Genomic DNA, 288,358 nt, shown 5'->3' on the forward strand with positions numbered 1-288,358 from the left:
TTGTTTACACAACCTGCAAGGTTTTGAGTTGCATTACACTTGAGTGATTCATTCACACTAAACGGAGAGCTACGATTAGAGAAAGCTATTGAGGGCAACAGAATCATAATACAGTACATGCCTAAAGGATCACTTCACTAGATTTACTGAACATGGACAGCCAAATTTAGAATGTGTCGGGCTGTTAGAAAACAGGGATGACGACAATGCAAACACCAGTTCTATGTGGTCCACAGCCTACTCCCTGTGAGATGTGACAAGCTATAGGCCTACTGTAAACTGGGAACATATTACTTAGCTTCTTGTCACTCTTTTCTAGTGAATTGAACTATGCAGAGCAGTTTATGCACTGCTAAATACACCACCTCAAATGCAGTGAGCCAGTCGGATAACTATTCCACACAACGGAACAAGCAGTTGGAGAAGCTCGAACTAGGGTTAATACGGCTCCAAGACCACGGGACTTACACAGAAGAAATCTTTGAAAATCTAGGGGCAGTAAGTATCGGATGACGGCAAGATTGAAAGAACACTAACTTGTAAGTCATATAAAGATTATTATAAATAATATAAATTATCTACTGGGGTTTTAGATGAGAGTTTCCAAAAGGAATGTTCTTCCTCATCCCTCTCTCCTATACATCAGAGAATTGGATTGATATTTACTATTCATTTGTCAGATTTATTGGTCTATTATGACCAAAGCTCCCCCACCTGTCCTCCAAATCTCTATGTTATAAGACCTTTGCAATCTTCACAAGTGCTGATATATTGATGTGTTACGTACGTACTGTCAGGTTGTGGATTCCATTTTGGCTAATTCAAGAATAAGCTCATCTGTATTCTGGCTGCATTTCCTCCATCAAGGGTCCCACTATCATAGGTTTATAAAGTATCCACTTTAGCTGACCATTGAGTTATCTTATGATAAATCAGATCATGGCAACAGTTATGCAAGCCAAACTAATCACAATTAAGATCTTGATTATACTGAATGAATTAACTTTACTTGCCTGAGTAGTCAACAATGGAGTCGAACACACAATAAATAACATTTCAAGGTTACGCATACAGTATTTGAACATGCTTTATAAAATCAAGTTTAAAATCATATTGCAATGCAAGTGAATCACTGTTTAGCCAGACTTTGCTTAATAAGTGTAACAGAGTTCAGAATATCTAAGATTACATTGTAACTAAGCTTGGTTACTTTTACAGTGTACGCATGTCACTGTCAAAGTCAACTGGTTTGTTTCCAATATTTGAGCATTCCACTATCTGGTAGGAGTGTAAACATACAGCCTTGTGCTTCTAGTAGAGTTACGGTTGTGGCGTTTTGTGCCCTTGGGATGCATGCAGTTAGTTGTCATTGATATTCATTGCTTTTTTAAAAAATAAAAATCATCTAACTTTAGCTTTGCATGTATTTGTTTCTGTGTTGTCATTTTTCTTTCTTTGCTCATTGTCCTGAAATATAACACTTGTAGTACAAAAGCTTTTACTCAATTCTTAGCCTTCCAACTTTCATTTGGTCACTTTCATCATTTGAAATATCTGCTTCCAAAACTCCAACTTCTTTTTGTTAGTCTTACCTCGTTGGCAGCACCTCTACTTTAGAATTAGATGAGCATGAATCCACTCCATTCACAAACACATTTTCTAGCCTGACACACCAATGCAGTACTAAAGGGATATTGCATGTTAGAGGTGCAGAATGAAATATTAAAATGAGGCTCTGTCTGCCCTCAAGTGGGCTTGAAAGGTTCCATGGCACTATTCAAAGAGGTTCTCCCATGTCCTGGCCAACATTTATACATCAACCACTAGTAAAACAGGTTATTTGACCATTTCTCTCATTGTTGCTTGTAGTACTTCGCTTGCACACACTGGTTGCTGAGTTTCTCTTTGTTACAATAGGTACTACACTTCCTTTATTGTGAAATGCTTTGCGACATCAAGCTAATGAAAGCCACTTTCTCCTGGTGCACAAAATATACTTTTTAAAAAAGCATTAATTCCACTTCAAGGAGAGCAGTTAGAAGTGAACAACCAAGGTGACCTATTGTATCAAATTGATCCATTCCAATTGGATAAATACCAGCCAGAAACTGTAATAGTCAAATTTTAATTACTTTTAATTTGGTGCTATTTTCTTTCTTTCAGTGTCTAGATTACAAAGGAAAGAACATTTTTTCCCCCAATATCAATGTTCTTCAAGATTCTCTCTAACTAATTACTCTTATTTCCACACCCCACCACCCAAGGACAACAACTAGTCTATTGACCAGCAATTTTGACAGGACTAACTCAATCTAGAATCAGGTTTCAATTCAAAATGTCTCATGGTACTAGTGTATACAAGATTTTTGTTAAGATCCCAGAATTCAAAGATTAGCCCTTTTAACTTTCCCAAGAATGAAAATAGTACTACAAAGACCATTTCCATATGAGACTCGTGAGCTGACTAAGTTAATAACAGGTACCACTAAACACAAGAACCACATTCCTTGTTCATTACACCATTAGGACTACATCCTTTCAGATGATAATCTTGAAATGAAGACTCTCAGTCAATTTGCAGCTGCAGGTAGAATCCATTGACAGATTGTGGAAATTATACCTCATGCTATCAATACCTAGTCCATAGTAATAGAGAATTTTTAGTTCTGGGAAGATTAAAATTCAACTGTAGAAAATGGAACAAATGCAACTAAAGAAGCTTGAAGACTAGTATACTTAAAAGATTGGGACCATGCTGACTTAAGGGATTAACAGCTAGAAAGGCAAGATCATAAGACAGCAGGTAGGCTTACTTCGCTGGAAAATTGGAGACCAGGTGTCCACACTGCTTGCAAAGAAATGCAGCTCAGAGTTGGAGTTAAAGCTACAAGCAGCAGGGGGGGCGAATGCACCCACCGGTTGGGAATCGCCCCGCCCCCCACCGAGCTCCCCAACCCCTGTTTAGACCCCAATTTTAGCATGTACGACAAAGAACGAGAGCCCCAGGGACGGCCCACCACCCTCGCCGGCCCGGGCTCTCAAAGTATGTGTTCCTGCAAGAACGCAGTATCCAAGGTAAATAATATGACCCATTCACCATAGCAACGGCGTTCATACAGGAACACTTGTGTGAGTGTTGGCTTCACTCGCAGCCAGAGGTTGCAAGCTACTGACGCAGGCTACGGCGGGAACGTCCTCACACATCAGCCCACATGGCGGAGCATGTATACCAACAAGTAAAGTGGGTGCTTGTAATTAGTGGTCATTCTGTGGGGCACAAAGTGACAAACAACAGTCAGTGAGCAAAACTCAACCCCTCAATCCAATCGTGGACTGAAAAATGCACTGTGCTCTGCACACAAGGAACTATTGGTAATCATACCAAAAAAGCAGCACTCGTGGTTGAGTGGTATTTGTTTTCATAACTCTGCTGACTGGCGTTCATGTAGGAACGGCAGACTATGAGTCACAGTACACTGACATTACATGTCACTAGTTGGTCTGCTGCCAGTACTGCGCCACACTGCTGTCTGTTATCAGCATACCCTGTATTTGTTTTCTACGCCGATAAACTTCCGAAAAGGAAAGACCTAGTGTCCTGAAACGGGCATATTTACCTAGCAGTCTCGCGATTTCACGCAGTTTTCTGGCATAAGAGTCTAGAATACCAACATTTTCCTCAAGCCATTCTTTCCATGTACCCGATACTTTGCCGGCCAGTTTTTCGATGCTGTGTAGTTCAAATGCCACATTAAGCCATTCTCCATAATCAAAGGAGGCAGAGAGAGAGACTTGTTTTTTTAACAAATCATAGCCTGATTTGAGATTATTCAATATGCTTTCCAGGCTTGTAAAGTGACCCACCTCAGACACTTTAGGGCAGTTGACTGTATCCGTTGTTGCAATTTTCTGAACCAAATATTTGTGAAGATCTTGGCCTGAAAGTAATTTTGACCCCTTTTGGTCCTCTAGAAGCGATTTTAAATCTGCCTTTGGTTTCTTTGGAATAAACTTGCCCGCAGGTCCTTCCTTGTCAAGGTCTTCAATAAAAAACATCATCTCATAGTGATATTCTCTGTAAGCTTGAATCAGCTGTCGTCGTTGTTCGTCCCATGGATATGCGTACTGTGTCTCATTATCCATCAAATCTGCACCCAAAATGCTGCCATCCGGGGTGTCTATATCAATGGGAGATGGTACAGGACTCCCAATATCTGATTGCCTTGACATAACGACCACTAAAAACAAGCACCTACCTTAGTCGTCGGAATACAAGCTCCTAATGGACTACATCCTGGTATGACTGTGCTATATTATACAAGACTGAACTTTCTAGAAAGCTGATGCAAGATCGTGTAAAAACTCCAGGATGTGTTGTAATTTCTCAAAGTGGGACAGGAAGTAAACGCTATCACACGACTAAACCAGGAACACTGGCACATGGCCGAGGCGGATAATGTAAACACAACACAGCAGTATGGTGGCTCAAAGGGGGACAAACACAAAAAGTTGGCTCGTTTCTATTCGGCAGGAATAGGGGTTAAGGGATGTACTGAGGCGGGTCACGTTGGGCCGTCTGACATCTCCTGTGGCCCGGCCACAATGCAAACACAGCTACACGTTACGGCGCATCTGACAGTTTTTTTATGAAGTTGGCTCGGGCCTCGTCGCGGCCGCGCTGGATCAGCGAGTTTTTTGTCTACTGCATTTGTTGCTCCCAATGCGGTCTTCTCTACATTGGAGAGACCAAACGCAAACTGGGCGACCGTTTTGCGGAACACCTGCGGTCTGTCCGCAAGAAAGACCCAAACCTCCCTGTCGCTTGCCATTTTAACACTCCACCCTGTTCTCTTGCCCACATGTCTGTCCTTGGCTTGCTGCATTGTTCCAGTGAAGCCCAACGCAAACTGGAGGAACAGCACCTCATCTTCCGACTAGGCACTTTACAGCCTTCCGGGCTGAATATTGAATTCAACAACTTTAGATCTTAAACTCCCCCTCCCCCCATCCCCACCCCGTTTCTTGTTTCTTCCACCCCTCCCCCCCACCCCCCCGGCTTTTTTTTTCAATAATTTATATAGATTCTTCTTTCCCCACCTATTTCCATTATTTTTAAATCTAAAACTAAAACTTTGTTAGCCTTTCCACCCCACCCCCACTAGAGCTGTACTTTGAATATCCTGTCCTCCATTCTTAATTAGCACTTTTCTCAGACAAAACACCTCTTTGACCCTTTTGTCTGTGACATCTTTTGATTATCTGCTCATCTCCACAATCACCACACCCTCAATGTGTCTCTCTCTCTCCCCACCACGCCCCCCGCCCCCCACCTTAAACCAATTTATATTTCTCCCTTCTTCTAACTATGCTTCAGTTCTGCCGAAGGGCCATGAAGGCTCGAAACGTTAACTGATTTCTTCTCCGCCGATGCTGCCAGACCTGCTGAGTTTTTCCAGGTAATTCTGTTTTTGTTTTGGATTTCCAGCATCCGCAGTAGCTTTTAGCTTTTTGTTTTTATCTTTGAGTTTTTTGTCTCCTCGTCCAGGGCCGGGGGCGCGATGGCGGCGTGAGCCTTCCGTGCTCCAGCACGGATCTCAGCTTTCATCTGATCGTACTTGTTGACCTCAGCAACAATCAGGCGGAACTCCTCGCCAGAGATACTACCATCCATCAGTGCGGTTGAGACGCGGTCCGCAACTGTGTTCAGCTTGCTCTCGGCCAACACCCTGATCTGGTCGTGCTTTTTGGCCTTGGCCGCGAGGCGCCGGCCGATAAATTTCCCAGCCACCCCCAGGACACCGCAGGCCAAGGCCGCGATTTCAAGGCCCGAGACAACGGGGGCCGCGATGATGGTGGACAGAAGACCCACGCCTCCAATGCCCATCCCCATGCCGGCCGTGAGCAACGCCGTGTCGACACTGTCGAGGGTGTTAACTCCGCGGCGGTATTTTTTGTACAGCCCTGCCCACTTATCCCGCTCATCCTCAAGGCGCTTTTTTTTAGCTGTGAGATCTCCTGAAGCCGGTAAGACTGGTCCGGCGGGGTGTCCCTCTCAGAGAGAGGCAGCTCTGGGTAGAGTGGTGAATTGGCAGTGCCTTCGGCACATTCAGGGGGTGCAGTTGCTCGCTTCATTATCTTAATTATCCCAAGTATGGGTAACTTTAATTGATGGTAATTGCGTCATGTACAACTCTATCTCTCTCGTAGTCGGTGTGCGGGGTTCTGGGTGGCAGAAACTGCTAGTGGGGGGGTACTACGTCCGTTTACGGGTCAAGTTCAATTAGGTCGGGTGCGCTAGGTATTAACGGGAGTATTTTAGCCGCCATGTAGCTGGACAAAGATAGAGCACTGCCCTGCCAGGTATGCCCTCGGCGCCGTGGCTTTCACCCGCGCTTCGAGGTAGACCTTCGCAATGCCCGACGTCGCGACTTCTACGGGCTCGAAGAGAGCACAGTAGGCCGTCTCCGCGAAGTTGTCCCCGCCGGCCATGATGTAGACCAACACTGGTGTCAGGCAGCCGATCGCCGTCGACCCTCCACGACGACCCGAATCTCGTCGCCGATATCGTCGTCGGTGGCGTATTCGGCTCCGAGGTGTGCATGGATGTCTAGAAAGTCTCCCAACCTCAACGGGGTATGCTAGACAGCTCAACAAAGTCGAGCTTCCGTCCACCGGTCGGTCGACGGAAAGCTTCGGTCCGCCGATGCTGGCAGGACGGCCTTGAGACGTTCCACGTGGTCGCGGGTGGCGTCGACATAGTTTTTTTTGTGGCCGCATCTTGGGCACTTGCGGGATCTGTGAGGTTGGTCAGCCGAGCTGAAGGACCTGGGCTAAATTGGCCAACCACTGACGATTGACCACCACTGTCAACGTGGCGCAGTTCCAAGTTTCTGCCACCGTTCCAGCCGAGCTGAAAGTGCGCCGTATTTGTCGCATTTCTGATGCGAATGCCGCCCCCTGGAACAGTTGAGGTCTGAAGGATGTCAACGTCGGGGCTGCCCGCGGTGGTTCCAACGGCCACGTTCCCAGTTTGTACTGACACGCCGCGAGTTTCCAGTACAATCGTGGCCGCGCCTGTGTTGGCCGCCAGTGCCTCTCTTCCAGGCGCAGCTGAAGAGTCTATGGTAAGAGGGCCGGTCATTGTGTCACCAGACTTTAACACCCGCCGGCCGCCCTGAGTGTCCACATATGCTTTTTTTTGCATATTCAGTCAGGTCTGTGTCCTCCCTATTCTCACACCCGTCGGGGCCGTAAATGCTCATGTTTACAGAGTAATAATCTCGAGGGTCACAGATATCGGAAGTTGGCAGTTGTCTAACTTGTTTCCTGTGTCGTCTCTCACCACCACTTTCAATTCATCGACTGTACCATCCCGGAGGCGCTTAAATTCAGGGTGCTCCCTTCGAACCGTGCTGACATCACCAAATGAGTGGCATCCGAGCCCAACCGTTGTCAGAAGTGTAGACGGGGCCCCGCCCGCATAGTTGCTCGAAGTGTTGATCTGCTCAAGGTGGATTTTTAGCTCCTTCCTCGTCGCAAAGTTTACTGGGCGGTCCCCCGCATATGAGCCGGCGTCGAGCCACACACCACCAACACCATCCAACCCGAGTAGGGAAAGAAGCCCAACAGATAGGAGAACTTCCCACCCATTTGCAACGGTTAGTGTGATTAGCCCGTTCATCTCACTTACCACCAGCTGCGCTTGAGAACCGTCGATAATATCTTTCAGTTGGGTAAAGCCGTACAGGCCGGGGGGTATGTCCACGGTGTTTATGGGGTTGTTGCCATTCCTCCACGAGCACGACTCTCCCACCTCAATGTTATACCACCCCACCTTGTAGGTTATAGACCGAAGACCAACCCGCAAGTCGCCCCTGCGGTTGTCAATGTATTGGTGGAGGCTTATCGCCTCCCCGCTTTGAACATTTGACAATGTGTGAAACATATTACAATTATGGATCACAAGACGTTCAGCTTCAATAGAAATGCATCATACCGGCCAGGTTTGCAAGACACGACCGCCGCGCCGGCGGTGCAATCACTCACCCAGGCCCACACCCAGGTGCAATTGGCCAATGGTGCGTGGTTTGAAGCTAAGTACCCTGTTGTGTTCGAGAAGTACCGCTTACCGTACATATCCTCAGACAAGCTTATCCAGACCTGGAATTCCAACCCGATGCAGTTCTGGCAGAACCAGCTCAACTTTGCTGTATGGTGTGCCACCACAGGGTGTGGTGTTTCGCTGAAAGACCACTTGACTGCCGCCGATCCAATGCTGCGGTCTTTGTATCGTTTCCACATATACTATCAGACGAGGAGGATCTTGGAGGAGCTACAGGCACCATTACCCCAGGACCAGTCGTGGAGCGTCACCGACAACCCGTATGATCGCCGGGCATATGAGAGAATTTGTCAGGAATTTGACGCCCCCATCCATACCAACTGGCATGTCCAGGGCCCAAGCGACGGTTTAGGGCAGGCCTTCAACTACTGGACCAACGATACCTATCATCCTGTGGGACAGTACGACCCGAGACGGATGTCATTCACAAAAAAGACTGCGAACAGCGTCCTCCACGTGGACTACTTGAAGCAAGATGCCCCGGACGCAGACGAGGCCTGGAAGACATTTGTCCTTGACAAATCGGAGGGGTTCACCCGACCAGGGGTTGAGCGGCTGAACGACAGCATCAGGACATACATCTGGGCAATCCTCGGCGCGCAAGCCCAGACACGCACAAGTATCCTTGGCTCAGGCACTGCTTTCGATGCGCAGAAGCAGTTTGTGGTAAATGTTGAGGACGCCATCTCATCCCCAGTGGACCTCCCATCGGCGATCGGCCGCTACCAGGATGTCCTGCGGCACGCTGGGTCTGAGGTCAACAATGTCTTCGGAATTGGCCTGTACATGGCCCCAAGCGACATGCTACTTCGCGTCGGTCGTGTGGCGGGCTACAACAATGAGATTGTTATCGCCACAGCCGACCAGAATTTGGGTCTCAACGTGGTCAAGGCCCCACCTGACGCCTCTACAGACACCGGTGAGACCGGCCTGGTCAAGCCCCAGAACTCCGGAACTGGCACAAGCACACCCCGGCACGAAATGCGGGTAGCTGACACGTCGCGTGCCAAGGGCGGCGCGTCCGAAGGGTTAAAACACTCGGACGAAAAACGGCCCTAATCGTGGGCGCAGTTGCGGTTAGCCTAGCCTCGCTTTGGCTTATTAGATAACCACTCGCGAGCTGCCACGAGAACTAACCCCCCGACCGCGATTACAACAGCCCAAAGATTTTGGGCCGCCCAAGACGCGGCCTTTCCTAACATGTTTAGGAGCCATGAAACGATAGAGCCAACAACGCCCGGGAGGGCAGCAGCCGCCTTACCAGCAAGTTTGGCCAAGACATGGCCGAGGTTCTGTAGGTGTTTTTTTACCCACTCTTTCAGTCCGCCCTTGTCAGACGGTGCTGGGGGGGGGGGGGGAGAGAGATGGCGTCCCGCCACCGCCAGTCAGAGCAAGGACCAAGGTCGAGATTGCCATCCCGGCCGCCGTAAGAATGGACGCTATGGTGATGCCTTGCTCACGGAAGAGCGTGCGAATACGCTCGGCCAGCGTAGTGTCCTTATGCAGGACGCGATTGATGGTCTCTCGCATGCGGTTGATCTGAGAGCGGAGGGCCTCCCTATTCGCCGAAGCAGCCTCCAGGCGGGCGGTTCTTTCATCCTGCAGGTCGTGCAGACGCTCGGCGATGCGGCGTCTAGTGAACTCATCGACCGTTCCTTCGGAATTGTTGGTTTCATCCAGCTTGCGTTTCTCCAAGGCAATGTGCTCATCCAGTTCTGAGAGTTTGGCGAGGTTGTTGGTAAGCTCGCCTTGGATAGTCTGCAGGGCTCGGTCCAGGCCTCGGAGCTCACGGAGGTTGAACAGGGGGTCGTCTGCTGTTCCGAGGAGTTCATCAACCTCGACGTCGGTGAATGTGGTCTCCATTTTGTGGACGGCGTCTGAGGCCTCTTTTGCGGTTCGCCCTAGGTCCTGAAGCTCGACAGTATCTACGGCAGCAGCTGCCTCTCCCAGCTCTGCATTAGCAGTCTGGAGGGCCGAGGCGGCCTGAGCCGGCAAACGCGCTTGTGCACGGGTCCAATCCGAGAACCCTAGCTCTTCTCAGATTATATTCCCCCCACCAGCCTTGCCACCTATGGTGGTGAGCGAAAGAGGTCTTCCTGTCCTAGAGTTCACGAGATCGGTGTTGGGGTAGGCCTTCAGCCGTAGCCGCCCGCCGACCAGCTCAAATTTTGTCGTGTCTCGACCGAGGGCAGGGGTGAGCCCCCGGTCAGCCATGGCCTTGTACCAGTCATCTACCGCCATCTGGAGGAGCTCTTGTTGCAATGAGCCACTGCTCGCTGTGGCCCCCTGTGTATCCAGTCCTTGTCCCACGGACGACGACGGCAACACGTCGCCGGTTGGGTCAATAAGGGGGGCTTCATCGTCGTCTATCTGCGCCACATCGTCTGGGTCAAACACTGGGTTGTCAAATTCAAAGTCGGCCATGCTCGTATTGAATAATGGCCACTCGAAGTTTAATACTTACGCAATGGCATTAAGTCAATACGGACGAAAGTTGAACCCCTATTGGCGCCTCCGAGACCCCCTAGGGATCAAGGGCGTCAAGCAAAGTGTGGTCATAACCAACAACCCTAGTACTATCGATGAAAACCAAACCCTTCTGGTCCGTTTCCCTAAACTCGGGGCCTACGACGTCATAGTTCCAGGGACCGTGAGGCTTGCTTTCACAGTCTCCTTGACCTCCACCGACGCCAACCGAACGGTAGTCCAGAATCTCGGCCGTGCAGTTGTGTAGAAGACCGTAATCAAGATCAGCGGAAACGAGGTCATGTCGGTCGACGACAGTGACGTCTACCACTGCTACCAAGATCTTTGGAAGACCGCCCAAGAGAGGGAAAACGCCGTTTATCAGGGAATCGACACCTCGTTACAGAGGAACGTGACCCGGTTGCGGGTCGGTGCCGGGAATGGCGCACTTAACGATGTGGACAGCGCTATAGCGGGTGCCTACGGCAACCGCTACTACATCCCCCTCGACTTCGAGCTGCTAGAGAGCCATATGCCTTTCTACCAAAGCGCCCTGGGGGACAGGCTCGAGTACGAGCTCACTTTCAACGACTACAGCCGTGTGGTCCGAGCTACAGGCGACGCCAACGCCAGCTACAGGATCGAAAACATCAGCCTGGAGTACGACATGGTCACCCACCCCGAGCTGGCCAGGGTGATTCGCAACCAGTATGCTGGTCGTCTCGCAATCCTGTACGACCGGGTGCTCCGCCACCGCAAAATTAACCGTGACAAAAGTGATACGTTGTGGAACATTAACCTCAACGTCCCTGCGCGCAGCATGAAGAGCATCTTGATGCTATTCGAGGACCCGGCAGTCGGTGGCACGGCCTTCTCCCGGGAGCCAGAGGCTTTCCACAATCCCAAGATTACCAAAGTCGAAGTAACAATCGAAGGTGTTCCCAACCAGCTATACTCTCAAGGCCTGCGCGCCTACCAACAGTGGGACGAGGCAAAGAAGTTCTTCGCGGCCGGTAGCAAACGCCATCCCGGGGTGGCCATAGTCTCAAAAGATCTGGCGCTGGGCGATGTGTCGCTGGGAGAGTTCTTAACGTCAAAGTACGTTCTTGCCCTCGACCTGCGGTCAACCGACGACGACCAGCTCCACGGCAGTGGCCGTCGCATCGAAAACGCCAGCGAAGGTGTTACAATACAGATCACAAAACAGGCCGAGGCCGCCGGCGCATTGAACATCTACCTCTATGTCGTAATGGACGCGCAGCTAAACATTGAAGATGGACGCTTCGTCTCAGCACTCTATTAGTTTCCTCCCTAAGGACCCCCATGCTGCAATCATCTGCGGTCAGACTGGCTGTGGCAAAACAGTGTTTGTCCTTGGGTTGCTAGAAGGTCCCTATCGCGGCTTATTTCGGCACATCGTTATCCTGTGTCCCACCATACGGCATAATCGGTCATATCAGGAGTGCCCCTGGGTGTGGGCGGACCCAGAAATTTACGTCGTGGATCCCAGCGAGCGACTCCATGATTATCTGCGGGCCTTCTACCAGACGTTTCAAGGCGAGCCAACGCTGTACATCATCGACGACTGCAGCGCCACAAAGAAAAAGGACATGCTCTCGGAGCTCGCCTTCAGCGGCCGCCATGCTATGCAGTCGGTCTGGGTCCTGACGCAAAAGTATAACTCGGTCCTAAAGGACCTTCGCGAACAGACACGCTGGGCGACTCTGTTCCATTGCAAGGACCGCGACTCCTTCGACGAATGCCTGCGCAAGAACAATATTGTCCCCCCAGAACAGCGACCTCTGGTGCGGCAGCAGCTCGCCCAAACAAGGTATGCCAAGCTTCTGTTAAAGACTGATCAGCCGGCCGCTTATAAAGTCGCATCGTGAGAGAATGTGGCAAGAGCTTTTGATTATCAGCTGCCTGTTGTTGCAGTTGGTTACTTTTGGCGTTGTCGCGTGGGGTGTCAATGAGTATATTAGAGCTCGGAGGCGGGTGGCCCATATCACGAAACAAGTGACTCGCAAAATGCAGATGGATGATCTAATCGACGAACTGTTGGACATTGACATAGCCGCAGCTCCTTTGGAGCTAGGACAGGCAGTTTCAGTTTCTGAAGCTTCGAATCTTGCACAAAAAAGCAAGCGCCGCGAAAGGCTCGCCGCACTAGCAGCAGGAGGCCAGGCCAAACATTATCTTGGAAAAATTTTGACTGTAGACCAAGTTGACTCGTTGAACGATGATGAGGTTGAGAAGCTATACGCCCGCTACGAGGCAAGACTAGGTGCAGACATGACAAAGACGCTAGGGCAGACGGCCCTGCAGCTTTACTCGGGGGTGGTGAGTATGTTTCTTCCAATCCCACCCGAGAACCGACCGGCGCTTGTGCGTGACCTCGAGGCCGACCCGTTTGTTGGGCGTGCGCTTAGTAGTGCTACCTGCGAGCTCTACCACTGCTACGGTATGTTTCTAGCACCGCTGACCGCCGCGCTAACTACGGTAAAGTACTGTCAATTTGGACATCAATGTCCCCAGACAATATCAGACAGTGTCCTTGATGTCGACGGCGGAGAACCAACAGATGATGGAGCAACCACTGGAACAGATGCAGGTAGAAAGGGTGACGGACCCAACTCTGGAACCGACTAAAGGCGGGAGAGAAAAGGACCCCAAGAAGGTAGCAGCCGGGCGCGCCGGCGCGGCCGCACGAAAGGCTAAACAAGAACGACTGCTTGAAGAGCTTCGCACAACCAAGGAATCGTTGCGAAGTTCAGCCGTTCCTACAAAGCAACCGGGGACCAGCATTCCTCAACTCAGTGAACATTCTTCTGATGCGCCTCTGGTCGCTGAAACAGCTGCGGGGTCGAATGGCCCTGTTGCTTCGCAACAAGACTGGGCCCTATGGATCATAGGAGTGGCTGGTCTTGCAGGCATAGTCTTGTTTCAGCGCTCGCGCGCAAACCCGCAGCTGTCAGCCGCCCCGGCGGGACAGCAGGCAAAAAAATCACTCGCCGGTCCCGGCGTTTAAGCGTGACCCCCCCCAGTACTAAGCATTTAAAGGTTCCCCCTGATCCCTTTATGATGGAATAAACATGACATCCCCAGCAACCGATGGCAAAATGCTAGCTAATGCGCTGTATCACGGCGCGGTCGTCTCTGGCCTAGCTATGGGATATTCCAAATTGGGCAAGATGGTAGTTGGGGGGGGGCCCTCCAAAGCTCGACTTCACGCCTCGTGACGTGGGCATGGTAGTTGTAGACGTCGCTCTTGCCATGGCGACCAAAGACATGCTTATAAAGCAGGGCATCATCCCTGCAGACATATTGAAGTAGACGCGCCCTGTTGTCAAATGGCTAGTGTTGCAATGCTAGTAGGGGGCGCCATCGTCAACGCCCTCGCGTTCTCGGGGTCGAATTACTTCTTCTCCACGCTTAGGGGCGCTGGCGTTGACGAGGAGCGCAAGCGACACGATAAAGCAGTCGAGCAGCTACAGGCTGCCCAAACCGAATGGTCTCAGAGGCGGACAAAACGCCTTGACTGGGTTAATGAAGGGCTCCGCCGGCAGAGCCACGCAGTCCGAACATTCCACGATGTCGACGCCGCAATCCGCGAGTACTCCCAAGTCACCGGGCACAGACTAGATCCCTTAGGGCCAGAGCCCCAGCTCTCAGACTTCTACACGCCCAGCGAGGACCAAAAAGACTGCGAAATTGCCTTCGTCATCTTGGGGATGGCTGCAACAGGTTTAGTGGCATACAAACTCGCCAAGTAATCCGAAAAAACTGTGCTGGACTCAGCTGAGCTCCTCGCCGTAATGGCAGACGCAACGTTAGTAGTAAGGTGGGTTTTAATTTTCGGCGCTTTTTTGCGGGCCGGTTATAGAGTTGCAAAGCGACATGGGCCTTTCCGAAGAGCTTTACAGCACGATGCTTGCGGTGGGGACAACTGCCAGAAGGCACAAAATCCCCGGCCCTCTGGCCCATACAATGATCGATATCGCATGGAGGTCACTTGAGCTGTGGCGGCGTGACGAAGCAGCGGCGAGGCATTTCGCGGCAATGGTGCTCTCGGGACCGACCAACCTGCGCGCAGCCGCCGGAAAGTTGCCCGAACCTGTGGCTTCTGCCTGTTGGAGGTTGATTGGGCTGCTGGAATATCTCGCAAGCCTCCCTCATGACCGACAGCAAGCTGTCTAACACATACTACAGCCCCCGCGGCTACTGGAAAGGGCTCGCAGCAATCAAGAGACTGGCTTCTGCTGCCAAGGTCTCTGAAGATGTGGCCCGGGCATGGCTGAAGAAGCAGGCGAACTGGCAGATCTATTTGCCGGGCCCACGGCACATTCCGCGACCAAAATTTGATTTTGATATGCCAAACGAGGTCCACTAGGCTGACCTGCTGTTTCTCCCCCACGATCGTAAGGGCAAGCACACATACAAGTACGCCCTCACCGTGGTCGACGTCGCCAGCCGGTTCAAGAGCCCCTTGCCACAAAAGAGGCTAAAGAGGTTGCTGATGCCCTGGGCCGCATCTACAGACGGGAACCTCTGAGGTGGCCCAAACTGCTCCAGGTAGACCCTGGGCGTGAGTTCATGGGCGCGGTCAATCAGCTGCTCGCAAAGCACAATGTCGAGGGCAGGCGCGGCCGCGTGGACACCCACCGGGATCGGGATTGTGGAGCGATTCAACCGGACCTTGGCCGAGCGGCTCTTCGGGCACCAGTACGCCCAAGAGGTGCAGCTCCCTTCTGGTGTGCGGTCGTCCGAGTGGGTAGCCCGGCTGCCCGCCGTTGTTGCGGCCTTGAATGGAGAAATGACCCGGCTGACCGGCAAGCGGCCTTCTGAGGCCATAAAAGCACAGCGGGTTGCACAAAAGCTCTCTGCTCCTGCATCCCGTCCTGTCGGTATTCGGGAGCAAAAGCTCCCTTCTGGGGTTGGCGTTCGCTATCTTTACCAGCCCGGCGAGCTGAAGGGTGGTCGTCGTCATGCGACCGATCCCATATGGTCTTTGACGGTTCACCGGCTCGGACGCTCGGTGACCAAGCCTGAACAGCCTGTGCTGTACTACCTGCTTGACGGCCCGCCGCGTGGCTTTGTCAGGGAGGAACTTCTGGTAGTACCCTCCGACACTCAACTACCGCCAGATGAGGTCCTCAGACGTTGAGAGCTGCTGCCCCTCTGTTTCTGTTACACTCGAGACAGGTCAACCTTATGTTGTCACGGACGTGGCCTCTGGTGTTGTCTAACCGGTCGACACTGAACTGCTGGGTATCCTTGGGCTTGTAAGCCCAGAGGAGCTCAATGTTGCAGGCGGCACACTGGTTATTTTGGGCCTCCTTGAAATGCAGGATGTGATCGACCTTCAGGTTAAACCTGAGCCCCTTGGCTTGGTCCTGGCGCTTGTAGGCCACGAGCTTCTTTGCGATAGCCTTGCAGAGCTGCTGCTCGGTTAGGGGCCTGAACTCGGAACCCTCCTCCGAGGGACAGACTACCCGTTCGAGCTGGTGCATGTACTCCACCCGGGACACGGCAAGGTAGGCAAGGTTTGACCACTGGAGATAGTCGTCGACGATCCAGACCTTTTGGGGGTCGTGAATGGTAAGGCCCTGGCTCTAATGGACCGTAAGGGCGTAACCGAGGCGCCAGTCATCAGTCTGGACGGCCGCTTCCGCTGCCTCTATACTGACATCCATGACTTCGTTCAAAACCAGCTCTTCTCTGCGGTTGGTGCCTGGGATGGTGACTTGTATGTTTTGCTTCCGACTGTCCTTGGGGTGGTACAGGAGGGGCACAAGGGTGTCTTGAAAGTGGTCCTTGTGGCGCTGGAATAGCAGCTCCTGTGCTCGGTCGCGAACTTTCTGTCTCGAGGCCAGGATAAGGTCGCCTGGCTTCCAAACGTCAACGAACCGGTCCCAGCCCAAGCAGCCGGGCAGTGCCTTTCGCATCTCTCGGCACTGGACTTTATCAGGCTGGAGGCGGATAGCCTTTTTGAGGGCCGGGTCTTTTGCTCGGTGGTCGACCTCGACCTCCTCATAGTAGTCAGCCTTCTGCTGCAGCCAGTCGTGTGGCATCTCACCAGCAATCGGCGGTGGTTGACCCTGGTCGCCGCAGCAGATGACTTGGACACCCCTGTGTTCGAGCCAGTCGAGGAAGGTCTCCAGAACGGGCCGGGGCACGGTGCAGACCTCGTCCCAGATGATGACGCGGGGGATGTACTTCTGACCCATTCTTTCTGGGCTCCACTCCGTTTGACCGCTCCAACGAAAGAAGCTGTGGTAGGTCTGGGCCTTGACCCCTCTGGCCCGCATCTCTTTGGCCAGACGGTGGGTCGGTGTAAAGACGAGTGGGTCTCTGGAGCGGAACAGCTCAATCGCTCTTGTAGTTTTGCCACTACCGCCGCCGCCATTCAGGTAGGACAGGCGGAGTCGGGTCAGTGGATCATCGTAGCATGGTGCAACTGAGTCGGGCATGTCTTTGATTTGGCTCACATACTTGGGTTTGGCGAAGTACGCTGCGTGTTTCATGGGCATGTACAGCTGTTCGCCCTTGTCACGCCACTGGGCTGGGGCAACTGGTGGAAGATACGTTTCCCCCAACAGGCAATTGACACAACACTCCTCGTTGCAGCCACAGGCCTCGGGGACCACGTATGCCCCGACCCCTTCGAGTTTGTAGAGCGCAGTTTTTTGGACGTAAATGCTATCGGTAGCCACCCGAACAGCCTCCTCAGGTTTAAACCTCGAAAGCATGGAGAGGAGGTTGATGTGGGCATAGGCCAGCATGCTCGCCCGCAGATGGGCGTACTGAGGCTGTGAGCCGTCGTAGTACGTGAGGATGTGGCCCAAGGGGCATCTCATCGGTGCTTCAACCAGGGTGCCGCTTTGGCGGGTGTCTCTGACTAGGTAGTCGAGCTCTCCTTCGTTGGTCACCAGCCGTCGGGTCAATCTTTTTCCGTCGGCCTTGCTGCCCTGCGTGAATTTGCCGATGATGCTACACCCCTGGTTGTGGTCTTCCGGGAGCCAAACCTCGGTCTGTTTCTCGAAGGCGACGATAGCTTCACGGACTTTGAGAGTGGTTAGAAGGCCAGACTCTGTCAGGAAAGCAAGCAAGGGTGTTGGAGCCCAGCCGTGTTCTGCGAAATGCTTTCCAAACCACGCGGGGATGACCGGGTGGCAGTTGCCAAATTCCCATTCCTGGACCTCGGCGAAACCAACGCCTATGTCTTTGGGAAGGGCGCCGTTGATGGCTACACGGGTCATGCGGTGGGTTGGATGTCCGAAACGCTCGAAATAGGACTTGGCTTCACCTTCTCCCTGAAAGGAGGCTGGGTAACAGGCCTTCATATCGATGCTGACTATGTCTCGGGTGTCGTAGTCCATCGAGTTCCAGAGCCCGCCGTGGCCATGCTCCACACAAGCCTTCTGGATGTCATCAAGAAGGTTGGCCGGGGTCAGCTTCCAGCCGTTCTTTTCCTTGGCCATGATGCTGGCCGCGTGGTTCTCTCCGAAGGCTTTCTCGGCAAGCGACTCATCACCCAGGTCCTCAGAGACCTTGAGAAGCCTCTCGTGGGCCTCCCGCCGCCTATAAGTGCGACCGTCCTGGAGCACAAACTGGTCGACCATGAGACTTCTATCTTGGCCGCCCAGCAACCAGACCGCTTTTGGCTCACCTTGGGTAGCTTCCCGGATGGCCTGCCAGACATCGCCCTCGTAGATGTAAACCTCTCTGCTTTGGGGAAAGTGGAGGTCTTTAGACCAGGCGTGGCCGTTGTGGCAAATAAGTTCTACTTTACCTCTGACACCGTTGCCACCAAACTGGTACTTGCCACTGTTATATATGTCCTCGCCGGCGATGTCCCACAGGATGATAGCCCTTTTGAGGACCTTTTCCAGTTCGGCCACATCGCCAACTGTGGTGCCAGTTTCATGAACTCTCTCCTCCCACTCCTGTATTTTCTGGCGCCGTGTGGGCATTAGCCCCTGGCCCCTCAGGGCACCTTCAAAGTGCTCCACAACTCTCTGGGCCACACAGTTGAGGTCGCCATCTCTTAGTGGGACCAAGTTGGCAGGGTCTGGGTCTCTGAGTGGGTACAGCCCATACACAATCGCGGTGACCGGGTAGGCGTTCTGATAGAACACACTATCGATCCCTGTCAGAGCACCAGGCTTTGTGTCCCGAGAGATCTCAATGATGCCCTGCCCCTTTTTCCTCTCAGCACGAACGGGGTCAAACTTGTCTTCGACAACCCAGTCACCGTCGTTCCGCTCACGCAGAAACTTGAGCTTCAGGATGAACTCGCCCTCTGGGAGGGTTGTGAGGAGCTGTGCTGCCCTCGCGTCTATCATGCAGGCGTCCAGGGCCAGTCGGCCAGCTCTGGCCTGCATACCATCAGCGATCTCAATATCGCCGACGTCAAGCGGATCCTCTGCTTCCACCCTCCATGTAGAGAAGAACGCGGCAGCGCCGTCGACTTCAAACTCGTCTTTGGCGTCGTTCAAGATCTCAACCCACTCATCAGCTGGGAGCCGTACTAGGGGGGGAACCTGGTCATCCAGGTCGATAAACCGCTGTCCCTCTGGGATGGGGTCTGGCAACTCTGCAAGAATCTCTTCGATCAGGTCGTCCATAGTGGCCATGTTATCGGATGGATATACACCTATGGCGGGCTGTCTCTAATTGGTGTTTTTTAGACCACGTCAAAGCGCCGGCTGTTTCCTGAAAAAAATCGGATCTATTCCTATTCTAGCCCTACAAAGCGGGGCGGTCGAGCAAGGAGGCGGCTTCCACGCATCCTCGCAGCTGCACTGTGAGCTTCAAGCTCATCAAAGACGTTGCGATAGGCCAAGCGAATGTGAGCATCAGGGGGCCTTCTAAGCTTTTTGGCCAACTTCCCCCCACCACATGGCACACATAGGCAGATATCTGCTTGTGTGCCCACCCCACAGCCTCGACATGGCCGGGGCGACCGGCGTCCATTCCGAAGTCTTGCCAGGTGCACCTTACAGAATTGTTTGAGGCAAGAGGCACCACAGACCTCGGTCTCCCCAACTTTCAGCCACGCACACACGTTATAGCCCTTCATGTTGCAATACCTCAGGTATACTCTGGTGACAGGTATGTCTAAAAGGAGAGCCCGGGCCGGCGAGGGTGGTGGGCCGTCCCTGGGGCTCTCGTTCTTGGTCGTACATGCTAAAATTGGGGTCTAAACAGGGGTTGGGGAGCGGGGCGATTCCCAACCGGTGGGTGCATTCGCCCCCCCTGCTGCTCTACAATTAAGTTACAAGCAGTGAGCCCTAGAAAGCTATGTCACCATAGAGATGGCTGGAGCTTAAGATGATTCTAGGGTTTCAACTTATTTGTGTGTTTGCTGGGGCGGTTGTGTATTTTGCAGTAGGGGAAAAGACCATAGTGAAAAGGTGCTGCTGTTAGCAGGCTCCAGGCAGCAAAAGTATTTCTGTTAGCTGGCTTTGTCGTTTGTAGTTGGCGCTCAGAAGTCATTTGATAACTCTGCAGTTAGGGCTCTGTAGTCATCCTGGGGAGCTGAGAAGGTGACAGAAGGTCACTGACTCCATACTGGAAAGGGTTAGGGCTCAGAAGAAACCCTGGGAGCTATTTATTGCTTGGTGAAGCTAAGCAGCTGGAGCTTGGTGAAATCCAGGGGCAGTACCAGCCCAATGAAACTAGCTGGCTATTAAAGAGCTGAATTCGCAGAGACTAGAGAGCAAATGCAAAAATCCAGGCAATGGAGTCTCAGGAGACGTGGGAAGTGTGCAGTCGTCGAGGCAGTCCAAGTTGGAGTAGCTGAGGGAATTCAGAGGATTGATCTTAGAAAGTGAAAAGTTTGGAGCCCATGAGAGAGACAGTTTCAACAAGACCGGTAGACTCAGTGTTTATTGACATCTTGGTGGTTTGCTGAGAAATCCGTGGGATCTGTCTTGGTTGCATTTGCTACTTATTGTACAGTGTAATGTGTTCAACCACAGTTTGCCTGTTAATTCACATGTACCTCCATACTCTTAACATTCAGAGTTAATATAAGTTAGATATTGTAAATTGTTTTATCTTTTTGACTTTGTAAAGCTTATTTCTGTTTGTTCAAAACCTGTTGAATCTTATGGCTTTATTCTCATAACAAGTGCCTTGAATCTCAAACATTGTATGCTTTAAAGAAAACATTATTGGTCCTTAACCAGATCTTACCAAAAACATGAAGGGTCTTGGTCTAGCATCATAACACCCAGTAGGTATTAATTTCACCATTTTCCGTTAGCTTTGGGTAAAACACAAAATACTAACCCATTTGAGCAACAGGTTGGCTGTTGAAAAGTGCAAAAAGGTTACGCCAGATCATGGCCAAGGCAGAGGTACAAGCATTCCTGGAGTTTGACAATTATTGCAGGCTCAAAGTGATATAGGCACACACTATTAACTCATTTGACACAAAAGATGCTAGCCAAGTGCAACCCTGTTTGCAGACTCTACTAGCCAGGCTTGATTGATTATTCTTGAACTTTCAGTTCATATGAAAATTCATAAATTTAGTGCTGTGTTGAACCAGGCATAATGTGTCCAAACAGATTGATTATCCCTGTAAATCCTTCCAACATACCTGATGACAGGCAGTAAGAGCTAGAGTGCTTCCTGGTCAGCCATACTGCAGAAGGCAATGACAATCCATTACAGTACTTTGCCAAGCATAATCATGGACCAATCCACTGGAAGTCCATGGTCATCAACACCCTCTTGGAGCATGGTACCTGGGGGAAGAGCAGGATTGAACTAGGTGGATGACCATGGGAGCAACATCCAATTGTTTTTCCTAATTGCAAGATACTACCACAATGTCTTATTCAGCAATATTCAACAGTCATGCAGACGCTGCAGAAGTCATTGCATTTGTGTGGGACTACACTTTTGCACCCTGACCATCATCCTATTATGCCTTTGACTCGTGATAAAACATATGTCTACGACAAAACATCACCCTGGAAGAAATCAAATGCTTACCCAACAGACAGGTTGGATGCTCAGAATTTTTTCTTCATTGATTAAGCTTCATTACCCCAGGAGAAGGAGGTGTTGATTGGCTCTTTACAGTACTTTGAGACACTTTTTTGAATAACATGATCATGGCATTTGTAAGTTAAGGCTAATTATTTTGGGAAATAACGAACAGGACAGTTCAGCACATGGGGATGAGATTTAACAAAGGTGTTCTTTGTACTTTTTTTTGTAATGAATTTGGGGACGTGGGCAATACTGGCAAGGCTGCATTTGTTGCCTGGAGGTACTGTTGGGCTTTTTTGGAGCACTGTAGTCCTTGGGGTGATGATACTCTCAACAAGAATTACAGGATTTGACCCAGTGATACTAAGTCTCTGACAATGGGCCCCAAGTTACATGACTTGGAAAAGAACACACATGAAATCTGAGAAGAGAAAACAGGGGGACATTTGACAAAATGAAGAAATGGTAAACAGTGAACCACATAAAAACTTTTAGTTTTGATACAAATAATACTTTAATCAAATGATTAAATGATTCTCCCCAGATACAAAAAGTAGGATGTTTTCAAAGGAACAGCTTTTTAAAAAAAAATAACAGTTATTTACATTTCTTAAGTCTCAGTTATTTTCTGAAAAGTATTTCTCAGCCTGGCTGGTTCAACTGGAGTGTTTATCTGAAGATAGCTTCAATGGATGGAGAGCAAATTAGAAAGACCACCACAAAAGGAATACGTAGTTCAGTACAGCAGCTGTAACAATTAATTCTCTACTCACTAAAGGAGATAGTTATATTTTATTCTGTTGTTGGTGCTGTTCTTACTCTTAACCAAGCATGTTCTACATTTGCAGCTCAACTCAGTCTAGTTTGGTGCTGCTCTGCCAGTTTGCAAAGTCAAGGAAGATCAAATAAAGACAAGTGACAAGACCAATAAACTGAATAACAATGCTACAAAATTAATCTGGATATCGGCGCAGATAAAAACACCAGTAGAACACAAGTGAAGGCTCACTTTCAGTAGTGGCTGATCATTCAAAATCAGAGTTAAAAGCCACCATAAATGTATCAGTCACTTCCATTTCTCCTAATTGAAGAGGTACACGTATAAAGAGATTTCTATTTTTAAAATAACCAGTCACAGCCAAAAACTTTAAAAAGAATTTTGTGCCTTTATTGGAATGGTGCAAGGCATTAAATACACCACTTTGATCATTAGATTATTTGGTTTAAATCAAAATGAGGCTCTAGAACTACAATACTGGTCCAACAGTCTTTTTTTGCAGAAAGAAACAGAAGAAATGCATTCAGTATTCAGAAAGCACTAGCAGGCATCTGTTAGTTTGAATAAGAAATAGTTCCTTAGTTCCCAAAGCACTTGCGGAGTTAGCCATATTTGATATTAGGAAATACAGTTTGTTATTTTTTTGGGAACAGACCGGAGTCACAAATAAGCAAAGTCATACGACTTGTGCAAACTGTTTGCAGCCTATTAGATGCTGATACAATTTTTTTTAGGCTTTTCTGAGAAGATATTTCTAGAAGAGCATTGATACACCCGTCAGTGCTGTACACAAAATAAAATCCAAATTTAAAGAAAAATGAAAATTCACAATTTATCCCTTCCAACAGTTACTGCTGGAATGCCTCTTCCTTTGCTAGGAAAGTTTCAATCTGTAGAAGCAGAGCTTGATGAAATGTTTGCACTTTAATTATACTTTCTCAGGCACAGACATATCAGCAAGCCATGCTAACAGTAAAATGATTCCATCTCAAGGCAAAAGAAACCTCCAACATTAAAGGATAACTATGTCTCTGGTTCAATTCTCAGAAATCCACTTCTCATTGCATTTTGTGTTAGATTTTTTTTTAAACTGTGTACAACTCCTATTGACCAGTACATCCACACACTTTCACTAAGTATTAGTTTTCTTACCATTTATTATTTTACTTGATACTTGATAACCTAATTCTCTCACTTTCCCCACCTGATGTATAAAAAAAATCAGTATGAAATATAAACAAGCTCTTGCATTGTACGCATTTGTGAGTACAATTCAAGCACGGCGGAGCTGACGTTCTAATCTCAAATTGCTTCAGTCTTGGATTTCCCATCAACAAATTATCTTAGGGCATAACCTGATCTAAAACCATCATAGAATTTTCTTACAAACTGATCCAAAATGTTTAAAAGGGGAAAAAAAAAATTTTGGCTTCTTTCAATTTAGCCCATTTTAAGACACTCAATTGTTAAATTTACCAGGCGCATACTGTTTGGTCATCTGTTTTAAAAGTCAAGCCATTTTTAATAACGCAACACCAGTCATTCAGACACAACAGGCCCCCAAAAGCAAGGCTCCCTTCAGCCCTTACAATATTGAGATCAGCCTTAAGACATGACTCCAAAGACAGGGTTGTGGCGACAAATGCTGGGGCCAATCTCCTCATAATCTTTTTTGGTGTGGCATACCTGGTAGAACTCCGGCTATAAGAGACAAAAGTATCTCAGGTTAAAGCTTCACAAGAAAAATAGTTGAAATGCTGTAGAATAAAAAGTCTTGCACCTGAAAATATATTTGTTCCATGAAATTATGTTTTAAGGTGGTATCACTAACAACAAAGGTTCTTCCAACACCACTCCAGATGCTATATACCTTCTAATGCAAATTTGTGTTTTACTGTATGCCTGATCGACTTCCCCACCAAAACAGGGGTGGGATGTGCAGCCTTAAGTGGGCGTTCATTTTAAACAATTTCATTCTGTCACCTTAAAAAGTAAGTAACTTTGCAACCTTACTTATAACTGAACAGCAGATTGATAAACAGACGCTTAGTAGTACAAAACTTGAAAATTGCTGAAGATAGACATGTTGCTAAAGCTTTTCGTCTTGCAATCAGGACAAGCGCCAGAATACCAAATTTCAGAAGATAACAATTTATACTACAGGAGAAAATGGTGCCGATTGGTTAGAAAGTCAACTGTTTGGCCAAGGCGTTGCTGTGGAGAAAGCAACGGGGAACTATAGATTCCCCAAGCTCCTGGGTAATAAACAAAAACGCAAAGCCTTTTGTTGGAAAGAAAAGGTTCCTGCGTGTGTATGTCACTTTTAGCAAGTGTAAATGAACCACGTTATGAGCTCAACTGATTATTTTAAATTCACTGCTAGTGTAGACATTAGCACACTCAAGATTATTTAGCAAGTGCTGCCCAATTTCAGAATCACAGTGGATGTTTTGTGTTGGGTTTCTAAGTGCTGACTGAATATGGATTATACTCTGCCTAGTACGAACAACTGAAGGAACATGTTATTCGATTCGATCAGCCCTCAATCATCGGGATGTACGACCCACATACCTGGGATCACAGTGGCACTGAAATTCATGCATGACATTGCTCAATTTGTGTGTGGTAGGCAGATCATCTTTTTGGACCGATGGCAGCATCCTGATAGTGGAAAATACCATTCAGATAGCTACTGCATAGTGGCAGAGTCAAACGGCTTGCTTAACCTGTTGTTCAAATTTTTGAGATACTTTGTCTTTCCAGGTAATTTGAGGTAGACAGGGCAGTTTTCAGGTCTGAAGCGAGCAGCCTTTGGCCCATTTGCAAATGTGCATGATACAGAGCAAACAATGATCTGATTGGGACAGCCATTGTTCTGCATTTCAGCTTTGATGCGTTCTATTTTTGCATCGAGCAAATGGTTAGTGCCCTATTCACAAGATTGCTGTTAAGAATATGATAAGCGTAAACTTGTAAACGCATCAAAGGCATCAATCACTTTTGGACCCGAAAAGAGCCAGTCTACCTAAAATTACCCAGGCAAAGTACCTCAAAAATTCAAACATGTTAAGTCAATCTAAAAAGGCATTCTGCCTACCACACAATTGAGCAATGTTGTATGCGAAATAAAGTGGTGGTTGCAAGGTACATAGGCCTTATGTCTCAAAGAAAAAGGGTGGTACTGCCCAATCTAGAACACCCTGGTTATCTGGAAGCACAGAAGGTAAGAAAGCAAGCTTTTTCCAGTCACAAAAAGTTTAATACTGTAGAAAGCCTAGAGTATAGAAAGTACAAGGGTGAAGTGAAAAAGGTAATTAGGAAAACAAAGAATATGAAAAACACATTGGCAGGTAAAATCAAAGAAAACCCAAAATGTTTTGCCAATACATTAAGAGAATAACTAGGGAAAGGGTAGGGCCCAGAGATGTACATGGTAATTTCTGTGCTGATGCTGATGATGTGGGCAGGGTTCTCAATGAGTACCCTGTGTCTGTCTTCACTGAGAGGGGTGATGCGGATATTCTAGTTAAAGAGGTGTGTGAACCATTAGATACAATAAGCATAGAGAAAGGGGAAGTGCTGGAGGGACTGACATCCTTGAAGGTAGATAAATCACTAGGGCCAGATGGATTGTATCCCAGGCTGTTAAAGGAAGCCAAGGAGGAAATGGTGGATTCTCTGAGGATAATTTTCCAATCCTCACTAGATATAGGGGAGGTAGTAGAGGATTGGAGGTCTGCGAACGTTATACCGTTACTTAAAAAGGGTGCGAGATATAAACCAAATAATTATAGGCTGGTAAGTCTGACTTCAGTGGTGGGAAAATGATTAGAATCAATACTGAGAGAAAGCATATAGAATGCTTTCCTTTATTGGATGAGGTATCGGATACAAAAGCAAGAATGTAATGATGGAATTGTATAAAACACTTGTTAGGCCATAACTGGAATTGTGTACACACTTTTGGTTACCACATTACAGGAAGGACATCATTGCTCTGGAGAGGCTGCAGAGGAGGTTTACAAGAATGTTGCCAGGGTTCGAAAATTGCAGCTATGAGGAAAGATTGGATAGGCTGGGGTTGTTTTCCTTGCAACTGAGGGGGCTGAGTGGTGACCTGATAGATGTGTACAAGATGATGAGTGTCCTAGACAGAGTAGACAGGGATGTCCAGTCTCCCGTAACAGAGAGGTCAATTACCGGGGGTACAGTTTTAAGGTGAGAAGCATTAGAGGGGACATGAAAAACTTCTTCGCCCAGAGGGTGATGGGTGTTTGGAATTCAGTGCCTAGTTGTGGTGGAGGCAGAAACCCTCAACTCATTTAAAAGGTACTGGATCTGCACCTAAAGTGCTGTAACCTGCAAGGCTGCAGTCCGGGTGTTGGAAGGTGGGATTAGAATGGGCAGCTAGTTTTTATTTTTTGACTGGCACAGGCACGATGGGCTGAATGGCCTCTTTTTGTGCCGTAACTTTCCTATGGCTCTATGGTCTCAACAATTGGCTGATTGAATCAAACTGCACGTTCCTTAATAAGCAGAGTACAAACCATACACAGCCATTCCGCACTTCAACTCAAAACATCTGTCAGGTGTGATTCTGCAATTGGGCAGCACTTGCTGAATAATCCTGAGTGCACAAATATATACTAACAAGATAATCAGTCAAGTTCATAATGTAGCTCATTTACACTTGCTAGAAGTGACATACATTCATACCCTGGGATCCGTTCTTTGCAAACAAAAGGAATATGTTCAAGCCTTGTGCCATTTTTGAATTACCCAGGAGTTTGGGGAACCTATAGTTCCCCATTGCTTTCTCCATGCCAACAAAGCAGCCAGAGTTGACCTGCCAACCAATCGGCACCCTTTTCTCCTATAGTATAAACTCTTGTGATTGTTTGAAACTTGGCATTCTTGCATTTGTCCTGAGCGCAAGATGAAAAGCTTTAGCAATACATATCTCTTTTCAGCAGATTAATAGTTATGTTTACATTGCATAATATTCTTGCACCACAACACAGCACATCATGCAACTCATTGTAAATCTTTTCCGTATATAAACGTGTATCATATATTGTAAACATACACCAAGTGATCTTATTAAAAAGCTTACTGGCTTCTGCAAAGGAAGAAAATATTGCCTTGTACTATTTCTCTATATGATTGAAATACTGTAACAAAGTATAGCATTGTTTCATTTTTAAAACTTTTTTCATTGGATATGAACACCGCTGGCAAGGCCAGTTTTTATTGCTCATACCTAATTATCCTCGAGAAGGTGGATGTGAGCTACCTTCTTGAAATGAAATTCATCTTATGTAGGAACACCCACAGTGCTGTTAGGAGGGGACTTCCAGGGTTTTGACCCAATGACAGTAAAGGAACAGCGATACAGTTCCAAAATCAGGATGGTGGGGCTTGGAGGGGAACTTGCAGGTGGTGTTGTTCCCATGCATTTGCTGCCCTTGCTCTTCTAAATGGTAGAAGTTACGAGTTTGGAAGGTGCCATTGAAGAATGGTGAGTTGCTGCAGTGAATCTTGAAAATGGTACACACTGCTGCCGCTGCATTGTGGGTGGAGGGAGTGAATGTTTAAAGTGGTGGATGGGGTGCCAACAAAGTGGCTGCTTTATCCTGGATTGTGCCAAGCTGGAATGCTGTTGCAGCTGCACTCATCCAGACAAGTGGAGAATATTCCATCACACTCCTGACTTGTGCTTTGTAGATGGCGGCAGGCTTTGGGAGTCAGGTGGTGAGTTACTCGCCACAGAATTCCCAGCCTCTGATCTGCTCTTACAACCATGGAAGCTGTGGCTAGTTCAGTTAAGTTTCAGGTAAATGGTAACGCTCCAGGATGTTGAAGGTGGGGGATTCAGTGATGGTAATTTCACTGGAGGTGAAGGGAGATAGTCAGAATCTCACTTGTTGAAGATGGTCACTTTCTGGCATGTGTATGGCTTGGGTATTACTTGCCACTTATCAGCCCAAGCCTGAATGTTGTCCTGGGCTTGCTGCATATGGACATGGGCTGCTTCAGTATTTGAGGAGCCATGGAGTTAAGAATGGTACTGAGTTTATTTAAAAACAAATGGTCTACAATAGTAGCTTTGGATGGTGAAAGCTTCGACTGAAAAACAAAATAAACCTACAGTGCATATGCTCACACAAAATTTAATGTAATCTGTTCACGCTCTTTTGGCCATTCTGGAAAGGCAGGAGGATGTTAATGCTTATCATTGCCAATTTCATGTATTTTAAGTGTGACAAAATGTAAAGTACATGCACACATACATTTCATAAATATACATAGAAACTGAAATTTAAAAAAGGTTTACTCACAGTGGATGCTAGCATAGACCCTCCAAACCAAACGGCATATCTCTGCATGTGGTGGGTGATCACTTGAACATCAATTGGTTTAGGCTACAAAAAAGGAATGCAACTATATTGAATTCCTGTAAATTATACTTCAAAGTGCACAATTCTCAAACAGTTAAACAGATTTCTAATTTTATTGGAAGCAATCACTGAAAACTTATTAATCTAGAAAGATCTTAAGAAAACATCAACTTTAAAATCAGCTGTCCAAGAAATTGCAGGACCGTTTCATTTTCAAAACTTAAAAACCCAGTTTCTTCACCATTCAAAATATCTGACCCTTATTTGTCAGAGTTTGGACACCTATGGCATGGATAGCATTCAGTTCTAGTAGTCTGGATGCTGATTTTTCCCTCAGCCGATAAAGTTCTACCAGGATTATTGATTCCCTCTGATTGGAAGTTATGAACAATCTTTGGTCTGAGAGGAAACTGATGCACAAGAATCCTATGAATGGTTAGTCAAAGGCACTCATTTGATTTGCCTCCTACAGCAAACAGTTGTGTAGTCCAGAAGGCTATTATGCCAGTTAAACACAATCACCAAAGATTAGGAGAACTCCCTTGAGGTGGTTTTGTGCCTACTGTAAGATTCTGCATATTTGAAAAGTGTAATGCACAAAGGTTTGGAATTTGACAGCTTTAATGCCAAATCTACATTTTTGCAAATCTAAGGAATCAAGAGTTTCTTCTCATCTACAAGCTCCGCCATCACGGAGCTGTCAATCAGTTTCACTTTCTATATATCCTACTTAGCCGATAGAAACATTTATCACTAAGGTAGGAACTGCTACAGTTTCCAAGAGCAATTTATTTAAAACTTATGTCCCAAGAACATTAGAAAGTATTTTCAGGGATCAGTGTGCAAGGTAGTTTAATTGTACTGGTATCGTGAAAAATTTTGGAGCAACACCACAAAAATAGCTACCATAATCCCTGCACTAAAACAAACAGGTACAATTGACAAGAAAATGTCAGCTGGAGATGCCTGAAGATAAACACTTGAGTATTTCTGATACTGGAAGTTGGTTGCTAAACTAATCACAATTGGACAAAGCTCATTAAGAATTCTAGTGACAACAGTCTTTGAATAATTTTTGACTTGATTCTGCAAAGAGAAATCATGAAGTTACTGCATTTGAAGCACATATGCCACCATAGGCAAACCCATATCAGATTGCTAAATTCTAGTTGAACGGGAGTATTTTGGATTGGTAGTTTGCTTCCCTACAGCATTAGGTACTCAGTCAGGAATAAAACAGATTTTGAAATCTACGGTTGTCTTGGAAACATCATTTATTTGAGTGATGAACAGGAAGGTTTTTTTGAATTTCTCCATGTAGATTAAATTGTTCAATACTGTAGGTCTAGTACTGCATTAAATATTCCATCTTCTTATTAAAGTAAAGCAACGGTCATTTTCTTCTTGCCTTGAGAACATTTTTTGGGTTGTCAAGTACATGTAAATTCTGGCTCTAAAGGAAAAATCTGATAGGTTCACTTTGCTTAGTATGAGGTAAGGGTCTGAGTAGGATTTAGAAATGAGGATACTGACTAAGATTTAGAACAACCCAATTCCTCTCTTCTAATTTCAAATCAAAGAAATCTGATTCAACGATCTTGACAGGGCTTAAGCTTAAAGCGTATGACTTCATAAACACGATCCCATCTCACCTGCCTTTTTAAAAAATTCTCTCATGGGATGTAGCCTGGGAAGGCCAGCATTTGCCATCCATCTCTAACTGTCCTTGAGAAGGTATCAGTGAGATTATGGCACCCTAGGTGGTCACAAACATGTCCACCCATAAGGCTGGTCCTACATCAGATTCCCTGGAAGATTTCTGCACCTAGTTTGTGCACTTAAATTTGAAATAGCTTGAGCCCAAAACTGCTGACTCAGTAGACTGCATCACCAACTGGAGCAATATTTGCAGTTTCAGTTTTTTAAATACTCAAACAAAAGCTCTGGTACCCAGTGCAGCTGCTAATCAGAATGCCAATGGGGAGCATGAAGAGCAGACACGTTTTGGAGAACAATTTTTCAATGAAAGAATTCACGATTTGTGACAAAACTTGGCAAGCTGCAGAGCAAATACATTTATCTTTGGACTGTATTTTAGATCTCTATTTTGGTTTAATTTATTAAAAAGTACAGCAAACCTTTAGTTTTCCACCACTCAATTCTTCACTGAGTTTAAGCCTGGCATCTACTGTCCTCTTTAAGTCTCTCTGTAACCGGCGTCCAAAATCTCTAAACATGGTTGACCCACCAGACAGGACAACGTTCTGAAAGACAAAACATTTCTTCAGCCTTAAACTGTTCAAAGCTTTGTATGATTTTCATCTTTATCCAGACAATACACAATTCATAGCAAGACGTTAAAGGAGAATTCCAAGTTGCTACCTTTAATACTAAATTTTGCACTACCAACTAATGGCGATTTTATTTGGTCACATTGAAGAAAATTGGAGAACTCAAAAAAAAATTAGACTAGAATTTTCAAGCAGCTTCTACAAAATAATGAGAGCAGATGGAAAATTCAGAGAACACAGAAATGGGAAGGACTGTGAATATTGTTATTTAAATTTTGAAAAATCTTTGGAGCATTTACGTGTATAAAGACTGTTATTCCTTTAAAATATTGTGGTCTGAAACAAAAAAATTATATTTCAGTCACAAACAAAACAGTAATACCAGTATGTGACACATGAGGGTAAAAGAGCAAAACTATTTGTGTAGAAGAAAATATGCAACTTTCAAATTTTCCCATTGGTCAGTCTCCTTTTTTAGGCAAGAATCTCAAATTTTCATACTGGGAGCCTCACTTGCCCATACCACAATTTTTCTATACAATATTTGTTCTAATCAGTTTTTTTGTTGCCATATTCAACTATTTTTTTATTGCTATGCATTCTCTGTAAAGGTAAGTTATAGAAGCACATTATAGGAATAATGCCTATTGTACAGTTCTGAGTGCCACATTATAGGAAGAATGTGAACGCATTGGAGAGGGTGAAGAAGAGGTTTACAAGAATGGCTTCAGGGATGAGAAACTTCAGCTATGAGGATAGATTGGAGAGGTTGGGACAGTTCTCCTTTGAAAGAAGGCAGCTAAGAGGAGATTTGATAGAGATGTTCAAAATCATGAGGGGCCTGGACAGAGCAGACAGGGAGAAGCTGTTCCCACTCAAAAGAATCAAGAGGGCAAAGATTTAAAGTGATTTGTAAAAGAAGCAAATGTGATGTGAGAAAAAACTGTCACACAACGAGTAGTTCAGGTCTGGAATGCACTGCCTGGAAATGTGGAAGAGGCAGGTACAATCGAGGCCTTCAAGAGGCCATTAGATGATTATCTGAATAGAAAGAATGTGCATGGGTACGGGGAAAAGACGGAAATGGCACTAGGTCATAATGCTCATTTGGAGAGCCAGTGCAGACATGATGGGCCGAATGGCCTCCTCCTGTGTTGTTAAAATGTTGAGATTCTGTGACTTACCAGTGAGTATGTCAAAGGTTTAACCAAATCTGGAGAACTGGAACACGGGAATTAAGAAAGGGCAGAAAAGGAGCTGATGTGACCATAAATATCAAACACCATATCAGATTGATGAATATCAAATATCAGGGAGGCAAAAGATGTTTGGTTCAGTGGAGTTTAATACAGCATAAATTATAACAGGTCAATATCTAACATTCCTTCAACAATTCTACGACCAGGGAGAATTAATGACTTAGAAAATTAATGCGGCTCAAAGGGTTCACAAACAATAAAGCTCTAGGGATATATGGTATTCAACTCTCTAAAGGAAACTTTTTTCCCTCAATTCTTTCATGGGATGTGGGCATTGCTGGCTGTCCCTAATTCCCCTTGAACTGAGCAGCTTACTAGGCCATTTCAGAGGGCAGTTAAGAGTCAACCACATTGCTATGGATCTGGAGTCACAAGTTGGCTAGGCAAGGATGGCAGGTTTCCTTCCCTGAAAGACATTAGGGAACTAAATGCATTTTTACTACAATCAATAATAGTTTCACGGTCACCATCACATACTATCTTTTGATTAAATTCCACTAGCTGCTATGGTGGGATTTGAATGCATTTCCCCAGAACATTAGCCTGGACCTCTGGATTACTAGTCTAATGACACTATCAGTACGCCTCCCCCAAACCAGGGAATTTGGATGTGTGTAACAAATTGGTTGAAGAATAAAAAACATCAGGTAATTTTTTAGTCAGGATGAAGGCAAGAATTGAGTTAGGTGCCACAGTATTGGAATCACTGCCGTTTCTAATTTACATTCATGACAGACTTGGAAACTCAATTCAAATTGGTCAAGATTGCAAGAAAAGTAGAAAAGGAAAATCTGGATTTAAAGGTTAAAATACCTGCCCAAGTACTTTTAAAATTAATTGTTGTGCAAATGTACAAAGCAATAATGCCACATATTTGGAACACTAACCTTATAAAGTGGACGTCTAACATCAATGGGGCAGTTCTGAATGACTTCATCTACTACTTCTGAGATGGGCTGTGTGAAATCGGGATTTGCAAACTAGATGAAGAAAAGCACCATGTTAGTGACCAGTGATCAATCTAGATAATATAATTCATATTGTGATTGAAGTATTTTGATGAAAACGCTAAGTACAACAAATAAAAGTTACCTCTGGGTGAAAGAAAATTTCAGGACCCAAAAATCGCTCATAGCCTACATCAATGGTGAATTCTTTCTTGGAGATGGCATTGACTCCAGTGTATTGCTTGATCCATTTAGTACCATCTGTATCATATTTGTTGAATTCTTTTACCAAGTCTGGGCAGACATAACTAAAGCGTTCCTTTAATTCAGTAAAACAGTAGGCAGAAGTAAAACAAAAGTAAGCAAAAATAGGTTCACACAAAACTAGTCATAGTTAGTCCTTACAAAAGCTAACAACTGTTTGTCAATTATCTCCAAAGTCTACATGTAAACATTGTTTTGACCATAAGAAATTGCCAAACATACTAGTGGTTAAAATGCAAATCCTTACCATAAATATTCAACATACATTTAAATGAATCAATATTCATAAATGGCATGAAGGAACTTGTCAGCCAGATCAGCTGCTGTGGTTTGGATTTATAGTTACAAAAAGAGGATGGAAAATGTAACATTAATGTTTTAGGATTAGACTAGCCCAGCTATGCCTTAGATTGGGGTAAAATTGGACGCTTAGTCCTCCAGCAACAACTAGTGCAGAAGCTGATCCTTAATAGGAAGAAACAGCTTTAAAATGTTGATGGGGTGGGCAAGAATGAGGAGGAAGGTAAGAATATATTTTATTGCAATTTGAACAGTAAAAATATGGCCTTCAAGACTTAAGATTAAAAAATCCACTAAGTATTTGCAATTTTTATGGATGTAACAAAGAATTTTAGTTGCTGCAAAGCAGAAATTACTGTATAACTTTGGAGTTCGGCCTTGACCTGGCTCGAACGGAGTAACAAGAGGCTCATTGGAAGAGGCAGTTTGTATTGGTTGGGTTTGGCACCGCATGACATTTAACAGCGGTATAGTTAAAACAGGTATGCAAAGTGCTGAGGAATCACATTAAATTCCATCAATGCATTAGAAATTTAGCCAGCGTCTCTTTAAATCTTGAGTGTGTTAACTCTCAGCTAAGCTCCGAAATCATTTCAAATTTAATGTCCAGGAGCAAAGCCCTTCTGAATTGATATCTGAACTGCATTTAGTTAGTACAAACAAGGCAATGACAACTGCTTAATATTTACTGGGCTACTGATCTAACATCAGTAGCCATGGTATTACTGCATTTTAATAGACTTGTTAGCTTAGTGCAGTTCCAACTATACTCTACTTCAGCAAATGAAATGTATTGGTACCCTGAATTTGGTAGGAAAACCATCACTGGTTTGTCAAGGGCAAGTCACACCTGACGAACCACAATGAACTTTTGAAGAGGTGACTAAAGATGGACAAGGGAATGTCTGTGGATATTTATTTATATAGACTTTCTGAAGTCCCTCATAAGAGTCTGTTAGCCAGAGCTGGAGCCCATGGAATTGAAGGCAAACTATTGACCTGGTTAGGAAATTGGCACGAGACAGAAAATAATGATGATGAGCAGGGGCTACATTTGGTAGGAAGTGGCTAGTGATGTCCTGCAAGATTCTGAGTTTGGGGTCTCAAGTGTTCACCATATTTATTAATGACTTAGGTAGGATAGAAGGCCACATGCTAGTTTGCCGATAACACAATGATAAGCGCCATTATAAGCAGTGTAGATGGACGAAAAAAAATTACACAGATAGATAGATTATATGAATTGGCAATACTGTGGCAAACAGATTAACAATGTAGGCAAATGTGAAGTCATTCACCTTGGACCCAAAAAGAATAAGAGTATATTCCAAATGGGGAAAAGTTGGAAAGAGTAGACGTCCAAAGGGACAAGGGGGTCCAAGTACATAGATTATTATAATAGCATGAACAACGTGCAGAGAATAATCAAAAAGACCACTGGGAAGCTGGCCTTCATACCTAAAGGGCTGTCAGGGATAGAAGTCATGCTATAGCATTGCAAAGTCCTGTTTAGACATACTTGGGAGTACTGTTGAGTAGCTCTGTGCTCACTTTAGTAAAGATATATTGGCCTTAGAAAGAGTGCAGTGAAGGTTTACCAGAATGATACATGACCTCCAGAGTTAAACTGCAAAGGGATGTGTTGCTAGATTTTAGAAGGTTAATGGGCGATTTGATCAAAGTTTTCAAGATATCAAGGGGTAGGTAGAAACTATTTCCAATGGTGGTAGAAGTTTGGAACTCTCACGCAATTGGCAACTAATGCTAGAACAAAGGAAAATTTTAAACCTGAGATTGAGAGGTTTTTGTCAAAGGGATATAGGACAAAGGTGCAAACATGGTGTTAAGCCACAAATCAACTGTGATCCCAATGAATGATGGAATAAGCTTGAGGGGTTAAATATCATTTCAATTCCTTTAAGTGGAACCGTTAATGTATATTTAATTCTGGCACAATTAGTTCTAATTCAAAGTATTATTTTAAAAGACCAATAGTCATTTTTATTCAGATATATTAACTACCAACTCCAAAGGAAGCAATGCTCTATGTTCTTTCAGGGATTTACGGATTTAGGAACCTCTTCTGTCTCCCATTGCTCCCAAATCTTTCCATTATTCCTGCCTTCAATTTCTCTGTTACTAATCTTGGGCACGGCCAAATAAATCAAGTAGCTAGGTTTATCAAGGTAACAATTAGTACTCCTGATGAAAGATCATTGACCTGAAACATGAGCTCAGTTTCTCATTCCACAGATGCTTCATGATGGGAATATTTCCAGCATTTTCATTTAATCAAGGTCAATGTTTTTATGTGATAAACTATTAAAGGCTGTTTTATATTCTTTTAATTTGAATTCCTGGAATCCAATAACTTTGTGCCATCTCCTAGTATCTTATAATGTTAAGCCAATTTTCTCATGGCAATAAATTCACAAATCCAGTGAATTTAATTGCCCAAGTATTGGGAACTGACTCCCAGAATCCAAGTTAAAAGAATACAAAAACAATGATGAAGAAGGAAGTTCCATTTATACAGTATTTCCATTTATACATAGTGTTTCAAGTCAAATTAGTTTAAAATCAAAGTCACTGTTACATCAGTAAATTGCACACAGGATCCCAGAAACAATGTTCTTTTCCGAACAGCTTCTAGGATCATTCACGCCTGAGCAGACATATAGTATTTCAACATCTCTTATAAAAGGTAGCACCCTCCGATAATGCAGTACGTCCAGTACCAGACTGAAGTGTCAAATAATGCCGCGTCAGGGTTGAACTATAACTCTTATTGACTTGGGAGAGAGCTGCTAATTGTGCCAAGCTTTAACCCAAGCTATAAATACCTGATCTGCAGCCAGTCTGGTGTTTTGATAGGATCTACTTTTGACAGATTTTTGGACTCAGACTAATTGCACTCCAGACTTGATTATTCCAATGCTTCCCTGGTCAGGCTCCCATTTTCCACCCTACATGAAGCTTAATTCTGGATTTCTCTCCCTAAATATCTTACCTATTTCTCTCTTCCTTTTAAAGGTCCCTTAAATCCTACCTCTTTGGTCAAGCTTTATGGTCACCTGTCCTAGTATCTCTCCTGTCTTGGTGTCAAATTTTGTTTTAATAATGCTCAGGAAGCACCTGAGGATGTTTTACTATGTAAAAGGAACTTGCATAAATACAAGTTGTCATTACTGTACCTTTACAGCCTTCGCCGTTTCCAGGGATTGCTCTGGGGGTATTCCCACCTCTCGATCTCTCAAAAGTTGCTGGATGAAGTATGTAATATCACGACCAGCAATTGGAATGTGTTTAATACAACTACCAATCACGTACCCTTCAGCCTTTTAAGAGCAAGAAAAAAAAAAGAGAAAAGTATGTTAAATATAGCTAGTCCAGACATTGGAGCGCTTGGTAGTACAAATTGGCTGAAAACCTCAAGACTCTTTCAATAGACATTTTGATTTACCCCAATTTTGGCATAGATCTCGGGCTGTTAATTACATCCACTTTAATTTCAAGACAATAGAAATGTTAGCAATAAGGTGCAAAGGGGGAAATGCAATGCTTGTAGGAACTGCACATTATCCAGAAGACTTGGTTCTCATTTGATCTCTTGTGATGTTGCCACATTCATAAACTGTATACTGCTTATGAACATGTTGATAGCACTGCTTTACTTAAGTGGATTGCTGACGTTGAATTGGAAGCAAATTTCAAATCCCTCTATAATCTTATTCCAGCATATCTCTACAACATCTCATAGCAATGAATTAAATGCAACCCAGAAGAATTGGGACAGAAGTTAAAACTGCTTGGCAATAAATCAGTGAACTAGGCAATCAATTGGGTCAAGAATTAAAAACTCAACCAGGTGGCAGTGGTGTAAGGAAGGGTCGGCAACCAAGGATTCAAAGATCAATTTATTTCAAAACGAGGAAATCATAAATAATCAGACACAAATCAGTTTATAGCGCTTGAATTGTTGTAGTCAATTTTTCAGGAGAGATAGGCTTGAAAGGATTTGGGAGACAGAATTAGGGTAAACAAGGAGAAATGATTGCATGGGCAGAAAAGGTCAATAAGTAGTAACCATGTAAAAAAGTTTTAAGTTCAAAAGTATTTTAAAGCATTACAAAAAGAGTTGAGTGACAGATGGCTGCAATGAAAATGTCTTTACTTTCTGCACTGGGAATTTGGTGTCAAGTTAAAAATAGTCAGGAAGCTCATGCATACTATATGTAAAACTTGTGATACAGAATACAAGTAGTTCATAGTGTAGGTCATCAGCTGGGTTATTGTATCTGTGCAGGCAAGAGCGATCCAAACTAATCTTACAGCTCCACACTTACCAAGATTTGCAGCTTTCACTGCTTAAAATATTTATCCAATTAATCCTCAAGTCACTACCTCAACACCACATCAGGAAAAAAAAGGCCATTCAGCTTTGAGCCTGTTCCGCCTTTCAATTAGAACATGATGCATCTCTACCTCAACTCATTTCACGCTGTAGCAAAGCTTCAACAAGTTTTTGTGTGAAGAGATTTTTGAGCATTGCTGCTCACATAATTGATAACCCTTCATCACTAAACACCCCTATAGTGGGGCTCAACCCAGTAGCCTGGCCAATATTTACCACTCAACCATCATCACTAAGGCAGATTATCTGACTATTATCTCATTGTCTTTTATGAGACCTTGCTGAGCTCAAATTGGTTGCTGTGCTCCATACATTACAACAGGGGCCACATTTCAAAAGTAGTTAATTGTCTGTAAAACACTTGGGGATGCCCTGAGGTTTTGAAAGGCACTGTAGAAATACTAGCCAGAGGAAATGATCTTTCCCTAATGAATAGAAGAACCCTTAATTTAAAAAAAAATCCTCACTCCCTTCTCTGCTCCAGCAGAAATAATTTCAGTATCTCCAGTCCCTCTACATAACTGCAGTTTCCTATCCCTGGAATAATGGTAACTTCTCTGTGGATTTAATGTCCATGCGTCCATAACCACAGATAGTGCTCTAACCATCATTTTATAAAGAAATGTTGTTGCTTCTTGTACTTTATATCACTATTTATAAAATCTATAATTGTATTGCTTGATTTAAAAATACTTTCCAACTGCACTCACTTTAAAAAAAATGTACTTGAAGTTAGTTCATCTATACCTTTCAGTGTCTGTCCACGAAGTGTACACATTCTGGCCCATGTTTATCCACTTTAAAGAACAGTTGACACATCTGTCCATCCTGCCAACCTGTTTTTGTCTTCCTGAAGTCTTTTACAGTCCTTCTCGCTGCTTGCCAAACTTCCCACTTGTGTACCAAAAGTAAATTGATTGTAGTCTGTACACCCAAGTAATAACCATCTATATGTACACCAAAAAAGCAAAAGTGGACCTAATTCAGATCCATCAGATATACCACTATGATATACCACTTGTTCCAGTCTGAACAACTATTTAACAACACCAACTGATTCCCAGCGGGCAAGCTATTTTCCATCAAAATTAAAGCAAGATGCTGTGTATGTTAGCAATCTGAAATAAAAACAGAAAATGCTGGAAAAACTCAGCAGCCCTGAAGGGTCATATGGACTTGAAATGTTAACTCTGTTTCTCTCTCCAGATGCTGCCAGACCTGCTAAGTTTTTCCAGCATTTTCTGTTTCTATTTCTACTTTCCATCAAAGTTGTTACATTTTCTCTTATAGCATATGCTTGATTTATTTTCCCAAAAAACCTTGACTAATTTTTTTTGGCTATATCGTTCAGAGATCTGCACTAATTCTGCTCTCTTGCACATCCTTGATTTTAATCATTCCTTTGGCATCTGTACCTTCAGCTCCCTAGGCCATAATCCTCATTTTTCCTCCTCTAAAGTGCTCTTTAAACAGCTCATGGGGCTCAATGTCAAATTTTGTTTGATAATGCACCTGTGAAGCGTATTCAAATGTATTACTACGTTAAAGGTTCGATATAAATGTTGTTTTGTTACATCTAGGTAGTCTTTTCCTAATAAGCGTAAAGGAATCACTTAAAGAAAAGATGCCTAAGGTATAGCTTTGTTTGAAGTCCCATTATGATCAGAAAGCACAACTGAAGCAGAGTAGAAATCAGATCTTTAAACCATTAAATACTTCCGTAAGACAAGTGCTCTAAATAGGCTTATCCAGGTGTCAAGTAGAGGTTAATTGCTGCTGCTCAGTGAAGTATGTCTTTAGACTGGCAACTGCATGTAAATACTCAGCTTCTCCCCTTAAAAAGGAGCAAGACTAATCAAGGTCACCAAAAAGCTGTAAATAATTGTTCAGTTGTGGCATTTTCCTACTTTAGAAATATGGTACTTTAGTTAAGCAAGTGAATAGCAAAATACATAATGTATGTTTGACAAGCAAGTTCTGAAAATACACCAGACACCACCTTTATTGTCAGTAAATAGTGTCGATTGTGCACGCCCAGTTTCAGATATGGCATTGGTATAAGGTGACCCTACTATGAAATGTGGGTATGGTAAAAGATGCTCAGAATCAGTTGGATGGATAGAAAGACAAATGAGTGGGTTAGGTCAAGGGTAGAAGCTCAGTAAACAGGAGAAATGCTAGCACAGTTGAAGATTGCCAAGTGTGGGCATTGGAAACAAATACCTCACCCTGGCAACAACTGAAGGAGAAATTGAGAGTTAAAACAGAAAGGAGGAAGAAAAATTGGATGGGTTGATAACGCCAAGATGTGGACTGAGGGAGAAGAAAGCCAGAGAAGAAGCAAGACGATGTCAATGGCCTACTAAAGCAATGGTGAAAATTGAACAAATGACCCTATGTGACCATAAATGCAATCACTCGGTTACTGCGCATGAATCCCAATGCCTCATACCCTAAATAACTCTCTGCAGTCAAGTTGGCACTCTCCCTCTGACAGCTGAACTCCTCGCATCTATGAACATCTGTCCCAATACATAACAGCTGATCTCTTTACTGGGGCTAGTAATGCTTGCCACTCTTAAGGCTTGTGGCAATTGTGTGGGTTCTGACAAGATCAAGTTAACAAAAACAGAATTACCTGGAAAAACTCAGCAGGTCTGGCAGCATCGGTGGAGAAGAAATCAGTTAACGTTTCGAGTCTTCATGACCCTTCGGCAGAACTTAAGTATGGTTAGGAGAAAGGTGAAATATAAGCTGGTCTAAGGTGGGGGGGCGGGGGGGAGAGAGAAGTTGAGGGTGGGGTGATTGTGGATATAAGCAAGCAGTGATAGGAGCAGATAATCAAAAGATGTCACAGACAAAAGGATCAAAGAGGTGTTGAAGGTGGTGATATTATCTAAGAAAAGTGCTAATTAAGAATGGAAGGCAGGATACTCAAGGTACAGCTCTAGTGGAGGTGGAGTGGAAAGACTAACAAAGTTTTAGTTTTAGATTTAAAAATAATGGAAATAGGTGGGAAAAGAAGAATCTATATAAATTATTGAAAAAAAAGGGAGGGGGGAGAAACGGGGTGGGGATGGGGGGAGGGGGAGTTTAAGATCTAAAGTTGTTGAATTCAATATTCAGCCCGGAAGGCTGTAAAGTGCCTAGTCGGAAGATGAGGTGCTGTTCCTCCAGTTTACGTTGGGCTTCACTGGAACAATGCAGCAAGCCAAGGACAGACATGTGGGCAAGAGAACAGGGTGGAGTGTTAAAATGGCAAGCGACAGGGAGGTTTGGGTCTTTCTTGCGGACAGACCGCAGGTGTTCTGCAAAGCGGTCGCCCAGTTTGCGTTTGGTCTCTCCAATGTAGAGGAGACCGCATTGGGAGCAACGAATGCAGTAGACTAAGTTAGGGGAAATGCAAGTGAAATGCTGCTTCACTTGAAAGGAGTGTTTGGGCCCTTGGACGGTGAGGAAAGAGGAAGTGAAGGGGCAGGTGTTGCATCTTCTGCGTGGGCATGGGGAGGTGCCATAGGTGGGGGTTGAGGAGTAGGGGGTGATGGAGGAGTGGACCAGGGTGTCCCGGAGGGAACGATCCCTACGGAATGCCGCCAGGGGGGGTGAAGGGAAGATGTGTTTGGTGGTGGCATCATGCTGGAGTTGGCGGAAATGGCGGAGGATGATCCTTTGAATGCGGAGGCTGGTGGGGTGATAAGTGAGGACAAGGGGGACCCTATCATGTTTCTGGGAAGGAGGTGAAGGCGTGAGGGCGGATGCGCGGGAGATGGGCCGGACACGGTTGAGGGCCCTGTCAACGACCGTGGGTGGAAAACCTCGGTTAAGGAAGAAGGAGGACATGTCAGAGGAACTGTTTTTGAAGGTAGCGTCATCAGAACAGATGCGATGGAGGCAAAGGAACTGGGAGAATGGGATGGAGTCCTTACAGGAAGCGGGGTGTGAGGAGCTGTAGTCGAGGTAGCTGTGGGAGTCGGTAGGCTTGTAATGGATATTGGTGGACAGTCTATCATCAGAAATTGAGACTGAGAGGTCAAGGAAGGGAAGAGAAGTGTCAGAGATGGACCATGTGAAAATGATGGAGGGGTGGAGATTGGAAGCAAAATTAATAAATTTTTCCAGGTCCCGACGAGAGCATGAAGCAGCACCGAAGTAATCATCGATGTACCGGAGAAAGAGTTGTGGGAGGGGGCCGGAGTAGGACTGGAACAAGGAATGTTCCACATACCCCATAAAGAGACAGGCTTAGCACTTTTCTTAGATAATATCACCACCTTCAACAGCTCTTTGATCCTTTTGTCTGTGACATCTTTTGATTATCTGTTCCTATCACTGCTTGCTTATCTCCACAATCACCCCACCCTCAACTTCTCTCTCCCCCCGCCCCCCCACCTTAGACCAGCTTATATTTCACCTTTCTCCTAACTGTACTCAGCTCTGCCGAAGGGTCATAAGGACTCGAAACGTTAACTGATTTCTTCTCCACCGATGCTGCCAGACCTGCTGAGTTTTTTCAGGTAATTCTGTTTTTGTTTTGGATTTCCAGCATCCGCAGTAGCTTTTAGCTTTTTGTTTTTATCTCTGTGTTTAACTGACTGCCACCTCTCTTCAAGAAATGCCCTCTCTGAAGAAGTATTGTTCTGTTCTCTGACAGGATTTCCGCCTGTCTCTTCTGCCCTGCTCACCTTCATTGCTTTCCATTTCTCTCCTGGTGTTTGACAAGGTGTTTACTAAAACCCGCTTTCACAGCCATATCTCCTTTCTCAGTGACTGTCTCCGTCTCCGACTCACCCAATGTGGATTTCAACTGAAATTCCATCCCTCTTGTTTCGAACCCACCCAGGATTACAGGTATCTCCGGGACATAAAACGTTTCTCGGACTGCTGTTCCCGTCGCATTCTGAGATCCACACTCAGTGCCATGCGCCGCCATATGAACACACTTGACCTCTCCCTCCAGCAGCACTGCCGCACCCTTTTTCAAAGCTGCGCGTGTCCCCAGTTTCATTTTATTCTTTGCCTCATCCGTCGCCTCAACAAGAAACTTTTTCTCTTTCTCTCAAGTGCTAAGGAACGCAAGCTCCAACAACTCGACACCAACACGCATCTGGGACCCTCCACCCCTGCTTGTCCCTCCGTCCCCACCCCATCTTCCAATCCCAGCCCCAGCCGCGTATTCACTATACCCCCTGACCTTCCCCTCTCCGATGCTGAACGTTCAGTGCTCAGCAAAGGACTTAGCTTCATACCCTTACGCCCTCAATGAATTTCGGGCTGGCATGATGCTGAACTCTTCTTCCGCCGTCTTCGTCACCGTGCTCACTTCTTTGGGCAGGAGTCCTCTCCCCGTTCAACGGATCCTTTTACCCACCTCCAATATTCTCTCTCCACCTGGACCCCTCCCTCTGGATTCTTACCTTCTCTTGATCTTTTCATTGAGAACTGTCGGCGTGACATTAGCCGTCTCAATTTCTCTGCTCCTCTCACCCATTCTAATCTGTCTCTCTCTGAACTCACTGCACTCCGTTCTCTCAGGTCCAACCCCAACATTGTCATCAAACCCGTTGACAAGGGTGGTACTGTTGTTGTCTGGCGCATTGACCTCTACCTCGCGGAGGCTGAGCGTCAACTCGCAGACACTTCCTCCTACCTCTCCCTGGACCATGACCCCATCACAGAACATCAAGCCATTGTTTCCAGGACTGTCACCGACCTCATCTCCTCTGGAGATCTTCTTCCCACAGCTTCCAACTTGATAGTCGCCCAACCTCGGACGGCCCGCTTCTACCTCCTACCCAAAATCCACAAATAGAACTGTCCTGGCAGACCGATTGTGTCAGCCTGTTCCTGCCCCACGGAACTCATTTCTCGTTATCTTGACTCCCTTCTCTCTCCCCTTGTCCAGTCCCTTCCCACCTACATCCGTGATTCCTCTGACACCTTACGTCACATCAACAATTTCCAGTTCCCTGGCCCCAACCGCTTCCTCTTCACCATGGATGTCCAATCCCTCTACACCTCCATCCCCCACCAGGATCTGGGTCTGAGGGCCCTTAGCTTCTTCCTTGAACAGAGGCCCCAACAATCCCCATCCACCACTACTCTCCTCCATCTGGCTGAACTTGTTCTCACATTGAACAATTTCTCCTTTAACTCCTCTCACTTCCTCCAAATAAAAGGCGTGGCTATGGGTACCCGCATGGGCCCCAGCTATGCCTGTCTCTTTATGGGGTATGTGGAACATTCCTTGTTCCGGTCCTACTCCGGCCCCCTCCCACAACTCTTTCTCCGGTACATCGATGATTACTTCGGTGCTGCTTCATGCTCTCGTCGGGACCTGGAAAAATTTATTAATTTTGCTTCCAATCTCCACCTCTCCATCATTTTCACATGGTTCATCTCTGACACTTCTCTTCCCTTCCTTGACCCCTCAGTCTCAATTTCTGATGATAGACTGTCCACCAATATCCATTACAAGCCTACCGACTCCCACAGCTACCTCGACTACAGCTCCTCACACCCCGCTTCCGGTAAGGACTCCATCCCATTCTCTCAGTTCCTTCGCCTCCGCCGCATCTGTTCTGATGACGCTACCTTCAAAAACAGCTCCTCTGACATGTCCTCCTTCTTCCTTAACCGAGGTTTTCCACCCACGGTCGTTGACAGGGCCCTCAACCGTGTCCGGCCCATCTCCCGCGCATCCGCCCTCACGCCTTCTCCTCCTTCCCAGAAACATGATAGGGTCCCCCTTGTCCTCACTTATCACCCCACCAGCCTCCGCATTCAAAGGATCATCCTCCGCCATTTCCGCCAACTCCAGCATGATGCCACCACCAAACACATCTTCCCTTCACCCCCCCGGCGGCATTCCGTAAGGATCGTTCCCTCCGGGACACCCTGGTCCACTCCTCCATCACCCCCTACTCCTCAACCCCCACCTATGGCACCTCCCCATGCCCACGCAGAAGATGCAACACCTGCCCCTTCACTTCCTCTCTCCTCACCGTCCAAGGGCCCAAACACTCCTTTCAAGTGAAGCAGCATTTCACTTGCATTTCCCCTAACTTAGTCTATTGCATTCGTTGCTCCCAATGCGGTCTCCTCTACATTGGAGAGACCAAACGCAAACTGGGCGACCGCTTTGCAGAACACCTGCGGTCTGTCCGCAAGAAAGACCCAAACCTCCCTGTCGCTTGCCATTTTAACACTCCACCCTGTTCTCTTGCCCACATGTCTGTCCTTGGCTTGCTGCATTGTTCCAGTGAAGCCCAACGTAAACTGGAGGAACAGCACCTCATCTTCCGACTAGGCACTTTACAGCCTTCCGGGCTGAATATTGAATTCAACAACTTTAGATCTTAAACTCCCCCTCCCCCCATCCCCACCCCGTTTCTCCCCCCTCCCTTTTTTTTCAATAATTTATATAGATTCTTCTTTTCCCACCTATTTCCATTATTTTTAAATCTAAAACTAAAACTTTGTTAGTCTTTCCACTCCACCTCCACTAGAGCTGTACCTTGAGTATCCTGCCTTCCATTCTTAATTAGCACTTTTCTTAGATAATATCACCACCTTCAACACCTCTTTGATCCTTTTGTCTGTGACATCTTTTGATTATCTGCTCCTATCACTGCTTGCTTATATCCACAATCACCCCACCCTCAACTTCTCTCTCCCCCCCGCCCCCCCACCTTAGACCAGCTTATATTTCACCTTTCTCCTAACTATACTCAGTTCTGCCGAAGGGTCATGAGGACTCGAAACGTTAACTGATTTCTTCTCCACCGATGCTGCCAGACCTGCTGAGTTTTTCCAGGTAATTCTGTTTTTGTTTTGGATTTCCAGCATCCGCAGTAGCTTTTAGCTTTTTGTTTTTAAGATCAAGTTAAGCCTGTCCAAAGCTAAACCAAGGTGCAGTGTGGCAGCAACATTTTCACTCAGTCAGCTGGGCTTCCAGAATGGCTCAACTTCCTTGTTGGATTCCAGTTATCGTCCTTCCATCACCCTAGTGCAACAACTTATTAATTCTCTTGCTCTTAGGAGCAAAGAGGTGGCCAAGAGAAGAGGGGATAATAACATTTTCATTATTTATAAAACCGCAATGAAGAAAGAGATACCTTTAGTCAATGCCTATTTTGGATTGAGCGTGCAAAATAGTGGCATTAACTCAAGTTCTTACTTTTTTCTGGGAAGTGACTGGACTTAAAACAGGATATGCAAATATTGACCAATTGCCATCTCACAAGAAATGACAAGGTTGAAAGTAATATCACAATGGTTTTCATTTTGCAGGAACCAAACATTAATCTATTTTATTTCACCATTATTGAATGTATCTCTACCAAAAACAAAACAGTAATTCTTCGGCCAGTAGCCAAGTCAATGACTGTTAGTTCCCCTCCCATCCAGTCCATTGTTCCTCTTTTCATTTTTTCCACTCATTGATTTTATTCACTAGTTCCCCTTCAGTTTTCCAGCATGGTTGCTCTTTACACACCCCTTCTATGCCAGCTGTTATACTCTGTCCCATCTCTACTGAATGCCAGCTTCCACAGCAGCTCCTGTCGATTTCTTCATCTCCTGCTTAGCTAGACTACAGATACAGAAACAGAACTTCCGTTGTGAGCAGAGTCAAATGTAAACTAGTTAAAAGATTTATATTTGAAGGTTGGTACAGGTGTGTTTATTGACAGCAAAAGTAAATCCTTCCATAAAGGAACGGAGCATGTCAGTTTTATTAGTCATGTCCACAGATGGGAAAACTGCCAGTGTAACACCCTTATTCAAAAAGGGAGGGAGACAAAAAACAGGTAACTATAGGCCAGTTAGCTTAACATTCATCATTGGGAAAATAATGAAGGATGTAAAGCAGAGCATTTAGAAATGCTTAATATAATCAAGCAAAGACAGCATGGCTTCATGAAGGCAAAATCAGGCCTGACAAATTTATTAGAATTCTTTGAGGGGGTAACAAGCAGGGTAAAGGGGAGCCAATAGATGTAATATATTTGGATTTCCAAGAGGCGTTCAATAAGGTACTTAAGATAAGAGCCCATGGTGTTGGGGGCGGTATATTAGCATTGATAGAGAATGGCCTAACTAATAGAAGGCAGAGTTGGGATAAGGGGGGCATTTTCAGGATGGCAATCTATAACTAGTGCAGTGCCACAGGGATCAGTGCTGAGCCCACAATTATTTGTAATATATATTAATGACTTGGATGAGGGAAGTGAATGCACTATCGCCAAGTTTGTGGATGACAAAAATAGGTGGGAAGGCAAACGGTGAGGTTGACAGTCTAGAGGGATATAGACAGGTTAAGTGAGTGGGCAAAAACTCAGCAGATAGACTATAATGTACGAAAATGTGAGGTTACGCACTTTGGCAGGAAGAATAAAGGAGCTGAATATTATTTAAATGGAGAAAGACTGCAGAAAGCTGCAGCACAGAGGGATTTAGGGATCCTTGTGCATGAATCACAGAAAGCTAGCATACTAGTTCAGCAGGTAACAGGGAAGGCAAATGGGATGCTGGCCTTTATTTCAAAGGGAATGGAGGATAAAAATATGGAAGTCTTATTAAAACTATACAAGGCACTAGTTAGACCACACCTGGAATACTGTAACAGTTTTGGTCCCCTTATCTAAAGAAAGATATACTGGCATTGGGGGCAGTCAGAGAAGGCTCATTAGTTTGATCCCAGGTATGGAGGGATTTTCTTAAGGTTTGAGGTAGTGTAGGTTGGGTCTGTACTCATTGGAGTTAAGAAGAATGAGGGGCAACCTTATTGAAATATATAAGATTCTTAGGGGGCTTGACAAAGTAGATGCTGAGAGGTTGTTTCCCCTCGTGGGAGAGTCTAGGACCAAAGGGCATAACCTCAGAGTAAGTGGTCGCCCATTTAAGACAGAGATGTGGAGGGATTTCTTCTCTCAGAGGGTAATGAATCTGTGGAATTCTTTACTGTAAAGAGTTGTAAGTATATTCAAGGCTGAGATAGATTTTTAATCAGTAAGGAAATCAAGGGTTATGAGGAAAAGACGGGAAAGTGGAGTCGAGGGTTATCAGATCAGCCAAGATCTCACTTAATGATGGAGCAGACTCGGTGGGCTGAATGGGCTGCTTCTGTCTTATGGTCCACAAGGTGATAAAGTGTTATAAGTTTTACTCCTATTAAATTAATTTTCTTAGAGGTTGATTGGTTACAGAAAAACCCCGCAAAATATTATCTGACTGCTAAAGGTATACCAAAGTGCAGCACTATCATGTTCAAATATTCCTTTGCTTGTCGTCAAAATTGTAAAAAAAATTACTTTAACAGGCTTAAAGTTGATCATGGACATAGGCAAATGTAACAAGTGATTTGCTGGATAAGTTTTAAGATCAACTGTCCTTCAAACCACAGGAAATTGCATCACATCTACCATAAAAAACAGCCCACAATAGTTCTCAGAACTGCAAAGTTTAACTTGTCAATGCCATTTATGGTGAGCTATCCTCTTCAAGTAATAAGGAAGGAATAAAAATAAAGGTCATTTGATTTTGGCAACATCAGCATTTACATTATGGAACAAATTCCCCAATTAGTTGAGTGGAAAACAAGCTTTAGATTGAAGCACAGAGTAGAGTTTCATAATGTGGGATGAGCTAATGAGGAACATATTGTTAAACAAAATTAGGTTTTTAAAATAAAAGGAATACAAGCCTGGAAAAATGGCCATGCTGCACCCATTTTTTTTAAGAGCCAAAGTGTTTAAGCATCCAATTGGGCAAGCAGGAAGTGCTGTGCCCACCATATTGGAGTGGACAAAAAATGGTGTCCTGGCACAAGCCTGAGATAGATTATTCTACGGCTCTGTCCTCTTCACTATCCATGAGGTAATAGGCACATGGCTAAACAATTCTGCCCATGAAGAGAGCAGCAAAGTTGAAGCCAATATCTTGGACACTAACAATGGCTATTCAACATTCAAGATTACACATTTAACTTGTAGAAAACTGCTGGCATCAGTTCACATGTGAATGCTTCCATTTTGGAACAGTGCATCAGCACATCAAACCCACAACCCATATTGCAGTGTTTTAATTAATGAATGGTTATTTAGAGCCAAGAGGCTTTTTAATACGTCATTCTGAACTGCAGGGCACCCTTCACAAGTGACTAGCCTTTGAAAAAAAAAGAGCATCCGGTTGCAATATCCAATACTAACGTAATAAAACATTTTTTAGTTTAGGCAAACTTTGAGATCATTCACTTTGGCAAAAAAATTGTGTTACTCAGCAAAACCTCACTTCATGTATAATGAAAATTGGACAAGCACACAATTTCACTGGGATAGGGACTGGAACAGTTTCTTACCCCCCACCCCTACCATCTTTATGTTCTGCAGTTGCTAGAAAAAAAATTCCAGGAATGAGGCATTTGAAGTAACTTCACAACAAATTAAAAATAACTTGAGTGAAGATTATGTTGTGGCTATGATTAAGAAAAATAAAAAAAATCAACTAATCACAGAGAATATCAAATTCGTAGCAACATGAGAAAACTGAAATAAGTAAATATTCAATTATCCAAGAATAACTGCATTAACTTAGCCATCAGTTCATCAATTAATCACTTCAGGGTTTCAGTGGTTGTTTTTAGTTAAAACAGGGCTCACTTTCTCTGTGCCTGTATTTCTTTGCATTTCTCTCTCTTTCTCTCCCTGTGCGCACATGTCCCTGGGTGTAGGACACCTGGAAACCCTGACAAGCCAGGAATCCTAACGCCCTACCTTCCGGAAGGCATCAACAACATCCAGAAAAAACAGTCCCCTCAAAGAAGAAAATTTATTCATGCAGCAACAAATAGGACTTGCTAATAAACAGTCAACCAGTCAACCAATACTCTCATCATTCCAGGATCTATGGAAAGAGAGAAATAGAGTCAAAGTTTCAGGTCATCAACCAGAAATGTTAATTTTTGCTCTCTCCACAGATGCTTTTATTTCAGATTTCCAGCATCTGCAGTATTTTGCTTTTGTCTCAGCACACGCTGTTCACAGTACACAGTATACCTGGTTCTCAATGGACAGATACCCAATTACTTTATGGGCCTCAATTTGCACATCTAGGAGTTAAAATATAAGTAACAAGGTGAATATAGCTAAGCACTGCATGCCTTTTTAAACTTTTAGAATTCTTACATGTTTCCAGAGTTGTAGTAAAGGGTAAGAGCAGCAGTACTGGACTGTTACAAGGCAAGAAATCCATTGAGCACATCTACTCCACAATAGCAGCAAAGACATTAACCATTCTTATGGAAAATTAATCAAAATAACATCCTTGTATGTTCTTCATCTATCTCCTTATTCATCCCTTTCTAGTCTCAGCTTTATACTTAAATCTCTTAAATTTGGGAGAAAGAAAACAGGCCCAATGAGCTTCTACCAGGAATAATAAACATCAAATCTCCAAGTTGTGGAACAGATGCTGTGGAGGATTTTTTTGTGCCTTATAATCTAGGTGCTTTCACCAATGTCAAAGAAGACAGCAGTGATTCCCGCACTCCTATATGCTTCACAGACTTGGACGACCTACAGCAGGCACCTCAAAGCACTGGAGAAGTACCACTGGCAGTGCCCTCAAAAGGACCTCCAAATCCAGTAGCAAGAAAGGCAGTCCAATAGCAGCATACACTCGCAAGCCAACTTGCCCAGCATCAAAGCGCTAATCACTCAAAACTAGGGTCTGCTGGGTGGGTCATGTCGCTCATATGGCTCACACCAGACTCTCAAAGCAACTGCTCTACTCAGAACTCTGTCTCAGCTGGAGACTCCCAAGAGGACAGCAACAATGCTTTAGAGATGTCCTTAAAGTGTGACTGAAGAAGTCAAACATCTTTGCCGATTCATGGGAGACCTGGTTTGTGACTGACCAAAATGGGGGTGGTTTATTCGGGAAACATCGAGACACTGTCAGGAACATGCAGTGAAGCTGAGGCTCACAAACCTCCCAACAACCTATTTACCCAACCCTTCAAACACAATCTGCCCGCACATAGAGTCTGCAGGTCGCACATTGGACTCAGCCATTTCAGAGCCAAATTGAACTGGAGCGGAAGCAAGTCATCCTCGATCCCAAGGGACTGCCTAAGAAAAGAGTTAAGATTAGTTCAGCCAAGCCATAATCATCTTAAGTATCACTGGGGGAAAGCCATCAAATTTTGTTTGAAAAGTACTGTGCAAAAATCAGCTACTTTAACTGTTCGAACATAGAGCTGAACTTCAAACAATCTGTTTCAATTGTGTAGAATTTAAGGGAGGCTTTGATATATTTTGAAAAACACTTACCACTGGAATGACGTGAGTGACACCATCCCCACTGTCTATAACCGTTCCAGTCAGCGTTCGCTCTCCAACTTGTCGAGATGTCCATGAGGCAGCCAAAGCAAGGACAGCCTGAAGATAAACCAAAAATACTAAAGGGTTGTGTTTCAATCCTAAATGAAGAATATTTAAAACAAGTTGTATTGTAGCTAACATTAATACTTTAAAAATGCATACAATGTGCAAGGACTTAGCTTGGGCTAACTTCTAAATAATAGAGTTTTGATTTTCATTGTTCGTGTAGAAGCAATATGAAAGTAGTACTTTTAAAATATCTGAGAAGCCCACCTTCTGGAAGTTATATAGACACTATGGTAGAGAAAAACAATCTTTTCTCAATTTTTCTGGCAGCATGGGTCAAGGAAGCTAATGCATTCTGACCAAGACGGAATGATATATTCGACCAGTCCCAGATCGGAGTGAGAATTCAGGGGGTGGGGAAGATGCACACAAGAAGTGACAATTATAGTATGGAGTTCAGACCTAATAACATGCAGAATTAAATACCTGCTTTACGATGAAATAAACAGAAATGACGAATGAATTGCTATTGCCTATAGATGGTGCCAGGGTGGGGATGGGATCCAGTCAGTTTAAAAGAAGAGAAGGAAAGGAAATTGAGGGATTTCAAAGTGAGAAGCACTATTGGAGAAGTACTTCAGATTAGAAGTCAAACCACAGCAAAACAGAAACTGTGAAGGCCAGTTTCCTTGCAGTTAAAGAGGAAACTATAAATGCCTGCACGAAGTACAAAGCCGAATAAACCACTCTTCCTTTGGTTTCACACAGCAACAGGGAAATTACATTCATTAGAGATGCTATCCTACATGAAAAGCACTGACGTTTAAGATGAGTGTGGGATGGTTACAATTGGAAAAAGTAAGGCAGCTGCCTATCTCAAGGGCGAAGAAACTCCTGCAACATAGAGACCAGAGAATTGTAAGAAGATAAATCAAGATTGAAATCTTCAGCTCTGCTAAGCAAAGCCTATTCTATAAAACGTTATCCAGCAAGTCTATTGTCCTCGTCAACATAGCACCAATGACAGAAGAACCTATTAATAAGAACTTAATGAATTATAACAAGATACCAGCACTCTTTCATCCCTCTACAAAACTGTGAATACAGAAAGAAATCTGATATAGGAATCAGAGCCATTGCAAAGGTCGTTATTAGCATGGAAAAGCATTTCTCAAGTAATTTGTCAGCAATTTGTGAGAATGGCTGTGGTCTAATGTCCAAACATTATCGCTGAATTTGAGACTATATTTGTTTCAGAGACAGAGATGGGGAACATATCAAGCCGAACTAGGTATAGCTATTAATCATCTGCTGTTGGGCATATTGGAGTGGAAAAAGTTGACAAGTGTGAGCCAAAGGTTCAGGTGAAGAAAAACCCAAGACAGAGAGGTTTGCTATCTTATCAATGGAGCGGTTGTACTTCATAGAACAGAAAAACAAAGTTACAGCCACAGGCATCAGGCGACAAAGTTACAGCCACAGGCATCAGGCGACAAAGTTACAGCCACAGGCATCAGGCGACAAAGTTACAGCCACAGGCATCAGGCGACAAAGTTACAGCCACAGGCATCAGGCGACAAAGTTACAGCCACAGGCATCAGGCGACAAAGTTACAGCCACAGGCATCAGGCGACAAAGTTACAGCCACAGGCATCAGGCGACAAAGTTACAGCCACAGGCATCAGGCGACAAAGTTACAGCCACAGGCATCAGGCGACAAAGTTACAGCCACAGGCATCAGGCGACAAAGTTACAGCCACAGGCATCAGGCGACAAAGTTACAGCCACAGGCATCAGGCGACAAAGTTACAGCCACAGGCATCAGGCGACAAAGTTACAGCCACAGGCATCAGGCGACAAAGTTACAGCCACAGGCATCAGGCGACAAAGTTACAGCCACAGGCATCAGGCGACAAAGTTACAGCCACAGGCATCAGGCGACAAAGTTACAGCCACAGGCATCAGGCGACAAAGTTACAGCCACAGGCATCAGGCGACAAAGTTACAGCCACAGGCATCAGGCGACAAAGTTACAGCCACAGGCATCAGGCGACAAAGTTACAGCCACAGGCATCAGGCGACAAAGTTACAGCCACAGGCATCAGGCGACAAAGTTACAGCCACAGGCATCAGGCGACAAAGTTACAGCCACAGGCATCAGGCGACAAAGTTACAGCCACAGGCATCAGGCGACAAAGTTACAGCCACAGGCATCAGGCGACAAAGTTACAGCCACAGGCATCAGGCGACAAAGTTACAGCCACAGGCATCAGGCGACAAAGTTACAGCCACAGGCATCAGGCGACAAAGTTACAGCCACAGGCATCAGGCGACAAAGTTACAGCCACAGGCATCAGGCGACAAAGTTACAGCCACAGGCATCAGGCGACAAAGTTACAGCCACAGGCATCATACTCCTTAAGCAGCGTCAAAATTGGTCATGTTTTCAGACATTGTTAAATGTTTGCACTGAACAACTGATCAATCATCTTGAACAAACAGGCACTAGAAGCAAACAAGAAAATGATGCTATTGAAATTCTGGTCTACTGAATAGGTCTCAATTAGTTACTTAGTAGATACCCAGTATATGGGAAAGTCCAAAAATAGCACAGTATGGAAAACTTCTAGCAACTTTACTGATAGAATGTTATGTAAGAGAAAGCTTCACCTTACCTGAACAGCAATGTAAAGACCGGGCACGTTGAAGGATTCAAACATGATCTCAGCGGTATATTCTCTATTTTCTGGCGTATTTAATGGTGGTTCAGTCTGTTGAAGATATCATTCAAGCCATTTAGCAAATTGCAGCTGATATATTGTGTTCGTTCAAATGAGGAGCCGAGGAATTAAAATTTTCTATTGGGTTAAGTATATCAGTGAGTAAATTAATAAAACTATTAGTGCAGAGTCGGTCTAGAGGCATCAATAATTTAAACAAGGTCCTAACTAGATTGTAAAAGAGGAAATAGATGGTATTTGCTTCAGATTTGATCAAATAATTATAAAAACTAAAACCAATTTGATAATTTATCATATAATTAAAATCAATGCTTGATTAGTCTATCAGATCTAGAGGATAAAGTTAAAAATTACATAAAAAGGGACAGTAAAACTAAAGAAGTCAGGTATTAATTTACTGAAAATTCAAGGGATTTTAGATAATAAGACTTAAGTAAAAACTTCAGTTAACCTCCCTATAAAAGGTGTTGACAGCACAGGCGAAGTAGCTAATTGGCATAGCTGCTGAGTCTTTAGTTATTTATGTTGTTAAGTTTAGTAGTTTGTTAGTAGTCTAATAAATAGAGGTATGGCAGGGCAGCTCAGATCCATGGAGTGAACACCTTGTTCCATGTGGGAGCTCCACAACACTTATCAAGGACGAGACACACATATGCTGGAATTATCGTCAGCTGAAACAGCTAGAGCTATGGAGTTGAGAGCTTGAACAGGAGCTTGCGTCGTTCCACTGCAACCGCCAAGTTGGAACTTTCGTAGACAGCACGTTTATGTAGTGGTCACCCCGCAGCTTAAGGGTATGCAGGCAGATAGAGAATGGTTGGGCACCAGGCAGGTAATGAAGGAATTCAAATGCATCTCGCTCTCCAACCAGTATTCTGTTCTGAATATTGGTGAGAGTGCTACATAGAAATCTGGTGTCTTGGTAATAACAGAGACCTGGTTTGAAAAGAAGAACTGAACTGGGTACGAAAAGTTCCTGTATACAACGTGCTCAGGAAAGAGGAGGTGGGGCAGCAGGACTGATTAAGGAGCTGATGTGCTAGAAGGGTCAAGGACAGTATCCATCTGGTTAAAACTAAGAAACTGATATATCATTACAATACTGGGCATTCTACAAGCCACCAACTAGTGGGAAAGATATAGTGGAGAAAATGTGCAGAGAAATTACAGAGAGGTGCAACATTATAAAGCAGTTAAATTGGGGGGGGCTTTAATTACTCCTATATAAACTGGAATAATGGGGTAAAGCGCAGAGAAGGGCAACAGAGTTCCAGAGTGCGTTCGGGGGAATTTTCCAAATCAGTTTTTTTCCAGTCTAGTGAGGAAGGTGGTGTTGCTGGATCCAGTACTGGGGAATATACCGAGTCAATGAATCAAGTGCCAGTGGGGGAACATTTAGGGCACAATGACCATTGCATAATGGGGTTTAGCTTAGCTATGGAAAAAGACAAGGAACAATCCAGAAGAAAATTAATTGGGGAAGGGACAACTTCAGTGGGGTAAAAATGGATCTGGCCTAGCTAAAACGAAATCAAAGAGAGGCAGGCAAAACTATAACTGAGACGAGATCGTTCTTTGGTTCTTCTAAACTTCAAGAGGACATGGACAGGATAGCGGACTAGACAAAATAGATGAAATTTAATGCAGTGACGTGTGCAGTTTTGGTAGGAAGGATGGGGAGACACAATATAAAGGGTATAATTCTAAAGGGGATGCAGGAGAAGGACTTGGTGGTACGAATGCAAAAATCATTGAAAGTGGCAGGGAGAAAGCTTTTAATAAAGCATCTGGGATCCTGGGCTTTATAAATAAGGGTGAAGAACACAAACAATGAAGACGTGGTAAACTTGTACAAAACACTAGTTTGGCCTTAACTGAATTGTTGTTCCCAGTTCTGGGCAGCATGCTTCAGGAAGGATGTGAAAGCTTTAGAGTGTGCAGAGTCTTACCTCAGTGCTAATATTCAATTCACATAAGAAAGATTCCAGGGATCAGATACATCAATAAAGTGGATAGGTTGACGAAGCTGGAGCTTTTAGTAACAGAAGAGAAGATTTGATGGAGCTGTTCAAAACTAGGAGGGGTCTGTACAGAGGAGAGTGAAACCATTCCCACTTGCACAAGGATACAGATTTAAGGTGATTGGCAGCAAAGGCAACTCAAGGAAAATCTTTTTTTAAGCAGCAAGTGACTGGGACCTGGAGTGCACTGAGTATGGTTCACTCGAGGCCTTCAAAACAGAATTGTTTAGTTATACGGACAGAAAAAAAAATGGTAGGGCTACAGGGAAAAGGCGAGGCCATGGGACTAGGTGAGTTGCTCTTGCAGGGAGCTGAATGGCCTCCTGCGCTGCACCTGTTCTTTGATTCATGATTCTATGAATTTGCATGCTTCAAAACACATAACGTCAATTTACTTCAGTGCTTGGACTAAAAAAGGTGTTTCTATGATATCTCAATGGTAACTCATTAAGTTATTAGATTAGAAGGCCATCAAGAATATCAAATTTGCCTCGTCTCTGTTCACAAATGCCTATGGAGAACCTGAAAGATTATAACTTCAGGGTAAACACAATTCTACATTACTATTACTATTCTGAAGAAGGGTCACACTGACTCAAAACGTCAACTGTATCCCTCTCCGCAGATGCTGTCAGACCTGCTGAGTTTTTCCAGGTATTTTTGTTTCTGTTCTACATTACTATACATTGAGTTAAGTCTATTTACAAATCAACTAATTGGCTTTTTCAGAGCTCATGCTTGCAGAACTTCAGGCATACCTCAGTGCTAATATTCAGTTCACAGAACAATCTTGTTTTCTCAATTACACTAGTGTCATTTTCTTCATGACCTTCCCAGTTAATAAAGTTCTAATAAATATGAAATTATTTTCCTTTTTTAAATGAAAGCAATAGGAGCAATCTCCTTCGCAGAAAACATGCTCCCAGGCTTTCATTCATTACTCTGTAGCTAATTGCAACATGCAATGTTGGCCCTTCAACTGAAACAGTTTACAACTATTGGACAACATACTAGAGCACTAATACACAGTATTAATTAAGGTTTACATTTGAAGTTACTATTTGCATGCCAAGTGACACAGCTTTATTTACCAAAAGGAAGTAATGGTCTTCTGGCTCTGCTCGAAGGTATTTAAAAATGACTTGTTCCATAAATCTCTCCATGAGATCCCAATCTTCAACTATGCCATGGCGAATAGGCCACTGTTGCAGAAAATAAAATTGCACATCAATTTGCTATTTTTAAAATATAATTAATGCCTCAACTAGATGACATATTAAAGCTCAAATATTAAAGGTCTATAAAAAGGCTAGGTATCTAAAATGTAACATTTCAAGTTTAACTGAAGAATCCAGTGCAGGTGATGTGTTTATTTTTGTAGTCAGAGAAGCAGGTTGTTGCACTAAGACACAATCCTTCAGTGCCTTCAAATATGTGTAGGCCCAAATTTGCTAGTAACTGGATTTTAAGCAAGCCTAAATTTATTTTACATAGGCTACTTACAGAGAGCAGACATTCTCAATTGTACTACTGATGATTGTGTAAGCAGTTTACAGTAAATTTAGATTTGAAAAGTAAATTTTATCAAGTCTAATTTATTCTCAACTTAGGTACAACCTCGCACAGCAGCCATTTCAGTCACAAAACAAGGGATAAAATTGGCCACAATCTTCTATAAAATTCCTACAAATTTACATTTTTTAAAATATTGAATGATCTTATGACATGACCATAATCTCAATGAGATGTGCAGAATATTTCATTAGCAAGCATAACTGTATAACCTTCTAAACTCCTAAGGTGTTATTATTCTAACATATCAGGTATTCTCCCATCAAAATAGAGTTTGTAAAAGGACATTGTAAAAAAGCTTCCAGTTTCTTTAAAAGTCAATATCATGGCAAACACTAATGCTAATCTCAACGCTTTTTATTTTCATTGAACATATTTGTGACATTAATGTGGATACATATAACTACTAAACTTGCCTTTGTTGCATAAGTAGGTTTATCTATTGCTTCATCACCTATGAAGAAATCCAAATCATCAACTCCTTTCATCACCCTCCTTTGTGCTTGGTCACCAACTTTCGCAGACTCCTTGATGGCAATACCTTGGGATATAATGGAGGAAAAGAACAAATAATCTATCCAATGAACTGCAACTATTTATGCAAAGACAAATACACAAAACAATCAATATTTGCCACTTCCAAAATTCAATGTTTCAATGATGCATACAATTTTAAGATAATTGCACTTTTCTTTTTAAATTTACATTTTGTGCAAAGATGCCCCAGATGCATATACACATCGTACAGCAGAAGCCAGAAACAAATTGCACTAATTAGAAATTTTCTCGAAAACCTATTCGAATACAGCTTTGAATCTGCTTGGAGTGCGATTTTGAAACTGATACTTGGCATTAATATTCCACTTAGGCCTTTTGGAAAAATAAATAAGTACTGCATTTATATCATAGAAAAATAAAACTAGCCCAAAGGGCATTCAGGGTTGGAGTGTAATATTACATAAAATTACTAGGCACAAGAAAAATTACAAACTTTAGCTTTTGAAAACCAATCGAACATGACACTAACAGTAGCTGGCACAGACAAAAATTAAATCTACAAATGCTGGGAAAAGATTTGAAACATCAATAAGTTGCCTTTTCTCTTTACAGAAACTGAGTGACCTGCTCTTCAAACTGACTTAATTTTAAAATATTAACCCGGCCAGAAGACAGGAAGGGAACTATTTCTACGTCAACCTGGCTACTTCATAAAATTAGGATGCTTATTTTTAAAATGGACAAGGTTTTACCCTGACTAGCCTTGAACCATACCAGAGGGATTTCTAACCTTCAGAAACTAGCAGGCACCTCACTTTCTTTAAAGAGGTGCTAATGCCCTTGGTGACACCAGGCAATTAAGTTCCAAAGAAATGCACCAATACCCTTTACATTTCTAAGGCAGAGCTCCGACCAAAAGAAACAGTATGTCTGCAAAGGGTCCCTGACTCCTATTAAACGCCTCAAGATTCCAGACCTGGGAAAATAAATTATTTGTCCAACACCAAGGAGAAGTGGGAGGTATGTCACGTGACCTCCCCCAAACTGCCAGAATCTATAATATTGGCATGTGGAACTAAACTCAGGCAGTCTACCATTTTACCATCTAATAGGTAGCAGCAGAAAGAGCACTGCCCAGGTAAACTGCCTAGCCCTCATCTACACAGAACTACTGGAACATTGGAACTTCTGTATCTGTGCCTTTAAAATTAATTCATCTCTATGTGCCTTTTTCCATCATGGAAGTCCTCGCTTATAGGAAAGACTGATCACCCTGAAACAGTCAGCCTGCTACCCTCTGAAGAAATGTGCCATTGGGATTTTGATTCTGGACTCAGATGAAACCATAACTTTTATTTTTATTGTGGTCTTGCCCTGTACCCCTTTCTTTCCCTTATTCCTCTTTTATTGTATAAGTGCAGAAAGGGGCGGACATTGCAAAACCCCTTACCGCGTTGTGCGCGCAAAATAAACCAATCCTCTTATTTTACCTCATCTCAAGTTTGCTGTGGGGTTATTAATAGAGGATTGGATCACTCTAAACCGAAGGGCTGGGGAAAACACACCACCACTTATAAAGGGGGAAAATCAGAAATCCAAAATGTTTATTTACAGATGGGTAGTGAGAGAAGAAATCAGGGCTGTTTAAATTACTCCCCCTCCTGTCCGTAACAATATTAAAACTATTCCTCGCACATTAATTTATTTTGGTTTGACATTGTGTTCACCTTTGCTTTTCAATATGGTGAAGAGGAGAAGAAAAACAAAACTGGTCTGAGCATTTATAACCTTTAGACAATTTACAATAAATAAAATATGATCTTTTCCCACTGAAGTTTAAAACATTTTTGCTACAGCAACTGCTGGAGGACCAGCCTGACAATTCTTCATTTCAATTCAAATATATTTAGGCGCAAATGCTTCATAAAAGTCTGTCAGACAGTGATCGTATATGAATATCTCACATCTGACGATGTCAACCATTAACTAGTGGTCACAATTATGAACCACACACTCAAATGAAACAGTGCACAAATCCAACATTTGAAGAACTAAAATGGATTATAATTTCCAACTTAAATGATTTACATATAGTGAAACCATTTCCTGTAATAACTTACAAGGTTTAAAAAGTTCACATCTTCAATTACTGTTATAAGAACTGTGTGCATCTTGAAAAATAAGGCAAAACCCTAAAGTTGCAACGTGCCATTATGGATGTTTTAGCTGGTATAAGTTACCTACTGTAAGAATTTTGCTCTTGGTTAGTTGAAAACTCAGTACTTTTAGAGGTAAAGTGAAGGAAATGGGTCTTAGAAAACTCTGTTCCATGGTTCATCATATTATGCAAGTCCATTACAAAACTACTGGTCTGATAGAACATGTTTAAACCTCTTCTCCTGAAGATGGTGTGCATTGTTCCAAAGGTTCTAACCTTTATTGTTCAAACTCACAAATAGGTGCAAGGGAAAAATAATGGAAGGTAATTAGGCCCTTGGATTATTATCTCAGGAAAACAGTCAATCCCTTTAGGTAAGGGTGAAGCAAGGAAGAAAAATAAGTGGAAAAAGGAAAAAAATGAACATTAAAGAGGGTAGTCGTAAATGGGAACTTTTCAGACCAAAATAGATTGAGGGAGCATCCAAGGACTTTTGGATCCATCATATTTTCAATAATTGATACTAATACCTTGAATGTCTATTGCTGAGAACCTGAAGGACAGGCTGGGCTTGACAGTGTTTCTTTCTTCTATATTTTTGCATTAAGGGCTACTGATCCTAACATGGCAGGTTGAATTAAAATTGTAGATAGAGTATTTATTGCCCATCCCCAATTGCCCTTGAGGAGGTGGTGGGGAGCTGACTTTTTGAACTGCTGCAGACCACGTGGTGTAAGTGCACCCATAGTGCTGTTAGGAAGGAAGTTCCAGGATTTTGACCCAGCGACAGTGAAGGAATGGAGACATATTTCCAAGTCAGGATGGTCAGTGGATTGGAGGGGAACTTCCTTGTGGTGGTATTTCCATGTATCTGTTGCCCTTGTCCTTCTACACTGTAGCAGTTGTGGGTTTGGATGGTACTGCCTAAGGATCCTTGGTGAGTTTCTGCAGATGGTACACATTGCTGCCACTGTCCAGAGTGGAGGGAGTGAATGTTTGGGGATGGGGTGCCAATCAAGCGGACTGCTTTGCCCTGGATAGTGTCAAGCTTCTTGAGTGTTGTGGAAACTACACTCATCCAGGCAAGTGGAGAATATTCCATCACACTCCTGACTTGTGCCTTGTAGATGGTGGACAAGCTTTGGGGAGTCAGGAGGGGAGTTATCTGCCACGGGGTTCCTAGCCTCTGACCTGCTCTTGTAGTCACAGTATTTATATGGCTAGTCCAGTTGAATTTCTGGACAATGCTAACCCCCCCAGGATGTTGATAATGGGAGAATTCAGCAATGGTAATGCCACTGAATGTCAAGAGGCGATGGTTAGATTCTCTCCTGGTGGAGATGGTCTTTGCCTGGCACTTGAGCACGAATTTTACTTGCCACTTGTCAGCCCAAGCTTGGATATTGTCTCAGTCTTGATGCATTTGGAATGTCTATGATTCTTAAATTTGGACTTACAGAAGGCATTAGGTAAATTTCCTCAGACTGTTAGCTGAAATTGAATCCCATTGAATTAAAGCCGATGGGATTGAAGGCAAGTTATTGACCTGGTTAGGAAATTGGTTGAGTGGAAGGAGGCAGAGCAGGGATAATGGACAATTACTCTAACTAGTAGGGTGTGACTGGTGAGTCCTGCAAAGATCTATGAACATAAGAGTAGGAATAAGCCATTTGGCTCCTCAAGCCTGCTCCACCACGGCTGATTTGGTTGTGGTCTCAACTCCACAGTTTTGTCTGCTCCCCCCCAATACCCTTGACTCCCTTGCCTAACAATCTGCAATGGGGCCTTAACCATTCACTCTGTTAGCGATTTAGATGATGGGTTGGAAAGCCACACATGGGCATTTGCCAATGACACAAAGACAGGCAGCAACGTAAGCAGTGTAGATGGAAGCATAAAGTTACAAAGAGATATGGATGGATTACGTGAATGGGCAACTCCGGCAAATGGATTTCAAAGATGACAAATAAGGTCATCCACTTTGGGCCTAAAATGGAGATAACAGGATACTTTCTAAATGGGCAAACATTACAAACAAGTGAAGATCCAAAGAGGCTTGGGAGTCCAGGTACATAGACCATTAACATGTCATGAACAGGCACAGAAAATGGTCTAAAAGGTTAAAGAAATACTGGCTTTTATATCTAAACGTGTAGAAGTTATGTTTCAGCTATACAAAATCCTAGTTAGACCATATCTGGAATACTGTGAGCAATTCTGGGTACTGCACCTTAGGAAGCATGTACTGGCAACATAGGTTTACCTGGGCTCCAAGGGATAAGCTGCAAAGAGAGGTTACACAAACTAGGAATGTATTACCTGAAATTTAAGGCATGATTTGATCGAAGCTTTCAAGATATTAAGAAAAACAGGGTAGAGTGGGGTGGCAGTGATTAGCATTGCTGCCTCACAGCTCCAGGGTCCCGGGTTCGATCCCGACCCCGGGTGTCTGTCTGCGTGGAGTTTGCACATTCTCTCAGCGTCTGCATGGGTTTCCGCCGGGTGCTCTGGTTTCCTCCCACCGTCCAAAGACGTGCTGATTAGGTTGACTGGCTACTGTAAATTGTCCACTAGTGCATATGTCTGTGTGCGCGCACGAGTGCGTGCCCTGTGATGGACTGGCATCCCATCCCGGGTAAACCCCGCCTAGCACCCATTGCCTGTTAGGATAGGCTCCCACTGCCCTGAATTGGATGAAACGATTCTGGAAAAGGCGAGTGAGTGAGATAGGGTAGATAGAAACTAGTTGGGGAGCCTATGACTGGGGGCACATTTTTTAAAAGTTAGTGCCAGATCTTGATTAGGAAACATTAACACAGAATGGTAGAAGTCTGAAACTCTTCTGCAAACTTTAATTGATGCTAGATCAATTATAAATTTAAAACAGAGGTTGATAGATTTTTGTTATCCAAAAGTATTAAGGGATATGGGAAAAAGGCAGGTATCTGGAGTTATGTCTCAGATCAGCCATTATGTCATTGAATGGGGGAAACAGATTTTAAGGCCTAAATAACCTACCTTCCTATTCTGAGAGGTGGATTCTACAGCACAGAAACAATAACAAGTGTGCAATATTCTACATTTGGTTTGATTATGACCACCGTTCTAGCTATGAACCGAATCTGTTGACGGATGGTGGTCTGTATAAAGCATAAAATGTGAAAATATTCTAGCCCCATTGGAGCAAGGCTGTGCCCAAAGACTGCCCATGACCATAAAAAATAGTGACTGCTTACATTTGCCACTGAGTGCACTACTGCTTTTAGGGGAGCCTTTGAAAGCCACTCGAGACTGTTCTCCACTCTTCTAGCAGCAACAGGGCTGTAATATAAAGAGGGCATCAGAACCTCCTCCCAATAAATCCCTTCAGGTACTTGCGATCAAGAGTTGAAAAATTGATTCTTATAAACACAACGGAGAACTATAAAAGACTACAGATTAGGAGTGAATCATTTCTTCAATTTAAAGTAGATTATTTTGAAACAGACCACTAGCAAATATAGATCACATTTAAATATGTATGATAAATTGGTCCTCTTTTTCTGGGTGCAATTAAAAGTAATGAAGGAAATGAAGAAATCAAACTTGTGCTTGGCTTGAACTGTAACACACCTACCAAGTAACATTGCAACCTCAAGTTTTTGACCCACCCATCTAAAGAATTCAAAGAATTATTTTGATAACAAAATGCATATATTGCAACAAATGTAAAAGAGGTTTCCACTACTGATCTTCCCTTCTACTTTTCAACTTTGGTGGGTAGCAAATGAAGCTCATCAGCCTGTAAATTATCTGACATCAACCAAGTAGATTCAAGGAGAAAGGATTATTTAATTAAATCAAGGAATACTGGCACTGTTCCTCCTCAGGGATGCAAGTGTCACTACATTCAACATTTAAATCTCCTGCTTGTGGGTGGATTGAAACCTCTCTACACTTTTGGATTATGTTCATTGTTATTGGCAGCCACTTTGGATTTTAATTCATGGACATAGCTAAGATTCACCTAGTTGTATTTATGATGCAGTCATATTAATCCTTGCATTGTTTTTTTTTGAAGAGTACAAAACTAACCTTTGAAGTCTGCCTTCAGCTGATTGCAACATTTTAATTGCTTTTATCTCCAAAACGGAGAGTGATAGCAAGCTAGAAAAACCAATAGCTTAAACAGTTTAAAATTGGGAGAAAAAGGTTAGAAAAGACAGGCTAGATCATTGTAGGTAGGAAAGCTATTAGTAAAAAATGAACAGATAGAAAGAATGGGAAAGGAGGGAAATAGTTTTCGTAGGATAGAGAATTTCAATGTATTTCAGTAGATTTGGGATGATATTACAGCAATAAAACCATGCCTAATATTAGAGTAGTTTTATTAAAAGAACTATTTTCACTGTCGTAACACATGAGCTGAACAGTTAAACTGGTCAGCACAGGGCAATTCCCTGAATTAGCTGACAGTCTGAGATTTAACTTCCATTACATACGGCAGTTTTAACGAACATGGTTTAATTTCTAATCACATTAGAGACCTAAATTGCATAAGTTTTACAGGTAGTTGTTTCAAGGCCACTTATTTTACATATGCTCAGTGCTGACAAAAAGGTATTCAGTAAAGACTAAAAGCCTAGCCAAAAAAAACTAAGCAGTAGCCATCTCCTATGGAAAACTACATCGAGTATCATAAATGTAAAAATACCATATATTTGATAATAGAAACAGAAAATAGGAGTAGGCCATTCGACCCTTCGAGACTGCTCTGTCATTCATTATGACCATGAATGATCTTAGAACAAATTAAGTTTACAGATTAGCTTTGCATTAGAAGGTAGATCTTTTTAAGCTTTTACAATTTTCTGTCATGATAGACACACCCAGTTGAATGAAGTTTTTGCGCGATCTAAAGCTACCTTATAAATCACAAGTCATTCCAAATTACCCTCTTCACCTTTTACATACACAGTCTGCACTGCACAGAGCAAGGAAAATGCAGAAATTTGATATCCCTATGTTGTTCTTGCTGTACTCTAAGACTTGAACACAATCAAAGCCAACAGTGGTATCAAGAGAGGGCTGCATGGAAGAGATACCATCCTTAGGTGAGATGTTAAATAAAGGCTTTGTGTCTGCTTGTTATGCTAGATACAAGGGAAGCATCAAGTTTTCCTTGCCAATACTCCTCCCTCAATCAACAGGGCAATGAAAACAGACTCAGCTAGTTATTCATTTTGTCGTGTTATTTGTGGGGTCTTACTGCATGCCATTAATTTGCACAATGCTGGCTGCACAACAAAAGCAATACATTGGATGAAAAGTGCTTTTGAACACCATGGTGTCATGTTAAGTTGCCATATTAATCAAAGTTTCTTCATTCTTAATTATTGTATGCATCTACCTTTTAAATTTAATCCACATTTTGATGAATGCCATGAGCCAGGATTTCACTTGTACATGGAGAAGGCATATAAAAGATCTGAATACAACTAATTTTAAATCGAGAGCAAATAGCTTTTCCTATCCTATACTTGATGGCAGAGGGGAAAGTTAGGCCTGAGAAAATGAATCAGATAAATCTGAAAGTTTGCACAATTTGCAAAGTTAATGCAATGACAATTATCTAAAGTTCACACTACTGAAGTACACCAGAATGAAAGCCTGATCTATTACTAACAGCGCCTTCAATTTCATTAGCTGTTGAACCCTAAAAAGTGGAAACTGTTACTTAAGATTTGAATTATAAAGGAGAATGATGGATGTTTTCTTCAAAAATACCTCAAAAGTTAACAGGTTGGTCTTTCTACAAAGAACTCCATTAAAATTGCAGTTTAAAAGTACAATTCAGGAAATTTGGTTGTAGTCATACATGCAAGTTGGTTCCAGGTTTTATCTCCAATTTGCTCTAAGTTCACCAATCTCAGTTAAGGCAGCAGTTATACTACAATTAGCTTCAGTATCCTTGAGCTGGAGAAACAGAGGAATGCATAAGTACAAGTGCACCGAAGCCAGAACTGGGCTTAGCTACAGTTTCCCTGCCTCTTCAACCCATGTAAATAACTTGTTAACACTCCTGTCTAGGCTTTGGCAATAACAGCCATCTAAGCAACAAACCAGAGGGTGCCTGCTGCTCAAGCAAACAATCACAGCAAGAAGTGAGTGCCTTGAAGGGCAGGAGGTTATTGAAAAATAAAAATGTTGTAAAGCTAGGGAGGCAGAAATTAGGACAGAGGAATTACAATTGTCCCTTTTCAGACATGCGGTTTCTCTTAGGGGTAAATATCAGCTTATCAGTTTCCATTCGAGATGCAGAAAGAAAACTTAATGTTAATCTTCAAGTAATTTTACACTTGATAACTTAGTGACACATGAAATTAGTGCTTTTCATTCTAAGTATCAATATGATGATAGAGGATGTTCTGACTGTGGTGAGGATAAGCCTGCAGGTTGCAACATTATAGAAGATGCACTAACACTGGTCAAGTGGATCATGCATGCCATTTAAAGATACAAATTGCCTGATGTACATCTGCATGACTTCTCCTAATTGACCTCTAGAAACCCTGACCTGAAACATTAGTGCTAAATATTCTACAGCTGTCTGGCAGAATGTTCACATTGCACATAAGGGAAGTAGTTCTATGTCACAATGAGTTGCCAACAGATTTTAATAATTAGTACCCCGCAATAAGCAAACATGCTACAATCAATCTTAGCCTGTAGAAGATGCATTAAAGATAGAATCTCCGAAGACTTTATGAATTAGCTTTACCTCATGTAGCATATAATTCTTGTACCTTATTGAACTGTACTTGTTTCTAGGGATATTCTCTATAGCAGAGGCAATGACAGTCTGTAGCAGTTTTAACTCAGCCCCCTTCCTTTCCAGGTGGGCGAGTTGAGTTTGATCAAAAACATTATTTTTTCTAAATTCCGTACAAATTGTGAATTTACAGTTCACATCAAGCTTGTAAATAGAGTCAGATATTGATAGCTCTTGTAGCTGTTTCCATTGCCCAAGAAATCAGCATATTTGTTCATCTGAAGTAGCTGCACCAGAAAGGAAATATGGGTGTGATGTGTGTGCTATGAGTCAGTACATCTGTGGTCTGTTCAGAAATGCTTGTAAGCCTACATCATGAGTTTCAAGAAATAGTTTGCTGGCATGATGGCGTAAAGTTTAAATTGCATTGACAAAAGACTGAACTTACAGTAGGACTTTTGAATTACATTTGGCTATTTAGGCAGGTTTCTGGGCCAAATGCTGTTATGTGCTTTTCCCCCACCGATTCTAATACAACTGATTTCATGTTTCCACCCTCTTTTTAAGTATCATTGCCTTTTCAATGATTGAACCAGGTTTCCAAATGCCATGTTGTTTGTGATCAGGAGTGTGTCTTGGGTTGTGTAATCCCAAGACCAACTGTTACCCTATCTATCAGTAACACTGCACCCCGAATCACAGAATAGTATAGTACAGAAGGAGATTACTAAAATCCTGATGAGTCTAATCCCAGGGGATCTACCCATAAATTTGTGTTAAGCAAAGCTTTGCGAAAGCAGAGGCCTCATTCCCACATGAATGCATCTCTTTGTAACCCAATATGCCTGCAAATGAGGTCTATGTCAAAACCAACAGATTCAAATGCCAAATGAAGACAGAGTAAAACAGCAAACATTGAAAAAGTCCTTATTCAATTTGTTCACTCTTTACAATAGCCTGGCCTTGTAAAAGGCCGGAGCTTTACATTGAGAAATCTTGGGAGTTAGCTCTGGAAATGCTCCGTAATTTTTTGCTGCTGAGTGTGCTCTCTTCAGAAGTGTATGATAGAATCCACCATGTCATCTATGCAGTCAGCCATGTTTTCAGTGTTTTTGTGCTGCAGTGTGAAATCGCGGAGCATCTGTTGTCTTTGCGGTATTGGCTAGGGAAGCAGGCAGGCGAGTCGGCGGGCATTCATTGGACTCTTCAGGCTTATCGGCCTCCTTGGGTCCCATGATTTTGCACTCCTGTGGTCTAACTCTGCTCTGAATGGTCAGTGCCATCATATTACAAGCTTAGACAAATTTGGTTAATCTGGGATTACCAGTGTGGAATTTTGGCTTATCACAAGCATCATTCTGAGATTTGCTATTCTGTTGGTGGGAATGATTGATTGGTTTTGACATAACAAGAATTGTGTTATCAGAGTTTTACTCATCGCCATTTCACTAATTTAGCATTCTCAGTGTCTCTCTCATATTTCCAAGGTAGGAACTATTGTACTTAGGCCCAACTGCCACAGGCTAAACTGCTGCAATTTTATTCAAAATTTATAGAAGCAATTGGAGAATACACATTACATAGCACAATAAGTATAAAATTGTCCATATGGGATCAAACTATCCTTTAATCTCTGGCATTTCTTCAGGCAAAAGTCTTTTGCTGCTTTCTCCAGTGCAACGCTTAGTTAAAAGGGACCCCTCCTTTTGCTAAAGGACTCATCAGCTTTGTTCTGTCAAGATTCAGATTCTCTTTTACCAGGGGAACTTTAATGCTTCTTCTTTCAAAAATGCCCTTCGATGTAATCAGACTGGTGAAATAGGTTGGCAAATGACAGATGAACTTTAATGTATATAAACTTAGTGAAGCATTTTGGTAGGGAGAATGGGGAGTGGCAAAAATTGGTGAAATTGGGTACAGGGACAGAGAGATCTGATGGTTCACGTACATAAATTCTTGAAACTGGCTGCTTAAAAATACATCCAGGATGATTGGTTTATGAATGGCAAGAAAGTACAAAAGGAAGGAAGTTATGCTAGACCTTCAGGTCACTATTTAAGCCCCAGCTGGAGTCTTTGGGAAGAATGTCAAGGTGTTGAAAGGATGCACAGGAGATTTACTAGAACGATAGAAGAAAAGGGTTTCAGTTATCTGGAGACCAGGGATTCTGGAATTGTTTGCCTCAGCGCAAGAGAGTTAAAGAGAGATTTAATAGAGTGCACAAAATTATGAAATTTATGACAAAAGCAAGATACTGTGGATACTGGAAATTTTAAATAAAACAGCATTGGAAATACTCAGCACGTCTGACAGTGTATGTAGAGAGAGAAATAAAGTTAACATCTCAAGCCAAATGCGACTTTTCTTCAGTAGACACTCATCTGAAGAATCATATTCAACTCAAAACATTAAGTCTGTTTCTCTCTCTCTCTCATAGATGTTGCCAGAGCTGCTATGTATTCTCAGCACCTTGTTTTTAATTATAAAAAGCTATGTTTTGATTAACTAGATAGGGATAATTTGTACTGGCAGGAAGATTGGTAACCAGAGGACAAAGATTGAATATAATTCACAAAATAAATCAGCAAGACAGAGGCAGTTAAGTTACAGTCCGGAATGCACAGAAAGTGTGGTGAAAGCAGATACAGTAGTTAATTTCCAAAAAGGAACAGGTAATTTTTTTCTTTGAGTACACAGCAAGTCTATGGGGGAAAAGGCTGGGATGTGAAGAGCCATCTCTGGCATAGTAGGCCAAATGGCCTCCTCCTGTGTGATAAAATCCTTGATTAAGCTAGACAATGGGATGACACGTTTGATATCCATTTCTCCATATATATCCCTCACTTTCATTTTCATAAACAGTCAGTTTGTTTTAAATGTGGCAGGAATTAGAAATAAGATCATAACCTTTCTTGCCAGGTTGAATGCACACAAAATATTCCTAAGTAACATCCCATCTAATTCCAATGGACAGCTAAATTCACTTTGAAATGAAAGCACAATTGCATCAGTTGATGCCTATTATTTAATATATGTTAAAAAAGAGTTGTGTGGTGGGAGCCAATGTGACTGAGCAGCATTTTAGATCCTTAGCAAAGCAAGCGGAATCCATCTTCAAACTGAGTCTAAAACTCTTTTTTGATAAAGGATACGTGCAAGCCTAACGAGTCAAACAATTGTGTTAGTGTTTCTTGTTATTTTCTTCCAAAAATCTGACATTTTATTAATAATGGCAGTTTTCAGAAATAGTCCCCAATTAACTGAAGCTTGCTTTATTATTAATGCCATAATCGAGATAGATTATGACAGGATTAAATTATCTCAGCGTTGGGAAATATATAAAGGCTAAAGTCAGAAGTGTGATGGAATATTATCCACTCACCTGCAAGTGTGCAGCTGCAACATTGTAGCTTAAAACTATCTTGGACAAAGCTACCCACTTGATTGACACCCCATTCACCACCAGTGGACCAAGCTGCAGTGAGTACCACCTAATAATTCATTGCAGCAACTTGCTAAGGCTTCTTCAATAGCATCTCCAATATCCAGGACCTGAAATACCAAGGACAGCAAAGCAGCAGGTGCGTGGGAGCACCACTTTCTCCAAATCACAGACTACTCTGACTTGGAAATATATCATCTTGGCTGGGTCAAAAGACCAAAACTTCCTATCTAACAGCACTATGGGAATATTTTCACCACATGGGCTGCAATGGATCAAGGTGGTGGCTCACCACCATATTTTTTGAGGGCAATTGCAAATGGACAATAAATTCTGGCCTTGAAAGCAACAGGCACATTCCATGAATGGTTAAAAAAAAAGAATGGAATGTCCACCACATTCTACTCTTTTTTTTTTAAAAGTAGCTTTTTACAATCGGTAAAGAAACTCGGAGGTAGAATGGCTTTCCATGGACCCCACATTAATCCTTTCTCACTGTTAAAGTAGCACACAGCAAGTAGCTTGGGATCACAAATCTTCACTTCTAAGACAGATTCAATTAATGATCAAATTCTTCTCAATAATCAATGAAGAAATTAAATCTTGGAAATGGAAATGGTTAAGTGGGCAAGATCAGAACAATAATCTGCTGTGTGAAGGCCCATTTGCTTTTGGAAGCTGAAAATGAATATTTTTCAGTTCCTGCATTCAGGTTAATGCATAAAAAATTAACACTGATGGGCCATAAATACTGACCTTCCCTAATTTGAGTAAATGGATTTATTTACATGAATATTTCAGAGGATCTGCCCAACCACCTAACATTGATCAAATCATTTTAAAAATACAGGCAGCAGCACAAAGGCCAGCTGCATTTCACTGAAAAAATGGCTACAGCTTGATAATTTTATGCAATAACCATTCCTGCTTATAAAAGGAACTGTAAACTAAGCCAATTTAAAAACTAAGCTATCAAGTCTTTTAGTGACCTCAGCAGGTAGTTGATATACTGTGCATACGTTCAAGTATATAATATCCTAGAAAAAACTCAGCAGGTCTGGCAGCATCGGCGGAGAAGAAATCAGTTAACGTTTCGAGCCTTCATGGCCCAAAACTGGGCGACCATTTTGCGGAACACCTGCGGTCTGTCCGCAAGAAAGACCCAAACCTCCCTGTCGCTTGCCATTTTAACACTCCACCCTGTTCTCTTGCCCACATGTCTGTCCTTGGCTTGCTGCATTGTTCCAGTGAAGCCCAACGCAAACTGGAGGAACAGCACCTCATCTTCCGACTAGGCACTTTACAGCCTTCCGGGCTGAATATTGAATTCAACAACTTTAGATCTTAAACTCCCCCTCCCCCCATCCCCACCCCGTTTCTTCCCCCCCCACCTTTTTTTTCAATAATTTATATAGATTCTTCTTTCCCCACCTATTTCCATTATTTTTAAATCTAAAACTAAAACCTTGTTAGCCTTTCCACCCCACCCCCACTAGAGCTGTACTTTGAATATCCTGTCCTCCATTCTTAATTAGCACTTTTCTCAGACAAAACACCTCTTTGACCCTTTTGTCTGTGACATCTTTTGATTATCTGCTCATCTCCACAATCACCACACACCCTCAATGTCTCTCTCTCCCCTCACCACCTTAAACCAATTTATATTTCTCCCTTCTTCTAACTATGCTTCAGTTCTGCCGAAGGGCCATGAAGGCTCGAAAAGTTAACTGATTTCTTCTCCGCCGATGCTGCCAGACCTGCTGAGTTTTTCCAGGTAATTCTGTTTTTGTTTTGGATTTCCAGCATCCGCAGTAGCTTTTAGCTTTTTGTTTATATAATATCCTAGATGTACAGGATATGCATGTTACAACCAAGACATTTAATATTTAACAGGTCTTCTATGGTATTGTTTGTGGTGACACAGCGAACATAATTTAAACAATGTACTTTTGTACAAGGGAACATACCATATAGTATAAGGGTCACTGATTTATTGGTAACTGAAATTCCATCCTTTTTCCTTGACAAACTGTTACAGATGCTTTGAAGATTAAATTCTGCAATTCTAACCATTTTTCACAAAACCGTAAATGATTATATAGGTTACATATATATTTAAAATATGCTGCAGGCAGCAAGCAGCCAGGAAGGTAGGTATGTAAAGGTTATTATTGGAGTATACTGTAAGATTTTGCAATTATGAGCAAGCGTCAGACTTTAATTAGGGAGTGATTCTGATGTTTGGAATTGCATGGAGAGCATTTATGATTTGTGGTGTGATTGGATGGAATGTCAAAATGATTTACTGGTTGATTCTTGGGGCCCCATGACAAAACACAGATGATGATATCTGTGGGGGCAGGAGATGGCAATAGAAAAAATACTTAGATGTGAAGCAGAGGGGAAGAGGGGGGACCTAGGGTCTTTAAGAAATGGAAATTTGGAACAGAGTCAAGTTATACTGCGGTGCTGTATTGGCAGTGGAGGGCAGTGGTGGGGGGGCTCTGAGATCTGGGACATGTTAAAAACTTTATTTTCAACATTAAAAATTTCAGTTACTGAGAAAAAATGGCAGGATACTTATTTTTCAAAACCTATTTTGAGCAATTTAATTGTCTCCCCTTTCTTTTACTGGTAGGTCCCTCTGTTTAGCCATTCGAAATTTGCTTTTTTATTGTTTCTTACTAGCATCTTTCTACCTCCTTCCAGGTTCCCTAAAAACAAACCTGACAGCAAAAGTGGGAGAAACAATAAATGACAGTATAGCTAATATACCCAATATTTAATACATATCTAGCAACAGCAAATTTCCTGTAAAACATTATACATTTATATTAAACATTTTCACAAACCCTAATAGTTCCTCTGACAGCACTTTGATTACAAGCTTAACTAGCCAATCAGTGTCATCCACTTGAATTCAAAAGCCCACATTAAAAGGATGGAATACCAAGATCAACCAAAAACCTTTAAACCTATATTTCAACATTTTGCTCATTGCTTTACATGATTTGTTAAATGTTACAAGTTGAAGTATGAGATATAACTCTACTCCCTTTACAAAGTTGTGTCAAAGAGTGTTACAGATATGTTAAAAGTTTTGCAAATGGTTGATTGCTTTATACTTTTACTAAAAATATTCTGGTAAAACAATTTAAACTGCCCATGCAAGGGTAGTAAAGCACACATTTTGCTTTTATACAAATTAGATACTTTAGTTTAACATTTGATCGAGGGAATGGAAAAATCATACATTTGGCCATCTCTACTGATGCCTCTATCAGTAGGATTGTAGAAACTTTACTTTTGATCAAGATGTAACATTTTTTGGAAAGATTGATATACTGAACTCACATGATGGAATTATGAACTGCGGTTCTGTATTCCCAGCATACCCAAGCTTTGTATACCTGCAAGATGAGAAAAAGGTACTTTGTTTCAGAAAATTATTCACAAATCCTTATTGCTAGAACTATGAAATTAAAACCTGCTTACTTGACTTCCAATGCATATGTTTAAATAATTCTCAAAAATATTGCCTCAGCATCTTAAGGAACCCTAGTTGCGTCATAAGTTTCCTCTCCTATTTTGTTTCTACTCAGTGGCTTGGCGTGGCCAAACAATCTTCTTTCATGCACAATGATCTGAGGTGCATCTGTCATTCACAGGTTTCATAGGGACCAAAGCAAATCAATATTGCCAACATCTCACCCCAAAGTACATGACAAAGTGGTAGGGGCATGCCCAAATTAATCCAGTTAACCAAAATGTCACTTGAGGATAGGATCATAACTTGTACCTTCAGCAATGAAATCTAGCAGCTCAGGCAAATCTCACTTGAAATAAAAACAGAAAACTCTGGAAACACTCTGGTCAGGTAGCTACACAGAGTGGAATGTAGGGTTTGCAATTCAGGTTAATGACCTATCGCCTTTCCCTCACATTGAAGAATTAGTCTTTAAACTCCACTCAATCGGTCCAGATGAAAAAGGATTCTTTATGGGAATCTACATGGATCCTCATACTTTTAACGTCTACCCCACCATTACCACATGGTCCAAAACTAACTCTTCCCTTCCTCTACTTCTCTATTTTCATGACAAGGGATAGATTATCCACTAATATCTACTACAAACCCACTAATTCGCGTAGCTACTTTAATTTGTATCAGCACTTTCAATAGTTAGCCACTTACTACCTTTAGATTCCTGCCTTAAGAGCACTGAAGCCTAAATTTTCTGATTCTTATTAAATGGATAGAATCAAAGGCACGGTTGTGAACTATCATGCATGAGGAGCATAGAAGCAGAAAATCACAAACAGTCGCTTGGTAGTACAGAACTTGAGTTTTGCTGAGAAAAAGATATGTTGTTGAAGCTTTTCATCTTGCACTTACTAGGACAGATGCAAGAATGCCAAATTTTAAAGGGAGCAACAATTTATATTGCACGAGAAAAGGGTGCTGACTGGTAGGAAAGTCAACTTTGCTTGGCTGAGGCATTGCCATGGAGAATGCACCCTGGAACTATTGTCCCCCATGCTTTTGCTTAATTCAAAAATTGCCTAGACATGGCAAGGAACCAGGCATTGTGCCTTTTTTGAATTCAAAATAGTTCCCTAGTGAAAAAGTGAAAGTCACCATAGTCCCAGGGGATTGTAGGTTGCTCTCTTATTAGAGAAACACGACTGGTGGTGAGTTTAACCCAAGGGTCACCACACCTCAGGCGAGGTTGAGAAGACAGGGCCTACATGGAAGACCTCAGCCGGTACAGGAATTGAACCCACGCTGTTGGCGTCACTCTGCATCATAAACCAGCCGTTCAGCCAACCGAGCTAACTGACCCCCAGTTCCTTGGTGCATTCTCCATGGCAATGCCTTGACCAGTCTACCTACGTACCAACCGTCTACCTACCTACCAACCAGCACCTTTTCCTCACATAGTATAAATCATTGCTCTCTTTGAAATTTGGCATTCTTGCATCTGCTCTGGCACGTGAGATGAAAAGCTTCGAAAGGATGTCTCCTTTTTCAGCAATACTTAAAAGTCTAGTACACTTAGTTTGCTGATGTATACAGTCTCTATCAGAAATGTTTAGAGATGAAACATCTGAGCATTTAAATATTTGTTACTTAGTCTCCAGGTTTTCAATTGGGGGGGAAAAAAGGGCTTGAGAGTTTTAACTAATTTTTTCATAACTAAGCATTTTAAGAAAAATTAGTTCGTCAAGAAAACTGTGATCACAGATCCTGCTGTTCATAGATGGTACATGTCTGATACGTTTTATAAAAGACTGTATTTAACAACAATTTCCAGTACCTTTCTTCTTGAAAAAGCAAAGAAACTCAAATTCTAACCGGAAAAGGAGGTACACCTATTAGTTGAAGTACATGCCTGAAAATTCAACTAGTTGCATGCACGCAAAATTCAGCTGAGGTTGCCAGGAGGTCAAAAATAAATTAAAGCCCAAACTTTTGAGAAAGCCCAACGCTTAAATAAAAATGTTAGCAAAGATAATAAAAGGCACAAAGCTAACATTAGAAAAAAAATCATATTACGTGTGAATTATGCATTTTTAAATTTGTATTTGCTTAAAACCTTAAACATTAAATTTCAATTAGTGTTACTCAACTGGCTCATTAACATTACAGTAACAGGTTAAGTGTTTACATTGGGAATTCCCATGTGTTTACTTCAGCAATTTTAGTTAAATATTGATATAACACCAAACAGAAACAGAGACAACAGGAAGCAAAGTTTATGGACAGTTGGTATGCCCACCTTTAATAAATGGGCATTCATATTTACTTTCAGCAGTCTCCTTTTCAGTAACTGAATGACTGATGGATGAAACCATGTGACTATTGGCTGGAGGCCCTTCCACAACTTTCATCAGAGTTGTAGCATATGCTGTTGTCTCACTTTTACATTTAGACTGCACAACGTCTAACAATTGCTTTAAGACAATTTTCTACTTGCTTTTATTCATTCACTACCCAGCAGACTTTATCCTTTTTAGTGATCAGGGCTTCATTTCTTTCAACTTTGTCAGTTTAATATGGATTTCAGCTATTACCAGTATTAATTTCCCGTAGGACATACTATTTCATCCACAAAAAAACAAAATCACCGGTCCTCTGTTATATTACCAAAACCAGCTCCCTTATTCCAACAACTTAATTGTGAAATCCACATTTTCAACCAAGTCTTTACGTAAGAGGGGGACCAGATCTGTCATCTGTACTCAATGTAGAAGCAATTTAGAAGTTACAAAATCAATATCAAACAGCTGAAATTTCAGCAAAAATTTTAACGTCCTGTTAAAAACCCTGGTGGAAGGAAGTACATACAAATGCCACCCTCTAGTGAATTTGTTATTTACATTTCACTATCAACAGGCTGGATTCTGATCTCTGCTCGAATGGATGGGGCAGCCAGCCAAAGACAAAACTAGTGGAAGACCTAAAATGGCTGTTTTGCAAAACACTGACTTATTACTACCACACGTGGAAATTGGTCTCTTCAGTTCCTGTATGTTTTAAAGACCTTCCATTTCCTATGGTGATGCTAGTCCTTAAAAGCATTTCATTGACGCGTACATCAATTACTGTTCAGTTTTTAGCAAGTCAACAACAGTAATCACAGGACGCTTTGAAAATAGAGGTTTATATAGCAAATCAGCAGCACTTCAGATGGACTTTAGCAAACACTTCTGAAGAAGGCTCTTTGATGGCTTTAAGGGAAATGAAACACAAGGTGCGATACTGAGTCAAGATCAAGTAGTTAAGTCCTACACCCGATCTGCGAGAAGTCTCTCTACCACTGGTTTTCAAACAATCACTCTTGCTGGCTTACATGTGGTTCATAAGTGGGACTGAGTTAGAACATGACTCATCTGTGAAGTCTCCATTGTTGACTAGGCTAGCACCACTTATGGTCTGACTTTAGATATGAAAAACAGCTTTTTGGGCATATTACTGGATAATTTAAGTTGATCTTTAGGCCCTATGACAAAAAAGGGAACAGAGGAGAAGAGAGTAATAAGAACATACAAGGAAAAAGTCAGAGCAGGATCATGCTATTTGAGTCTGTTCATTCAGTATCATAGCTGATCTTCCACCAACTTTGACTTCCCACATTATTCTCATACTGCTTAGCATCCAAAAACTATCCACCACAGTCTTGAACATATAGCTAAACTTATACTACACTTATTTTCTCCAGAGGATTGAAATGCTTTTAATTCATTTATGGGGTGTGGGCATCACTGGAAAGTCCAGCATTTGTTGCCCAACCTTTTTGAACGCCTGCAGGCCATGTGGTGTAGATGCCCCCCCTCCTCCCACAGTGCTGCTCAGGAGGGATCCCGAGGATTTTGACCTAGTGACAGTGAAGGAACAGCAATATAGTTTCAAGTCAGGATGGTGTGTGGCTTGAAGAACATGCCAGTGGCGGTGTTCCCATGCATCTGCTGCCCTTGCCCTTCCAGGTGAGGGGGGTTTGGAAGGTGTTTTCGAAGGAAATTTGACGAGTTGCTGCAGTGCATCTTGCAGATAGTACACACTGCTGTCATTGTGCACCGGTGATGGAAGGAAAAAACGTTTAAGGTGGTGGATAGGATGCCAATCAAGCACACTGTTTTCTCCTGGATGGCATTGAACTTCTCGGTGTTGTTGGAGCTGCACTCATCTAGACAAGTGGAGAGCATTCCACTCCTGACATGTGCCTTATAGCTGGTGGACAGGATTTGAAGAGACAGGAGTTGAGTTACGCAGTGCAGAATTCCCAGCCTCTGATCTGCTCTTTTAGACATCATACTTGGCTGGTCCAGCTCAGTTTTGGTCAATGCTAACCTCCCAGGATATTGATGGCAGGGATTCAGCAATGGAAGTGTCATAAAAAGCCAAGGAGACATGGTCAGATACTCTCTTATTGGAGATGGCTATTGCCTGGCACTTGTGTGGCAAGAATATTACTTTCCACTTATCAGCCCAAGCCTCAATGTTGTCCAGATCTTGCATATGGACACAGATCTGCTCTGTATCTAAAGAGTTACTACACTTCCGACCATGATGGGCAGGAGGTCACTGATAAAGCAGCTGAAGGTGGTTGGATTCAAGATACTATCCTGAGGAACTTCTGCAGTGATGTGCTGGTGCTGAGATGATTGGCATCCAGCAACCATAACCATCTTCCTTTGTTCACAACTGGAAAATACAAGAACTTCTAAATGTCCTTTCTTTAGGAACATCAGGCAAATTAGGTGCAAAGTTCCAGAGCTTAGGTATTGGTCATATAAAAAAAAATCTACAAAAAGAGTTAATTGGTAAAGCAGTGAAGTCTTTTTTAAATTAAAGACAAACATCAATAATGAATGTATTTAGTAAACTGGGAAATGAGAAGCAACTGTAAATTCCTCCATACACAAAAAAACAGAACAAAACTTGCCTGGAAACCAAGCCAAAATACCAAACCTGTCACAGCAGGCTCTGGTTTAGCAGAAATGTGATTATCTTCATTTTCACTATTGTGGATAGACTATACATCTGCATGACTTTACTAAAATCAAATTTAATGGACAAACAGGATTCATATTTATTCAAAAATGGTGTAAACTCAACACTAACCTCATATGCTCCATTCATTAGACTATTTCAGATCCTATGTCCTGAACTGGGTTTTACTGTATGATTCATATACTTTCTTTTCTATATTAGAAGTGTTGCGTATACTGTACTACTGACTTCCTGTAAATTTTATACTTGCTTCCTGAAACATTTGCACCATTACGCTCGGTTAATAACAGCATTCTTGCTGCAAAGTTACATATATCTGACCCATTTTAAGAATTACCATGGGAGCACTGTTGATGGGCATTAAAGATTTCCTCCATCCAATTTATTTTATAAGCTTGAGACCAGGTGTTAATGTACAGATTTTTACAAACACAGCTTTGTTATTAATGGCATCTATAAACTTAATGACTTTCTTAATAAACATAGTAGCAGCAATACAACTAAAATTGAACACAAACGTTCAGTTATCTTGGATTAGGTACATCAATGCTTTCTACTGCACACTAGGTTAGTTTAGAAAAGCTGACACAGGAAGTGCACTGGTTAGAGAATGTTGATAGTGGAAGTATGATTTTGTTTTGCATCTAACAAAATTAGAAGTTAGCATGTGAAGCATGAAGCTATACTAGAAATATTTCCAACACTATGGCTTCAAAGCATACTGGGGAAATATGTACTATTACAAAAGTACAACACACAACAGTTCCCACCCCCCCCACCCCAGAAATTAAGTTCCATTTAAGCATGATATGCTTTTCAGCTCAGGAAAAAAAGTCCAACATCACAAAGAATCAAAATAATTTAAGGGTGCTTGCCCCTGTCCTTGCACACACTACTGCACTAAAGCATATACAAATTAACACTTTTTTCATCTTTTAAATGTTTATTATCTCCCCCACCTCAAGCTCTGATGTACAGCCATAGGTATTTGTATTGAATATGTAGAGATTGTTAATCACTGCTCAACCACGTAAAGCTCTTGCAGCATTTTGTTTCTTAAACTCATCACAATCTTACATAAAATTCATGAGTGTGCCTGCCTTGTACAATTACTTACCAAGCTCATGAATATTTGTCAATGATTACAATTTAATTAAATTTACTAATATACTTTAACATAAACTGAGCATTTCTTTGAGTTGAAAGGTACAACTGAAATGTACTTCAATAAGTGTCCCCTTATCTGGATCCAGTCTTTTCCAATGTACGAAATAGACTGTGATTTAATATTTTGTACTTGCTTACTTAACAGTTTTGTTAACTTGATTCATATGAATGACTGCATATTGTTCAATTATTTACTGATGCCTATCATAGCCAATTTAGATCTGAAACTTAAATACATGAACTAAATAGACTATGGAATTAGAATCACGTAATTTCCAAACCATGTTTTTGTATTTCAAAGATGTCAAAAATAAGACAAGTCAATTGCATATGCATTTAAAATTGCTTACATTAAGTTCACTCTACTGACAAAATGTACGAGAAAATCTGATCACATGAGCAGTAAAATGTAAGAGGAATTAGACTCATGAGTGACAAATTGGGTCAGTCCACTCATGGGGCACACGTTTTCATTATGCATCATCCAGTGGCCTTATTTTCAACACAACAGTACTTGTTCTTGTCAGCAGTAGATAGATGGAAATATTGCCTTTCATTCTTATAAGTACAACTGTAAATGACATAGGTCATTGTTGTAAAACATCAAACCTAAAATACTTTTGATTATAAATAAGCAAATCTGTTATCTATTTTGAAAAGTACAGACAATTCTCGACTTTTTCTCCTGTTGAGCATTGTGCTCATTGAGGTTTGAAATGATGTATTCAAACACACCCAAGTTATGTATAGTAGGAATCAGATGTAGAAGAAAGTTTCTGCTCTATTCCACCAGTATGACTCAATTTCAGATGCAACCAGCATGCATTTTTCCAACATCATTCACCAACCATTCTTATGGCCTCAGGCGACTTAGATTGACAATTTAAATAGTTTTATTCTGTGAGGTGATGCTCAGTAGGAACTTCAAAATCTTTCAAACTGATATAGAGTTCTCACAGTCACAGAAAGCTTTAGTCCAAATGGTGCTTTGTTCAGGTAAGCATTTAGTGATGAAAACGTATTAGAAATAAATGATTTATGGCAAAAAAGGCAGCCAATTGACCAGCTGTGTCCATGCTGGCTGAAAGAATAATCTAGTCTAATCCTACCTTCCAGCTCTTGGTTCATAGCCTTGTAGACTACAACACCTCAAGTGCATATCCAAGTGTTTTTTTTAAATGAAGGTTTCTGTCTCTACCATCCTTTCAGAGTGAGAGCTTCAGACCCACACCCACCTCTGGGTGAAAAAATTACTGATCACCCCTCAAATCCTTCCAATTACTTTAAATCCATGCACCCCCTGCTAACGGAAATAGGTCCTTCTTATCCGCTCTACATAGGCACTTCAATTTTATACACCTTAGTTAAATCTCCCCTGATCTTCCTCTGATCCAAAGAACGCAAACACAGTATATTCACTGAGGACCACAGCTAAAATTCTTCATTCATAGCAACATCCTTGTAAACCCTTCTGTATCCTGTGACCACATCATTCCTGTAATGAAGTGTTGAGAACTGTATGCAGTACTACAGCTGTGGCCCAACATTCTAGCATAACCTCCCTACTCTTACATTCTATGGCCAAGCTAATAAAGGAAAGTATCCCAAGCCAATTTATCCATCCGTGCAGTTACCTTCAACGAGCCGTAGGTATACACTCCAAGGTCCCATTGTTCCTCTACGTTTTTCAGGATCATTCCATTTATTGTGTGCTCCCTTTACCTTGTTTGTCCTCCCCAAATGCATTACCTCACACTTCTCTGCACTGATTCCACCTGCTACTTTTTTGCTCACCTGTCCAGTCCATTGATATCTTCCTGCAGTCTACAGCTTTCTTCCTCACTATCAACTCAACCACTTTTTGTATCATCTACAAGCAACTTAATCATGCCCCCTACATTTAATTCTAAAACATTCCTACATACCACGAAAACAAAAGGCCCAGTACTGAAAGCTACAGAACGCCAACAGAAAACAATCTTCCAGTCACAAAAAACTTCACCATAACTCTAGATTCCTGCCAAATCTATTGACCAAATTTTCCAGCCTCGAGACCAGATTTTTTAAAAAAGCATCTCACCCCAACAAAATTTAACAATATAGTTTGCCACCGAAAAAAAGTTTCGATGCATTTTGCTGATGCTCTCATGCATTTCATTCCAGGCAACCAGATCAGCAAGTAGTACAAATTGAAACTAAAATATGTTACCGACCTAATGCGTTACAATGATGCATATTACATGGCGAAGGTCGGATTATGCAAACAAATCACTCTTGTCGGGCGTGCCACAAGTCAGTGAGGCATTTGATACGCTCCATTAGGATGCTCACAGTCAACTCATCCGCAAAAATACATAAAAATGCCTAACCATTAAAGAGACACTAATCATCCATTATACTTGTCTACACAGCAAAATTCAACAGTGCATACTATCCAACAGTACACTGCATATACTAGGATTTATTTTCCTGAAGGCGCTATAATTTCCCCGTCGTGACACCAATGGCCAAATTCAACATTTTCATTCAAACATTTCTCACAAACGTCAGATCGTTTTGAAAAGCGGAAGTGCAATGTGAAAAATCTCAACTGATCTTAAAAAAATATACCCTGCTTATGATCTGTAAAAATCAAAATTACAAATGCAACACGCATTGAACTTATAGTCGGTGCCAGAAATTTTTTAAAAATAAAAACACAATAAAAGAAAAGCTTTGTCGGGCAGAATCACTTCACTAATCGCTTTACACTTCCAAAAAACTCCCTTATAAGGAAATTACAGATGAAAGCAGGAAGCGGCTTTGACAACTTGGGAAGTTGCTTGGCGCTTGTTCACTGGTGGCCTTTTCCATCACGGTTATTTTGCAAATCTTTATTTGGAGCTTGAAGGGAACAACGCCGCGCCTCACACGGATCTTTTAACGGTGGGAGAGGAGAGAGAGATTGATTCTGACCATGCATGGAGAGGAAGGCCGTTCACCTGGGCCTTGAAGGTGCAAACGGAAGGGCGGGGACCAGCTCTGTTGCAGCGGCTTCAGCTTGGCAGCCGCACACCGACTATTGTCAAAGCCGCCCTGGGCTATGCTTTTTAATGCCAACCCGCTCCGCCCCGGCCCACACACCCCCCCCACCCACCCACCCACACTGTCTGACTGAAATGATACGGAGGCCCCTGCCGGCCCACACCCAGGAATCACATCCTGGCACTCGAAGCGTCCGCTCCCCCGGGGAAGGGAGCGAGTGTCAGATTGCTGCCCTCCTCCAAAATCCCCCGCCCTCCCCTTCATCCCCGCTTACCCTGTGCCACAGTCCACGACACAAGCCGGTAGTCTGCCTGCCATTTTCAGGTGCTCTTTCGTGGGGTAGCGGCCAACAAAAACAAAAAAAAAGGAGCCGATGTACTGGGAGCTACCTGACCATGAAAAGGCGGAACCGTCAACCGCTCCGAGTCCGAGACACAACTACAACTTCCGCACTAGCCCCAAAATGGCGGGGACCTCCGGCAGTTCATTTACCCATCATCCCCACCCACTCAGCTTGACCGAACCCGAATGGTCCACAGGGCCATCCACCAGCAGCCACTTCCTTCCGGCCGCCCATTGGTCAATTTCTAAAAGTACTCCAAGATGACTGGACAGCGCTCCTGTCAATCACCACTTACGTCATGGAACATTAGCTGCGCCTGTGAGCGTATCGCCCGCTCGTGCGGGACGAAGGTCACGTGCCTCGCCTGCCTCCCTCCCTCCCTCCACCCCTCTAATCCCCAGTTGCATTGCATCATGAGACTTGTAGTTTATTCGCAGCGGAAGTTACCGTCGATTCCTCTCTTGGTGGTGGGAGCGATCGAACTACAATTCCCAGTACACCGTGCGCGCACCGGACTGGCAGTGGCGATGATTTAGGGTCATCTGACCAGGAACAGTGAGGGGGGGGGGGGGGTTTGTTTACAACATTTCGCCTCCTAGTTGTCATCTTTGATATGTGATATTCTCGCTTACTTCTCTGCGTAAGTTTCAGCATCTTCCTGTCCTTTTTTTTCGTGTGCATCATGGCGTTATTGACTGAGCGATGTTAGGCGATTTGGTGATTGTGAATACTCTTTTTTCTGGGGGTGGGGTGGAGGGGTGGAGGGGAGGACGTGTTGGCAGTTTGGGTCCAGGTCCAATCTGTGGTAGAAGAGCACAAGGCACTAGGGTACGTTGACACATGCTGCTGACATTCGTCTCGATGACCAATTGAGTTGAATATTACTAGTTTCCATTTTATTATCATAGATGTAAATGCAACACTTCTTTTGGCGAGGTGAAATTAAAACATTATCCGTTAAGGAATTAACTATAATTGGTGCTTTGGAATTGCGTTTGTAACTTTTTAACCTTTGCATGCCCTTTGATAGTTGGCATTGAAAATGTCATTGATCAAGAAGACATTAACTGCCACAACCTGTGCACAGCACGACACTATCTGGAATCAGCCAAGACCATGACTGTATGTGTCAGTGGTAGCACTCTTCTCCCTTGAGTCAGAGGGTTGTGGAGTCATGCCCTATTCTGTTTTGTTTGGAAACCAGGTGCGATGTAAAATGGTAAAAGCAAAATACTGCGGATTCTGGAAATCTGAAACAACAAAAATTGCTGGAAAAACCCAGTAGGTCTGACAGCATCTGTGGAGAGACAGACAGAGTTAACGTTTCGAGTCCGTGACTCTTCTTCAGAACTAAAGAGAAGTAAAAGTGTAGTGAAATATATACTGATTAAGGGGGGTGGGACAAGTGAAGATGGATAGAAGGCCATTGATAGTTGGAGGCAAAGGAGAGATTGCAAAAGATGTCATAAACAAAAGGTCGAAGGGGTGTTTATGGTGGTGATACTGGCTAAAGGAGTTGCTAATGGTCACATTAAGAGTAGAAAGCAGTATGATGGCCCGAGTGGGGGTGGGAGGAGGAGACATTGTGGGGAAAAAAGATCAAAATAGGCTAAAAGATAGGGATAAAACAATGAATGGAAATAAAAAAGTAATTGAAATAGGTGGGAAAAAATATATACATAAAAATTAAAAAATAAATATTTGAAAAAAGGGGATCAAAAAGGGATGAGGATGGAGGAGAGTTCATGATCTGAGGCTGCTGAACTCAATGTTACGTCCGGAATGCTGTAAAGTGCCTAATCGGAAGATGAGGTGCTGTTCCTCCAGTTTGCGTTGAACTTCACTAGAACATTGCAGCAGGCCAAGGACAGACATGTGGGCATGAGAGCAGGGTGGTGTGTTGAAATGGCAAGCGACAGGAAGGTCTCGGTCATGCTTGCAGACAGACCGAAGGTTTTCTGCAAAGTGGTCACCCAGTCTGCGTTTGGTCTCTCCAATGTAGAGGAGACCGCATTGGAAGCAGCAAATGCAGTAGACTAAATTGAGGGAAGTGCATGTGAAGCGCTGCTTCACTTGAAAGGAGTGTTTGGGCCCCTGGATGGTGAGGAGGGGCAAAGTAAAGGGGCAGGTGTTGCATCTTCTGCGATTGCATGGGAAGATGCTGTGAGAGGGGTTTGAGGTGATGGAGGAGTGGACCGGGGTGTCCCAGAGGGAACGGTCCCTACAGAATGCCGGCTGGGGGAGGGGGGGAAAGGAAGATGTGTTTGGTGGTGGCATCGTGCTGGAGTTTGCGGAGTTGCTGGAGTTGGCGATGTAAAATGGATTGTCATGTTCACTGGTGTATTTTGCCTTATTGCCATTGACCAATTTCACTTTGAATGTAAAGTGTAGGTTGGCACTTCAGTACAGCACTGAGACAGTGCTGCACAGTCAGATGAGAAGTTAAAACACCAAGCCTCTCAAGTGAATACAAAAGATCCCAAAGAGATGTTTGAAGAAGGACAGGGAGCTCTCCTGGTTCCCTGGCAAACATTTGCTTCTCAACTAACACTTAAAAAAAAACACAATCAAGTCATATATATCTTTGCTGTTTGTGGGACAAAATTTGGCTCTGGTGTTTTTTACATTACAACATTGACTACAGTTCAAAGGCACTTTGTGCTTTGTGATGTTCTAAGGTAAAAAGTGTTTAGAATCAGACCCTATTGCTTTCTGCAGGCATGCGGTAAATACTGAAGGTGTACTTGGAGAGAACAAAAGTGCTTCCATTTCTTGTATCCGGAAACTTCTCATAACTGAAAGACAAGGGTAGAATGAACACTTCATTTTGAAACTTAACGTTGCGTCACTTATTCAGAAAATATTTTATTAGGCCATCACACAATTCTTCTATGCAATAAAATGGATCTCAAATTCACAAGGAAAGCAAACAAGTTTAATTCACCTCTGCCTGAGTTTGTCTATGCTTGAGCATTTTCAGACTAATGATGAATTTTTCAATCCTGTCTGCACAAATCTATAGCATCACTAAAGTATTTGGTTTAATGTAGACGAACAATGTAGATGTGTAATACAGTAGAAATTTAACATGTATTGGTGCAGGATTATTTTTATTTGTTGTTTCACAGTGTGATGAGATTAAAAATTGCTAGTTTATATTGGATTTCTCAATGCATGATTTATCTACAGCAACAAATTGCATTTGCATAGAACCTGTAGTGTATTAAAGTTTGAAATTGCTTTCAAAAAGGTGAAAATGGATGCTGAACAGAAACAAAAGAAAATTTAGCTTGATGATTGAAGGCACGGTTGAAGAGATAGACTTTAAGGACAATTTTGAATGTAGGAGAAAAGATTAGCAAGGTGGAGAGGTTTAGGGAGAGAGTTCCAAAATGTGGGACCAAGGATGTCTTGTCACTGAAGGAGGGAAAATACATAAGAAGCCAGAGTTAGAAGAGCAGTGAGTGTTGGCTCTAATGCAATGCTGAATATTGCTTCTCCCTTGTAAGACGTTTATTCTACACTATGGTTGATAAAGGTAATAGTGAGAATTTATGGAGAAGATCTGTTAAATTATTGTTATACCCAGTCCATTTAATTTGTGAGCTGAGAATTCTCATTACATTAGTTTTTGAGTTATTATGCAAGAATGATACAACTCCAAGTTGGAAATATTGAGTGGCATAAAAATATAAGCACAGTGTGATCCACATTCTCAGGATTTACTGATTTTTACAGTTAAATTGCCATATTGTAGCACCATAAAGTACAGTATCAATTATGTATATTCTAATGTTGGAATTAATACAGATCTTGTATTACTTTTAACATCTAGTCCCCGCTATTACCCAAGTGACCTCAAAAGTCATTTAGTACACAGCAAGGTCTCACAAACAGCAAATTTATGAGTTATTTATATTTTTTCTTTTGATGTTAGTTGAGGAATTAATGTTGGCTGGGATGTTGGGAGAATTTCTTGTTCTTTAAATAGTGCCATGTCCACTCATCTCAGCAAAGGCTCTTTTAATGTCCCATCCAAATGACAACACCTCTGACAATACACTATTGAAATGTGAGCTTAGATTATGTGCTGCTATATTTTGAGGCTTCAACCAGTTTACTTGGCCAAAAAGTATGGAAACCACCTTGGTCTAATTTTTAATTAATTTTTAACTTGACAATTAAAAACTATAAAGTCCAGTTTTTGAATCGGCATTTATTTGCATTTATTTATCCAATTTGAGAATTCAAAATTGTGATCAGGGTGTTGGAACAAATTACCAATGGGGATTTACATTGAAACATGTATTAACTATCTTTGTTTGGTGTTAGATCATACATCAGTAACTGCCACCTATTTTAGAGATGGTGTGAGGTAATTACAACCTACACCGTTTTCTCATAACTTCAGTGTTAAAGCCCAGAAGACATTCATCATCAGAAATCGTAAGGTCTTATAAAGTTTCAAAACTTCAAGTTGGATATCTTTAAAGACAAAATACTAGCTAGAACTATAGTAATACAGTTTTACCAGTTGCCAGATACAATCTAGAAGTCCACAGTTCAAAATAGTGAACTTTACATTGTTGATTCTTGCAGTCTACTTAAATTGAGAGAATAGGGCAGCCAAAATGACCTCTGAGGTCACTTCTCAGTCAGTTAAAAAGAAGTTCAATTGCAGGAGGAGCAATCATTTCTGCATTTCCCCTCTCTTATATTTCACGAGCTGTTGTAATCATTATTGTGGTGTTTAGATAACGATGATTGTCAAATATAGATTAAAGTTGCTTCGCTAACAAATTTCTGTGTTTGTTTGTTTAATCGTAACAAAGCTAAGTATTTTGTAGAACAGAATGTGAATCTATCTGCCTTAAAGTAATGTATATTTATGATTGTAACACACTGAAAGGAAATGTCATTCCGAAATATCTGATGCAAAATTAACCTAATTGTTACAACTTTAGTGTGTAAGCATTTGATTTAAGATGGTTTATCTTCTGTTCCTTTATCCTTTTTTTATCTTAGTTATTTCTTGCCCTTAATAAGGTGGAGGTTCCCCATGACTATATAAATATAAGTTGTTTCTTCTAAAGAGTTGCACAGCACATAACAGTCGTTGAAAATGTATTGATTATAATTCATGTTAGCGAGTAACCAGTGACCATCGTGCTGTACCTCATCCTGAATAAGGTAGTATTGGGTAGCTTGTGAATATTTCATTAGTACGTGAAGGTAATGTTATTATCTTCCAATTAAGTTACGGGATTATTTGCTACCCCAATTGCAAATTATAATATAATTATAGATATGCACAAAATATGTATTGTTTTGCTCACATTATGTTCCCAATTCATGTGTTTGGTATTTTCTTTGCACTGTTGTTGAAATGGAACAACTTCAACTTATTCTACTTCTACCTAAGTTGTTAAGCTTTCTAATAATTCCACATTGGAGAAAACTAAATTCTCCTTATGTATACAAAATCAATAATTAAAACACTTTTGCGCTCATAAAGGTGAGAAATTAAACGGAACACTTCCCCTTTCAGGTCAGGATAAAGTACTCTCTGGTCAGAATTAGCACATCTGGATGCAGAAAAAAAGCCCTAACATTGTGCCTCAGCCCCAATCCCAGAAGAGCAGCCCTAACTGCATCCATGTGGCGCTTCTCCATTTTTCACATCCTGTGGCCTCTCTGAGTGAATTTTCAAATTAGTTCTAAAGTAAGGCCAGTTTTGTGTAGTAGGTCCAGTTCCACTAAGAACTGCATTGAGACTACTCAGGCTCATTTTACATGGGCCCTCACAGTCAACAAACAGATGAAACTTTCATCTCATCAGTCTGGGTTAGACATGAACCTAGGCCTCAAAAATGAAAGATCATACATTGGGCAATCTTATTTTATGCATTCAACAAGGTACAGCACTTTTAATCTTCTTGGACACACCTAGAGTTTAATGAATTGAGAAAAAACGTTTGCTTCATGCATTGCAAAATCAGTTTCCTTTCTAATTTACATGAGGCTGTGTAGTTTAAGAAAAAAATTAAGTTAAAGTACTCTTTGCTATTAAACATAAATTATTAATTAAAGTTAATTAGTCTTTAGTAGTGGCCTGGTTCCAACAATTAAATAACCCTGCTTCATGTCTCTTAAACACAAACAAATTTGAGTTTATTACTGGTGAACTAAAAGACTATACAACTTTAAAGTTTTTGTTGGTGCTTAATCTGAAAAGTTTTTTTTATTCAGAAGTATAGAGGTAAAAAAAATCAAGGAAGCTTTCACTGTATATACCTGTTTCTGATGAAGAGTTATACGGACTCAAAACGTTAACCCTGTCTTCCTTTCCACAGATGCTGTCAGACCTGCTGAGTTTTTCCAACAATTTTTGTTTTTGTTTCAGATTTCCAGCATCCGCAGTATTTTGCTTTTACCTGTTTATAAAATGACTTATCTGTAGAAAGAGCTTCCTCCCCCAACTTTACAGACAAGATACTTGAAAATAAATCAATTACCCATATTCAAGACTTTACCTCCCTATTCGTCTTTATGGGAAGTCTGATTGTTCCATGTGCTACCACAGCTGAGCATGGATGGGAAGCACGAGGGAAAGCAGGGTGTGCTGGACACCAGGAGTGAAGCAAGCTGTCATATTGATTCCAGAATAGACAGGGGAGTGGAATTGGGCCAATAGCAGGTGAGTGGGCACTCCAGAGGGAGGTTCATCAACATCCTTTGCAAAATTTTTTGTATAAAATCACCTTTATGCTCTGATTTTTTTCAAAAATTAAGTAAAGTTAGTCAAACTATTAGAGATGTCCTTTACAAATCCATGCAGAGTGACTATGATTAACCCATAACTTACCAAGTGTTCATTAATTTCTGGAAGTTTATCCCTAACGAACAAATTGCCTCATAATTTCACAGATTATCTTTTTCTCCTGTTTTGAAAATTTTCTGTGTTATGGGGAAAGGCCAGGAGATTGGGACTAATTGGCTAACACTTTCCAAAAGCCAGCAGAGGCATGATGGGACAAATGGCCTCTATGCTGTATCGTTCCAGAATTTTAGCTGTGTTTTGAAGATGTGCAGTTTGCAACATTGAGCAATTGGTTCCTTGAGTTGTTGTCGAGGGGTGTGACCCATGATCATGTGATGTAACACTTCAAACTTCCACAGCTATAGATACAAAGGGCATTTGCCATTTTTCTGGCACAATTCTCATCTTCAAATAGTCTTGGAAATTCATGATTGGCACCTCCGCTCTGTCTTCCCTAACTGGCTCCAGTATGTTAGGATTCACAGCACCTGGGGTTGGTAACATTTCTATTTGTAATGCCATTAACCTTTTTTTAAGTGCAGTCTTTTTTATAACAAAGCTCTTCCAGACACAATTCTAGAGCCATTGTTTCACCTTCATCTGTAAAAATTGAGTTGAAAGATTTATTAAGAATCTCTGATGTTCCTTTGTCCCTGCCTCTTTTTTGATTTCTTCCCTTCCAACATGCTTATAAAAGCCATTGTTATTTCCCTTTTATGTTGATCATCAGTTTATTTCATGCTCTCCTCTTTCGGCATCCTCTTGCTTACTTTGTGTTTTATGTTTCTCAGTTTTTTAATGTTCTATCCTTTATATTTATCATTTGATTCAAACCTTGTTTGCATATATCAGATGCATAATACCTGTGGTTCAAAAAAGAGTTGTAGGAAATTTTCCAGGTATTGACGACAGTGCAGATATTTTTCAAATATTTTGGTAGATAAATGAAGAATAAGTTTCAGGTGTGTAAAATACTGTGTGAGCTACTGCTTCATGGTCCTCTGGAGTATAGCTTCATGCATTATGTTTCAGATGCCATTATCTACTCTGGTGCTTGTATAGCCCCAAGGTAATAGTTTACTGCCACTGCATAAGCATCAGTTGAAGTTTGTATTTCATTAGTATTGTAAACTGTTAAGTTTGAACTAACTTATGTTTGTTTAATATAGGTGATACACGAGTAAGATTTGATATGGTGAGGAGAAAAGACTGAAAGAATAAGATATTTTCATTTAGACTGAAGAAGCTGGCTGTATGAAAAGGTATTTGAGGTACATCTAAACAAAAATATATTTTTTACCTATTTGAAACAACCATATTGACATTGCTGGGTCAAAAAGCTGGAACCTCCACCACCCCAAACAGCATTTGTTGGTGTACCAACACCACATGAGCTGCAGTGGCTCACCACCACCTTTTCAAGGGCATTAGGGATTGACCATACATGCTGGCCTTGCCAACAACACTTACATCCAAAGAACAAATTTAAAAATTCTGAACAATTTGCATGTAATTACTAATTTTGCTTAATGTTTGGTGCAACAAGTTTTATTAAAATATCCTAAAAAAATACAGTGATTCTAAATTACTGTCAGCTCTCCTTTGGATTTGTTCATGGATAGTTTGCTGCTGGAGTATAATTGTGATATTTAGCAGCTGACTATCCTGTCCTTGAACCACTGCACCTAATGAGTACATAAATGTAGCTAATCAGGGGACAGTTGTATCAGCTTTGCAATCTCAATGTAAGTAACTGGCTTTTTAACCATAACAATGGAAACTTGAATAATGATGTCACAGGATTATTAGATACATCCCTCTATAAGAACTCAACGAACTCAGTATTGTATGCGGTGAAATCCTGCAAAATGTACTTCCTCAGAGCACACATAATTATGGAATACTACAGCACGGAAGGAGGCCACTGGACCCATTGTGCCAATGCTGGCTCTTTGAAAGAGCTCTCCAATTAGTCCCACTCTCTTGCCCTTTCCTCATAGCCCTGCAAATTTTCTCCTTCAGGATTGTTTTGACCATTTTTTCCAATGACATTTTTTGAAGCCAGGTGTGTACCCAGATGAAAAGTGTTAAATGGAAGTATTTGCTGAAAAAAGCTGTTTAGTCAATAAATTTGTACTCTGATTAAAACATTTGGACAATGAGAAAGATGTCATATAATTCGACATCTGTCAGTCCACCTTGTGTGATAACCACTTATCCATTCCATGCACAAGTTAACACAGTATTTTTTACCAGCTAATCCATCAAATGCTTCAATAAGCTTCTCCAGGAGCAATGAGTGACCTCTTGTCCCACATTCATAATTCCCATTGGTTGATTAACATAATATTGTACTAGATACCATATTTCGTGTACATCTGGCCTGATTTGATCGTAGTTAAAAGGAAAGAAGTATTTGCATTTATATTGCACATCTTAAACCTCTCACAGCACTTTACATAGAATTACTTATCTTTGAAATGCAGAGCCAAACATGAAAGCCATATTGCCCAGTCTAAGATTCCACAAATATTAGCAAGATGATTCTCAACTTCTATATCCTAATGGTTGCCGATATTAATTGTTCCCATTTCTCAACACTGTTTTCTCTCATCTCCCTTCAGAGCTGTAATCACCCTACTCTTTGAAATGCTAACTCTTTATCCCCTCCTCCATATCTAATTTCTGCCCATCTCCAAACAACATTTCCTTGCTATGGTTCCAGAATGTGTCATGGGCATCCAGCTCGCTCCCACCACTCCCAATTTTAGATCTTTTAGATCTGTCTTTCATCTTGTACATAGTGCTGGATTGCCCTAGTCAAAGTCACCAATGATGTTCTGTGTTACTGTGCCCACATTGCAGTATTCACCATCCTCCTCCTTTTCCTCCTTGATTATCTGGAGCTACTGAAATGTTGACCATACCATCCTAAATGAACATCTTTCTTCTATGATGCACCTACATCATGCTTCCTTCACATGGCTCCATCCATCTGCCAAAGTCAATGAGCACATCTGCTGCATTGAATTCTCCTCCTGTGCCTGCATAGTCAACTCTGTTGTGTCCCAAGATTTAATCCATGATCCCTTCCTTTTCCCCATAGATAAATTACTCCTCAGCAATGTCGGACTTTCAGCATTTAGCCAGTTTACATTTATATGCCACAATATCTAACTTTTCTCTGCCAATAACATTAATATTGCAACTAGCACTCTACTGTCTGCTGTCAAGCGATAGGTGAGTCAGAACTTTCTGCAGCTTAATATGAGCAAGTCCAAAGTCAGACTTTTCAGCATCTTTCAGAAACTCCGCCTTGTCCATTGATCCCATTGTTCTCTTGGATGCCTGTTGAAGCTCAATCCAGAACGCAGTTGAGTTTCTGCGTCCCACCTTGAGTCCATCACTAACAGTTCCTGGTTTCACCTTGATAATATCACCTCATGTTTGACACTCAAATTCTCAATGCCTTTGTAATTCCAGGCCTGACTTTTTTGATGCCAACCTCACATCCCACAGTCATATAAATTTCATCTTCAGGACTCTGCAGCCCACTCTCTACGCTGGGGAAAATCTTGCTCAACTACCTCCCTTATTGTCAGCTTTCATAGTCAGTGCATCAATTTCAAAACCTTTGTGCTCGTCCACAAATGTGTCCACACCATTGTTTCCCTCCCATTTCTGCAGCTGTATAACCCTGCTTGCAACCCCACTTTTCCAGCTCTAATCTGCTGTGTGTGTCCTCCCTCCTTCTGCTCTGTGGTTGTTGGGAGTGCTTTGACCCAGTTCTGCTTGTACTTCTATGTTGGCATAAAGCAGTTTTGGATATGCAATAGTGCAAAATTAACAGCATGCCTTGGCAGTGAGACTGGTTACCTTATTCCTGACCACTCTAAAGGTAAGAATGTGAAATCACTTCAGTAGCTAATCCTATCTGGCTTTAGCATTGAAATGTGTGCTGCAGTTCAGTGAAACTTGAAGATTAATGTGCTCCAAAGACCATTTGTTGTTTTTAATGTTAGTTGAGAGCTAAAGCCCTCTATTAGCCAAGATTTACATATTGATGAGCTCCTTTGTTGATAGGTAAAAATGACACAGGAGCTGTAGCATAACTGTAGTTTCCAGGCTCTGCCCCACCTCGCACTGAGCAGCAAAACATAGTGTACTAAGATTCTGATTTTATTTCGGAACACATTTAGCCATATTCACTGAATTTATACTTTGGACTATATATGATTGATCGTGGAGATGTACACACTGTCAAGCTAAAGTGTTGGGTTCCCCTCTCCCGTTCCTCCCCGTGCCAACATCACTACCCATTACAGTATTGTGAAATAATGTTATTCATGACATCCAATGGACTTATCAGCTATTTTGTTTTTATAGTGTGAGCTTTGTAGGGAACTAAAATGGCTATAGAAAGGAATCTTTTCGGGCATTTGGTTGATTTTTGAGGTAACTCTTGATTGTGGATTGGTACTTCTGATATATGAAGTGTTTTTTTGATTGGTTCACATTTAGTCGGATATTTGATTGAATAGGCACAGTTAATATTACAGATAGTAGTTATCTGAATCCATCATGATAAACACTTTAAAGACGGGATACTCTGTCCCAGACATAGAATAGAAATTTTATAGGTTTGATGTAATTTTAATCAGTCATATAATTTGAAAATATTCTAATTCCTATATACAATCTATAATATTTTAATTTTTTTATATAAGTGTACACTTCTTGCCACCAAAAGCTTATGACTTGTTTTGATTTTTGATCACAATTTCATGTCAACATTTTGCATTGTCAACAACTGCCATTCAGATTTGCTAGATCAAGTTCAGCTACTGTGATTGTATTCTTTTGTAAAGATCACATCATATCAAATTTCTCAACTTTTCCGGCTCTGTTATCGCCTTGTTTTTCCTTTTCTGGATAAGTTTTATTTTTTTTTAAACTGTTAACTATTTTTGAAATATTTCTATCCTTCTGTTTAAAAAAATTACCTGCACTCCCACTTAGAGCTCCTCCACCCCAGCCAGTTTGCTGACTTTCACCTATCGCCTCAAATCCTTCAGTAACAGATATCCTCCTCCCGAACTTACCAATCAAGCCACGTTTTTCTACTAGTTATAACTGGTTATTTATGGCCACCAACAAATTAGACCTAATATATCCTGGAACCATCAAGGGTGCAGGCCATGTTAGATTTAGATTTAGTTTTTTTTAATTCATTCATGGAACGTGGGTGTCGCTGGCTAGGCCAGCATTTATTTCCCATCCCTAATTGCCCTGGAAAAGGTGGAGGTGCCTTCTTTAACTGTTGCAGTCCATGTAGTGCTGTTAGGGAAGGAATTTTTACCCAGCGACAGTGAAGGAACGGGTGATATATTTTCAGGACAGAATGGTGAATGGCTTGGAGGGGAACTTTCAGGTGGGTGGTGTCCCCATGTGCCTGCTGCCCTTGTCCTTCTTGATGGTAATGGTCATGGGGTTTGGAAGGTTTCATAATGAGTATTGATTTAGTTAACAGCCTATTGGTGTGTGAACATTTATCAAATAGTGAACGTAATATGATTGAGTTCAATACAGTGTTTGGAAAGGAGAAATGCGAAACAGCCACTAAGATTCTAAATTTAGGAAAGGCTGACTTCAATGTGAGAAACTGGACAAATCTGTTAGTGCGTAAAATGACAGAAGGGAGGTATTCAAAAAAGAATTTAACATGATGCAGAACCACTTTATACCCCTGAGGGCAAGAGTTCTACTTGCCAGAAAAAAGCCATGAGCAACTAAAGAAGTGAGACAACATAAAGCAAAAAGAAAAAGATTACAAAAATGCAAAACATAGCATAGACCCTGGTTAATGGGAAAGACACAAAGAGCAGCAAAGGGTGACAAAATAGATAGTAAGAGCTACAAAAAAAGAGTATGTAAAAATGAACTTCTAAAGGATATCAAAATCAACCCGAATAATTTTTACAATTGTATGCAGAAAAGAAGGATGGTCAGAACAAATGTGGGTCCTTTAGCAGTTTTCAATGGTGAAGATGTCAATGAAAATAAGGAAATGGCAGACATGTTGGAATAATTATTTTACATCAGTATTTACAGTAGAGGAAGAGGTCAGCATGCCAGACATCCCAAGGAAACTATTTTTCAATTAGGGATAGGGACTCATTAAAATTAATGTAAGCAAGATAATAGCAATGGAGAAATTAGTGGCTAAAGAATGCATAATTCCCAGAACTAGATGGTTTTCACCCTAGGGTTTTAAAATAAGCTGGTGAAAACATTGAGATGCCCTAACTATAATCTTCCAAAGTTTTCTCGACTCACGAACTCTGCCTTTAGGTTGGTAAATTGTCATTCCACTATTTAAGAAAGTTGGACCAGGGAAACCACTAGTTAGCCTAACAGCTGTTGTTGGGAAATTGCTAGAGTCTATAAATTAAGGATAAGGTGACTGAATACCTTGAAAATTTCTGAAAAGGTGACTGAAACAGTGGACAAGAGAATGTCTGTGGATATAATTTTTATGAACTTTCAGGAGGCATTTGATAAAATCCCTCATAAGAGATTGTTATCTATGATTGAAGCTGTTCAAATTGAAGGCAAATTATTGTCCTAGTTAGGAAATTGGCTGAGCAGGAGACAGAGATCATGGACAGGTATTCTAATTTTCAGAAAGGATCTGTGTTGGGATCTCCACTATCACTTTACTTATTAAAGACTTAGATGATGGCATAGGAAGCCATGTATCCAGATTTGCTGATGACACAAAGATAGGCGGTATTGTAAGCAGTATAGCTGGTAGTGTAAAATTACAGAGATGTTGATAGGTTAAGTGACTGGGCAGAACTGTGGCAAATGGATTTCAATTCATGCAAATGCAAGATTATCCACTTTGCTCCTGAAAAGGATAGAACAGGATATCTTCTCAATGGTGAAAAGCTGGAAAGAGAGGAGGCTCAGAGACTTAGCGATCCAGGTATACAAAATCATTAAAATGTCATGAACAGGTACAGAAAATAATCAAAAATGCTAATGCAGTGCTGAACTTTGTCTAGAGAAATAGAACACAAAGGGGTAGGAGTCATGCCTCAGCTATACAAAATTCTGGTTCGACCAGACCTGGAATACTGAAATTGGGCACTACCCTTAGGAAGGATATTGGTCTTGGAGGGAGCACTGCTTATGTTTGATAGGATGATACAGTGACTCCAAAGGTTAAATTAGAAGAGAGATTACACAAACTAGGGTTGTATTCTGTGGAAAGTAGAAGGTTAAGGGGTGATATGATTGCAGTTTTCAAGATGTTATGAGAAACTACTTCTGCCAGCTGAGAAGTCTAGGACTAGGTATCATATTGAAAAAAAAAGATCCAGACGTTTCAGGAGTGAAATAAGGAAACGCCCTTACATACAAAGTGTGGTGGCAGTTTGAAACTCTCTTTTGCAAAACTAGCAGTTGATGCTAAATCAATTGTAATATGCTAAATAATTTGTTTTCAACAGATTACAAATGGTGTGGTTGTTTATCATGAATCGAATGAGCTCGCAGAGCAGTTCTCCCCAGAGACGGCGTATGATCCTTGGAATTATTATTCTTTTGATTGTCGATATCATCTGGGTTGTATCATCCGAGCTTACATCAGTGAGTATTGTCTTCCGTGAAACTGATGATTTCTTAAATTGATTTTTTTGGTCCATTCAAGAATGGTTCACTGCAAAAGATAGACTGAAAGATTCATGGCCATAAAAATTTACTGAGCAGTCACAAAGCTCTTTGGAACATTTATTCTCCAATATTGAAGTTTCAGTGAATGTCACTTGCAGAATCATTTTATTTACATTTTCCCACCATTACTATCCATTGCCATGCTTATATTGAGTGCAGAATTTTCTAAGGCACATGTTTTCTGTTCTTTGAATGATAACTAAACTGATCTGTATGTCAGCTGGGAGATGCGAACTTCAGAGCTGGATTTTCATCATGGAGGTGAGAATTGAGAGTCAGGAATTTCAGTGCTGGCAGGCAGGATTTTCTTCTGGCTGAGTTGGGCAGGGCCAAAGTGGAGACGGAGGCAAGTCGAAGTGTCCAGGTTAAGAGACTCGCCTCCATTCGGAGAGATATCAGCCCAGTGCTGCAGATCAGTGTCAAGGCCGCCCTCACTTCCCCTCCCCTTCATCCATCACCCTGTATAGACTTTATAAACAGAATTCAAAAGCCCAATAATAACATTTGGAAGTCTTTAAAACGTATATAAATTTGTAAAAATAAATAAACTTGTACTCCCCAGCACAACTGTATAAGCAAACACTGCAGTGCAGAATGCATTAGTAGTTTGGAAGGCAGCCAAGACATCAAATTGACATTCTCAAGCACAGTTGTGCAAACAAACTCTGCAGTACAGAATCCATTAGTGCCTTTGAAGTCAGCCAAAAGCCCAGATATCTATCAAAGCTTTCAAACGCCCAAACAGTTGGTAAATGAAAACCATGAGAAAGGGTTGAACAATTAGTTATAGATCTGACACTAGTTCAATGCAGAATAACACTTTACCTAGTAGAAGATCTATTCTGATGCATCTGAAAACTTTACCACTTTTACAGTTCTATTCTTTCATTTGACAGTTTGTCAATTGTTGGAAGTAACAACCTGGCAACCACCTTATTTAATGGTCACTTACATTTTCCAAACACACTGCTGTCACAACTCACTTTAGTAAACATACATATAACTTAGGCTACAGCATTTGATGATGCACTGTGAAGGGGGCAACACCATTGTTACACACCTTTTATTCTTTATTCTTTCATGGGATGTGGGCGTTGCTGGCAAGGCCAGCATTTGTTGCCCTTGAACTGAGTGGCTTGCTAGGCCATTGCAGAGGGCATTGAAGAGTCAACCACATTGCTGTGGATCTGGAATCACATGTTGGCCAGACCAGGTAAGGATGGCAGATTTCCTTCCCTAAAGGGCATTAGTGAACCAGATGGGTTTTTATGGCAATTGACGATAGTTGTCATGGTCACCATGACTGACACTATCTTTTATATGCCAAATTTATTAACAATGCAAATTCTACCAACTGTCATGGTGGGATTTGAACCCATGTGCCCAGAACATTAGCCTGGGTCTCTGTAATACTAGTCCATCTACATTACCACTACGCCACCATCTCCCCTCTTCCTGTCTCCAATCCATGCTGCTTATCTGCATTCATCAGGTGTGATTTAGAAAGGTTTCCAAAATGCAGCCGCCTCCATGCAGAAGTACTGAAATGCCCTTCCAGAATGATGTGCAGCAACTTCTAAACAGCAGCTTGACAAGCCTAAGGAAACTTTTGTTTATCAATATTAGAGGAACCCATGCTACCAATATTAAAAAGACATGAAAACCAGGCTTGTTATCTTTACAGTGATCTGATGGCAAGTTAGTAATGTTATAAGCTCAGCTACCCAGTAAAGTGTATATGAAAGTATTTGTCTAATAGATCCAAATACCTAAACTTTACCTGCAGACAATGCTAAGATAACTGCAGTCTCTGAAATGACAAGAATAAAGTCGTCAAAGGTGCAAAGACTATGATTAGGATGCTGGAAATCAGTGAAACAACACCTACAAAAGCAAAATATTGCTGTTTCTAGAAATCTGAAATAAAAACAGAAAATGTTGGAAATACAGTAAAGTCCCGCCATTCATGGGGGTTACATTCCCACGAAACCTCAAACAGCGAAATCATGAATGATGAATATACTTTTCAATGGGAGTCAATTAAATGGGTTCCAGCAATGTGAGGGCAGCATTGGTTTGTGCAGATAGCATATAGCAAATTGTGGTACTTGTATATGATAAATGGGGGTGGAGCCTCTGAGCAATTCAAGACATGTGTTGAAAATTTTAAAAAGAGGCAATCCTCATTTCAGAAAAACAGTTACCTGAAAACTGGCAGACAAAATCAGTGAACATTTCAAAATTGAACAGAGCTGTTATTGCAGCTCTGGACCAAGAGATTTGAACATTTCCAGGTTAATCTGTCCATTCAGGTTGCACTTCAGCTGCAACCATTTCAGGCACTGCTTGGGAAAAGAAGGAGAGAATTAAATGTCCATGGCCAGGACTAATGGAAGGAATCCGCTTCTAGAGGCTTCAACACCATCTCCCTGTTAAAGTGTGCTGAGGTCTCTGCTCCATCATGGCTATCGTCTCCTTTGGGAAAGAGGAGAGAGGGGAAAGAGCACACAGTAACTGAATGATTGCTCACGATGGACGATGTGGTGTATAAAGGATTTAGCACAGGTAAGCGAATATGCAAACAAGGAAGTCACGGAAGGCGGGACTTTACTGTACTGAGCAAGTCTGGCAGTATCTGTGGGGCGAGTTAATGTTTCAGGTCGATGCCCTTTCATCAGAACTGGAAAAGGTTAGAGATGTAACAGGTTTAAAGCAACTATAAAGGCAGAAAAAGCCTGTAAGTTCTGTAAATTCAGCCGTGCATTTAAAAGAAGAAAGCAGCAGAATGTCTATGCAACGCAGACAATTAGGGAAATTGAGAATAAGGAAAGAAGTGAGAATATAGACTTTGTAGGAGAGGTAAGGAATCAAGAAAAAACATTTTGGTCAGTTACTTTAGAAGTTAAAAGCTTTAAAACTGACTTAACTTGATACTGGAACTGGTGTTACAGTACTAGCTGATCATTTGGAATGGCTCAAAATAGTAGATATCCAGCCATCAAGAATGAAATTGCAAGGCCCATGTGGTATGGATTGTAGTTTTAGGGTGTTAGGGACTGTAAGGGTTTTTGTGGGACTAGGGAATAAGTACTGCCCACATTGGCACGGACTCTCCCCCCTGACTTCTGGATGACCCCCAACCTCAGAATGCTCCCCAACCTCCAAACGTCCCCATCTCTCACCCTGCCGTCGACCTCCGGGCCACCCTCCCCTGACCCCTGGGCCTCAGACCTCCCTACCCAACCTCCGAACACACCCCCCCAGAATTTGGACCACCCCTCTCCCAACTTCTGAACCCTGCCCCCCAACCTCAGAACCTCTCCACCCAACCCAACCTCCGAACAACACCCCCCAATCTCTGTTCCCCACGTCCGCATACCCCCAACTCCTATCTACTTACCTTCCCCTGGTCTGTCAATTTCCCAGGCCCTTTAAAAACTTACCTGCTTGACAGCAGCAAGTGCTGTTAAAAAAAAAAGAGGGGGGCATGGCCTCCTTGAATATGCGCGATCTAGACGTCACCGGGGCCTGCAAGGATTCTTTCGATGCAGGCCCCAAGCAGCTCCAGTAAACCGAAGTAGCAATGCAATTTTCAAGACCAGGTAAGTGTGCATTTATTCCTTCTAATTTCTGTGGCCCAGCACTTTGACGCTAGTCAGATGTTACGCCCCATTGTGATGCAGAGTCATATTGGAGTAGTAGAGATGGCGGTGAGTCTGGTAGAAGTTGGCATGTATATAGCACTTAGTCAGGACTATATCCTGTATATATGTATATTATGTGTTATTAATAAACAGTTATTGTTTAACTAAACAATCCTTCTGACCTCTTCATGAGACAACATACACAATACAACATGGTGGCAGCTGTGGGATCTGAACCCACATCCTTGAAGAGACTGGATAAGAAAGCAGAGACTGAACGGTAGGCCCAATAGCCAATGACATAATTGCCAGCTAAGGGATAAACGAATCTTCTGATAACTTTGAAGAGGTCATGAAGTCCTTGTGTACCTACTTTAACCTAAGAAACAATAAAAGTTTTGGAACAAGTAAAATTTAACGAGAGTCCAAAAGCCTAGGCAACCAGTAGACTCTTTCATAAATGAGTTATACAAATTGGCTGAAGGCTGTGTCTATGGTGAACTTAAGTCAGAGTTTATAAGAGATTGAATAGTAGTGGGAGTGGCCGATGATGCTCTTTTGGATGTTCTTCAATCTAAAAGAAGATCGGACTTTGGAAAGAGCCATTTAAATCATCAGACAATTAGAAGTCTGCAAGCAAAAATTGATCCATTTTGCGTGGCAAAGTTAAACCATGATACAGAGCAACCCCAACAGTCCAGCTCATAAATGAACAAAAGGGCAAGGAGACTCCACAGCAAGGAAAGAAATACCCAAACAAAACACCAAGATGGTGGCAGCAGGTAAAGGACCCCAAAATCCCTAAGAACGAACAAGCAAAGAAACTGCAGTCTGCCCTGGAGAATTGCGCCTAACTTGAAGACCTTTAATACTCAGATGGAGATCGCCTAACAAGCTCCATTACAGGCCTGAAGCCTGAAGGGCAGAAGAAAGATTGACAGTGCAGTGTAAAAGGACTCCACCAGAGCATGTGGATGTCTGTTGTGCGATAGAGTCAAAGAACCTAGCTGGATCACAAAAGGGCGAGCAAACTCTTTAAAAAAAGGCTAAGCTTTTAAATTCAGCACAATAATCAGGCAGCATTGGCAGAACAATTGTTTAAAAAAGGCAGTTTGAAGAATGCTGCAGCCTGGATCCAGTGTCGGTGCCATAACACAAGGCAACTGCACGCAAATGAAAAAAAGAAAAAATTAGAGAAGTCAAAGCAAAAAAAATAAATAAAAAATTGGCTTCAATTCGATTCACCAAGCTCAGGAAATTAGCTGGCTAAAACGATTAGCCCAAAATAATCGATGAAGTTTTAACAGCTCCATAACTGCGACGGCAGCCTGCCAAATCCCAAAAAAGCATGGGGAGAAAGAATAAGAATTTTAGAGCTGTGCTGAAAACAGCCATGGTTGGCAAATCAACACTGCCAGACCAATTAAGGCCCAGACCAGGTACAAAATTGGATGTTATGGAAAAGATTTTTGATAACATCAGGCTTGAATATGAAAAAAAAAAGCCCTCGCAGTAACATGAGCTTGTGAGAAGTTATCTTACTGTATTGTTGGGCTGAAGGTGATCATTGAGACAGATCACAAACCATTGGTCTCACTACTGGACAATAAAGAGCTTGCTAGGATGTCCCCCAGTCCCAACCCCACCCCACCCCACCCTACCCCAAGAACTGAGATTCCGTTTGCATCTCTTGCACTTTGCATACAAGACCATGTACGTCCAAGGGAAGCATCAAGTGACTGCGTTCACTGTCCAGGGCCACATTTGACAATCCTGGGACACATGATATCAAATCGATGAGCTTGAGTCATATTCCCAGTTCATGATAACACAACTGCTGGCAAGCTCCAAAAAGCTTCAAAAGAAATGGCAGGAGCAGAGGCAAGATGAAGAGTGTATCTGCATCGGTCAGATACCTAAAAGGTTGCCCACTACAGCATTCAGATGGCACTTATGAAAATTTACTTCGCACAGCAAAAACACGTCACTGTAATTGATGATCTGCTGGTGTACGATAACAATTGGTCAGTCTTACTCCAGCCGGAGATTCTACAACAAATCCACCAAGTCCATTTTGGCACGAGCCCAGTCTGCAATGTGATGACCTGGGATATCAAGAGCAATTGAAGACATGATTTTAAACTGCCAGGTGTGTGTGCTGCACAAACCAGTCCAAAGGGAGCCCTTTATCCCCACACAGTTCCCTACCAGACCATGAGAACATTTGGTAGTGAATCTATTCATCTACAACAGCAAGTCTTTCCTCCTCATTATTGACTACTTCTCTTGGTGGATTGAGTGAAGTGTTTGTACACAATGGCCACAGAGTCAGTCATTAGGTTGTTGAAAGCAATCTTTGTAATCCTGGCATCCCAGACCAGGTGGTGTCCGACAACAGCCTGTAATTCGCTCATGAATACTTTGCTCATTTTGCCAGAAATTACGCATTTCAACACCTCACCAGCTCTTCAAGGTATCCACTATCTAAGTGAGGCAGGAAGGGGCGTCCACACTATTAAAGCCCTCTTGGAAGAAAATGATGACTTTCTAACAGCGCTTTTGACACATAGACCCACCCCACTGTAAATGTGGATTAGCCCCATCAGAGCTGCTGATGGGCGGGGGTGGGTGCGGGAAGGGGTGGCGTGTAAATTTTATTGTAAATACATTTTGGTAAAGACTTCAGGGGAGGTGTATTAGGTTGTTAGGGAGCATAAGGGCTAATGTGAGACTGGGGTATCAGTACTGTTCATATGATACAGAAGGTCACATGGGAGTAGTAGAATGTAGTGGTGAATCTGGCAGAAGTCATCATGAAGATAGCACCTAGTCAGAGCTCTATCCTGTATATATGTATATAGCTATGTGTTATTGATAAACAGTTATCATTCAACCATACAGGCCTCTAGACCTCTTCATGAGAAATCATAACAATACAACACCAATCTTCAAGTAGAAGGTCAGATAACAGCTACCCTTTGCCACGAGGGTGGCAAATTAGAGACCCTCCATATCATACAATCAAAGCACATCTCGGCTGAGCAGAAATGCATGTATACAACTGGGCATTCTGGAAATAACAGACAAGGTCCTACAGCAGGATAAAAGGTACCAGTCAGGGAGGAATTTCCAAGGTTGAGTGACAAACTGATGGATTTCCATTCAGCAGCAGCTGGTGAGTTTTATTCATTGAGCAGTGGATTGTTCTTTGTCAGAGGCACCATCTGCTCGAACCCAGGAGGAGATTGTAGATCTCGGATCTTTTCGAAGACAGGCTGGAAGGTGCGGAAATGGATGACAATGAAGAAGATGGTGATCATCTGCTTGAGGACCTTCTAGACCTAGGTTGGCTCGTTCCTGAAAAAGTTTATAAGAAAGAAGCCATTGTAGTAACAAGTGATCTGTTGGAAGATGAGGTCTGAGAGATTGGTATGCTCTTTGAATCTACTGCCAAAGCATATGAACACTCTGTTGTCGTTTTTGAGGAGTCAGCTGTCGAAGAGTCGAATTCTGTATGTTTATCCCACTAAACCCACCAATGAGATATATTGTATATCGCTGGCTGACCACAGTGAACTGGTTAGGGAGAACAGAATACTTGTTTTTCCAAGGTGGATCACCAATGCTAGAGCGATGATGGAGCCTATTAGTTTGTGAGAAAGAGTTAACACCTACACTTCAATCTTGTCAAAAAATCATTCACTAAATTTGTCCTTCAGTACAGAAACTGAGGCCAAAACTACAGAGCTTCTACAGCTGAAGAGTCTTATACAGAAATTTCATCCAAGTTCAGTCCTGAAGATTCATTCCATTGCTGACGATGGTGTTGTCTTACCTCATGCTGACACCATCATCCAGTTGCCTACACCACAGCAGCTTTGCACTGAAGCAAGTGTGCCAATGTTACCACTACCTACAGAAAGGTAAAAGTAGTATCCCAAGTGTAGTAAGGAAGCTGTATTTTCTTCTTATCCTGCTATGCCTACTGGATATTCATCATTATTTTTCTTGTCTTCAGATTTGTTCAAATCTCAGATATTTCCTTTTTCATCCTTAAAACAGCTGTGAATTTCTTTGTTGGAATTGAAGATGTTTCATCTACTTGGGCTTTTCTCCGGTGTGCTAAGCGGGAGCTGAGGTTCCCTCAGAGAATGCTAGTTTGTCCTTTTTCTGTTTAAGTCTTGGATAAAGTCTGTAACGGTACAGAAGGATTACAAAAGTTTGAAAATGTAATGTGGATTGTTTAAGGTTGTTATTAAAAATTGAGATTATACTGGGGGGGGGGAGCATGGCGCAGGGAGATGTAGAATAATGGATTATTAGTTATAGTAATGAGATAGTGATGTGTATCATAATGTAATAGTGACATTAGTCATGTGTAAGAGACTTAAGAAGGTAAGGTGGAATAGTCTGCATATGAGAGAAAGGTGTACTTACCTAGAAATCTGTTATGTACAGTGTGTAAATAAAGTAGCTTTGAAGAAACTTACCTGACTCAGACCTAAGTCACTCATAAGTAAAGGGAAACCTTCCCAATGCAGATGAGGCCACAAGTTACCTGAAGAGACATCGATGTAACATTCAAAGTGGAACCAAACCACAAACTAAGTAGGACTGGAACAAAGAACAATCCATATATCCCACAGGTAGGCATAAGCTAGAGTCCATATGCGTTCCCATAACAATACCTTTAATTTGGATGAACTGAGTGGAGTTAAAGGAGTTGTTCAATGTGGGAACCAGTTCGTCCAGGTGAAGAAGTGAGAATCTCTACAAGTTCAACATTTTGACTAAGAAAGTTTGATATACTGTCACTGGATTAACAATTGAATAGTTTTGTTCAGTGATAACTAGTATATTAATTTCTTATATTAATGTAGTAGGATAAATCATTTTAGGATTTTGATAAATATTTTGTTTTCAGTGTTTTTTTTTAAAAAGAGACCAAATACCCCCACCCCCTGAAGGTCCCCAGCATCACAGGCACCTTTCTTCAGCCAGTTTGGTTCACTCCACATGATAACAGCTGAAGGCAATGGATACTGCAAAGGCTGTGGACCATGACAATATTCCGGCAATAGTACTGAAGACTTGTGCTCCAAAATTTGCCGTGATCCTAGCCAAGCTGTTCCAGTACAGCTACAACACTGGCATCTACCCAGAAATGTTGGTGGATGGATTCAACTTCATGGAAAATTATGAAAAAACTGAAAAGGAGAGCCCAGGAGAGGCTATTAAAGTCTCCAGAACACAAAATAGGACAGAGTGTTTGGAAACGGCTAGGAACCTAACTTCAAGCACATCAGATAAAGAGACAACAATGAGAAAGGGGGCAGGAAATACAGGACTGAAGGTGTTGTATCTGAATGCACGCAGTATACGAAATAAGGTAAATGTGCTTGTGGCGCAGATTGAAATTGGCAGGTATGATGTGGTGGGCATCACGGAGACATGGCTGCAAGGGGATCAGGACTAGGAGCTAAATATCCAAGGATATACAATCCTATCGAAAAGATAGGCAGGTTGGCAGAGGAGGTGGGGTTGCTTTGTTAGTAAGAAATGAAATTAAATCGATAGCAAGAAATGACGTAGGGTCAGATGATGTAGAATCTGTGTGGGTAGAGTTGAGGAACCGCAAAGGTAAAAAAACCATAATGGGAGTTATGTACAGGCCTCCGAACAGTAGTCAGGATTTGGGGCACAAAATACACCAGGAGATAGAAAAGGCGTGTAAGAAAGGCAAGGTTACAGTGATCATGGAGGATTTCAATATGCAGGTAGACTGGGAAAATCGGGTTAGTAGTGGATCCCAAGAAAAGGAATTTGTGGAATGTCTATGAGATGGCTTTTTGGAGCAGCTTGTGGTGGAGTCCACTAGGGAACAGGCAATTCTAGATTTAGTGATGTGTAATGAGGCAGATTTGATAAGGGAGCTTAAGGTGAAGGAACTCTTAGGAGGAAGTGACCATAATATGATAGAATTTACCCTGCAATTTGAGAGGAAAAAGCTGGAATCAGATGTAACGGTATTACAGTTGAATAAAGGCAACTACAGAGGCATGAGGGAGGAGCTGGCCAGAATTGCCTGGGAGATGAGCCTAGCAGGAAAGACAGTGGAACAGCAATGGCAGGAGTTTCTGGGAGTAATTTGGGAGACACAGCAAAAATTCATCCCTAGGAAGAAGAAGCATATTAAAGGGAGGACGAGGCAACCATGGCTGACAAGGGAAGTCAGGGACAGCATAAAAGCTAAAGAGAAAGCATACAATGCAGTGAAGAGCAGTGGGAAACCAGAGGATTGGGAAGCCTACAAAGACCAACAGAGGACAACTAAAAAAGAAATAAGGAGGGAGAAGATTAAATATGAGGGTAAACTAGCCAGTAATATAAAAGAAGATTGCAAGAGTTTTTTTAGATATATAAAGGGTAAGAGAGAGGCAAAAGTGGACATTGGACCGCTGGAAAATGACACTGGAGAAGTAGTAGTGGGGAACAAAGAAATGGCGGAGGAACTGAATAGGTACTTTGCATCAGTCTTTACAGTCGAAGACGCGAGTAACATCCCCAAAGATCAAGAGAGTCGGGGGGCAGAGGGGGGCAGAGGTGAGTATGGTGGCGATTACCAAGGAGAAGGTGCTAGGAAAACTGAAAGGTCTGAAGGTGGATAAATAACCTGGACCAGATGGATTACACCCCAGAGTTCTGAAGGAGATAGCTGAAGAGATAGTGAAGGCGTTAGTGGTGATCTTTCAGGAATCACTGGAGTCAGGGAGGGTCCCAGAGGACTGGAAAATTGCTAATGTAACCCCCCTGTTTAAGAAGGGAGTGAAGCAAAAGACGGGAAATTACAGGCCGATTAGCCTGACCTCGGTTGTTGGTAAGATTTTAGAGTCCATTATTAAGGATGAGATTTCAGAATACTTGGAAGTGCATGGTAAAATCAGGCAAAGTCAGCATGGTTTCATCAAGGGGAGGTCATGCCTGACAAATCTGTTAGAATTCTTTGAGGAGGTAACGAGTAGGTTAGACAAAGGAGAGCCAATGGATGTTATCCACTTGGACTTCCAGAAGGCCTTTGACAAGGTGCCGCACAGGAGGCTGCTCAGTAAGATAAGAGCCCATGGTGTTAGATGCAAGGCACTAGCATGGATAGAAGATTGGCTGTCTGGCAGGAGGCAGAGAGTGGGGATAAGGGGGTCCTTCTCAGGATGGTGGCCGGTGACTAGTGGAGTTCCGCAGGGGTCAGTGTTGGGACCACAACTTTTCACTTTATACATTAATGATCTAGATGAAGGAACTGAGGGCATCCTGGCTAAGTTTGCAGATGACACAAAGATGGGTGGAGGGACAGGTAGTATTGAGGAGGCGGGGAGGCTGCAGAAGGATTTGGACAGGTTAGGAGAATGGGCAAAGAAGTGGCAGATGGAATACAACATGGGGAAGTGTGAGGTCATACACCTTGGTAGGAAGAATAGAGGCATAGACTATTTTCTAAATGGGGAGAGAATTCAGAAATCTGGAGTGCAAAGGGACTTGGGAGTCCTAGTCCAGGATTCTCTTAAGGTTAACTTGCAGGTTGAGTCAGTAGTTAGGAAGGCAAATGCAATGTTGGCATTTATTTCGAAAGGACTAGAACATAAAAGCAGGGATGTGCTGCTGAGGCTTTATAAGGCTCTGGTCAGACCACATTTAGAATATTGTGAGCAATTTTGGGCCCCGTATCTCAGGAAGGATGTGCTGGCCCTGGAGAGGGTCCAGAGGAGGTTCACGAGAATGATCCCAGGAATGAAAGGCTTAACATATGAGGAACGTTTGAGGACTCTGGGTCTATACTCGATGGAGTTTAGAAGGATATGGGGGGATCTGATTGAAACTTACAGAATACTGAAAGACCTGGATAGAGTGGACGTGGGGAAGATGTTTCCATTAGTAGGAGAGACTAGGACCCGAGGGCACAGCCTCAGAGTAAAGGGAAGACCTTTTAGAACAGAGAGTTTAGAACATTCTTTAGCCAGAGAGTGGTGAATCTATGGAATTCATTGCCACAGAAGGCTGTGGAGGCCAGGTCATTGAGTGTATTTAAGACCGAGATAGATAGGTTCTTGATTGGTAAGGGGATCAAAGGTTACAGGGAGGTGGGAGAATGGGGTTGAGAAACTTATCAGCCATGATTGAATGGCGGAGCAGACTCGATGGGCCGACTGGCCTAATTTCTGCTCCTATGTCTTATGGTCTTAATGTCTAATGTCGAAAGTTGCCCAGCTATGTCCTGTGCACAAAATGCAGGACAAATCCAAGCCGGCCAATTACTGCCTCGTTAATCTACTCTCGATCACCAGTAAAGTGATGGAAGGAGTCATGAACAGTGTTATTAAGCGGCACTTGCTTTGCAATAACCTGCTCACTGACACCCAGTTTGGGTTCTGCCAGGGCCACTCAGCTCCCGACTGCATTACAGCCTTGGTTCAAACATGGGCAAGAGAGCTGAACTCCAGAGGTGAGGTGAGAGTGACTGCCATTGACATCAAGGCCGCATTTGACAGAGTGTGGAATCCAGAAGCCCTAGCAAAAAACTAGAGTCAATGGGAATCAGGGGGAAAATGCTTTGCTGGTTGTAGTCATACGTAGCCTATCCTCCTATAAAGGAAGAGGATTGTGGTTGTTGGAGGTCAATCATCCCAGTTCCAGGACATCACTGCAGGAATTCCTCAGGGTAGATCCTAGGCCCAACCATCCTCAGCTGCTTCGTCAATGACCTTCCTTCCATCATAAGGTCAGAAGTGGGAATGTTGACTGATGATTGCACAATGTTCAGCACCATTTGCTTCTTCTCAGATGCTGAAGCAGTTCGTGTCCAAATGCAGCAAAGACCTGGAAAATATCCAAATTTTAATTTTTAAAAAAAAGGGTAGGCAGGAAGGAAAATGAGGTGCCGTATCTTTGTTAGTAAAGGAAGAGATCAGTGCTATAGTGAGGAATGATATAGGCACTGGAGAGCAAGACGTCGAGTCAGTCTGAGTAGAGATAAGAAATAGCAAGGGAAAGAAGTCCCTGCTGGGAGTAATCTACAGGTCCCCAAACAGTCGTTCAGCAGTAGGGCACAGCATAAACCAGGAAATATTTGGAGCATATAAGAAAGCCACGGCAATAACCATGGGTGATTTTAATATGCATATAGACTGGACTAATCAAATTGGTAAGGGTAGCTGCGAGTTCATAGAGTGTATTAGAGATTGTTTCTCGGAGCAATATGTTGTGGAACCAACCAGGGAGCAGGCTATTCTGGATTTGGTTTTGTGTAAGGAGATGGGATTAATTAATGATCTCATAGTAAAAGATCCTCTAGGGAAGAGTGATCATAGCATGCTAGAATTTCAAGTTCAGTTTGAGAGCGAGAAACTTGAGTCCCACACTAGTGTTCTGGAGTTAAACAAAGGTAACTGCATAGGCAGGAGGGCAGATTTCACCCTAGTGGACTGGGCCGGAAGACTACAAGGTAGGACAGTCGATGAACAGTGGCAAATATTTAAGGAGATATTCAATTCTTCCCAAGTAAAATATATTCCAAAGAGGAAGAAAGATGGTTAGAGGGGAAAAAAGCATCCATGGCTAAGCAAGGAAGTTAAAGGTAAAAAATAAGGCAAGCCAAATTGCAAAGGTCAGTGTCAGGCTGGAAGATTTGGAAACTTTTAAAGATCAACGAAGGGTTACTAAAAAAAAGAGCAAAGGTAAATTATGAAAAAAACCTAGCGCAAAATGTAAAAACTGATAGCAAAAGCTTCAACAAGTATATAAAAGGAAAGAGTAGCTAAAGTGAATGTTGGTCCCTGATTGGAGGTTGAGACTGGGGAGTTAATAGTGGGCAAAGCAGAAATGGCAGCGACGCTTAATCAATATTTTGCCTCTGTTTTCACATTGGAGGACACTAGTACCACCCCAATAGTAACAGGTAGTGCAGAGGGTATAGAGAAGGAGGAACTTAGAACAATCACCATCACTAGAGAAAAAGTACTGAGCAAACTCATTAAAGGGTGACAAGTCCCCAGGACCTGATGGCCTACATCCCAGGGTCTTAAAGGAAACGGCAGCGGAGATAGTGGATGCATTGGCTATAATATTCCAAAATTCCCTGGATTCTAGAAAGGTTCCAGTGGATTGGAAAAATGCTAATATAACACTCTTATTCAAAAAGTGGCGGGGGGGAGGGCAGAGGCAGAAAATAGGAAACTACAAACCAGTTAGCTTAACCTCTGTCGTTGGGAAACTGTTGGAATCCATTATTAAGGAATTAGTAATGGGGCATTTGGAAAGTCAAAATGCAATCCATCAGAGTCAGCATGGTTTTAAGAAGAGTAAATCATGTTTGACTAATTTGCTAGAGTTCTTTGAAGATGTGACAAGCAAAGTGGATAATGGGGATCCTGTAGGTGTAGTATATCTGAACTTCCAGAAGGTCTTTGATAAGGTGCCACACAAAAGATTAATACACAAAATATGATCATATGGAGTTAGGGGTAATATATTAACTTGGATAGAGCATTGGCTAACCAACAGAAAGCAGAGAGTCGGGATACATGGGTGTTTTTCTGGATGACAAGCTGTAACTAGTGGGGTGCCACAGGGTTCGGTCCTTGGGCATCAACTATTTACAATCTATATTAATGACATGGATTCAGGGATAGAAGGTGCTATAGCTAAATTTGCAGGTGACACCAAAATAGTTGGGAAAGTAAGTTGCAATGAAGAAATAAGAAAATTGCAAATGGATATGGACAGGTTAGGAGAATGGGCCAAAATTTGGCAGATGGAGTTTAACATGGATAAGTGTGAGGTTACCCATTTTGGTCAGAAGAATAAAAAGGCGATTTATTATTTAAATGGAGAGAAACTTCAGAATGCTTCAGTGCAGAGGGTTCTGGGTGTCCTCGTGCATGAATCGCTGAAAGCTAGTATGCAGGTAATAAGGAAGGCAAATGGAATTTTGGCATTTATTGCAAAGGAATAGAGTATAAAAATAGGGAAGTGTTGTTGCAACTGTACAAGGCATTGGTGAGACCGCACCTGGAGTACTGTGCACAGTTTTTACCCCCTTACTTGAGGATGGATGTAGTTGCATTGGAGGCAGTTCAGAGGAGGTTCACTAGATTAATTCCAGAGGTGCAGGGCTTATCTTATTAGGAGAGATTGAGCAGTTTGGGCCTATACTTGCTAGAGTTTAGAAGGATGAGAAGAGATCTAATTGAGGTATAAGATGCTAAAAGGGATAGACAAAGTAGATGTGGAGTGGATGTTTCCCCTTGTGGGGCATTTTAGAACAAGAGGCCATAGTTTTAGGCTAAGAGGTGGTAGATTTAAATCAGAGATGAGGAGGAATTACTTTTCTCAAAGGATCATGAATCTGTGGAATTCACTACCTCAGAGTGCAGTGGGTGCCAGGACGCTGAATAATTTTGAGGAGTTAAACAGATTTTTAATTAGTAATGGGTTGAAAGGCTATGGGGAGAGGGCGGGAAATTGGAGTTGAGGTCGAAATGAGATCAACCATGATCATATTGAATGGCAGGGCAGGCTCGAGGGACTGAATTGCCTACTCCTGCTCCTAGTTATTATGTTCTTATGAAAAGAGGCAAGTAACATTTGTGCCACACAAGTGGCAGGCAATGACCATCTCCAACGAGAGAATTTAACCATCACCCCTTGACTTTCAATAGCATTACCATCGTAGAATTCCCCTTGTATCAGCAGCCTAGGGAAGGAGGTTACCATTGACCAGAAACTGAACTGGACAAAAGAGCAGGCCAGAGGCTAGGAATTTTGCATTGAGTAACTTATCTCCTGATTCCCCACAGGCTCTCCACCATCTCCAAGGGACAAGTCAGTAGTGTGATGGAATAGTCTCCACTTGCCTGGATGACTGCAGCTCCAACAACACTCAAAATTCTTGACACCATCCAGGACAAAGCAGCCGTTTGATTTGGCACCCCATCCACGAACATTCACTCCTTCCACCACCGACGCACAGTGGCAGCAGTGTGTACCATCTACAAGATGCACTGCAGCAACACATCAAGGTTCCTTTGACAGCACCTTCCCAACTCATAACCACTATTATCTACACAAGGACAGGAGACACATGGGAACACCACCACTTGGAAGTTCCCCTCCAAGCCACTCACCATCCAGACTTGGAAATATATCACCACTCCTTCACTGTTGCTGGATCAAAATCCTGGAACCCCCTCCCTAACAGCACTGTGGGTATACCTACAGCACATGGACTGCAGCGGTTCAAGATGACAGCTCACCACCACAATCTCAAGGCCCATTAGGGATGGGCAATAAATGCTGACCTAGTCAGTGACTCCCACATCCCATGAATGAATAAAATAAAATCAAAGGGAATCATCATTCTGTGTGTTTCTGAAGAGGTTATGTATGTTCCCCTGTTTCACTTTTCACTCAACCATTTTTTTCCCCCATGTAAACATGTGTTATGTGAAGTTGTCAGTATATAGATGATTTTAGATTCATTTTACAGTACTATAGCTTAGAATTCAACTAAACTATAATAAGCAGAGCAAAAACAATTATTTTTTTGTAAAATTATTGATTGCAATATAGCATTGTAGTACCTGCAAATGGACTCAGCAAAAGTGATTACAGATTATTGAATGTGCAAGATATATTTTGTTGCTTTAAACATTAAGCATTTTAATACACTGTGCTCTTTGGGGAAGGGGTGCATGGGTTTGGAAAGCAGATAAAATCCTTAAAGTGACATCCAGTCAAAAAACTACTTATTGCATTTGTAAGTTTTAAAACTTTTTCTTCTTTTCAGTATATATTTAAAAAGTATGAGAAACCCTTCTTCAGTACATTTGCCAAAACATCTATGTTTGTGCTTTACCTCATTGGATTCCTTGTTTGGAGGCCCTGGCGGGAGCAGTGTACTAATGGAAGACATGTTGCATTGGTAAGTAGGCCTCTTTGGTATGGGAAAATAAAGTGTAACTGCCCTTATATGCAGAACTATTAATTACAGTAAGAAATTATATTTTGTATACAGTCACTACAGATTTATTTTAGTGCAGGTGTGCATGTCTACATTTAATATAAAAGTTTGTGTAATTTGTGGCTTTCAGTAAATATCCAATCCAAACTATGCTTATACAGGAATTTGTGATTAATTACTATTAATTTTAGCAGATTAAAGACAATTTTATCAATATGGTTAGCTGTTTCCTGGTGCTTCCTTATTAAGTTTTTCAATCTTTTTAAGTTTGCAGATGCTGAAAACTATCTTGCAACTTGTACTACAGACAGTAGTGTAAATGATTCCTTGGTGAGTATTCAGTGTTATAAGTTACCTTGCATGTATACTGTTAATTCATATATCAAAGCTTTCATTCAAATAGTTTGGTAATTGCCTTCAGTTGTTAGTATTGTAGGAGCATATGAGCATACTTTAAACAGTTCATTGGGCCTTCCAATTTTGAGCCCTAGCCTTACGGTCTCAAATGGGCTAACCTTGCAGTAAATTTTTTTGGAAAAACAAATTTCATCCTTTTATGCTACCTGATTGTGCTGGTCCATGGAAGATTTTTACCTTTATGATACTGCAAGTCATTTTGAGCCAAAACATGAACCATGGGCTGAATTTTGCCCTTGATGGGCGGGCGGGCAGCCGATCACCGCTGCCGAAATGGGCCCTGCAACCATTTTAAGTGACATCCGATGGGAAGCGCTATGCACTTCCTGTGTGGGCGTGGGGGGATTCCCCAAATGCGAATGCGTGCTCTTTCATGCATGCGTGCGAAAGAGCGCACATCTCCCTGAGGCTAAGTGGTGCCTGGAGATCGCTGAAAGGTTTTCAAAGTTTAAAAATAGAAAAATAAATATACCATTACCATGTCCCCCTCATGTGACAATGTCACACGAAATGGGACATGTTAATAAAGTGCACAAAAACTTTATTAAACTTTTTTAAAACCGACATGAAACTTCATCCCACCGGTGGATGAGGTTTCATGTTTTTTCAGAAGCCCGCTGGGGCTCCTGGCCTGCCCGCCAACCTTAAGGTTGGACGGGCAGGTCCTTTAATTTTTTTAATTATCCTGTCAATGGCCTCAATTGCCCATTGACAGGTTGGCGGGTGAACAGCTGATCGCGCTGTCCCCCCACCTTCCTGAAGATTTAAATGGGGCGGGATGACGTCAGGAGTGCCCCCCGACGTCATCCCGTGTCAGCAAGCGGGCCCCACCCCCTTGCCAATGGAAAAATTCAGCCCCATTATTTTCATTTCAGAGAACCAGCACAATTTCAGGTGCAATTTTCACCCAGATTGCTGATTGATGGAGTGGAAACTCTATCCCCACTTAATGGTTATAGTGCTCATGTGTACATGCATACAAAGGGAGGGATCTGAGGGTGTAGATGTACAAGTCACTAAAAGTAGTAAAGCAGGTTAATAGGACAATAAAAAAAAGCAAACAAAGCACTGCAGCTCATTTTTAGATGAGTAGAATCCCAAATCAGATAAACAATGTAAAATTTATATAGAACCTTGGTCAGGTTACACTAGGAATGTTATGAACAGTTCTGCTCTCTGTACTATAAAAAGGATGGAGAGGCACTGGAGAAGGTGCAAAAAAAGTTTTACTTGGATGATACCTAATCTTTTACATCATCTTTAAGATTGTGAAAGGGTTTGAAAGGGTAGATGTAGGGAAGATATTTCCACTCATGAGTGAGACCAGAAATAGGGGTCATGAATAAAAGACACTCACCACTAAATTCAGTAGGGAATTCAGGAGAAACTTCTTTATCCAGGGAGTGGTTAGCATGCAAAACTCTATCACATGGAGTACTTGAGACAAATTGCCTAGGTGCATTTAAGGGGAAGCTAGATAAGCAATCAAAAAAAAAATCAATGGATATGTTGATGTGGTTAGATGAAGAATGGTAAGAGAGGGCCAAATAGCCTGTTTCTGTGCTGTAAATGCTTTGTGGTATTTATTGTTAGTTAATGGGCCGTAACTTACTCAGTGGCAATCAACATCAGATTGCCCCTCCGTGCCCAATTACCTGCATGGATTTTCTTTCATGCCTGTCTTGCCTGACCTTCCGACTCAGGCCGGGCGAGCTCCAGGCAGCCCAGTGTCGCAGTCCAGCTCCATCAGATTGAAGAAGGACAAGCCCCATTTTTCACGAGCTGCTATAAACCAGGTAAGTTTAAAGGTCCCATTGAAATTGACAGGCCAGGGAGAAGGTAAGTCTCTAAGGTAATTGGATAGGAATTGGGGGGCTGGGAGGGGTTTGGAGGTTGGGCGAGTGGCGTTAGCCGGAGGAGGGGGCAGGGAGCGGCATTGGCCGGAGCTCAGGGGTGGGGGAGGGTGGGGGGAACAATGTTGGCCAGAGCTCAGGGGGGCGGTGAGTGGGTGAGTCTGAGCTCGAGGTGGGTGGGGGTTGTTGGAGCTCAGGGGGGTGGTGTGCGAGGGTTGGGGTGTGGGTCTTCAGTGGGATGTTGGGGTGTTGGACAGAGGTCGGTGGGCGGGAGGGGGGGGGTTGTTGCTGGGCCTTGGATGGGTGGGAGTTGGGGGAGGTCAAACATCTGGTGGGTTATAGTCGGGGATTTGGCAGGAGCTCAGGGATGTGTGTGGGGGTTCCATGCTGGGTAGTCCCAAGGGGAGGGGATCAGTCTGGGTCTTTACAATAGTTGCCCAGAAGTTAGAAGAAGTCTTTATTCTTCTGATGTTTCTGAGTAACTATTTGTGTAACAAGGCCGGAATCATCTGAAGTTTGAAATTCAAATTGCATTTTCGGATGGTTCCCATGCAGGGCAATGGCCCAGAGGAAGTTTGCATTTCTGTGCAATTGCCGCACAAACACTTGCCTGTGAACTTCCGAAGGGGATTCCCCAGCACACCTTTGGGGTACTCCCCAAAATCCGACGCTGGTAAGTTACATCCCGATGTCTTGGCCTCAAAACTGAAACTTGTAGTTTTCTAAACCAGGATTTTAATCCTCATGCCTGATGAGAAGGGAACTTGTGGGGACTGGGGTCAAATAGGGTCAGAGTAATTACTTCCCCATTGACACTGCACACTTGGCAGTCATGGTTTTACTCCCAATTTTTGCGAAGCATTTGAGGTCCTCACTGCAAGCCATCATCAGCCTCATAAATAAACAAACTTCAGGGTAATTTGTACTCTGATCTGATTTGACCATGGGCTGTGTGATGGTTCCAAGCAAAAGGGACCAAGCAATGTAAGTTTCTTCAAAAATGTGTGGAAGTTGCAGCAGGAGTGATCCTCCTTGGGGTCTGCTCTGCCCCCTTGCATCAACAATGAGCACCTCTCAGTCCACCCAATGACTTGGTGCCAGTGATGATTCTCGTGGGTCCCTGGCAGTGGGACCCAGCCACCCAGTTTTCATATCATTTTGACTGGCTTCAAGTGGGAGATGGTTCCTGGATAGTAATGAAGCCCAGAGGTTAAGATGGCCTCTTCTGTCCGGCAGAGCTACAAAAGCTTGTTGTTTGCTATGGCTCCAGAAAGCTGCACTTAACCCCCTAACTAAAATAGAACTTCTAATGCTCATTTGAGTTTCCAGATTGAAATAGATTGATGAAGGTAGTATGGATGGTGCAGTAGTGCATTGGAATTCCAGCATGTAACATCAGAGAGATGTAACATGTGTTTGAAGCTATATCCCTACTGGGTTCTGGAGAAGGGTCATATTGGACTCGAAACATTAACTCTGTTTCTCTATCCACAGTTGCTGCCGGACCTGCTGAGTTTTTTCAACACTTTTTTTTTTCAGATCTTCAGCATCTGCTGTACAATCGCTAGGGAAAAGGTACTGGGAAAACTATTAGAACTAAAGGCTGACAAGAACCTGGACCTCATGGCCTTCATTCCATGGTCTTAAAATAAGTGGCAGATATAGCAGATGCATTGGTTTTGATCTTCCAAAATTCCCCAGATTCTGGAAAGGTCCCAGTAGATTAGAAAATCACAAATGTGACTCCTCTATTCAAGTAAGGAGGGAGACAGAAAGCAGAAAATTGTAGGCCAGTTAGCCCAGCACCTGTCATATGGAAAGTGCTAGCATCCATTATTAAGGAGGTAATAGCAGGACATTTAGAAAATCATAATACAATCAGGCAGAGTCAACATGGTTTTGTAAAAGGAAAACCATGTTTGACATTTATGAGAGTTCTTTGGAGTCATATGTTATGTGGATAAAGGGGAACCGATGGATGTGGTGTACCTGGATTTCCAAAAGGTATCCAATAAGGTACATATGATCATACGAATTAGGAGCAGGATTAAGCCACTCGGCCCCTCGAGCCTGCTCCTCCATTCAATAAGATAATGGCTGATCTGAATGTAAGCTCAATCCCACATTCCTGCCTACCCCTGATAACCTTTTACCCAATTGCTTACCAAGAATTTATCCACCTCTGCCTTAAAAATATTCAAAGGCTCTGCTTCCACTGCCTTTTGAGGAAGAGTTCCAAAACTCTCAACCCCCAGAAAAATTTCTCTCATCTCGGTCTTAAATGAGCGACCCCTTATTTTTAAACTGCTCTAGATTCTCTCACAAGAGGAAACATCGCCTCCACATCCACCCTGTCAAGACCCCTCAGGATCTTAAAGGTTTCAATTACTCTAAACTTCAGTGGATACAAGCCTAATCTGTCAGCTTTTCTTCATAAAACAACCCGCCCATTCCTGGTATTCGTCTAGTAAACCTTCTCTGAACTGCTTCCAATGCATTTACATCTTTCTTTAAATAAGGAGACCAATACTGAACACAGATGTTGTCTCACCAATGCCCTGTACAACTGAAGCATAACCTCCCTACTTTTGTAATCAATTCCCCTCACAATAAATGATAACATTCTATTAACCTTCCTAATTACCTGCTGTACCTGTATACTAGCCTTCGAAATTCATGCACTAGGACATCCAGATCCCTCTGAATCTCAGAGCTCTGCAGTGTCTCAACATTTAGATAAGCTTTTTTATTCTTCCTGCCAAAATGAACAATTTCACATTTGCCCACATACTCCATTTGCCAGATCTTTGCCCACTCATTTAACCTATCAATGTCATTTTGTAGCCTCCTTATGTCCTCTTCACAATTTAGGGCCCTACCCATATTTGTGTCGTCAGCAAATTTAGCAACCATTCCTTCGGTCCCTTCATCCAAGTCATTTATATAAATTGTAAAAAGTTGAGGCCTCAGCACTGATCCCTGTGGCACACCACTCATCACATTCTGCCAACCAGAAAAAGACCCATTTATACCAAGTCTCTGCTTCCTGTTAGCTAGCCAATCTTCTGTCCATGCCAATATGTTATCCCCTACACCATGAGCTTTAATTTTCTGCAATAACCTTTGATGTGGCACTGTCAAATTCCTTCTGGAAATCTAAGTACAGTACATCCACCGGTTTCCCTTTATCCACAGCACATGAAACTCCTTCAAAGAACTCCAATAAATTGGTTAAACATGATTTCCCTTTTACAAAACCATGTTGATGCTGCCTGATTGTCTTGAGTTTTTCTAAATACACTGCTATAACATCTTTAATAATAGCTTCTAACATTTTCCCGATGACAAAATGTTAGGTTAACTGGCCTATAGTTTCCTGCTTTCTGTCTCCCTTTTTGAATAAAGGAGTTATATTTGCTATTTTCTAATCTAATACAACCTTCCCTGAATCTAGGGAATTTTGGAAATTTAAAACCAGTTCATCAACTATCTCACTAGGCACTTCTTTCAAGACCTTAGGGTGAAGTCCATCTGTACTTGGGGATTTGTCAGCACACAGCCCCAACAACTTGCTCAATACCACTTCCCTGGTGATTGCAATTTTCGCAAATTCCTCCCTCCCTTCCATCTCCTGATTCACAGCTAATTCTGGGATGTTACTTGTGTCCTCTATAGTGGAGACCAAAGTAAAATACCTGTTTAATTCATCCTCCATTTCCCTACTTTCTATTATCAATTCCCCAGACCCACTTTCTATGGGACCAACGCTCACTTTGTTAACTTTTCTTATTTAAATATCCATAGCTAGCTTTCTCTCACTTTCATTTTTCCTTCCTTAATAATCTTTTTGTCATTCTTTATTGTTCTTTATATTTTTTCCAATCTTCTGACCTACCTCATGTCTTTGTGTAATTATATGCTTTTTCTTCAATTTTGATACTGTCTTTAACTTTTTTAGTTAACCATGGATGGGTGGGCCCTCCACTTGGAATTTTTCTCGCATTGAATGTATATATTGTGTATTCCGAAATATCCCTTTAAATGTCTGCCACTGAACTTCTGTTGACCTATCCCTTAACCTCATTTGCCAGTTCACTTTAGCTAGCTCTGCTTTCATGCCTTCATAATTGCCATTATTTAAGTTTAAAATACTAGCCTTGGACGCACTCGTATCTCCCTCAAAATGAATGTAAAATTCAATCATATTATGATTGCCGCTACCCAGGGGTGCCTTCACTAGGAGGTTGTCAATTAATCCTGTCTAGTATAGCCTGCTTTCTGGTTAGCTCCAGAATGTGCTGTTCTAAGAAACTAACCCAAAAACATTCTATGAACTCCTCACCTACTCTACCTTTGCCCATCTGATTTTTCCAGTCTATATGCAGATTAAAATCCCCCATGATTATTGCTATACCTTTCTGTCAAGCTCCCATTATTTCTTCTTTTATACTCTGTCCTACTGTGTAGTTACAATTAGGGGGCCTGTACACCACTCCCACAAGTGACTTCTTGCCTTTATCATTCCTCATCTGAACCCAAACTGCTTCTACAACCTTTCCAAAACTAAGGTCATCCCTCTCTAACGTGCTAATACCATCTTTAATTAACAGAGCTGCCCCTCCACCTTTTTCTAACTTCCTGTCCTTCCTAAATGCCACATACCTTTCAATATTCAGGTCCCAATCTATGTCATACTGTAGCCATGTCTCTGTAATGGCTATCAAATCATACTTATTTATTTCTATTTGCATTATCAGTTCATCAGTTTTGTTTCGAATGCTACGTACATTTAGATACAGAACCTTTAGTTTTGTTCTTTTATTATTTTCATAGTGTCTAGCCTTATTTGCTGATTTACTTTTTCCAGATCTTTTCCCACTCACTCAACCTATCTATATCCATCTGCAACCTCCTAATGTCCTCTTCACAACATACTTTCCTACCTAGCTTTGTATCATCTGCAAATTTAGCTACCATGTCTTCACTCCCCTCATCTAAGTCATTGATGTAAGTCATAAAAAGTCAAGGCCCCAGTACAGACACCTGTGGGACTCCACTCAGCACATCCTGCCAATCAGAGAACTACCCATTTATGCATAATCTCTACTTTCTGCCAGCCAATCTTCTATCCATGCTAATATGTTACCCACTACACCATGCGCTTTTATTTTCTGTAATAATCTTTGATGTGGCACCTTATCAAATGCCTTCTGGAAATCCAAGTACAGTACATCTACAGGCACATGTTACTCGTTCAAAAAACTCCAATAAATTGGTTAAACATGATTTTCCTTTTACAAAACTATGCTGACTCTTCCCAATTGGCTTGAGCTGTTCTAAGTGCGCAGCTATAACCTCCTGAATGATCGATTCTAATAACTTGCTCATAACAGACATCAAGCTAACTGGCCTATAGTTTCCTGTTTTCTGCCTCCCTCCCTTCTTGAATAGAGGGGTAATATTTGCTACTTTCCAATCTGATGGAACCTTTCCAGAATCTAGTGAATTTTGGAAAATTAAAACCAGCACATCAACTATCTCATTAGCCACGTCTTAAGACCCTAGGATGTAGTCCATCAGGACCCAGAGACTTACCAGCCTGCAGCTCCATCAATTTGCTCAGTACCGTTTCTCTTATCAATTCAATTTCACCAAGTTCCTTTCCCCTGTTCACCTCCTGATTTGCAGCTATTACTGGAATGATTTTTGTATCCTCTGTAGTGAACACAGAAGCAAAATATTTATAGTGAACACAGAAGCAAAATATTTGTTCATTTCTTCCACCATTTCCATATTATCGACTATTAACTCCCCACTGTCACTCTCTAGAGGACCAACACTCACTTTACTTACTCTTTTCCTTTTTAAATACCTATAGGAACGCTTGCTATCCATTTTACATTTCTAGCTAGCTTCCTCTCGTACTCTAATTTCTTTTTCCTGATTAACCTTTTAGCCATTCTCTGCCGTTCTTTATATTCTGTTCAATCATCTGTCCTGCCACTCAATTTTGAGGAGTTGTATGCTTTTGCCTTAAGTTTGATGCTCTCCTTAACATCTCTAGATAACCACGGATGGTGGGTCCTCCCCTTAGAATTTTTATTTATAGTCGGAATGTACTATTCTGAATGCTTTGAAATATCCCCTTAGATGTCTGCCACTGCTTTTCTATTGATCCATCCTCTAGCATTGTTTTCCAGTTCACTTCAGCTGCTCAGCTTTCATCCCCACATAGTTGCCCTTATTTACGTTTAAGATACGAGTCTAAGACTTGCTCTTCTCCCTTTGAAACTGGATATAAAATTCAATCATATTGCGGTGGCTGCTACCAACAGGTACCTTTACTCTGAGGTCATTAATTAATCCTGTCACGTTACACAATACCAAGTCTAATTTAACCTGCTCTCTGGTTAGTTCCCAAAAGTATCTTAGAGCAGCACAATCTCAAAAGCATTCTAGGAATTCCTTATCCAGGCTACTACTGCCATTCTGATTTTTCCAGTTTATGTGTAGATTAAAATCACCCATGATTATTGTTGTCCCTTTATCACAAACACACAATATTTTCTCTTGAATACTTTGTCCTATTCCTGTTAGGGGGCCTGTAGACCACTCTCACTAATGACTTTTTCCCCCTACTATTCCTCATCTCCACCTAAACCAATTCTACATACTGATCTCCTGAACCAAGGTCATCTCTAACTAATGCACCAATGCCCTCTTTGATTAACAGTGCTATTCCTCCACATTTACCTAGCTTCCTATTCTTCTTGAATGTCATGTACCCTTCAATATTAAGGACCCAATCTTTGTCGGCCTGCAGCCACACCTCCATAATTGCTATCAGATCACGTTTATTACTTCAATATGGGCCATCAATTCATTTACTTTGTTATGAATGCCATGTGCATTCAGATAGAGAGCCTTCAGTTTTGTCTTGTTACAATTGTAACATCTAGTCTTGATTGTTGATGTATTCTTATGACTTCTCACTCTGCCCTTCCTGCCATTCTCTGACCCTAATTTCTCATACTACTATTTTGCTGTCCTGTCTTGACTCTACACCTTGAATTGCTACATCTACCCAAGCTTGTTTATAGTTTAAAGCCCCCTCTATTTCCCTAGTTATGCGATTTGCAAGGACACTCGCCCCAGCATGGTTCAGGTGTAAACTGTCCCAACAGTACAGCCCCCACTTTCCCCAGTACTGATGCCAGTGCCCCACAAACCGGAACCCACTTCTTCCACACCTATCTTTGAGCCACACATTCATCTCTCATCTTATTTGCCCTGTGCCAATTTGCAGGTGACTCAGTTAATAATCTAGAGATTATTGCCTTTGAGGTTCTGCTTCTTAATTTGGTACCTAGCTCCTCATATTGACTTTGCAGAAACCTCTTTCCTAGTTCTACCCATGTCGTTGGTACCTATATGGACCAGGGCAACTGGATCCTCCCCTTCCCACTGCAAATTTTTCTCCCTGAGCAGATATCCCAAACCCTGGCACCGGGCAGGCAACATAGCCGTTTGGACTCTCTCTTTGCTGCAGAGAACAGTATCAATCCCCCTCACTATACTATCCCCTATTACCACTGCATTCCTTTTTGCTCACTTCACTTGAATTTCCTGTACCACAGTGCCATGGCCAGCCAGCTCATCCATCTTCGCTTTCCTTCAGACTTCGCTTTCATCTACACAGGTTGTGAGCACTTCAAACCTGTTTGACAATTGCAAAGTCTGAGGTTCCTCTACTACTGTCTGTTCAGTCCCATTACCTGCCTCACTGCTTACCAAAACAGATGACCCTCTTCTAAGAGTTGTGACGGTCTTCTGGAACAAAGTATCCAGGTAATTCTCTCCCTCCCTTATGTTGCGCAGTGTCTTCGTGTTGGCTTCCAGATTAATAATCCTGATCCGGAATTCCTCAAGCTGCTTACACTTCCTGCAGACGTGTTTGTCATGGATCGCTTTGACGTCCAAAAGAACCCACATCTTTCAGCTGCAACACAAAACCTGCCCCACCATTCTAACTTATGTTATTTAATTTACTTTAATTACTTTCTTCCTATTTATGCTACAATTTACTGTGTTTATTGAATGCTAGTACCACTGACAACTAAGGTTATATGCTTCTTAACAACAAGATATGTCTTCTCACTCTTTTATCCTGTGTTTCCGCTGCTCTCCTCACGCTCTTTTATCCTCTTTGATTTACCACATCTTCCTAACTTTGATCCCTTGCCCCACTATTTAGATTAAAACCCTCTCTACTTCCCTAGCTAGATGCCTTGCGAGTACACCAGCCTCAGCACGGTTCAAGTGTAGACTGTCCCAATAGTACAGATCCCACTTTCCTCAATACTGGTGCCAGTGCCCCACAAACCAGAACCCACTTCTCCCACACCAGTCTTTGAGCCATGCATTCATCTCTCTAATCTTATTTGTCCTATGCCAATTTGAATGTGACTCAGGTAATAATCCAGAAATAACTACCTTTGAGGTTCTGCTACTTAATTTGGTGCCTAGCTCATCATAATGACTATTCAAAGCTTCCTTCCTCATCCTGCCTGTGTTGTACCTAAATGGACCATGACCACTGGATCCTTCCCCTCCCAGTGCAAGTTGCTCTTCAGCCTTGAACAAATGTCCCAAATCCTAGCACCGGGCAGGCAACAAAGCCACCTGGACTCTCGCTCTTTGCTACAGAGAACAGTGTCAATTCCCCTTACGATGCTGTCCCCTACTACCACTACATTCCTTTTTGCTTCCCCGACTTGGATGGCTTCCTGTACCACAGTGCCGTGGCCAGTTTGCTCATCCACCCTGCAGCCCCCACTCTCACCCAAACAAGCTGAGAGAATCTCAAACCTGTTGGACAATTGCAGAGGCTCCCACTCCTGCCCTCTGGATCCCCTTACCTGCCTCACTTGCAATCACACCCTCCTGTCCTTGGCCACTGAACAAATCAGCAGACCCTATCCTAAATGGTGTGACTGCCTCCTGGTATAAAGCATCCAAGTAACTTTCCCCTTTCTGACGTGTCCCAGAATCTGCAGTTCAGCCTCCAGGTCAATGACTCTGAGCCAAAGTTCCTCAAGCCGCAAACACTTACTGCAGATGTGTTTGCCCTGGATCACAACGTTTCCAGGCGCTCCCACATGCTGCAGCCTTGACACATCACTTGTCCTGCCACCCTTAATGTGTTTTAAATAAATAATTATATTAATCACTTATTTCTGATGCTTCTTCTATATTTTGTTAACTTTACCACCAAACTGTGTACTATTTTAAACCTTAGGGATAGAATAGAACTTACCCGCTTACCAGATACTCACCAAACAGCTAGCTCCTTTCCCTGTAATGGAGCAAGAACCAATTTCTACAGGGTGAGAAAAATAGAAGGAGGAAACTAATAACTCCTCCTCCCAACTCCCCTCTCACCAAACTCCAAATCTTCATTCAGTTGGTTAGCTGCACATCATTTGCCAAAGCTGCACTAAACAACCCTAAATTTTATAGCAAACTGAACTGAGGCTACTGTAACCAGATTCAACCAGTTAGCTAATTAACTACTCAGCTCCCACAGCTGAGAGCAAGTTTACCCTGTCTAAACTGCAAGAAAGAAAGAACTTAGCCTGCTTACACAGTACTTTCCACTTACTGCTAATTACAGACTAAATTAAATTTTAAGAGCAAAATTTAAGAACAAAATTAACACCTAAAACTCTCATATCACCAAACTCCTAGTCTTCACTCAAAGGTTACTTTGAATCAAGGCTTATAGGGGGAGCAGATAGGAAAGTGGCATTGAGACCACAGTCAGATCAGTTGTGATCTTATTGATTGGCAGAGGAGGCTCAAGGCACCGAATGGCCTACTCCTACGAATTCTTGTGTTCTGAAAGGTCACGACCTGAAACGTGTACACTCACTCTCTCTCTCTCTATCCCGACATCACTGCGCATCATTCCGATCTTCAGTTTGGCGAGCAAACACCGGAGTCAGCTGTGCGCCCGCCAAACTCAAAGGCCTGTTAAGGCCATCAATAATCTAATTAAACTAATTGTCTGGGCTGCCCGTCCAACCTTACGGTTGGCGGGCAGGCGAAGAGCCCAGGCGGCCTTCCCATTTTTCATGGAACCTCATCCACGGGCAGGATGAGGTTTCATGAAGGGTTTATAAATTCAATAAAACGTTTCAACAAAATTCATAAACATGTCCCAGCTCATGTGACAATAAATAATTTTATCTATTCTTTCTTTCAATTTTTGAGAATGAAATTAATCTCCCTGAGGCAGCTCCATGCCTCAGGGAGACTCTCTCTCCTCCCCCGGCCCACAGAGGTAGCGCTGAGCACTTCCGGGTATGCGTCATGCTGCCCACGTAAAATGGCGGCGCACAGCCGATTGTGGGCGGCAATTAGCTGCGCACCGGCCCATGCCTGCGTGCGCTCCTGCACAGCCCGCCTAACGGGAAGAAAATTCTCCCCCTAGTGTCTGTAATATTTTGCTTTTGAACAATCAAATATCTGCAGGTCATTTGTAGAAATATCAGTACAGAAATATAATATGCTTAACTTGTCACCAGAAATTTTATTTTTAATTTGTTTTGCAGAGTGAACCACTTTATATCCCAGTGAAATTTCATGATTCAGCCAATGAAAAAGCCAATAATGACAACACCACAGGTAGGTTTTAGCTTAAGATACTTAATCCACATCATGAAATGCAGACTAATGTAAGGATTCGATCATTTTGATAAAAATATGTCACAGCCCCATTTTCTCATTACACCTGTGTGCGTTAACATGCATTGGATCACAGTATACCAACAGTTCAGCTTTAAAGTTCTCTTCTTCCTGTTCACTCCCTCCATAGTCTTATCCCTCCCCATCTCTGTAACACCCTGCAACCCTTTAACCCTCCAGGAACTCTGTGTTTCTCCAACTCTGGCCTATTGCACATCCCCCCCTTCTTTTGTCCCACATAAATTCTGGAATATTATTTCTGGAATATTATAATATCTGGCCCTAATATCTGGAATTCTCTCCATAACTTGTACCTCTCTTTTTTGAGGTGCTCCTTAATAGCTCTTTGACCAAGCTTTCAGTCACCCATTCTATTATCTGTCTTTGGCTCAGGTGTCAACTTTTGCTTGATTGCTCCTGTGACATGTCTTCAGACATTTCACTACCCCAAAGATGTTATATAAATGCAAGTTATTGCTGGAAATTTAACAACAAAAACAACTTACATTTGCATAGTATTCCCTTCCTTGGTGATCTCTTCCTACCTTTCATTTTTGCACAAGTTCACTAGTGCTCCAAAACAAGGCTTCTCACCTCAGTGTCTCCTGTCCATTGTTGGTATCCATTGGTTCTGCCATTATGTTCCTTTCCTCTGGAATTCTTTACCTAATCCATCTGGCCAAATTCCACCCCTCAAAACCCTCTCTTTTGATCATATTTTCTGTACCCCATTCCAGCCAGCTTTTCCTTTTTTTTTTTCACCACATTTTTCCATGTTGGATGAGCACAGTGTTCCGTTTCTCCTTCTGTTGCACAAATGAGAAGCACACAATGCTGTAATTCCTCTTTTTTCTCAGATTGAACTTAAAATAAATCTATTTTCCAATTATAACAATTCTCCCTTTCTATAGCTACTATGCTATTCAGTGTTGTCAGCAGAGTTATCTAGCAAGAGTTGTTTAATTGGATTATGTCAGTTCAAAGCAGGTTAAAAATCTATATGCAGCTTGCCATTAACTGTGCAGGCCAATACCGCATAACTTCAGTTTGAAACTAAGCACTTCAAGGTCACAAATAGTGATATTGTTTGATGTGTAGGAACCTTCCTTCTAAGAAGAGACGTAAATAGCTCTCTGTCATTATCCAGCCTTTGCCAAATTCAGAAGATAGACTGGGAAAAGGCTTTGCTCAATGTCTGCCACAAGACCATTTCATAATTTGATCTCTGTATGTGTGAATCATTGGCATCTGAAATTGAAGGCATGGATTTATTCTTGAGTCAATGTCCGTAGAATAGATTATGTCATGTTTTGTCAATATTAGGTGGTAATGGTCCATTAGGTGCTCCTGGTGCATCATAGTAACAGAAAAGACATGAATGCTTTTTTTGTCTTGTTTCCTATGCTGGTTTATAAATATCTTTTCACTTTTGTAACTTTTTCTAGTGTAGCTCAAATTATGTCCTATTCAGACTGACAGGAATCCCCGTTATGATGAGTTGGAAAGTGTTATCTGCTGCCAGTATGTACTAGAATATACTGTGCTTTATCTTTCAAATCAGACCTCAACTACAATTTGAGCAGACATCTTCTGGGGAGAGCAGGGTGAGGGTGGTGGGGTGTGGCAATGGGGGAGAAATAAATGCATAACATATCCACATCTGTACCTGGTGCATTGACTTACTCTTGAATGATGTTCAGATGTTTGGACATTAAGAATGTTCCTTAAAGCATGCTTTGCACAGATTGTCAACAGCTACATCAGTTTCTAGAATTTTTTTTTATTCATTCATGGGATGAGGGCTTCACAAGCTGGGCCAGCATTGATTGCCCTTCTTTAGTTGCCTTTGAGAAGGTGGTGGTGAGCTGCCTTCTTGAACCGCTGCAGTCCATGTGGTGTAGTTATGTACACTCTCAGTGCTGTTAAGAAAGGAGTTCCAGGATTTTGTCCCAGCGACAGTTAAAGAACGGCGATATTTTTCCAAGTCAGGTTGGTGAGTGACTTGGAGGGGAACTTCCAGGTGGTGGTGTTCCCATCTATCTGCTGCCCTTGTCGTTCTAGATTGTAGTGGTCGTGGGTTTGGAAGGTGCTGTCAAAGGAGCCTTGGTGAATTCCTGCAGTGCATCTTGCAGATGGTACACACTGCTGCTACTGTGCGTTGGTGGTGAAGGGAGTGAATGTTTGTGGATGTGGTGCCAATCAAGCAGGCTGCTTTGTCCTGGATGAGTGTTGAGTGTTCTTGAGTGTTGTGGGAGCTGCACTCATCCAGGCAAGTGGGGAGTATTCCAACACAATCCTGACTTGTGTCTTGTAAATGGTGGACAGACTTTGGGGAGTCAGGATGTGAGTTACTCATCGCAGGATTCCTAGCCTCTGACCTGCTCTTGTAGCCAATGTATTTATATGGCTAGTCCAGTTCAGTTTCTGGTCAATGGTAACCCCCAGGATGTTGATAGTGGGGGATTCAGTGATGGTAATGCCATTGAACATCAAAGGGTGATGGTTGGATACTCTCTTGTTTGAGATGGTCATTGCCTGCCACTTGTGTGGCGCGAATGTTACTTGCCAATTGTCAGCCCAAGTCTGGATATAGTCCAGGTCTTGCTGCATTTGGACATGGACTGCTTCAGTATCTGAGGAGTCGCAAATGGTGCCGAACATTGTGCAATCATCAGCGAACATTCCCATTTCTGACCTTATGATAGAAGGAAGGTCATTGATGAAGCAGCTGAAGATGGTTGGGCTGAGGACACTACCCTGAGGAACACCTGCAGTGATGTTCTGGAGCTGAGAGGACTGACCCCCAACAACCACAACCATCTTCCTTTGTGCTAGGTATGACTCCAACCAATGGAGAGTTTTCCCTCTGATTCCCATTGACTCCACTTTTGCTAGGGCTCCTTGGTGCCACACTCGGTCAAATGCGGCCTTGATGTCAAGGGCAGTCACTTCCACCTCACCATGGGAGTTCAGCTCTTTTGTCCATGTTTGAACCAAGGCTGTAATGAAGTCAGGAGCTGAGTGGCCCTGGCGGACCAAACTGGGCATCAGTGCGCAGGTTATTGCTGAGCAAGTGCAGCTTGATAGCACTGTTGGTGACCCCTTCCATTACTTAATTGGTGTTCGAGAGTAGACCAATGGGGCAGTATTTGGCCGTGTTGGATTTGTCCTGTTTGATGCGTACAGGACATACCTGGGCAATTTTCCACAGAGCCGGGTAGATGCCATTGTTGTAGTTGTACTGGAACAGCTTGGCTGGGGGCACGGCAAGTTCTGGAGCACAAGTTTTCAGTACTATTGCCAGAATATTGTCAGGTTCCATAGCCTTTGCACTATCCAGTGCCTTCAGCCATTTCTTGATATCACATAGAGTGAGTCGAATTGGCTGAAGACTGCCATCTGTGTTGCTGGGGACCTCAGGAGGAGGCCAAGATGGATCATCCATTCGTCACTTTGGCTGAGGGTTGTAGCAAATGCTTCAACCTTATATTTTGCACTGATGTGCTGGGCTCCTCCATCATTGATGTTGGGGATATCTGTGGAGCCTCCTCTTCCAGTGAGTGGTTTAATTGTTCACCAAAATTCACGACCAGATGTGGCAGGAATGCAGAGCTTAGATCTGATCCATTGGCTGTGGGATCGCTTAGCTCTATCTATCACTTGCTGCTTATGCTGTTTGGCATGTAAGTAGTCCTACATTATAGCTTCACCAAGTTTTCACCTCATTTTTAGGTATGCCTGGTGCTGCTCCTGGCATGCCCTCCTGCACACTTCATTGGACCAGGGTTGATCCCCTGGCTTGATGGTAATGGTAGAATGGGAGATATGCCAGGCCATGAGGTTACAGATTGTGTTTGAGTACAATTCTGCTGCTGCTGATGGCCCACAGCACCTCATGGATGCCCAGTCTTGAGTTGCGAGATCTACTCAAAATCTATCCCATTTAGCACGGTGGTAGTGCCACACAACACAATGGAGGGTATCCTCAATGTGAAGACGGGATTTCATCTCCACAATGACTGTGCGGTGGTCACTCCTACCGATACTGTCATGGACAGATGCATGTGCAGCAGGCAGGTTGGTGAGCATGAGGTCAAATATGCTTTTCCCTTTTTTTGGTTCCCTCACCACCGTAGACCCAGTCTAGTAGCTATGTCATTTAAGACTCAGCCAGCTCGGTCGGTAGTGGTGCTACCGAGCCAGTCTTGGTGATAGACATTGAAGTCCCCCATCCAGAGTACATTCTCTGCCCATGCCACCCTCAGTGCTTCCTCCAAGTGCTGTTCAACATGGAGGAGCAGTGATTCATCAGCTGAGGGTGGGTGGTACCTGGTAATCAGCAGGAGGTTTCCTTGCCATGTTTGACCTGATGAGCTCTAGAGTCGATGTTGAGGACTCCCGACTGTATACCACTGTGCTACCACCTCTGCTGTCCTGCTGATCCCATGAGGATGACTATGTTGCTTGACTAGCTTGTGAGCCAGCTCTCCCAATTTTGGCACCACCCCGGAGGACTTTGCAGGGTCCATAGGGCTGAGTTCACTGTTGTCGTTTCCAGTGCCTAGGTCGATGACGAGTGGTCCGTCCAGTTTCGTTCCTTTATTGTGACTTTGTAGCAGTTTGATACAGCTGAGTGGTTTGATGCAGCTGAGAGGGCACATTGCTGTGGGTCTGGAGTCACATGTAGGCCAGGTAAGGACGACAGATTTCCTTCGTAGTTGGATCATTAGTGAACCAGATGGATCTTTACAACAATCGACAATGTTTTTATGGCCATTAGACTTTTAATTCCAGGCTTTTATTAAATTCAATTTCCACCATGCCGGGATTCAAACTTGGGCCTCTGGATTACTGGTCCAGCGACAATACCACTACACCATTGCCTCCCCCGTAGAGGTGGGTTGGCCAAAAAGATATTGAGAATGCCACCATCAGTCTTGAGCTACTGAGATGGTAGGATATTAATTTAGCTCTCTGCATCATTGCTCTGAGTGGAAAATATGCCACAAGGGCTGTTGCATTGCTGATGGCATAAAATATTGCATAGCCTGTGGATCTTGGCCTTCTATGTTTTGGGCCCAAGAGCCTACCTCAAACATGATTTTTCTTTTATAATATTGAATGAGGACTGCATTAACTCTAACCCATTTACATGCTTGGATCTTCATGGGACTAAGATACTATGGTGCATGTTTCCAACAAGCGGACCAAATGTCTTAGCATTGTAACTTCTTAACATCTGCTATAACAGAGAGCATTTTGTTTTCTTCATGGATCCTCTTGGAATGCTAATAAGTTAAAACAGTTTGCAAAGTTTCTGCTTTATTCCAAGTATTAGCTCATTGTAATAAACATTCTATCATCATCAACCATACCACCTATTTTATTCATAGTTTTCAAAGCTCTGTTCTGATGTAACCCCTAATGGCTTTGGCATTGAGAAGCCAATTTTTTTTCCAAAGTACGAGATAAATCTGCATCTAACTTAACCAATGTTGTTGAAATTAAATAATTTCCAAATAGAAAGTGTTGTTTAATTTCAGCTCTTTTGTCTGGAAGCCACCACATGTCATTAGATAAACAGTAAAGCAGTAAATAATGTTTACTTTGCCAAAGGCAAAAAAAATAGTTCTTACTGTCATTTCAAGATGAAGGATCAACAGACCACTTCTACCTGCTTTGAACATCGATGGCAAGCATACTATGTCGATATAATTATCACACAACTGGAATCATTTTGATTATGCATGACCATCCTGACAGTATCCATCCAAGATATTCAGTAACCTCCCTATTTATATGCTCAAAGACAATTAATCAAACAGTACCATCTGCCTGTTTTTCCTTAACCTTAGCAAAATAATTGACAGAGCACTAACAAAGGGGGTGGGGGGTGGGGGGGAGCGGGGGGGAGGAAATCACTGGAACAACAAATCCTATTCACATCAGATATTGGCACTTCTCATTCAGGAGATCACTAGATTGCAAATGAGGAAAATTTCTTGCCTTGTTGTGCTTCCCTTCTCTTTGACCTGCCATCACTTCCTCAGATAGGATCTGTTAACCTAACAAAGACCAGGGAAACCTGAGACCTTCGTAGTCTGTGTGAATCAGTACATGACCTATGAGAGAGCCATGAGGATAGAAAATATATATATTTTTTAAATCTTCTGTTTTTGCTTCTGCTTTTCCTATGCTTCCTGTGATTACATATCCTTACCATTGAATGCTATCCCACATTTGGAGCATGTTCTAATAACTTGTTTTCATTTTACAAATAAAATAATAACTTTCCCGAATTGGTCTGCCAGCCATGACCTCAGTTTTCAATTTAGTGTGATTTCTATGCATGTATCTAGAAGCATGTTTGGTCCGTCACTACTGTACATGCTTCTGATCTTACTATAGTATCTAGAGTTATGACTAGGTCATCGTATTTCGATGGCATCTTGTGAAAGTGGGTATCATGTCAAAGGTAAGATGGCCTTTTGTCCACCTCTACAATTTTAGCCCGCTGTCCAAGTAAATCCCTTGACATTGGTGTTCTGATGAAAGGGCCATCCTTGGGTGAGCACCAGTTCTGCCACTTTCAGATATCCGGGTCATTTTTGGGGTGAGCTCCCACCTAAGCCCTGTGCAAAATGTCTGTGGATAGGATTTTGAGTAAAGACACAACATTCTCTGGCCGTGTCAGAGATCCCACCTCTACCAGTCTCTTGGGGTTCAACTTCCACCCCTACAACTTCATTATAGCCAAAACATTTGGGTCCCAGTAGTTAGGCAGGTGACTTGATGTGTCACAGCATCCTGTAACTAATCATCCCAGTTCTACATCTGGTGCACGTTTGATAAGTCATTGCTTGTTACTTACATGTTTGTATTTCATTAATACATAATTGACATTAAACACATCAATTTAATACAAAAATAGGTTTTTAATTAAAAATTACAGGTCAGATTATACCCCACCCAGATGATATGCCTTCTTGCGGGCAAGTGATTTTTGTTTGTCATAGCCCAGATTTTCTAGTCTCCAGATCATCGGAGGCCAGATGTATGACCTAAAATGCACTTCAGGACCCCCACAGAAGTCCTGATCTGCTGATCTCTGTGGGAATTGCCCGGGAAGTTTGAACTTCTGATGCGCAATTCCCTTGCTCCTCAGTACCCACCGCGAATGTCTCTGACTCTGAGTTAGAGCCAGAGACTTTGGACAGTTCAGCATTAATTAACTGAATAATTACCCAGGATTTACTAGACAGAGTAAAACCTAGTCTAGCATCTGGGTAACTACCAAACTGACCCCCAATCATACACTGACTCCTGACTACCCCCACAACTACACCTGACCCACAGACCACCCATCTCAAACCGTGCTGCCTAGCCAACTACCCCTGCCCCCCCACAATCAGACCTAACTAGCCCCTGACCTGACTACTCCTCCTGACCTGACTGCCCACTCACTCACCTGCCCACTCATCTCCTCACCTACCCATCCCCTTACCCACCCTACCATCTATCCCACTTACCTCACCCACCTATCCATCTTACCGATTTACTCATTTATCCACTTCACCTATTGACTAACATTCACACTAGACCTTTAAACTTACCATACAGCAGATATTGCCATAAAAAGGGAATGTGTCCTGGCTTCCACCACCACCCACCCTGACTCTACTGCAATCCAGTGGAGTTCTCCAAGGGACGCTGCATTCCGCGTTTCTGGTCAAGTCGGGCTGGGAATATCTGGGAAGAATTTACGGAGCAGCTTCGAGGCAGTAGAAAGTTCAAGCAATCCGACCATGATTGCCACTCCTTGGAAGATTCGGGCCAGTATTTTCATTTGTCAAGCTGTTGTTCAGGAACATGTTAGACACACTAAACAAGGGATAGCTGTACTTGGTACTATTTGTTGAATTAATTTGTCACAGTATAGCTTATGTGCCTACAGTATTCGCACAGATGGGGGAAGGATAAATGGGAGAGGAGTATTAGACAAAATAACACTTCAGCCAAATATCTGTACTTTAAAAAAAATGTCAAAATGTCAAATCCATTTGTCTGAAGATTTTGTTTAAAATTACCATGTTTTATTTATAGCTTTCAAAAAACCACGTGTTAGATTTAGTAACATTATGGAGGTGCGGCAACTTCCTGCCCACCACGCATTTGAAGCAAAACTCTCTCGGATGTCCTATCCAGCAGCAAAGGACCATGAAGCTGTGCTGAAGTCTGTTGGCAAGTTAACAGTATCACAAGTAGCAAAAATCAGCTTTTTCTTCTGCTTTGTGGTTAGTACCTTTTTATTAAGTCACTATTTCTTACAACTATTCTGTGCAATAGGTTAAGGTTAAAATAATTTAGCTGCATTAAAAATTGAAGAGTAAATCCTAATTTTTCCAAAGGTGGTGGGAACTTTATATACTATATAATTTACTTTCCTTTAGTCGTCTTTGGAAAAGTACATGTGGATACATTCTTCACTATATTAAACATCACAGTTGAACTAATTGCATTGAAAGTTAAAGAATATTGTGACTGGTGTCTGCTAAAGAAATGTTTAATATATGCCCATAAACAAATACCGTGAAGGATTATGAAGCATCTTCCTCCATTTCGGATGCCCCCAAAGGTTTGTCACTATCCTCTGCCTGCCCTGTGATGATATGCAAGCCGTGATCTTGACCAACGGATCCACCACAGTCCCAATCCACGCACGGACCGAGGTCAAGCAAGGCTCTGTCATTGCACCAACGCTCTTCTCGATCTTCCTTGCCACAATGCTCCGTCTCACCCTCAGCAAGTCCCCGCTGGAGTGGAGCTAAACTACAGAAGAAGCGGAAACCTGTTCAACCTCCACCGCCTGCGGGCCAGATCCAAGGGTGTCCCATCCTCTGTCATTGAACTACAGTATGCAGACAATGCTTGCATCTGCACACAGAGGCTGAGCCCCAAGCCATCGTCAACACCTTCAGCGAGACGTATGAGAGTATGGGCCTTACACTAAACATCCATTTAACAAAGGTCTTTTACCAATCTGCCCTCTCCACATTGCACTGTGTCCCCCCCGCTCCCCCACCTGCACACCACAGAATCCACAACAAGGCCTTGGGCAATGTGGACCACTTTCCATACCTTGGAAGCTTCTGTCAACAAGGGCAGACATTGTCGACGAGGTTCAGTGTGCCTGTGCAGCCTTCGGCCGCCTGAGGAAGAGAGTGTTTGAAGACCAGGACCTCAAACCCAGCACCAAGCTTATGGTCTACAGAGTAGTAGTGATACCCGCCCTCCTATATGGCTCAGAGACGTGGACTATGTACAGCAAGCACCTCAAAACTCTGGAGAAGTACCACCAGCACTGCCTCCGCAAGATCCTGCAAATCCACTGGCAGGATAGGCACACCGACATCAGTGTTCTCACTCAGGCCGATATCCCCAGCATCGAAGTGTTGACCACGTTCGATCATCTCCGCTGGGCAGGCCACATCGTCCATATGCCTGACACGCGACTCCCAAAAGGAGCATTCTACTTGGAGCTTTGACACGGCAAGCAAGCCCTAGGAGGGCAGAGGAAACGCTTCAAAGACACTCTCAAAGTCCCCTTGAAAATGTGCAACATCCCCACCGATACCTGGGAATCCCTGGCCCAAGACTGGCTGAAGTGGAGAGAAAGTATCTGGGAAGGAGTTGAACACCTTGAGTCTCATCACCAAGGGCTAGCTGAAGCCAAGCATTGACAGTGAAAGGAGCGTATGGCAACCTGGGCACCCCAACAACCAGTTCCCCCTACCACTGTCTGCCCCACCTGTGACGGACACTAGGCCGCACATTGGACTCTTCAGTCACCTGAGAACTCATTTTTAGTGTGGAAGCAAGTCCTCCTCGACTCCAAGGGACTGCCTAAGAAAACAAATATCATCAGTGCAGTTTAGTTCATTGTTTAGGGAAAAGTTTAAAAGTGAATGCAATTCAGATGAGGACCATATGGGCCAAATTTTCAAATGGCCACAGAGGTGAACGAGCCTACAAATTCCCACAATTGGCTAGTGGAGCAGTTCCCCGGCCCCTATCTTTGCATATAGCTATCTCTATTAACAAGTCTATAATTTAGATTAGGCACATTGATAAGTTGTTGAACAAGTTGAATATTAATGCAACAAAACTAAATTGTATACCATATATGTTTGTCTTCAATTGTGCAATTAATTTTTCAGTGGTTTCTAGCAAACTTTTCCTATCAGGAGGCACTTTCTGATACTCAGGTGGCTATTGTTAACATTTTGTCCTCAACCTCTGGTAAGTTGTGTGTTAATATCCTTACTCTTGTCCATTCTGTAGTACAGTATAAGAATTGTATCTTATGTCAGTTCATACAAGGGAAGTAAGTTTTACAGAATTCATGTCTTTTTTTTGTTTTTACTGAGCAAAATCATAATGCATCAGAAAAAAAACACATTGCTATTAGTCAAACACAATGCTTGGCTAATGTTTCATCTTCAACCAGATATTAGGAACAGGAGTGTGCTATTCAGCTTCTTGATCTTGTTTCATCATTCAGTTCATGGCTGAATGCCACAACTCCATTTACCTATCTTAGCTCAAAATTCCTGGCTACCCTTACCTAAAAAAATCCATTTGTCTCTGCCTTGAAAATTTCAATTGACCCAACATCCATAGCCTCTTAGGAGAAAGAGTTCTAGATTTTTATTACTCTTGTCAAATATGTTCTATTTCCCTCTTAAGTGGCCTGGTTCTAATTTTAAAGTTACACATGCACCCTTGTTCTGGATTCCCCTACCATAGGAAATAGTTTCTGTGTATCTATCTTACTGAGTCCCTTTGTCATTTTAAACACCTTGAATCAATCACCCCTCATCCTTCTAAGCTCATGAGAAAATAAAGGAAGTTTATGCAACCTGTCTTCATAATTTAATCTTGTAACCTCTGCTATCATTCTGATGAATCTGGTCTGTATGCCATCAAAGGCCAATATAACTTTAAGGTTTGTTGTTGAAAATTGAATGATTTATTCTAGATGGAGCTTTACCAAGGCTCTGTAGATCTGAAACATCACCTTCTCCACTTTTGAATTCCAACCTCTTGAGAAAAATACCAATGTTCCGTTCACCGTTTTCATTATTGTTGTACCTGTGCAATTTTTTAAAAACTAAAAATAGAATGCTGGCAGCTTCTGTGGAGAGAGAAACAGAATTATTTGGGGTGGGGGGCGGGGGAGATTTTCTCAGGCAGGGGTGCTGAGGTGAGTTGGGTGTGGGAGGGTTGGGGCGGGGGAGATGAGGCAGGAAAATTACAAAAAAATTGCACCAAGCTGATTTGCCAAAAGTGTTCCTGCTTCTGGCTGTTTTTCCCAGGGACAGGATTTTGGAAAAAGTCAGGAACTTGCTAGCTGAGGTGGGAAGACAACTGAAGTGATTAAGGAGGAAAGTAAGAGGGATTTTCTTAGTAGAATTCCTCTTTGCCAACAGGGGAGCAGTCTTGCACTGGGTCTCCAACCCAACAGTAAGGAGAAGGTAAGAGCATAGTAGGGGGTATTGCCTCAATGAAATTGACAATTAATGCTTTGATCATTTGCACTAAAGAGCTACAGACTACAACCAGGCTGAGAGGCTGCTTTGCAAACACTCCCTCTGTCAAAGAGTGCTAACTTGTCCAGCGCTTCATCCGCCCTCAGCTGCACTTCCGAGCAGCAGCATCCTGTCTGCTGAGGATCTAATGCAGGGGGCTTACTACTGCAGCATGCTCCAGCTGCAGCAGGAGCAACTGCAGGCACATGCTTCTCCACAGGAAAGTGGGAATGGCCACCAAGATGCAGATAGGACCAGGCAAGACCCCAACAGAGGGTCTGTGTGCAGAGGGCCAGCTATCCCGATGTGCATAAGCACCACTGCTTCATTAGGTTCAGGCTACCATGACTGTTGACATTTTCGCCCTCATGGTGCAAGATGGTTTCCCAGTGGACCAGATGAGCATGCATTGCCAATGGCTGACAAGTACCTGTCACTGACATTGACAGTATCACACCACTCACCTATCATGCCCTCCTGAGGTAAAAACAGAAATAGCTGGAAATACTCAACAGGTCAGGCAGCATCTGTGAAGGAGAAACAAAGGGAGGAATTATCTTCCCCCATTCCCCCCAGCCACCGTGGGAACATAAAAATCGGTTTCCCGACGGATTTGTTGCCTGGAACTTGTGGTCTAACCATCGTGATGGGATAACAGCGTGTTGCCAACCCCACCACAGGCTGCCAGGAAGCCCTTTTTGATGGGATTCAAATTAACCCCTGACTGGGATTACCCCACCCCCGTCCACTTATCCTCACCTCCCTTCGCCAATGTGAAATCGTGCCATTCCGCAGTCTGGAACACATCCACACCAACATGACGCCCACTTGTTGGAACTTACCTGGATGGAGGCCTGGGACAGCTTGTGGACACTGGAAAGGGTGGAGGACTCTGAAGCTGGTGGTTTCCTGAGCACCACGTGGTCCATTGATTAGGTAGGCCATCGCTCGGGTGGACTCACCAGCAGCAGTCACATCGCTCAGGTGGACTCTCCAGCAGGTGACCGGTAGCATGAGGTTGTGTGGCATGTCAATGGTCTTCATATTGTGGGGTCAAGAAGATGGGAAGGAGAGGGAAGAAGAGGTGGGGCAGGTGCAGAGGCCAAGAGGGTAGTCAGTGGATGTTGGGGGTAGTAAGTGGAGGAAAAAATTAAAAGCTGAGGTGGTCTGGGATGGGTTAGGTGGTTTCTGGGGTGGGAGCGTGAGTTTGTGCCGAGGTGGAGTACGGGCAGTAGGTAGGGGGGGTTGGAGGGGGTGGTGTGCAGTTATGAATGGGCAGTGGGGGGGGGCGTGGTGTACAGGTGTGAATGGGGGGAAGGGTTGAGAGGGAGGTGTTTTTGGTGACTACTGCTGAGTCCTGGGAGGCAAACTGAGGGAATTTGTGATGTGAAGGGATGGTGAGGGTTAAAGGGGGTAGTGGGATCCGGTAGGGTGGACATGTAAGGGTCCTGTGATGGCAGTTGAAGGGGCACTGGGGGTTGTTGGAAGGCAGATGGAAATGAATATGGATTAAGGGAGTTGGCAGGATGAGTGGGGCCTCTCTACAGTTGCTGGAGTGGGCTCAGGAAGGAAGGGGATGTTAACATTAACCTGCACTGCATGAAGAATGATAGGGTTACTGTGGGAGGTTAAAGGTAACACCAGGAGGGTTAATGGTTATGGGGAGGGGGAGAGGGTGAAAGGTATTGTACAGTGCCTCAACAGTGACTTGCACCATGGCTGCTCACGACTATCCAGTGCTTCGTAGTGGAAATGTTGAGATGTTGGATGGGAAATGGGCCGTGGGTGGGCTGAGCTGCAGGTCAGCTCAACTGGATAACTGAAGGGGAACTTTAAGTTCTGCCGAAGCAATGGCTTGGGAATCGAGGAAGGTGGAATGACAAAGGAGCAGCATGCGTGGGAGGCTTCTCACGTATAGCTGTAAGGGCCCTGGCAAAGATCGGTGCCTCCCTGCACCTGCATGCTTCCAGGGGACATGGACCCAGCTTGGGTTGTCCCCTGAATATGGGTGGTGCGCACAAGCTTAACGCCTAGAAAATGAAAAGACATCAGACCTTCTAAAATCGTAAGTGAACGTATATTTACAGAAGTGTATCAACGATGAACAATGATAGTACACCCGTACAACCACATATAACGTAGAAACTAGGAGCAGGAGTAGGCCATTCGGCCCTTCGAGCCTGCTCCACCATTCATTATGATCATGGCTGATAATCCAACTCAATAGCCTGCTCCCGCTTTCTCCCCGTACCCTTTGATCCCTTTCGCCCCAAGAGCTATATCTAACTCCTTGAAAACATACAATGTTTTGGTCTCAACTACTTTCTGTGGTAACGATTCCCACAGGCTCACCACTCTCTGAGTGAAGAAATTTCTCCTCAATTCAGTCCTAAATGATCTACCCCATATCCTCAGACTGTGACCCCAAGTTCTGGACTCCCCCACCATCGGGAACATCCTTCCTGCATCTACTCTGTCTAGTCCTGTTAGAATTTTATAGGTTTCTATGAGATCCCCCCTCATTCTTCTGAACTCGAGTGAATATAATCCTAATTGACTCAATCTCTCCTCATATGTCAGTCCCGCCATCCCAGGAATCAGTTGGGTAAACCTTTGCTGCACTCCCTCTATAGCAAGTACATCCTTCCTCAGATAAGGAGACCAAAACTGCACACAATATTCCAGGAGTGGTCTCACCAAGGCCCTGTACAATTGCAGCAAGACATCCCTGTACCTGTACTTGAATCCTCTGGCTATGAAGGCCAATATACCATTTGCCTTCTTTACCGCCTGCTGCACCTGCATGCTTATCTTCAGCGACTTGTGTACAAGGACACCCAGGTCTCGCTGCACATCAAAACATCTTAATTTTCATTGCCTGCCACTGCATCTAGGTGCTACCCCGACATCCGCAGCATGGGTGTAGGCAGCCTGCTGACCGCTATGTCCTGTTGTCCTTGATGACTTTGGCAGATGTCATTTGTGCCCTCAAGGTCTGGGGGGCACTGGCTTACTTTGTTCTCCTGCTCTGGTGCAGCTGCACCCTCTGTGGTCACAGAGGCCGAAGATAATGGGGTCACAGACGAAGGAGATTCCAAAGGGCCGCACACCATCCGGGAGTTCTGAGTGATGGGCCTTGGGGTGTCCGCTTGCTGCTCCTCTTCCCTTTGGGTGCCAGAAGGCCCCTCCCTGATTCCTTGAAGCTAAGGGGCACCTGGATGGAAGTAGAGGTGCCCTGGCCCCCCCTCGCAGAACTCTGCCCATGGATACTGCGATAGGGTGCATGTCTGCCCACATCTCCGGCAGAAACTGGGCATTCTGCTGGACAAAGGTCTCCATGGCGTCCGCCACCCTCTCCATGCACATGTCGGTAACATTTCATCAGACAGCAAGCAAATGGACTCCTCCACATCACATGCAACTCTGTTGAATGTCTCTGACGTCTCTGCCTGATACTCCCCTGCCCCTTGCTGCAAGTCAAGCATCTGGAGCGGAAAATCCCAGCCAAAGTTAACATTTCAGGTTAATGACCTTTCATTGGATCTCCTATTGAGGTCCTACATCCTCCTGGTCCACAGTATCCAGGTTAGAGGGGCCACACTGCTCTTGCTCACTTTCTCGACCACTTCCAACCAGGCATGTTTGATTGATGAAGGTGCTCTCTGCCTCTCGCCTATGGGTAAGCTTACCATCAGCTCCATCAGGTGGACCTCCAGGTAAGAGTGGGAGACCCAGCCTTCCCACTTCCTGTGGCTACTCAACCTAAAAAAAATCAAGTCCTGGTGAACTTCTCTGAAATATCCTGTGGTCCCTTTGATTGGAAATCATTTCTCTAACAAAATAGCCGCATCATCCCTCCTGCCTTCCTTAATTTATTGGGAATGCTGGAGGCGGGCTCTTAACTTGTTTGCTCTGGCAAAGAGTAACCGGAAGGCCCAAAATTCCAGTGATCAGGTTTGCAGGCAGAAAGTGGCCTCAAAGCCCAAAAAAACTTAGTCATGAAAATTCAGCCCATGCTTTCTGCTCAGTGAGCTTTCCTCAAAACTGTTCTGATGAAAGGACATTGATTTGAAATGTTGACTGTGTTTCTCTCTCCTCATTTGCTGCCAGATCTGCTGTGTATTTCTAGCATTTTCTGCTTTTATTTCAAATTTCCAACATCTTCAGTATTTTGCATTGGCATCACTTTTTTTTTACTTGTTTGTTCATGGAATGTGGGCAAAGCCAGCATTTATTGCCCATCCTTAAATGCATTGAAGGTGAACTACCATCTTGAACTACTGCAACCCAGATGGTGTAGGTCCACCCACAGTGCTTTAAGGTAGAGAGTTGCAGCATTTTGAGCCAGCGACAATGAAGGAATGGCCTGTAGTTCCTGGTCAGAATGGTGTGTGACTTCGAGAGGAACTTGCAGGTGGTGGTGTTTCCATGTGCCTGCTTCCCTTGTCCTAGTTGCTAGGGATCACTGGTAAAGCCTTGGCGAGTTGCTACAGTGCATCTTGTAGGTGGTTGACACTGTTGCAACTGTGTACCTGTGGTGGAGGAGTGAATGTTTAAGATGGTGGAGGGGATGCCACTCAAACAGTCTACCTTGACCTGGAGCTGTACTCCTCCAAGCAACTGGTGAAAAAACTTTGGGGAGTCAGGTGAGAGACTCATCATAGATTACCCAGCCTCTGACATGGTCTTTTGGCCAAGTATTTATGTGACAGTTGTTATTTTCCTGGTCAATGGTGATCCCCAGGATGTCGATGGTGGGGAAATCGGCAATTGTAATGCTGGGGAGATGGTTAGACTCGCTCTTTTTGTAGGTAGTCATTGCCTGGCATTTGTGCAGCACAAATGTAACTTGCGTTCTAAATTCATGGACACATGGGCCAGAATTTTATGTCCCGCAGGTTAGCGTGCACCCGACCCAAACAGGCATAAAATCGCGCGTGGTGAACACCCGACCCAAACAGGCATAAAATCACGCATGGTGATGCCGGACGAGCCTCCCGACATCATCTCATACTTGCATGATATTTCGCTCGGTGGGTATGTGCAAAAGTCAGGAGAGCGCCCGCCGACAATTAAGCGGGCAATTAAGCTCATTAATGGCCCAACTGTAAGCTATTTTTTGTGGGCCGACAACCTTACAGTTGGCGGATGGGCCAATCGGCCAGGCAGGCTTTACATTTTTGATGAAACCCCATCCAAGGGCGGGATGAAATCTCGGTTAGGTTTTAAAATAAAAAGAAATATCTTATTGTTTTAATGAGGTATGCTTTCAGGTGCTTGATTGTACTGCATGGGCATTTTTTGCAGCATTTTTGAGCTTTGTTTTATTATTTGGAGGTCTGCAGCTCCTTGAGGGAGGCTCCCTGCTGCCTTCAGGGAGCTCAGTGGAAGCACTTACCAGCACCCGTGGTGAGGTTGGCGCCTGCCCTCTTCCAGCCCGCACCAGCAGTGCTGAGCCTTTCTCTGAGCGCGTTTCACGCTGGCTGGCCGTTAATTGGCCAGCCAGCGTGAAATATCAGTCGGAGGCCGATCATGGTCGGGGGGCAGTTTCTGCTCCTGGGCCTGCCGATCACGCGCGTGTGACGGGCGCAAAATTCAGGCCATGCATCTCTTTATCCCTCCATAGCTCTTAGTTTCTCACCATTTTTAAAAAAAAGTGATTTTACTTCCTCAGATTAAAAGGATGTCCTCAAACTTCTCCCCTTCACCTGCTGCATTGAATTCCATCTACTATCTATTTGCCCCTCACTTAGTATGTCATAACCCTTGTAAGCTCCAATTCCCAACTACACAACTTGCTATTCCCCTTAACTTAGTCATCTGAAAACCTGCGTATGCAAGTCTGTTCATTTATCAAAAGTCATTGGCCAGAATCTTCTGCCTGTCGGGTGGGCTGAGCACAGAACCGATTGCCGCTCGCGATCGGCTGCGTGCTGCCATTTTATGTGACGTGCGCCCAGTAGCGCTCAGCTCTACTTTTGCGGGTGGGCGGGGGAGGAGGGAGAGTCGGGGCCTGCGCTTTTTCGCACACATGCGCGTGAACGAGCGCAGAAATCTCCCTGAGGCACGGAGCTTAATTTCATAATGAGAATTTTTAATAAAGAAAGTAAAAAATCATTTACACATGTCCCCTCATGTGACAACATCACATGAGCTGGGACATGTTTTTGAAATCTTTGAAAAATTTATTAATTTAATAAACCCTTCGTGAAACCTCATCCCGCCCATGGATGAGGTTTCATGAAAAATGTGAAGGCCACTTGGGCTCTTTGCCTGCCCGCCAACCTTAAGGTTGGACGGGCAGCCCTGTCAATTTGTTTAATTGATTTATTAACGGCCTTAACAGGCCTTTGATAGTTCAGCGGGCACACAGCCGACTCCAGTGTGCGCCCACCGAACAGAAGATCGGAATGACGCGCTGTGATATCGGGACGCACGCCCGACATCACCGCGCGCACATCATTTAATGCGTAGGCATGTAGGGCCCGCCCCTGCACACCAAAGAGAAAATTTTCCCCATTAATATACATGCTGAAATGTTGAGGCCCCAGTACAGATTCTGGGAAGTATGACTTTCCACCTCATGCAAATCGGAGAGCATTCCTTTTACCTCTACTTCCTATCTCCTACTTCCCAAACAATTAGCAATTCGTGTCACAAGACTACCTCCAAGTTCATACATTTTTACTTTTACTGGTAATCACTTCTGCATAAACTTAACAAATTCCTTTCCAAAGTCCATAGAGCCAACACCATAGATACTACTCTGTCCATTATGCTAATACTCTCCTCAAAACATTCAGTAGCTTAGTCAAACATGATCTAACTTTCACAAATGCATGCTGACTCTCTTTGATCAGCTCATGCTTTCCCAATGCTCAATCATCCTTGACTACTGATTTCAATAACTGATGTATTTGTATCTAGTTTCTGTCTCCTTCCCATAAAATAATGGAGTGGTATTTCATATTATTCCTTATTCCTATTATTTCTTAATAATTGACATTGTAACCACTAATTTGTCACGTGGTATTGAATTTTTTAATCACTTTAACAGAGGTTGTGAAAACTGCTGTTACTATCCCACAGAACTGCTTTTTGAAATCCTATCAGAAGGGCATTACAGTTTAAATTCCTGTCCAGTTAGTGGTTAAACTGTTTCCCATGTTACAGTAACAAATATAATTGTCTGCTCAACAGAAGGACCAAATGAGTCCAACTGGTTTGTGGAATTAATTTCTCATTACTTTTTAATATACCCTATTGGTACAATGATGTTGGTACAATTAACAATATGTAGAAGCATCTGTAAAGAACTGCTGCTCTTTTTTTTGTTTTTACTAAAAATGAGCTCAATGCTAAAATAATTTCTAACAGTGCCATCTAGTGTTATGCAATTACTGCTACCTAAACAAAGTTGGCAATTGGTCATAAAAGTTGTAGAGATAAATAGTCTAAAGATTAAATGTACATTTAAATGCCAAAATTAATTCATAAATGAGTTAAGATTGAAAGACACAAATCAATTAGTAAGATATGAATTATTTTAAAAAAAGTAAAATGTTGTTGACTTAATTCCAATATTTCCAACAATATTCATCGATGTAATCTAAATTATTTTAGCTGTTAACTATAATGGAAAAAAATTGACTCCCTGTTAATTAGGGTGACCAGACTTCCCAGTTTTGCAGGGACAGTCCCGGTTTTTCACTAAAGGTCCCCTGACGTTTTTCTCCGGATTGTTCAAGTGCCTGAGTTTTCTGCTACTCTGAGGCCCTTCCCATTTAAACCACCCCTCGCATTCCTTTGGCTGTCGGCAAATCCAAAAAAAAATCATCTGTGCTGCGCTGCACCATGAGAATCAGAATGCTGTCCATTCACCAACCATTAAGCGGCTGTGGCGGGAAGCTCCCACAAGTGCAGAAATCCTTCTCACTGGTGCCAGGGGCAAATTTGTTTCCCAAAGTTCTGTGCCCTTATTGGTCAAGTGGAGCATTCTGATGGAATGACCAATGAGGGATTCCATGGTGGAGGCAAGTGGGAGGCCAGCAAGGGAGAGCAAGAAGCCAGTGGCGGAAGCACTAATTTATGGGAGTTACTGGGGTTAATTTCCCCTCATGACCTCCTATAAATTAACCCCAAGACCACCTGGGAGCCGGGAGGGGAACAGCATTTGGATGACGATAGAAGATTGACAGCGGTGTTGCCAACTGCAAGCCGCACTTGAAGAGGTAGTCGGATAGCATTCATTGATAAACTGCCGGTCAGCATTGAGGAAGTTGGCAGGCAAGTTCGGTTGAGCCATGGTGCATTCAACTAAATTCTCATTAAGGATCACACGCTTTCCTGCTTGCAGGTCTGTGTGCAAAAAAAATCTCCCACACGAGGTACACTGGCCTATTAAAATCCAGCTGAAAACATCAGTTGTTAGCACTCTGTGTGCAAATGAAAATAAATGCGGCTTTCAAATGGAGATTAATCTTACCATTGTGCATTGCACAGTAATGTTAGAGTGAAACACAGGATTCTGGCTGGGATCTGATGACAAAAGAAGCCTTGGTTCAGTTTTTTTAAGAAAATGAGGCAGAAATGTCATTGAAAGTGAGTCTGTGATTCATACCCAAATATTGAAAACTGCAGTTATCTTAACAGGGTTGCAAACTTTGGCTGAATATATTCCGGGAGATGCCAACATATGACTTCCTACCTTCAGCTGCCCCTCCCCAAACTCCTGCCATTGGTTACCTAACATGTCAATCATCATGGAGCCCTACCTTCCCAAGACACTTCAATGTGTCTCAGTTTTGACGTTTGTAAATCTGATCTCCCTGCTGCCAACACCCTCTGCAACTGTAGCCACTTTATCCCACTTAACCCCATCCTTCCTGGCTTCCACATCCTTATCTGGCCTAGCCTGTGTACACATTCTGTCTCCTTGACTTGTGTGTTAAACTGTAAATTATAATCCTCTCATTGACCAAATAAAAATATTTTGAGTTATCTTCCTACTCCTTAGACTTCTTAATCTAATAACGGATTGATTGTATTAAACTACATTCCCAAGAAATCTATATACACACGCTTCTATTATTTTACGGTTCTAAAGTAATTTGCTGGTTGTTTATGCTCCACTTGTACAGGTCTCTTCACTCTACTTCTAGCTGCAATGTTTCCTAGCAACAGTGGAGACAGATTTACATTATCCAAATTATTAGCAGTAATTTTAAGGTATGTATCAGTAAAATTTGCACTATATCATAAGTTTTGTTCAGCTACGCGATTTTGATTGTAGTTAGTGCCTTTTCCTCAGTGAAAATGTTTCCGCCTATTCCTCCTATAATGCAGCTTTATAATGCAGCTTTATTCTCATCTTCAGAGGGGTAACCCTTTGTATCACAAATGAGTACACTTCTGTTTTTAAAATAAAAGCAACAAGTGCTGGAAAACCTCAGCAGGCCTGACAGCAACAGTTAATGTTTTGAGTTGAATATGACTATTCGGCAGTGTTCCGGAGAAGAGTCACTCGAAGAAGAGCTCAGAATATTAATGCTATTTCTCTGCTTCCTGTTTTTATTTCAGATTTCCAACATCTGCAGTAATTTGCTTTTATACACTTTTGTTTTTGCTCTTTTAGCATTGGAGGTGTTACCCTTGTAAGTCTGTCGAGTAATGATACAGAGGGCAAAGGAACAATAGGTAAGGCATTTTGCTCTGGTGTTATATACTTATTGTATATCAACTTGTGCAGTGTTCAAAATGCATTTTATTTGTGTGCATAATCATTGCAAAATACAGTACCAATTTTATTAGATAACACTGCATAAGTAATTCCAGCATAATACAATAATAGACTTATAAGATAGGTGACAACAGTAATGAATGAAAAGATTTCACTACAGACTCTAGTGATAGACATATAAGTTATAATGTGAATGATATTCTTTTAATCAATAATAAACATTTCCCAAATTCAAGCAGTTAATTGTTCTTATTTCAACTCACTGGCAAATATGTATGGTTTAGCCTCACTCTTAGCTCCTGAAACTTAAGTTTCAGCAGTAGTGTCCATGTTTATGAAGCAGATATTAGCCAAGACTTTTTTTTTTGAAACTGTCAGTTAGTTATGATCTTTAGAGAAACCATTAACTTATACTAAGAAATTCAAACTCCCAGCTATTAAATGAAAGCACTGCACCACAAAATATCATGTTTTAAACAAAAACCTTTACTGTACAAGAATTAAACAAAGCCAGCATGACTAATTTAACACTATTTCACAAATCTTAATTCGTTAAACCCTAAAATCTTAACAGACCACTTTCTGTTATGTTTTTAATTCCACCTAAGAGTTCCTCTATACTTTTCGGGATCTTGATGACTTTTTCACTTCTCCAGGGACCAAACCAAGATAAATTTTTATCCTTTTATGGGGCGTAGGCGTTGCTGGCTAGGCCAGCATTTAACATAGATATAGAAACGTAGAAACTAGGAGCAGGAGTAGGCCATTTGGCCCTTCGAGCCTGCTCCACCATTCAATATGATCATGGCTGATCCTCTATCTCAATGCCATATTCCCGCTTTCTCTCCATACCCCTTGATGCCTCTAATATCCAAAAATTTATCAATTTCTTTCTTGAGTATACTCAGTGACCCAGCCTCCACAGCCTTTTCTGGTAGAGAATTCCACAGGTTGACCACCCTCTTTGTGAAGAAATCTTTCCTCATCTAAGTCCTAAATGGTCTGCCCCATATCCTGAGACTGTGGCCCCTTACTCCCAAACCAGGGAAAACACCCTCCCTGCATCCAGTCTGTCTAGCCCTGTTAGAATTTTATACATTTCAATCAGGTCCCCTCTCATTCTTCTAAACTCTATAAACCCGGCCGAACCAATCTCTCCTCATACGACAGTCCTGCCTTCCTCGGTATCAGCCTAGTGAACCTTTGCTGCACTCCCTCTACGGCAAGTATATCCTTTCTTCGGTAGGGAGACCAAAACTGCACATAATACTCAGGTGTTGTCTCACCAAGGCCCTGTATAACTGCAGTAAGACATCCCTACTTCTGAACTCAAATCCTCTTGCAGTGAAGGCCAACATACCATTTGCCTTCCTAATTGTTTGCTGCACCTGCCTATTTACTTTCATTGACTGACGTACAAGGACACCCAGATCCCTTTGTACATCCACATTTCCCAATATATCACCATTTAAATAATACTCTGCCTTTCTGTTTTTCGCACCAAAGCATATAACTTCACATTTATCCGCATTATACTGCATCTGCCATGTGTTTGCCCACACACACGACTTGTCTAAACCCTCCAATTTATTACCCACCCCTAATTGTCCTTGAGAAGGTGATGGTTATAGTATAAGGGTCTGGAACATATAGCGTTAATGTGGGACTGAGTACAATACTGCCCACGCAGTGATGTAAAAGAACACATGACCCACCCCCAGGGTCAGTTGAGTGCAGTGTCGGGTGTACCAGCAAACACAGATACAGCTCCTAGCTTGTATCCTTTACTATATCATTGTAAACAGTTCTCATAGTTAATATAGACTTACAGTTAGCCTACTTCAGACTATGAAGATTTCATTAAAACCTACCAAGATGTAACCAACACTCCACAGCATGGTGGCAGCTCGTGAAAAAAGTCCAAATCTAAGCTAAAGTGCAGAGACAAACCTGAAATACTGTAAGACTGAGGAAAAATTCAAAAAAAAAAAAATTCTGAACTGAAAAGAAGCTCCAGAAGCAGAGGCACAGAGGAAAAAATGCCGGGAAAAAGCTCATAAGAAAGGCTTGGAAGCTGAAGGCAGAAATTTAAAATTCCTTACTGCAGCAAAAGACTCCATTGAATCTCCTTTGGAAGTCTAGAGTGCAGAATTGGCAGAACTTGGCAAGGGTGAGCTAAATCTTTTAAAATTCCAAGCTGCAGCAAGTCCTGAGAAACTTTTAAAGTAATTCAGAGTCTGAAGTGCAGTTTGAGAGAAACCTGTTGCTGAAACCCAATCCCTGAACCGGAGCCTGAGCTCGTCAGAAACGTGAAAATAAAAGAGAAAAAGTTAATTAAATATTTCGGGAACATTGCAACTGTTCAACTCTGTAAAAGGCAAGCAGAAGCTAGAATTCAACGGACTCGCAAGTCAAAAAAGTAAAACGCAGAACAAGGTTAATCTGCAGGCAGCTGATTACGGCAACCATTGTTAAAACATTTTTTTCAAGCTGAGCGCCATCGCCATTGTTGTGGAGCCTGCCAAAACCAGCAAATGCGGGAAATCCTTCCGTCTCCGAATGAACAGCGATGCTATCTTGAAATTCAGGCAGCCCTTAAAGCAGAACATACACTTTCAAAATTTTGGACATAGGACAGAATTCCACACTTTCAAGTCAATTCAGACTAATCCAAGGTCCAGATCAATCTCAAGATTTGGGACTTGGAGGAAAAGATTCTTAAATAGAGCATCACTTCAGGTTTAAATAAAAAGTCAGAAGAAGAGCAGGTGAACACGCTGCTTTACTTGGTAGACCCGATTGTGGATTACAGTATTGCAAAACAGGGAAATAATGAATCATTCACAAAATTCAAAGAGTTACTAAAATCGTTCAACATTTATTTTAATCTAAGAAGCAGTAAAACATTCAAAAGAGCTAAATTCAGTAGCAGAGTCCAACAGCTAGTAGAACTATACAGGATGGCAGAAGGTTGCAAGTACAGAGATTTAACATTGGAACTCATCAGAGACAGAATAATGATAGGAGTAGCGAATGACATACATTCTGACCTCTTGAAAGCAATGGGCGATCTAACTCCGGAAAAGGCAATCCAGATGGTTATACAGTCAGAACTCTGTAAGCAGCAGAGGACCATTATGAGGGAACAGAATAAATCGTGGTGCTGAGGTTAACCCACAGTCCAGCTAGTTAAGCAACAAAGACACAAGGACACTCTAAGTCAGAGAAAGCAATACCCAAACCAGCCAGCAGAGTGACCATGCTAAAGCCGTGGATTCCCAAATGCCAGATCAATGTCCTGCATGTTCAGTGCAACAGGATTGGCCACTAGCAAACTTTGCAGGGCAAAAACTCTGAAACGGACAGAAGGCCCAAAGATTATGCACAAGGTCAAGACTGCAAGCCTGGAAGATGCACAGCCATGCTTTTTGGATGAAATCAAAGAATTTGGTTTCTCATTTTGGAATGCAGACATTTCAGTCAATGGCCGTTTAACAAATTTTAAATTAGACACAGGAGCCAGCGTAACAATTCTGTCAGACAAAGAACCATGGCTGATAACCCAGCAGCTGATGCTGTCCGTGATGCCCCACATGGGCAGGACGTGTAAAGCTCCCAATGAAAGGCACCATGCACACAACACTGAGATACAAGAATAAAACAATCCGTGAGACCCTTTTTATAATCCACAACCAGGACTGTTCATTACTAACCCGCAAAGCCTGTGTTGAACTTAACTTGTTACAGAATATTTACGAGTTCAGTCAGCAAGCGCCTGGCTCCAAGTACAAATGTGAGTTCCCGAAACTCTTCACAGGACTAGGGCGACAGAAGAATGCATTTAAAATCACAGAGAGGATGTTAAACCCATGTGCTTATTCACATCGCATAAGATCCCACATCTACTCATGAAGCAGGTGCAACAGCAGCCGGGTGAGATGACAAACATGAGAGTCATCCCTCCATCCACACAACCAAATGCATTGTTTTTCGGGATAGTCCCAGCCCGAAAACCGAACGGGTCCATCCGTACCTGCGTCGACCTGACACAGCTTAACAAAGCTGTAGCCAGAGAAGTACATCCCATGTCTCCATTGGACAAAAGCCTAACTAAACTCCTGAAGAGCATGTTGTTCTTTTCAAAACTGGGCGCAAATAACAACTTTTGACAACTTCCTCTTGACGAAGAGTCCAGGCTGCTAACAACATTTATTACCCACTTTGGCAGATTCTGCTTTAACCACCTGCCGTTTGGAATCACATCGGTGCCAGAAATATTCCAACGTACGTTGTCAGTCATTTTCCAAGGCCTCCAAGGTGTCATTTACCACATGGATGATGTATTAGTTCACGGTGCAATGGTGGATGAATATGACTGGAGACTCGCACTGCAGTCTTGGAGAGCCTGCAGGAAGTAGGACTGACACTGAACGACAAATGTGAGCTGTCCAAAACATCAGTTTGATTCCTGGGCCACATGGTCCGCAATAAAGGCATCACAATAGGCCCACAAAAAGCCAAGGCTATTAGCAAGTTCCCAACCCCACCCTCGATTCAAGACTGCCAGCGATTTTTGGGGATGGTGAAGCAACTGGCAAATTTCTTACCAAATTTGGCACAGGTCATAGAACCCTTGAAGCATCTACTTAAGAAAGACCAAGCATGGTGCTGGGACTCACATCGAGAGCAAGCATTCACTCACATCAAGGCGATGCTGCTCTCCACTAACATTCTGCCCCACTACGACCCAGCCCTGCCCATCATCAGAGCAGTGGATGCTTTGCCCAGAGGTCTCAGAGTGGCCCTGACCCAGGGGCAACTGGGTAAAAGTTGCCGACTGGAATACTACCAGATGGCTGTCAGACACAGAGACGAGATACATCATCATAGAAAAGGAAGCTTTCGCAGTCACATAGGCATGCAGGAAGTTTTCAGACTATATCATTGGCCTCAAGGTTACAAGCGAAATGAACCATAAGCTACTAGCCTCCTTATTGGATAAGAAGGAGCTCGCAAAGATGCCTCCCAGAATCCAGAGGTTTCACCTTGCACCTCATGAGATTCGCCTATGAGACTGTATACATCCAAGTTAAAAACAAGACAAAAGCAGATACACTTTCAAGGGCCACAGTGGGCCTCCCACCAAAACAGAATGTCAACCTCATCAAGCAACTGGCAGCATACTCCCAATTGACAAGGAAACATCTGCAGGAACCACAAGTAAACTCTAACAGACCCACCAGGAACAAATGTGCGATGAGGAGTGTGCCCACATGCACAGATACTGTCATGGCCTCAGCAGAGACCAAATAAAGAGACCATGAAAACATGTTTTGAAAATGCCATTAGAGATGACCTCCTGGTCTACGATGAGCAGCTGGTCATTCCGGTCTCCCTGCAGTCAGAAATTCTTCAAAAAATACACCAGGACCACCTGAGCATCACCAAGCACATGGCACGGATCCAATCCGCTGTCTGGTGGCCAGGCATTTCCTAGGCAACTGCAGAGACCATTGCAAATTGCTGATTGTGCGCATTGCAAAGACCAAAGAGAGCCCTTCATCCCCATACAATTCAGTACTAGGCCATGGGGGAGGCTGGGTGTAGATTTGCTTGCCTTCAACAGTAAACTTTTCCTTATAGTGGTGGAAAACTTCTCCAGATGGGTTGAGGTGAAGCAGCTATATACAACTACCACAGAGGCAGTAATTTAAGCTATGACAGCCCAGACGAGATAGTGTCTGATCATGGTCTACAATTTTTAAATAAATACTTTGCACTCTTCACCACATCTGCCTTCCAGCAATACACCAGTTCCCTGATATAGTCTCTGTCAAATGAGGAGTCTGAAAGAGGGGTCTGTACAGTAAAAAGCCTCCTGAAAAAGAATGATGACTTTCCCCCAGCACTGCTCAGATACAGGCCCATCCCTTTACAATGCAGCCTGTCCCCATCTGAACTCTTGATGGGCTTAAACTCTGCACACAACTTTCAATCCTGCCGAAAATACTCATACCAGGATTGGTAACCAAGGATTACCAGGGCATCCAAGCAAGAGAGCAGCCATACAGGCAGAAGTAAGCTTCTGCCTACCAGAGACTTGTCACAATTACAGAAGGGTGACAAGATCTGGATTAAAGACCTGGAGAGAGAAGGTGCCATCATTAGAAAAGATGAGAATGAGCCTTGCTCCTACCTGGTTGGCACAGCATAGGGCACAGTCAGGAGAAAGAGGAGTCTCTCCCCCACCGCCCCCAGCCAAATCTTGGATTACCCACCCCACCATGCTGTGGAGAGATATCAAGGAAGATATCCAGATGCTAGAGCAACCTCCAAGCCAAATGGAAGAAACGGCAGCGATAGAGTCTACCACTCCTTCGACAATAGCGCGAATGAGATATGGAAGGGTTATAAGGCCTCCAGACCATCTGAATCTTTCAATTGAAGGACTTGGAATGGTAATGGGGCAGTGATAATGTAATAATGATAATATAAATGTATGACAGTAATAACAATGTAAGACATGAGGTAAATTATAATCACTTAAAATATGTTGGATAAAGACTTGGGAATGTAGTATAAGGGTCTAGCACGTATAGGGTTACTTTTTATTCATTTATGCAATGTGGGTGTCACTAGCTGGACCAGCATTTATTGCCCATCCCATTTTGCCCTTGGGAAGGTAGTGGTGAGCTGCCTTCTTAAACTGCTGCAGTCCATGCTGCAGGTACATCCACAGTTAGGGAGGGAGCGACAGTGAAGGAATGGCAACATATTTCCACGTCAGGATAGTGAGTGGCTTGGAGTGGAACTTCCAGGTATTGCTGTTACCATGTATCTGCTGCACTTGTCCTTCCAGATGGTAGTGGTCATTGGTTTGGAAGGTGCTTTCTAAGGGGATTTTGTAAGTTCCTGCAGTGCATCTTGTAAGTGGTACACACTGCTGCCACTGTGGGTCAGTGGTGGAGGGAATGAATGTTTGTAGAATGGGTGCCAATCAAGCGGGCTGCTTTGTCCTGGATGGTGTCAAGCTTTTTGAGTGTTGTTGGAGCTGCATTCATCCAGGCAAGTGGGGAGAGTATTCCATCACACTCCTGACTTGGGCCTTGTAAATGGCGAACAGGCTTTGGGGAGTCAGGAGGTGAGTTACTCGCCACAGGATTTCTAGCCTCTGACCTGGTCTTGTAGCCACAGTATTTATATAGCTAGTCCAATTCAGTTTCTGGTCAATGGTAACTCCCAGGATGTTGATAGTGGGAGATTCAATGATGGTAATGCCATTGAATGTCAGGGAGTGATAGTTAGTTTCTCTCTTGTTGGAGATGATCATTGCCTGGCATTTGTGTGGTGCGAAGGTTACTTACCTCTTGTCAGCCCAAGCCTGGATATTGTCCAGGTCTTGCTGCATTTGGACATGGATGGCTTCAGTCTCTGAGGAGTTGTGAATGGTGCTGAACATTGTACAATCAATAGCGAACATCCCCACTTCTGACCTTATGATGGAAGGGCGTTCATTGATGAAGCAGCTGAAGATGGTTGGGCTGAGGACACTACCCTGAGGAACTCTTTTTACTGATGTCCTGGAACTGAGATGATTGATCTCCAACAACCACAACCATCTTCCTTTGTGCTCAATATGACCCAACCAGAGAAGAGTTTTCCCCCTGTTTCCCATTGACTCCAGTTTTGTTAGGGCTCCTTGATGCCACACTTGGTCAAATGCTGCCTTGATGTCAAGGGCAGTCATTCTCACCTCACCTTGGGGGGTTCAGCTCTTTACTCCATGTTTGGACCAAGGCTGTAATGAGGCCAGGAGCTGAGCGGCCCTGGTAGACACCAAACTGGGTGTCAGTGAGCAAGTTATTGCTAAGCAAGTGCTGCTTGATCGCACTGACTCCCCTTTTACAGCTGGTAGAGAGTAGACTGATGAGGTGTAATTGGCCAGGTTGGATTTGTCCTGCTTTTTATGGACAGGACATACCTGGGAAATTTTCCACGTGGTCGGGTAGATGCCAGTGTTGTAGCTTTACTGAAACAGCTTGGCTAGTGGCGTGGCAAGTTCTGGAGCACAAGTCTTCAATACTATTATCGGGATGTTGTCAGGGTCCATAGCCTTGGCAATATTCAGTGCCTTCAGCCATTTCTTCATATCATGTGGAGTGAATCAAGTTGGCTGAAGGCTGGCATATGTGATGCTGGGGATCTCCGGAGGAGGCCAAGATGGATCATCCACTCGGCACTTCTGGCTGAAGCTTTTTGCAAATGCTTCAGCCTTGTCTTTTGCACTGATGTGCTGGACACCCCCATCATTAAGGATGGGGATATTTGTGGACCCACCTCCTCCAGCAAGTTGTTTAATTGTCCACCACCATTCATGACTGGATGTAGCAGGATAGATCTGATCCCTTGATTGTGGGATTGTTTAGCTCTGTCTATTGCATGCTGCTTCCACTGTTTGACATGCAACTAGCCCTGTGTTGTAGCTTCACCACAGCACCTTTTTTTAGGTATGTCTGGTGCTGCTCCTGGCATGCCTTCGTACAAGCTTCATTGATCCAGGGTTGACTGCCTAGCTTGATGGTAATGGTAAAGTAGGGTATATGCCAGGGCATGCGGTTATGGATTGTAGTTGAATACAATGCAGTTGCTGATGGCCCATAGCGCCTCATGGATGCCTAGTTTTGAGTTGCTAGACCTGTTCGAAATCTATCCCATGATGGTAGTGCTGCACAACATGATGGAGGGTATCCTCAATGTGACGATAGACTTTGTCTCCGCAATGACGGACTCTTCGTTCGTCAGGCCTACAAATACTGTCATGGACAGGTGCAAATGTGAGGTAGATTGGTGAACACAAGGTCAAGTGTGTTTTTCCCTCTCGTTGGTTCCCTCACCACCAGCCTCAGACCCGCTCTAGCTCTATGTCTTTTAGGACTCAGCAACCCCAGTCAGTAGTGGTTCCACAGCTCTCAGCAATTAACTTTGATTCTCCTCAGTGTTCCATCTATTCTCCAAGGTATGAGATTCCTTGGGGTCCTTCCTCCCAACCGTGGACGCCTCAGATAAAGTATGGGCAACACTGATTTCTTGTTCAGTGACCCAAGCCGGACAACATCCTTGTTCCTGATCTCTCTCTTTTTCTCTCTCTCTCTTACTCTCTCCCACATGCTCTCCCCTCCCTGCGCTCTCTCTCTCCACCGTCTCACTCCCCACCGCTCTACTCCTGCCCCGACTCTTCCCCCCCTCCCGACTCTTCCCCCCCCCCGACTCTTTCCCCCCCACCGACTCTTTCCCCCCCGACTCTTTCTTTTCCCCCCCCCCCGACTCTTTCTTCCCCCCCCCCGACTCTTTCTCCCCCCCACCGACTCTTTCTCACCCCCCCGACTCTTTCTCTCCCCCCCCCGATTCTTTCTTCCCCCGACTCTTTCTTCCCCCCCCCCCGACTCTTTCTTCCCCCCCGACTCTTTCTTCCCCCCCGACTCTTTCTTCCCCCCCGACTCTTCCCCCCCGACTCTTTCTTCCCCCCCGACTCTTTCTTCCCCCCCGACTCTTTCTTCCCCCCCGACTCTTTCTTCCCCCCCGACTCTTTCTTCCCCCCCCCCGACTCTTTCTTCCCCACTCTTTCTTCCCCCCCCCCCCGACTCTTTCTTCCCCCCCCCGACTCTTTCTTCCCCCCCCCCGACTCTTTCTTCCCCCCCCCCGACTCTTTCTTCCCCCCCCCCGACTCTTTCTTCCCCCCCCCCCGACTCTTTCTTCCCCCCCCCCGACTCTTTCTCCCCCCCCCCGACTCTTTCTCCCCCCCCCCGACTCTTTCTTCCCCCCCCCCGACTCTTTCTTCCCCCCCCCGACTCTTTCTTCCCCCCCCCCGACTCTTTCTTCCCCCCCCCGACTCTTTCTTCCCCCCCCTGACTCTTTCTTCCCCCCCCGACTCTTTCTTCCCCCCCCCGACTCTTTCTTCCCCCCCCCCGACTCTTTCTCCCCCCCCCCCGACTCTTTCTCCCCCCCCCCGACTCTTTCTCCCCCCCCCCGACTCTTTCTTCCCCCCCCCCGACTCTTTCTTCCCCCCCCCCGACTCTTTCTTCCCCCCCCCGACTCTTTCTTCCCCCCCCCCGACTCTTTCTTCCCCCCCCCCCGACTCTTTCTTCCCCCCCCCCCCGACTCTTTCTTCCCCCCCCGACTCTTTCTTCCACCCCCCCGACTCTTTCTTCCCCCCCCCCGACTCTTTCTTTCCCCCCCCCGACTCTTTCTTCCCCCCCCCGACTCTTTCTTCCCCCCCCCGACTCTTTCTTCCCCCCCCCCCGACTCTTTCTTCCCCCCCCCCCCGACTCTTTCTTCCCCCCCCCCGACTCTTTCTTCCCCCCCCCGACTCTTTCTTCCCCCCCCGACTCTTTCTTCCCCCCCCCGACTCTTTCTTTCCCCCCCCCGACTCTTTCTTTCCCCCCCCCGACTCTTTCTTTCCCCCCCCCGACTCTTTCTTCCCCCCCCCCGACTCTTTCTTTCCCCCCCCCGACTCTTTCTTTCCCCCCCCCGACTCTTTCTTTCCCCCCCGACTCTTTCTTTCCCCCCCCGACTCTTTCTTTCCCCCCCCCCGACTCTTTCTTTCCCCCCCCCGACTCTTTCTTTCCCCCCCCCCGACTCTTTCTTTCCCCCCCCCCGACTCTTTCTTCCCCCCCCCGACTCTTTCTTTCCCCCCCCCCGACTCTTTCTTTCCCCCCCCCCGACTCTTTCTTTCCCCCCCCCCGACTCTTTCTTCCCCCCCCCGACTCTTTCTTCCCCCCCCCGACTCTTTCTTCCCCCCCCCGACTCTTTCTTTCCCCCCCCGACTCTTTCTTTCCCCCCCCGACTCTTTCTTCCCCCCCCCGACTCTTTCTTCCCCCCCCGACTCTTTCTTCCCCCCCCCGACTCTTTCTTCCCCCCCCCGACTCTTTCTTCCCCCCCCCGACTCTTTCTTCCCCCCCCCGACTCTTTCTTCCCCCCCCCGACTCTTTCTTCCCCCCCCCGACTCTTTCTTCCCCCCCCCCCCCCCGACTCTTTCTTCCCCCCCCCGACTCTTTCTTCCCCCCCCCGACTCTTTCTTCCCCCCCCCGACTCTTTCTTCCCCCCCCCCGACTCTTTCTTCCCCCCCCCCCGACTCTTTCTTCCCCCCCCCCCGACTCTTTCTTCCCCCCCCCGACTCTTTCTTCCCCCCCCGACTCTTTCTTCCCCCCCCCAACCACCGACTCTTTCTTTCCCCCCCCCCACCGACTCTTTCTTCCCCCCCCCCCCACCGACTCTTTCTTCCCCCCCCCCCCCACCGACTCTTTCTTCCCCCCCCGACTCTTTCTTCCCCCCACCCCCGACTCTTTCTTCCCCCTATTGTATTCAACCCAGTCTAATAAAAATAATAAAAAACGGTCTGACTTCCACGGACACATATACTCCAGTTCTTTCTCTCTCTCTCTCTCATGCACACATTCACTCACACATTTCAGGCTAAGCTCGATGGTCCCCCTAGATCAAAATAATTTAAATATGTTCATGGACAATTTATATCTGTTCCTATGGAGTCAGGAGATTTTGGCTTGGTTCTCAAAAACCTTGCCTTTGGTGTGTGGAAGGTCAACAGCAAACAGGGCTCAAGATTATGGGTTAGATGGAGAGGGAATGTCCCACTCAGGGATCCTGCCTCTTCTTCATCTCTTCTGCTCCTGTTCTGTGACCTGGAGAAAAGCAATTTCTTAAATACCAAAGAGGATAAGTTGGCTGGCCACGTGATCATCTGCAACTGACCAGTATCCAAACATGGTCATAGCTAGTGGATTCAAGATCCATGATTTACATGATTAGATAATTGGTGGATAAACTCCTTTCTCAGCCAGAGTGCATTGCCTGAGGTGATTACACCTAATGCTTGGTCCTCACCCAAATTGAGTACCCATGCCTTGTGAAAGGGTTCGGCGATGGCTCATTCGCAATCCTTCAGAGTGATCATATCTGATGGGGTTTTCTGGACAGGTTAACTCCATTTTAATAGCTTTGAAATCTGTAAGGTAAAGTCATGCAAATGTTCAGCCATCTTAGAAACTGATGTTTCACGTCACTGGAATATTGTTTCAGTCTTTTAAAACTCAGTGGTTGTCAGCCAATAAATACATAGTCATTTTTGATATAAAGCATGGCTTTGTAATATTCATGCCATTTATCTAACTGTAAGAATCCTGGAAAATTGCATTTTGTTGAATGAGGTGTAACTGTGTTTTTAATGGCATACTAATTGCATAATTATTGCTTAACAACCTTACTGCTTTTCTATTTATGGAATGTAAAATATCTCCATAATACAGAAGTTCTACATATCTTTAAAAAAAATCAGTTTGTTTATCTTTGTTTTAGCTTCTGTCTTAATCCAATCATAATTTATATTTTAATCCAATCATAGTCATTTACTTTATTATCTGAAAGTTTGAATTACAAGTGAAGGATATTAAATGCTTTTAACTTCCTGGTTTGCTGTGTTTCAACATGATTGGCTGCTCAACTGCTTGCTGTCATCACTGCTGCTGCATGCCAAGAGATCCCCATGCCTTGACACCAGATTTAAACTGCCACCAGGAAAAGGGAAAACTATGCCACAGAGATTGTCAGATCTTAAATGATCAGCTTTGTTCAAAGTTGGCGGCGAGCACCATTGCTTTGCTGCTGGCTGCAAAATTCAGGCCAATATTTACTACATTACTGGGGCTAATGAGTTTAGATTAAAAAGCATGACTGAAGTTATAGTTCCTTCATGGTAGAAGCTTGCACAATGCCTTATAAATGTTGATGCTCAGCAAGCATGGCATCAGTTAGAGTACAAACTTCATTTGGTAATAAAAAAAGATTTCAGAAGAAACTGAGGCCAGTTGTCATAAGAGATTTTATCTTTTTTAATGCTAGATATTTTCTCAGGTTCAGCATCAGTGGCCACTTACATAAACTGAACTATTGTCACTTATAATCCACAGCACAGCTTTTTGGCCGAGTTTCTATGTTAATAATTATGAGACTCAGGAATTGCAACAGTGGACTCTTGTGCTTTTTACTGGCTTTTTGGAATACATCATTTTCTGTCACATGGTATTCCGTTCCTCATAAAATGGGTTGAATACACATTCAGACAAGACTGCCACTCTGACTTTGAACTGAAAAGTGGTTTTATTTACATTGTACAATGAAATTAACAATAAAATGCAAGTTATTCTGCTCCACAGTAGATCAAAGAATACTCCTTTTCTGTCACAACATAGGCAGAAGTTTATATGCACGACTTCAGTCTGGCCTAGCACCCTTACTGCCCTGAGACAAAGCCTGAAAGATAGAGCTGTTGGACTACTTGCTCCACTGCTGAAACACTTGAAACACTGGCTATAGATCATGGTAGGAGATTGCTGCCCACTGAACTGTCCATCAAAGAGGATCACCCAATCATTGATCCTATCACTGTTTCAAATGTCTCAGCCACAGGAACAGGAGTAGACCATTCAGCTGCTCGAGTCTGTCCTGCCATTCAGTGAGATCATAGCTGACCTGCATCTTAACTCATTCTGCCTGCCTTAGCTCTATATCCATTGGCTAGCAAAAATATATTGATCTCAGATTTAAAATTATTAATTGAGCTGGCATTTACTGCTTTTTTTGGGACAGTGTTCCACACTTCTACCATCCTTTGCATGAAGAAGTATTTCCTAATTTCTGAATGGCCTGGCTCTGATTTTAAGGTTATGTCCCCTTGTTCTAAATTCTCCCATCAACAGAAAAAGTTTTTAGCCTATAAATTACTTTCAAAATCCTGAAAGCCTCAATCAAATTATTCCTTAATCTATATTCCAGGGAATAAACGTCTGGTTTGTAATCTCTCCATATAATCTAATACTTGGAGCCCTGATCATATTTTAATGAATCTGCACTACACTCCTTCCAAGGCTAAAATATCCTTTCCAAAGTGTGATACCTATAATGGTACGCACTACTCCCGATGTGATCTAATCAAGGCTTTATGTAGCTATAACAAAGCTTCCTTCCCTTTATACTGTATACGCTAGCACTCTAGTTATATTCCATTAGCCTTTTTGATCTTTTTTTGTATCCAACCACTGCATTTTAGAAATCTGTGTACATGGACCTCTACTGTTCCTAGCTTTTCATGATTTATGAAGTACTCTGCGTTATCCTTTTTTGGTCTAAGATGGATCACCTCTCACGTATCTGTGTTGAAATCCTTCAGTCACAGTTTCGCACACTCTATTCTATCAGTGTCTCATTTCATTCTATGCTACCATCCACATGGCTGAGAAAGCTAGAATACAGCACATTCACAGTTTCAGAATAAGGGATCAGCCATTTAGGACTTAAATAAGGAAATATTTCTTCACTCAGAGGGTTGTGAATCTTTGAAATTCTCTACCCGAAAGTGTTGTGTATGTTCAGTCATTGAACATATTCAAGGCAGAAGTTGATAAATTTTTGGCTACTAAAGAAAACTAAGGGATATGGGGATAGTGCAGGAGGATGCAGTTGAGGCAAAGATCAGCCATGATCTGGTTGAATGACAGAGAAGTCTGGAAGGGCCCAATGGTATATTCCCCCCATTTCTTCTTCTCTTATGCTCTTCTGCTACTTGCAATGCCACAAACCTTTGTGTCACTGACAAACTTGGACATATAGCTCTCTGCTGTGTTAGCTAATCATTAATAAGTATAGTCAATAGTTGATGTCCCATCACTGATCCTTGAGGGATACCACTAATCACATCCTTCCAATTCTAGTATATACTTATTACCCCTCCTCTCTGTCTTCTATCACCTAATCAATCTCCTAGCCATGCAAATAATTTGTCTTCCGTTCCATAAGCATTGATCTTTGTTAACAGTCTGTTATGTGGAACACTACCAAATGCCTTGTGCAAGTCCAAATAAAATACATTCATAGACATTCCCCTATTTACTATTCACATTACTTCCTCAAAAAATACAATTTGCTTTGTTAGATGTGACCTACCCTTTATAAATCTATGTTGGCTCACTCTAATCAGCAGAAATTTCTCCAAGTGCTCACTCACCCTGTCCTTAATTGTAGCTTCCTCACAACAGATGTTAGACGGACGAACAGGTCATAACTCCCTAGAGTCTGCCTCTTTCTTTCCTAATAGCTATCAATCAAACTCACAACTGCTAAGCAGGACTTAATTCTTTGATCTGTGTCAAAGTGACTTGGGAGCATCACTGCAGACATGCTTACTAATAGAAATATAACTTCAGAAGAGTTTGGATCATACTGAAAAAAGAGATGACTGCCCCTAAAATAATTACCAAAGATGAACATTCATATTGATTTTTTTTGAATAGCCAATCTTTAACCATAGTCAACATATTTGTGATTGATGTGAAGGTAATTTGTCAGGTCTGAGCTGATGGCTATTCTGGTGACAAGTACTTGTCTAATTTTGAGTGCTTTTAGTAATACAAAATACAAACTAAAAATTCAATGCAGCCAAAAGGTATATTTTTTAACACCACAGGAATTGTTTGTCCTGAAAGACATTTCTGAAGTAATAGTGAAGCCCTGATGGCTCAGCAGCTAAATTTGTCACACAGTGGTATTCAGCCACACAGATCATCAGACCCAATGATTGGTCTTTTGGTGAGTCAGCCTTACCATTCCAGGCTAAAGAAGGAAATGCTAGCAGCGCTGCTTTTTCACTACAGTAAATAATTACAATCCAACAACCCACATTAGAAGTGCACATGAGAGTTGGCTATCACATGTCCTTTCCCACTCATGCTACCTGAAGTGAAAAAGCACCTGGCATTCTGTATTTAACCTCACTGTTCAAGAATGGTTACTTGGATGAGGTAGTGGAAGGCTGCTGCTATTTGTGACTTGATATCCCATCATAAGTGTCTCTGCCATCCAGCTGCCATTCAGCTACATGAGTGACTTAATAAAGCATTGATAATTAGATAGTACCCTTCATTTAAATGCAAGCCTTATAAGGTTCAGATCACAGGACTATTCAGCTAAGGAGGACTCAAGCTGGCCCTCCAGCCTACAGGTTGCTGCACCTCACTCCGACTAATTTATATTCTGTGTTTCAACCAGTGCACCCTCTACAAACCCCAGAATGCTTGTTATAGATTGGAACGAGTGACACACAATGCTCTGAGCTACTTAATTTATTAAGTGGTACAGGGACATGTCCTTGGGGAGTACTTCATGTGTTAAAATGCTGGCTACAAGGCATCTCTTCAAACTCTCTTTGTGTGACTAATCCACTTAATCCAAAGTTACATAATACCACTTATCTGATAATTCAATTTTCGCACTAATTTTCCACTTCACTGTGTTAGTTAGATTGTTCAGATTAAATTATTGCATAGTTATATTTTTGTTCAAAAATTGGCTGAATTATGAAAGCAAACTAAATAACCTTTGGTTTACATAGTCCTCGAGCAGGAATTCCATGGAACTGTAGTGGAACAGGCATTGTACCCACCTGTGACTTTCAACACTGACCCCAATACATTTTCAAGGATTTCTGGTAATATTTTTACCAGCACCTGGAAGCCTACCAGAGCTGGGGAAGGGCAGGAGTATAACATTTCAAGCCTTGAGCACCTTCACCTCACTGAGAGCCTTCTAGGGCTGCTGAAGAAGTAAAGGAATTTTAAACTTGGTACATTGGCTATGTCCAGTCATCTGCCTGGTTTAAAATTGAATCCCCAAGCCTCCCTCCTGTACTTCCATGGCACTTTTGGATATTAGGAACTCATTGGTCTACAGGTGTTCAACATTGCTATTTTGCTAATGTTAAAAAATACAGAATGTATTGTTTTCCTACAACTGACATGTAATTTCAATGTGACTTCCCACTTTGGATATTGAACATGTCTGTAATGTCACTTCCTAAGGTGGTAGAGGGGAACCAATGGAAATGCTCTCCACCTGATTTCCTACGATTGCCCACGGTTCTACTATCCAAAATCATGATGTGCTAGAATCTATTCATGCTTAAATGAATGAAGGGGAAAAAAAGCTAACAGTTTAAAAAAAAATTCTAGTCCTGAACTTGGGGGAGGTCTGTGATTTCATTCGGCCCGACTACCTCTATGCTTTCAGTCCTCGAGACTTTCAGAATGGCTTCTTCAAATGTGCCTAAGCGTTTAAAGTTGCAGAGCTCAGCTCCTTTGCAGTTTTGATTTTATATGTTGCCTGGTCTGCAGGTTAGTGAAATAAGTGTTGAGATGTTATAAATTTGAAGAGGACATAAAACCGATGAACGTAAGGAATGGATATATCAATCTACCCAGAAATAATGCTTAGGTTTTATTACTTGAAGTAGTTTGACATAAATTCCAACTTTAGTGAAGTGAAAATGAGTAGAATGAAGTGCTATTGGGCAGAATCGTTCCAGATTCGCACAAAGTGCAATAGTGGGCAAGAAAAAGGACTGTTTTACCCGCCGGACGCAATGGCAGCTTTTTATGCCATATTGTCCCACTCCCAGCACATCCCGTCACATTAATAATGCTTTCACGGGGAACACACCGGATTGCTGGCGGGCTCAGATTTGCCCGCCACACCGTAACCTCAGCGCTCCCTCACTCTGGGCGCCATATTTAAAGTGCACCAGAGCACATGCCTACTTCATGCCTTCAGACCACACTGCTCCAGGAAACAGATGGCCCTGAAAGCAAAGAAGACGACAGCTGCCAGATTTAGTGACGCTTCTCTGGGTGCAATGGAAGGCCGCCGCAATTCCCTCTGCCCGCAGCTCCATCCAGGCCCTCACCTCCAGCTAAGAGACACCTCTTCCATTGAAGAGCTGGAAATAAACAGCCTGGAAGACCTGTCACAGTGCTTATCCACACCATCCACCAGCGCAGAGACACACCTCGGTGGGCCTTGATCTAGAGCAGGGTCAGGTTCACACTCTGGTGGGCACCGCACGGATGCGTGTCCGCAGCAGGAAGGGGCAGGTTCAGCTGAGCTCCCTGGCACTCAGAGGACTGTTGGGGAAGAGGCACCTATGAGGTGACGAGCCTTTGGATTCGGCCTTTCAACTCAGCACGGAGAGTCAGCAGAAGGTGGGGGAAAGTCAAGCAAAACTGTTCGGGGCCCTCAACAGAATGACACGCAAGTTGGAGGAGTGTGTCCATCCGCTCTCTGAAGCGGTGCCCACAGTGCGTACCTGGAGGTCTCCATGGAAAGGATGGCAGGTGCCATGGGAAACCTGGTCCAGTAGAACATGGAGATGCGCACAGAGCTGCACTCTATTGTGGGAGCCATGGGTGGCAACACAAGAGGGAAGCAGGGCACTGCAACCTCCCTCCAGGTGCTCCTTCCTCTCTAGGATTCAGGCCGGGATCCTCGGGCACCCGAAGGGAGGTGGCGCAGCAGTTAGACACCACTGGGTCATCCATTGAGGAATCTCTGAGGCCGTCCTCTCCCTCCGAGTCCCCTTTGCCTTTGACCCCCTCAACCTCATCCTCTTTCATCACAGAAGGAGCAACTAGCCTTCCTCCTAGCAACAGACCAGGTTTCTTTTTTTACTCTTGTTTCCCTTTACTTAGCTTAAAGTCGTAAAACCCTCATTAGAAATGCAGGCACCTTTTAAAGTGAAACTAAAACTCAATTTGACCTTGCTTAACATACAGATACAGAAATACAAATCAAACTTGAACATTAAAGCTAAAATCCATTCCTAACATTCACAAATACAAATATAACTTACTTAACCTATCTCTATTTCCTAACACTGTGGGCTAGTTGCTTCCTTCCCTCCACCTCCTCCGAACTCCTTCCCTTACACCTTTCCCCCCCCCCTTACACCTACCTCCCCAGTTGCCACATTCTCTTCCCCCTGTATTCCCTTCTCCCCGTCCCACCCTCAACACCCCCCAACACCTTCCTCTCCCAGTCAAACCTAGACCTTACTCTCCCACCCACCCCCACCTCTGTCTCGCACTCATAGCTAGACCGTCCTCTGCCCCCTCCCCTCGTCGATTATCCATAACAGCACCACCCCCTGCCCCAATTGCCTCCCGTTGTAGGATTCCTCCTGAATCTAAAAGGACATCTGGGCCACCATCATTGCTGCTCTTATAGTTTGCTATGAAATGCATTTTTCTTTAAGCACTTACCCTTAATTTGCTTTGGCTCTTTTTCGGCAACATGATTGAGGTTCGGAGCTGTGGTTTTGGACCACCCCTGTGCCCCACCTATTTAGTATGTTGCACATTAGCATTCTAGCATGTTGTTTATTCTTACCTCAATAAAAGATTTTAACAAAGTTCACTTTTATTTTGAAAGAAAACTTACACATTCAAGCAGCTATCAAGCTATGTAAATGATAGACTTGCCTAATGGCACACAAATCACGTCTATAAATTTATAATCAAATCAGACATGTATAAAACTGCAATTAATTTAATTAAGCAGTTTGGATTTTGGAAGCCATAAAAATATTTTGCATACATCAGTTGGAAACTTGCAAGTTATCTAATCAAGTCTTATTTGAGCAATGATGAGTGCATTTCACTAATCCTATTTGCTGTGAGAATTATTTCACCCCACACAACTGGAAAAAATATTTTTCCCCATAATTTCCATTTTGCCACAGATAAATGGCAATCATTTGAGTCTTGGACTTGTCTAGATAGTACTTTCCCAAGTCTACGCATTTCCAAATTAATACAGTTGAATGAAATAAATTAACAATAATTAGTCAAATCTACAGCTTTATTCTTGGGCAGGGAGGGCCATAAGGTGAGGGTGAATTGAACCAACATGGCAGAGTAGGAATAGGCAAGGGCAACGAGTTGGAGCAGACTGGAAAGAAGGTGGCAGTGGGAGAAGAGAAAAGACAAATGGAAAGGAGATGGACTCAGGCTGGGGGTTAGTGGGATTTAGGCATGCTATTGTTAGCACTAGAGGGGGGAAACCTGCTCAGTGGGAAAGGTCAAAAAGCTGTTTGGTTAGGGTAGGTGTTGGTGCATGCTGATATCTTGTTTAATTTATGGAAAGTTTGGCCAAACAATGAGCAGTGTATTTTCTGTAAACCAATTGAACTTGCTATTTTCTAACTACACTAGACTTCTGCAGTATCTTAAACATTTTAAAATGTAGTCTAAAATTGTTCATGACAACATTCTTATTCCTGAGTTGCAACCCAGTCCAGAACCTGAGCACATCATCTTGTATCACTGAGTACATTGTCACAGATGCTGTCTTTTCGATCAGATGTTATACCAGGGTCCAAACTACCTGTTCAGGTGTATGTAAAATATCCCATGGCACTGCTTGAAGCAGAGCAGGCCAAAATTTATCCCTCGGCCAACACAACAAAAACAAATCAATCTCCTTCCATGTTTCCCTGCCCAATTAATTGACTGTGAAACACTCAGGGACACCCTGAGATCATGAAAGGCACAATATAAATGCCAGTTCTTAATTTATATTTGGATTCACTAGTCAAGCATTTAAAATCCTTTTGGATACTCATTCCCAGCAAAAGAAATTGAATCATCAGTGAGCAACACCCATTCCTGACCTTATGACTGAAGATAGGTCTTGAAGCAGCTAAAGACAGATAGGCCAAAGACGCTGTCCTGAGCAACTCCTGCAGTAATGTCTTAGGGCTACAGCAATTGGTCTCTAGAAACCACAACCAAGTCTGATTACACTACTGGGCCTTTTCTCCTGTAAAAATAATTGCAGCTTTGCTTGGGCTTACTTGCAGTACTCAATCAAATACTGTTTTGTTGTCAAGAGCAATTATTCTGACCTCCCTATTTGCATTTAATTCTTCTGTCTACATCTGGATAAATGTTGTCAAAGGTTTGGAGCTAAGTACTTCTGAAAAAACCCAAACTGAGAGTCGGTGACTAGGTTATTGGTGAATGCATATTACTTGATGGCCGTACTGATTACTTCTTCAGTTACTTTCCTGACAATTGGAAGGAGGCTAATAAGAGTGATAACTAGTTGATCTAGATTTGTAAAAGCAAAAAACTGCGGATGCTGGAAATCCAAAATAAAAACAAAAATTAGTGGAAAAACTCAGCAAGTCTGGCAGCATCTGCGGGGAGGAACACGGTTAACGTTTCAAGTCCGAATGACCCTTCAACAGAACTGTTGAAGGGTCATTCGGACTCAAAACGTTAATTGTGTTCCTCTCCGCAGATGCTGCCTGATCTAGATTTGTCCTGCTTTTATGGATTGCATATATGTGGGCAATTTTCCATGGTTGGGTAGAAGCTGGTGTCAAAGCTACACTGGAAAGGCTTGGCTAGATCAAGTGCACAGATCTTCAGCGCTACAGCTAGGATGTTGTCAGGGCCTATAGCCTCACCGTATCTACTGTACCCACTTTTCTTTACATCATTTGGAGTGAACCATATTGGCTGGGTAGTGGCATCTATGATAGTGGAGACCTCCTTCACAGTAGGCTGAAAAGCGTCATCCATTTGGTATTTTGGCTGAAGATATTTAAAAACCCCTTCTACCTTGTTCCTTACACTGGAGCTGAAATCTCCTGTGTCTGAGGTCAGGGATTTTCATGGAAGCCTTTTCCTCCTGTTATTTTTCTGGTTGTCCACCACTTTTCAACGAGTTACGATAGAGCCATACAGCGTTGCTTTGATTTGTTGGGTTATGTAACTATTTAGTTCTATATGTAGCTATTTGCTTTTGGTATTTAGCTTGCAGGTAGCCTTGTGTTGTAGCCCCACTAGAATGCTACCCTGTTCTAATGTATGCATGGTACTACTACTAGCACACCCTTTAATAGTCCCCATTAAACCAGGGCTTGATGATGATGTAAGGGGTACATTACAGATTGTGGTGGTTGCAATTTTTCTGTTCATGGCTCAAAGCCCTACATACAGATGCTCACATCCATGACTATAAGCCTTAAGAGATCCTGGGGAGAGTAAAATTAGAAATGAACCTCACCATTTACACGACCTTTTTTTTTGGCATGCTAACTGGATTGAAAAATTAACATATATATTGCTATGAAATGGTTATGTTGGATAGAATAGGTAAGAAAGGAAGGGTGGAAACATCAGTGAATGTTGGAATGCATGCAGTCTCGGGAACTGAAAAAAAAGCTATTTAGGCAAAGTCGATGTGGTTACAGATCAAAAACCTAAAAGACATTTTTACATTAGCGGATTTGTACCAAAATCCCTCAACAGTCAGTGGAAAATGGAAGATAAAATCTGTGGACAAAATTAGGGAAATTAGTAGGAATAACAAAATTATTGTGTTCGAAGATTTTAAGTTACTTATTTCTTAATTGGGATAGGGATGGAATGAATGGAAGAAAGAGAACTGTATTCCTAAAAATATTCCTTCCTCAAGCAGTATATTTGTATAGGAACATAGAACCAAATCAAGCAGTACCATTGGGTGGAGAGTTTAGATGTCCATCATAGTACTTGTGATCAGCCAGCCCAATCAGGCATCACTGTGTTCTGCCAAGGCCTCTTCAGGATCAACCACCACCACCCCCCCGCCAAACTTTTACTCCTTAAACCTCAGCCTCACTTGACTCTTTCTAACAGAAAGTTTGAGAAGCTGGTAGACCTCATCCTCACTAAGATTAAGATATATGTTCAGTTGCCTGTGTTCCTTGTCCTTGCTCACTGAGCCAAACTATTCCCTTGACTTCTTCCTGCCTCAGCCCTGTAATTTCTCTCCCATTTCCTCTCATGCAGTCCCCCACTTCCTCCTTACTAAATCCCATTCCCATTAACTTGCTAGCCACAAGGCTTTCGTTTTTGGCCCCTATGCTAACTGGCATTGTAAATGGTTCCCTCTCCTCAGACAGTGTCCCTGCCCCTTTCAAAATTGCATCCTTTTGAAAGTGTAATATTACTGTCATGGTGCACTTCAAGGCTGCCATCATTCTATTTGAAAACCTAACTCACAAGAACAATGTTTTTTCAATGTGCAATGACTACCAATGTTTCCAAATTTTGCTTAATGAAATTTTGTCAAATTATTTTATATACTAATCTACTTATCGTCATGGATTTCAAACAATAACACAATTCCTGTTTATTTCTGCACTACCTACAGCATCTGATATTGTAATACAACCCATTTAATGTCCTAATTTTTCAAGGTTAAACCACCTCAGCTGGATGCAACTAAACCAAATTTATATGCTAATACATCAGAACTTATTCCCCAGCTAATCAAGGCATGATTGGCACTGTAATTGATTGTGTGATTTCATCATGAATATGCCAGAATATGATCAGCCCTCAACTTTAAATTAAGCTTGTGCTCACTGTTGATTGTAATCAGCTGTTATGCCTTATTTTCTCCAGTGATCTGTGCTTCGTCTCCTGATGCTTTTTCTGTTTTTATATATTGAATTTCTAGTTGTGTTTGTACTTTTATTTTTATGAATGTATGCCAATGTATAGTTGGCTGAACAATACACAGCAACCTACTCTGAGCTTCTATGAACAGACTGCTTATGCTTCTTAAATTTTCAGTAGAACACCTATATGCTGTGTTTTTTCAGTTTCCAGGGTATTCACTAACTATACTGCAACAATGCAATTAAGTACTGCAAATTTGTGCTGCGACAAGTTTAGCTGAATATTAAAATTAACTGTTCATGTGTTGATGGCCTGGATTACAGAATTGAGTGTTACTCCCTAAATTTTGACCTGCAGTGATGCTTTGCATGGATTTGAATTGCAGCAGCTGCATCCTCAAGGTGTTGCCCCATGTCCATATCAGCACCTCATTGCTTAGTATTTGTCACATTTCTAACAACCTGGTTCTTCTTCCCTTAATGCCCACATGACAGCAAGGTGGGACACATCGTCAACCATCCTAGGAGTGTGTGTTGCATCCCTAGGTAAGTTTCCAGGATCAGAAATGCCATCATTATACCAGGAGATTGAAGTTAATAGATATTAAAACATGGAATTTCCCCATGAGCCCAGTGGATTCATGAGTCCAATGCTGCTGAAAGTCCTGTTCTGTCTCAATCACAATTCCCCTTGTTGAGAATCATTGATTTCTGGTAGTCTTGTGCTAATCTGAGATGATATACTGCCTTCTCATGTATGCTTTGCTTTGGGCCTTGCTACCTTTGCAGGAAATCTAAAATAGACCTCTTAGTTATTCAACTTTTTAATTTGGTCAGATCTATTGCCAATTTATAGGTCAGACCATAGATCAATCAACTAAAGAGAGAGTTCAAGTGTTGGAACTTGCGAATCTAGATTTCCTGTTTACCAACTTTATTGTTTTATTACCATTCTGTTGTTCTGGTTTACTACCCTGTTTTTGTTTCTCTGTGTAGTGTACATGATATCAGGGCTATTATGTAAAATTACTGTTTAAACATTGAAGATTATTTGCTTAAATGTGGTAGCAGTAGAAGAAGTTTTGATTTCATCAAAGCCATTGTAACAAAGTTTGAAATCTTTGTAGAATCACCATTTGGAGATTATTCTCCATCTACTAATAATTCTGTTACAGTGTAAATATTTCCAAAATGGTTAGAAATAAACTAAACTGAGCAAGAAAATGTGGAAGTGTGTATATATTATTTAAAAACAAGAACAAAAAGAAAATAAGGAAATTATGACCAAGGTAAGGGAAGCAAGGAAGTGGTATAGAGACTTTTTAAAAATAAAATGAATAGTGTGTAACTCTAATACAGGAACAAATTAATGCGAATACTGGAAATCTGAAATAAAAAAGAAAATACTGGAAATGCTCAGAAATCTGGCAGTATCCGTGCAGAGAGAAACAGTTAACATTTCAGGTCGGGGAACCTTCATCAGCATAATTCTACAAGCACATCAGTAAAATGAGAATTGTTAAGTGCTAGGTGGGACTTCTAAGAGGAGAGGAGAGGCTTATGAGTTAGTGGATAATAAATAGAAATTGGATGAATACCCAGAAAAGACTGGTTGGGAAGTTTGGCCTTTTGCAATTTCAATGTCTTGTGTTTAGTGCGTAGGATCTTGACAGCATTATGCAAACTAACAGCAATCTAAATCATATTTATTGAAATCTCAAAAGAAATTCTCTATCAGTGCACCTCTCAAGTCAATTAAAAATATTGGCCCGTAACTTCAACACTCTCCAGCGTCGGATTTGGCGGGGTACCTCAAAGGTGCACTGGGGAATCCACGGTTTGCACGGCAATTGTCCAGAAGTTTCTCTGGATAATTGCGCTGCACTGGGAATCATCCGTAAATGCAGTTTAAATCGCAAACTTCAGCTGGTGCCGCCAGGGTTATACCAATAGTTACCCAGAAAAGTTAGAAGAATTAAAACCTCTTCTAACTTCTGAGTAACTATTGTAAAGACCCAGACTGACCTCATGGGACCATCCCCACCCCCCAACCCCTGACACCCCTTGAACTTTGACACCCCCCCCCCCCGCCGACCTCCGACATCCCCTCAGCCCCCCGACCTCCGACACCCCCAACCCCAACTCCGTCGACACCAAAACCCCCACCCTCCGACCCCTGACACTTCCCCACCCCACCGACCTCTGACACTACCCGACCTCCGACACCCCCTAACCCCCCCGACCTCTGACACCCTCCAACCCCCGATCTCCGACATCCCCTAACCCCCACTCCCCAGACCTCCAATACTCCCCAGCCCCCCGACCTCTGACTCCCCCTCCATCCTCTGACACCCACCCCACCCACCCCCACCTCCTCCCAGACCACCAACTGACCCCCGGACACCCCCACCCCTCAAATCCTATGCACTTACCTTCTCCCTGGCCTGTCAATTTCCCTGACCATTTAAACTTACCTACTTTATGATAGCAAGTGCCGTAAAAAAAAAAAGACGTGACCTCCTTGAATATGCTGGAGCTACACTTTGCTTGGGGCTGCGAGGAGTCTTTCGAGGCAGGCCCTAAGTAGCTCTGGCAAACAGAAGTGGCAGTGTACTTTTCAAGATAGCTAAGTAGGTATTTATTTCTTCTAATTCCTGCAGACCAGCTCTTTCCGACGCCAGTCGGAGGTTATGGCCCAATCTTTATGTTTTAGCCCATCTTGTTCAAAAACTGCTGACACATTATCAGAGGGAATGACAGAAATTTCTCAAACTAAACATGTATAAGAATTGAGTTACTATAAGCCACTGAAGTAACAAGATTAGTGTCACACTCTGAATTGATTGCTGTTTTTGTAGATCCTTTAACTTAGCTCCCTTATACTGTTATGCTTTCTGACACTCTCTGTCAGATCTTGTTTTAGATAAGAGTTAGCACAAATTGTTTAATCAAAACTGTTCTGGAAATCACCAGAATTACAGTATAACTTTAAAGATTCATGATTCTAATTTTTACAAAGTCTTTAATGCATAGGTTTTTAATATCAGTTGAATTGAAGCTGTCTTGTAAAATTTGTTAATTTTAAGTTTTTTTAAGCAAAACCACTTGAGCTACATATTTCTACCTCAAGTTTTAGATTAGGTAATTTTAAGTAGGTGAAATTGACTTAAAAATATTGATTTAATATGTTACATTTAAAACAGATGCATGAAATTTGGCTGTGCTCATTTGCTCAATACTTCCTCTTATGTGAATTTCTAAAATATATTTCCATGTAAACGAGCCGCAAGTAATGTTCAAATGAAATGTAAATAAGTTGTACAAACAGAAAAATTAACTGCTTTCATTTCAAGTTTTACATAAGGTTCCGAAAGCTACTTTTCACTATAAATTTCAGTAAATCGACATAATGTTCAGCTAACTGATAGCAGTACTTAACCATAGCTTGTCCTTTAACACCATTGCTGTATAGTGCTTATATATAGAACAATACCCATATTTAAAATATTGCACTGAATACCCTCCGTATTCAGTTTTTTAAATATTTATTCTCAGCAATGCAAGACCATATTTATTTCCCCTCCTTATTTACTAAGAAGGAAATTATAAATGTTCTCCGTGAACTGTTGTACTCTTTGTGCTGATGACTTTACCACAATGATATCGATTAAGGACTTTCAGGATGTTGACCCATCAAAGATGAAAGAAAAGCAATATCTGTCTAAATCAAGATGTAGTTTACCTCCAGGCGAGCTCAGAGATAATGGTGTTACCACAACGTGGCTGTTCTACTTTTTGGTGGTAGAGCTCATTGGGCTTGGGAAACACAATCGAATTGATATTGGTGAACTGCTGCAGAATATCTTGTAAATCATACATACAGCAACAGTATTGTAATGGTACTGGAAAGGGTGAATATTGCATATAGTGGCAGGAGAGCTGATCAGGCAAATTGCTTCGTTCTACATGGTGGCAAGCTGATTGGATGGATGCAGCTATAACAAAATATAAGCATTTTGTCACAGTTCTGACTTGAGCTTTATAAGTGCTGGAAAGGCTCACCTGTGTCATCCTGAAGGCTATAACAATCCTTTCTTTAACTCATTCACAAAATGTGGGTGCTGCCAGCAAGGCCAGCATTTACTGCCTGTCTTAATACCCTTGAGAAGGTAGTTGTTAGCCACCTCCATGAATATAGCTGAGTGACTTGCTAAGTTATTTTAGAGGGCAATTAAGAACTAATCACATTTCTGTGGGTCAGGAATCACGTATAGACCAAACCGGGTAAGGATGACAGATTTCCTTTCCAAAAGGACATCAGCGAACCAAATGGATTCTTATGACAATCAGTGGTTTTAAGATCACCAGTACTGATACTAGCCTTTTAATCCTTATCACTATCTACTATTTGCCAAGGTTTGTGTTATCTGCAAACTTTATAATACTGCTCCCTATGTTGTTTATGAAAATTATTTATTGAATAGAGGATTGGACCCAAAACTTATCCTTCGGGAACATCCCAGCAAAACATCTCCCAGTCTCCAAAACACCCATTCACCACCATTCTTTACTTCCTGTCACTGAGCCATACTGTCATGTTCTATTTAAATTCATGGGTTTCAATCTTCTTAATAAGCCTCCCATGTGGCACATATTGATTACCTTCCAAAGAACCATATATACATCTACTGCACCACCTTGATTAACCTGTTACCTCACCAAAGTTAAATGCTTTTCAGAGAAATTGGGTATGAAATTGGATGAGGGCAAAGGCACAAAATGGGTGGAAATGCATATGCCAACCATTATACGCTTCGTCCGCTATTCAATTCTATTGAAGTCAGTGGAGCTGACTGACCAGAGGAGCGAATAACAGGCAACCTATGTGATAACACCTGTTTGCAGGTTTGGGAATCTAGGAAAATTTGAATGGCCAATCAATTTTGTTGGGAGTGGTTCTCGCATGTATGAAGGCCAAATATAAAACTGGCATTGGCAGTAGTTTGGGAACAGGGTGCCCACACAACCTGAGCATTAGTTGGAGACTGATCTTTGGTCTTTTGACCTTTGTCGAAAACAAAAATATGTAAGGAGATCTCAAAGGTTAGAAAGAATTGAGACCCTCTTTAAAACATTTTTTTTCTAGTACTTCTACAGCCTAAAGTTTTTATTTTATTGCAGGCTCATTATGGTCATTAACCGGAGCAGTGTTGTACGCCATCTACATAGTCATGATTAAAAGAAAAGTTGATCGAGAAGACAAGCTTGACATACCCATGTTTTTTGGTAAGGTTAACAGCCACACAGCATACTCTAATTTTTTTGAATGGTAAAACCAGCTATGGTTGCATGTTGTATAATAACCACAGTTTATTCGTGCAAGGTTTTCCTATAGTACCATTTGTCCACGTCTATAATTATCTTCAGATTAAAAGATTAAAATAATGAGAACCTTAAAACTTCTGGGAGGGTTTGAATGATGTCTTCTTTTTATTCAAAGTTCTGTTATGTAAAATATATGAAGCTGTTCAAATGATTTCAACCTGATACTGTCAAACCTATCAACATGCTCTAATTTCAAGAGTAACCTGTATGTCTGAACAATCATCCATGCACTGGCATCTGCATGCAATGACACATGGAGTGAAATTTTACCAGCCCCCAGGTGGCACAAACTGAGTCGGGGGGGGGTTCTAGTAAAACGCCAGGGAACCGCATCAAGATAGCTCCCCAATGCAGTTCTGCTGCTTGGGAAGTTTCCCAGTGGAGGGAAAGACAGGGGTTCAGCTGTTTGGCAAACGGAGGTGGGCAGCCAAATTGAATGATTAATGGCCCAATTGAGGACAACATTCCCAGGCCACAGGCGTTTGCCAGTACTTTGTGAGGAGACCTCAAGCTGCGTGGAGGTGGCCCAAAGCTATCATTGGAGGGGTCTTCCTTCTGTTCTCCAAACCCTGCCTGCTTGACCCACAAAAAAAAATTACCGAATGCTCACCCTTCCAAGAGCACCTCAAATTCCCATTCTCGCTACCTCAGCAGCAACCACCGCTCTCAGTGGTGCTGCCGAGGGTCCAGAACGGCCAGCCCTCTGATTGAGCTGGCAGCATGGAAGGTCTGCCCGCCATCCTTAATTGACCACCTCCCCCACTATTTTTTATTCTTTCACGGGATGTGAGCATTGCTGGCTAAGCCAGCATTTATTGCCCATCCCTAATTGCCCTTGAGAAAGTGTTGGTGAGCTGCCTTCTTGAACTGCTGCAGGCAATGTGGTGCAGATATACCCACTTTGCTGTTAGGGATCGAGTTCCAGGATTTTGACCCAATGACAGTGAAGGAATGGCGATATATTTCCAAGTCAGGATGGTGAGTGACTTTGAAGGGAACTTGCAGGTGATGGTGTTCCCATGCATCTGCTGCCCTTGTCCTTCAAGCTGGTAGAGGTTACGAGTTTGGAAAATGCTGTTGAAAGAGCCTTGGTGAGTTGCTGCAGTGCATCTTGTAGATGGTGCACACAGCTGCCACTGTGTGTCGTGGAGGGAATGAATGTTTAAGGTGGTTGATGGGGTGCCAATCAAGTGGGCTGCTTTATCCTGAATGGTGTCAAGCTTCTTGAGTATTATTGGAACAGCAAATGGAGAGTATTCCATCACACTCCTGACTTGTGCCTTGCAGATCAGGGACAGGCTTTGGGGTGTCAGGAGATGAGTTCTCACAGCAGAATTCCCAGCCTCTGACCTACTGTTGTAGCCACTGTATTTAGATGGCTGGTCCAGCTCAGATTCTGATCAGTGGTAGCCTGCCAGCTTTTAATTGCATCCTCCTGGCAATATCGCAGGGGAAGTCCCGCCTCCTGCCTGAGCATGCTGACCGCTCTAAAACCATCCCGGCAATGGGATCTCCACACTTCAGCAAAATCTCACCCTTGGATAACCATACAACAATTGGAAGTATGAAATATTCACTTGCACACGGTTATATGAAAATTCCAATGAGCTGGAAGGCCTATCTTTAGAATTAGTGCATTTTGAAATTTTTACTTGGGATTTGAACATTTTATAGTACATAATGCAAACTTTCATTTAGTCCTACTCGGCAATTACATTAATTGCAATAAGAAACATTCATATCAAAGTCACATGCAGTGCTGAAGACTTGTGCTCCAAAACTACCTGTGCCTCTAGCCTAACTACAACACCAGTATCTAATCAACAAAGTGGAAAATTGCCTAGATATACCAAAATGCAGGACAAATCTAATTTGGCCAGTTGCCACCCTTCTAGTTTACTCCTGATGATCAGCAAAATGATGGAAGGGGTCATTAACAGTACTATCAAACAACACTTGCTCACCAACAACCTGCTCGCTGGTGCTCAGTTTGGGTTTCACCATGACCATCGGTTCCAGACCTCATTATTACAACTTTGATCTAAACATGAATAAAAGCTGAATTTCAAAGGTGAGGCAAGAATGACTTCCCTTTATATCAAGGCAGCACTGATGAAGTGTGGGATCGAGGAGTCCTGGTAACATTGAAATCAATGGGAATCAGGGAAAAGCTTTCCACTGGTTGGAATCATACCTGGCAAAAAGGAAGATGGTTATGAGTGTTGTGGCCAATCATCTCAACAGGAGTCCCTCTGGATAGTGTCCTTTACATAACCATTTTCAGCTACTTGATCAATTACCTCCCGCCATCAAATGTTCAGAACTGGTGCTATTTCCTGATGATCGCAAAGTGTCCACTTCAATTCATAACTCCTCAGTTAATGGAGCAGCCCGTGCTTGCATGCAGAAAGACCTGGACAGCATATAGATTTGAGCTGATGAGTGGTAAGTAACATTTGTATCAAGTAATGACCATCTCCAACAAAAACCACACCCTGACATTGAGTGGCATCACCATCATCAAATCCCCCATCATCTACAAGCTGGGAGTTGTTATTGACCAGAAACTTAACAGGAGTAGGCACATAAATATTGCGTTAGCGAGTAACTGGCCTCCTGACTCCCCAAAGCTCTCAACTGTCTGCAAGGCTTGAGTCAGCTGTGTGATGGAATACTTTCCACTTGCTTGGATGAGTACAACTCCAATAACTCTCAAAAAACTCAGCACCATCCAGGACAAAGCAGCCTGCTTGATTGTCACCCCATCCACCAGCTTAAACATTCACTTTCCCCACCATCATTGCATCATGGCTGCAATGTGTACCATCTACAAGATGCGCTGCAACATCTCGCCAAGACTTCCTGACAGCATCTCCCAGTCCCACGGTGAACGGGAACAATAGGGGAGACGATGGCATAGTGGTATTGTCACTTGACTAGTAATCCAGATATCCAGGGGTAATGCTCCAGGGACCCGGGTGAAATTTAAATTCAATAAAAGCCTGGAATTAAATAATGACCATGAAACCATTGTCAATTGTTGCAAAAACCCATCTGGTTCACTAATGTCCTTTATGGAAGGAAATCTGCCATCCTTACCTGGTCTGGCCTACATGTGACTCCAGAACTACAGCAATGTGGATGACTCTTAAATGCCTTCTGTTATATCAAACCGCTAAAAAGTCTAAAAGGAATGAAACCAGATGGACCACCTGGCATCGACCTAGGCACCAGAAATGACAACAGCAAACTTGGCCCAGTCGACCCTCCAAAGTCCTCCTTACTAACATATGAGAGCTGGTGCCAAAATTGGGAAAGTTGTCTCACCGACTAATCAAGCAACAGCCTGATATAGTCATACTGACAAAATCATACCTTAAAGAAAATGTCCCGGACACTACCATCACCATCCCTGGGTAAGTCCTGTCCCACCGGCAGTATAGACCCAGCAGAGGTGGCGCACAGTGGTATACAGTCGGGAGAGAGTTGGCCTGGGAGCCCTGAACATTGAATTCAGACTCAAAGAAGTCTCAAGGCATCAGGTGAAACACGGACAAGGAAGCCTCCTGCTGATTACCATGCACAGTCCCCTGCTGCTCACCCCCCACATCCCTCCACCCCAGCTGATGAATCAGTGCTGCTCCATGTTTAACAGCACTTGGAGGAAAGAAGGGTGCAGAATGCACTCTGGGTGGGGGACTCAGTTGTCCATCACCAAGAGTAGCTCGGTAGCACCATTACAGACTGAGCTGGCCAAGCCCTAAAGGACACAGCTGCTAGACTGGGTGTGCGGCAGGTGGTGAGAAAACCAACAGGAGGAAAAACATACTTGACCTCATCCTCGCCAACCCGCCTGCCGCAAATACATCTGTCCATGACAGTATCGGCAGGAGTGACCACCGCACAGTCCTTGTGGAGACGAAGTCCTGCCTTAACATTGAGGATACCCTCCATTGTGTTGTGTGGCGCTATCACCATGCTAAATGGGATAGATTTCGAAAAGACCTAGCAACTCAAGACTGGGCAACCATGAGATGCTGTGGGCCATCAGCAGCAGAACAATCGCACTCAGACACAATCTGTAACCTCATGGCTGGCACATCCCCCACTCTACCAATACCACCAAGCCAGGGATCAACCCTAGTTCAATGAAGAGTGCAGGAGGGCATGCCAGGAGAAGCACCAGGCATACCTGTAAATAAGGTAAGCTGATTAAGGTGAACTGATTTCTTCTCCACCGATGCTGCCAGACCTGCTGAGTTTTTCCAGGTAATTCTGTTTTTGTCCTATAAATAAGGTGTCAACCTTGTGAAGCGACAACACAGGACTACTTGTATGCCAAACAGCATAAGCAGCAAGCGATAGAAAGAGCTAAGCAATTCCACAACTATGGGATCAGTTCTAAGCTCTGCAGTCCTGCCATGCAGAGTTGTGAATGGTGATGGACTATTAAGCAACTCACTGGAGGAGGAGGTTCCACAAATATCCTCAATGATGAGGGAGCGCAGCTCATCAGTTCAAAAATTAAGGCTGAAGCATTTGCAGCAATCTGCAGCCAGAAGTGCCAGTCAATGATCCACCTCAGCCTCCTCCAGAGGTCCTCAGCATCACAGATGCCAGTCTTCAACTAATTTGATTAACTCCATGTGATATCAAGAAACAGCTGAAGGCATTGGAAAATGCAAAGGCTCAGGGTCCTGACAATATTCTGGCAATGGTACTGAAAACTTGTGCTCCAGAACTTGCCACGCCCCTAGCCAGACTGTTCCAGTACAGCTACAACACTGGCAATTACCCAGCAATGTGGAAAATTGCCCAGGTATGTCCTGTACCCAAAAAGCAGGACAAATCCACCCTGGCCAATTGCCACCCCATCGGTCTACTCACGATCATCAGTAAAGTGATGCAAGGGCTCATCAACAGTGCTATCAAACAGCATTTGCTTAGCAATAACCTGTTCACTGACGCTCAATTTGAGTTCCGCCAGGGCCACTCAGCCCCTGACCGCTTACAATCTCAGTTCAAACATGGACAAAAGAGCTGAACTCCATAGGCGAGGTGAGAGTGACTGCCCTTGACATCAAGGCAGCGTTTGACTGATTGTGGAATCAAGGAGCCCTAGCAAAACTGGAGTCAATGGGAAACTGGAAGAAAAGTCTCCGCTGGTTGGAGTCATATTTAGCACAAAGAAAGATGGTTGTGATTGTTGGAGGTCAATCACCTAAGTTCTAGGATGTCACTGCAGGAGTTCCTCAGTGTCCTCAGCCCAGCCATCTTCAGCTGCTTTATCAAGGACATCCCTTCCATCATAAGGTCAGAAGTAGGGATGTTTGCTGATGATTGCACAATGTTCATCACCATTCGCAACTCCTCAGATACTGAAGCAGTCCATGTCCAAATGCAGCAAGACCTGGACAATATCCAGGTTTGGGCTGAGAAGTGGCAAGTAACATTCACACCACACAAGTGCTGGCAATGACCATCTCCCAACAAGAGAGAATCTAACCATCGCCCCTTGACATCCAATTACATTACCATTGCTGAATCCCCCACTATCAACATCCTGGGGGTTACCATTGAGCAGAAACAGAACTGGACTAGCCATATAAATACTGTGGCTACAAAAGCAGGTCAGAGGCTAGGAATCCTGCGGCGAGTAACTTGCCTCCTGACTCCCCAAAACGCGTCCACCATCCACAAGGTACAAGTCAGGAGTGTGATGGAATACTCTCCATTTGCCTGGATGACTGCAGCTCCAACACTCAAGAAGCTTGACACCATCCAGGACAAAGCAGCCCACTTGATTGGCACCACATTAACAAACATTCACTCCCTCCACCACCGACACCCAGTGGCAGAAGTGTGTACCATTTACAAGGTACCCTGCAGGAATTCACCAAGCTTCCTTAGGCAGCGCCTTCCAAACTCATGACCACTACCACCTAGAAGAATGAGGGCAGCAGACACATGGGAACTGCACTTGAAGTTCCCCTCCAAGTCACTCACCATCCTGAGATGGAAATATATCACCGTTCCTTCACTGTCATTGGATCAAAATCCTGGAACTCCCTCCCTAATAGCACTGTTGGTGTACCTACACCACATGGACTGCAGCAGTTCAAGAAAGCAGCTCACCACCAGCCTCTCAAAGACGATTAGTGATTGGCAAAAATAGTTGGCCTAGCCACCAATGCCCACATCCCATTAATGAATTTTAAAAAATACACTGCGAGTACCCCTCAAGTAGAACGCCATCCTGACTTGGAAATGTGTAGTTTTTTCTTTTCCGGTTCATAAGCCTGAAACTCCCGCCTTCACAGCACTGTCACATTAACTTCACCACTGGCCTGTAGAAGTTCAAGAAGGTAGCTTGCCATCACCTCCTTGAGGGCAGTTAGGGTGGAGAATGGACACAGGCTTTGGTAAAAAAATGCACACGTCCTATTAATAAACTTAGAACAGTTTATTTTCAGTAGTTTAATTATATTTTAAAATTTTGCATGTATAATTGCAGGGATGCTTGATACACACTCTGCTGTACTATTTATTACCACACAGACCAACACCCCTACTCCCTCAGCCACTGTTGAAGTATCTTGTCAAGTGAACTTGCACATGAGATAGAGCTTGTTAAAGATATGTTCTTGTGGTTTGGCACAGTCAACAATGATGTGTAATGATCACTAATAATATGACCGGGTTAAATTTTGTCAGTTCCCCATTTGGATAGAAGGCAACCTTTTGGAACCAGTATTTAGTCAGTAAAGTGGGGAGGGCGCAAAGGAGAAAAATTAGGTTTTAGATTTTTGGCATAAAATAATAAATAACATTTTGAATAAACAGGAAGTTAGAATTGGGAGTTAAATTAGTAAATGCAGAACAATGAAAAGTGAGGGAAAACTGGTGACATTCAAAGGATTATGAACCAATTAAATAAATGGATTAAAGGAACTGCAAATTCAATGTGGATTTTCGTCATTAATATGCATATTTGAGCAGGAAACACCAACAAAATTAAAGAATAGTTTTGGGTGTGATTATGACTTATTTTTGAATATAGTCAGTATAAATCAAGAATGCTAATCAAATACTGAGATACATTGGAAGGCATTTGATTGGGGAACGATGATCTCACAATTAGTTATTTTTGTTCCACACAGGTCCATTGAAAATGAATGGGTTAATGCCAGTTTTAAAATTTATAGCAGATGGAAAATTGAGGAAACAGCAGGGGCTAGAAAAGAGTTGTTGGGAGTTCTGGCTCCAAACAATGGTTGTAATGTAGGATAGAGTATAAATCAGGAAAATAGAGATGCATGTAATAATGGTAATATAACAATCATGAGGGCCTTTAATTTTCATATTGACTGGGCAGATCAAATTGCAATAATAATGTGGAAGTAATGGAATGATTTATTTTCTAGATCAGTATGTTGAGGAACCAAGTCGGGAACAGGCTATTTTAGATCTGCTGTTGCGCATTGAAACGGGTTAATGAATAAATAATTGAAGGACCCCCCTTGGGAAGACTGGACATAATATGATAGAATTTTGTATTGAGTTTGAAAGCGATTTAGTTAAGTTTGAAATTAGTGCCTGAAATCTAAAGAAGCAAGCTGTGTAGGTATGATAGCTAGGTTAGCTAAGGTGGATTGGAAAACTGCATTAAAACATACGATTGTGCAAAAGCAATGGATAGCATTTAAGGAAATAGTACATAATTTTCAACATTTATCAATTCCTTTAAGGCACAAAAACCCCACACACAAAGTGGCCAAACTGTGCCAACATGATCTATGGATGTTGCTGATAAAGCTAGCATTTGTTGCCCTTCCCTAATGCCCTTGAACTGTGCGGGTTACTCAGTCTTCAAAGTGAAGTTAAGAATCAACCACATTACTGTGGATCTGGAGTCTCATGTAGGCCAGACCAGGTAAGGATGGCAGAACATTAGTGAACCAGATGAGTTTTTACGACAATCGATGAGTCATGATCACCATTATTGAGACTAGCTTTATATTCCAGATTTTATTAATTGAATTTAAATTCCATCCATGACCCCAGAACATTATCCTGGGCCTCTGGATTACTAGTCCCATGACATTACCGCTACGCCACTGTCTTCCCACTTATTGTATTGTCTATAAGTGTAATAAACCTGAGGATTTTAGAATTCAACAAAGGAGCAGCAGGGAATTGATAGGAAAAGAGAAAAGAGAATATGAGAGTAGACTTGCAAGAGACACAAAAACAGATGGTAAACATTTCTGTAGGAATGTAAATAAGAGGAAGAGATTAGTGAAAGGCAACATGGGCCATTAGAGACAGAGACATTAACCAAATACTTTGCTTCTATTTTCACTGTAGAGACAAAACAAAACCTGGAAATAATGCAGAACCAAGGTTCTAGAGAGAATGAGGAACTTAAAGAAATTAGCGTATGTAAAGAAATAGTACAAAAGAAATTAAGGCCAGTTAGCCTAACATGGCTAGTCGGCAAAATGCAAGAATTTATTCTTAGGCAAGTGATAACAGAACACTTAGAGTTTTTCAAGAATTTAACTAGTAATATGGATAAGGGGAACCAGTGGATGTGGTGTATTTGGATTTTCAAGAAGCATTTGATAAGGTGCCCACACAAAATTATTGCACAAAATTGGGACTCATAGGATTGGGGCACTATAATCATGGGCTAAATTGGGGGGGAAGTTGATGGATAGGCGCGTACGGGTGCGCTTCCGATCAGCGCCCCCCGATCGGAGGCGCGGTGCCATTTTACGTGGGCGGGCCAATTAAGGCCTGCCCAGCGTGACGTCCGCACAGAAGTGCTATGCGCCCCCTGTGCGGGTGGCGGGGGGGGAGTCCCAAAATCGAGAATGCGCTCTCTCGCACATGCGCACGAAAGAGCGCACTCAACTCCCTGAGGCTAACTGCAGCCTCAGGGAGTTCGGCTCAAAATGTACAAAACCTAAAAACGGAAAAGTAAAATTTCCACAACATGTCCCCTCCTGTGACAATGTCACAGGAGTTGGGACATATCCATAATTTTTACAAAAACCTTTATTAAAATTTTTTAAAGCCTACATGAAAGTTCATCCCGTCCGTGCAGAGTCTTTAATTACTTTATTGACCCTATCAATGGCCTCAATTGGCCATTGACAAGTCGACGGGCACGCAGCTGATTTTGCTGCGCCCCCGCCTTCCTGAAAATTTAAATAGGGCGCGATGACATCATGAGTTCCCCCAACATCACCACACATCATTTTACGCGTCGGCGAGCGGGCCCCACCCCCACTCGCCAACTCGTAGAATTCTGCCCCATGGATTGAGGATCAGTTAATGGACAGAAGACAGAGTAGGAATAAATGGGACGTCTTTCGGTTGTAGCTAGCAGGGCAGCACAAGAATCAGTACTTGGGCCTTAGCTATTTACAATCTATAATGATGACGAAGTGGTGGCAAATCCCTTGGACCTGACAACTTGTGTTCTAGGTTTTTAAAAGAGGCAGCTGCAAGGGAGACTGAATGTAATGTTTCCAAGTTTGCGATGATACAAGATTAGGTGGGAACGTATGAAGTGAGGAGGATGCAAAGGGGCTACAAAGAGATGTGAACATGTTGGATTAGTGGGCAAGAATATGAAGATGGAATACAATGTGGTGAAGTGTGAAGTTATCCACTTTGATCAGAAAAATAAAAGAATAGTTTTTAAGTTGTGAAAAACTGATAAATGTTTGCACTCAAAGGAATCTGGAAGTCCTTGTATACAAATCTCAGAAAGTTACCATGCAGGTACAGCAAGCAACTAGAAAAGCAAATGGTGTTTTAGCTTTTATTACAACTTGGTGTACAAGTGTTAAAAAAAGAATTACTACAATTATACAGGACATTGGTAAGGCCACACCTGGAGTACTATGTGCAGTTTTGGTCTCTTTACCAGAGGAAAGACACATTTGCACTAGAGGGAAGGCAATAAAGACTCACTGGACTGGTTCCTGGGATGAGATGATTGTCCTATGAGGCGAAGTTGGGCAAACTAGGCCTATATTCCCCAGAGTTTACAAGAATAAGAGCAATCTAATTGAAACATACAAAATTCTTAATGGGCTTGACAGGGTGGATGCTGAGAAAATGTTTCCCCTGTCTAGGGAATCTAGAACACAGGGTCACAGTCTCAGAATAAGGGCTCATCCATTTAGGACTAACTTGAGGATAAACATCTTCATATAAAGGGTTGTGAATCTTTGAAATTCTCTACCCCAGAGAGGCATGCATGCTCAGTCATTGAGTGCAGCTATATTCAAGACAGAGATCAATAGGTTTTGTGTACATGGGAATTAAAAGATATGGGGATAGTGCAGGAAGGTGCAGTGGAATAGCAGAGCAGGCTCAAAGGGCCTAATGACCTACTCCTGCTCCAATTTCTTATGTTCTTATGCTTAAGTATTCTTATTTGATGTACATCAATAATGACACTGTATTTAACTTGCCTCAATGTTCAGAGACTAGCAGCAAAGATAATTGTACCTCAAATTTGATAATGACACAGCTGGTTTTCATTGGAGGAAAATTAAAATTCGGCTTGGTGAAGAGCATGCACTGAAAATGCTGAGAGGACTAAATTTAAACAGGTTACTTAACATTGGGCAGAATTTTGCCCTCATTGGGCAGGCGCAGCGGGCGGGCCCAGGAGCGGTCATGAAGCTGCCTGCCACCTGCGATCGGGCTCAGACATGGATTTGTCCAGCCAGCATGAATCACGCGCTGCAGCACTCCATGCTGCCAGGGTGAGGGTGGGCAGGAGCACGCGTGATGATGTTCGCGCAGGTGCATGCAGTTAAAGCTCCCTGAGGCACAGAGCTGCCTCAGGGAGCTAAAGATTTTTAACTTTACAACTAAAGAATTTTAAAATAATGAAAACATGTCCCCTCATGTGACTGTCACGTGAGCAGGGACATGTAAAATATGAGTGCAAAAAGTTTTTTTTAAATCACTGGACAAAACCTCATCCCACCCAAATCCCATCGCCAAAAATGCAAAGGCTGCTTGGCCTTTTCTCCTGCTTGCCGACTGAATGATTGGACAGGCAGTGAAAAATTCAAGTCAGTTAGTTCCTTAAGGGCCGTAATAGGCCACTTAATCATCGGCGGGTGCACTGCCGATTCACGCGTGCGCCTGCTGACCGAAATATTGCGTGTTCATTTTACACTCATTCGGGTCGGGCACGCAACCGCCGGACGAGTGTAACATTCTGCCCATAGAATCTAAACATAGAACAAGAGGACATGAGCCCTCAGACAACATTTGAAATTCGAAAGTCTTTCCTCACAGAATATGTTTCCAGGAAAGCAGCTAACACTGTAAGAGGGATATCTGATTAGAAATTAAATCAAGGATTAAATGTATTAGATTGTTCAAAGTAATGCTTCCTTAGCCGCAAGATGCATAAAAATGTCATGCCAGGAAATGGAAACAATCATAGGTGAATAATTTGAAAGGATATCAAATGTCACCAGTTTTAATGTCCTTCTGCTATGAGCTTTTTTTTGTTTGGGGATGGGGACCAAACTGGGGAAAGAAACTTCAGATAACCTTCCGTCAAGTGTTTTAGCTTACTTGTAATAAGAAAAATTATGCATTAACTTGGAATAAATGGCTTTTGTACAAAATTTTCTTCTGTGTTTTCTCCTGTTCATGAAATAATTGATCCTTTATGTGTCTTAAGAAGTAGACTGAAGGAAAATTCAGTTGCAAAGTTATCTAAATCAAATATTTGCAAATCATGCTGTTCACTCTTAAGAGTATAGTGAATAGTCAATTGTTTTGTATACTTATTATTTATGGCGCTGCATAGATTAGAGATGAAGTTAGATTGCATCACAAAGAGCTGCTTTTTAGTTTTTATATTGGGAATATTTAATTAACTCAGATACAATATTCACTACTCTGGTAATCATAGAATAATAAGCCACCCTGTTTTACAGAATAATAAAACTGGTCAGAAATACCATTTTTAAAATTAGAATTTGGAACTATATGCTTAAAATGAATAATGTCTTTTACAACAAACTTAGAAACTAAACAATTTAAATAATTAACTAATTGTAGATTAAACTCTCATGTTATTGACATTTTTGGATCTACGAACAAATTCAGTTGTGTTGTCTGCTGCATGTCAGCCCTGCAGATGGAATTGAATACAATTGAGAGTGACTGAACTATTCATGCTGATTACAGGAATATTCAATTTAAAATTGTATTGTATGGGTTTCTATTCAATAGAAGAAAGCAGGGGAAAAGGAAATAGCATACCTTTTACATTTACAGTGATACCACTTCTGTACCAGAAAATATGAAGACTTTGATCAGTGCACCTTCAAAAATAAATCTCTTGCTTTATTAAACTAAAGTACTGTGCCAAGGACCTCACTAACATGAAATTGCTAGTTTATGCATAAGAAATAGCTATTTCATAATCCTCTGTTAAGAGATGACTGTTTTAGCTTGAGGCATTTGCAAATCAAAGAATTTTACAAAACTAGTCAGATGATTTCCCACACCATCCTGCTCTCCCAAAAATAGCTTCACTCAGCAGAAGATTTTTCTTCTTTCTGCAAGGAGCTGTGTTAAAACAGTATTCCTAGTGATTGTAGTATAAACTTCTGCTATATATAAATTAAATTTCGACAATGAAAGTAATAACATGCTTCATTGCATTCTTTTATGCAGGATTGCTACTAAAATCCATTTTCCAATTTTGTACCAGCTAGATTTGATTTGAAATAAAATGCTTTTCTATCAATGTAACCTATAATCAGTCTTAGACTACAATAGTCCTCATTTCTTGCATTCACATTATTTTTGATGAGAACATTTCTTTTTGTTTCGATTTTTATTTGAAACCCACCACATCTTTCCTGTTTCACAAGCTTCATACAATCTTTAATAACTTTTTCTATACTATCATCCTATAATGTAAAGATTTCCCCTGCTTCATTGTGTAATGTTGCTTCCATTCAAAAAACCTAATTTCGCCAGACTAATTCCTGGATGGCGGGACTGTCCGATGAGGAGAGATTAAGAAGACATGGCCTGTATTCTGTCGAGTTTAGAAGAATCTCATTGAAACTTACAAAATTCTTAAGGGGCTAGACAGGGTAGATGCAGAAAGGATGTTTCCCCTGGCTGGGGTGTCTAGAACCAGGGGACACTGTCTCAGAATAAGAGCAAGCCATTTAGGACTGTGATGAAGAGGAATTTCATCACTCAGAGGGTAGTGAATCTTTGGAATTCTGAACCGCAGAGGGTTGTGGAAGCTCAGTCATTGAGTATGTTTAAGACAGAGATTGATAGATTTCTAAATACTACTGACATCAAGGGATATGGGGATAGGGCGGGAAAATGGGATTAAGGTAGATGATCAGCCGTGATCTAGTTGAATGGCAGAATGGGCTTGAAAGGCTGAATGGCCTATTCTTGGTCCTATACTCCTAAATTTAAAACGTTCTGTGATTCATTTCTGGTTTGCAGGAACACATAGCTAGCACCACATACAAACCCCTGTATGGAGATGCAGTCCATTTATTTAAAATATTTTCACATATGCTTTGCATTGCCTCATGAGTTAAATTGCATGAGTTACAAACAGAAAAGACTGTTGAGCATAGAATTCCTATCTATTTGAAAGGTAACAAAATCTGTGTATTTTAAAAATAAAGGCCGGCATTTTCCGGCCCTGTCACGGGCAGGACCTGCCGGAGGAGAGGCGGCGCCCCAGCCAGAAGTCCATTGACTTGCGGCAGGACCAGAAGATCGCAGAGGCGGGCTGGTACAGAAAATCCTGCTGAAACTATTGTGCTTTGAATCAAGTTTTAACACTTAGAATTCACCATCCTTTGGTAGCTTAAATGATTATTTTAAGTAAAGTACTGTGACAAGTCCTTATTTTGTAAAGTCTGATTATTGTGCAGATAAATTCCATGATCTCAAGCATCCAACATTATGCTGTTCTTGAAAGGAGCACATGTCAAATAGGGCAGCATTTTAAATAACTTGTACACATTATTCCTAACTTTCCTTTTCCTCCAATGCAAACAAGCCCAATGCTAAGTCTCTCATCAAGGCTGAATCAGAAATTATCCTTGCTGAACACACTCCCTTCAGGTGCAGCTCAATACTGGGAGCATGGGATCACTGAAACTCTAAAGAATATTCTAACTCGTTAAAGGGAATAATAAGTGTCTTCACTTTTTACCATTTGTTGGTTAGTTTATATTATAAATGTTTGCTCTGGATTTCACTTTTTACTTTCCTTTCTTTTTACAGGATTTGTGGGATTATTTAATCTCCTACTGCTATGGCCTGGGTTTTTCTTGCTTCACTACACAGGATTTGAGGCTTTTGAATTTCCAACCAAAACTGTATGGATATACATCCTTATTAATGGACTTATAGGAACAGTGCTGTCTGAATTTCTCTGGCTGTGGTATGATTTTGATATAATTTACTTTTGAAATGTGAAGACATGTTTACTTAAAGGAAAACCATAGATAACTCATAAAATCTGTCAAATTGCTAATTTGCTAATTACTCAAATGTTTTCAAACATCCCCACAAAAGTTCAAATTTATTTAGGCATGAAAAAACATGTTTAAAATATAATAATATATTTTTTCCCAAATATGATCACTAATTATCAAGCAGTTGATGTATCGTACATGATTGTACAGTTATTGAGCTAACATCAGATTGTCAAAATCATTGTTTTAAATTTGGGAACATAACAAAATTTCTATGAAAAATGAGCTATGATCAATGTTTAGCTGAGATATAACTAGAGACCTGTCTTCTACAATCCTGCAATTCATTAAATTGATGAAATCTCAGATTATACAAATTCAATATATCATCTTTTAATGACAAATCAATAATTCAATTAGCCACAGCTGCTCAAAGAATACTACGTGTCAGTCTCCTAGATCATCTTTATATTCACCATAGTATCCCTCTGGAAAATGTAATTATAGGTACATGGTATAAAATTATCTACTTTAACTTTTTCCCCCTTATGTTAGAGCAGTCCTGTCTCCAGTAATAATTTTCTGCTGTTAGCAAATGTAAGTGGTTGCCACAAGCCATTCTGGTCACCATTCCTACTGATTGCAAGTTGCTGAACACTCAGTGTTCCATATAGATCAGCAATGTAATTGTTATATTTTGGGCATATGAAGATCTTGGCCAGAAACTAAAAGTAATGTTCATTCACATGTTTAAAACATTTGTGCAATCTTTCTCATGCTTTGTTATTTCTCCATTGCTGTCAAAGCTCTAAAATATACTTCAGTGTAGATGGTTCTGCAATGCAAAAACTGTATCAATCAACAAAACTATATCAATCAACAGCTGTTTCATCAATGACTTCCATCCTAAGGTCAGAAGTGGGGATGTTCGCTGATGATTGCACAATGTTTAGCACTATTTGTGACTCCTCAGATACTGAAGCAGTCCATGTCCAAATGCAGCAAGACCTGGACAATATCCAGGCTTGGGCTAGCAAGTAGCAAGTTAATATTCACACCACACATGTGCCAGGCAATGTCCATCTCCAACAAGAAAGAATCTAAGCATCCCTCCTTGAATTCAATGGCATTACCATCGCTGAATCTCCCACTATCAACATCCTGATGGTTACCATTGACCAGAAACAGAACTGGACCAACCATATTGTGGCTACAAGAGCAGGTCAGAGGCTAGGAATCCTGCAGCAAATAACTCACCTCCTGACAGCCCCCCAAAGCCTTTCCACCATCTACAAGGCACAAGTCAGGAGTATGATGGAATACTCTCCACTTGCCTGGATAAGTGCAGCTCCAACAATACTTAAGAAGCTCAACACCATCCAGGACAAAGCAGCTGCATGATTGGCACCCTACCCACAAACATTCACTCCCTCTGCCACTAACGCACAGTGGCAGCAGTGTGTACTATTTACAAGATGCACTGCAGGAACTTACCAAAGCTCCTTAGATAGCTCCTTCCAAACCAATGACCACTACCATCTGGAAGGACGAGGGCAGCAGACATATGAGAACACCACCACCCCTTGAGGTTCCCCTCCAAGTCACTCACCATCCTGTCTTGGAAATATATCACCGTTCCTTCACTGTCGCTGGGTTAAATTCCTGGAACTCCCTCCCTAACAGCACCGTGGGTGCACCTACACTACATAGATTGCAGTGGTTGAAGAAGGCAGCGCACCACCACCTTTTCAAGGGCGATTAGGGATGGGCAATAAATGCTGGCCTAGCCAGTGACACCCACATCCCATGAATGAATTAAAAAAACTGTTTAACATTTCCTTGATCAGCATCATTATCACTCCTATTTCTATTTTATATTGTGTTCTTCAGTGCTCCATTTAAATGAATTTAACTTAGCAGTTTTTAATAAATTCTGACTTTCCAAAGCCAACATTCTGAAGACATTTGCTGCTGACCAGTTAGCTTGACTAAATGTGTAGCACTTTCACCTCTGACGCAGAAGGTTGTAGGCTGAAGACTTAATCTAGCTTGATGTTTCAGTTCAGTACTGAGGACATGCTATATTATTTGGAAATCTCGGGGAGAATTTTCCCCCCGTTGAGAGCAAAGTTGAAGTACGGGCGCGCAGAGGTGCGCCTCCGACCGGTGCGCCCAATCGGGGGCATGCCGCCATTTTACATGGGTGGTTTGTGCACTCCTGTGCAGGCAGGGGGAATCCCTAAACCTGAGAGTGCGCTCTTTCACGCATGCACACGAAAGAGCGCACTCATCTCCCTGAGGCTAAGTGCTGCCTCAGGGAGATCACCTCTACTGTCAAAAGTATTAAAAATAGAGAAAAAAAAAAAATTCCTGACATGTCCCCAAATGTGACACTGTCACATGAGCTGGGGCATGTCCATAATTTTTTTAAAAACTTTAATTAAATTTTTAAAAACCTACATGAAACCTCATCCTGCCCATGAATGAGGTTTCATGCTTTTCCTAATTCCCGCCAGGGCTCCTGGCATGCCCGCCAGCTTTAAGGTTGGACGGGCAGGTCCATTAATTAGTTTGATGAGTCTGTCAATGGCCTCAATTGGCCATTGACAGGTCAACGGGCGCACACCTGATCTTGCTGAGCCCCCGCCTACCTGAAAATTTAAATGGGGCACGGTGATGTCGGGAGTTCCACTTGACGTCACCGCGCGTCATTTTACGGGTCAGCGAGCGGGCCACGCCTCCCGCTCACCGACGAGAAAATTCTGCCCCTCGTAATTCAAATTAATAAAACAAGGCCCAATCTGCCTGTTTCACAAGTTCATGTGTACGTAAAAAATCCGATGACAGTATTCCAAGATAAACAGCAAGTTCTCCTGGCATCTTTGCCAATATTCACATCTTAACAAACATCAAAGAAACATAGCCTAATGAAGCACTCATCTCATTGCAGCTTGTGGGACTGTCCAGTGCCCAATATAGTACTGTGTTTACCTTGATAACAACAATAACTGCATTTCAGAATAATAGATCATATGTGAAAATCCCTGGAATTTATTAAGTAGTTGATAAAACTTTATTGCTTTTGACTTTTTTGCTCCTCTTGCATTTTATCTGTATAATGTAGTTTAGCTTATTAATTTAGAATATTTCAATATACGTAGCACTTGTAGCATAGTTGGTTAGAGCACTATTCTTTGACTTGTAGAACTAATTTGAAAGAATAATTGGAATTTAACTAGCTCAGAATTTTTATTTTTATGGATTTAAAATAATTTTTCTTTTTCAGGGGCTGTTTTCTCACATCATCACTGATCGGTACACTCGCATTAAGCCTCACAATACCTCTTTCCATGATAGCAGACATTTATATGAAAAAGGTATTTCAATCAGTTCTTGAAAACAGTATGATTAATTTAAAAAACATTTAGTCATTTGTTAGTACAGAACTTGAGTATTGCTGACAAAAAAAAGACATTTTATCAAAACTTTTCGTCTTGCACTCATCAGGACAATCACAAGAATACCAATGTCAGGGGAAGCAACATAAAGTTTTTGCTTCCCCAATATCATTATTCTTGTGATTGTCCTGATGAGTGCAAAACGAAAAGCTTTGACAAAATGTCTTTTTTGGACAAAACATTTACTGTAAAAATTATACTTGGTGGCTAGGGCTTGAGCCATCATATTGTTTTATTTTTCTAAATTTGTTGTCTTTTTTGTGCATTATTTCCTTTGCTGTACACTGGCAAATATTTGCTTTATTTTGGCAGTTCCTGCAAGTGTTCCTGGATGTGTATCAATTTTTGCAGGAGGCCCTTTGGAGTGTGACATTATTATAGGCGGGTTCCTCACACAGAAACATTTGAGAACCAGTAGAGTAGGGCTTCCAAAAGCTTGCTTAATTATCTTGTCACTTGCCAATACTTGCTTTGAGATTACTGTGAAAAGGGGAGCATGAAGGCTAATAAAAGACTAATTGGGTGAAGGAGGAATGCACTGCATTAGGCCATTCGAGAATTAGATCTTTGGAAAGGTTAGAAATAGTAAGATAAGTGTGCTAGTGCAATGTTTTTCATCTCATTAAAGCTGGAAATTAATACACCAGCTGGTGAATAGTATTTTCTTGTCCAGGATATATGATGTGCATAACAGAAAAAAAATGATTGCTGTAAATGTGAAATGAAAACAGAAGATGTTGTAAGCCATTGCAAGTCAGATGCTGACTGAACTGTTGTGCCTCGCCAACATTTTCTGTTTTAGTTATGATAAATATTTCCTGACATGTATTTGTAAGTTTAAAGCAAGAACATCTTTACTTTAACGCAATTTTGTGATAGCTATGTCACAAATGTAATCTTGATCGTGTTCTTCACGGGAGATTTATAACTAAAGTGAAAGCTCATGGGATCCAGGATTAAAGTGGAAATTGGATTATCAACCACCTAGATAATTGGAAATTGAGGGAAGTTCTGAATGATACAATTCTAATTGGACAGCTGTGACCATGCCGTTTTCTGGAACTACTGCTGCTCATGGGTATTAATTTTCCTAATTAGGATGTTATAAATAGGATGTCTAGGTTGTGCAGGAAACTACAACAACAACTTGAATTTATATAAAAGCAAAAAACTGCGGATGCTGGAAATCCAAAACAAAAACAAAAATACCTGGAAAAACTCAGCAGGTCTAACAGCATCTGCGGAGAGGAACACAGTTAGCGTTTCGAGTCCATATCACTCTTTAACAGAACTAAGGAAAAATAGAAAAGAGGTGAAATATAAGCTGGTTTAAGGGGGGGTGGGACAAGTAGAGCTGGATAGAGGGCCAGTGATAGGTGGAGATAACCAAAAGGTCAAAGAGGTGTTGAAGGTGGTGATATTATCTAAGGAATGTGATAATAGGTGACATTAAGGGTAGAAAGCAGGACGAGCAAGGTACAGATAGCCCTAGTGGGGGTGGGGTGGGGGGAAGGGATCGAAATAGGCTAAAAGGTAGAGATAAAACAATGGGTAGAAATACATTTAAAAATAATGGAAATAGGTGGGAAAAGAAAAATCTATATAAATTATTGGAAAAATGGGGGATCGGAAAGGGGGTGGGGATGGAGGAGAGAGTTCATGATCTAAAATTGTTGAACTCAATATTCAGTCCGGAAGGCTGTAAAGTGCCTAGTCGGAAGATGAGGTGCTGTTCCTCCAGTTTGCGTTGAGCTTCACTGGAACATTGCAGCAGGCCAAGGACGGACATGTGGGCATGAGAGCAGGGTGGAGTGTTGAAATGGTAAGCAACAGGGAGGTCTGGGTCATGCTTGGGGATAGACCAAAGGTGTTCCGCAAAGCGGTCACCCAGTCTGCGTTTGGTCTCTCCAATGTAGAGGAAACCGCATTGGAAGCAGCGAATGCAATAGACTAAATTGAGGGAAGTGCAAGTGAAATGCTGCTTCACTTGAAAGGAGTGTTTGGGCCCTTGGACGGTGAGGAGAGGGGAAGTAAAGGGGCAGGTATTGCACCTTCTGCGGTTGCATGGGAAGGTGCCGTGGAAGGGGGTTGAGGTGTAGGGGGTGATGGAGGAGTGGATCAGGGTGTCCCGGAGGGAACGATCCCTGTGAAATGCTGCCAGGGGCGGTGAAGGGAAGATGTGTTTGGTGGTGGGATCATGCTGGAGTTGGCGGAAATGGCGGAGGATGATCCTTTGAATGCGGAGGCTGGTGGGGTGATAAGTGAGGACAAGGCGGACCCTATCATGGTTCTGGGAGGGAGAGGAAGGTGTGAGGGCGGATGCGAGAGAGATGGGCCGGACACGGTTGAGGGCCCTGTCAACCACCGTGAGTGGAAAACCTCGGTTAAGGAAGAAGGAAGACATGTCAGAGGAACTGTTTTTGAAAGTGGCATCATCAGAACAGATGTGACGGAGGCGAAGGAACTGAGAGAATGGGATGGAGTCCTTACAGGAAGCGGGGTGTGAGGAGCTGTAGTCGAGGTAGCTGTGGGAGTCGGAAGGCTTGTAATGAATATTGGTGGACAGTTTATCACCAGAAATTGAGACAGAGAGGTGAAGGAAGGGAAGGGAAGTATCAGAGATGGACCATGTGAAAATGATGGAGGGGTGGAGATTGGAAGCAAAATTAATAAATTTTTCCAGGTCCAGACGAGTTTATATAACATCTCTAACATAGTAAAACATCCCAAGGTACTTTAAAGGAGCGTAATCAAACAAAATGTGGCACTGAGTCACATTAGATGACCAAAAGTTTGGCTCAAGTGATAAGTTTTAAGGAGTATGTGAAAGGAGGAAAGAGAAGCAGAGAAGTTTAGGGTAAAGAATTAGAGGCTAGCACTTGGACGGCTGAAAGCATAGCTACCAATGGTGGGCCTGATAGCCTGTACCCTAGGATGTTAAAAGAATTGCTTCAGAGATAGTGAATTCCAAAATTCCCTAGGTTCCAGAAAAGTCCCAATAGATTGGAAAACTGTAAACATAATACCCCTGTTCAAGAAAGGAGGAAGACAAAAAGCAGAAAACTACAGGCCAGTTACCCTATCATCTGTCATTGGGAAAAATACTGGAATCCATTATGAAGGAAGTAGTAGCAGGACATTTAGAAAATCAGAATGCAATCAAAGTCAACATGGTTTTATGAAAGGGAAATCATGTTTGACAAATTTATTTGAGTTCTTTGAGGATATAACAAGCAGGGTAGATAAAGGGACTTCCAAAGGGCACTTGATAAGATGCCACATAAATTGTTACTACACAAGATAAAAGGTCATTGAGTTGGGAGTGATATATTAACATGGATAGAGGATTTGCTAACTAGCAGGAAACAGAATTGGGATAAATGGGTCATTTTCAGACTAGCAAACTATAACTAATAGCATACCACAGGGATCAGTGCTGGTGCCTCCACTATTTACAATCTATATTAATAACTTGGATAAAAGGACAGACTGTATGTAACCAAATTTGCTGCTGATACAAAGCTAGGTTGGAAAGCAAGCTGTGAGGACACAGAATCTGAAGAGATATAGATGGGTTAGGTGAGTGGGTAAAAATGTGGCAGATGAAGTATAATGTGGAAAAAAATAAGGTTATCCACTTTGCTGGGAAGATTAGAAAGCAAAATATTTAAATGGGGAGAGACTACAGAATGCGGCAGCTCAGGGAGATTCAGCTTCCCTCATACATGAAACACAAAATGTTAATATGCAGGTACAACAGGAAATTAGAAAGGCAAATGGAATGTTGCCATTTATTGCATGGGGGATGTAGTATAAAAGTAAGGAAGTTTTATTACAACTGTGCAGTGTGTTGGTGAGACCATGCCTAGATGTGTACAATTTTGTTTTCCTTATTTAATGAAGGATATACTTGTATTGGAGGCAGTTCAAAGAAAGTTCACTAGTTTGATTCCTGGAATTGGAATCAGGGGTTGTCTTAGGAGAAAAGGTTGAGCAGGTTGCGTGTATACCCACTGGAGTTTTAAAAAATGAAAGGTGATCTTGCTGAAGCATATAAGATTCTGAGGGGTTTTGACAGGGTAGATGTGGAGAGGATGTTTTCCTTCGTGGGGCAATCTTGAACTAGGGGGCATCGTTTCAGAATAAGGGATCCCCCATTTAAGACTGAAATGAGGAGGAATTTCTTCTCTCAAAGGGTCATTAACCTTTGGAATTCTCGACTCTCGAAAGCAGTGGAGGCTGAGTCATTGAATATATTCAAGGCTGGGTTGGACAGATTTTTGATCTACAAAGGAATCAATGGTTATGGCAGGTAGGCAGGAAAGTGGAGTTGAGGCAACAATCAGATCAGCTATGACTTTGTTGAATGGCAGAGCAGGCTCAATGGGCCGAATGGCATATTCCTGGTTTGTATATTCATATTAATGTCTGCGAGGTACTAGGTTTAATTTCGAACCTAGTTCTTCAATCCCCTGGACTAGTTGAGCTTCATTCCAGAGGGGAGAATTTTCTCCCCGTTGGTGGGGGGGGAGGGTTTGGGCAGGTGCGGGCGGGCGCACAGCTGCCCGTGATCGGCTGCGCACCGCCACTTTACGTGGGTGGGCCAATTAAGGCCCGCCCAGCATGATTTGCACCCAGAAGCGCTCAGCGCTCCCTGTGCGGGCGGGGAGAGTAGGCTGAGTCGAGGCCTGCGCTCTTTCACATGCGTGCAAAAGAGCGCAGAAATCTCCCTGAGGCAAAGAGCTGCCTCAGGGAGATTAGTTTGATTTGATTTGATCCTGCCCGTGAATGAGGTTTCATGATAAATATGGAGGCCACCTGGGCTCTTTGCCTGCCCACCAACCTTAAGGTTGGATGGGTAGCTTAGTTAAGTACTGTAATTGATATTTAAATGGCCTTAATAGGCCTTTGACAGTTCAGCGGACGCGCAGCCGACTCCACTGCGCGCCTGCCGAACTGAATATCTGAGTGACGTGCGGTGACGTCAGGATGCACGCCCGATATCACCGCGCATCATTTTACACGTTGGCAAGCAGGGCCTGCCCCCGCACGCAGACCTGAAGATTCTTCCCAGATTGTTGAAGGAGGTGGCTAGAGAGATACTGGATGCGTTAGTGATTATTTTTCAAAATCCTATAGATTCTGGAAAGGTTCCTGCAGACTGGAAAGTAGCAAATGTAACCCCACTATTTAAGAAGGGAGGAAAGGGAGAAAGGAGAACTACAAACCTGTTAGTTTGATGTCAGTAGTAGGGAAAGTGTTGGGATCTATTATAAAGGATGTGATAACTGGACATTTAGAGAGGAATGGTAAAATTAAGCTGAGTCAGCATGGATTTATGAAAGAATCACAGAATCACACAGTTCAGAAGAGGCCCTTCGGCCCATCGATTCTGCACCAACACGTGCATAACACCTGACCTACCTACCTAATCCCATTTACCAGCACTTGGTCCATAGCTTTGAATGTTATGATGTGCCAAGTGCTCATCCAGGTACTTTTTAAAAGATGTGAGGCAACCCGCCTCCATCAGCCTCCCAGGCAGCGCATTCCAGACCGTCACCACCCTCTGGGTAAAAAAGTTTTTCCTCACATCCCCCCTAAATCTCCTGCCCCTCACCTTGAACTTATGTCCCCTTGTGACTGACCCTTCAACTAAGGGGAACAGCTGCTCCCTATCCACCCTGTCCATGCCCCTCATAATCTTGTACACCTCGATCAGGTCGCCCCTCAGTCTTCTCTGCTCCAACGAAAACAACCCAAGTCTATTCAACCTCTATTCATAACTTAAATGTTTCATCCCAGGCAACATCTGGTGAATCTCCTCTGCACCCCCTCCAGTGCAATCACATCCTTCCTATAATGTGCCCACCAGAACTGCACATTAGTTGCCAGCTGTGGCCTCACCAAGGTTCTATACAACTCCAACATGACCTCCCTACTTTTGTAATCTATGGGCAGAATCTTGCCCTCGGATGGTGGGCGAGCCCCACTGGCTTGGCGGTGGGTGGCCAGCCGACCCCCGCCACTGAAACGGAGCCCGCCGCCATTTTAAGTGGGTGGGCCAATTAAGGTCCGCCTAGCGGCAGCCCCGACAGGAAGCGCTATGACAATGTCACACGAAATGGGACATGTTAATAAAGAACACATAAACTTCATTAATTTTTTACAAAAAGGACATGAAACTTCATCCCGCCAGTGAATGAAGTTTCATGAATAATCTGTAGCCCACTAGGGCTCCTGGCCTGCCTGCCAGCCTTAAGGTTGGCCGGGCAGGTCTTTAATTACTTTAATTACCCTGTCAATGGCCTCAATTGGCCATTGACAGGTCGGTGGGCAGACAGCTGATTTTGCTGTCCGCCCACCTTCCTAAAAATTTAAATGGATCGGGATGACGTCGGGGATTCATCCCGCGTCATTTTCCCCTCGGCGACTAGGCCCCTAAATCGCCGAGGGGAAAATCCTGGCCTATGCCTCGATTGATAAAGGCAAGTGTCCCGTTTGCCTTTTTCATCACCCCACTAACATGCCACTCCACCTTCAGAGATCTATGGACACACACGCCAAGGTCCCTTTGTTCCTCAGAACTTCCTAGTGTCATGCCATTTATTGAATACTTCCTTGTCAAATTACTCCTTCCAAAGTGTATCACCTCACACTTTTCAGGGTTAAATTCCATCTGCCACTTATCTGCCCATTTGACTATCCCGTCTATATCTTCCTGTAGCCTAAGACACTCAACCTCACTGTTAACCACCCGGCCAATCTTTGTGTCACCCGCAAACTTAAACTTATCCTACCCCCCACATAATCATCTATGTCGTTTATATAAATGACGAATAATAGGGGACCCAGCACAGATCCCTGTGGTACGCCACTGGACACTGCTTCCAGTCACTAAAGCAGCCTTCTGTCATCACCCTCTGTCTCCTACGACTAAGTCAATTTTGAATCCACCTTATCAAATTACCCTGTATCCCATGTGCATTTGCCTCCTTTATAAGTCTCCCATGTGGGACCTTGTCAAAGGCTTTGCTGAAATCCATATAAACTACATCAACTGCACTACCCTCATCTACACACCTGGTCACCTCCTCAAAATATTCAATCAAATTTGTTAGGCATGACCTCCCTCTGACAAAGCCATGCTGACTATCCCTGATCAAACCTTGCCTTTCCAAGTGGAGATAGATTCTCTCCTTCAGAATTTTCTCCAATAGTTTCCCTACCACTGGCCTGTAGCTCCCTGGCTTATCTCTACAACCCTTCTTAAATATCATGTTTAAAAATTATGTTTGATAAACTTGTTGGAGTTTTTTGAGGATATTGCTTGTAACATTGATAAAGTAGAACAAGTGGATATGTTTATTTATATTTTCAGAAGGCATTTGTTAAGGTCCTACACAGGAGGTTAGTAAATAAAATTAGAGCGCATGGGACTGGGGGGAATATACTAGGATGTATTTGGAATTGGTTAACAGACAAAAAGCTGAGAGTAGGAATAAATGGATCATTCTCAGGATGGCAGACTGTTACTAGTGGGGTACCGCAAGGATCAATGCTAGGTCTACAGTTGTTCACAATCTATATAAATGATTTGGATGTGGAGATGAATTGTAATATTTCCAAATTTGCTGATGACACCAAACTGGGTGGGAATGTAAATTGTGAGGAGGGTGCAAGGAGGCTTCAAGAGGCCTTGGACAGGCTAAGTGAATGGGCTAGAACATGGCAGATGGAATATAATGTGAACAAGTGTGAAGTTATTCACTTTGGTAGAAAAAACAGACAGGCAGAACATTTCTTACATGGTAGAGTTTAGGAGGTGCAGGTGTCCAAAGAGACCTGGGTGACCTTGTTCATGAGTCACTAAAAGTCACCAAAAGTTAGCATGCAGGTGCAGCAAGCAATTAGGAAGGCGAATGGTATGTTGGCCTTCATCTCAAGGGGATTTGAGAAATGGAGTAAAGATGTCTTCCTGCCGTTGTGTAGAGCCTTGATGAGACCTCACCAAGAGTACTGTCTGCAGTTTTGGTTCCCTTATCTAAGGTGGGATATACTTACCCTAGAGGGAGTGTAACGAAGGTTCACCAGATTAATACCTGGGATGGCGGGACTGCTTTATGAGGCGAGATTGGGCCTGTATTCCCTAGAATTTCGAAGAATGAGGGGTGACCTCATTGAAACTTACAAAATTCTCACAGGGCATGACACGATAGATGTAGAAAGGCTGTTTCCCCTGGCTGATGAATCTAAAACCAGGGGATATAATCTCAGGATAAGGGGTAGGCCACTTAAGACTGAGATGAGGAGTAATTTCTTCACTCAGAGGGTGGTGGATCTTTGGAATTCTCTACCCCAGAGGGCTGTGGAAGCTCAATTGTTGAGTATGTTCAATACAGAAATTGATAGATTTCTGGATACTAATGACATCAAGGGATATAGAGATAGCGTGGGAAAGTGGTATTGAAATGGATGATCAGCCATGATCTTATTGAATGCTGGCTCAACAGACTGAATAGCCTACATTTGTTCTTATGTTCTGAAAACCACTTAGCAGAACCTCATTCCTAGCTGCACCTATATTATATGTTCCTACATGGGTGGCTCATCCACCTGAAGACTTTTCCCTCCTCCATACAGGCAGTCACAATCTTGTACCTGTTGGATAAAATCAAAGGCTGAGGCTCCTCAAGAACTGCACCCAAGGTCCCCCACCCATCTACCTGACTCACAGTCACACCCTCCTATCAATGACCACTAACCAAACCCACTCTACTTAACTAACCTAAGGGGTGTGACTGCTTCCTGGATCAGTTTGTCTGGGTAGCTGTCTTCTTTCTTGATGCTCTGCAATATCTGCATCTCAGACTCCAGCTCAACAATTCTGACTTGAAGTTGTACAAGATGCAGGTATTTACTGCAGATGTGATTGTCTGGGATTGCAATGTTCTCGACAAAGTCCCACATGGTGCTGTTGCGGCACAACCCCCTGCACTACCATCCCTAGCTAACCTTGTTTTATTTATTTAATTAGTTAAAGTTTATGTATTTAATCAACTTCGCTTTTTAGTTTTCAAACTAATGTTGTTACCTTGTTTAAGTTACATGTAGGTTAACTACCATGTTTACCTCTAAATTTATGCCTGCCATATGAATGTCACTGCATTTTTTTTTCTCCCATGACTTTCACATCTCCCTGTCCGTGGGTCCCTCCTATTTCTAATGTACATGCTGCCTTTGGTGACATCATCTGAAAATACAGCATCAGTTTCTATTTGTACGCTGACACCATCTATACCTCACCATCACCCCTCTCAACCCCTTCTCAGCCACCTTCTCTAAATTGTCAGATTGCTTCTCTGACATCCAATACTGGATGAGCAGAAATTTGCTCCAACTAAATATTGGGAAGACCAAAGCCAATGGCCCGGATCTTCCACGGGACGGCAATCATTGTCAGATTGCTGCCCTGCTCAAACTTTTCCATACCTCAATGCTGCTCCGCGTTTCTTGCCAGGTCTTCTGGGCCTAGCTTCTCTGGAAATGCGGAGCGCCGCATCCCTTGGAGAACTCCATTGCAGCGGTGTCACGTTAGGGGAAAGACAAGACATGTGCTCTTTTTACGGCACTAGCTGCCACATGGTAACTTTAAATGTTCAGTGTGAATGTAAATTTTAAAAGTAAATTATGGCACGCTATTTATCTAAAACAATGAAAATTTGTTTATTCCCCCCCCCCTCCACCGAACTTAAGCACAGCAATCTTCCTTCCAGCAGGCAAAGTGGCAGGGTGGGAATTACTTTTGTTTTTCCCATGGCATTCCCAAGATTTGGATAAGATTGATCAGTTCACAAGCAAATGTAAGGTGCTTAGACCAATTGGGGTTCCTTCTAAATAGCGTGAAAAGCAACTCCAAACTTCTTATTGTTTGCTGCATGGTGCAAAACTTTGCAATATGAAGAGTAGGTATCATGTAGGGGTAAGAATCAAGGGGAGACAGTGGTGTCGTGGCAGTGATAGTGGACCAGTAATCCAGAGGCCCAGGCCAATGTTCTGGAGACACAGGTTTTAATCCCACCATAGCAACTGGTGGAATTTAAATTCAATTAAATTCAGTTAATAAATCTGGAAATAAAGGCTGGTCTCAGTAATGCTGACCATGCCAACCATCACCGAAAAGTTGTAAAATAAGGTCAGTTAAACTTGCAACCGATTGTTGTAAAAAAAAAAGCCCATCTGGTTCATTAATGCCCTTTAGGGAAGGAAATTTGTCAGCCTGGCCTACATGTGATTCCAGAAAATGTGGTTGAGGATTAACTACTTTCTAAAATGACATAGCAAGCCATTCAGTTCAAAGGTACCTGGGAATGGCCATCAATTGTTGGCCTCGCCAATAATGCCCACATCCCATGAAGGAATAAAGAAAAAAATACAGAAGATTTCCTAAAGGATTAGATAACAAAACATCTAGAGTGCGAATGTAATTTTAAAAATATCAGCAGATTTCTAAAAGGAAGAGCAAGTTTAACCGACCTTATTGAATTATTTGAAGAATTACCCGAGAGTACACAAGGGCAATATAATTGAAAATGTGTACATGGGCATTCAGAAGGCCTTCAATAACCAATGACTGAGTGTATGTAATCTAGGTAGCAGAATTGATTGAAAGATGGCTACAAAACCAAAATCAGATCGTGGGAGTTAAGGAAATTTTCTGATTAGTGATAAGTAGAAAATGATGCCCGGCAGGGATCGTTCTGGGACAACTGTTGCTCACCTAATTGGAGCTCAAATTGGAGATGTGGAGTCAAAAATTGTAGATGATACCAAACCAAGGAAGGAGGGAAAATACAGCTAATGATGTGGAGAGATGCATCAAAATACAAAAGACGTAAGCAGACTTTCAGAGTGAACGAATAAATGTCAAATTAAGTTCAATATAACAAAATGTGCAGTCATATTTTGGTAGGAGGAATAAGGAAGCCACTTACAATTTGGAAGTTAAGAATCTAAATGGGTTAGAGGATCAAAGAGAGCTGAGAAAGCTGGTACGTGCATCACTAAAAGAAGCTACACAAGCTGGTAAGGCCATAAAAAAAGCAAAAGAGGTTCATTACAAGAGGGATACAGTACAAAACAGGCAATAATAAATTTCCATAGCACCTTAGAAATCATAGAAAAGTTACGACACAGAAAAAGAGGCAATTCAGCCCATCGTGTCTGCGCTGGCTAAAAATAAAAAAATTAGACGCCGTTCTAATGCCACCTGCCAGCACCTGGTCCGTAGTCTTGCAGGTTACAGCACTTCAGGTGCAGATCCAGGTACCTTTTAAATTAATTCAGGGTTTCTGCCTCCACTGCCAAACCAGGCTGCGAATTCCAGATCTTGATTACATCACACTTTGAATACTGTGTGCAGTTCTGGCATCCATAATACAGAAAGGATATAGAAACACTGAAGAAAGTGCAGAAAAAATTTACAGGGATGAATAAGCGGGATGTAACTATGAAGAAAGATTAAGTAGGTTGGAGGGTCTTATTCTCTGAAAAAGAGAAGGCTAAGTGGAGACTTGATACAACTGTTTAAAATTATCAAGTGGTTGATAGAGTAGATTTGAAGAAACTGTTTTCACTTGTTGCTGAGTTCAGAACAAGGGACATGAATGTAAAATTGTCACTGAAAGATCAACTTTAAAATTTAGAAGGAATTTCTTTTCAGAGTACATGGAATAGTTCGAATAAATAGCATTGGAGCTTTAGGGGAGGCTTAATGCGCATGACCAGATAAGGAATAAAGGGTTACAGGAGCATTGTGACAGGAGGTAGTTAGAGTGGAAGGTGGCTCCTATGCAATATAAACACTTGCATAGACCAGTTTGGCCAAATGGATTATTTCTACTTTATCCATTCCATAAGAATTACTAACATATATTTATATAACCCTTAAAGTTCTGCTGGGCTTCATCAAGCAAACTGATGTCAGTCATAATAATTGTAGGAGTCAATGCCAAATATTTTATTGTAATAAAGGATGTTTTACCAGAGCTGTTTTTTTCCCTCTATAAGACAACATAATACTGTATGTATAATATTTTATATATGACACCGTATAATAATGTAAAAATGTGTCTTGGTACATCTGTTTAAACAATTTTACCTTAAAATAAAGAGTAAAATAAGAATGAGCCATAAGTCATTTTATATAACAGAAATCATATTTTAAAATTTTAGCATGCAAATTTAGACAAAAAAATTGCATCCTCAAATGAATTCTAACCTTTATTTTTAATTTTCTAGGTGGAGTTTTCATGGTTATTATTTGCAGGATCAGTTCCAGTCTTTCTCTCTTTCTTCATTGCAACTCTTTTATGTCACTATAATAACTGGGATCCAGTAATGCTTGGCCTTAGGCGGATATTTGCATTTATATGCAGGAAACATCGCATTCAGAGGTATTGTCTTATATTATGTATACCGCAAACACTGATTGAAACTTTCCTAGGGTAATGAGGAGCTGAAAGTGCTGGGTTATACTGATGCAGTACGCTTTCTAGTTATACATGTTTTAGCTGTTAATGGCAGTACAAAGACAATAAATATGCTTTACACTAGCAATTAAAAATGATGTTTGCAAACTTCTTTGGACATAAACAATTAATTTCATGCCACTAAAAGGTGAATGAAAGGTTTGGAGAAATTTCTTTACTTAGAGTGTTGATGGAACTTGCAATGCTTTGCCATGGAAAGTGATGATAGACTGCACTGCATGTTGTAATGGTATATTGGGGTACATATTTGAAGCAGAGGAAGATACAGGGCTATGGAGAGAAGGCAAGGCAGCACAGACACAATGGACTGAAGGGCCTTTTTCTGTGTTGTAAATGTATGTGATTTTAAATTCAATTGTACCACACCCAGTATGAAGCTTGCACTGTTTCTGTTAAATAAAATCCAGGGGCTGGCAGTTAACTTCCTGATCAGTAGCTGCTGGATTAAAACTCCTCAAACTCATTTCATTTAAGAGCCCTTACGGCCAGCAGGCAAAGGAAATCCTCAGTACGTTTGAAACCAAGCCTGGATGACTAGCAGTCATTGTCTACAACGTAGCGTTATCCAATCCAGTTATCATGACCCTGTTATAATCAGAAGACCTTGAGATGTATACCTGATTAGTCTTGTTGGTAACAAAGGCTGGAAACATTCATTGAATAAACCATAATTGAGCCCATTATCTTCATCTCAATTTTGCCTTTGTATTTTTTTTAAAGGTTGCATGTCAGTCAGGTTTACCCAAGTTCTTACCCTCAAGCTGCACATTACTTTTCATATTTGTGATAATGTTAAACTATTTTCAACCATACCACTAGGTCATATTTTTACTGGGGCATGGGAAAACAAAATTAGACGGTTTCTCATTGTATTTTTTAGTTCATTCTTGGGGTGTGGACTTTGCTGGCTAGGCCAGCATTCATTGCCCATCCTAATTGTTCTTGAGAAGGTGATGATGACGTGGCTTCTTGGACTGCTGCAGTTCATGTAACGTAGGTACACCACAGTGCTGTCACGTAGTGGGTTCCATGACTTTGACCCAGCAAAACAGCGATATATTTCCAAGTCAGGTCAGGATGATACGTGACTTGGAAGGGAACTCACAGGTGGCGGTGTACATATGCGTCTTCTGCCTTGCTCTTTTGGGCAGTGGGGGCCACAAGTTTGGAAGGTGCTGTCGAAGAAGACTTGTCCAGTAGCTGCTGTGCGCCTTGCAGATGGTATATACTGCAATGATGTTACGCTGGTGATGTAAGGAGTGAATGTTTAAAGCGGTGAATGGGGGGCCAGTCAAGCAGGCTGCTTTGTCCTGGATGGTGTTGAGCACCTTAAGTGTTGTTATAGCTGCACTCATCCAGACAATTGGAGTGTATTCAATTACACTTGTTCCCCCTAGGAAATGGAAAGACTTTGGGTAGTCAGAAAGTGAGTTACTTACTGCAGAACACTCAGCCCCTGACTTTCTCTTGTAGCCACACTATTATGTGGCTGGTCCAGTTAAATTTATGGTTCATGGTGAGGATGTTAGTGTTTGGGGGTTCAGAGATGGTAATGCTATTGAATGGGGAGGGGTTTAGGCTCGTTTCTTAAAATGTTCATTGCCTGGCAGTTGTATGGCATGAATGTTCCTTGCCACTTATCAGATTAAGCCTGTATGTTTAGCACTTCTTGTTGCATGAGAGCACAGACTGCTTCATTATCTGAGGAGTTGTAATTCATCAGCAAATAACCCCACTTCTGACATTATTGGCGAGAAGGCCATTGAAGCAGCTGAAGATGTTTGGGCCTAGGTAGCATGGTAGTAAGCAGCATGGAGGCTAGCTCAATAGAATACTTAACTCGGGAGTTCGGAGATTCTGTTCTGGTCATTCAAATGACAAGGAGTGGCCTGAGAGAGGGAGCAAGAGACAAAGAGACCTGAGAGCTGAGGTATAGAGGCATTAATTAGGTGAGCAGGAAGGTGATTAATTGGCAAATTTTACAGTTATTTTCTCGAGACTAGAGCAGTTGCTTAAACTAGGACCAAGAAGATACAAGTACTATATTAACTTTATAGCTTAAATAGTTAAATTACTTAAAGTCATTCCTTTTTATTTATGTTTCAAAATTTGAAATCCTAACTAGTCAAAACAATATACACTTGAAATGGCAGGGCAGGTGATGTTTTGTAGCTATAACATGTGGGAGCTGTTGGACACAAGTGTGATCCACAACAACCTTCTTCTTCTTAGGCAGCCCCTCAGGATCGAGGATGACTTGCTTCCACACTAAAAATGAGTTCTCAGATGACTGAAGAGCCCAATGCACGACCTACAGTCTCTGTCACAGGTGGGGCAGACGGTGGTAGGGGGAGCGGGTGGATGTGGGGGAGGGTGCAGTGTGGTGTGGAGGGGAAAAGTTGGTAGAAGGCCTTTGTCTTACGGGTGTTTAGTGTAAGGCCCATGCTCTCGTACACCTCGGTGAAGGCACTGACAATGGCTTGGAGCTCAGCCTCTGAGTGAGTGTAGATGCATGCATCGTCTGCAAACTGTAGTTCAATGACACAGGATGGGATGACCTTGGACCTGGCCTGCAGGCGGTGGAGGTTGAACAGGTTCCTGCTTCTTCTGTAGTTTAGCTCCACTCCAGCAGGAAGCTTGCTGAGGGTGAGATGGAGAATTGTGGCAAGGAAGATTGAGAAGAGTGTTGGTGCAATGACACAGCCTTGCTTGACTCTGATCCAATCGTGGATTGGGCCTGTGGTGGATCCATTGGTCAGGATCATGGCTTGCATGTCATCGTGGAGCAAGCGGAGGATGGTGACAAACTTTTGGGGGCAGCCAAAACTGAGGAGGATGCTCCATAATTCTTCGTGGTTGACAGTGTTGAAGGGTTTTTTGTGAGGTCAAAGAAGGCCGTGTACAAGGGTTGGTGCTGTTCACTGCATTTCTCTTGCAGCTGCTGTGCACTGAAGATCATGTCTGTTGTGTCCCTTGGTGGGCAGTGCAACTCTGGGAGGAGCTCTTCAGCCACAGGGAGAAGACAATTGAGGAGGATTCTTGCGATTACCTTCCCTGTTGCCGACAGCAGAGAGATTCCTCTATAGTTACCGCAGTCAGACTTGTCACCTTTCTTGAAGGTGGTCACGATTACAACTTCTTTGAGATCTCTTGGCATGCTCTCCTCCTTCCAGATAAGGGAGATGAGGCCGTGTATTCACGCCAATAATGCTTCTCCGCCATGCTTTAGTGCTTCGGCAGGGATTCCATCTACTGATGCCTTGTTGCTCCTTAGCTGTTGAATGGCCTTTTCTATCTCATGCCAGGTTGGGGTTATGCTGATTTTCGAAGTGCTCCTCCCAGCGGGCACTGACTGCCTCTCTGTTCTTGATGAGCACCTCTGCGTACTTGGCCAGCAGTGGAGTGGGGCCTTAGGTGCTTGGGCCGTAGGTGGTCTTGACTGCTCTAAAGAAACGTCACACATCATAGTTGTCAGCTAACTGTTGGATCTCTGCGCTCTCTTCGCCCATCATCTGTTCTTTAGGTCACGGGTTTTTTGTTGGACCTCAGTCTTCAACCGATGTAGAGCTGCTCTTGAGTTGGGTTGCTGTTTCGGGCTCAGAAATGCCTTGCACTTGCGACTTATCATCTTGTGGATCTCCTGGCCGTTCTCATTGAACCACTCTTAGTGTTTCCTGGCCGAGTGACCAAGCGTCTCTTTGCAAGTGCTGATGATGGAGGCCTTAAGGGCAGACCAGGCGCTGTGGGCACTCTGCGTCTCTGGGTCGCCAGGAGTCACTAGGTTGGCAGTGAGGCGCTTGCTGAATAGGGCTCTCATCAGGGTCCTTGAGTGCCACAGTGTTGATTTTCCTGTGGCATTGTTTCTATTGCTGTTGATGCTTTGGGGCTACATTGATGTTGATGACAGAGCAAATTAGGCGGTGGCTCGTCCAGCAGTCATCGACTCCCGTCATGGCGCAGGTGATACGCACGTCCTTGCAGTCCCTTGCTCGGACAATGATGTAGTCGAGCAGGTGCCACTGCTTGGAGTGAGGATGTTTTCATGAGGCCTTGTACTTGTCTCTCTGATGGAACAAGGTGTTGACTATGACAAGGCCATGTTCTAGGCATTTTGTCAGGAGCAGTGTACCACTGGCGTTTGATTTCCCTACCCCATCTCTGCCGATTACATCTCACCAGAGGTCTGTGTCCTTCCCAACTCTGGCATTGAAGTCACCAAGGAGGATCAACTTATTGCATGTTGGGTCTCAGGCCAGAGATTGCTTGAGGCTGGAGTAAAATTCCTTTTTGGATTCGTCTATAACATCCAGTGTTGGCGCATACATGCTAAGGACTGTAGCACATTGGTTCTGGGCTGGGGTGAGCCAAAGGTTCATGAGGCACTTGTTTATCCCGCAAGGGGTGTCTTTGAGACAGCCAACTAGTTCGTTTTTAATGGCAAAGTCAACCCCGTGGAGGCAGCCATCTTCTACTGGCTTACCTTTCCAGGAGAAAGGGTAACCGCCACCTTGTTCCTTGAGATGGCCTTCCCCTGCCCACTGAGTCTCACTTAGGGCAGCCATGTGAATGTTGAAATGTCTGAGCTCCCAGGCAACGATAGCAGTATGCCGTTCCGGACAGTCACGGTTAGGGTTGTCCATGAGGGTCCTTATGTTCCAGGTCCCGAACTTCATTTTAAGGGCGTGGAAGATGCCTATTCGTGAGTTCTTTTAGTGTGGGGTGGCCATTGCACACCAGCTACCACACGAGCTTCACGGAGCAAAGCCTTGATCCAGTGGCAAGAAGGTCTGAGACGACTGGAGACCAGGCTCCGCTATGTGGGCCTAGAGCATACAGACACATGCTCCTATTGTCCTCTTTTCTCCTTCCCACAGGACCTCTCGCCCTGGGATTCATAAAGAGCAGTGGCAGCCTCACGACCTCACTGTTGGCCTGTGCTGTGCCACTCTGGGCAATAACCATCAGGTGGTGATTCCTGCCTCCGGGTCCTCACCCACTCTTTTGGGTGGTGATTGCTGTAACACAGCAACCACACCTGCAGTAAATATCTGCAGCTTAAGGATCTTTGGCTGAAGCCCAAACTTCGGACCCTGTGATGCACCAGGCAGGAGAAATTTACCTAGACACTTCCGACCAGAAGGCAGCCACACCTCTTGGGTTAAGTACTTAGAACCCTAGAAATTTTATGGCACAGAAAAAGGCCACTTGCCTCATCGTGTCTGTGCCAGCCAAAAAACAAGCCACCCTGCCTAATCCCACTTTTCAGCATTTGGTCCGTGGCCTGCTGACGCTTGAGATGCATATCCAGATGCCTTTTAAATGAGTTGAGGGTTTCTGCCTCTACTGCCCTTTCAGGCAGTGCGTTCCAGACTCCCACAACCCTCTGGGTGAAAAAATGTTTCCACATTTCCCCTCTAATCTTTCTACCAGTCACTTTAAATCTATGCCCTTTGGACACTGACTTCTCTGCTAAAGTAAATAGGCTCTTCCCATTCCCTCTATCCAGGCCCCTCATAATTCTGTGCATCGCAATCACATCTCCTCTCAGCCTCCTCTGTTCCAAGGAGAACAACCCCAGCCTATCCAGTCTTTCCTCATTGCTGCAGTTTTCCAGTCCTGGAAACATCCTTGTAAATCTCCTCTGCAACCTATATTTCATATTTGGTCCGCTGTCAAGGACAGAAGGGTGTGACTAAGAGTGAGGCAGTATCTGCTTCCAAAAGGTAGCACTGGAGGAGCCTCAAGCTTTGCACTTGTTCAACAAGTATGAGGTTCTGTCAGCCTGTGTGGGTGACAACAGGGGCTTCAGAGAGGATGAGCAAACTGACCACTACACTATGGTACAGGGGGCCATTCAAGCTGGAGGAGTGAAAAGGAATGTCGTAGTAGTGGGGAACAGTATAGTTAAGGGGATTGATATAGCTCTCTGCTGGTGAGAAAGAGAGATCCTCTGGCACTGTGTTGCCTGTTCAGTGCCAGGGCTGAGGACATTTCCCCAGGGCTGGAGAGGAACTTGAAGTGGGAATGTTCTTGTGAGGGAACAATCCAGTTGTTGTGGTCCACATGGATACCAATGACATAGGTAGGACCAAGAAATGTTCTGCTAAGGGATTATGAGCAGCTAGGGGCCCGCACGCCGAGCGTAATATTCTGCCCTGTGTTTTTACAACTTGCCTTTCTACCTATCTTTGTATCATCAGCAAATTTGGCCTCAATACACTCTGTCCCTTCATTCAAATCCCAATATCATTGCGCACTCGCACGACATTTCATTCGGTGGGTGCGTGGCGGAGTCAACTCCGCGCCCGCAAATAATTGAAAGGCCTGTTCAGGCCATTAACAAGCTAATTAAAATCAAATTTAGGCTGCCTGTCTAACCTTATGGTTGGTGAGCAGGCGAAAAGGCCAAGCGACCTTCACATTTTTTTTTTTACATACACAAGCGGGATGAGTTTCGTAAAGCAAATGAACATTAAATAAAAACTTTATTTTGGAATTAAAAACATGTCCCATCTCATGTGACAGAGTCACATGAGGGGACATGTTTTTTTTTAATTTTCATTGTCTTTATTAATTTTTTTTAAAAAGAGCTTCAATCTCCCTGAGGCATGGAGCTGCCTCAGGGAGATTGAAACGCTCTTGCGCGCACATGCGCGAACTGCGCACCGGGCCCACTCTCCCTCCTCCCCCCGCCCACACAGGTAGCGCTGAGCGCTGCCGCTCACGATCCACGCAGGGCAGGCCTTAATTGGCCCGCCCGCATGAAATCGCGGTGCAGAGCCGATGGTGGTCGGCTTCCTGACCGCATCCACCTACTCCCACCAAGCCCGCCCGACAAGGGAAAAATTCTGGCCACAGAGTTTGCAAAGGGATATAGATATGTTAAGCAAGTGGGCAAAAAATTGGCAGATGGAGTATAATGTAGGAAAGTGTGAGGCTGTGCACTTTGGCAGAAAGAACAGAAAAGCAGAAAATTATTTAAATGGAGAGAGACTACAGAATGCTGGTGTATAGAGGGATCTTGCTGTCCTCGTACATGAATCACAAAAAGTTGGCATGCAGATACAGCGAGGAGTTGGGAAGGCAAATGGAATGGTGACCTTTATTGCAAGGGGGATGGCGTATAAAAGTAGGGAAGCTTTGCTGCAAATGTACAGGGCATTGGTGAAATCACACCTAGAGAACTGTGTGTAGTTTTGGTCTCCTTATTGACTAATGAGGGATATACTTGCATTTAACGCAGTTCAGAGAAGGCTCACTGGGTTGATTTCTGGGGTGAAGGGGTTGTCTTATGAGGAAAGTTGAGCAGGTTGGGTCTATACTCATTGGTGTTTAGGAGAATAAGAGCTAATCTTATTGAAACATCGCCAATAAAATAAAAACTATGCTGGAAACATTAATACCTCTACTTCTGTCAGCAAGGTACTTAAAGGAACACATTGAAGAGCATTTAAAATTTGATTACTTTAAAGTTGAATCATCAAATAAGGAAAACATGTGTATTTTTATAGATCCAGAGGGGGTTTGACAGGGTAGATGCTGAGATGGTGTTTCCCCTCATGGGGTGATCTAGCACTAGGAGGAAGAGTTTCAGAATAAGTGTCTCCCATTTAAGACTGAGAAGAGGAGGAACTTCTCTCAGAAGGATGGTTAATCTTTAGAATTCTGAACCTCAGAGAGCAGTGGCAGCTGGGCCATCGAATGTATTCCAGGCTGAGTTAGACACATTTTGATCTACAAGGGAGTCAAGGGTTGTTGGGGGCAGGCAGAAAAGTGGAGCTGAGGCCACCATCTGATCATCTGTAATCTTTTTGAACGATGGAGCAAGTTCAAGGGGCCGAATAGCCTACTTCTGCTCCTATTTCTTATTGTCATATTTTTTATGTCACTGCCCTGTGGAACTCCTACAGCTATGTCCTGGGGCTGAGATGATTGGCCTTCATCAACCACAGCAAGCTTCTTTTGCACTAGGTAATATCTGCCGATGAAAAATGTGTAAAATCCTGTGTCTTTAGATAGTGTGAATAATTTTACTTTTCCAAATAATATAATGTGCAATGCGTTTATTAAATTCCAGAATGGAATAAAGAAGTGTTTTTTAATAAAATATTGTGTAGACTGTTGAAGGAAAAGTTAACTGACAGGTTAAGTGCTATGATTAAACACTTGACCTAGATCGGTAATATTCATATTTTCCTTCCAAAATGTAATCCTCTTTATTGATTTATTCAACAAAATTAATAAAGGGCATATATTCCCATGTCAGCCAGAGGGTTTGTTACCAATGCTGTAAATGTGTTTGGTCTACTTTCAGCATGATTTTGAACTTTTTCTGTTAAGTTAAACCATCTCCAATAAAATAAAAACTATGCTGGAAGTGTTAATAACTCTACTTCTGTCAGCAAGGTATTTGAAGGAATACATTGAAGAGCATTTAAAATGTGAATACTTTAAAATTAAATCATCAAATAAGGAAAACTTGTACATTTTTACAGTTGCCCCAATAGTTTTTTTCAGCAACACGTGGTCTAGTATGAAGCCCAATAAAGGTCTGAGATTTTATTCTACTGCCAGATTTTATTCTACTAACTCTAGGGATGGAATCTTGTGGAAATAATTGGGATTTTGGCTGTTAGTTGAAGAGCCGGCAAGAGCCCCACTTTGCCTCTTTTAGGGAAGGCCCGCTACACCTTGTTCCAGGCTAGTGTCAGGCTTACCCCCAAGATCAAGGACCCTGTGTGGAAATCTTGCCCGCTGAGAGCTGCCAGCCAGTCTGAGGTTGGTAGCTCTATTGAATGGTAGCGCCGCTGGGGAGGCCTTGGCTGCTGCAGGTATGACACCCACCCTAGGTCCAGTATAGTCTCTAGATCCCAGGTCAGAGGTGAGTGATGGCTGGAGGGGGTCACAGGGAAGGGTTGGGGATGTGACGGGAGAGGGGTTTGGCAGAAAGGGCAGGGGCTGGATTTCAGTGGGCTACCCCCACCTTCCAAATGCCGATCCCTCGATCAGGCATTGAGCGTCTTTGAGCGAGGGAAGGGTGCCCCCCCCCCCCCCCCCCCCCGGAGCCTGCAAAAAAACTCATACAAAGCTGCTTGTAGTGCTGCCCGTGTGGTGAGCCCACCCACATTAAGTGCTCACTTAAGGGCCTCAATTGGCTGTGGGGCGGGAAGGTCATCCATGGCCCTTCCAACCATGGACTTAATCATTTCGAAGGTGACAGGGTCCCTAGCTGCCATACTCCCACCTTATTAAATACCTCCTCACCACCAAACTCGCTACATGGGAGGGCACAAGATTCTGCCCTAGGATTGCAGACTCCAGGAATTGAAGATGAATCCCCAGGACAGTGTTGCAAGCAACCAGGGCAAAATAAATTACATGAGCAATGTATAAAAAGGTAGTTCTTTGAATTTTTTTATGCTTTAATTTATTAGTTTCAACAAAATTGGAGATGAGAAAAAAGACCAACAGTCAAGAATCTTCCAGTTGGGTAATTGTTCACTTTCTTGTTGGTGTGGAAGAACAGGAGGTCATGGGATTAAACTCCAGGAATTGGAGGAACAAGACTTGACAACCCTAACTGATTTACCTAGATTAGCAACTGGGTGCTACGATTGGCCTAAATACAGAGAGGATACACCAACCAGCAAGGGCTTTTTCACCCTATTGCTAATCAGTCACCCTGTAACAGCATGTGCATATGAGTAATAGTAATTGTCATGCCCTCCATAGTCAAATAGTTTATTGACATTCACTGTCCAGGCTCAGACATGAAGTGTTGGAGAGCTGCCAATGCCAGTGGACATATGCCCCAACAAATGCCTTCAAAAGGAAGAGAATTAAAAGGAATGGTGTAATAACCCTAAATGTAATAGGGAGAGACAACTGTCTACTTAGTCACCTTAAGGTGCCCTCCTTTATACCTCAGAACTGTTGGTTAGAGGCCATAGGAACATAGGAAATAGGAGGAGAAGTAGGCCATTTGGTTCGTCCAATCCGCTCTGCCATTCAGTTAGATCATAGCTGACCTTCTACTTCAATGCAATTTTCCCTTATTATCCATATATCCATCGATGTCTTTACTATCTAGAAATCTATCGATCTCTGTCTTGCACATTTGCAATGACAGAGCCTCCAGAGTACTTTGGGCTAGAGAATTCCAGAGATTTACCACCCTCTGAGTAAAGAATTCCTCCTCATCTCAGTCCTAAATGGCCTACCTCTTATTTTGAGACCCTGACCCTTGGTTCTAGACCCCCAGCCAGGGGAACCATCCTTCCTGCATCTACCTTGTCAAGCCCACACAAAAGCAGGCACACTCAACTTTTAGAGAGAGTATCATCTTCTTTCTCAGATTCTGTTGCACAAGGAGTAATCAACTAATGAATAAATGAGTATAACCTCTTTTCAGAACTCCAGAGGACAGTGAACAGTGTGAAAGCCTCATTCCTATGCATGGTGTTTCTCAGGAGGAAGGAACTAATTGTTGTTCATGAAGCACAGGTATAAGATTATATTGTTGTATGTTAATGGGGATTTACCATTTGCAGATTGATAACTGGCTGCATGTATGAGAACCGATTCCATTTCTGTGTAACCATGAAAAATGTGCAACCACAGCTTACCTGAGGCAGATTCGCCTCATCCACCTTTAAAATAAAAATCTCCTGGTTGACTGCATATTGATGTTTTTGAACTTACTACACATTTGTGCATTTTAAAATGACAGTAGCTCTTTGAAGAGGCTTAAGGTTACTACACCCTTTCCTGATGCTCTTTGGACTGCAACCAGATTTAAACCACAATAAGGATGTCACTTTAAAAGTAATTTTACTCTAAAACAGCTGTAGTTCTGATCAAAACAAAAAGCTAAAAGCCACTGCGGATGCTGGAAATCCAAAACAAGAACAGAATTACCTGGAAAAACTCAGCAGGTCTGGCAGCATCGGCGGAGAAGAAATCAGTTTAACTGAATTCTTCTCCGCCGATGCTGCCAGACCTGCTGAGTTTTTCCAGGTAATTCTGTTTTTGTTTTGTAGTTCTGATCAACCTGTGTTTGGGAATGTTACAAATATAATAGCCATTTTAAGAAATACAGAATAACATATTTGGATGTTTATATAGACCATATTAGTTAACCTATCCACTCATTTGCTGATAACTCCATACCACACCATTCAACTTCCTTCAGATCAAATATCCTCACTGCACACAGCCCCCAGGCCTCTTGACTAAATCACTCCGTCTTGATTTCCTCCATGTCTTTCAATAGAACAATAAAAATCTTTCAGTCCCTTAATTCTAATTTACAGCTTCTTCATACTTCTTGAAAGTCTGCAGGGCCCTGCCTTAGCTGACCTGGTGCCAAAACCCCCATTCATGTCTTTGTTACCTTCTAACTACAACTATTCCAATGCTCTCCTAGCCAGTCTCCCACCTTGCATCTTCTGCAAACTCTAGCTCATGCAAAACTGTGCTCCAGCAGCCTGTACAACCCTCTTGTTTCCCTTACAGTAGCCTTAAATTCTCTATAAAAGTCCTATTACTTATATGTCTGGAGAGGGCAGTCTTGGGCAAAGTGAAATGAAAAGTTCGTAATCTTATAACAATTCCTCCTTCACTTTTGGTCCTCCCTTCCACACAATTGTATCCTGAATCTTTTATAGACATAGTAGTATGGTCAGTATTTCTTTAAAGTTTCTTTTTTATTATTTCATCTTTTCTCTGCCTGCACTATCTCCCTTCAAGCATTTTCATTTTAAATATTATAAGGCATTATAAAGTCCCTCACTAATTTCTTAGAATCTCAGAACTGGAACTCCTTCTTCACGTTTCCTTCTATTGTCTTCAATGTATTAACAACTGAGTTTGGCATTATCTTATTAGTACTTCTTAATTCATATTTTCCATTTTCTCTTTTATGTTTTTAAACCTTGGTGATGCCCTATACAATGGAACTTGGCTTTCTTGTGTAACATTTTTAAAGTCCTATCATGTTGCTATGATGACAATGCAAGGCATTTTGTGGTTATTATAGACACAGCACTGAGACTGAAATCACTCCAAGATAAGAAATAGAACATTTTTATTTTTAGAACCTATCTATGTAAGTGGGAAGTCAAGCTATCCTAATTTACACAGTTCACTATATTAATATCTGCTTGTTTCTCTATCTTTTTTATTTTCATTTCATTTCAAGAGATTCTGTTAGCCTCTGTTTCATTACAAGCTGATAATGTATATTAAAGATCACAAGAACTAAAACCTCAACTATATTTTTTTGAATTGATATTGATCTTTATTAATTGCCAGATATTTACGATGGATATTTATGATTGATCAAAGCACTAAGAAACCTATTGATATGAAATATGAATATAAATTAGCATAAACACCTGCATTTTAAGGGCAGAGGAAACAAATTCAACTGATGGTGTTTGTTCTTGTTTTTGTCCCCAGGCCGACAATGAATCCATAGAGTACTTTTGCGCTCAGACAATCTCCTGAAGTTCTGATGAACCCTTATTCTTTCAGTGCCTGTTCAAATGTCTTTTCCACAAAGTTTCAATTCTCTGAAGAAGCTGCACACATTTATAAATGCTGTATGTTGGGAACATCTGTGGATTACAAAAAAAATTCTACTTCCATATCACTAAAGATTATGTGGAAAACTCAGCTTTCAATACAACCTATCTGCCTTACTGAATGAATCGAACCTTCGACACAACTTGAAAATTTAACACTATTTTATGAATATGAGGATAAACTGTTTCTGGATCATAGTTCTGTCTGTAGGTTTTTGGAACACCCTAGCCAACATTGAGACTGAAGAGGTGTATCTAAAGTACAATATGTTGAATCAGTAATACTGTATTGACTCATCTAAGGAAAAAAAAGGAAAATTATTTTGAATGAATACCAATCCAATTTTAGTATTGTGTATACATCATATTAATCTAACCAGGAGAAAAAAATCAAATGAATGTTCACAAAAGAAAATGGAACTTACAGCTTTGAAACACAGTTCAAAGGACAATGTTGCTGAGGTATTTTGAATTGCCTGGTTAAACAGTGGATACACTACATAATCTGTATTTTCTTTAAAGACTGATTCAGATTTCAGTATTCTTAGTACTCTATGTTTCAAAGTGAATATATCCCTGATCTCTATAAAACCTCTGTTAAGTTGAATTGGAATAAGTAAGATTTTTCCATACATGTTTAATTCCAAGAATTTTTGGTTTCAAAACATGTACAGAAACCACAATTTTATTGTTATTGAGAAGTTGTAGTTTCTGCAATCTTGTACCAGTCATATACATTTCAATAATGTATTTGTATTAAGGTGCTTCTACAGTTATGTACACCATTTGTGTCTGTGATTCTCAGGAACCCAGTACAGTCAAGTAAGCAGTCCCATTTTTCTACTTGATCATGTAAATTTACTGATGTACTGAGAAGCTGTTTTTTTTTTAATCCGTCAGTCCTTCACTTTTGGTTGGAGTGTTGTACTTAATTATTCAAAGATCAGGTTTTTATTGCTTGCTCTAAAAAGGAAATCGGGCAATCAACGATATATTGTATTTCAACCAAAATTTTCAGTACTAATTCGTATACTAAGTAGAACAGGTTTGTGGAAATATGATTTTAGTTCAGTGTGGGTTAAATACTATTTTACTGATCGAAGTTCTAGTGACTACAGCCACTTACCAAATAGCATTAAATTATGGTTTGAATTTGATCCCCTGTAGTCGCCCAGTACAAAATACCTTGTATAATTCTGATAGTAAGGTATTTACCTTTGTATGTAGGCAAAACTAGTGCATTGTACTAGTTAGTTTACTGTAAATTCCAGTGTAATATAAATATTTGTTGTGAAATGTTTTCAATTCGTGAACATGGATGTTATTTATTGTACAGATCTTATTAGTAAAGAGATGCACATAAATAGTGTTTTATCTTTGTGGAGAGAAGTGGAACTTGATATATCACTGGTTAAGCCACAGCTGGAACATTGTGGACAATACTGGGCACTGTATTTCAGGAAAGACGTAAAGACCTTCGAAAGGGTGCAGAGGAGGTTTACCAGGAGATTGGAATAATTAGGACTGCTCTCCTTGGAACAGAGAAGGTTAAGAGGTGACCTAATAGAGGTTTTCAAGATAATGAGAGGTTTCAAAACAGTGGATAGATTAAAAAAAAACATTCCCTCCAGCATGGATCTATAACTTGAGGTCATGGAGATAAAATCTTCAGCAAAAGATCTAGAGGAGAGATGAGGATTTTTTTTTTCACTTTGTCAGAACCCAAACGCCCTACCTGAAAAGATGGTGGAATCTGATTCCCTGGATAATTTTCCAAGAGAGTTTGACGGGTACTTGATGAGGACCGTACATTGTTACAGACACAAAGTGGGAATGTGGGACTAAGCACAGCTGTTCTTTCAAAGATCCAGCACAGGCACAACAGGCTAAGTGGCCTCCATGTGCTGTAGATTTCTGTGATTCTAAAGCAACACCAACAGTAGACTTATGGTAAAACCTTTAGTTATAAAGAAACTCCTGGTTTTGTACTATTGCTGTTAAAATCGTGCCACATAGGAATTAACTTTCACAGAACTGTAGTCACAGCACTGGGCTGAAAGGAGTTGTAGCAATGGTCAACAAAGCAATTTTATTGGATCAACAATGGCACCTGTAGCTTTGGAGGAAGAAGTGGAATTCAGGCAGAGGGTTGAAAACACAAATATTCTGAGGGCTAACATGCATTTCACACTCAAAATTGATCCTGGGGCCTGGACTAATAACCCAGAGGACATGGGGGAGAATTTTCTCCCTGTCGGGCGGGCTAGACAGGGGCGGGCATGAACAGGCGCACAACTGATTGCCACCCGCGATCAGCTGCGCACCGCCATTTTATATAGGCAAGCCTTAATTGGCCCGCCCAGTGTGACACACACCCGGAAGCGCTCAGCGCTATCTGTGCGGGCGGAGGGGGTGGAGAGAAAGTCGGACCTGCGCTCTTTCGCACATGCGAGCGAAAGAGCGCAGAAATCTCCCTGAGGCACGGAGCACAGAACTACTTCAATTAGGTGATTAATGGCTTTAATAGGCCTTTGACAGTTCGGCAGGCGCGCAGCTGACTCCGGTGTGCAGCCGCCGAACTGAAGATCGGAATGACGTGCGGTGACGTCAGGAAGCATGCCCAACGTCACTACGTGTCATTTTGCACATCGGCGTGCGGGGCCTGCCCCCACACGCTAACCAGAAGATTCTGCCCGTGAGTTCAAATGCTTTTTAAAAATTCATTGATGGGATGTGGGCCTCGCAAGGCCAGCATTTATTGCCCATCCCTAATTGTCCTGGAGCAATTTGAGAATTTGAATTCAGTTTTAAAAATTTTGAAATGAAAAGTTGGGATCAATAAAAGTGTTGAGAAAGTTGCTGGATTTTCATACAGACCAATTAGATTCTGTTGCAGAACCCCAAGTAGGTGCTCTAAGTTATGAACGTCTGCTGTACTGAGAGTGGAATCCCCTCAGTCATAGGAGTGGGAAGGACATCCTGGTATCTTCGTTGGGAGGAAGGCAAAGTAAGAGTGTATTGTGCAGACAAGATTACAGGACATAAAACTGTGTTGGTGCCCCTATATAAACAGTCCTGTGCACCTCTGCAGAGAAAATGTGCATCTGTTTTTTCTGGCATTAACTGGCCTACTAAACCCTGGGTATGGTAGTCAGGAAGTCTGTGCACATTTCGGACCGTGAGGTTGCTAGCTCCATATTGGGAAAGGGAAAAAAATATAGCTGCCCAGGGCATCATCAGAAATAGCAGACACCTTATAGTATCTGGGAAGGGATTGCTTTGAGTCCCTAACTTCAGGATGTGTAAGCTGACTGCAGTCAATATAACCAAACCTTGAGACCATCTGTTACATACAAAATGAGTTTTTCACATTTACTTACCTGAATGCAGAGTTGGGTGGAGCTGGAGCAGTCCTCCCAACCCCACATTCAAAGAACATTTGTCTCTAGTCCTGACTCCCTATCCTTCCCCACTCCTGGCCTTCTAATCTACCACCAATCAACTTCCTGATTTTCCATAAACTCCCGAGCTCCCTGGACCTGACTGCTGACCCTGGCCAAGAGCTACTTACCAGAGGGTTTCTTCGATTTGCATTCCACTTCATCAGTGGACCCTTCCCATCTCACAGTTCCATTATAATGAGGCCCGAGGCCCAATATCAGGGACACTTCAGGCCTCACCATTCGGGTACATGGCCAAGAATGTACATGCCTGAATGTCTAATCCAGGATGTTTTAAAAGCTCGGGTGCACAATTCATATTTTAAAAATATACATTATTTTATATTGCAAATAGTGAAAGAAGTGCTAAAATGTGCATGTGTTACCTTAAAAGAAACGTAGCACAAAATAAATCTCTTCACAGATGATGCCAGGTGTGAAAGGTATTCCCACCATTTTCAATTTTCATTGCAAAAAGAATCATTGCAGCTTTGATCTGTCATTTTCCAAGATCTATTTAACAGGACATCAATGCAAATGATAAAAGAACTTTAAGAATTTGCCATTGTAAAAAGATAATTATTCAGTATCGCTTGTCAATTAATCTGTATTTCTGTAGCCATCAGATAATGTTAAATCAAAAATATTTTCACTTAACATTTTACTCGGCAAATTTTCTTTTTCAGTGCTGAGAATGGAGGCAGATGGAGGGTTCACTAGAGTGGTCTCTGGGATGGAAGGGTTGTCCTGTGATGAGATGCTGAGTAAATTGGGTCTATACTCTTTTGAAGTTTAGAAGAATGAGAGGCGATCTCATTGCAACATAAGAGATTTTGAAGGGGCTTGAAAGAGTAGAAACTGAGAAGTTGTTTCCCCTGACTGGGGAATCAGGAACACGGGGTGGGGGCAGAGTCTCAGGATAAGGGGTTGATCATTTAGGACTGAAAAGAAATGTCATCACTCAAGGATTGTAAGTATTTAGAATTCTCTACCCAAGAGAGTTGTGAATGTCCATCTTTGAATACCTTTAAGGCTGAGATAGCCTTTTGGTAGATTTTTGGTCTTTCACGGAACCAGATATGGAGACGGCGGTGATGAGAAATTGGAGTTGAAGCCAAAGATAGCCATGATCATATTGAATAATGGAGCTGGCTCAATTCATAAGCTGGATGCACTCAATATAACCAGATCTTATAACCAACCTGTAAAACAGGTTTTTCACAATTACTTACATGAATGCACCACCTGGCAGTTACAACCAGGGCTTTCAAAAGGGAATTGATTGAACAACTGAAGAAGAAAGATTTGTAGGGCTACAGGGAACAAGCAGGGGAAGTGAGACTAGCTGAGTTACTCTTGCATAGAGTGGCACGGATACGATGGGCTGAATGACCTCCTATGCTGTAGCCATTTTATGATGCCTTGATTATGTGTGGGGTATGGTTAGTAGGAGGTATGATGTTAAGATGCATTCATTGATGTTAACAACCAGCGTAAGGCCATTAGACTTCTTGTGGCGTTGCTGCCTGCTCTATCAGCGTAGGCTTTGGGAATTGACCCTTGGGGAGTGGTCCTTAAGGGTCACCTGGCCTCCTGCAGGACTACAGCATCTCTCCTCACGCCTACGTGCACCAGTTAAGCCTCTTGTGTCACACCTGCCACTATGGATCCCTCTGGTATTCAGTTTCCAAGAATTTACATTGCAGCAATCTTTTTGTGCATCTTCCCCTCTGAGAGGCAGCCTGTCATTAAGAAGACCAGGCTGACTGTACCATCCGATCAACAAATAATGTTGATGGGGCCTCCTGCTATGTGCAGAGCTCACGTTCAACATTACAAAGCAGAGATAACACCACATTCATTCAGATGAACTGGGTACATGAATTTTGCCAATCTCAAAATCTGAGCAAACCAAATCCTATCCCATTGTTTCAATATTGGTATCCCAGGATGGTGTCTCCAATTACAATTCACTCAGCAAAAAGCAGTATCAGATTTGTTATACATTTTTTTTTGCAATTCTAACAGTTGCATTCTTTTGGTACACCGCTCAGCAATGTTTTCATTGTTTAACGCTTCTGTCAACACTTCATTTACTAACACTGAAATCTTCTCAAATTCTTAATATCAGTTCTTCTCCCCCACCACCCACCCCCTCCCCCCCACCCCCTCTTCTCCAGGGTTCATTAGAAGTGTTTGAACATTGAGGGAACCAAAGCTAAATATATCAAGACTCTCTAAAACAAATGTTCATCTTCTCGTTATTAAAGAGTAGTGCTGTGGCATAGTGCAAAAGCAGCACTGCATAAATGAAAAGCAGAACATAGTAAACGATTTCAAGCCTCAATGAACAATTGTATGATTCAGGAAAAATCAACTTCAATAAGGAATTAGCAAAAAAAAAGGTCTCAGCACATTTTGACTGCAATGCAAATATTTGCATCAACCTAACAAATCTATTATCACAAAAAACACAAGTATAGCCACCAGTAATTGCAGCAAAAGAAATTTATCTGACTAGTGTCATTAGCTATAGGGGAGGCAGTGGCATAGTGGTATTGCCACTGGACTGGTATTCCAGAGACCCAGGGTAACATTCTGGGGACCTGGGTTCAAATCCCACCACAGCAGATGGTGAAATTTGAATTCAATAAAAATCTTAAATCTCTGATGATGACCATGCCTATCAATTGTTGTAAAAAAAAACATGCCCTTTAGGGAAGGTAATCTGCTGTCCTGGCTTACATGTGACCCCAGATCCATAGCAATGTGGTTGACTCTGAACAAGGGCAATTAGGGATGGGCAATAATTGCTGGCCTAGCTAGTGATCTCCACATCCCATGAACAAGCCAAAAAAGAGTAAGTCCCACTTCAAGACTTGATGTGGACATAACAAATGTTGATTACAGTTTGTAAACCCTTCCAGGATGCTTGATGATAGACAGTATAAGAGCAGGAGAGTTTCCTGGTTAGCCAGATCGCAGAAGGCAAAATAAACCACTTTGAAGACAAAGCCTATGGTTGCCAATGCCCTCTTAGGGCATGGTGCCTGAAGGAGAAGGAGTGCTTTTAGATTTATATCTTCTCCACCCATTATCACTGGCATTACTTTATATTATTTGGACTTTATTGTATTGCTATTGTTATGGAAAGAAAAGCCCACACAGAACAAGAGCAATATTTTGCAGAATTACATATAAATTAAAACGTAGAAATAGGCCAGATTGCCCATGCTGCCCTTGCTGTTATTTATAATCCAAAAGAGCAGTAGTCTTCATCCCAATTGGCGGCCCTGTTCCCTTTCCCTTCAACCATCAGTCTAATCTTTAATGTTGGCATGGGCGGGGGTAATTTTTTTTTTGGAGTTTCTCTCTCATTTCTGGTGAAGATACAGCAGAACAGTAGCTCCGGAAAAATTTGCCGCTATGGTCTCTACTTTAATCATTAGCTCCAGTATTACATTTCACAACATCACATCCTTAGTGTACTAAAGTTTATCCTTCTCTCCTAAATCTCTTCCAATTTAATCTTACATCTATTTAACTCCCTGGTAGACTCTTCAACAGAAACCAGTTTGTTGCTGTCTACTCTGTCCCACCTTTTCAGAATTTTAAGTACCTCTACCAAATCATCTCTAAATCTTCCCTATTTTAACAAAACAACCCCAGCTTTTCAACTCTTTTTGTATTTATATTGTCTCACTGCAGGTAGCATTGTAGTGAACCTGCGCTGCATCATCTCTATTGCCGCAACATCCTTTTTATAGTATCCCATGTCCCCTCATTCTAGACCTATCAATCTGTCCCATCCCTTCATAATTTTAAGCACTGCTATTCAATCACCCCTTAATGTAATTTCTCATGAAAGCAGCCCCAAAATATGCGTGCAATATACCTTTACTCCTGCTGTCATGCTGCATCCAGGAGTCGGCAGTCCAATTATAACTGAATGTGGGCATTTGTGCCTTCAAAAGTACATGTGTTATCTATATTATTGTGCTGGCATCAAAAACAAAACTTTAATGGAAATCAGGACATAATTGCCTGTCACTCACATTAACAAATCACCATTCATTTTTCTATTAGGATCAAGCTTTGAAGAATTTGAGTGCCAGAATAAGTTTAACCTCCAGGATATCTGAGGAAGATCTTTTCACAGCATTGTGGAATAATGCAACATTTAAATACAACATTGAAGGTCAATACCTACATTCACTTCAGAAGTATTATGGACCAGCTCCGTTATCTTGTTTGTTTCTTGGGCACAATGGGCACCAGTGCACTGTTCACTTTGAAAATTTAATAGCCCCTCTCTTTATCTCCATCCTCCGTGGTTGTCTCGTATTCTGCTGTTAAAATTTTCGATAAGGAAATGCTCATTGGAAAGCCCAAGCCAAGTATTGAAATGTTCTTACTGTGAGCGGAGGTGAGCTGAAATATTCCAGTGACCACACAAGCCCTCAGACTGCCAGAAGCAAATCCAGCTCAATCCAGGTTTAAGGCAAAGAAAGGCATTCTAAAACTTTTTCTGTAACTCCAGTGATTTCAGTTTCTTTCGACTGTAGTTCCAAATTATGCAATTTCTGCCAATTTCAACTGGTGCTGGCAATATGTATGCTTCTTTCACCAATCTAACATACCCTTGTATATTGTAAGCCAGGTCCCCTCATTCACATATACTTAAAGTAGCTGCCTGTGAGTATCAGTGGACAAATTGAGTGAAGGTCCCAAATCTTGTCATGCTTTACATCACCCCAACAATGGTGTGGAAACCTCATGAGAATAAATCCACCACTGAAAAGGTGCCCCAGAAATGCTAACAAAATGAATAATTTCTGGACCACTATATTCAGCCGGACTGTCTGATCAGGTAGCAACTAGCTGCTTTTGAAGCAGATCAAGAAACTCAAAAGTAAATTGTCCATATATTCAGATGCATATTGTGGTTGAACTTGAATAGGTTTAACAGAGGTCTAACATGTCTCATGAGACTACTTTAAGAATGGAAAACCGCAATAAAAAATGCCATTGGGTTTGATGGAATGAATGCATGTTAAGTAAAAATGAGCTAAGGAATAAAAGAAATCTCATGAATGAATATTTTAATTCAGTTGTATAGTGTTTCTCAAATAAAAAAGGAAATTTTGCTGCACTGTAAGATTTTATAACTTACATATTGCAATTATTTTTAAAAATGAATAGAATTTTCTGAACTCTTAAAAAATCCATGAGCTTCTATTTCTGACCATTAGATTGATATTTGTTTTGTACTACATCATTACTTTCATTGAAAGGAAACTTATGGATGTGACAACCTTTTCAAACTGCAAGTGCCTGTAGGTGGAATTTAGGTAATTGAAGTGCAGCCTTTACTGGGAAATAATGACATTATAGTCAAACATTTAAACCTCAACCTTATTAAATTATTAATCAGAAACCTTAATGATTTATTAGAGGGTAAACATTGTTTACTCTATTTTTAAAAAGTATGTAGCACTGGAGGACGGAACAGGGTTTCAAATAGATTAAGCTTTCTTGCCTTCAGGTAAATTTAAAAAGTAGATTGATTATTTCCAGTCAAAGAATTAATTGTATAAATAGAGTGGTATGTTTCGGCAAGCTAATAATGAAAGTAGTTAAAAAGCTCCTTCATTTTGGATTATTCATTCCTTTCAGTAATTTTGAGTGCAACTTTGTACGTAATAACAAAGATTTTTTTTTCCATTAACCTACCTCTTATTTCCGCAAATCGCAAGTAGTAACCACATTAAACTGAACATCAAGAACATTAAGAGTTAGAGCTGAAGTACATTTTCCCGCATGGTTGATAAACAATGACACGGACTGATTGGGCCAAATGGCCTGTTTTCTTTTAAGTTGGAACTTCTATGTATTTCTACGTATTTAGTATCTGAAACACATTTGAATTAGATTTTTCAGATTCATGAATAAAATTATTGTTACTTTTATCAAAGGTATAAATTTTAATTTCATAAGTTACCTTAACTCAATATTATTACTTTTGATATAAATTGAAAACATGTAATTTACAAGGTCAGCTGGTAGAAAATTAATATGGAGGTAAAGAAAAAAATATCAGGTACTTCACTATTATGCACTTAGTTTACTCTGAGAAGATAATAAATAGTTTCTGCACCTTCATTGACTATCTCCAGTAGCTATCCTCAGCCCATTTGACAGAAACATCATGCAAGAGGCGTAGTTCACAGCACACGTATGTAGGAAACTCAAGTCTGGATTTTCTGAACTGTTGAGCTTCCCACTTTTCTACTATAATTTCTGTATGGTCTTAGAAACACTCACTCATTATTAAGCAAGTGCATTGAAATTAAATGGAAAGGACGTGATAACAGCAGTCATTCCATTTTCTGACGTTCCACCTCATTTGCAATCGGCAGCATTTACATCTGTTTAAACCAGATGCCCAGAGCTTCTTTGAGCTGCATAAAAGAATCAAATATTTCAAAATTTTGCAGATTCGTTATTTTTTTCACTGATTTTAGATATGCTATAACACCCAAGCATCAGTATGCAGCCCATAATGAGTGTGATTGCAGGTAAAGGCAACAACCTGTCACAGACACTGAAAAGAAAAGGGATTAGGATAAATAGCTTCAATTCAAAAACTGGCAAAACGCCCAACTTCTGTGCTATATTTTTTTCTGTCGGTTGTTTCAGAAGAGTTGGACCACTGTTCGATTGATAAAAACAAAAAACTGCGGATGCTGGAAATCCAAAACAAAAACAGAATTACCTGGAAAAACTCAGCAGGTCTGGCAGCATCGGCAGAGAAGAAAAGAGTTGACGTCTCGAGTCCTCATGACCCTTCAACAGAAGTTGACTCGAAACGCAACTCTTTTCTTCTCCGCCGACACTGTTGGATTGAGTCTGTCTTATCTACAACAAATATACATTACATACATTCCTCCGAGACACAAAAACCCAACAGGGAAGGTGAATCAACTATGGCTAACAAAAGAAGTTGAAGATTGCATTAGGTCAAAGGAATAAGCTTGTAAGGTTGCCAGAAAAAGCAGTAAGCCTGAGGATTGGGAGCAATTTAGAATCCAACAAATGAAGACCAAGAAACTGATAAAGAAAGGGAAAAGATAATATGAATGCAAACTAACAAGAAACTTGAAGGCGGACTATAACAGCTTTATATATGTGAAAATGAAAAGATCAGCAAGGACAAATGTGGGTCCAGTGCAGGCAGAGACAGGAGAATTTATAATGGAAAATAGGGAAATGGCAGAAAAACTAAACAATTACTTTGTGTCTGTCTTCATGGAGGAAGATACAGAAATTCTCAGAAATGTGAAAGAATCAAGAGGCTTGTGAAAATGTGGAATTGAAAGAAGGGGTCATCAACAGTGCTTTCAAGTGGACTTGCTTCGCAATAACCTGCTCATTGACACTCAGTTTGTGTTCTGCCAGGGTCAGTCAGCTTCTGACCTCATTACAGCATTGGTTCAAACATGAACAAGAGCGCTGAACTCCAGAGGTGAGGTGAGAGTCACTGCCCTTGACATCAAGCCAGCATTTGACCGAATGTGACATCAAGGAGCCCTAGCAAAACTGGAGTCAGTGGGAATCAGGGGGAAAACTCACTGCTGGTTGGTGTCATATCTAGTACAAAGGAAGATGGTTGTGGTTGTTGGAGGTCAATCATCTCAGTTCCAGGACATCACTGCAGGAGTCTCTCTGGGTAGTGTCCTCAGCCCAACCTTCTTTAGTTACTTCATCAATGACCTTCCTTCCATCATAAGGTCAAAAGTGGGGATATTTGCTGATGATTGCACAATGTTCAGCACCATTCGTGACTCCTCAGATACTGAAGCAGTCCGTCTCCAAACGCAGCAAGAGCTGGACAATATCCAGGTTTGGGCTTACAGGTGGCAAGTAACATTCGTGCCACACAAGTGCCAGACAGTAACCATCTCCAACAAGAGAGAATCTAACCATTCCCCCTTGACATTCAATGGCATTACCATCACTGAATCCCCGACTATCAATATCCGGGGGGTTACCATTGACCAGAGCCTGAACTGCACTAGCCACGTAAATACTGTGGCTACAAGAGCAGGTCAGAGGCTAGGAATCGTGTAACGAGTAACTCACCTCCTGACTCCCCAAATGCTATTCTCCATCTACAATGCATAAGTCAGGAGTGTGATGGAATACTCTCTACTTGCCTGGATGAGTGCAGCTCCAACAACACTCAAGAAGCATGACAACATCCAGGATAAAGCAGCCTGCTTGATTGGCACCCCTTCCACAAACATTCACTCCCTCTACCACCAACAAACAGTGGCAGTAGTGTGTACCATCTACAAGATGCACTGCATAAATTCTGCTAGGCTCCTTAGGCAGCACCTTCCAAACTCGTCCTTCTAGGTGGCAGCAGTCATAAGGGCAGCAGATAGATGGGAATAACACCACCTGGAAGTTCCCCTCCAAGCCACTCACCATCCTGACTTGGAAATATATCGCCGTTCCTTCACTGTCACTGGGTCAAAATCCTGGAACTCCCTCCCTAACAGCACTGTGGGTAGACCTACTGGTGGACTAAAGCAGTTCAAGAAGGCAGCTCACCACCACCTTTGCAAGGGTAATTAGGGATGGGCAATAAATGCTGGCCTAGCTAGCGAAACCCACATCCCGTAAATGAATTTTAAAAATTAATAAAGAGGTAGCACTCAAAAAATTAATTGGATGGAAGGTTGATAAATCCCCTTGATCTGATGAGCTCCATCCCAGAGTGATGAAGGAGGTGGCGATAGAGATAATGGATGCATCTTTCAAAAGTCTATAGATTCTAGAAAGGTTCCTGCATACTGGAAGGTAGCAAATGTAACTCCCTTACTTAAGAAAGGAGAGAGAGAGAAAATGGAGAACTACAGACCTGTTAGTTTGACATCAGTAATAGGGAAAATGTTAGAATCTATTATAAAATATGTAATAACTAGACACTTAGAAAATAATGACACGATTGGGTAGAGTCAACATGGATTTATGAAAGGGAAATCATGTTTGACAAACATGTTGGAGTTTTTTGAGGATGTTACTTGTAGCACAGATAACGGAGAACCAGTGAATGTGATGTATTTGGATTTCTGGAAGACTTTTGATAAGGTCCCACACGGGAAGTTAGTAACCAAAATTAGATTACATCTGATTAAGGGTAATATACTGGTTTTGGATTGAGAACTGATTAACAGACAGAAAACAGAGAGTAAGAATAAATGGGTCATTCTCGGGATGGCAGGCTGTTACTAGTGCGGTATTGCATATTTCAGTGCTGGGCCCACAGCTGTTTACAATCTATATAAATGATTTGTATGTGGGGTCCAAATATAATATTTCCAAATTTACTGATGACACAAAACCAGGTGAGAATGTAAGTTGTGAGGAGGATGCAAGGAGGCTTCACGGGAACTTCGAGAGGCTAAGTGAATGGGTAAGAACATGGCAGTTGGAATTTAAGGTGAATAAGTGTGAAGTTATCCACCTTGGTGGAAAAAACAGAAAGGCTGAGTATTTCTTAAATGGTGAGAGGCTGGGAAGTGCAGGTATCCAAAGGGGCCTGAGTATTCTTTTTCATGAGTCACTAAAAGTTAGCATGCAGGTGCAGCAAGCAGTTAGGAAGGTGAATGGTATGTTGGCCTTCATTGCGAGAGGATTTGAGTACAGGAGTAAAGATGTCTTGCTGCAATTGTTTAGAGCCTTAATTGAGACCGCACCTGGAGTATTGTATGCAGTTTTGCACTTCTTATCTGAGGAAGGATATACTTGCCATAGAGGGAGTGCAATGGAGGTTCACCAGATTAATTGCTGGGATGAGCATAGATTGTGGAAACTGGGCCATATTCTTTAGTTTCAAAATTGAGAGATGATCTCATTGAAACTTACAAAATTCTTACAGGGCGTGACAGGGCAGATGTAGGTACGATGTTTCCTCTGGCTGGTGAGTCTAGAACTAGGGGACACAGTCTCAGAATAAGGGGCGACTATTTAAGACTGAGATGAGGAGGAATTTCTTCACTTAGAGGTTGGTGATCCTTTAGAGCTCTCTACCCCAGAGAGCTTTGGATGCTCAATCATTGAGCATGTTCAAAACAGCAATTGATACTAATGACATCAAGGGATATGGCGATATTGCGGGCAAGCAGCATTAAGTAGATGATCAGCCATGATCTAATTGAATGGCGGAGCAAGCTTGATGGGCTTTCCTATGCATCCATAAAATCACATTGGCCTGGAATCCTTCTGAGATTTAAGTTATACTGCTGCTTTTATAGCAATGTAGGGATGGTAATATAACCATGGAGTCAGGTCTCAAACTGAATTCTGAATGCACTAAAGTCAAGTAGTGTCAGACATCTTCTAAAGCACCATTTTGGATCATCTGGGTTTGGAGTGTACCTGGAATCCTGTGCAAAGCTGAATTTTAAAAGTGCGCAGATCTTCTATTGGACTTTTTGGACACTTTATTAACTTTGCATTGATTTTTTTTAAATGGATGCTGCCACTTGCACTGTCCTCGCATTTAAAAATAGCTGGAGGGAAACAGAGCTCACAAACAAACAGCAATTACTATGAGCACAAATCCAGAAATCAATGGCACAATAGAAAAACTGGGAAACAAAACCAAAGCTGAGCAGTAAAAAAAGATAGGGTACTCCAATGATTACATGAAATGGAGGTTAAGGCTTGTTTACATGAGTTGGAAGGGCTTCAACTGCAGGAAGTAAAGGAGAATTGGAGGTTCTAAGCACGAGGAAATTAGGCACAGTGTAACTTTGAGGAAGAGGAAAGAGAATGTGCTGCTGTCAACACAAGGAGGCACAAAGCAGTCATGAGGTGGGGGAAAGGGAAAGCAATACAAGCACTTGATATCTCCACGTAATATCAAGAAACGGCTGAAGGCAATGGATACTGCCAAGGCTATGGACCCTGACAACATTCCAGCAATAGTTCTGAAGACTTGTACTCCAGAAGTAGTTGTACTCTTAGCCAAGCTGTTCCAGTACAGTTTCAACACTGGCACCTATCAGACAATCTGGAAAACTGTGCAGATATATCTTGTCCACAAAAAGCAGGACAAATCCAACCCAACCAACCTGCCGCATCAGTCTACTTGTGATTATCAGCAAAGTGATGGAAGGGGTCATTGACAGTGCTATCAAGTGGCAGTTCATCAGCAATAACCTGCTCACCGAGGCTCAGTTGGGTTCCACCAGGGACACTCAGCTCCTGATCTCATTACAGCCTTGGTTTAAACACGGACAAAGGAGCTGAACTGAAGCAGTGAGGTGACAGTCACTGCCCTTGACATCAAAGCAGCATTTAACCGAGTGTGGCATCAAGGAGCCCTCGCAAATCTGGAGTCAGTGAGAATCAGGAGGAAAACTCTCCACTGGTTGAAGTCATACCTAGCACAAAGGAAGATGGTTATAGTTGTTGGGGGTCAATAATCCCAGTCGCAGGACATCACTCCAGGACTTCCTCAGGGTAGTGTCCTCGGCCCAACCATCCTCAGCTGCTTCATCAATGACCTTCCTTCCGTCATAAGGTCGGGAGTGGGGATGTTCACTGATGATTGCACAATGTTCAGCACTTTCCGTGACTCCTCAGATACTGAAGCAGTCCGTGTCCTTATGCAGCAACAGCTGGACACAATTTAGGCTTGGGATCTTAAATGGCAAGTAACATTCGCAGCATACAAGTGCCTGCCAATGACTATCTCCAACAAGCGAGAATCCAACCATCTCCTCTTGACATTCAATGGCATTACCATTGTTGAATCCCCCACTATCAACATCCTGAGGGTTCCCATTGACCAGAAATTGAACTGGACCAGCCATATAAATACTGTGGTTAGAACAGCAGGTCAGAAGCTGGGAATTCTACAGAGAATAACTCAACCCCTGACTCCCCAAAGCCTGTCCACCATCTGTAAGGCACAAGTTAAGTTTGTGATGAAATACTCTCCGCTTGCCTGGGTGTGAGTAGTCCAACAACACCCAAGAAGCTTGACAACATCCAAGACAAAGCAGCCCGCTTGATTAGCAGCCCATCCACCATTTTAAATATCCACTCCCTCCAGCACCAACACAGAGTGGCTACAAAATGTACTGCAGGAACTCACCAAGGCTCCTTTCACAGCACCTTCAAAACCTGCGACATCAACCATCTAAAATGACAAAGAGAATAGATGCATGGGAACACCACCACTTACAAGTTCCCCTCCTTGCCACACACCACCCTGATTTAGAACTATATCACTGTTCCTTCACTGTTGCTGGGTCAAAATCTTGGAACTCCCTTCCTAAAAGCACTGTGGTGTACTTACACCGCATGCACTACAGCAGTTCAAGAAAACAGCTCATCACCACCTTCCAAAGGGCAATTAGGGATGGGTAATAAAAATGCTGGCCTAGTCAGCGATGCCCACATCCCATTAAAGAAATGAAAACATGAGTTGGAGCGTTGATGATAGCGACGCGGGAGTATAGGGATCTGCTTGATTCTGCCCATAACAACAACATCAGCATGCATTTATATAGTGTCTTTAACATAGTAAATCTCTTCACAGGCGTGGTAGCAAACAATATTTAGCACCAAGCCACACACATAAAGAAATATTAGGATGGTTAAACAAAAGCTTGGTCAAAGAGATAGGTTATACAGAGCACCTTAAAGAAGATGAGAGAGGTAAAGAAGTGGACAGTTTTAGGGAGGGAATAACAGAGCTTAGGGCCTTGAGATACGACCATCAATGGTGGACCAATTAAAATTGGGGATGTGCAAGAGACCAGAACTGAAAGAGCACAGAGGTCTTTGAAGCTTATAGGGCTGGAGGAAGGGAGAGGCATGGCCATGAATGGATTTGAAAACAAGGATAAGAATCTTAAAATTGAGTCATTGCTGGACAGGGAGTCAATGTAATTCAACGAGCATAGGGGTGATGGCTAAATGGGACTTGGTGTATGTTAGGATACAGGCAGTAGAGTTTTAGATGAATTCAAGTTCATGTGTGGTGGAAGATAGAGGCCAGCCAGGACAGCATTAGAATAGACAAGTCTAGAAGCATCGAAGGTATAGATGAGGGTTACAGCAGCAAATGAGCAGGGGCAGGGGTGGAAATCACAGAGGTGGAAGTAGATATTCTTGCAGATAGAGTGAATATGAAAAGTAACATGTATAGCCTGAGGGATAAAAAAGCAAGGCTTGCATTTATATAGTGTTTTGTTTATGATTTGGATGCCCCAAAGTGCTCTACAGCCAATTAAGCATTTGAAGTACGGTCACTGTTGTCATGTAGCAAATGGAACAGCCAACTTACACACAGTAAGCTCCCGCCAGCAGTAATATAAAGGTCAGGTAATACGTTTTTAGTGATGTTGATTGAGGAATAAATATTGGCCATGACCTCAGAGATAACTCCCCTTTTCCTCTTCAAAATAGTGCTTTGGAATGTTTTACATTTGCCCAAGAAAGCAGATGAGCCTTTATTTAATATTGCATCTAACAGTGCTGCACTCCCTCACTACTGCAGTGGGCATATTAGCTGAAGTCTCTGGAGTAGTAGTTGAACCCACAGCTATCATTCTCAGAGGAATGAATTACTACCAACTGAGCCACAGCTAACATAGGTAAGGTATAAATCCTGGAAGTGTAATTAGTTTCTTAAAGTAGTTTGACTCCGACTTGAGTACCGCTTATGGTTCTGGGGACTACAACAAAGCCGACATCCTAACCAACTAAGAGGATAAATATGGTTGCGTATTTGTGGTGTGACAAAAGCATGTGAAAAAGACTGCGTATAGGTGACCTGCTTCCTGTATTTATGATCCTAAATAAAACAAATAAACTGGATCCTAGAGTGATATTCATACAATATGTATGCCACGCAGCTAATAAAAAGAAAAGGGAATGGGGGAAAATTGTTTGATTTGCATTGATTCAGTGGGGCACACAATGCCGCTACCTGCATAACCCTAGTCTGAAGAAGGATCACTGCACAGCCTGCACAAGTAGTTCTGCTGCCTGTCACCAAGGAATTGATGTAATCCTGGTAAGTGGCATTATGCAAACAAATTTCTCCTCCAGAAAGACTTGCATTTACATAGTGCTTTTCATGACCACCGGATGTCCCAAAGTGTTTTACAGGTAAAATGTACTTGTGAAGTGTTATCACTGTTGTAATGTAGGAAATGCAATAGCTAATTTGCATGCAGCATTTTTGCGCAAATGGTAATATGCTAATTACTAGATGATTAAGGAGGCACTCAAAAGCGATTTTTCGTGGCCCGGCCACTTTTACAGTTAGTGGGTGTGCCAATCGGCCAAGCAGCCTTTACATTTTCACTCAAACTTCGATCCAGGGCGGGATGAAATCTCCGTGGGGAAATAAAATAGAAAGAGATATCTGGGGACATTTTTTTTATTGAGGTTTGCTTTCAGGTGCTTGATTGTGCTGCATGGACATATTTTGCAGCCTTTTTATTGTTTTGTTCATTCTGTAGAGGTCTGCAGCTCCCTGAGGCAGCTTCAGGGAGCTCACAGGTACCCTCGGTGACATCAGCATCTGCCCTCTTCCCGCCCCCACCGGCAGTGCTGACCCTTTCTCAGTGCACATTTAACAGCCAGCCAGCATGAAATTACAGTCGGGGTCGATCGCAGTCGGGGGCCCATTTTCCATCTGCTCATGGGCCCGCTGATCATGCACGCCAGACGAGCGAAAAATTCCAGCCAATTTTTTTAGTGCCATTTGTTGAGGCATAAATCTTGGCCAGGACATCAGGGAGAATTCTTTTGCTATTCTACGAAATAATACGACCTTTTACTTCCAGAGAGAACAGACAAGGCCTAGGTTTTGAGTGTATCAGTGCACTTATCTGAAAGCACCTCCATCGGTGAGGCACTTCCTCTGTAATGCACTGAAGTATCAGTCTGGATTATGTGCTCAAGTCACTGGAGTATCACATAGTGATAAGACAATTAATAAGTGTTCCTCCCAAAACAAATAATTTGATAATTTATTGAACTGTACTACTGAATCATCAGAGAATTTATCAAGTAGTACCCCAATATAATGGGTGGTACCCCGACATTATTTTGGCCTTTATTGAGTCCCACTTACTTATCATCATGTTTTGGGTCTGTATTGATACTTGTCATTGAAATAAATTGCAGTAGTTCCATTAGATAAGTTATTTATTGATCAAAATGTGTTTAAATGTAAACCTATTTCATGACTGTGTTTTACTTGACAAAGTGCCCCGTTCCTAAGATTGGGGATAACATCCTGAAAATTCCTTACATATGTTTACATAAAATTAGACATAGCTTTTGCTGAAATGTTCCAGAATATTTTATTAACTCTAATGACCGCTTTATGCTCTAAACTGTAAGTGTATCCATGACTATTGTTGCCGTGAGGGACACAGTAAATAATTGCAAAATCTATTCAACAAGAATCAAATCCTTTAACAGCACATGGTAGGAGTTCCTTGCTAGTTAGGCTTGGTTGAATCTGAGCCTTATTAATATTCATTCCTACTGCTTCAAAATGTTTTACTAACAGTCAAAGTATAAATTTATGTTTGAATGTTTTGATTAAAATCAAATATTGATCATATTATTGATATTAGTGTTATTGAATAATGTTTAATCCCTAGAAAATGAATGGTTTCTTATCTCATGTATTTAATCATAAATTTCCAAATCTTTCACAATGCTTATAGCCATCAACTTTATAAATCTCAGAAATTAATTATCCACAAATCACATTTGTGCTACAATCAAAAATAATAGAACTGTTCTCTATTTATTAATAATTCTTCTATCCTAACAAAAGCATCGTTTCAATGGACAAGCGTATTGAAATCCTGAAAGCAGTATCGGAAATCTCCAGCCCTGTAGTCATATGCACTTTCTAACATCAAAGGGGAACTATTGCTAATGAGCTATTGCCCACAAAATAATGAATATCCAGCCTAAGAAAGATTACCGGCATGCTTTACCATGTATAGCCAGGTGGATTCATTAAAAACTAACCCTAAATTTTGCTCCCACATTGAAACCAAATACAGTCTACACCTCTTAATGCAAAGTTGCTTAATATATATTATTTGACAATTCAACTTGTTTATCAGCGATTTCCCATTTTGCTGTATTTTTTGCTATTGTTTTATTCAATTGACTGGATAATTAATTTCAAACTCAAATTATCAAGAGTAGACCCCAATCCTAGGTCTATAAAAAAAAATCCATACTTTTTTCCATGATTTCAATAAGCTATCATTTATGACTGCCATATTTATAAGAATGATTTTGATTTGAAATATATCAAGGACAACACCATCTCCAAAGGAATGTTATGTGTGTACATGCATGTGTGTGTGTGTGTGTGTTGTGTGCGTGCATGCGTAGGACTAATTCGATAGTTCTACCAAAAAACTGGCACAGACACGATGGGCGGTATGACCTCCTTCTGCGATGTATGATTCTATGATTCTTTGATTCTATATGGAAGTTGGGTAACAGTATGTTGGGATCAATTGTTTGTGGATTCTCCTGTTTGCCCAATATAAGTTTGGCAAAGGAGTCATGGAAACCTTGAAAAACCTGACTGAGCATCAGTTATTTAGGTTTTGAATGTTCTCCCCTGCTCAGCCAGGAAAGTTATAATGCATGCTTGAGAGAACCCTCAACAGAAATTAACTCCATTTGTCATTAGATCGCTAAGCAATTTACTTAGGACATTGTGAAAGGAGCTAAATTGTTTCCTGCTGCACGTTATAATAATTCCGGATTTGTGTTCCCGGGTGTTCTGACAATTCTTCCACAGTAAGGGTTTGAAAATATAAGTCAGATGCCACAGAAGCAAGGTGACAACGCAGAGTCAGAGGTGGGGATAGAAGGAAAGGTGGTGAGGTAGATTTGGGGGTTTTCAATGTACGTGTGGAATCTGACAATACGGGCCTGATATTAACAGGGAGACAGAGAGGGAGTGGGTGAAGTGGAAAGATGCCAAAGAACCCAGTGTGACTGGGGACTCAGAGGTTCTGCTGAATTTAATGGCAGGACCTCATTCTAATTATTTTTCTTCCATTTCCTGCCCAGCAGCCAAAAAACTGCTAGGCAGGAGAACAAGTCCCCTGCCCTAAAGGAGAAGTTTGGAGAACAAATTGGAAACATGGAGAATGAAATTGGGCAAAGGGACCTTCTGGACACATTGAACCACTTATTTGAGTTCTGGAATGAAGGACTGACTAGGAATACAGCGGGAACACTTAATTTTCATGTTTTGCAGCTGGCTCTGATTGACTGGCTCATGCCATTAGACTCCGATGTAGTAAAACATGGAGTGTGAAGGACTCCTGTGGTAGGGATCCACCTTGCACAATATCAGGTGTTGGAGCAATTGCTTCTTAGATGATTTGTTGACCAGTCATTGATCCCTCTGTGTTGGAAGAAGTAATCCCTGGCCATCGGGAGGTGGGTAGGCTGCAGGTTGGTACTTGGGGTATTGGCCATGATCATGGCAAGGGACTAAATTGCAGATTAGGACTGGGATTTGGGTAGATTGCTGATTGCAACAGAGGCCAAAGAGAGGCAATGATTGTCCAAAGCCTTCATTAAAGAGTTAAGGGGAGCACTCCTGCTCTTTCTGGCCACAGGGAGTGCTGTAAAAAGCACTTGTTTTCTAGAGTCAGCAGCTCCTGCCTCCCTTTTGCTGCTGGGTTTCCCAAGTCCCAAGAAAAATGGCCAACAATTCAATTCAAACCAGGCTCCCAATAGCACCGTAAAAGCCTGATTTAAATATGTTAATGGAGGGTCTTGCCTACCCAAGATGGTACACTTGCACCATTGTAAAAGTGGCAGCAGGCACATATATGTTAGGGTGGAGTCATGTTTTGTGCTTTTTAGGGCTTAACATTCCCACCCTGAACTCCACTCTTCCACTGTGGGTTTTTAAAAAATATTCATTTCTATGCCTTTGGATGATGTCACCAAGAGGCAGTGTATAAATGAGAAATAGGACTGGGCCAAGGATAGATCCTCAGGACATTCCAGATGTAGCCGAGCAGGGATGGAGCATGGGAAGCCCTTGCTAAAGATTGTCTAGCCACATCTAAATAGGTAAGAACGAAACCAGGTGGAGCAACTCCTCTTAACTTATAAGGTTGATCATGTGAAAAACTACACAGAAGACAAGAATGATGAGAAAAGGTGGTGTAAAACAGTCACATTCACAGAAAGTGTCCTTTGTGAGTTTGAATAGAGCTATTTCACAGACTAGCTACAAGCATGAAAGGAACCACTTCCATCACATATGTACTAACAAATGAAACAGCAAATCATTAACTCATATTAACTCTTCTTTTCAAACTAGTTTCACATTACACCCATAACACCAAATAACATTAAGTAACATTAGCTGTTGCTTGAACCCTTGCAACCCCTCATACCTTCTAGAATTTATTTTATGTGCATGCTACAACAATGTTCAAATTGAAAGTTAGAAGTTCACCATGCTATTTTCAAAATGTTGACATGACCTTTTGAGTTTGATCTAGTTCACCTCAAAGGCCACCGGATACACAGAGCGAGTGAAGATTTCATAAAAGAACCTCTGGACAATATTAACAGTATTGTACAACGTGGTGAATCGATTCTATATAATTTATTGGTTTGCAGATACAAACAGCTCTCAGCAGTCCAAGCTCAGACAATATTCTGTTTACATTTATGATATGACACTGGAGATTTCATATTCTCTAGATTGTCAGTACAGTCAGTGAACAACTTCAAACCTAATTAATAAATCCTCAGAACATCTTTTGTTATATTCTCTTATATCACACACTTGAAATGGTATCACTCCAAGAATTTCATTCAACTCCAAAGGTATACTATAGAATTGTCGAAGGTGATAATGGGTAATAAATGCTGGCCCAACCAGTGAAGCCCACATCCCGTGAATGAATTAAAAAAAGACCACTTATATACGACTGTATTGCATAAATTTTTCTTTGTTTCCACAAACTTTCAAATTGATCGTAATAAATTGTGCATTGTAATATCAGAGAATAATTATTTCCCCAACATTCTGAGTGAATTTCCTTTCAGAATGTGATCATGCTACGCTGCAAATCTAACACTGGTAGATGTAGTGTACACAAGACCTGATTTATACTCTGGGCTAACCTTGGCTTTGATTCATTCCCTCTCTGCCCACTGTCACAGCTCAGGCTGAAAGAACAACACTCAAAGCCACAGAGTTAACTGCAAGTATCACATCATTTAATCTATGTTGGCTAACTGCTGAGCATGTGCTGCCTGACTGTCCACCACAAGGTCAGGTGACCCCAAATATAGTACAGTGTGTACCTTACAGCATGCTATCTGAGTACCGTATAGTATCTAATATACAAGACCACACACAATCAGCTACAATGACCCCCACCAGGAGGCAGCTCCGTACACGTGTGCATTGAGAAAGCTGTTTAAGTGATATAAATATATTTCAACTTTTTCAGGGGAGGAAGGTAGTGGTAACACTCATACCTCTTTGTCAGTAGGAAGTCTTAACAATGCACTTAGAAAAGCACTGTTTGATTAGAACAAGTTAACATGGTTTTAGGAAAGGGAGATCCTGTTTGACAAATTTAACAGGATAAACAAAGAGCCAGAAGATGTCATATATTTGGATTTCTAAAAGGCATTCAATAAGGTGCCATACAAAAGGTTAATACATAAGATGAGGTCTCATGGATAGACAATTGGTTAATGGACAGGAAGCATAGAGTAGAGATAAACGGGGCATTAATTTGACAAGCTGTGACTAGTAGAGTGTCACGAGGATTGGTGCTGGGGCCTTGGCTATTAACAATCTATATTAATGACTTAGGCAAAGAGACCAAAAGTAAGGCACTTAAATTTGATGATGATGCAAAGCTAGGTGGGAATACAAGCTATGAGGAGGACACAGAGAGGCTGCAAAGAGATATAGACAGGTTAAGTGAGTGGACGGCAGGGTTGCAGATGGTGTATAATATGGGAAAGTGTGAAGATATTTGCTTTAGTCATAAGAATAGAAAAGCTGAATATTTTTTAAAAGATGTGAAACTTGTAAATGTTGATGTTCAGATGGAATTGGGTGTACTCGGACAAGGAACACAAGAAGTTAGCATGCATGTACAGCAAGCAACTTAAAAAGAAAATGGCATGTTAGCCTTTATTGCAAGGGGATTGGAGTACAAGAATAAAGTGGTCTTGCTACAATTGTAAGGAGCTTCAGTGGGACCGCAATTAAAATACTGCGCAATTTTGGTTTCCATATTTAAAGAAAGATATACGTGCATTGTAGGCAGAACAGTGAAGGTTCCCTAAATTGGTCCCTGAGATGAGAGTATTGTCCTATCATGAGAAGCTGAGTAAATTGGGTTGATACCCTCTGAGGTTTAGAAGAATGAGGTGATCTCATTGAAACATTCAAAATAATGAAAGGGCTTAACAGGATAAATCCTGAAAGGTTGTTTCCCCTTCCTGGGAAATCTAGAATGGGGGCACGGTCTTAGGATAAGGAATCGATCTTTCAGGACTGAGATGAGGAGAAATTTCTTCATTCAAAGGGTTGTGAATCTTTGGAATCCTGTAACCCAGAGGATTGCAAATGTGCCATTTTTGAATATATTTGAGAAATAGACAGATTTTTGGTTTCTCAGGGAAAGTGGAGTTGAAGCCCCCAAGATCATGGTTTTGAATGGCGGTGCAGGCTTGACAGGCTGTACAGTCTTCTCCTGCTCCTATTTCTTATGTCATGTTCTTATGTTGTCTAAAGGTTAAAGGCTTGATTTTCCACCTATTCATAATCAATTGTTTAAAAATCTAGCCCCAAACATGTACCTTCTGGTATGGGATGAACATGTTCTGTGAGGGTGAGGAACGGGAGGGATTCCATGTTGGAATTAGCCAACAGTGGGTGAAATAATTTATTTACGTAGCGTTGCTTCTAGCAGTGCAATTAAGGCATACGCTGGGTTTCCCTGAGCATGAAGTGCTGCCGTTCACTTCCCACATGCATCATTAATGAACTGGACTAGTGCACACAGTGCTTTCCTTACAATTGTCCAAAGACATTGAAAGAGCACGATCATGACATCATTGACAATAACAGACTGATGCAATGCTAGTGTGCCAAAACTGATCAACAAAATTGCAGGGTCTTAAAACAATAAGCATTATGAAGCAAGATAGGTCCTGTAATGGGGTTATCTAAAGTGCCATTCAAATAGTTGCAGCTGAGATACTTTTGACTTCCTTTTACTGAAGTAAAGTTGGTGGAAACACTATGTGTGTTGCCAAAGCAATTTGGGGGTTTTTGCTGACCACTGAAAAGAGTGGAAATAACATTGCCTTGCATTTCCTTGGGGGCACGTGTTGCAGTGCCACTTAGTCTGTAACATGAGTAGGACATGCAGAGGGCAAGACAGATAGGAGAAGCTCTATGAGTGGGGAGGAGAAAGAGGGTCTCCATAGAAGGGCTACCCGAGAACATCTCTCCTCTGTGGCAATGATCAGGAGCAGTAACTGAGGAGATTGTGCTTCTCAAAGGAGATATCGGCAGAGTTGTGCCACTTCCTTCACAATGACCTGGAACCTCAAACCAGGCTGAGGTTGGCCATCCCAGTGTCTTGAAGGTTATTATTACCCTTACATTCTACACTACATGAATCTCAATGTGTGGGGAAGGGGTGGTGGGGTGGGTATCTGTAAGCAACATCAGCATTGAAGCATCAGGGAGGTCACAGAGGCAATGTACAGAACAGGGGATTTCATCCTCTTCTCACTGAGGAAGGTAGACCAGAATGAAAGCGCAAATGGATTTGCCAAGATAGCGAGTTTCCGATGGTACAAGACACCATCAACTGCATGCCCATGGCTCTGTGGGCTCCCAGCAACAATGAAGAGAAATGTCAAAACCACAAAGGTTATCACTCACTCAACATACATTTGGTTTAAATCCACACCAAGCAGTTCATCTCCATGAATGCCCACTATCCTGGCATACACACAATGCTTTTATCCTCAGCCAGTCCACCATACAAGCCATCTTCAGGCCTCCAAGGTGCAATGCGAGGGATATTGCCTCCTCACCTGGCTGATGACCCCCTTCCACCATCTTGCCATGTGAGGTCAGTGGGCATTTAGCAAGACCCATGGAGCCACTTGCAATAACATGGTGCAAACCATGTTAAAGCAAATGCTTTACTGTTTCCGTTCGGTTGAGGGATCTCTGCAATACATTCCCGAGAGGGTCTCCATGTTTGTGATGGAGTGCTGTGTCTTCCACAACCTTGCAATAATGAGGACCCAGCCACTACCTTCTGGGGTCCAGAGATCACCTTGGTAGGAGGAGGAGGAAAGGAAGAGGCCACTTCCACCATGTGAAACTAGATGGAGCAAGAGGGACTGCATAATGAGGCTTTGCTTCAGTTAAAAGGATTTGTCCACTCCCCCAACATGGACAGGCCATTCTCTTGTAATACATGTTGTGTTTTGTGACCTCGGAGATGTGCAGAGCTGACTCAGGCCAGGGGTGGAATCACCTGCATGTTTGGAGGCAGGAGGGCATTTAATCTGGTGTGAAGGTGGCGAGTGAGCACCCCATTACTTTCCCACCTCCATCCTGATTAAGTCCAGGGTGGGATGCCCCAGGGTCAACCTTTCCGCACTGCCTCCAATTGAGACTCTTAGGTACATAATTAATGACAACATAAAGGTTTCAATTCACCTCCACTATTAAACAGAGCTGAGGACAGGCCTGCCGCCATGTGGCATGCATGTGAAGTAAACCTGTGTGGGCTGCCTGTCATCTCCTGGGGTTGGGGGCCGGGGGCAACTCTCCTTCAAAGGCACTCAGTGCCTGATAGATGGACCTCTCGGTATTAGGATGGGGGTGCAAATGAGAGCCACATCCCTGTCCTTGCTGATGACGTCCCTACAGCCCCTTACCCTGCGAACCCCAACCTGCAAAGCCATTCCCGCTATTGCTTGCCTGTGGCCTAGGCCGCTCCACGATCCTGGGCTTCTGGTGGATATCTTTCCTGCTGCAGCCATGATTCCCCATGAACACTGCTGAACAGAAGAGCTGCCAGCCTCTGTTTGGCCAGCAGCTCTCGGCGGGCAGGACCTCTGCCTAAGGCCCTGATTCCAGGGAAAGGCCGGAAACTCCACTGGCTTCTCCGCTGCCCAATTGGCTTGTGGTTCAGTGGGCCTTCCCCAAAGGTGGCAGGTCACTCGCCAGCTCTCCAGCCAGCAGGCAAGACTCCCTATTGCCTCCACAAGATTCTGCCCAGGTTTTTATACATGAGGAGGAGTTTTATTTACAGTGCTTTTAAAATGTCTGCTCTCATGCTTGCTGCTTGCTTTGAGTATAATTTCTCTTTCTCAGTTAACACACCCAGGCTCAACTAACAGCATACAAAACAGAAAACAGTCAACAGATACATACACGATCAAACACTGAATAACTGAATACTAAGTATATGCATTTTAGGCTCCCCATTACAAAGTCTCCTTGGCCTACATCACTCAATAAAGGCCAACAGCAAAAAGCTTCACTCAATAATTTTATTCAGCTTTGTGCATTCCCTTAGTGACTTTGCTTGAGCTGGTGCTCTTAAGCAGGTTCTACCCCAGAGGCTGCAGCATGGCTGGTGAAAGGCTGCTGACATTCAGTGGGGGAGACTGCAGATGGCCTTACAGAATGACCTTGAGCAACTCTGGCCACTGAGGACCCAGCTTTGGACAGCACCACCCTGACACGGGTGTCAGCATTCTGTGCTGGCTGACTGAGAGGCAAAAGCATGGGTACTGGCAGAGTAGGAGCATGAATGCTATCACCCTGAGAGAGGACAAGAAGTTCAAGCACCATGGAGCCACTGTCACTCCCACAGTGCAGCACCTCAGCAATCCTAGGAATCTGCTGGAGCGCAGAGTGCTGCACTACTGTGAGAGCCTTCGAGCTTCATTTATCACTGGGATCAGCATCCAGCAATCTGAGCCTGCTTGCCAGCAGCCAGGAATCTCATGGCCTCTGACTGAACTTGCACTTCAGCACTGAGGCATTGGGAGGTCTCCGTCTGGGCTGCAGTGGAAGCTGAGATAGCAGACAGTGGACACTCCATTGTAGGTTTGTCAGGCAGTATTGTGGAAGTGCCCACCATCTTCACAGTGGAAAGGATAGGGTCTAAGCTTTGTATGATGCCCTGTGCCACAGTGAAGCCAGACTCTCCATCTTCCTGGTGAGTGATTGGAGGCTGTCTGGCAGGCCTTTAGTGCACCAGTCATCTTGGTGTGCATTATCAGCAGTGTTTTCATGTAGTCCACTCCCACTAGGTGTTCATCTGAGTCGCTGGCAGCAGGACCAATCTGTGACCTTGCCCTCCATGGAGTTAGCACACGAGCCATCCTTTCCCCTGTCTTGGCAGCAACCCACGTGTGCCTGGCTCGCCATCTCCAGATCCCAGCTTTGCACTAACCTTGAACATATGTGCAGTGCCAGTATCTGAGCTGGTGGCTGAGTGTCAGATCAAGTGATGGTGTTTCTTCAGCACAGGCCAGCTGTTGCTCTTGCCCTTCCTCATGAGGCTATGGTGACTGGCCAACCAGCAGTTCTTGGCTAACTGAAAGCACAAAAGCATAAAAGGAGGGAAGGGGGGATAAAGAGGAAAGCAAGAGGCTCATTATCATTCCATCCACACTTTGCATTTCATGGCACCTTTCAGGATGAGGATAAGGAGTGAATAAGATGTATAAGGTAACAGTTTACCATCACCCTGAATGGCCTCGGCAGTATTGAGTGCTGCTGGCTCTGCGCCATTGCTGCCAATAATTCAATGCAGAATCCCACAGGTCACTGAGGGAATGCAGGTGCGCTGACCCTATGGATCTCCCTCCCATTGTGGATGACCTTCTTCTGCAAAGAGAGGGCAGAATATCAGTGACTGTGTGTCAGTGTGGCAGGGTGATGTGCCAGCCATACTGAATAGCTGTAGGTTTGTAAAGGCATATAGAGGTGTGTATGCAGCTGCATGATTGGAAGGTGTGTGTTTGTGAGGCGTAGTATGAGGATGTTAGGTGTGAGTCCTGAGTGTCAGAGTGTGCTGTTGAGTGATGAGGTTGTGGTGCACTGAACAGTGTGAAAGGTGCGTGGTGTGGTGAGTGAAAGAAATGATATGCAGATGCACTCACTCATCTTGACCACCTAAGTGAGGTCATTAAACTTTTGTTTAACACTGCTGTCATGTTCTGGGAGTTACAGTCTGGCCAGGAACCCCTGCTTATTCTTGATGAATTCCTGCTCCCTGATAGAATCATGGGGCTGGATTTTGCTGGTCTGTCAAATTTTCCACAGTTCCCATGGCGGACGGGACTGGGAAATTCTGCCCATGCTCTCCTTCCTGGCCTCTATCTGACTGGTGCATCCAGGATGGGGGTTGCTGAAGTGGGGAGTTCGTTCCTTTAGCTGAAGAAAGGTACTTCTGTTTCTCTCTCCACGGATTATGCCAGACCTGTTGAGTTTTATCAGCATGTTCTGTTTTTATCTCAGATTTCCAACATCAGGAGTATTTTGCTTTTTACTTTCCTTCATCTGGTATACTTTCCTCCTTCTCCTGCAGTGCTCCACTATGATTATCCTGGAGCATGTGATTTCTTCAGAACACTACTCAGTCCCCTGGGGTGCCCAGATGGTGCTGGCAGTGCAATGAAGACCAGCTCAGCATCAGGATCGATCATGGCTACATTGCAATCAGGGAAATGAGGTAGGTACGTGAGTTTTACATGCTGCCCACTCATTTATATCTGGTGCTAGCAGGTCACAAATCATAGCCCCTGCACCCAAAAAATTGGGGCAAATTAATCTCTAACCCAATGACTCTGAATAGCGTGAACTTGATAGACTGTGTGACCTTTTCACCTTTTGATTCCACAACTGTCACTATGCTACCTGATTGATCAATATTAAGTCCTGGATGCATCAGAACATTTTGTAGTTTAACTCTGGCAAAACTAACATTACCTTGTTCGGTCTCTGCCAGAAACTAGCTCCCATAATCCCTTGAAACTTGCCTCTTTGACTGTTTTGCCACATTCTCTAACTTCCCTTCTACATGATTCTGCAGTTACAAAATCTGAAATGCCTCGAAACATTTTGCAATATTAAAGGCATTATTTAAATCATTGTTTGGACTTTATGAGCAGAGTTTTACAGTTCCCTGCCAGTGAGTTTGCAGGCGGGATGCCCATAAATTTCCTTCCTGCTGCCCTTAGTCATAGTCATAGAGTCATAGAGGTTTACAGCACAGAAAAAGGCCCTTCGGCCCACCGAGTATGCACCGGTCAAACAAGGAACTAACTATTCTAATCCCATTTTTCAGCACTAGGCCCATAGCCTTGTATGCCATGGCATCGCAAGTGCACATCCAAACACTTCTTAAATGTTATGAGGGTTTCTGCCTCTACCACCCTTTCAGGCAGTGAGTTCCAGATTCCCACTACCCTCTGGGTGAAAAAACTCTTCCTCACATCCCCTCTAAACCTCCCGCCCCTTACCTTAAATCTATGCCCTCTGGTTATTGATCCCTCCACTAAGGGGAAAAGTTCCTTCCTGTCTACCTTATCTATGCCCCTCATAATTTTATACATCTCAATCATGACCCCCTCAATCTCCTCTGCTCCAGGGAAAATAACCCCAGTTTATCCAATCTCTCCTCATAACCAAAACTCTCCAGCACAGGCAACGTCCTGGTAAATCTCCTCTGCACTCACTCCAGTGCAATCACATCTTTCCTATAATACAGATTCCAGAACTGCACACAATACTCTAGCTGTGCCCTAACCAGTGTTTTATACAGTTCCAGCATAACCTCCCTGCTCTTCTATTCTATGCCTCAGCTAATAAAAGCAAGTATCTCATATGGCTTCTTAACCACCTTATCTACCTGTTCCGCTACCTTAAGGGACTAGTGGACATGCACACCAAGGTCTCTCTGATCCTCGGTACTTCTCAGGGTCCTACCATTCATCGTGTATTCCCCTGCCTTGTTTGTCCTGCCCAAGTGCATCACCTCACACTTATCCAGATTAAATTCCATTTGCCACTGATCAGCCCATCTGTCCAGCCCATCTATATCCTCCTGTAATCTAAGGCTATCCTCCTCGCTATTTACCACCCCACCAATTTTCATGTCATTCGCAAACTTACAGATCAACCGTCCTACATTCAAGTCTAAATTGTTTATATATACCACAAACAGCAAGGGACCCAACACCGATCCCTGTGGAACCCCACTGGACACAGTCATCCAGTCACAAAAACACCCTTCGACCATCACCCTCTGCTTTCCGCCACTTAGCCAATTCTGGATCCAATTTGCCAAACTGCCTTGGGTCCCATGGGCTCTTACCTTTGTTATCAGTCTCCCATCACTTGTTGAAGTCCAAGTAGACTACATCAAATTCATTGCCCTCATCTACACACCTGGTCACCTCTTCAAAAAATTCAATCAAATTAGTCAGACATGACCTCCCCTTAACAAAACCATGCTGACTGTCCAGCCTCAATTTTGAACTTGGCATGAAGGGTTCAGGGACAGAGGGGAAGCCTAGAAGGTCACCCTGATGGGCTTTGGCCTGGAAGGGGGGTGGTGGGGGGGAGGGGGGGGGGGCGGTGGGGGTGTGCCATCCTCATGGGCCTGTTTTCCACACTGGGCACCCTGCCCAATGCCTGCCCCTTCAGGTGCTCTCTTCCCTCTGGGCTCTAATTTATGACCCCACCCTCTTCCCCCCAACCCCAGGTCTTACCTCCCCTCCTCACCTTGAGACCCCCTGCACTTACCTGGTCTGGGACTCTGGGACTTAGAATCTGGGGACTGTTTGTAGTTCCTGGCTGCTGCTGCCACTAGGACTACAGAGCTGACGGTCAATCAGATTGATCAACAGTTCTCTGAGGCAGGACTTCCGCTTGACTGGGGGTGCATGTCCCATCTCCAGCCAATGAATGTTCCTTGGAGCATTAAATGTCTGTGAGGTTACTGTGATCGATGGGTATGAGTTCCCCACTGACTCTTTGGGTGCTGGGGCAGGAAACCCTGCCCTCTGAAAAATCCTGCCCTCTTTGTTTTTGTTCTTGGGTATGTGACTCTGGTCCAGGTTATGTTATCAATGTTACCATCCTCCATTCAGTTAACAGCATATTACTTGAACTGAATTTTTTAGTGTCCATATTTCCTGGGATGGAAGGACCAATCAGACACATTAGATTTGCCCTCTCAGGGGTTTCTTTAACAGTCTTACCTGAAAATTCAGCCTAACAAGAAAACTTTACTTACAAGTGCTCTTACTGGCATTGTCACTGCCTGCTGCCTGATTGACTGCTCCTCAATTGTAACCATAGTTGCAGCTATCTCCATACATACATATGTACAAGTAATTGAGCGGCCTTTTCACTATGTGGCTTTGGTCTGAATCCATACCTAAGACAATATAGACTGTTTCAACATACCAATTCATCTTACTTCATCCACTCGGACCTATACATGAAAAAGTAGGACTGAATGAGCAGCCCACCTTAAAGCAACTACACCTAATTATTAGTTACCCTATCAACTGGTTTATTTTGCCCCCCATTTTTACCAGCATGATTTACTGAAAAGGAAAGGCTTCCATAGCCCCATTCATGACCTCATGTTGTCCCAACATGCTTTATGACAAATACTTTTGAAGTGTAGTCACTGTTGCAATGCAGGAAAACACACCAGCTAATTTGTGCACAGTAAGGTCTGCTACACTGTCCTGAAGAGATAATAATGTGTATAGTGTTATTGGAAATTATTTTTAAATTGGACTTGTAGTAGGGTTTGTGGCTGTGTATGGCTTAATTGGATTAAAGCCAGCTAATCTGGGTGCTTTGATGTATAGTAGTTTGAAATGTTAATTAGATAAATGTAAGGCTAGAAGGTAAAGAGCACATTTGCATTTGTTGAATAAACCATTCAAAAGGAGGGAGTAAGATCTTGCACCTAGCAGGGAGACACCAAGCAATGTACGGTGAATACACGGCAAGGGCTGGTGTTAGAAGTCGGGATGGGGTCAGAGGGATGGAGTTTTGTATGTGCAGAAAGGAGTTTTGTATGTGCAGGTCAGGGGCATGTAAGATTTAAGCAGCCTGCAAGCCCTACAACTGTGTTTGCAAAGGAACCAAATTGCAAGGGACCTCATTTTGAATTTGAATTTGTGACGTCAAATGTGTTTTGCTTGGTGTCTGTTCAAAATCTATGGGTTATTGTTGCCTTGGTGAATATTTACCTGAAAGTGATTAATTTGGGGATTTGCTTAAAAGTTATTATAGTAGTAATTTGTTATAGTAGTAATTTGTGGACATGCGTATGTGTTTAATTTCTTGTTAAATTAAAAAATGTTTAATTTAGTTTATATAAAAAACCTCTTGAGGCTTGGTGGTCGCATTCCTGAATTCAGAGCTGCATCTCAAACTTACCAATTGAAAATATAGGTTATGACAGTTGTTCAAGTTTCCCTCTGGGATTTAAACAACTCAGCCTTTACCAACTTCTGTGTCATAACAACAATAACAATGTGAAAATGAATCTGTTTTAGTAATGTTGAGTGAGGGATAAATATCTTTCAGCATACTGGGGACATATTCCTTGAAACAGGATGTTTTATGTTCAGAAGAGAGAGAGCAGAGGAGACCTCAGTTGAGTATCTCATTCAAAGCCAAAACCTCCAAAACTCCTTCAATGCTGAATTAAAATGTCAGCCTGGACTGTGTACCAGTCTGTGGAGAAGGACATGAACCCACGTCCTTCTGAGTCAGAGGTGTCAAGTGAGCCAAGGCTAACACCTAAAGTTGTAGGTTTACTTCATCTTAGAAATGCTGAGTCATAGTAAGATATGGTTCTCTCTACATTAGAGGCACTCCCTTACCAATGTGATCATTCTTCAAATAGAAACCTGTGAGTGAGTGCTGGCAGGGTATTTGACCGTCTAAATGTCAGAGCTATCAGATTGCTGAATCAAATAAGGAGCTGGATTCTTCATTGACTTTCTTCTCCCACACCTTGGTATTGAGGACGGTTGTAGGTTCCACTATTTTCATTGAAATAAGCTAGGGCGGACCTTAGCACTGAACCTGGGATCTTCCTGGACTGTATTATTCAGTATGATATTTCTTGGCTGAAATTCAACTAAGAACAGAGTATGGACTGAATCTGGAACCTTTCTTTCTCAAAATGATACCAGGCAGCGCAGTAAGCCACAATAGCATCTAACTTTTACTTAAATAAAAACAAAAAAATCTAACTTTTACTTGTTTCATTAAATGGCACTGGTATTTTTGAAAGAAAGACTTTGATTTATACGCCTTATTGTGTTTTTCAGGAATGCCCTAAACCATTTCACAAACAATTAATTACTTTGAAGACTATTGTTTGTAGGCGAATGGACACTAATAAGAGCCTACAAACATTAAGGAGACAAATGTAATTTGGTTTTGGTAGTGTTGCTTGAAGGAAGAATGTTGGGAAGTGTGCTCCCTACAATTCTTTGAAGGCTAGCATTGATACCAAAATGCTATTGATGAGAAATGTATTGAAAAATACCTACAATAAATACAGGGAGTATAACATACAGGGGAAGAATGTTTTTGTAAACACTGCAAGTCACATATTATAAACCAGAGGAATTATTTTCCATGTTATAAATTTAACCCTTTGTTGTGAATAACCAAGGACCACACAGTTACAGGTGCGCAATAGACAAGCAAAACAGATTTATTAAGTTTAACATGATAAGTACAAAACCATGATACTTAACGAAGACAGTAGTATACAGTCATATCACTCGGACATTGGTTCTTGCTTCCCAATCGACTGTGGCATGTATGTCTTCACAGTGTTCTGTTGACTGAAGATCTTTGATGGTTGTTCTTGTGTCCTTTTCTCTTTACAAAAATGTGTGCCAAACATTCTATGATGCCCTGATTTATGCCTGCCTTCCTCTTATCTTATTTGGTTATTCCCCAGGTGACTGTTCCCTTGCCCCTTGGCTCAGTGTTGCCAAATTAGGTAAATCACAATGTTCAAGCAACATGATTAGGTTAAATTACTTCACCGTCCATCCATAATCACTAAACAGGCCAGCACATTCCTCATATCTTTTTAACAGGTATCTCTGGTCTAACAGGTATTTCTGATGCTGCTACCCCAGGCCTGTACATGCAGCTTGTGATTTCACATCTGATAACAACAGCTTCCAGGTCAACTTGCTATGACTTTTATACTTTTACCTGAACTTAGCTGCCATGCCTTGCAGTTACATTCTATGTTCTAATATACATCTTTAACAAACATATTCTGAACAATTGTTACTCAAGCGAAAGATTTAAGATACAATAAAAGAATTAAAACAAGGTAAGCACAAGAAGAATATTAGAGAGTGATTTAAATTATCAATCATACATTGCGACTCGGCCTTTTCATTTTATTCCCCAAATAAAGAATATATAAAACAAAAAATAAAAAATACCTGGAAAAACTCAGCAGGTCTGGCAGCATCGGCGGAGAAGAGCACAGTTGATGTTTCAAGTCCTCATGACCCTTCAACAGAACTAAGTAAAAATAGGCGAGGGGTGAAACATAAGCTATAAGCTGGTTTAGGGGGGTGGAGGGTTGTTGGGACAAGCAAGCAGTGATAGGAGGAGATAACCAAAAGATGTCACAGACAAAAGAACAAAGAGGTGTTGATGGTGGTGATATTTTCTAAAAGAATGTGCTAATTAAGAGGACAAGCAAGGACATAGCTCTAGTGGGAGTGGGGTGAAATAAGACTAAAAGGGCATAAAAGGTATAGATTTAAAAATAATGGAAATAGGTGGCGAAAAAAATCTATATAAATTTTCGGAAAAAACAAAAAGGAGGGGGAAGAAACGGGAAGGAGGTGGGGATGGAGGAGGGAGTTCAGGATCTAAAATTGTGGTTTTCTCTACATCGGAGAGACCAAACACAGACTGGGTGACCGCTTTGCAGAACACCTTTGGTCTGTCCGCAAGCATCACCCAGACCTCCCTGTCGCTTGCCATTTTAACACTCCACCCTGCTCTCATGCCCACATGTCTGTCCTTGGCTTGCTGCATTGTTCCAGTGAAGCTCAACTCAAACTGGAGGAACAGCACCTCATCTTCCGACTAGGCACTTTACAGCCTTCCGGACTGAATATTGAGTTCAACAATTTTAGATCCTGAACTCCCTCCTCCATCCCCACCCCCTTTCTGTTTCTTCCCCCTCTTTTTTGTTTTTTCCAATAATTTTATAGATTTTTTTTCCACCTATTTCCATTATTTTTAAATCTATACCTTTTATGCCCTTTTAGTCTTATTTCACCCCACGCCCACTAGAGCTATCTGTACCTTGCTTGTCCTCTTAATTAGCACATTCTTTTAGATAATATCACCACCTTCAACACCACTTTGTTCTTTTGTCTGTGACGTCTTTTGGTTATCTCCTTCTATCACTGCTTGCTTGTCCCAACAACACCACCCCCCTTCCACCCCCGCCCCCACCCCCACCACCCACCCACCCCCCCGCCCCCCCACCCTAAACCAGCTTATATTTCACCCCTCTCCTATTTTTACTTAGTTCTGTTGAAGGGTCATGAGGACTCGAAACATCAACTGTACTCTTCTCTGCCGATGCTGCCAGACCTGCTTAGTTTCTCCAGGTATATTTTTATTTTTTGTTTTGGATTTCCAGCATCAGCAGTTTTTTGTTTTTTTAAAGAATATATAAAACATTTCTTAGCCTACTCTGCAATTCTCCACCTTCAGAGTGAAGCGAAGCTGATCCCTAAAAAATGTCAACATTTTAAAAGCTGTTATTGGAGCTCTAGATTTCCCAAATACATCATTAATTGCAACATCCGATTATTCATTATCTTCAACTAGCGCACCATTATTATTAACACTGCAGTGATCAAAATTTGGATTGGTAGTATTAACACTGATATTATTCTATACCAAGGATGTTGTCCTATGTTATAAATCATTTCCCTCCAGTGAGCTACGCCAAGGCTTTGCATTGCTTGCAGATTATTTTGATTCTCCTGTTGTAGGCGGATCACATGTGTGATAGACACCTTTGTTTTCTCTAAAATGGCTTTTAGATTTAATGATAAAGGAGGAATGAGGTGTCCCATGTTAGTCCCATCTTCACATTGAGGATAACCTCTATTGTGTTGTGTGCTAAATGGTGTACCACCTTGCTAAATGGAATAGATTTTGAACAGATCTAACAACTCAAGACTTAGCAACCATGAGGCACTGTGGGCCATCAGCAGCAGCAGAATTGTACTCAACAACAATCTGTAACCTCATGGCCTGGCATATCCTCCACTCTACCATTATCACCAAGCCAGTGGATCAATCCTGGTTCAATGAAGAGTATGCACCAAGCATAGCTAAAAATGAGGTGTCAATCTGGTGAAGCAACAACACAGGACTACTTGCATGCCAAACAGCATGTGCAGCAAGTGATAGACAGAGTTAAGTGATTCCATAACCAAAGGATTAGATCTAAGTTCTGCTATCCTGCCACATCCAGTTGTGAATGGTGGTGGGCAATTAAACAACTCACTAGAGGAGGAGGCTCCACAAATATCCCCCATCTCAATGGTGGAGGAGCCCAGCACATCAGTGCAAAAGATAAGGCTGAAGCATTTGCAACAATCTTCAGACGGAAGTGCCAAGTGGATGATCCATCTCAGCCTCCTCCTGAGGTCCCCAGCATCACAAATGCCAGTCTTCAACCAATCCGAATCACCCTATGTTATATCAAGAGATGGCTGAAGGCACAAGATACTGCAAAGGTTATGGTCCCTGACAATATTCCGGCAATAGGACTGTTAGAATGTAGAATGTAACTGCAAGGCATGACAGCTAAGTTCAGATAAAAGTATGAAAAGACCGTAGCAAGTTGACCTGGATGCTGTTGTTATCAGATATGAAGTCACAAGCTGCATGTGCAGGCCTGGGGCAGAAATACTCGTTAGACCAGAAATACCTGTCAAAGATATGAGGAATATGCTGGCTTGCTTAGTGATTATGGATGGATAGTGAAGCAGTCCATGTCCTTGTGCTCCAGAACTTGCCGCGCCCCTATCCAAGCTGTTCCAGTACAGCCAGAACACTGGCATCTACATGGCAATGTGGAAAGTTGCCCAGGTATGTCCTGTACACAAAAAGCAGGATAAATCCAACCCAGCCTATTACCGCCCCATCAGTCTACTCTCGATCATCAGTAAAGTGATGGAAGGGGTCATCACCAGTGCTATCAAGTGGCATTTGCTTAGCAATAACCTGCTCACTGATGCCCAGTTTGCATTCCACCAAGTTCATTACAGCCTTGGTTCAAAAATGGATCAAAGAGCTGAACTCCAGAGATGAGGTGAGAGTGGCTGCCCTTGATATCAAGGCAGCATTTGACCGAGTGTGGCATCAATGATCCCGAGCAAAACTGGAGTCAATGGGAATCAGGGGGAAAACTTTCTTCTGGTTGGAGTCATAACTAGCACAAAGGAAGATGGTTGTGCTTGCTGGAGGTCAATCATCTCAGCCCCAGGACATCACTGCAGGAGTTCCTCAGGGTAGTGTCCTTGACCCAAACATCTTCAGCTGCTTCTCCAATGACCTTCCTTCCATCATAAGGTCAGAAGTGGAGATGTTCACTGATGATTGGACAATGTTCAGCACCATTTGTGACTTCTTAGATACTGAAGCAGTCTATGTCCAAATGCAGCAAGTCCTGGACAATATCCAGGTTTGGGCTGAGAAGTGGCAAGTAACATTCACGCCACACAAGTGCCAGGCAATGACCATCTCCAACAAGAGAGAATCTAACCATCGCTCCTTGACATTCAATGACATTACCATCACTGAATCCCCACTATCAACATCCTGGGGGTTACCATCGACCAGAAACTGAACTGGACTAGTCATATAAATACTGTGGCTACAAGAGGCTAGGAATCGAGTAACTCACCTCCTGACTCCCCAAAGCCTGCCCACCATCTACAAGGCACAAGTCAGGAGTGTGAAGGAATAGTCCTCACTTGCCTGGATGAGTGCAGCTCCCACAACATTCAAGAAGGTTGACACAGTAGCAGCAGTGTGTACTACCTACAAGATGCACTGCAGGAATTCAACAAAGCATCTTAGATAGCACTTTCCAAACCTACAACCAGTACCATTTAGGAGGACAAGGGCAGAAGATAGATTGGAACACCACCACCTGGAAATTCCCCTCCAAGTCACTCACCATCCTGACTTGGAAATATATCATTGTTCCTCCATTGTTGCTGGTCAAAATCCTGGAACTCCCTTCCTAACAGCACTGTGGGTGTACCTACGCCACATGGACTGCAGCGGTTCAAGGAGGCAGCTTACCACCACCTTCTCAAAGGCAATTAAGGATGGGCAATAAATGCTGGCCCAGCCAATGAAGCCCACATCCCATGAGCGAATTAAAAAAAATCACATGCTGGTTACCTCCGCCCGCCATATGTTGTGGTTGTACATATGCACCAACTGTCATCTCCTGGAGTCTCACCCTTATCCATATAACCTTAGATGCCTTGTTTCTACACTGTCTCTGTAATTTGATACCTCTTCCCTTTGAGACAGCCCAAGTCTTTGATGACAAAACATTGCTGACAAAACAAGTGGGACAACTGAACTAAATATTACAAGCGCTATTGTAACAATACTCTCCTGTAGTGAGGCCTGATCACTGTCCACCTGTAATCCCCACCTACAGAACACCTCACTCATTCAAATTCAGGCTGCTACGTGTGCCTTGTTATCGTAGCCAGGAAAGGCCATAATCCACTTTATGGGCAGGATTTCCCGGTCGATGTGCAGGGGCCAGGGCCCGCTCGCCAACATGTGGAATGATGCGGGATGACGTCGGGCGGAACTCCCAAAGTCACCCCGCGTCATTTCCATTTTCAGATTGGCAGGGGCGCAGCCGAATCAGCTGTGCGCCCGCCGACCTGTCAACAGCCACTTGAGGCCATTGAAAAACTAATTGCAGTAGTTAAAGGATCTGCCCATCCATCCTTAAGGTCGGCGAGCAGGCCGGGAGCCCTGGCAGGCTTCAGAGAAAGCATGAAACCTCATCCAGGTTTCACATCAGGGGACATGTCAGGGAAATTTTGTTTTTCTATTTTTAACATTTTTGAATTTGGCGCTGATCTCCCGGGCACGCGCCCGCTCCTGAAATCCCCCCCCCCGCCACCCCTCTCCCCACCCCCCGACGAAGGGAAAATTCTGCCCTATGAATTGATCATTGATTACTAATGCATACCTATAATTGCCCTGTGACTTGGTGAATGGACCAATGAAATTAATCCAGATGTGTGCCCATGGTCCCTTTGGAGGAGGCTAAGAGCGAAGCCAAGCACAATTGTTCTGTGAAGCTGGACTGGTCTGAAGGCTTGGCAGACATCGATTGGCATATTGTTCAATGTGGTCTGCCATCAAGGGCTACCAGCAGACTCAGGACAATTTTTCAGAGACATGGGCTTAGTATAAAGGCATGATGTGGCCAGACTTCACAATTGTAATCAAACAGAAGATATTATACAGAATTGTAAATGCTGGGAACTGGTGGGAGTGGGGGGGCAGGGGGTGTGTGGATTTAGGAGCAACTGGAAGACTAATGCCCCGAAAAGTGGAGCTGAGCTGTTGCGTAAGTCATTTTAAAATGGAAATCAGCAATTTATTCCAAATTTAACCAGGATTCTGGCTTTAGCCATCAGAGTACTTGCCAGGATCAACAAGGTGAGAACTTAGTGGATACGCAATATTCATTGAATATGACAGGTTGGAAATCCTTTGAACAGTGGAACTGTATAGCTGCTGGGTTGCCTATGTGAAATGCCTGTGCTCACTCACTGCTTCACAGATGACCGCCAACTTTTTAAAAGTCATTGTACCTACCTTGGACTTTACTCACTAAGATAAAAGCAAAAAAACTGCAGATGCTGGAAATCCAAAACAAAAACAAAAATACCTGGAAAAACTCAGCAGGTCTGACAGCATCTGCGGAGAGGAACACAGTTAACGTTTCGAGTCCGTATGACTCTTCAACAGAACATGTTCTGTCAGACCTGCTGAGGTTTTCCAGGTATTTTTGTTTTTGTTTTGGACTTTACTCACCTTGATTAGACCTTCCCTGCTGCCTGTCAGCCTTCACTGCAGCATGAAAGCAGCTTAAGCACCTCTGATGAGGAACATGAGGAGCAGTAACATCAACACCAAAAGCAGCAACACCAGCTGAAATGCCAACTGCATTCTCCTCTGTCACATGCACCTCCACAGGACAGACGGGATGGACACAGAGACCCAACTCGAATGACCTGATACCCCGAGCACAGGGAATACAGGCAGAGGATCAGCACTCAATATGTCTTAGCACCAGGGCTTTAGTCTTTCATGGCAGATTGTTGCTGACATCTGCAGTCTTCTGAAGCAAGACCTTCTTTACCATGGACCTGGTGGGCACATTGCCAATGACCATCAAGGTAGTTATCACTGGTGGGTCAACCTTAGTTCTCTGCCTCTCATTGCAGTTCTGCACAGACAGTTATGAGTGTTAGAAATGGATGGTGTGGATAAGAGCGTATGATACCAATTGTGGAGGATGATGGTGAGGCATGGGTGTCAGATTGCATAGAGATGATGGTAAGTGTCAGTGTGGGCTGTTCGGGGATGTGAGGAGGTGCCTGGAGAGAGAGGAATAAGTGGAGCTGCTAGTTGTGTTGTCCTGAGGAATGCTGTACAGGAGAATGCTGGGAAAGTTGGAATGCTGGATTAGCACCTGAAAGTGAGCGCACTTTCCCTGCTCTCCTAAAATCCTGGAATTTCTTGGGGCACTGAATCCAGGTTTGAGGGGCCACACTCCTGCTGCTGGCTTCCTTGACCATTTCTATCCATGTCTGCTTGGCTGGAGAGGCTGCCTCTTACTTCCATCTGTGCACTTCACTCCTGTCCATCAGATCCCACAGCAGGGTTTCCAGATACGAACTTGAGACCTGGGCACGTTTGGGATGAGGGGGTGGGGAAGGTGTGGGGAGAGGGAGAAAGGCTACCAGGTCTCATCTCCATTCCTGCGGCCTCAGGAAGCAGTATCCAGTTCACCTATTCTGATCTAACCCCAAGATTTGAAGTCCCTTTAACTAAAAATACTTCCTTTGACAGATACAGGTTGTTCCCCCCATGCTCGCCATTTGTGATTAGTCAAGCAATCCAGAAGTGGGGTGATATTGCTGTGGCTGAATTAAAGAGCCATGGCAAAGCCCACTATAAAAACAAATGGGCTCTTGGCTCGCTTCCCCACCCTATGCCACTGCTGTGAAAGGGTCTGTTGAGATAAAATCCCACCCAATGTTACAGAGTAAGGATAAGAAAGAATGAAAGCTCGGGGGCCCCTCCGCTACCAGAATTGTTCGATCCTGCCGAAAGTCAATGGAAATGGCGGGGCCAGAAAATCTCAGCCATAGTTTTAATGGAACAAAAAATTAATAAGTATCAAATTTCAGTGATGACCACACACATAATAGAATTCCAATTCCATTTGTTTGTTAGTTAAATAAAGCTGAATATTTTTTTGCATACTGTCAGCATGTGCAACCATGCCACAGGATGTGGTTGCTGGCTGCTGTCTTTTTCCTTTGCACAAATTTTCCAAGCAGACATCGCATAAACAGTTCCTATCTCATAGATGTTATACAGGATGTTGCATGGTCTAAATAATGAGTAATGCAACCATTCTGCAACAAATAACCGTATGCCTGGAACTATCAAATTAAAACTTAATGCAGCACTGAATCACCTGGTCCAGTGAAGTTGTTCTTTTGTTATTCTCTCCTGCTTTAACTAGTTTAATCTAAATAGTCTAAATAGTTTCTTTAAACAATAGATGCATTTGTACTGGATTTGAAAGGCATTGATACCATTGAGTTCATGCAGAAATCAAGTTATGTTAAAAACACTAAAGTTAAAATTGCAAGCTACCATTGTCAAGATTTTCTATGAATGTTGTGCTGGGAGTGGATTAGGCATTAAGTAAGTATGAGAAAAAAATAGATAACCCAAAGACAATGGTAACCAAAACTGGAAAATTATGAAAGAATTGCCTATAAATTCAATAGAGTTAGATAAAAGAGTTTCATTCCAACAGTTTTTGGGTTTATGGGATTGGGGAATGTGCATAACTCACTTTAAATCATTAAATCTGACAGGTAGGTTTTCCATCACATAAAGCCTGCCAAATTTATTAGTGCAACTTCTGGTAAGCCCTTCAGAGGTCAACATAAAGTGGGGGTCAACGTCTTCAAAGAAGGTTGCACTTGTATGGTTCTATATTGAAATTCTCTGGAAGGAAGAGTGGGAAGAAGTCTCAGATAAGCCACCAGATTCCTAGCACCCTTTTAAGGTTGGGTAAGATGAAGCTGAGGCCAGAAGTCTTGAATCTCGCAGTGGAAGGCGGGTTCCCATACATGATGTACACTAGACATGGACAGAGATTAACAAGTTGTAAATCCAGGAGTGCAAACCTAAGGACACAATAGCAGTGCAGAAAGCACTTCAATTACCTCACAAAAATAATAAGGGTGAGTAAAACTCTTCATTTCTACATTTCTCTAAAATGACACATAACAGAAATCCTTTCCCTGGCATTATGATTTATTTCTTCCTCTCTGTCACATCCTTCACCATCCATTAAAAGGGCACAGTACACCACCTCTCATTCTCATTCAAAACACGCACTCACCTCTTCCTTTCTTCCTTGACAGGATCTACTAGTAGATTTCTGGTCTCACATATTGTCCATTGCTGAACAGTCACTCGACTGATACCTGGTATGGGGTGGGCATTATCTTACGAGGAAAGGTTGGCAGGCTGGGCCTGTATCTATTGGCGTTTAGAAGAATGAGAGGTGATCTTATTGAAAGATATAAGATCCTGAATGCACTTGACAGGGTGGCTGCTGAAAGGATGTTTCTCCTTGTTGGAGAGATTAGAACTAGGGGACACAGTTTAAAATTAAGGGGGCTCCCATTTAATATGGAGCTGAGAATTTTTTTCTCCCAGGTGTTGCGAATCTTTGGAACTATTTTCCCCAGAGACCTATGGAGACAGGGTCAATGAATATTTTTAAGGCAGAGGTAAATAAATTCTTGACTAACAAGAGAGTTAAAGATTATTGAGGTGGGCAGAATTTGGAGTTGAGGCCACAATCAGATCAGGATGATCTTATAAGAACATTAGAACTAAGAGCAGGAGTAGGCAATTCAGCCCCTCGAGCCTGCCCCGCCATTCATTACGATTATGACTGATCTCATTTCGGCCTCAACTCCAATTTCCCACCCTCTCCCCATAACTTATCAACCCGTTACTAATTAATAATCTGTATATCTCCTCCTTAAATTTATTCAGCGTCCCGGCATCCACTGCATTCTGAGGCAGTGAATTCCACAGATTCACGACCCTTTGAGAAAAGTAATTCCTCCTCATCTCTGATTTAAATCTACCACCCCTTAGCCTAAAACTATGGCCTCTCATTCTAGAATGCCCCACAAACATCCGCTCCACGTCTACGTTGTCTATCCCCTTTAGCATCTTATATGCCTCAATTAGATCTCCTCTCATCCTTTTAAACTCTAGCGAGTATAGGCCTAAACTGCTCAATCTCTCCTCATAAGACAAGCCCTGCATCTCTGGAATCAATCTAGTGAACCTCCTTATTGATTGGCAGAGCAAGTTTGAGGGGTTGAATGGCCTACTCCTACTCCTAATTTATATGTTTGTATGTATGTGTCATGACTTCTTCCTGATTTCAGATTTCAGCCACTCACTTCCCATTCAACACTTCCCATCCTACTTGCATCTTGCTTCTTCTCCCTTTCAACATGTGCAATGCAAGCGTAGGCTTCTGACATGTGCACTCTGCTTTACTGGAGATGCTCATTAACCCTAGTCCTTGTCATGCAAAATGAACAGATTTGGGTTGCAACAACTTGTTAAAGGATTTGTAGAGAGTAAAGGGAGTTTGTAGGTGGGCTAGCAGTTTCTCAGGATAGAAGTGTTGGGAATGAATGAAAAAATGTGACACCATCTGTGTCAGATCTGCATTACTACCTCTATTGTACCCGACACTATCATGGGAGCAGCATCTGCACAAGGGCTGCCGCAGTTTAAGAAGATCTTCTCAGACCTTTTCCGGGCAACTAGGGTTAGGCCTTCAAAGTGCCCTGATTCGCATCAGCCACATCCCAAGAACAAGTTGAAAAAAAAATTAGTATAATTGCACACACAAGATAAAACAAAAAGTAGAAGTTAAGAAGAAAGGAAGTTCAGCAAAAATAATACTACAGACAATTCACAATAGATGCATTCCAATACTTTGTTTGAACATATCACAGATTAAAATATTTTCCTATCTCTCAATTTGCCAAATGATCCTAGAGTTTGTGTATCTTATCTATTTACATTTAATTCATGAAATCAAGCAATGCAAAGGAACAGAATAAAATTTGAGAAAGGCGAGCTAGCAAATATTTAATAATTGGTGATCCAGATGTAAATATATTTAAATTTAAAATGTCAGTGTTATAGTTACAATAGAGCAAAATACACACTGACTTTCGTGCTAATAGAATGATTGTTTATATTATCAGCACAACATTAATGATGTGGTATATTGACAGTCTAGTTGTGCAATTTCTGCAGTATTTTAACATATTTCATGTCTGCGGTGAATGCAAAGAGTGCACAGCTGGATATGAATGTGGAGGCTCTCCCTCCCCTCCAGATTTCTTCTTGGTTTGGGTCACATTTTCTGTACAGGTGGGAATAATGATGATGTACGCTTTCGCTGACATTAACATGTCCCTACATTTGAACAGATATGTTGTGGGGTTTCACTGTTCAAACTATGGGAGTTATTGCTGAAATCATGTGAGCATAATGTTGCTAGAAAATTCAAGGAAACTGAATTTTATTGTTCTGTTACAGTAGGCTGTGGCTAGCCAAGCTGTGCTGCTATCATGCTCCAGTTTATCACCCTGTGTGTAATGATTATATTCACAATTATACAACCCTTCGTGCATAAATACAGCAAAATAAAATATAATAAGACATACATATAATTGTCCCAGTCCTAACGTCGATTATCACAGACATGAGCCAAGGCTTAATCAGCGCTGCACTTTAATCATACTTATGGACGTGCTGTGGCTGTGTCCTTTTAAGTGAATTAGTTTCTTCAAAATGAACGCAGTGCCAAATTAGGCATTATAATACACCTCTAGGCATAAACCTAAATAAGGATTCATTTCTCCTACAGAGTAAATCCGAGGTCATTGAACTGGCTGGTTTACAGAAGTCATTACAAGGATATATGATGGAGAAAATATCTTGCACTGAATTTTCTACGTTGTCAACTGTATGTTATTAAATAACCTTTAGCTTGCTAAAAATCCATTTTAATACGCAATAGACATCCATCCACAGAAGACTCTAAGTATTGATCTGGGTAAACCTTTTCCATGATAATAGATAGTACATCCCTCAGAGTTTTTAGTAACTTCATGAAGGAATTCATTCTTTCTCTCACCTCCTGGAAACAGTTCTATGAGTTGATATGAATCTTTTTATTTTATTTTTCAGGGATCCTACATCTTATGTGTTAAGATCAGGGTTACGGAATCAGTAGAATGTTAGCAGAAACATTTGACTCATTATAGCTATATTTTTATTTCCACAACCTGTCTAATCTAACTCCATTCCCTTTCTTGCACCTTAAATCCAGGTAGAAATATACAGCATTATATGCAGTATGTACCATACTAAAAGTTTTTTTAAAGAGGTTATGCAATTCTCATTTTAAAAAAAAGGTTCTGCTTCCACAGCAGTTTACAGTAGGCAATTTCACATCTACCAAATTCACAGCTAACAGGATGTTTCAATACGCCCAATTAACTACTTTTATAATTATCTTAAATTTGTGTTATCTCACAGACCAGTGGAAACAGTTATGCATTTATCCTATCATTGCCTTTCATCATCTTGATGACTTTTATTGGGTCTGTTTAATCTTTTTAGTTTAGTGACAAATACCTAATTTTACAAGTTAATCCCTCATCCAGTGAATCTATGCTGCACCTTTTCCATTGAATTTATATGCTTGTAATGACATGGCTGAAACTGCATGTTATATTCCAACTTGCAGAAGCAAGGCATTGAACTTGTAAAAGTTCCCACAAGTTCAATGTTATCACCTTGTTTTGACGTTCTATGCCTTTAGATACAAATCTATGGATTCAGATTGTCTTTCTATGGCTTTATTTACTCACACTGCCACCTTAATGACCTGTGTAGTTGCACATCAAGGCCCCTTTTAAATCTCCTATAAATTCTATTTAAATGTGTTTCCTTCTCTGTCTTTACTGCCAAAGTGTATTATTTCCCATTTCCCTAGATTGAACCCCAGTTGCCACCCATGTGCCCATCTTAACATCTCAAAGTATTTCATACTCTGATTTAATTGATACACCGACAATGCAGCAGTCATCCCACACATTTTGGTGTCTCAATGACGACAAGGAGCAGATCACAGACCAATCCAAATCCACTTATCATGCAGTGATTGCTGGGACATATCAGTAGGGGGAATGTTTAAACATCCTAACACCAATTGAAAAGATGGTTGTAGTATATTGCAAGATCTGGGCATTTTGTTATATAGCCCTCTCTGCTGCTCTCTTTGTTGGGGTGGTGTAAATAAAGTTAGATCAATAATGGTTTCCTGCAGCTGAGCATGTGCTGGTCTTTAGTAAATACACAACAGAACGATGGTGACAAGGATGGGTTAGAATGCTTTTTTATGTTTCATTTGAGAAATTAAACACTGAAGAACATTGTGACACACTTTTAAATACTCCTAAAGTTGATTTTGAGGAAATTTGGGCAATTTGAGAGTTTGCTGTGTGTGCACATCATGTTCAGGTGCACATTGAGTCAGCTTGATATGTAATTTTAAAAAATGGCACTGAAGGCATATTTTGGGACAAAGGGGGAATTCAACCCTAACAAAGATGACTGCTGTAATTACAAACGAAGGTTATACATTTGGCAGAAAGTGAATAAAATAGGAGGTGATCATTATAAGGTAAGGGTCTGGTACACACAAGGTTGATGTGGAACTGAGTACAGTACCGTCCACATTGTGATGTAAGAGAACACATGACCCGCACCCAGCGTCAGTCTAGTTTTGGACAGAGCCGTGTGTACCAGCAAGCATGGAGACAGCTCCTACCCTGTACCCTTTACTGTATATTTATAAATAGTTCTAAGAGTCGATACAAACTTATAGTTAACTTACTTATGACTACAAAGACTTCTTCAGACCTACCGAACTATAACCAACACCCTACAACAATCATGATAAAGTAAATTTTTCCCTTATCCTGATGGGGCCGGATACTTTTGATGTGGTGTTTAGCCAGTGTTGTCCGAGAGACCCCAGTTCGATGGAATTTGCTGAAATTGATGAAATTTTGGACTCGTATTACTGAATGACTAGGTATGAAGTTGTACTGAGAGCTATGTTGCCAAATGAGACTGTTGCTGATTACATTCTTGAATTAAAGAAACTCTCTTGCCACTGGGGTATGGTGCAAACTTAAAAGGTAACCTTAGAGACACATTCATAGGAGGTCTAAAGAACAATAAAATCAAGGCCAAGCTTTTGAGTAAAGGCAATAAGCTGAGGTGGAAGGAGGCCTGTGATGAGATCACAGCCATGGAAATGGCAGAAAGAGATCATTGCAAATTGCAAGGGAGTTCTTTTCCAGAGTTGGCAGGGGAGATCCACCAGATTTCAGCAAGATCAAGCCCACGGCAGCGAAGTTTACAGACAGAAATTTAGATGCTACCATTGCCATGATAGCCGCCAACTATTTAAATGCCCCCATTTCCAGTCAAAGTGCTTTGCCTGTGGGAAAGTTGATCATGTAGCATTGATCCAGATAGCATGCAGGAGTAGAGGAAACAGTAATACTCCAGGTCATGGTTAAGCTCCTGGACACAGCCATACACCAGGTCGAGGTTGTGAAAGATCTAAAGCTAGCTCAGGAGCCTGGAAATCCTTGAATGCGCGTATGATCGATATGGAAACAGAAGTTGACATTGATAAGCAGAAAGATCAAAAGTTGTACTCAATCACAGAGCAAGAAAAACTGCACATGGAAGATGAGAGTAATAAGGCTGAAGATATAATTCCAGAGCCTAGAGCAACAATAAAAATCGGAGATTCACAACTTAATTTCATTGTTGATACAGCTGCAACAGTGCCTGTTAAGGTGATGCTTAATGCAGAGTTGACTACCATGGCACAAACCGCGTCTTATGAGATGTAAGGCTGCCCCATAAGTGTCTATTATCTTGGAAGGAAAACACAGGAAGCCCCTAAGTCAAATTCCCGTATATAAAACTGATACAAAACTACTAGTTATCCCATTAACAGTATTCTAGTGTTGGGTGGAGTTAGTGTTATAATGAAATATGATCCTACATCCTATTACTTTCCCTTGGTTGTAGTAAGAGGGAACCAATTCTCCCTGATGGGAATGAATTGGCTTAAGAAAATCTGGTTAAACTGGGCCAAGTTATTTACAATAGGGATATGAGTATAAATGAGTCTGTCATTGAGGAAGTGCTATGGGAGCACAAAGTGGTCTTTCAGCAAGGAGGACCAAATGATAAAATGAGGCATCACAAAGCCAAAGTCAAGATTAAGGATAATGCTCAGCTAACATTTTGTAAGGCTAGGCCAGTGCTTTATGCACAGTTAGACGCAGTTAGTAAAGAGCTGAATAGATTAGAAAGAAAAGGGCAATTAAGAAGATAAAGAGCATTGAATTGGCTGCATTCATTGTGGTAGTTCAAAAAACTGATGGCTCTGTTTGGGTTTGCAGAGACTGTAAGCAAATGGTAAATAAAGTGATTGGGAATGATACTTACCCACCGCCTACCAGTGAAAATTTGTTTTCTAATTTAGCAAATGGAAAGGTGCTCAGTGAGATAGGTTTGTCAAATGCATATTTGCAATTAGAATTAACTGAAAAGAGAAAGGAATTGCTTAGCATTCATACACATAAAGGGTTGTACCAGCAAGAAAAGTTACCATTTAGGATGTCTGCTGCTCCTGCTGCTTCCTAGATGACACTCTAATTAGTGATAAAACAGAGAAAGAGCACATTGTAAGGTTGAACAAAGTCCTAAATCAACTTCAGCAGTGTCAAAGTTAAAAAGCACAAATGTTGATTCATGTTGTCAAGTATCATAAAACTGGATCACCAGATAGATGGTGAAGGTGTTCACCCAATGCAGGCAAAGGTTGAGGGGATTTTGAAAGCAAGGAGACCAGAGAACAAGGAAGGACTTAGAACATTCATAGGGATTGTTGTGTGTTATTCTAAGTTTATCCCCAACTTAGATAATACATTCACTCCACTGTATCAACTGCTTAAAGATGGAATAGATTGTGAGTGGTCTGTGGAGTGTCGGAAGATACTTCAAGAAGTGAAGAAAGTAATGACTTGTGAAGCTGTTTTGACCCACCACAATCCCATGGAAAAAATGGTTTTAGTGTGTGATGCCTCATAAGGTTAGGTGTGGTGTTATCTCACATAATGCAAGACAGTGTGGAGAAGGTTACATGGAAACATGGGCCAGAATTTTGACCTTGATGGGCTGGCGGGTCCCACTGGCTCGGCAGTGGGTGGGCAGCGAAGTGCGCCGCTGAACCGGGGCCGGCCACCATTTTGAGTGGGCAGGCCAAATAAGGACCACACAGCGGCCTGCCTGTGTGGGGGGTGGAGGGATCCCCCATCTGTCAAAGTGCGCACTGCTTCCTGAGACTAAGTGCTGTCTCAGGGAGAGCGCTGAATGTTTAAAAAGCTTTTAAAATAGAGAAAGAAAAATATTATTAACATGTCCCCCTCATGTGTCACTGTCACACGAGATGGGACATATTAATAAATATGAGTGAAACTTTAATAAACTTTTAAAAAACTGAGATGAAACCTCATCCCGCCAGTGGATGAGGTTTTATCTTTTTTCAGAAGCCCACTGGGGCTCCTGGCCTGCCCGCCAGCCTTAAGGTTGGACGGGCAGGTCTTTCAATGAGCTTAATGATCCTGCCAATGGCCTCAATTGGCCATTGACAGGTCGGCGGGCGGACAGCTGGTTTCGCTGTCAGCCCACCTTCCTAAAAATTTAAATGGACCGGGATGACGCCGGGGGTTCCTCCCGACGTCATCCCGCGTCATTTTCCTGTCGGCGAGCAGGCCCCGCCCCCAAATCACCGAAGGGAAAATTCAGGCCATAGAAAATAGGAGCAGAAGTAGGCCCTTCGAGCCTGCTCCACCATTCAACATGATCATGACTGATCCTCTATCTCAATGCCATATTCCCGCTTTTTCTCCATACCCCTTTATGTCCCTAATATCCAAAAATTTATCAATTTCTTTTTTGAATATATTCAGTGACCCGGCCTCCACAGCCTTTTGTGGTAGAGAATTCCACATGTTGACCACCCTCTGAGTGAAGAAAGTTTTCCTCATCTCAGTCCTAAATGGCCTGCCCCATATCCTGAGACTGTGGCCCTTGGTTCTAGACTCCCCAACTAGGGGAAATATCCTCCCTGCTTCCAGTCTGTCTGGCCTGTTAGAATTTTATACATTTCAACCAGATCCCCTCTCATTCTTCTAAACTCTAGTGAATACAGGCCCAGTCGACCCAATCTCTCCTCATACGACAGTCCTGCTATCCCCAGTAGCCTAGTGAACTTTTGCTGCACTCCCTCTATGGCAAGTATATCCTTTCTTAGGTAGGGAGACCAAAACTGCACACAATACCCCAGGTGTGATCTCACCAAGGCCCTGTATAACTGCAGTAAGACATCCTTGGTTCTGAACTTAAATCCTTTTGCAGTGAAGGCCAACATACCATTTGCCTTCCCAATTGCTTGCTGCACCTGCCTATTTACTTTCATTGACTGACATACAAGGACACCCAGATCCCTTTGTACATCCACATTTCCCAAAATATATCACCATTTAAGTAATATTCTGCCTTTTTGTTCTTCACACCGAAGCATATAACTTCACATTTATCCACGTTATACTGCATCTGCCATGTGTTTACCCACACACACAACTTGTCTAAATTGCCCTGAAGCCTCCTTGCATCCTCCTCACAACTCACAACCTCACCCAGTTTTGTGTTGTCAGCAAACTTGGAAATATGCTTTTGGTTCTCTCGTCCAAGTTATTTATATATATCGTGAATAGCTGGGGCCTAAGCACTGATCCCTGCGGTACACCACGAGTCACCGCCTGCCACCCAGAAAAAGGTCCATTTATTCCCACTCTGTTTCCGGTCTGTCAACCAATTCTCAATCTAGGCCAGTATATTAATTTTTCTCACTAGCCTCTTATGTGGGACTTGTATGGGGAGGTGATGGCGTAGTGTCGCTGGACTAGTAATCCAGAGACCCAGGGTAATGGTCTTGGGACCTGGGTTTGAATCCCACCACAGCAGATGTTCGAATTTGAATTCAATAAAAATCTGGAATTAAAAGTCTAATGATGACCATGAAGCCATTGTCAATTGTTGTAAAAACCCATTTGGTTCACTAATGTCCTTTAGGGATGGAAATCTGCTTTCCTTACCTGGTCTGGCCTACATGTGACTCCAGGCCCACAGCAATGTGGTTGACTCTTAAATGCCCTCTGAAAAAGGGCAGTTAGGGATGGGCAATAAATGCTGGCCTAGCCAGCGATGCCCATATCCCATGAATGAATTAAAAAAATCTTATCAAAAGCCATCTTGAAATCCAAATACACCAAATCCACTGGTTCTCCCTTATCTATTCAACTTGTTACATCCTCAAAAAACTCCAGTAGATTAGTTAAGCATGATTTCCATTCATAAACACATGCTGACTTTGTCTAGTCCCGTTAATGCTTTCCAAGTGTTCTGTTACCACGTCTTTTATAATAGACTCTAGCTAACTGGTCTGTAATTCTCTGCTTTCTCTCTCTCCCACTTTTTAAATAGTGGTGTTACATTTTCCACCCTCCAATCTGAAGGAACTGCTCCAGAGCCTATAGAATTTTGGAAGTTGACCACCAATGCATCCAATATTTCCAGGACCACTTCCTTTATTACTCTGGGATGTAGATTATCAGACCCTGAGGATTTTTCAGCCTTTAACACCATTAATTTATTTAGCACCATTTTTTTTTACTAATACTGATTTTCTTCAATTCCTCCCTCGCGCTAGACCCTTGATTCCCTTAAATTTCTGGGAAATTATTTGTGTCCTCTTTTTTGAAAACAGACCAAAACTATGTGTTCAATTCTTCTGCCATTTCTTTGTTCCCCATTATAATTTCCCCCGTTTTTGACCGAAAGGGACCTACGTTTGTCTTCGCTAATCTTTTTCTCTCCACATATTTATAGAAGCTTTTACAGTCAGTTTTTATGTTCCTTGCAAGTTTACTCTCATACTCCATTTTCCCCTGCTTGATCAATCTTTTTGTCCACTTTTTCTGAATTCTAAACTGCTCCCAATTCTCAGGCTTGCTGCTTTTTCTGGCAATTTCATATGTCTCCTTTTTGGATCTAATACTATCCATAATTTCTTTTGTAAGCCATGGTTGAGCCACCTTTCCTGTTTTATTTTTGTGCCAGACAGGAATGAATAATTATTGTAGCATAAGCTTCATCTACTTTAACAAAGTCAAAGCAAAATTTCTCACAAGTTGAGAAAGAGGTATTAACGACCTTATATGGTGTTATAAGTTCCACAAATACTTGTATGGTAGGAAATTCACTTTGTTAACTGACCACCAAACCCTCGGTTCAAAGAAGGGAGTACTGTCCCTAGTAGCAACACAGCTTCAGAAATGGATGTTGATTTTGATGGTCCATCATCATGATATTAAATATTTTAAGTCAGCAGATCATCCAAATGTGGATGTTCTTTCAAGATTTCCTGTGAAGGCTGATTCATTTTTAGCCACTGTGTTACATGTGAATTACTTTACATTCACAAATGACATGCCAGAGAAACTAGTGAAGAAACTCACAGGGATGTGATTCTCAGTAAAGTGCTCAATTATATCATGAATTATGTCTGGCCTAATGAGTGTGATGATGAGAATTGCAGGAATATTTCTACTTGGTGTAGATCAAGGCCGTCGCCTATGGGGTTTAAGAGTTATTCCACCATGGTTTAGAGAGAAATTATTAGAGGAACTTCATCAAGAGCACACAAGGGATGGTCTGTATGACAGCAGTAGCAAGAAGCTATTTTTGGTATTCAAAGGTAGATAGATACATTGAAGAGTTGGTGAAAAGTTGTGAAGTGTGTCTCAGAATGACAAATGATCCAACTTTCATTCCGTGGTCAAATACAAGAAAGCTGTGGGAATAAGTACATGTTGATTTCTTTGATGTGGAAGGGAAAGAGTACCTTGTTTCGGTTGATAGCTATAGCAAGTGGATAAATGTTGAGTCAATGCTCAACACCACCATGCCAAAACTATTGAGGCTCTGAGAATTTGGTTTGAAATTTATAGATTGCTACAGGTATTGGTGCCAGATAATGGTCCATAGTCTATGTCAGATGAGCTGAAAATATTTCTGAGTAAGAATGGAGTCAAACACACACTAATACCACCGCATCAACAACCATCGAAGGTGCTGCAGAAGGAACTATACAGCTTGTGAAGAGCTTCTTTACAGAAGTATTTGCTAGGTAGTAATTTTCAGTTCCTCTTACACAGGCTAGAATATTTCCTGTTCTTTTACAGAATAACCCCACAGTCTACAACAGGTTGCTCACCTTACAAATTTAGAGCCTGCTTAGAACAGGCGCCTAGTATTACGAAAGTATAATAATTTTCATAACATTTTTCTGGTTTATTGTAAGGTAGGTTTATGAGTGTGAGTGTAGATGGTTCTGTCTGTGTGATTTAACTACATTTGGAGTCAGGTAGACTGCAAGCTTGGATTTATCAAAGACCAGAATTTTACATCCTGCAGGTGGGCGCACGCCTGAGCCATCTGGCTGCAAAATAGCACGAGATGATGTCGGGCGAGTGTCCCAACATCATCATGCACTCACGTGATATCTAGCTTGGCGGGCGTGCTTCCAACTGCCATGTGCAACTACAACTAAGCGGGCTATTAAGCCCATTAAGGAGGCAGTTGAAAGCGACTTTTCATGGTCCATCCACTTCTACGGTTGGTGGACGGGTCAATCGTCCAGGCGGCCTTTAGATTTTTGCTCAAACCTCGATCCAAGGCGGCATGAAATCTCTGTGGGGAAATAAAATATAAAGAGATATCTGGGGATTGTTTTTTATAAGATATGCTTTCAGGTGCTTGATTGTGCTACACGGGCATATTTAGCAGTTTTTTCATTGTTTTGTTTATTCTGTGAAGCTCCGCAGCTCCCTGAGGCACCTGTCTGTCTTCAGGGAACTCCTGGAAGCGCTCACCAGCATCAGCCGTGACATCGGCGCCCATCCTCTTCCTGCCCCCAGCAGTGCTGACCCTTTCTCAGCGTGTATTTCACGCTGGCTGGCCGTTAATTGGCCAGCCAGTATGAAATTGCAGTTGGGGGCATATCACATTCGGGGGCACTTTCCCATCCACTCCTGAGCCCACCAATAGAAAAATTCAGGCAAAAGAAGTTGGGTGTAGAGATGTACTTGAAATGCCAATTAATCAACATGGATGGGATCTTAGCATAGAACCATAGAATACTACAGCACAGAAAAACAGGCCATTCGGCCCTTCTAGTCTGTGCCGAAATATTATTCCGCTAGTCCCATTGACCTGCACCTAGTCCATAACCCCCCAGACCTCTCCCATCCATGTATCTATCTAATTTATTCTTAAAACTTAAGAGTGAGCCCGCATTTACCATGTCAGATGGTAGCTCGTTCCACACCCTCACCACTCTCTGAGTGAAGAAGTTCCCCCTAATGTTCCCCCTAAACCTTTCCACTTTCACCCTAAAGCCATGTCCTCTCGTGTTTATTTCTCCTAATCTAAGTGGAAAGAGCCTACTCGCATTTACTCTGTCTATACCCCTCACAATTTTGTAAACTTCTATCAAATCTCCCCTCATTCTTCTACGCTCCAAGGAATAAAGACCTAACCTGTTTAATCTTTCCCTGTAACTCAACTCCTTAAGACCCGGCAACATCCTAGTAAATCTTCTATGCCCTCTCTCAATCTTACTGATATCGTCCCTGTAGTTAGGTGACCAGAACTGCACACAATACTCCAAAGTTGGCCTCACCAATGTCTTATACAACCTCACCATAACATCTCAACTCCTATACTCAATACTTTGATTTATGAAGGCCAGTATGCCAAAAGCTTTCTTTACAACCCTGTCTACCTGTGACGCCACTTTCAGGGAATTATGTATCTGAACTCCCAAATCCCTTTGTTCCTCCGCACTCCTCAGTGCCCTACCATTTATTGTGTATGTACTACCTTGGTTTGACCTTCCTAAATGTAAGACCTCACACTTTTCCGCATTAAATTCCATCTGCCATTTTCTGGCCCATTTTTCTAGTTGGTCCAGATCTCTCTGCAAGCTTTGAAAGCCTTCCTCGCTGTCCACAACGCCTCCAATCTTAGTGTCATCAGCAAACTTGCTGATCCAATTCACCACATTATCATCCAAATCATTGATATAGACGTAAGATGTGAAGGGAATTTGCATTTTTAGATAAGTGAAGGGGTTATTTGGATTTCCAAGGGATGTTAGGACGTTAACAACTAGCCAGATAAGCAAGGCTAAACAGTATGTTTATTTTTCTCAAAGGTTACTGACAATATTGGCAACATGAAAGATTTTTATATTATGGGAAAGGTAAAATTCCAAAGACATTTCAAACAACAGGATTTATATAGTAAAGAGAGCGAAACATATATAAAGGGGAATGAAAGGCTATTTTGAGGGGCCATGTAAGATCTAACAGGAGTGTGTGAAACAGCTTTCGGGAAGCCTCCAGCCATTTGTGCATAAGTCTGCTGTGTCCAGTAACTAAAGTTGGAGACCAGCTTTTGGAATTCCACTGTCAAGTGGGTACTGTGGTAACTTACTGGCTTGTTTTTTTTAAATTTGAAATCTATTTTGGATTGTTGCATTAAAGGGGGGGTGTAATTTAGAGTCAGGTTAATTAGGAATTTTAGGATTTGTTATGGTAATAAGTAATTGTAGTCCTATGCATGTGCTTGAAATCTTTTCTTTTGTTAATAAATATTTTAATTTCATTTTTAAAATCTCTAAAGGCCTTAGTGGACTCATTACTTCTGAATTAAGTGTACACACCTCCTAAAAGATAAAAATTGCAAAACTGTTGTGATAGCATGGCCAATTTTCCCTTGTGGATTTGGTCCATCTAGCACACATCATCTGCCATGTCATAACACCAAGGACAAGGTTTATTTTGCTTAAGCCTGACATCAATAGCAAAGGAAGAGAAGAGTAAAACAAAGTGAAAATGAGTTGTGATACACAAGGCATAAAACTTAGAGAGTTCAATGCTGGTCATGATGAAACCACCGAGGTGATAAGGAGAAACATGTAATTGGAGTTGTTATAAAGAGGCTAGGGGCAGAATCTTGTGAAGCTACCAGGAGGCAGAAGAGAGGCAGGCAGGGGCACTTAATTGTGGGTGAGGCCAGAAGTCAGCTTCCTGATGGATGAACCATGGTGTTAAGTTAGCAGCAGATTGACAGTGGATCAGGTTTCCCGGCAGCAAGTGTCAGGAACCTCTTTTTAATATATTTATATGCCATACATGCTCATTAAAAGGCAATCTCACCAGAATTAAGTGTACCTTTCCAATGAAGTAATTAGTGAACGAGAAACTCATGCCTTCAAATTCACAACTGCTTCACTGTGGCACGAACAGGTAAGGGAGCCTTCCATCGACACAAAAACAGAAAATGCTGGAAAAACTCAGCAGGTCTGACAGCATCTGTGGAGAGAGAAACAGAGTTGACGTTTCAAGTCCATATGACCCTTCTTCAGAGCTAAAGAGAAGTTGAAATGCGATGAAATTTATACTGTGTAAGGGGGGCAGAGCAGATGAAGCTGGATAGAAGGCCAGCGATAGGTGGGGGCAAAGGAGAGATTGACAAAGATGTCATGAACAAAAGGATAAAGGGAGTGTTAATGGTTGTGGTAAGGACTAAAAAAGGTGCTGATAGTGGCAAAGGTAAGAAAGCAGAATGTGATAATAGCAGAACAATGGTAAGCACTCTGAAAAGAACAACATGAACAGTAATAGATGGCTCTTGTGGGGGTGGGGTGGGTGGAGGGGGTGGTGGAGGGGAAAAAAAGATCAAAAATGGGATAAAAATGCACATGCGGATGCCAAGATTACAGCTCAAAGTGTGAGGAGGACCATCTTGAGTGGGTAAGTTCTGTGTTTGTACAACTGGCCGACTAAAGGGACTCCCTGATCATCAGTTCTATGAATGAGAACCATGAACAAGCATGATTTCCTTTCAATGTCTTCTTTCTTTACACAATGCAATTACTGCAGTAACCATTAGACTTATTCACCAGACAATCCTGCAAACCTAGGAGCAAAAGGAGAGAGTATAATGGAGTATAGTGGAGTATAAAGGAGTATAATGCCTCATGGGCAGAATTAAGCCCTTGTTGGGCAGGCTCAGCGGGGACGGGCAGGGGGCAGTCGGGAAGCTGACTGCCGCCCACGATCAAGGCCAGAAGGCGATTTCATGCTGGCGGGCCAATTAAGGCCCGCCCAATGTGAAACGCGAGTGACAGCGCTCAGTGCTGCCTGTGCGGGTGGGGGGAGGAGGGCGAGTGGAGCGAATGCAAACTTCACGCATGCGTGCAAGTGTGCACTCGATAATCTCCCTGAGGGCTGCCTCAGGGAGATGAAGAGTTAAAAAAAAAAGATATTAAATATGTTATAAAACATGCCCCCTCATGTGACTCTGTCACATGAGCAGGGACATGTTCTTAATTAAATTTTAAAATTTTTATTTAATTTTTATTAGCTTTAGGAAATATCCTCCCACCCATGGATGAGGTTTCCTAAAAAGTGCAAAGGCCGCTTGGCCTTTTCACCTGCCCACAACCGTAAGGTTGGATGGGCAGTTGAAAAAAATTTTTCATCACCTTGACAGACCTTAACAGGCCTTTTAAATGTCGGCAGGCGCACTACCTACTCGGGCATGCACCCGCTGACCGAAATATCACACGTCTGTTCATTGACGTTGGGACACTTGCCTGACGTCAATGTGCGTTATTTTACGCTCAAGCGGGTCGGGCATGCGCCCGCCTGCCGAGGTAAAAATTTTGCCCGATAAAGACTAAATAGATAAGAATACTAAGGAAAGCACTAGGGGATTCTGCAAGGTTATAAATAGCCATTTGTATAAGGCATGCATATTGAAATCACTTTTACACTCTTTTGTGCAGAGAGAATGTGTGCTATTAGACACCCCTTAAGAGTTCAGAATAATCTACAGTTATTACAAGCAATTTGAAATGTTCTAATTAAATCACAATTTAATACAAACAACATGTCTCCCTAAAATTTCCAACGTATTAACCAAGTGTATTAGCTGATGGGCCCTTTAAATAGCCCTGAAAATGTCTGTCTCCTAACTTTTGTCACTCATAGTTTGTGAGTGGGATGGAAACCTGTGATTGTGATGTTTGGAGAGACAAAAATGGCATTACCAGTATTAATTATGTCATTGGACTTCTGACTAAATCCAGGTTTACCAAAAAACCGGAATCAGCAATCTTTCAAATACATAATAAACTAAACAAACAATGTAAAACTTTAAATGCAATGTTTCACTTGTTATAATAAGAGTTATTGTTTTGCGCAAGGCTTGGCATAGCTGTGCATGTGAACTTGGAACAGGTTCACAGGAAATGCCTTATTGCTAATCACCTGATAAAGAATTCTGTTGCGTAATCTTACTGAGGCAGCAGCCTTAACATGTTAAGAGCAAGAAAGGACTTGCACCTCTATAGCACCTTTCACAATCTCAGGACATCTCTATGCAGCCAATGAAGTACTTTTGAAGTGGGATCACTGTTGCATTGCAATAAACATGGCAGTTAACTTATGTAAGGGTCTCACAAAGAACAATGAGATAATAACTGTTTGAATGATGTTTGTTGAGGGATAAGTATTGGCCAGAACACCAATGAGAACTCCCCCTGCTTTTCTTCGAATAATGCCACAGAATATTTTACATCTCTCAGCGAGGGCTGTTGGGCCTCAGTTTATCAGTTCATCTGAAAGACGGCACCTGACAATGCTGCTCTCCTTCTGTACTGCTCATTAGCATTTGCCTAGATTTTGTGCTTATATGCCTGGACTGGGACTTGAATGCACATCCTTCTGAATCAGAGATTGCTAAAAATAGCTGGAAAAACATCCATACTTTTTTCCAGGTCTTTCAGGTCATATATATTTTGTTGATACTGGTTGTCACCTTCCAAGCATGCTGTGCCACTATCCTCTGGAATGCTGCCATAGATGTGAAACATGGATAGCCTTCTTGTGCTCATCACATGCATCAATACCTTCACCTTACCAGACGTTAAACAGGAGGTGCAAATTCTGTGCCCTCTATCACTAGCCCACTATTTCTGCCCTTCCCTAGCTTTCTCAGCCAACCTTTTACTCCGTAATGTTTCTGTAGAGTTTCTGTTTTGCCACATCTTCTGATTGATCGTTCCACGATATTGAACATGTCTGTCCTTTTTGATCAACTTTATGACACTACCCTTCGTTTGTTCCACTCACACCTGTTTTATACAGCCAAAATGGTTCCACTCTTCACTCCTGTGCAATAGCTCAGATGTGCTGCAAGGTTCCATCATTGGCCTCGTTTTGCCTCATCTGCCAGCTTTTCCTTCAAACGTTACCATGGGGTTAGCTTCTACATTGATGAAACTCTGTTCAACCACTCCATCATTTCCCGCTCTATAATTCTCTATACTGTCATTCTTCCTGGATGACATCAAATCAAAATTTCCTCCACTTTTGAATGAATAAGGCCATTGTTTTTAGACGCTGTCATAAACTTTTCTCCCTTGCCATTTACTTTACCCTGTTCCACAATTGTTCAATCTCATGGCACCAAATTATGTGAAGCTTTGGTGCCTTGTTTGACCCAGAAATAAATCACACATTACACACCCTATCCAAGATCAAGACAGTTTCCTTCCACCATAACATTACCTATTTCTGCCAACCTCGCCCGCAATGCTGCTGAAACTTTTATCCAGCTTTTTTATGCATGTTTTAGGGCCTTTTCTATCCAATATTAATTTAGATTATTTCAACTTTCTTATCATTTCAACTAAGCTTTCAATATTCTGTCGTAACTCTCTCAGTTTGCTTCCTTTATTCCTTTTATCTATGGTTTTTCTCCCATTTGTAAAGTGCCTTGGGATATTTCCTATCTTAAAGGTGCAATATAAATGTAAATTACTGTTATTGAGTCTTGGGGAGGTGGTATTGCTATTTCCTGCAATAAAATGAGCAACTGGTGGAACTCACATTGTCAGTTAGAGGACTTATCCCTGTTAGATCTTCAGCCACTAAATTAAATCTGTCGATATGCTTTAAATGTTTAATTAATTGGACTGTGATTGTACTTATTTGAATTACTGTGAAAAGGACACTTCTTTATTTATTATTCTTATTTCTTAGGAGTCCTCTCTAAGAGTTTCTATTTTATTCCTTCTCTTTTCTTACCTTTTGTCTTGAATATAGAGGCACCTTTTAGGGTTTGCTTCTAATTTCGTTTTGCTTCTATATGCACTGGCAATCCTCTGACAATTCACCCAAATAGTCATTTTTTATATATCTGAACTTAAATATGATTATGGGCCATCAAATTAATGACTGCAATCATTTTTGGTTAGCATGACTCCGAACCATACCATTTATTCAGTGTTAACGTAAAATATTATATTAGTTGTGATTGTTAAGTGTTTTCAAACAAGGGCTCAAGTTCCTGACTCTGTTAAATTTTTTTCAATAAATTCTTAAGCAGAAACATATAAGAAATAGTGTTGATAACAATCTAAAACATAATAACATTGGATGATATGTAAAATAAAGCATTTTTTTAGCAGCATATACAACATTCTGCATGCTCACCTTACACACATCCACAGAACTTCTTTAACTTACTATGATTCATGACTTTAATATTTTTTTTTCATTCACGGGAACTGGGCATCACTGGATAGGCCAGCATTTATTGCCCATCCCTAATTGCCCTTCAGAAAGTGGTGGTGTGCTGCCTTCTTGAACCGTTGCATGTGGCATAGGTACACCCACAGTGCTGTTAGTGAGGGAGTTCTAGGATTTATAATACACATTTTGTATTACCACTGAAAATTTTTAAGGTAATCCTTAAGATTTTGACCTGGGTGTGCTTTGTTGATGAACCCCGAATCTGTTGTGATGGCCCAATTCTTTCAGGGTGGGTAAGGGGGAAACTATATTTCATGTGCAGTGGTAGTCCCTTTAAAATTTAGGATCTGATATCTGGTAAAAAAAATACCTGGGTTCCAGTAAATGACCATGGAACCAAGTTTCCCAGGGGATGAACAATAGTAAAAAAGGGTGAACAAGTTAATTATAAGGTGTGAATAAATTTCTTAAGGATGGTTCTCAGTTTAAGCAGTTTAGTTTGAGAGTTTGGAACAAGCTAGAGCGAAGGAAACACCTTTTTCAGCAGAATTCAGTTCAAATTCTGGGGGCAGAATTTTTACCTCGGCAGGAAGGTGTGCACTCGACCCGACCGAGCGTAAAATGATGCGCGGTATTTCAGCCAGAAGGCGCGTGGAGGAATGCCCGCCAACAGTTAAAAGGCCTATTAAGGCCATTAAAAAGATAATTACCTTAAATTTTTCGCTGCCTGTCCAACCTTATGGTTGGTGGGCAGGCGAAAAGGCCATGTGGCCTTTGCACTTTTTAGGAAACTTCATCCACAGGCAGGATGAGGTTTCCAACAACCAATAAAAATAAAATAAAACAATTTACATTTCATTTATAACATTGTCCCTTCTCATGTGACATGAGGGGACATGTTTTATAACATTTTAAAAATCTTTACTTTTTTTGAAAACTGTTCATCTCCCTGAGGCAGCTCTGTGCCTCAGGGAGATTCTCAAGTGAGTGCTTGCGCGCATGCATGAAGTTCGTGCTCGCCCTCCTCCCCCACCTGCACAGGCAGCACCGAGCGCTACCATGCACGTTTCATGTGGGCAGGCCTTAATTGTCCTGCCAGCGTGAAGTAGCAGTCCGGTCCCAATCGCAGGCCATGGTTGGCTTCCCGACTGTCCTGCCTGCCCTCGCTGAGCCTGCCCAACAAGGACAAAACTCTGCCCTGGATGTAGGCAAAAAACACCAAAACTCTTGTTAACTGAGGGACTCTATTAACAGTGAGTTGAATTTCTGATAGGGCCAAGCAGAGGAGAGAGAGTGCAAGAAAGAGATTTTTTGGTCAAAACTGCATAGTTAAAGAATATTAGAACCAGGAGAGTTCTAACCTAAGGTGGCTATGCTTAAGGCATCAGAGACACTTATGTTGAACATGGAGTTTGAAACCTTAGGACTATTGGAGAAGATTTGAAGGGACAATCTTGTCAGAAATAAACAGGAGGCCAAAGAAATCTCAGCCCATATTGTTGACACAATACCTCAACCAGGAGGTTAATCTTCTAAGTTTTGATAAGTATACGGCTTGAGGGTTTTGGGGTGTAAGTCTAATGAGTGTAGAAGGAATGTGCAATTAACATGTTTGATTTGAAGCATAAGCAATCGGGTTTATTGTATTTTTATTATCTTTAACATAATGCCTATTTAAGATGGAATGTAATTATCATAGTTCATATTCTTTTAATTTTTGTATAGTAAAATTCTTTTGATTCAATTATAAAACTTGTGGCTTCATTCTTTTAGTAAACACCTGGATCTCCAGATTCTTAATAAAAATGTTACTGTCTCTACTGACATCATAGCAAAAACATCTTTCACATTGCAGATAAGTTTTGCTTAACGCCTTCTGACTCATAGCCTATGGCCTGGTCATAGTCTATGGTCTATGGCCTGAGCTCTTGTTAATACACCCTTTCCCTGGGGGCCGGTAGCTTACCCAGTGTCAATCATCTATTCAAACCCTTCTGACCAATGGACACAGGACAGGTACCCAAACTGTCAGGGTGGTTACCAACACCCCTGTTCGTCACCCTGCTCGAGATCAGATTTTTAGTTAAGTGTCATATCCTAGTCCTTTCTAAACACCTGCAGAGATAAGGGAGTGCACAAGAAGCCATGCTTTCAGCTTAGGAAAGTCAACATGGCAGCCTGAACCAAGTGGCCTTGCTGTTTCCAAAGACTGTTTAGAAACTCTTGCCATTGTAGAAAGATTTTTAGTTAGGTTTTATACTATGCAGAAAATATCAGTTTCTTAAAGATCCCAATTTCTTAGGGGAGAATTTTTCTTATGGCGGGCAGGCTGGGCAGGAGCGGGCGCGGAGCTGATTAGTAAAATGTGTCATTAAGTTGAATGTCAGCGGTCCTTCTTTTAACCTATATGTTTTGAAAAGTTCAAGTTGGATTGCTGCCAAACTTTAGGCTTATCTTTATATTTTGGGAACAAACAGGCCTTTTCACAATTCTACAAGTGCATTTTAAACTGTTTTTTAAAATTATTTTCTCAGCACAGAAACTCACAGCATTTTAAATTAATGTCAATTGTTTCCAAACTTTTAAGCTTCCTTTCATTTTGAATCTTTAATGTTTGCGAACAATACCCTGCTTTAACAATGATGACTCAAATGTAAGGTATGCTCTCAGCTGGATAAAGGTGCTACTTCATAAAGTCAGGGTAAGATTCATGGATGATGACGGGGAGGAGCCAGATATCTCTGCGAATACACTTGGGCTTTCGGTGGGGAACTGTTTGATGCTAGCTAGAAACTCTTGAGTGCCCCAGTCTAACTCACTCGCTTTAATTCTAGGGAACCTGCAGCTAGGAGGATTTGTTTAAAATCATTGCTTTCTAACTTTGCTTTAGAACCTTCCTGGTCCCTGTTTAACACTGAAAAGAAAGATTCATATGGTTACTCCAGTGCCGCTTCAACCAGCATGGGTTACAGTGTTTGGTCTAATTTTTTACCTTGCATCATGTGCCTCCTGTTTGTAGCAGAACTGATCGAACGGGTCAATACCTTTTGTAACGTATTGACCTGTTCCCCTAACTGTAAAGCAAACAAATGTGCACCATAGACCAACTTATTCTGGATCTTTTTCAACTTAATCTGAACATTTTTAGAAAGCTTATCAAAAATACACGTGATCTCCATCTCACTCTGCTACAATTCCCAGTATATTTCTCGTACCCTGTTCACTTGTTTCTCAGTCATTCATTCATTCATTTCCCAGCATATTATACCACTGTGACTCCTGCATTCACTCAATAACTACGCCACGTGTTTAACTGTAATCTAAGACTGTCGCTTCTTAAATTCCAAGCCAATGATATCTCAGCTACTGTGGATCCCACTTTTGACACCTGTCATGAAATTATAATAATTTTCTTAATATTATTCTTATTTATTGTAAAAGTAGGTTAATAGTGGGGTTTGGATGGGTTGTGTGTGTGTGTGTGGGAGTTAATTGAATTGGAGACAGCTGGTCTGGAGGCTTTTGATTCATCAAAAGAAGTTAGGTTTGAAATGCTAAATATGCAAACATGGCTGAAGTTTTAGAAGGTAAATTTTTAGATAAATCAGGGTAGTTTGAATTTCAAAGAGATGGTAGGATGTTACAGCTAGCCAGACAAGCTAGGCCATGTGGTGCGTTTACTTTTCCCAAAGTTTACTGATAGTATTAGCACCATGAAAGGATTTATATTATGAGAAAGGTAAAGTTCCAAAGACATATGGGAACAATGGAATTTGTATTAAAAAGGGGAAACATGTATAAAGGAGAAGAGGCTATGTGTCAGAAGGGAAGACATTGCAAGATCTACCAGAAGAATGAAAAGCCTCCATGTATTAAGCTGCTGTCTACAGAAACTAAACCTGGGAAAAGCCATTTTGAATTCTACTATCCAGGGTATTGTGGTGATTTGCTTGGATCTGTTTAAAATGTATTTGTTTTTTTACTTTTGCCTTAACGGGGGTTTAACTGGAAGCCAGATTTATTAGGGGTTATAGTTGTAATTTGTAAACCTATGTGTGTGCTTGAAATCTTTTATTTTGTTAATAAATGTTTAATTTAGTTTTGTAAAAATCTCTTGAGTCTTGGTGGACTTATTACTACTGAATTTGGGGCACACCTCGTGAAATAAAATACAAATTGCAAAATCGTCGTGACCACATGATCAAGTTTCCCTCATGGATTTGATCCACCTGGCACACATCATCTGCTACGTCATAACACACCAGTCTGTAAGATTTTGAATTCGGGCCACAGATATCTAAGATGGGCAGTCAGTTATATGTAAGTAATTTTAAGACAGCTTATTAATTTATTAAGAAGCAACAATTTAGATAGTAGGAGCCATGTTGACCTAAGTGGTTAACAGCTGGAAAGATAAGATCATACTGAGCAACTGAGCTTACTTAGCTGGAGAATGGAGGATGAGGTATCTACAATGCTTGCAAAGAAATGCAGACCAGAGGCTTGTTTTGTTTTGGAGGTTAGAGCTATAATTAGATTAAAAGTATTCAGTGAGCCCTGGAAGGCCACGTCATTATGGAGATTGTTGCAGCTAAGAAGGATCTAGGGTTTCAATTTTTCCGTGTGTTTGCTGTGGTAGTAAGTGTTCTGCAGTAGGGGAAAAGACCATACCGAAAAGGTGCTGCTTTCAGCAGGCCCCAGGCAGCAAAAGTGTTGTTGTTGGCTGGCTCTGTGAAGTTGGGATCAGGAAAAGTCCCAGGAGACATTGGATAGCTTTATGCAGTTAGGGCTCAGCTGAAAAAGTGGCAGAAGGTCACTGTGCTGAAAAGGTTCAGGGCTCAAAGAAGCCCTGGGGGCCATTTATAGCATGGTGTAGCTGGGGAGATTGGAGCTTTGAGAAATCAAATGGTAATGCCAGCCCAGTGAAGCTATAAAAGAGCTGAAATTGTTCCAATAAGTATAGGCTACAGTGCAGACTTGGAAATCCAGGGGAATGGAATCTTGGTAGGTGAGATTGAAAGCCTGGGATGTGCACAGTCATTGAGACAGTCTGAGTTGAAGCAGCTTTGACGGAATTAAGGGGCTTGATCTTTGAGAGTGAAAAGTTGGAGATCCTTGTGAGAGAGATAGAGTTTTAATGAGATTGGTTGCCTCACAATGTTTACTA

General features: G+C 42.5%; 2 protein-coding genes across 7 annotated transcripts; one reads left to right on the top strand and one right to left on the bottom strand.

The window, feature by feature from the left end:
- Window positions 1-22,741: 22,741 nt before the first annotated feature.
- actr3 (actin related protein 3) lies at window positions 22,742-84,073 on the bottom strand. Its single transcript, XM_078552406.1, has 12 exons — window positions 83,795-84,073; window positions 74,169-74,224; window positions 58,382-58,506; window positions 57,485-57,595; window positions 54,307-54,402; window positions 51,575-51,682; window positions 37,027-37,170; window positions 33,414-33,587; window positions 33,209-33,301; window positions 30,910-31,035; window positions 28,712-28,795; window positions 22,742-24,074 (listed from the first exon to the last, which is right to left on the bottom strand). Exons 1-12 carry the CDS (start codon window positions 83,836-83,838, stop codon window positions 23,979-23,981), a joined length of 1,257 nt encoding a protein of 418 aa, XP_078408532.1. The 5' UTR covers window positions 83,839-84,073; the 3' UTR covers window positions 22,742-23,978.
- A 301-nt stretch (window positions 84,074-84,374) lies between these two features.
- LOC144686770 (solute carrier family 35 member F5-like) lies at window positions 84,375-222,635 on the top strand. Of its 6 annotated transcripts, none has more exons than XM_078552415.1 (17): window positions 84,387-84,503; window positions 90,447-90,560; window positions 91,853-91,954; window positions 98,198-98,336; window positions 114,903-115,037; window positions 115,344-115,406; window positions 127,960-128,032; window positions 136,196-136,386; window positions 138,310-138,391; window positions 148,821-148,908; window positions 149,315-149,376; window positions 177,951-178,055; window positions 192,480-192,639; window positions 195,960-196,050; window positions 208,432-208,586; window positions 219,094-219,185; window positions 221,142-222,635. In XM_078552415.1, the coding sequence occupies exons 3-16, from the start codon at window positions 91,938-91,940 to the stop codon at window positions 219,176-219,178; spliced, it is 1,446 nt and encodes a 481-aa protein (XP_078408541.1). In that variant the 5' UTR covers window positions 84,387-84,503; window positions 90,447-90,560; window positions 91,853-91,937; the 3' UTR covers window positions 219,179-219,185; window positions 221,142-222,635. The 6 variants fall into 6 exon arrangements, with proteins under 6 accessions (XP_078408540.1, XP_078408542.1, XP_078408546.1 ...); XM_078552417.1 differs by having other exon boundaries at window positions 91,853-91,945; XM_078552414.1 differs by lacking the exon at window positions 90,447-90,560 and having other exon boundaries at window positions 84,375-84,503.
- The last annotated feature ends 65,723 nt before the right edge of the window (window positions 222,636-288,358 follow it).

The sequence above is a fragment of the Cetorhinus maximus genome, chromosome 11, assembly GCF_964194155.1.
Source record: "Cetorhinus maximus chromosome 11, sCetMax3.hap1.1, whole genome shotgun sequence".
NCBI lineage: Eukaryota > Metazoa > Chordata > Chondrichthyes > Lamniformes > Cetorhinidae > Cetorhinus > Cetorhinus maximus.

What these genes read in the sequence shown, in the direction of transcription:
- LOC144686770 (XM_078552414.1), top strand. An exon ending in TCTGAATTTCTCTGGCTGTG is followed by an intron (nt 192,640 to 195,959) that starts GTATGATTTTGA and finishes TTTCTTTTTCAG; the next exon opens with GGGCTGTTTTCTCACATCAT. An exon ending in AGGAAACATCGCATTCAGAG is followed by an intron (nt 208,587 to 219,093) that starts GTATTGTCTTAT and finishes ACCTCTTTTCAG; the next exon opens with AACTCCAGAGGACAGTGAAC.
- actr3 (XM_078552406.1), bottom strand. Translation starts at nt 83,838, where the DNA reads ATGGCAGGCAGACTACCGGCTTGTGTCGTGGACTGTGGCACAGG. An exon ending in GCAGTTCATAATTCCATCAT is followed by an intron (nt 58,507 to 74,168) that starts GTGAGTTCAGTA and finishes TTATATCCCAAG; the next exon opens with GTATTGCCATCAAGGAGTCT. An exon ending in TGAGTGGTGGAAAACTAAAG is followed by an intron (nt 28,796 to 30,909) that starts GTTTGCTGTACT and finishes CCTTTTTTGTAG; the next exon opens with CCTAAACCAATTGATGTTCA.